Below are 226,715 nucleotides of genomic sequence, written 5' to 3' on the forward strand. Positions count from 1 at the left end.
AGCCCCAAATTCCACTGTTAGTTTGGTTTAACCAGCCCACCCCCATCAGCTCCTGCCCTACTGAGCAGCAGGTGCTGAACCCATCTGTAAAATGTGTGAAATCTGTGAAATGTGGGGTTGGGGCTGCCTGGGAATGCACAGCACAGCTGATGGTGGCTCGGTCTGGTGTGTATTTTTTGGTGTGCTGAAATGCCAGGGTGGAACCTGGAGTGCTTCGTTTATTAGCTCAGAATTAGGAAGAATAAGGATGCAATTAGGGTTTGAAAATTAGGTTAGATGTCCATTTCCTGGTGCAGGGGAAGGAAGGCTGCTCCTGTTTGGTGTCAGGAGGGCAGGCTGTGCAAGAGGCACAGGACCTGCCCGGGAGCTCCTCAAGGGCTCAGCCCAGCTCCCCTGGCACATCCAGGATTGCTTCTGTCCTCCCCTCTCTGCTTGCCCTGCAAGTCTCGTTTGCAATTAACTCAGGTCTCTCCAGCCTTGTCAGAGGAGTCCCTGACTGATCTGATTTCTGCCTGTCCTGCTCCTCAGCTCCTCTCCATGCCCTCTCCCCTCCCTGCTGGTCCCAGAGCTGCTCCTGGCACAGGATGGGCTCAGCCCTGCTGGCAGGGAGGCTCCTGCCCCTGCAGGAGCAGCAGGAGCAGCCACTGCAGCACAACCATCCCCTGGGACACCCTCCCAGCGCCCCCAGTGCTGTCAGCTGGCTGCACTGGTGGGTTTGCAGCCCTCTGGTCCCCAGGTAACTGGGGTGCACAGTGAGACACAGCCTGTTGTGGGGCACTGCTGGGAGCCAGGGACAGAGCAGCCCTGAGCCTGGGGCCCTCAGGCCTCCAAGGATGAGAAATTACAATAATAATACACACTGCAGGGTGAGAGAGCCTGCCAGTGGCTGGGGATGCTCTGCACAAAGCAGCATTTCAGGGAGGTGTTGCCTTCCTGGGCCAATGAGCCTTTTCTATCCTGTATTGCAGAATTCCTATATATTTATATAATATCTTTATATCTTTATATCTTTATATATTATTTATATATATTTATATAATCTATATATTTCTATATAACTGCACTGTTTCTGTAAATAAAGCTCTCTTTTCCTTCCCCATTGCACCAGGAACTGTTGCATTATCCTTTCTGCCACTCTCCTGTAGCCTAAAATCCAACAAAAGCCTTGTCCCAGACAGCACTTTTAGAAAATAATTTTTATTGATACCACAGTTATCAGAACATTCCTGTTTTCACTGTGTCCCCTGGCACATGGGGCAAGATGTTTAACTGCTCCTTGGAAACCATTCCTGGGATCAGACCACTGGAACATAGAAATGGTTTCCCAGCAGAGGCAGCTTTGGTGGCAAAGCCCTCGGTGGTGGTGGGCTGGCAGTGATGAAGTGAACTGGCCCAAAATGACCCAGCAGCTCTGCAGGGCTGTCTCTGAGCCACCAGCGCTCCTGGGGGACACGAGCAGCAGCAGCAGGGACATTTCTGAGCTGCAGGAAGGCTCTGAGCCCCAGCCCTGCAGCTGTGCCAGGACACCACAACACCTCTGAGACCGCAAGGATCAGAAGTTAATGCTCAGCTCTCTTTGTGGCTGCTTTATAATTAATTTCTCTGAACCAGTTTGTTTTTCTGCTGCCAAACACTTCAGTGCTTGTATGTAAATTATCAACAGCTAAAGCTGCCTTTGCTCAGAAAGAACACGAGGCAATCATCAGATAAAAGTCATTACATATTCACAGCTATTCTGCTCCACTGATAATAAAACATTCTTAGGCAAAGGTGACCTTTTTACAATAGACTTATTAATGTCAGGACTTCAGAATTGTCTTTTCTTATTACAAGCCTTACCAAAAACATTAAAAAGAGTGAAGTTTATGATCTTAAAGATGTGTCAAAGCACAGCCATTAAGGGCATTGTCACAGATTCTAATTTATATAACTCATTTTTTGTATTTTATGTGGAAAATACTGAGACAATACAGACACTCTTGACAGAACTCTGTGTTCATGACTTCTTTTGGCTCCTGATCATATTCTAGAGAGTCCAGATAAGATTTCTGCACTCACATTTGTGGCCTTGGAAACCTCCCTGGCTCCAAGAAGAAATTATTCCCACACACATGAGAACATCAGCTCCTTGAATGCAGAAACATTTTTGTGTTGTCCTGAGTTGGTGCCCCCAGTGCCCCCAGTGCAGGGCAGATCTGCTGCAATAAATCATGAGTGACTCCATTTCCTTCATGCAGGAAAAGCCAATTCTTTATTCACATAACTATCTTTACAGAGTTTTACAGACCTCATCTTTGACTCCCATTGGTTAGTAAATGGCATTTTACTCTCTCTCTTCTTGGATTGTTTATCTTTTTTTTTTTTTTCCTTGTGCAGATGCATTTGTTTTTCCCCCTCAGAATAGATTGTTGTGTTAACAAACTTTTCATACCAAGATTATTTTGGGAACTTGCAAACCACTTAGCTGCACTTAGAACAAGTGACAAGGCAGTTATTAATGTAGCAGAGCAAGGCCTGATTTTATGAGTCCTTTCTTTTATAATTTCTCTACCTGTCTGTGACAGGCAGATCCATTAAAATCCAGAATTTCTGCTTTTCCAGCCTCCATCCCAGCAGAGCTGGTGCTGCTCATCCTGGAGCTGCTGTGCCAGCAGGACTCAGCCCCACCTTGGCATCTCTCCAAAATCAATATTTTAAAGCAACTTAAATTATTCCTCCTACGGGAGTCATGATTCATGCAATGGCAGCATCAATATTAATACAATAATCGAACTTTAAGGTTGGCTGCTAAGCAACCTGTCCTGCCACGGAGCAAACTGGACTCAGAGCAGCTGGAGAAAACTTAATGTGAAAAAGAAAATACTGAAGGAGGGAAAGCAGCAGGTTTGCAGAGCCTGGGCTGGGCTGGGGACTGGGATTTGCCTTTTTGGGCTGTTCCCCCTGCCTGGTGTCCAGGCTCTGCCCTGGGCCACTCCAGCCACATCCACTCTGCTCATCTCCCACAGAAATCAAGAATCAAGAGGAAATAGTCACAGGGAAAAATCTCATTTTCTTCTGAAGACCCGTTCAGGGTTTTCCTCCTGGCAAACCCTCCAGCCAGGGCAATCACAGAGCTCTGTGTCTGCCCTCTGAACATTATCTGGTGGCTTCCAGCATGGCCAGTTTAGGATGTGCCTGAAGTGCAGGAAGCTGGGATTAACAGAGGAGAGGGAAATTACTTATTGCAATCGCTTTTTAAATTAAAAAGCAAGTTGGTTTAAAAGAGGAAAGCCCATGCAAAGCATTTCCATTATGCTGGTTTTTCATTATCTGAAGAAATCTCTGGGAAATGAGATTCTGTTTTGGTAGGAGATGCAAGTGCAGGCTGGGGAAGGGAGCAGAAGGAAAAGGGAGAAGAGTCATTTGTTAGGATTTCTTCCTCGTGGCTGCCAGCAGAACAGAGGAAACAGCATGTCCTTGGGATACCCCAGCTGGCAAGAGCATCCTGAAAGGCTGGACTCCAACCACACCAGCAAACAGAAAAAAATCATTTAAAAAGCCTGGAGACCGCCCTGTTTGTGGATTCACCAGTGCATTGCTGAGCACCGTGCTTGTTTTAGCCCCAGGAGTTGTATGGTGATGTATTAAATAGAAGAAAACAGGATCTCAGCTCCAGGAACCCAAATTGCTGCTGCTTTTGTTCCTTTGCCTTTTCTCTCTCCTCTGCTGAGCTCTTCCCTCCCAGGAAACGCTCGTGCTGCTCTGCAGGTCCCAGCTCTGCCACAGCCTGGCCCTGGAGGGACACTGGCCCTGCCCTGGGCAGCAGGAGGATTTTCCCTCTCACACACCAACTGCCTCCCTTTCCCTGGCTCTCACTCCCTCCTGGCTCTTGAATGAGCTCACCCCGTGTGCTGCTGCCAGCCCTGACCCAGGCTGCCCTTTCTTCCTTTACATGTCCATTCACCTGTGTCCTCTGTGATGGGTGATTATGCAAAAATCCTGCAGTCCCACTCCCACTGTCCATTCCCATTCCCCACTCCCAATTCCCACTCCCAGTTCCCAATTCCCACTCCCAGTTCCCAATTCCCACTCCCAGTTCCCATTCCCAGTCCCCACTCCCAGTTCCCATTCCCAGTTCCCACTCCCAGTTCCCAGTCCCCACTCCCAGTTCCCACTCCCAGTTCCCAGTTCCCACTCCCAGTTCCCAGTCCCAGTCCCCACTCCCAATTCCCACTGCCTTCCTCCCCACTCCCAATTCCCACTCCCAGTTCCCAATTCCCACTCCCAGTTCCCATTCCCACTCCCAGTTCGCCCTCCCATTCCCCACTCCCAATTCCCATTCCCAGTTCCCACTCCCAGTTCCCAGTCCCCACTCCCAGTTCCCAGTCCCAGTTCCCAGTCCCCACTCCCAGTTCCCACTCCCAGTTCCCAGTCCCCACTCCCAGTTCCCACTCCCACTCCCACCGCAGGGCTGGACCCGCCTGCACATCCCAGTTCTGGGTCAGCAGCTGCTGGGACTCTCTGGCACCTTTTGTTCAAAAGGCAGCTCAGCCCAGTCCTGTCACTCCTGGGAGTCTGCTGCTCCAGGAAATAAAGAGTTTTGGTTAAAGCAAGCCCAACAAGGGTCAGCCAGGGCTTTTTATTGTAGGGAGTCCTGACATGGTCTCCTGAACACTGAGGGCAAATTATCCATGGGAAATAACTTTGATTGCTGACTCCATTGTTTGGTCTCAATCCTAATTTGGTGCCTACAGGTAAATACAAAATTCTCTCATTGCAAACAAATGATATTTCTTTCCACCCCTCACTGCTGAGGGTTTGGGTTGCTCTTGCCAACACGATTTTTGGAAGTTTTCTGCATCTTTGCTGTCAAATAGTGCATTTTGCACGGTTCCAATTTTGCTGCAGCTATTTAGTTTTCCTTTGATGGAAGTAGAAGGTACACCTGAATAATCACTTTGATTTTTATTTGAGGCAGCTGTGCTGGGACAGAGCTGTTGTTCAGACCTGTTTCCTTTTACAGAGCAGAGATAAATTAATTACAGGGCTTTCCCCTGACACCCAGGCTCCTGCCTGGGAATGGTCACATAAAAGATGAATGACAATGAGGTTCTCATTACAGCTTGATGAATTATCCTTTTCACTCCACTTGCAGGAAAGTCTGCTTCATGGGCAGCACTCCTGTTTGTGTTGTTCTCTCATTGAATTCAAATCCTGCAGCTGCTGTCAAACCACCTTTGTTGGAGCAATCCATTATTTGTGCTGCCCTTTAGAATTCTTCACTTTTCCAGGGAATTTGATTTGCCAGGTAGTCAGGAATTGCCTGTCCCTAATTTCCCTTTGTGCCCACCCCAGGGCTGGGGCTCCTGGCAGGAGTGGCAGCTTTGTGTGAAACAGCAAAAGGACCAGGAGAGCATCCCCTGCTCACTCCAGGCATGACCCTGGTGTTCAGGCAAGGCTGGTGACATTCTCAGCCTGCTGCCACCTTTTTTTTTTAGTTGCAGAAGCTTAAAATAACATCAATATTTTATTTGGCTGGATGTTATATTTTCATACAACCTAGGCTTGTCCACACAATGATCTTGCTGGCATGTAATGCACAGTTCAGTTAAAACTGGAATGTATTTGGGGCAGGAGGGAGATGTGCAGAGGTGTTTGCCAGGATTGCACACACCTGGCCCATGTCCAGCTGGGGCTCCCTGTGCCCAGGGCACAGCACCACCTGCTCTGCAGCCCACCTGGGTCACCTGGGAGATTTGAAAGCTGCACAGAGCAAAGTCTCAAGGCCCATCCCTGCCAGGGGCTGTTTCTCAAAGAGAGAACATTGTGTTTCTTGCTCCCAGCTCCTGGCAGTTTATCATGTTCCTTTACTTGTATCTTTAAGTGTCAACACCTTGATCAATTCTATTGCACCTGCCTGTGGTCAGAATATTACAAATGTGGCTCTGGTTGGTGTGTGGGGACAGGAATAAGTCATTTGAGATGACTGGAAGTGAAAACATCCAAGTACTGCTGGAAGAGCAGCTGCAGTGGTGTGAAGCTGTGGTTATTGAGGTGTCAATATTCACATTTATATCTTTTCCTAAAGCTTCCCAGACCACACTGGCTTTTCTGGCTTCTCCCAGGGGGTTTAAGAGGTTTGGGTGTTTCTGGAAGTGCTCCCTGAGCAGGAGCCAAGGCAGAGGGAGGGCAGGGTCACCCAGGGGCTGCAGGGTGGCAGGAGGAGCAGGAGGGAGGTGGGTGTCAGCAGCACCTCCCTGGGGACTGTCCTCAGCAGGGCTCAGTGTCCTGGCGTGTCCCTGCTGCTCCCCAGCCCCGCAGGGACTTTTCCCCTTGCAGTCTGCTGCTAGAGGAGGAAAACACCCTGGGAATTCTGCCTGCCAGCTCTGCAGGGAGAGCTCTGATCTCTCCAACCATGAAATAAAATCGAGAAATATCCCTGAGCCATCTGGGCACCAGGCAGCCCCCAGCCCTGGGGACAGCCCTCCTGCTGGCCCTGTGCTGATTGTCGCCAGCTCAGAGCAAGCCGAGGTTGTGTGCCCGAGCCTGGTGCCTCCCCCGACCCTGGCTGATATTTTTATTGTTTTGGCTCTGTCCCTGGCAGGTTGCTGGGTTGCAAGCAGATGCAACAGAAATGGTGGAGACAGCTAATTCCAGAGGAACAGAGAGTCCTTCCTCCCCCAGCACATGGGAAACATGGCCAGTGTTTGGAAATCTCCTTCTCGGGGCAGGGGTTAAATCTGGAACAGCAGAAATTCCTTCAGTCCTCTCTTCTGACAGAAATGACAGAAATGTGAGTATTGCCATTGCTCTGTGCTGTGCCCCTGCTGCCTGGGCTGCTCTGGGTGTTTTTGGGGGGCACACAGCTGGGCTGGGCTGGGCTGGGTGTTTTTGGGGGGCACACAGCTGGGCTGGGCTGGGTGTTTTTGAGGGGCACACAGCTGGGCTGGGCTGGGTGTTTTTGGGGGGCACACAGCTGGGCTGGGTGTTTTTTGAGGGGCACACAGCTGGGCTGGGCTGCTCTGGGTGTTTTTGGGGGGCACACACCTGGGCTGGGCTGGGCTGGGTTTTTTGAGGGGCACACAGCTGGGCTGGGCTGGGCTGGGTGTTTTTGGGGGGCACACAGCTGGGCTGGGCTGGGTGTTTTTGAGGGGCACACAGCTGGGCTGGGCTGGGCTGGGTGTTTTTGGGGGACACACACCTGGGCTGGGTGTTTTTTGAGGGGCACACAGCTGGGCTGGGCTGCTCTGGGTTTTTTGAGGGGCACACACCTGGGCTGGGCTGGGCTGGGCTGGGCGTTTTTGGGGGGCACACAGCTGGGCTGGGCTGGGCTGGGTGTTTTTGGGGGGCACACAGCTGGGCTGGGCTGGGCTGGGTGTTTTTGGGGGGCACACAGCTGGGCTGGGCTGCACAGACCAGCCCTGCATCCTCTGGGGCTGCTCTGCTCCAGCCCTCACACTCCTTTATCTCCCCTCAAATGGATGTTTTCCCCAAGGACAATCCTTTTAAAGCAGCTCAAACAGGTTTCCAATTACTTTTCATCACATTAGTCTTCTGCTCTGAAAATCTCAACCTCAAGTCCATTTCCAGAACTTGGGGAAGAGTTTTTTTCTTCCTGTTCTATTTTTGTAAGATGAGTGTTTTAACAAAGAGCTTTCCTCTCTCCGCTTAGGAAACCTCAGTGAATTGTTGGAAAAGAGAACCAGTCTCTCTGCTCTGATAACAAGATGCTCTGGCCTGGCCCAGGTCATGTTCTGGGTACTTGCTGAGAAATCACCTCTTGTGAGAGAAGACTCAAATATTTTGGGTGAGGAGAACGTTTAAACAGAGGAAGTTCAGAGAAGTGCCTCCATGGAGCAGCTCCTCAGCCTGCTGTGGCTGGGCTGTGCCCAGAGCCCATCCCAGCAGATTTCCTGGACCAAGGCTCACAGGGCAGGAATGGCCCAGAGCTGTGCTGACACCTGGGTGGGATAATAACCTACATGCCATTGCTTTAAATCCCAGAACAGTCCAGGGGTGAAACAGATTGCTGAGTAGCTGTCACCTGTGGGACTTTTGCAGCTCCTAGAGAACTGAGGTGCAGGGGTTTAATTAACCAGTGTTAATTGGAGGTCAGTTTTGGCAGCTGCTATTGAAGTGTTTCCCTTCCCACCCAGCCATGGAAAGGAATCAGCTCCATGTCACCCCAACAGCCAGCCTTGGCAAAGTGATCACCATTCTCATGCAGAATATTCAGATAATTCCCCAAAGTGCAACGCAAGGGAAGAGAAAACAAAAGAAAATTATAATTTGCTGTTCTACTTCTTACAAACTGGAAGCTGAGCTGCCGTTCAAGGCCCTTTCTGATGTGCCTCAGAGGCTGCAGGACAGCCCCTGGTTGAGCCAGGAGCTCTCTGGGGTCACTGCTGCAGGACTCACCCTCTGGGTCCTCACCCTGTTCTCTGGAACTTCTTACACAGTTAATATTTGCAAAGCTTCTCATTTCATTGTTTAATGTAATTTTATTCACTAAAGCTGCCTCATTGCATAAAGGTCTTGGTATTTAATATTTAATAGCACAAATCCCACGTGAGTCCCAGGCAGAGGATAAAAATTACATTTTAAATTAATGTGCACTCAGTGCCTGCTGCTCTTGCTGCATTTAAAGGCCAATGGCCATTTTGGGGCCAGCAGCACCTGCAGGGCAGAGCAGGGGCAGCACTCTGCCCCCAGACCCACACACACTCTCCTGCCATCTCATGTCCCACTGCCTCACTGAGAGAGATTTCTATCTGTGTGCACAGCTCTGCCATTTCAGGTTATGTAATGCCACCATCTGTGCTTTCCATGAACAGAGATCAGCTCCCAGCTCTGCAGTGCTGTCCCAGCCAGCCCTGGGCAGGGGATGGAGGGGACTGAGCTTTTCCTCCCCTCTAACCCACCCCTCCCCTCACTGGGCAGAGGTGGGAGCCACAAACTCAGGTATTGCAACACACCCACTGTCTGCACCTTTCCTTCTCTGCACAAACAGGCAGCTTGTGTTTGCTTTGACAGGAAAAGTTACTGCAGGGTCAAGTGCAAAGAAGAGATGGGCAGGAAAGGAGCAAATCCTCCTTGAACAAAAATGTCTGCAGTAATTAGCAAACGTGGCAAGGAGCTGATAAACAAGCAAAAGGAAAGAATAAATAAATAAATTACAAATAAATAAATAAATAATAAATAAATAAATAAATAACAATAAAATAAATACATAAATGACAAATAAATAAATTAATTACAATAAATAAATAAATAAATAACTGGAATTGAAGCAAAGGAAAGTGGAGTCATACAGAACAAGTTTGGGCCATATCTGAACAAGTCCAGGCCTTGCTCTGTGTTGTGTGCCCCAGCCAATCTGTATTTAGTTGTTTTTCTCCATATTTTACTGCCTAGTTGTTATATTTTGCTGTTCCTTCACACATGTAGCTGTTTTTCTGCAGATTTCTTAGTTTAGACCAATGTTTATAACAAGTGCACAAAATAAGCCATTTTTGAATGTTTTTCTACAACTTGTTGAGACCCTTCAAGGCCACTGAAACATAAATTGTGCTAAATCGGGAGAGAAGGAGCTAAAAAACAAAATACCAAAATTTAAAAACCCCAAAAATAAAAAATAAATATTTTAAACAACTACCAATCATCATACCTAAAAAACTCATACAAAACATATAAACAACATAAAAACACCAAGAAAAAAATACATAATCACATAAACAATAATTTTAAAATATAAAAATAAAACTGCCCAGTTTATTCTCCCTCCCCAGTTTTTTCCCTGTCCAGTTTATTTTCCCTGCCCAGCCTTTGCTCCCTCCCCAGTTTTTCTCCCTCCCCAGTTTTCTCCCTCCCCAGTTTTTCTCCCTGCCCAGTTTTATTCCCTTCCCAGTTTTTTCCCTGCCCAGCCTTTGCTCCCTCCCTCCCCAGTTTTTCCTGCCCAGTTTTTTTCCCTACCCAGTTTATTCTCCCTCCCCAGTTTCTTCCCTGCCCAGTTTATTCTCCCTCCCCAGTTTTTTCCCTCCCCAGTTTTTTCCCTCCCCAGTTTTTTCGTCCTGCCCAGTTTATTCTCCCTCCCCAGTTTTTCTCCCTCCCCAGTTTTTTCCCTGCCCAGTTTTTTTTCCCTACCCAGTTTATTCTCCCTCCCCAGTTTCTTCCCTGCCCAGTTTATTTTCCCTACCCAGCCTTTTCTCCCTGCCCAGTTTTTTTTTCCCTCCCCAGTTTTTTTCTTCCTGCCCAGTTTTTTTTCCCTGCCCAGTTTTTCTCCCTCCCCAGTGTTTTTTCCCTGCCCAGTTTATTCTCCCTCCCCAGTTTATTTTCCCTGCCCAGTTTTTTCTCCCCCCAGTTTTTTCCCTGCCCAGCCTTTGCTCCCTCCTGCTGTCCCGCGGGAGGAGCAGAGAGGAAAAGCCGCAGAGAGCAGAAACCCGACCAGTGAATGGGTGAAATCCTCTTTCTCTGGTGACTGTATTCATTCTGACAGGAGCTCCCCTCCCTCCCTGGAGTGCTCTGGCAAGGGAGACTCCTGCAAATGAAGCAAAGATGTGCTGAATGCTCAGCCCTGCATAATTCAGGAGCGCTGGAGCCTCCCGTGCATCCCACCACAGAATGGCATTCAGCAGCGCTAACACGGCTCCTTTGTGGGGAGAGGTTCCTGTGAAGTTCTTCCTTTTCAGCAGGACTTGGCCATCAGCCCCTCCAGGAATTCAGGATTGACCATCAGGAAGTTTGGCAGCAGGGCTGGCACTTGACTGGCACAGTGGTCCATGTGTGCCCGCAGCCAGAATAAAGGAACGATTGTGGATCCTTGAGTGGGCTGGCTTGGAAGGACAGGATGAACAAATGATGGAAGACTGCTTTCCCTTCAATTCACACTTCCTACCCATAAGTCATAAAAACAAATCTGATGCTGGAGAAAATAGCTGGAAAGGGAGACAAGGACTTCTCTTTCACTCTAAGGGTGTGGAGAGAAAGTGTTTAATGTCTCTGGAGCAGGAGTGTGAGAGGAAAGAGCCACAACTCTTTACCTTGTGAGTATCTGTTCCCATCTGGTAGGTGTTCATGCAGGGAGAAAGACCAAAGAAATAATTAAATTAGTGTTGATATTTACTTGGACTAACAGAATGTTGTGCAACATCCCCTGAATGAAAATCGAGCTTGTGATTAGTGGGTGGTTCATCCTGTTCTAACAATGCAGAATGATTAATTCTTCTTTTTCATGCCACAAATAGTAATTAAAGAGAAATATTACACAGCTGCACCTGGTTTTCATTATACAGTGTGTAAACCAAATCTTTTATGGATGAGAACAGCCATAAGTTTGGAAACTGAGTGAAGAGCATGAAACCCCTCTGAGGCTGCCTAGAGACATGTGAGCAATCTGAAATGGTTAAAACACATGGTGGCACACACTGGTTACTGACAGCTGGGGCTGTGAGCCCCGTTTCTCTGACTTGCAGCTTTTCTGAGGGGTCTCAGCCCCTGCCCTGGGCAATCTGCTGTGCCCTGGACACTGAGACAGACCCAGCATGGCCTGTCCTGCTGCAGGGACAGGCTGCTCCCCTAAACCACCCCAGTATAGAATCCCAAAGGCTTTATTCGAGCACAGCTCCTAAAAACACTGCTGGGTATCTGCTGCTAAAACTGAGTGTGTGCACCTTGGACTTGAGCCCCGACAGGAGGGAGTGTGTGCAGATAGACAACAGATAATGATAGATAAATAGATAGATGGATAGATAGATAGATAGATAGATAGATAGATAGATAGATAGATAGATAGATAGATAGAGATACAGATATAGATATAGATATAGATTATACAGATATATATTATATAGATATAGATTATATAGATATAGATATAGATATAGATATAGATTATACAGATATATATTATATAGATATAGATTATATAGATATAGATGATATAGATATAGATATAGATATAGATATAGATATAGATATAGATGATATAGATATAGATATAGATATAGATAGATATAAATAGTGATATAGATATAGATGATACAGATATAGATAGTGATATAGATATACATCATATACATATACATATACATATACATATACATATACATATACATATACATATACATATACATATACATATACATATACATTATATAGATATAGATATAGATTATACAGATATAGATTATACAGATATAGATGATATAGATATAGATGATATAGATATAGATATAGATATAGATATAGATATAGATATAGATATAGATATAGATATAGATATAGAGATATAGATATAGATATATAGATATAGATGTACATGTACATGTACATGTACATATACATTTACATTTACATATAGATGATATAGATATAGATATAGATATAGATATAGATATGTTGATCTGTTTCTGCTGTTCCCAGGTCCCTGTGTGCAGGGGTGCTCAGCAGCACCCAGTGGCCATCACCCACTGCAGCTCTCTGTGTGTGCATATCTATTTACTGATACTGATTAATGTTCATTTCTCATAAATGGTGCTGCATCAAAGTTTGTGGATCTAAACAGTTTGTGTCATCTTTTACAGATGATTTTCAGCAGAGGCTGTTTTTTTTGCAGGACAATTATTTCAGCAAGCTGCATCAGCCCCTCCTCCTGGCACAGCTTTGGTCAGAGCTGCCCTGGCCAGGCTGGTGCCTCTGTCCCCTCCTGTAGGATCCACAGCTCAGAGTGGCCTCAGCAGCACCAGGGAGGGGCTCAGCAAGCCCAGGCTGCATTTGGGACCCATCCCTGCTGCCCTTCCCTGGGCAGAGGGCTCAGCCCTTCCCACAGCAGCCAGGCTGCCTCTTGGCCACGGAGGAAGGACCCTGATTTCTATTTAATTTAGTGCCCACTGGTTCCTGGGTTTGTCCTTGGACATTGCTCTTATTTTTGCACTTGTCCTCAGGAACCTGACCCAGTTTCCTCTCTCCCTGTGGCAAACCCCAGAGTCCACAAGACATCAAAGATTGTTCACATCCTCTTCCAAATTTGTTGTGAAATGATTGTCTGGAGGCAAATGATGATTTCCTAAGGCTGCAGAAGATTGGGCAAAGCCCTGTGTCAGATGGCAGCAATTGCTGTCTCTGGCCACTCTGCATTAACTGCCCGTGGCTTCTGCTGCCCTTGCTCTTCTGCAGCCCTGGCAGCAGCGACTGCCCCAGCTCTGTCCCTGCCCCAGAGCTGTCCCAGGAGGGGGGACAGAGCCCTCAGTGCTGCCTTGCCCTGGCTGAGGGGCAGTGCCAGGAGTCAAATGAGCAAGAGGAAGTTTTACACCAGTGGGAGTCTCTTACGTATCTGATGTTACTTAGGAAAACATGCAGAGAGATATTCTCTGTCTTTAAATAGAGTTGCATATTTTATCTATCAGGAGAGCCAGTCTGGTGTGTCAGAATATGTAAATACACTGAGCAGCTCTGAGGCTGGCAAAAGAGCCAATATTAAAACAGCAGATCTAAATCTGTGGCTGCCTCATCCTCTGCTGCAGATTCCTTCCTCCCTGGGAATGACAGATATTGTTTAACACACTCTGAGCTGTCTCAGGTAAGTTCAGGGCTGCAGTGTCTCCTGGATGTAATTGGGATGCTGCACATTTTCTAGTCATTACTTGGGAATGATGCTCTACAAAGCCAAGCTGAAAATCAATTGCAAAGCTGACTTCTTGCAACTTCCACAGCTTCTTTTCTCCTCTTGGAAGCTGAAGTGTTTTCCTGCAAGAAAATTGGATCCTGTGCTTCCCTGTTATGTCTGGCTTGCTGGGTTTGTAGCTGCTCCATCTTATCAGAGTGGGGATTTCATTTGAGAGCTTTTCTTTTAATTAAAGGAGGTATCATCCTTCCTTGGTCAGACTACAGCTGCTAATTCCCAGCTGTCATTGTGGCATTTGTTTAATTAAGAACAGAATTATCTGCATGACTGGAGAGCCATGAGACAGATTGTTGAACGTTCACAGGGTTAGGGTTGTTGCTGGGTGAACCAGCTCCGTTTCAGGTGCACAGAAAAGAGCATTTTGCACTGGCTGGGGCCAGGCTGGGGCAGCAGAGGAGGAGCAGTGCCTGCTCCCTGGCTGTGAGCTGGCAGGATGCTGGCCATGCAGGCACAGGGCTTTCCCCAGCCCTGCCCAGTGCCCCTCACCTGCTCCTGCCCAGGCTGGGAGGAAGGAATCCCTGCAAAACCTTCAGGGATAGACAGGCTGGGAAACTGCTGAGTGCACAGCACAGTTTCTGTGCTGTTTCTGAGCTGCTGAGTGCCCTGGGTCATGGAGCTGAGCTGAGGAGTCTGCCCAGACCTTCATCCTCTGCTGTCAGTGCCTGCTCTGACCTGAAACCATCTCACATAAATTCAGGGCTGTAAAACCACGACAGGACCCACAGCAACCCCCAGTTCCTTGAACTAAAACACATTTTCAGAAGATTTTTGGAAGGTGTTGGCCATTATTAACCCATAATTATGTCTGGTAAAATGAGGAGCAGAGGGAAGGGGGGACAGAGTTTGCCCTGCTGTGGGAGCCTGGCTGCTCTGGGAAGGGCTCCTGGCCCCTGTGCCCATCCTGCTGGGGGTGGGGGCACAGGGCAGGGCAGTGACAGAGGGACACAGGAGTTTGGCACAATTCTGCTTTGTGGGATGAAAACAGCACAGCAGCAAGAGCTGGGTGCTGGGGGCTCTCCTCCCTTGAGGAGATGTATCAACCCATAAAAAATCTCATAGCAAAAGGTGAAAAACTCAGAGAAAGCCTGACCTGTTAATAAAGGATTTAATTAAACATTTGTGTAAATTTTTATACATTTTTTATACATTTGTGTAAATATTTATACTGCTCTATACCATCAGCTTCTCCAGTCAATCTGCTTTCTGTGCTAAGGGCTCTGAGTAGTTCACAATAAAAATTAGTGCTGTATCTGGCCTATTACTCTTCTTCTACTAAAGATTTTAAAAGATAGATGCAAAAGCCCCTTTCTGAGGGGCCAATGATAATTTTTCTCTCTTATGGAAAATGAAACCACTAAAAGGCAACAGAAAGGAGCAGCTCCTGGGAAGTCTGCTTGGTTTGCTTGTCATTTTGCAGAGCAACTTCTATTTGCAAATGGAAAATTCTTAAGAATTTAAAATGTCACTTAGAGCATCTGCAATTGCCCTGTGGAAGAGTTTGTTCACCTGCCAGCCTTCATAAGCACATGAGCATGAATTTCTCTTACTCCTGGGAAATCTTGTCCAATTCTAACACTTTCCAGCGTGGCTGGTGAGGGAGCAGCCTGAAGGGAAGCACAGGAATGTGTTTTTGCATTTGGCACTTTTCACAAGTGCAGGGCTCGGTGTGTTTGAGTATTGGGTGTGCAGGGGGGCCCCAGCCCTGGCTGAACCTGGGCCCCCTGGGCTGCCTGCTGCTGTCCTGGGCTCCTCCTGCCTCCTGCCCCTTCCAGGAGTGACTGTGGGCAGGTGCTGCCCAGGGAACCTGTCAGGGACAAACCTGTGTCTGTCACAGCAATGAGCAGTGATGGAGCCAACAGCATTGCACATGTCTGCAGGGATCCCTGAGCACACTGCTGAGGCTGGGAAAACTTATTTTAGATAAGCCAAATAATCTTTTCAATTATCTTTCACTGAAAATATTGTGGTTTTGTAGGCATTCAAGAGTGCTGTGGCAGAAATACCAGCCTAATTATCATTATCTTCTCTATTCTGTTTGCAGAAATATTTTCTGGAGTTGACAAATATGCAGCTATTTTGTTATTTGGGAGGGAGACTTCAGCAGCTGGAGAGTTCATTTCTGGATTGTGCAGTTTGATCTGCAGGTTTCATTTCAGGAAGATGCTGACAGCAGCAGCTCAGACTCATTTATTAGATTATTCCATCCTGGGGGGAGCAGCTTCCTCAGGTGGGTCCTGCAGTTCCCAGGGCAGTGTTACCCCACCCCTGGCACTGTTACCCCATCCCTGGCACTGTTACCCCATCCTGGCACTGTTACCCCATCCCTGGTACTGTTACCCCACCCAGGGCACTGTTACCCCATCCCTGGCACTGTTACCCCATCCCTGGCACTGTTACCCCACCCAGGCACTGTTACCCCATCCTGGCACTGTTACCCCACCCAGGGCACTGTTACCCCATCCCTGGTACTGTTACCCCACCCAGGGCACTGTTACCCCATCCCTGGCACTGTTACCCCATCCTGGCACTGTTACCCCATCCAGGCACTGTTACCCCATCCCTGGCACTGTTACCCCATCCTGGCACTGTTACCCCATCCCTGGCACTGTTACCCCACCCAGGCACTGTTACCCCATCCTGGCACTGTTACCCCACCCCAGGCACTGTTACCCCATCCCTGGCACTGTTACCCCATCCCTGGCACTGTTACCCCATCCTGGCACTGTTACCCCACCCAGGGCACTGTTACCCCATCCCTGGCACTGTTACCCCACCCCAGGCACTGTTACCCCATCCTGGCACTGTTACCCCATCCCTGGCACTGTTACCCCATCCAGGGCACTGTTACCCCATCCTGGCACTGTTACCCCATCCCTGGCACTGTTACCCCATCCTGGCACTGTTACCCCACCCCGGGCACTGTTACCCCATCCCTGGCACTGTTACCCCACCCAGGCACTGTTACCCCATCCTGGCACTGTTACCCCATCCCTGGCACTGTTACCCCATCCTGGCACTGTTACCCCATCCCTGGCACTGTTACCCCATCCTGGCACTGTTACCCCATCCCTGGCACTGTTACCCCACCCAGGCACTGTTACCCCACCCAGGGCACTGTTACCCCATCCTGGCACTGTTACCCCATCCTGGCACTGTTACCCCATCCTGGCACTGTTACCCCATCCCTGGCACTGTTACCCACCCCAGGCACTGTTACCCCATCCCTGGCACTGTTACCCCATCCTGGCACTGTTACCCCACTGTTACTGTAAGCTGTCTGCAGGCCTGGAGGTGGACAAGGCACAGGATTTATATCAGAGAATCAAAGCTCCCTGCAGCAGGTTGGTCTGAACGCTCCAGTACCCTGCTCACAAGTTTCCTTTCCTTTACTATCCTATTTTTCTCCCTGGTTTGCTCGCAGAGATCCTTGCAGAGGCTGATAAGGCTGTTCCTGTGCATTTCACAGCTCATTTCCCACTGCCCTGTGCCCTTTGCTCCCGCCCAGGCTGAGGCAGAATGAATGAATGAACGAGCCAGGTGAGAATGAGCCAGGTGAGAATGAGCCAGGTGAGAATGAGCCAGGTGAGAATGAACCAGGTGAGAATGAGCCAGGTGAGAATGAGCCAGGTGAGAATGAGCCAGGTGAGAATGAGCCAGGTGAGAATGAGCCAGCCTGGAATGCTCTGGGCTGGTGCTGAGAGCTCAGGGTGCCTGTGCTGCTGCCCACCCTGACACAGCCTGGGTCCTGCTGCCACTCTGCAGCACACACAGCATTGCAACTACTCTGAGACAGCACCTTGGAAAAATTAAATGTGCTCTGAAAGGAAAGATATCCCCCAAAAAACCCATGCAGAGTAAAAAGCCAGCCTTATCTGACTTAATTTCCTTTTGCTTTGATAGATTTTGCAATAAATTACTTATTTAATGGATAGCACGAAGCATCACACAGTGATATTTCAAACATTCGAATGCCTTGATCATTTAATACTATTTTCCCTTCTTTATTATGCCATGGGCAGAATTTTAATTATAATATTTATGCAAATTATGTTTGTATAATCATATTTGAAAGACTATGTGGATCAAATTTTCCAGCCAATTTATCTAAATACAAGCCTTAAACTTTCCCTTTATCACTGTCACAAGCACTCTTCCTCCTAATTTGTCATTTTAGGCACTTCCTATTACACTGTCACAGGAGGCTCAGTGTCATCTGTGGCCTCCAAAAAAATAACTCAGGAGTCATAGAAAACAAACCCATGGGGGGTAGAAAATGTTACACAAAATTACTGATTTTTGAACTTGGTTTCCCTTTCCTGTGGCTGTCTGAATTCTTGTCCCAAAAGTTCACTGCCCATGACAATGACATCTTTCCCCTCCCAAAGCTGCTGCTGGTGAATCCTCCTGTTGGTGCTCGTTAGTGTCCAAATGAGAAAAGCAATTAGCAGCCGTGTGAGGGACAGAACGTGTCTTGATTAATGTCGTGATGACACACGCAGGATAATTCTGGGCTCAAACAGAAAGTAAAGACCAAAAGGATGGGGAAAAACAGGTGTCTTCCAATTAGGGCATAAATCAACTATTAGGGGCTTCCTCTGAGTGCCTTTTGAAATTCCTGGCATTAATCACTGCTGCTCCAAAGAAAGGAAGCAACCAATATTCTCACGTAATTAAAGGAAATTATGTATCCAATACCTTTAATGTGATTAACAACGGCAGGATGAAGCTGTTTAAGAGCAGCAGTTAAGAGGAGCGTTTGCTGCCATTGTGTCTGAGCTAAATATTCCAGGCTACACCTGCCCAGCTGGGAATGTGGAACTCCTGTCTCAGATAAGGCAGCCAGTGGTGCCTGGGAAAGATCAAATTGGGGCAGTGGAACAGGGGGGAATTCAGCTGTCCTGGGGTGGGCAGTGGCTGTGCACGAACTGCCAGGGCATCCCAAAGATGCCACAGACAAACCAGACGCGGTTCTGCAGTGAAACCAGCAGGATGCAGAGGGATGGAGGGATGGATGCAGGGCTGAGCTGCTCCCTGGCCACACGGGACACAGACTCCAGACGGGTTTGGGGCTGTTTTGGGGAGGGGCACACCAGGGTTCCCTGGGGGACACACACACAGAGGTGGGTTTGTGGTGCTGGTGGCTGGATTAAGTTAAACTGCCACACCCTGGCACCAGCTCCTTTCTGGAGCTGTGATTTGCTCTGTCAGTGTCAGGACCTGCTCAGTTAACCCAGACCGGTGTAAAGCTGGGGTGTAAATTAACCCTCGTGTGCCCTGCTGCTCTCTCCAGCTGAGAGCTCCTGGAGCTCGTGGGGATGTGGGGAGGGTGAACCCGGGCTGGAGGAGGATCGAGCTCTGTCTGCAGCTCAGCAGGGCTGTAGTTCAGTACCAGGGGTGCAAGGGATGCTTTAACCCTTCCCTCCTGCCCCCATCCCATTGGCAGAAAGCCAATTCCCCTCCCTGACCCTTTTCTGGAAAAGACCTTTATCTGAGCTCCTCTTCCTCGTTGTGCCCTGGGACCACCGTGCAGTAAACAGGGAGCTTGGAGGAAGGCAAAGAGCTCCTGTGATCCTTCCTTTATCACAGGCTGTGCCTGACTCCCCCTTAGGGCCTGACAGCCAGGGGGAGTTCAGTGGCACTGACAGCAGGGCTATGAGACCCTGGCTGGGGAGCTGCTGCCAGGGCCAGCGTGCAGAGCCCAGAGCTCAGGCTGGAGATGGATTTTCCAGCGTGCAGAGCCCAGAGCTCAGGCTGGAGATGGATTTTCCAGCGTGCAGGGCTCACAGCTCAGGCTGGGGATGGATTTTCCAGCGTGCAGCAGGTAAAAGCACCAGCCCCATCACCCATCACCTGGCTGTGGCAGGGCTCTGCTGGGAGGGAGAACAGCAGAGAGCTGCTGAATCCCACGGCAGCAGCCCAAGTACCAGTGATTTCCTGCTTTAATAACCCAACCAGGCAGCTGATGGCTTTTATTTAATGCAGGCAGAATCCTCTCAGTGAAGGCACAGATGCCCCAGTGCTGGTTTCTTTATCCAGACACAAAATCTGCTCTTTGCTGCTGTCCCCAGGAGTCCCAGGGTGGCAGCACTCCTGCCCCAGCACACCTGGGGTGGGAAACCTGCAGGCTCCAAGCACCTGGGCTTCTCCTCCTGTCACCTTAATGATGTGTTGCTGTGTCCCACTAAATTACCTTTGCAAACCCTCCGCTAAAATTTGGCCTAAAGGATGGAAATCAGTCCCTGGACAGTGAAATTTCCCTGGTCCTCTCTCTTAAGCAGTTAAATGACTGAGTAATAGATCCATAAATGAACATCTTATTAGCCTAATCCTGCATGGAGAATACACAAATCAGCCATTTGTTCAGTGGGTATCACTTAGGCTTGCCATCCATCTCAGCCAAAGGAGGTGCTGAGTTAATTTATCAGGGGCTGGCTGAGCTCTGGCAGGGAGGGGAGCAGCTCCCAGGTGCTGTGCTGTCTTGGATTGCTGCTGGGGAGGGAACAGAAAAACCTCATGAGTGCCTGGCAAGTAGTTCTGAAACAAGAGATGAAACAGAGACCTTGGCATACTTTGATACATAAGCTGAAAACAGCCATGTGAAGGTTTGAGGCCTCTCCCTTTGTTTAGATTATACCAAATGCCACAAATACCAAAGAACCAACAGACATCCTGTCCCAAGGCTGGCAGGAAAGGTCTGGAGATAAGGGTTACAGATAAGAAAGTAAAATAAAAGAAAGTAAAATAAAATATGGTAATTTAGTAGTTCCTATAGGTTGCATGCAAATATTAGGAAATTAGTATATTGTATTATATTGGTTAATGGAAATTAGAATATTCATCATAGAAGAATACTTATTGTATTGTAAATGGGAAATCTTCTCTTGCTCTCTCTGGGCTCTGTGCTGTCCTTGACAAAGCTGGACAAGGCACTTGTGCTCTCTTCAAAACTGACTGATTGAGACATCATTTGGATGTAAAATCTGCCATCAGTATTCATGTCCTCAGTCTCAGATGGCTTTTACTGAGCCAGGTTTGAAATGATGGGAAATGGGAGAGCAGCAGGTTTTGAGCCAAGATTGGGAGGTCAGGCTGGACTTAGTCTGTGCCCAAAAGGGCCAGAGCTGGTCATGCAGAGGGTTTGTGGGTTTATTATCTGTGTGTTTGCCCAGGAGGGATGGGGCAATCACCTTTGGTAGCTGTGGGTGGATCAGTGAGCAGCTGCTCTCAGAATCAGCATTTCACAGCCTGGTGGAGCTGTGGCACTCAGCACCTCACTGCCCCCGGCTGCACCCCCAGACCCCCATTCCTGAGCACAAACACACTGAGGGGCTGAGACATTCCCCAAGGCCAGGGGCACTGCTGAACACACAGCTCTGGCTCCTGAACCCCCCCGGAGCTGGGCAGGCTGGGGTTGCTGCCTGGTGAAACCTGAGAGGAGCCAGTTTGGGGGGAAGCACCTGCTGTGAGTGCAGCCTGCTGCTCCCTGCAGCCAGAGCGCTTTAAAGTCCTGCCCTGGGCTGGGATCAGAGCCACAGCCCGACTGCTGGGCTGCTGACCCTCCTGTGGGTCAGCCAGAAACAGCTCAGACATGATCCAGCTCCTTAACGTGGCAAAGTGTGACTGAGGCTTTTGATCAGCAGAACAGAGCGATCCCCAACACCTTTAATGAACTATCTGTTTATCTGGGGAGTTCCTCTTTCATCCTGCACAGCTCATAACCACAGCTCAAAGGGGCTCTGAGATCATTTCTAATCTGCCTCTCTAAAGGAGATAATCATGGAGAGAAAAATGCAGGAGCTGGGGAAACGGCTGTGTGAGTGCCCAGGTGTGTGTGTGGGTGCTCAGGTGTGTGTGAGCCCTGCTCAGCCTCCCCACAGCCCCAGAGGACATCCCAGAGCCCTTGGGGACCCGCTGGCACCGCTGGCTCTGCTCCTCCTGTGCCAAGGCACTCCTGTGTGCTCATGGGCTGCTCCTGAACCTGCTGTGAAGTTTTAGGGAGCAGTGCTGGCCATGGGCAGTGACCCTGCTCGGAGCTGGGTGTGGCAGGGCAGAGGGGTGTCAGCCCCCCAGCACTGTCCCTCCCCTCGGGGGCAGGGGGTCCTGCCCAAAAGATCTGGATGGAACCCCAGCAGTGACAATAATAATGACAGTAGGGTAATGGGATGTTGACAGCAGCTCAGCAGCTCTGCAGGTCCCTCAAAGCCCCTCCTTAGCACAGTGGGACAGTTTCTGCTCTGGAAACAGTCTGGTGCCACTGGATTACAGTTTGCTCTGTGCAGGTTTGTGCTTTAAGTCTGTTGTGTTCATTTTCTTCTTGCTGCTTATCAGGGCTCTGTTCTTGTGCTGTAAGAATGGGACTTCACAGAGCCACTACAGGCTTTTGGTTCATCAGTTTTTAATTAAATTTGAATTGAAGATTCTTTTTGCTCCAGGCTAATTTTCAAGTGACAAACAAAATCCCCTTAAGTGCCTTTTATTTTCTGCCATATACTAGTAGAGATGCTGTCAAGTTCCCTCAGAAACCCAAGTTCTCCAGCCCCAGAGGAGTGCAGATTATTGCTGCATTAAAACGGGACAGAGAGTTCCTGGGCAGGCAGGGGAGGTGAGAGCAGCGCCAGAGCCCTCAGTGCTGGGGCCAGGAGCCACCTCTGTCACCGGGGCCACCCTCTGCCACTGCTCCCTGTGACTGAGAGCAGCCTGGCTGGGCAGCCGGGTAAGGCTCAGAGAGGCACTCACGGCAGTGCCCAGTGAAGGAACACAGCTAACTGACTGCTCGGCTCAGGGGCGTCTTCTGAGCACGGCTCTGTGGATCCTGAGAGATTAAATGGTTGATCTGGACTAAAAATCACGTTTGGTGCCTCCTGTACCTGCTACCCGCTGGTGCTCCGTGTCGGAGCGGTGATGCGTCTGGAGCAGTGTTAAATTGCTGATAATTGCTCCATCCAGAGCCTCTCAGTGCCGGTAACAACGTGCACCAGCCCCGTGTCGTTTCCTCCGCCCTGTACTCACCGATCTGTGCACTCACCTTTGCAGAAATACTGGCTGAGCATGATAAGGATAATTGATGATCCCCTTCTGCAGCGGGTCATCGTTAACAGCTGTGCTGGTTTGGCTGCCAGCTCATCCCAGCCGCAGAGGGTTTGTCTGGGAGCTCTGCTGCTCCTGAGCCCGCAGGGAAACCTGTGAGCAAAACCCACGCTCGCTCTTCAGCTCCCGCTTTGCCATTCCCGTTTGAAATTTCTGCTCCAGCCAGACCAACCCAAACTCTCAGACTCGTCCCAGCAGCGCGGCTGGGGCTGCTGGCAGGTCCCGTGTGAGCTTTTATGGCTTGGACAGCCGAGTTCCTGCACTCCCAGCCTGACACTGGCAGAGGGATGTGCCCCAGGGCAGGGCTGGGGCTGAGGGTGACACTCGCCCCAAACCCAAATCCAAACCCAAACCCAAACCCTGCTGTGGGGCAGGAGAACGCCGGGAGGGCAGGCAGGAGCCCACGGGGAGCCCAGGGAGCGAGATGAGCCCAGTGGGTCAGACTGTCCCCTGGGACATCTGTTCTTTGGCTTCTGCTGAAATTGAGTTGAAGTTTTCCTTTCTTTCAGTCTGAGCTGTTAAAGTCTCTTTGTGGGGGAAGAACTGAAACAAGTGGCATTTTTGCTTGCTGAATGTTGATATGTTGTCATAGTTCACCATCTCTCAGTCATTACAAACAGTTCCCAGCCCCAGCACCGGGGCCAGCTCGGTCCCAGGGATGCTCTGTCCCCTGAACCAGGTGTTGATGCTCTGCCCCTGATCCAGGTGTTGATTCTCTGCTCCCTGAACCAGGTGTTGATGCTCTGCCCCTGAACCAGGTGTTGATTCTCTGCTCCCTGAACCAGGTGTTGATGCTCTGCCCCTGAACCAGGTGTTCATTCTCTGCTCTCTGAACCAGGTGTTGATGCTCTGCCCCTGAACCAGGTGTTCATTCTCTGCTCTCTGAACCAGGTGTTCATTCTCTGCTCTCTGAACCAGGTGTTCATTCTCTGCTCCCTGAACCAGGTGTTGATGTTCTGCTCTCTGAACCAGGTGTTGATTCTCTGCTCTCTGAACCAGGTGTTGATGTTCTGCCCCTGATCCAGGTGTTGATGCTCTGCACCTGAACCAGGTGTTGATTCTCTGCTCCATGAACCAGGTGTTGATGCTCTGCCCCTGATCCAGGTGTTGATTCTCTGCCCCTGATCCAGGTGTTGATGCTCTGCTCCATGAACCAGGTGTTGATGCTCTGCCCCTGATCCAGGTGTTGATTCTCTGCCCCTGATCCAGGTGTTGATGCTCTGCCCCTGATCCAGGTGTTGATTCTCTGCTCCCTGATCCAGGTGTTGATGCTCTGCCCCTGATCCAGGTGTTCATTCTCTGCCCCCTGAACCTGTGCAGCAGCTGGGGCACAGTCAGGTCCCTGGGGTGAGTCCTGCCCTGGGCACCCACGGGGGACCCTGAGCTGTGTTTGTGCTGAGGGCAGGACTTCAGACCCTGCACCCACCGTGAGAAACCTCTCTCCCTTCACACCTGCAAGAGCTTGTCCCTTTTATTTGTGAAGTGAAAAGTGATTCTAAAAAGGTGAAGGAGTATTTTTGACTTTGATAGTATGATTAGCTGGGCTCAGAATGTTGTTATGGCTTATCTCTCTCTTCTGTGATAACTCAGAAAAACAATAAATGTCTCCTTAGAGCAGACTGACATTCAGTATTGAAATTGGTCTCCTAATCTTTATGTGATGGAAATATTGCCTCTTGTCGGGTATTTATTGTCCAGTTCTTCCCAGAGTATTGACTTTATGTAACAGTTTGATATACATCAAATCCCTTGGAGATTTAATAAACCCTTCTGGTCAGTCTGCTGTTGTACACACATTGAGATTTATGGTCATCTCAGTGGAAAGCCCTTTTTGGCTGGAATTCTCTGCTCCCAGAGGATGTGGAGCACGGATCAGTGTGGGAGCTGAGCTGGCTGTGCCCTGGGCAGGAGCTGCTGCTCAAATTGAGGGTGTGGGTGCAGTGCCAGGGGCACCAGGACCCTGCTCTGCTCAAACTGAGGGTGTGGGTGCAGTGCCAGGGGCACCAGGACCCTGCTCTGCTCAAACTGAGGGTGTGGGTGCAGTGCCAGGGGCACCAGGACCCTGCTCTGCTCAAACTGAGGGTGTGGGTGCAGTGCCAGGGGCTCTGCTCTGCTCCCTGGGCTCCAGGAGTGCCCCAGGGAGGGGAAAAGGGACAGGAAACACTCACTGCCACTCAGCAATTAATAAAGTGCATGTGCTGTGCTGCAGCACCTGGGCTTGAGAAAAGTGGAAAACTCTGAAAAAGCCACACAAGCCCCAGGAGCAGCCAGGTGTGACTTATCTCCCTGCTGCCCCCTCCCCAACACTGAAGCTGGCATTTCTTATTCTGAAACCAGACCACAGGTTTCAGTATGACACAAAAAATGAATTTTCTTTGGGGTTGGAGAGGGGAGGAACACTCTTGTTTTTAGGAGAAACTTTTCTCCCTGCAGGAATTGACTTTCCAGGGACAGCCTGCGAGAAATCCAGCCGAGCTCTTCAAATTCACTCATTAAATGCAAATACTCTCTTTTCCATCTCACATTAACCTCCCTTTAATGGTGTGAAAATGTCTTTTCATTTCACAGCTCAGCATTAAAAGACTATATAGTGAGAGGTTTCTGAAGAGTTATAAATCAATAGGGGCTGGAGAACAGAGCAGGTTCCTGCTTTGCTTGGAGCTGCTGTTCCTGCAATGTCCAAATCAGCCCTGGGGCTGGCAAACCAAACCTGCCCTAGGAGCTGCTGGGCTGGGCTCTGGCTCCTGGAAGGAAATCCTGGGTTGAGGCTTTCCTCTTCTTTTGGTGAGAGGAATTTCAGCTTCCCTTCTGCTGGTGCAATTTAATGGGCAAATGCAGATTGCAGGCACCTCTCCAGACTTGGCATTTCCTGCTGTTGTTGCTGTTGTTATTGTTGTTGTCATTGCTATTGTTGTTATTATTGTTGTTGTTATTGTTGTTGTTGTTGCTGTTATTGTTGTTATTGCTGTTGTTTTTGTGTTCCTGCCTTTGGCTCCTCTCCTGGGCAAGAATGAGCACTGAAGATGAAATGTTTTTCCCACCTGCCTGCCACAGGAGGTGCCTGTTTTGCTTCCCTGGCTGCTTCATGGCTTGGGGACAGGTGATTAGCTTGGGTGGTGATGAAACCTCAGATAAATGTGTGTTCCCATGGCTTCTCTGCTGATGGGAACACTTAATGGGACTTACTGGGAATGATAAAGTGGTGGGTTTAAACAAGCTGAAAGGAATGTTTAGGTGAGTTCTGGGGCAGCACGACAGCCCCAGCTGGTCTGGCAGCTCAGCACCTCCCACTGTGCAAACCAAAGGCAGAACTGGGGGCTGGAGTGGCCTCACTGTGCCAGGGCTGGACCTGGGAGGGTCCAGGGACAGCGTGGAGGGGCTGTCCTTGTCCCTGTCCTTGTCCTTGTCCCTCTCCCTGTCCTTGTTCATGTCCCTGTCTATGTCCTTCTCCGTGTCCCTGTCCTTGTCCCTGTCCCTCTCCCTGTCCCTCTCTCTCTCCCTGTCCTTGTCCCTCATTTGTCCCACTGTTGCCCCAAGCTGGAATCTCCCTCAGAGCAAATTTGGGAGCAGTCCCCAGGGTGCTGCCAGCCCCAGTTTGCTCCCTTGGGCCCCAGGCTGCTGCCAGTGGAGCAGCAGCAGAGCAGTCGTGTGGAGCTGGAGCCCTCAGTGTTTTTCCATCTCCATCACATTTCCCTCCTGATCTATTGAGATGTAACCACTGCAGAGACAGGGACAGATTATGGTCATGGAGATGGCTTAGCTGGGACACTGATAGTCATTTTTCCTTGCTGATATTTTATTAATATATGTTATTAACCTTGATTCTCCTTCCCCACGGTGCTTTATCATCTGAACTAATTAATTCTTGTTGCAAGGGATGGGTGTGGGAAGGAGATGCATCTGTAGGTGGCCACAGGTGGCAGCTGAGTGAGGGTGATCCCAGCGAACAGAACTGTTTGTCCTGTCCCTTTTCACTGCCACAAACACCGAGGGAGCTGGTACCCCAGGGAATAACAGAGCTGCTTTTCTCATGAGACAGCCAGGGAAAACAAACCGTGCCTTTGAGGTGTCCCCCAGCCGGGATGTGCAGCCTGGTGGGTGCCGGGACCCGCCGAGCCCTCCCAGAGCGCGGGTGGGGCTCCCCCGAGGGACAGGGTGTGGCAGAGGGTCCTGTGCCCACCCAGCCCCTGCCGTGAGCACTCTGCTCCCTCTGCTCTCAATCCCTCCTTCCCGTGTTTTACTCCTCGCTTCTCTCGCACCCCTGCTCGGGCTGACATTCGCTGATCGTGGCGCTTTTGTGGGAGCTGCAGTGGAAGTGAGCGGAGCCCGGCAGGGGAAATGCCACCCTGTTGGCAAGATGAGAGTTCCACATGCCAGGGGAGGTGGGAGGAGATCGGAAAGGAGGGCTGTGCCCGCAGAGGGCAAAAGGAAATACGGACACAAATTCATTCAAAGTGAAATAAAAGTTGACTGGGTTTGTAAACAATCTTAATGTCCTGAGAACGGCTCATCTGATTCCTCCTACCCAGAGCTGTCACTGCACAGAGTGACCTGCAGCCCGTGTCCCCGGGCAGGTGACACGGCACGTCCAGAGCTGGGCTCTGCTCTGAGCCACGGCAGGGCCTGTCCCCTGTCCGAGCGGCTGTTTGTCCTTCCTGCCGGGAAATCCAGAGTCCCTCCGTGCTGAGGGGGAGGCGCCGGGAGAGCTTCCTGCAGCTTTGGGTCTGCTCCGAGCAGCACGGAGCAGTCCCGGGGCAGCGGAGCTGTGCGTCTGTCCAGGCTGGCTGTGTGTCTGCCAGGCTGTCTGTCTGTCCAGGCTGTCTGTGCGTCTGTCCAGGCTGTCTGTGTGTCTGCCAGGCTGTCTGTGTGTCTGCCAGGCTGTGTATCCTGCCCGTGTCTGTGTGTCCTGCCCGTGTCTGTGTGTCGTGCCCAGGCTGTGTGTCTGCCCAGGCTGTGTGTCCTGCCCAGGCTGTCTGTCCAGCTGTGTGTCCTGCCCAGTCTGTCTGTCCAGCTGTGTGTCTGTCCGGGCTGTCTGTCGAGGCTGTCCATGCTGTGTGTCTGTCCAGCTGTGTGCCTGTCCTGCCCAGTCTGTGTGTCCTGCCCAGTCTGTGTGTCCTGCCCGTGTCTGTGTGTCTACCCAGTCTGTCTGTCCTGCCCAGTCTGTGTGTCCTGCCCAGGCTGTGTGTCTGCCCAGTCTGTCTGTCCAGCTGTGTGTCTGTCCGGGCTGTCTGTCGAGGCTGTCTATCTGTCCTGCCCGTGTCTGTGTGTCCTGCCCAGTCTGTCTGTCCTGCCCGTGTCTGTGTGTCCAGGCCAGCCGGGGTGGCACAGCCAGGCTCTGTGCTGCCTGGGGACAGGGACTGGGAGCACACTGTCCTGATGCCAGCAGGGATCTGAAGCCCAGGGGAGCTCCAGGGCAGTGTCTCTGCAGCTGTTTGAGGCTCTTCCCTTGCACTGAGCTGCCGTTTGTCTTTGCAGATGTCTCTGCACATTCACACAAACGGTGGAGCGGTGGAAATGCATTGTAACCCTGAGCAGTGCTGCTCTTAGTAATTCTCCTCCTTCAGCAAGTGAACACTTCCTCGCTCATTTCTATTCATTGTTTTGATGCTTAACTTGAAGAATGTGTATTATACAACAGGCTGAAAGCCATGACGAGTAAAGGAAGAGAACCCCAGGGGATAATAAACATCTCGGCTGTGCTGTGATGTCTCCTGCTGCTGCCACCAAGCAGCAAACAGCGCTGGGTGTGCAGGGGGCAGGGGGCTCCGGGGGCTCCGGGGGGTTCCAGGCTGTTCCAGCTGCCTGCTCTGAGTGATCTGGGCTCCAGTGCTCTCCAGGAGCAGCTCTCCATCAAGTCCGTGATGTTTATGGAAGGTTTGGATTATTCCCTGTGTTTGTGTTTGGTGTTATTCCATGTATTTGGGTTATTCCCTATTTTGGATTGTTCCCTGTGTGTGGATTATTCCCTGTGTTTGGGTTATTCCATGTGTTGTTATCTCCTCATCCACATCCTGCCCTGTAATTCAGACCACAGAATCCTGGATTTAATTTTGGGGTATTGCTGTCATGGATATTTTACCCTGTGAGTCTACCTGTAAAACCATTAATATTCAAATAACTTTGCCAGAGTAGTTATTTATTACTATTTGTGACGAGACTTTTCTCACTGATTTCTCCAGAGGAAATGAGAGACTTTGCTTAGTTAAAGCAGTGCCAGGGAGGAAATGTTTCTATAAATACTTCCCAACTCATCTGGAGAGATGATAAGTGCTGGTGTGTCCTTCACAATGTCGTGTGAGTTGCTGAGTCTGGTTTAAAATTCACTTGTTTATGTTCTCCAGGAGAAAAAAAAACCTGATGGTTCTAAAGAGAGGAACAAAGTATATGCACAAAAATCAGTCCTGAACTCTGGAATCTGGAATCAAGGACTTTGTGATTTTTTTTTTTTTTCCAGCCCTTGTTCAAGGTGACTCCTCAGCTCTGTTGCTGAAGTTTCAGAAGTGACCCAGGGGCACCCAGTGGTTTATTTGTGATAACTGACCAGTGAGGAGTGGCTCTCAGAGATTTATTATTTGTGATAACTGACCAGTGAGAAGTGGCTCCCAGTGGTTTATTTGTGATAACTGACCAGTGAGGAGCAGCTCAGTGGTTTATTTGTGATAACTGACCAGTGAGAAATGGCTCCCAGTGGTTTATTTGTGATAACTGACCAGTGAGGAGCGGCTCAGTGGTTTATTTGTGATAACTGACCAGTGAGAAATGGCTCTCAGAGATTTATTATTTGTGATAACTGACCAGTGAGAAGTGGCTCCCAGTGGTTTATCTGTGATAACTGACCAGTGAGGAGCAGCTCAGTGGTTTATTTGTGATAACTGACCAGTGAGAAATGGCTCTCAGAGATTTATTATTTGTGATAACTGACCAGTGAGAAGTGGCTCCCAGTGGTTTATTTGTGGCCATTCAGGGTCAGCACCTCCCTGCTGGGGATGTCAGAGCTCCTGCAGGTCCCCTTGCTCCTCTGGCTCCCATGGCTTTGATTTTCTTGTTTCTCTGAGTGTCTTTCCTCCTGTTTTGCACAGACTCAGGTGTGGAACCTGTTCTGCTGCTGGGTCTGAGGTAATGGGGTTTTTTGGCTGCTACCTGGTTATACAGCCTCAAATGTCAAAAATCCAGCTGACCTCACCCACAGTCTCTGCCTCAGTAGCTGTGAGCAGCTCTAGCTGTTTCAGAATAAACTCTAAAACTAAGCTAAGCACACACATTGCACCTGGCTGCTGCAGTTAAACAAGTTCATTCCGTTCCTGCCTGGAAACTCTTCACAGCTCCTCGACCTGTCTGGTTATTTTAGCCACAATTAACACACAATGTCACACCCTCCTTCTGATAACTGATGTGCCAGCTCTTTTTTATTCAGCAAACTATAAAAAGTTTTTAATTTTTCCTGTTTAAAGCCCTGGAGGAGAAAGCCCCCTCTGGTATTGATGCCTGATGACATTTAGTCAATGAATTAAGCAAAAAGAACCGTGCTGGTTCTGTCTGTGTCCCAGCTCTTGCTGGCACTAAATTACAGAATTAATGGGCTTTTAGGAGAGGCTGACACACAGTTACTGTGGTAAAGACAATTAAAAGTGGAAAGCCACTTTTCTCACCACATTTAATTTTAACTGGAGGCTTTGAGACTCAATAAATCTTTTTCCTCTTTCATTCTCACCTTTTCCACAGGTATTCAAGTCTTTAAGAAAAGCTCTTGCTATAAACAACTTAATTTTGTCTTTCCCTGAATCTTTTGCTTTTCTCTTTTTTCCCTTCCTCAATAAGGAGTCGAGGTGTTTTCCTATCACCAGCACTTTATTTTGTTTAGAATTGCTTTTACTAAGATGTGGCTCAGGTTTTATGTAAATACAGCGGGGCAGGAGTCCCAGTCCTCTCTGGGATTTTTCTGGCAAATCCAGCTGGGGGAACAAAAAAACCAGATGAAACCACTTGTCTGTAGGAATGTCTCAGGGCAGTGGGACTGGAGTGTGAAGATTTTAATTTTTTTAAAAGAAACAACAGCATCATGAAAATGCAAATTTTTATGACAGTTTTGGAAACAGACTCAGAAAATCTTTCTATTCCAAGAGCTTGGGCTTAATTAGCCTTTCCTTGTGCTAATGGTATGAATTAGAACTTTCAGTTTTGTTTTTCTAAGAAAGACCCCTGAAAGAAGTTGCTGAGATGGATTTCTCAGCCCGAGTGGCTGCTCAGAGGGAGCTGCAGTGATTCAGCACTCCCCAGGCGGTGGCTCTGCACAGGTTTATTAGCTCAGCCTCCTCCAAGGCTCTTGGAAAGCTGTTGGCACAGCACCCTGGGCTCTCTTCACCTGCCAAAAGCTGTTTCAGGCTCCTGCTCAGTGCCAGGCTCATGTTGTGACCTTGGTGGAAGCACAGAGACAGCAATGCTGCTCTGCCAGTCAGAGCCCAGCAGCCTGAGAGGGAAATGACCTGGGGGCAGATGATCCCTGAGGAAATCTGCTGGGCAGGGACAGACAGACCCACCTGGGAGCAGTGTGGGGTCAGCCTGGGGCAGATGGACACCAGCACTGGGAGCAGTGTGGGGTCAGTGGGGGAGAGCTCAGCCTGGATGGACACCCAGCACTGGAGCTCAGCCTGGATGGACACCCAGCACTGGGATGGACACCCAGCACTGGGAGCTCAGCCTGGATGGACACCCAGCACTGGGAGCTCAGCCTGGATGGACACCCAGCACTGGGATGGACACCCAGCACTGGAGCTCAGCCTGGATGGACACCCAGCACTGGGATGGACACCCAGCACTGGAGCTCAGCCTGGATGGACACCCAGCACTGGGATGGACACCCAGCACTGGAGCTCAGCCTGGATGGACACCCAGCACTGGGATGGACACCCAGCACTGGAGCTCAGCCTGGATGGACACCCAGCACTGGGATGCACACCCAGCACTGGGATGCACACCCAGCACTGGAGCTCAGCCTGGATGGACACCCAGCACTGGGATGGACACCCAGCACTGGGATGCACACCCAGCACTGGAGCTCAGCCTGGATGGACACCCAGCACTGGGAGCTCAGCCTGGATGGACACCCAGCACTGGGATGCACACCCAGCACTGGAGCTCAGCCTGGGGCTGTGCACACCCAGCACTGGGAGCAGAGCTGTTCTGGTGGCAGTTTTGGTGCAGGGAGCAGCTCTCTGGAGGCAGCAGGGCTCTGAGCCTGCCCTGGTCCTCCTGGCAGCCTCTCCTGGCAGGGCCATCACGGCCTGAGCTTGTGTCCCCTGCCCAGCTCCCTGCCCTGCAGAGGCAGCAGCACTAATGCCAGGTGACATCCAGCCTCCCTCCCGAGGCTTACACTGTGTCTGCACACAGACTGATGGAGCAAATCCCTTCTGCAGGAGCTGTGGCTGTGGCACTGGGGTGACTCATTTCAGCCTGCAGGGCCCTTCCCCGTGGCTCTGAGCCGTGTCCTGGCCGTGCCCCTGCTGCTGCTCCCATTGACTGCCTGATGGATGGGCTGGGCTGCTGCTGGCAGGTGCTGATGGATGCACTGCCTGCTGTGCAGCTGAGCCTGGCCAGGTCTGTGCTCTGCTCCCAGATCTGTGCTCTGCTCTCCCTGCTCCCAGATCTGTGCTCTACCTGCTCCCAGGTCTGTGCTCTGCTCCCACCTGCTCCCAGATCTCTGCTCTACCTGCTCCCACCTGCTCCCAGATCTGTTCTCTACCTGCTCCCACCTGCTCCCAGATCTGTGCTCTGCTCTTCCTGCTCCCAGATCTGTGCTCTCCCTGCTCCCAGATCTGTGCTCTACCTGCTCCCAGATCTGTTCTCTCCCTGCTCCCAGATCTGTGCTCTTACCTGCTCCCAGATCTGTGCTGTTACCTGCTCCCAGATCTGTTCTCTACCTGCTCCCAGATCTGTTCTCTACCTGCTCCCAGGTCTGTGCTCTGCTCCCACCTGTTCCCAGATCTCTGCTCTACCTGCTCCCACCTGCTCCCAGATCTGTTCTCTACCTGCTCCCACCTGCTCCCACCCCCAGAGCCACCCCTCAGGGTCCCTCAGGGCCCTTGGCAGGGGCACTGCTGCCCCTTTACTCCTATTTCAGCTTTTCCCTTTCTCTCCTCCCGAAGTGTGTGTGTAATGAATACAGCACAGGCCTGGCAGGATGAATCACAGCCATGAAAATACCTGCCTGTATTTTAAGCAGGACTCCCAGCAGGTCCAGCCACCCAGTGCTGACGTGCTTCGGAGGCATCAAAAGATGGTTTTCCCACCACTGAGCTACCATTAATTATTTTTAAAATAAAGTGCTACCATGCAGCGTTAATTCAGAAGAAACTAGAAGTTCCTTGCTATTTTCTACAGCTCGTTTTCACAGTGAATTAATGGGAGTTAATTTAGCTCTTCACAACAAACAGGACCACTGCAGGAATGCAAAGTAGCTGCTGCTTCCTGAATTCTTGTTAGTGCTGCTCTTCCACTTTTATCAGATGTAGCACAAAAGGGCGTAGTCTGGCAGGGAGGAAATTTGCTGGAAAGGCAGAAATCAGGAAAAAATCCTGCATGACTTCCTCCTCTTGTGGATATTCGGAGTTTGGCACAGATACATTTCTCTCATGGTGGAGAGGATGCTGAAAATGGGCTCTAATTCTTGGCAGTGTTAATATTTATGGTGAAAACTGGCTCTAATTCTTGGCAGGGTTAATATTGATGGTGAAACTGGCTCTAATTCTTGGCAGGGTGTTAATATTGATGGTGAAACTGGCTCTAATTCTTGGCAGGGTTAATATTGATGGTAAAACTGGCTCTAATTCTGGGTTAATTTTGGTGATTGTGAGCAGTGCCAGTGCTGTCATGTCTCTGCAGCATCTCCTTTGTCCAAGACTGATCCTGGTTTTCTGGAGCAAGAACCTTTTCAACCCACAGGTGGCACTTGGGCTGTCGATCACTCCCTCTAAAAATGCGAGATTTCAGTCCGCACTGAGATGGAAAACTAAAATAAGCAATTTGGAAAGCATTCTGCTTTCTGTAATTTATTCAAACTCAGCTTGAAATAGAGAAACGGTTTTACCCCCAGAAACATCCCAAAATACTTGTGCCAGCAAATGCACAAGGAAAGTCACAAACCTTCAGGAGCAGGAGGTGCCAGTGCTACCACAAAGCTCTGCTTGCTTTATTTTCTTTTCCTGCCTCAATCCTGCTGGAGCCCGGGGCTGGAGCAAGCTGGGGTGGCACCAGCAGCAAAGGGACTCCTGGAAATGGGAGTTTGAGAGATCTGAGCAGCACACAGCAAATCCCATTCAGGCAGTTAAGGCATCAGCACGCTTCTATCATGAACTTCTTGTTGCCAGGGTGAATGCAGAAGCTGTCAGGGAGGGCATTGCTATTCCACACCTGACACCAACAGTGGGAATATTTGTTCTGCCCGGGAGGATTACACCTCCCATTAATCTAAGTTTTATTGAAAGTTTAAATAACAGACAGACAAAATTTGATCAATTAGCAGTGTAATTCCAAGGAGATGTCACAGTGAAATTAAATCTCAGGCATTTTTAATGCAGAGAAACCTAAGAGCTCCCTCCAGTTTTCTTTTTTCAGTACAGTGTTTAGATTTTAATTGAAAGTTTATTCTGCTTTGTGCATCTTCTACTAAATTTTAATTTCAGACTGTAATAAGAACAGTTTTCTATTGCAGTGTTTGTAGCATTCCACAGATAGATCAAAGACGCCTCATAAATGAAGAAAACAAACAGGTTTGTGTGGGATCCACTGGCAGTGGAACCCTCCAGGAGAAAAGAGGTGGGTGTGGGGGAAGGAGAGGTGGTGCTGAGGTGAGGCTGTGGTTCTGTGCTCACACCTGGGGTGTCCTGGGGCTCCTGCAGGGCCCCCAGTGCCAGAGAGCTGGGGCCAAAGCTGAGCCCACCCTGGCCCTGCTGCTGCCCTGGCCCCTCCTGCCACCCCACCATCCCTCCTGCCACCCCACCTTCCCTGCTGCCACCCCACCATCCCTGCTGCCACCCCACCTTCCCTCCTGCCACCCCACCTTCCCTCCTGCCACCCCACCTTCCCTCCTGCCACCCCACCTTCCCTCCTGCCACCCCACCATCCCTGCTGCCACCCCACCTCCCTCCTGCCATCCCATCTTCCCTGCTGCCATCCCACCATCCCTCCTGCCACCCCACCTTCCCTCCTGCCACCCCACCATCCCTGCTGCCACCCCACCTTCCCTCCTGCCACCCCACCATCCCTGCTGCCACCCCACCATCCCTCCTGCCACCCCACCATCCCTGCTGCCACCCCACCTTCCCTCCTGCCACCCCACCTTCCCTGCTGCCACCCCACCTTCCCTCCTTCCATCACTCTCTGGCCCCTGTGAAGTGTTTCTGCATCTTCACTGCTCCACACCTCTCACTTCTCTTACCATGAATGTCACTCTCATGCAGCAAGTGGCAGAAGCCACAACCCTCTTGTGACTCTGTCTCAGTGCTGTCTCTGGAGCCTTTCCTCACCTGAAGAGAGGCAATGCTGAGGCAGCTGTGCATTTCTGTGGTTTTGTCTGGGGGGATGTCAGGGATCAGCTCATGGGGCAGTGCAAACCCCACTCTGCACAGCTCTGCTTCTGTCCTCACAAAAACAGTTTCTGGCCAAACCTGGCCCTGATTCCCTGGCAAGGAGCTCCCAGCAGTGACAAAGACCCCAAATTTAACAGGTCAGGAGAGTTTCTCAGCACAGGGCACAGCAGGCACTGAGCACAGGCCAGTCCCTCTGGGCTCTTCCCCATCACTCTCCACCACAGGAGCAAATACCAGGAGGAGCTGTGCTGTGGGAATTAAGAGATGCCCAGCATCTGATTGTCTGCCAGTGCAGCCACTGCCTGTGAGTCCTGGCACAGGACCAGAGCCTGCCTGGGGCACACCAGCTCTGGGCAGTCCTCCCTGGCAGGTGAGGATCTGGGAGTCTCAAGAAGAGACTGTTCTTAGTAAAAGCCCTGATTAACCTTGCCAGCAGTATTTAAAACAGCAGCAAAGGCAGCTGAGAGCTGGGGCACCCCTGAACCCTCTGCTCCCTGTTTGATCCATGCTGCTCCTGCCTGGGAGCCTGGGCAGGGATGGCTGCTCGTGTTCCCTGTCCCAGGAACGTCTCTGCAGCTCCTTCCACCCAGGAGCAATGGCCCAGCTGGTAACAACAAAATAAAATACCCATTTCACTGCCAACCCTTCCTTTTACTCACTTCCTTTGAATTTTTTTTCTCTCTGCCCAGGCAAATTAGTTTCTAAAATCTCTTTTCCCAATTTCTTTGCTACCCTGGGATTATTTACACACCCCACAAAAAGCTGTTTACTCCTCTGGGTAATTCAATGAGCACTCACTTCCTTTGAATTAATATGCAGGTTGCTCCAAGTGCTGGCAATTTGCTGGTAATTGGAACATCTCCTTACCCTGGAACGAGCATCCAGCCTCCCAGGTCAGTGTTCACAAGTGGCATTAGTGCAGCAGAGAGCCCAGTCCCCTGTTTGTGAGCTGGCAGGGAGGTGCAATTGTTAGCAATTCCCAGTGAATTTTCCTGCCCTCACTTGCTGGACGTGCTGAGGCTGCTCAGGTGCCTGGGGTTTGTTTCAGCTGCTGAACCAGGGTGTGCTGGGTGGCTGAGAGGGGTCTGGGGCAGGCACAAAGAGCCTCCTCAGCAGCAGTTTGGTCTCACCTGGATCTCAGCAGAGCTGCTTGTGACCAGGTGAGCACAGCAGAGGGTTTGCCCACGGGACTGGGCAGGGATGGCTCTGAGGTGGGGCCCAGGGAGCTGCACTGCCCTGGCAGTGGGGATGGGCAAATCCAACAGCAGAGTCAGGCTCAGCAGCAGAGCTACCCCAAGGTCAGAGTTACCCCAAGGTCAGAGTTACCCCAAGGTCAGAGCTACCCCAAGGTCAGAGCTACCCCAAGGTCAGTTACCCCAAGGTCAGACTTACCCCAAGGTCAGAGCTACCCCAAGGTCAGTTACCCCAAGGTCAGAGTTACCCCAAGGTCAGAGTTAGTTACCCCAAGGTCAGACTTACCCCAAGGTCAGAGTTACCCCAAGGTCAGAGTTAGTTACCCCAAGGTCAGAGTTACCCCAAGGTCAGAGTTACCCCAAGGTCAGAGCTACCCCAAGGTCAGAGTTAGTTACCCCAAGGTCAGACTCAGGCTGATCTGCAGAGTTACCCCAGTATCAGAGTTACCCCAAGGTCAGAGTTAGTTACCCCAAGATCAGAGTTACCCCAAGATCAGACTCAGGCTGATCTGCAGAGTTACCCCAGTATCAGAGTTACCCCAAGGTCAGAGTTAGGCCCATCTGCAGTTTCCACCCCAGTCTGTGGGGCTGTGATAGAGACCTGTCTGTGAGATAACAGAAGCTGGTGGACACAAAATGGGATCTGTGTGCCCTGCTCTGCTGCCTGCTCACCTCCCTAAGCCCTCCCAGGCTCCTGCTGGTGCTGACACCTCTCCAGGGGTTCCCCAGTGGTGGGAGCAGCTTTGGCAGGGACTGAGGGCAGGGGAAGGGGCCAAGAGCTGCGTTTGTGTGACACAGCTCTGAGGTGCCAGTGGGAGCTCTTTGGATCAGTGCAGCCCAAAGCCAGGGCTCTGTGCCTTGCAGAGCCTCTTTCATCCCTTAAACCTTCCACCCGTGTGAAACCTCCTGCCCACAGGGCACAGGGCTCAGCCTGAGGGAGGACAGTGTTCTGGGGTTACTTAAACTGCCAGGGAGGTTTGCTGGATGTGGCTGGGAGCAGCTCCCTGTGGGATAACAGGTCTGTGAGCAGCAGGGCTTCCAGCAGCCTCTCCTGCTCTCAGGACATTTTTTCTCCCACCACATTCACTGTAGAACTGTAAATCTTCATGATGAAAACATTTTTGTCGGTTTTTATGCTTTGCCTTTGACCTGTGAAAATGTGTTTAAACAGAGTTTGGGTTAACACCCTGAAAATAAACAAGTGTGAATATGGCACTGATCGTGCTAGCACAAAAATTAATGTTTCATATGCAGCATTAAATCCTGCTAAAGAATTTAATTTAATTAGGGAATCAGTCCCAAGCTGACAGCCCTGAAATCTGGCTGAGGCAAGAGCTGAGCAGCCCCAGTGTCAGCTGGAGCATGGCCCTGCTGCACAGCACAGCTGGCACAGCTGGCAGGGCTCAGGGTGCATCAGCAGGGGCTGGAGCTGCACAGACACCTCTGGGGAGCCAGGCTGGGACAGGGTTCAAAGATGTGACATTTTCTGGGCTGCTCTTCTGTATTAATGAGATCCCAGCTACAGGGTGACCTTTTCACAAAGGATTTGTAAATGCCAAAAGCTGCACAAAAATCTCTTTCTCAGGCAGACAGAGGCATCATCACTTAGCATTGATTTCTGAAATGGTGTTTTCCTCTCTTTCCACCTGGGATCATCTCCTTCCCCTGAATGGATGCAGTGACAGCTGCAGCTCCAGCAGCTGGGAAAGGGGAGGAGGGAAAATGAGTGACTGAATCACTGTGAGCTCAGGGGTCACTGCTCGAGGGATGGATGGGGGAGGAAAAACAGGGAGGAGGAAAAGAAACAGGACAGGGAGGAGGAAAAGAAACAGGACAGAGAGGAGGAAAAGAAACAGGACAGGGAGGAGGAAAAGAAACAGGAGGGATCATCCTCTGCCAGGAGGGACCACAGAGCTTGGGCTGGGTTTGGGCTTGGGGTTGGGTTTGGGGTTGGGTTTGGGGTTGGGTTTGGGGTTGGGTTTGGTTTGTGTCTGGGTCTGGGTTTGGGTTTTAATCTGGGTTTGGGTCTGGGTTTGGACCCCTGGGATCAGGCTTTGAGTGAGCTTTGAGTCACCCTGGAAATCCCCACTTTGCCCTAATTACCACAGTGTGTCAGGAGACTCTTGTACCTTTGGTTTCACCTCCATGGTTGCCTTTTCCTTTGTCCTCTTTCTGCATTTCTCCTGTTTTTCATCACCAGCTAATATAACTTAATTCCTTCTCCCTTTTCCAGGAGTCCAGAGCCTGCACTTGTCCCTGGCAAGGGTTCAGCTTTTCCTAAACTGCAGTTTAAAAAGGAAAAATTGAGGCTGGATCTGAGTCAAATGCAAGTTTTGTACTTTAATGTTTTATCACCTCAAAATATCATCCTGCTTTTAATTTCCTGAGTGATCCTTGTGCCCAGCTCAGTGAATGCTGACACCCTGCCCTGATTCCCCCCAGGCTCCCCCAGGTTTTCTCCTTTTCCCTCCCATTTCCATGAGAGGTGTGGCACCCAAAGCAGCAGCTGCAGGTGGTTCCTGGGGTGTCACCTCCAATACTGGGGGTGGTGCAGGATCAGGAAATATCTCCATGAGGAACAGGAGTGACTCAGCAGCCAGGTGCACGTGAAAACAGCAGAGGCTTCTCCCCAGTGTGCCTGCACAGCTGCACATCTGGAAATCTGCACATCTGCACATCATCTGCACAGCTGCACATCTGGAAATCTGCACATCTGGACATCATCTGCACATCTGCACATCATCTACACATCTGGAAATCTGCACACCTGAGACACATGAGGATTCTCAGGTGGATTCTCCTGGGGCTGAGCCAGTCAGGCTCTGCAGGGTTTGGGTGAGGGAGCTCTGCAGAGCTCCAGCCTTTGCCAGTCCCACACAATCCCCTCCTGCACTCTGGAACGATAGGTGAGGGTTAATTTGGATTAGCAAAATGGAAATGTCAAGCTCCATTTATATCCTGGCACCCAGAGTTAATTACCTTTCCCTTTTTTTAGTAACCATTCTCGTGTTCTGTTTCCTCACTTGAGGCTGATAATAAGCTGTCCATCCATGTAACCATTCTGCTGACACAAATCATGATGGATATGGAAAGAAGTAAAATGCAAATCTAATGAGACACTGCTCAGAATGAGACCAAAAAAAAAAAAAAAATAGAATATTCTTTAATCATCAATGTGCAAAGCCAACCAGAAGGCTTCATTTCTATTTAAATGTAAAATACACTGCAATGTTTTAAGAACCACAGAAAACTATGGACTTCTGATAAAAGGCTAAGTGTTATCCTTGTAACCCCAGCCAAAAAAAACCCCAACCAACCAACCAACCAATAAATGCAACCCTGGAGCAGCAGGGAGGCTGAAGGGTTCTCGTGCTTTGACTGCCCAAGGGAAAAGCAGAACTGCTTAGACACGAGGTCACTGGGACTGGGATCACCCCCCTGCTCTGCAGGACAGAGACTCACCCAGCCAGCATCATCCTCAAACCTGCAGAGAAACCCAAATTCTCACCTGATGCTGCTGTAAATGAGAATATCATTATAAAGTCAATGAGAGATCACGAGCATTTGGAAAGTTTAATTCCTCTAACCCCCTCCCTCCCTCCCCTCCCTGTTATCCCATTTCCCCATTTGTGTTTGGAAACAAGGTTTTACTGAGCCCCAGGTGCTGTGGAAAGCCTGGGTGAGATGTGAGTGCTGTGGAGGAGGTGAGGCTCTGGATTATTTATTTATTTATTATTTATTATTTATAATAAGAACATCCCAGCATTATTTCTATGTTATTATGTTATTATATTTATAATTATAAATTTATAATTGTTATTATTTATATGTTTATATGCTGTTATTTATATGTTTGTATTATATGTTTCCATTCCATGTTCTTCTGCATTATTTATGTTATTATATTTATAATTATGTTATTATATTATTTATATATTATTATGTTATAATTTATATGTTTATATTATATGTTTTCATTCCATGTTCTTGTGCCCTTTGGGTGCTCCAGGGGTATTTTCCCCTTTGTGTTTTTCCAATTATTTGGATTATATTTTATTACTGCAATAAAATTATAGCACTGGCACAAGATGAACATTTAACATTTGCAGTGTGGGTTGAGAAAAGAAACCCAAAGCAGCATTTGGAGCCTGCAGAGCACAAATGCTCCTCAGCAGCAAATGCAGGTGGCCAGGCCAAGTTTCCCTGCAGCAGAAATCCCAGCAGGGCCTGGACTCCAACCCCTCACCACAGCACTGACAGCCAAGCAAACACTGTTGTCACACCAGCAGCCAGTCCCTTGATTTCAGATGTGATTTTGTTTCCTGATTTTATCTGCATGGGCAGTTGGAATGGATTTATAATCTGCCTGTGCTTCCAGTTTATCACATCTGCCTCCCATCTGTTATTTACATGGTTTTATGGTTTACAGTCCCATTCTGCTCATGCCAGCCTGGCTGCAAGGCACTGGACTTGGTGCAGGTGCATCTTCTCTTCTCTCTGCACCTTGCAAAGTCCCACTGAGTGAACAGAGACATTATATACATTATATACATTATATCCATTATATACATTACATCCACACATTGCACACAATGCAAACCAAGCCTTGGTGCTGATCTGCCCTGGCAGCAGGAGGAGCAGGGGGAGCCCTGCAGGCTCCCAGGGCTGGCCCAGGATGTGCAGAGCCAGCCCAGGGATGCTCCTGAGCTGCCCAGGAGGGAGGGGAAACAAAAACCAATGTGGGTCTCCAGGCTGAGCAGCTCCCTTAACACTCAGAAGACAAAAAAGGAAATTTGGAGGCTGTACCACGGCACCCTCCCCCTGAGCACCCCCAGCCAGGCAGGTTTAAACCATCCAGAATCAGAGTTAATGCACTGCAGCTCCAGCCAGGCAGGTTTAAACCATCCTGAATCAGAGTTAATGCACTGCAGCTCCAGCCAGGCAGGTTTAAACCATCCAGAATCAGAGCTGCACTGCAGCTCTCCATGTGCCCTGGTCCTGCTGGGCAGGGCTCAGCTCCAGGGGGATGTGGAAGGGGCTGCAGGACCTGTGCCCTGGTCCAGCTCAGCACAGGCTGGGAGGATCCAGCACCTGCAGAACAAACACAGATTTCCCTCATGTTCTCTGCAGAGCTCAGCCTCCACAGGCAACAGGTGAGCCCCACACGTGTCACAGGTTTGGGCCAGTTGAAATTTTCATTTATTTGTGGCAACACAGACTTTTTCTCCTTCTCTTATAATTTTCCAAGCATGAGTATAATTGGCTCTGGCCTGCTACCAGGAGGTTTATTAGAGCAGCAAGGGATGAAACTAATGATTGTTAAGAAGATCCAATTCCAAGGATACTGAGTTGCTGATTACACATTTCTGGCTGCTAACCAGCAGCTCTCCAGTAAGGGCCTGTGGGTTTGTTTACCTTAGCAAGGCATAGGATGCAGCCAGTCACTGAAATTCAGAGGCTGAGGCAGAAATCAATACAGAGCTGCTGAACACCCTCCTGTGCAGCTGGGAGAGACTAATTGCTGATGAACCTGTGAGTCCAATAAAAATGTGCATAATTTAAATCATATTAAAACCATAAGCTGCTAAAACATCAATATTTAAACACCATCCCTCCATCCCCTGCAGTGTCACCAGGGATCTTACAGGAAGAGCAGACATTGCTGAACATAAAAGCAACAAGAATTGCCTGAAATATTTCTTTCACCGAATTCCTGACATGGATTTGAATAAAAGTGTCTCACAGAAAAGTTTTGCCTGGGAGTTCTTCCTCTTGGTGCCAAATGTGTTCTGGTGCTTGAGCAGGCACAACAGAGGGCAGAGGGAGGTGTGAGTTGGTTCTCCAAGGTGTGAGCTGGTTCTCCATGGCCTGAGATGGTTCTCCATGGTGTGAGCCCACCTGCTGAGCACATACATTTATCCCCAGGAATCTCCCTGCTGAGGACATACATTTATCCCCAGGAATCTCCCCTGATGAGGGCATTGCATTTATCCCCAGGAATCTCCCTGCTGAGGACATACATTTATCCCCAGGAATCTCCCTGTCTGTGCTGCACAAGGGGTGCACCTGGCAGAGCTCCATCCCTTTCTCTGGGACACGCACCATGAATTTAACAAGGTGTGTCGTGGGCAGGGCTGTGACAGCGCAGCTGTGTGCACTAATTAGATAACCCTCATTACTGTTGGCTCCATTGGCATTTGCAGAGGCGGTGCCAGCCCTGGCTGGTCGCCCCACTTTGCATCCATCAGGAAGGCGGCCCCAGCGCGGTGGTTTCACAGCCTGGTTCACTCGGCTGGATGTGCCAGTGATGCCGTGAGCTCTCTCCATTAACAGTGTTGAGGCCAGGTGCACAAACACGGGGACCAAGGGCTGCTGGCAGCTCACCAGCACATCAGGGCACCAGGGACTGTGTCCAGCACCATCTCCTGCCCCAGGTGTGACTGACAGAAATAAATGGGGCTGTCAGACATTGCCTGACAGTGAAATCTGGGAGGATTTGGGGGGTTCCAGCCGTGGAACTGGGGCACTCACAGCTCCCAGTGACCTCAGTGATCTCCCCTCACAGCTGCAGGGTTTGCTGCGCTCCATCTGCTCTCCCCCACCTCCAGGCATCCCTCGGGGGATCAGAGGGCAGGGACTCCCCTCCTGTGGCAGCGAACAGCACCCAGATTTCCCTCTCCCCAGCCCAGCCCAGCCCAGCCCTGCAGCACTCAGGCTGCCCAGGGAGATGCAGGGCAGCTCCTGCCAGCCCCTCTGGCACAGCTGCAGGTGATGCCACCCGGGCTGCGCTGCTCTGGGGCTCTTTCCCCCTCCTGGTGCTGCTGGCACACAGCACTGCACAGCAGCAGATGAACTGTCTCCTCAGCCCATTGCAGGGTGAAACTGTCACCTTTCCCTTTTGCATGTGCAGCGTGCACTGGGGAGCTCAGCTCTGTGCACAACAGATTTATTCCACAGGAATCGTTTATTTCTGCAGAGGAAATATGTTCCACTGCTCCTGCAGTGACAGGCTCTGGCAGCAGTTGGAGGCTGAGGCTCCACACGGAGGCAGGATATGTTTGTGGGATGAACCACAGCTGTCTGCAGCATTGCCCTGCCCCAGCAATTATTCCAACAGAAAGAATTCCTGGAGGGTTATTTGGCTCCACACAGTGAACACGTCGTGTTCACAGCCTCTGGTTCAGGTACCAGGCAGGAGAACCCCTGAGGACAGCTCTGCTCCTGTACAGCAGCTTTTAAAAAGGCAGCAGGCTGGCTGCTGCAGCCTGCTCACACACCAGGAAACACTTGCTCCCGTGGGTAGCACAAGAAATGATGGAAAACTGGAGCATTTACATAATCTGCATTATCATAAAGTTGTTTATCAGCATGGCTGAGCTGCCCAGCACTCCCAGGGAGGAAGAGGAGACGCTGCCCAGGGCAGCCAAGGCTGACTCAGAGACACAAGAAGCTGAGCAAAATTCCAGCAGAAGAGGTGAATCCCTGCTCCTGCATTCCCCTGGGGGAGAGGAGCAGGTCCCCACTCGTTCATGTGCAGTGGGCTCTGTGGAGCAGCTCCTGGCTGGAGTTCTTGCTCCAGTGCTGCATTCCCATGATAAACTGGAGTCCATTTAAAATTCAGCAGCATTGTGTAAAGTGTTGCTGCTTTGCCTCAGAAATAATCAGTCAAGACAGTCTCAGGCACTGCTGCTCATTAAATAAAACACCCAGATTCCTCCCTGAAGGGCAGGGCTCCTCAGGGACTGGCAATATTTTAGCCTGCTTGCCATCTGAGGGCTCTAAAATACTTCAGAAGCATTAATGAAGTCTCAGGACATGCCTGTGGGATGGAGGTTCAGCATTTGCTCAGAGTGAGCAGCACTGGAGCTGCTGCAGGGCTGGGAAGGTTGGGTCCAGTCCTGTGGATCTCAGAGCATCGCTGGTGCCAGATGAGGGGGAGAGAGGAGAGTTCCAGCTGCAGCTCCTCCCTGGCCAGCTGTGGGTGCCAGCCCAGCCCAGCCCAGCCCTGCTCAGCCCTGGCACTGACAGCATCTCACACTGGGCTTTGCTTCAGGTGCCTTGATGGGAAATGCCTAAATCCCTTCCTGGATTTTCATCTTCAAACCAGCTGTCCAAAGTGTGAGATATCTGAATTCCTTACAGCTTTAGGATGTTAGACTCTGTTCATCCCACCAACAGCACTTTAGTCACACACTTATGAATGTATAAATGGAAGTTAATGTTACAATACTTCTGTGGAAATAGATATAAGAGAGGGAAGCAGGAGTAAATAAAATCTGCCAAGTGATGCATCAGAAAGTTGTCCAGAAAAAAAGAAAAAAAAAAGAAGAAGAAGGAAAAAAAAAAAGAAGAAGAAGAAAAAAAAAAAGAAGAAGAAGGAAAAATTGATAAAATATCCTGTAACTCAAAGGGAAACCAGGTAAGGGTTTGTGTCACCAAGCAGGGCTGTTCACATACAGAAATGCCATTTCTTACATGGAGATTCAAAGAGAAGCTCAGTGATTTTTTCAGTGCCTTCAGTTTCTCTGCAGAGAATATTGGCCCAGTGCTGCTGACAGAACATCAATAACAGGGCAGGAAACACTTCCAAGGTGTTGATTCCTCAGCCTGGTGGGATCCAGCAGATGCATCATCAGTGCACGTCAGCAGGGACAAGGTGAGCAGGCACCAGAGCCTGGATCCAGCAGGTCAGTCTGAGATCCAGCAGGGCAGTCTGGGATCCAGCAGGACAGTCTGTCTGAGATCCAGCAGGACAGTGTGGGATCCAGCAGGGCAGTCTGAAATCCAGCAGGGCAGTCTGAGATCCAGCAGGGCAGTCTTAAATCCCAGCAGGGCAGTCTGAGATCCAGCAGGGCAGTCTGAGATCCCAGCAGGGCAGTCTGAGATCCCAGCAGGGCAGTCTGAGATCCCAGCAGGGCAGTCTGGGATCCAGCAGGGCAGTCTGGGATCCAGCAGGGCAGTCAGATCCAGCAGGACAGTCTGGGATCCCAGCAGGACAGTCTGAGATCCAGCAGGGCAGTCTGGGATCCAGCAGGACAGTCTGAGATCCAGCAGGACAGTCTGGGATCCCAGCAGGGCAGTCTGAGATCCAGCAGGACAGTCTGGGATCCAGCAGGACAGTCTGAGATCCAGCAGGACAGTCTGGGATCCCAGCAGGGCAGTCTGGGATCCCAGCAGGGCAGTCTGTCTGGGATCCAGCAGGGCAGTCTGAGATCCCAGCAGGGCAGTCTGGGATCCAGCAGGGCAGTCTGAGATCCCAGCAGGGCAGTCTGTCTGGGATCCAGCAGGACAGTCTGGGATCCCAGCAGGGCAGTCTGAAATCCAGCAGGGCAGTCTGTCTGGGATCCAGCAGGGCAGTCTGAGATCCAGCAGGGCAGTCTGTCTGGGATCCCAGCAGGGCAGTCTGTCTGGGATCCCAGCAGGACAGTCTGGGATCCAGCAGGACAGTCTGTCTGGGATCCAGCAGGACAGTCTGAAATCCAGCAGGACAGTCTGAGATCCCAGCAGGGCAGTCTGAAATCCCAGCAGGGCAGTCTGGGATCCAGCAGGGCAGTCTGAAATCCCAGCAGGACAGTCTGGGATCCAGCAGGGCAGTCTGAGATCCAGCAGGGCAGTCTGAGATCCAGCAGGGCAGTCTGTCTGGGATCCAGCAGGGCAGTCTGGGATCCCAGCAGGGCAGTCTGGGATCCAGCAGGGCAGTCTGGGATCCAGCAGGGCAGTCTGTCTGGGATCCAGCAGGGCAGTCTGGGATCCCAGCAGGACAGTCTGGGATCCCAGCAGGGCAGTCTGAGATCCAGCAGGGCAGTCTGTCTGGGATCCAGCAGGACAGTCTGGGATCCCAGCAGGACAGTCTGGGATCCCAGCAGGGCAGTCTGCTTCCCAAGGGATTCCCAGGTGGGAGCAGAAAGGTTCCAGCAGTTTCCCACAACAGCTCCCAGCTCTGGCTCTGCCACAAGCAGCTCTGCAGGAGCTGGGGATGGCACAGCCCCATGGACAGGCTCTCAGCCAGGAAAGGGAGAAGGCAAATGGCAAATCAGTGTCACTGAGCTGTCCCTGAGCAGCTTCCCCCTGCAGCTGCTGCCCTGCTCATTCAGGCCTTGGCAATGCTTCATCCCCCCTGGCTGCTCCTCTCTGCACTTCCTTCCCCCCAGGAGGAGGTTAAAAAGGTACAATGGTCCTGGACCACCCTCTGGGCACAGGCTCCTGTTTGAGGTCATGCAGTGACCTCTGCCTCTCTAACAGGATCTGGGTCAGAGACTGAGGCCAGGATTGCTCAATCTGCCTCCCCTGTGTTTACCCAGGACACTACTGCATCTGGGCACATCATTATGCACAGATATTTCTTAGATTATTTTTCAGTCCTTACCATTTTCTCACTCCTTTTACATGGGGTTTTCACTCCTGTGACTTCATTCTACCAGCTCTGTTCAGTATCAAAGTATTCACTGAAGCAGCAAATTGTACATGATTATTGGAGATTATTCACTGAGAGTGAAGTGATAAATGAATAATTAATTCTCATTATGAGCACTGGAGGCCTCTGTGCAATCAGGACCCCTTTGCTTCAGGTCCAGCCCAGCAATCAGGGACAGGCAGCTCCTGCTCCCAAGGCTCAGGCTGAGAGGGGAGGCAGCTCAGGGGAAAAAGAGAGATTTGTTGGGCTGGGGCAGCATTTCAGAGCCCTGGTTCTGCTCTGCAGAAGTGCCCAGAGGTTCCCTCATCTCTGTGGTGGGTGGAAGGATCCTGCCCCTCCCTCACCCACAAACTCCAGGGGTGGCTCTCAGTGTCCTCTCACACCCAGCACCTCTTACTGATCTTTCTGGTATTTCTTTGGCCTGTTCTGGTCTTTGGCTTAGAGGTTTTCTGAGTCTCAGCTCCAGTTTCTAAGTGAAACACAGGTGCTGAAGCTGCTGGGGAGAAGGCAGGAAGGAGCAAAAACCCCACAGGGGAGTTTCCTCCCTCCTGCCAGGGCTGTTTGCAGAAGGTGATCAGTGTGATGTACAACCCTGCAACTCCCCCAAAGCACACACAAATAAAACAGGGAACAGGCTGTAAATATGTTGGAGCTGCAAAATGAATGATCTCTGTCAACTATTTAAAAGCAATCCAGTAATGTGAACAATCAGAAGTGAAGAAAAATCAATACACTTTTCATGGTGCTGAAATGGAAAATAAGTGGGATTTTACTCTGGCAAAATCCATGCAAACAAAACCCAGAGAATTAATTCTGCTTGTCAGTGAGCATGGTTATGCCTTGAGCAGCTCCCAGAGTTCTCTCCTCAGCCCCACACTGTGCCAGTGGTGCAGCAGAAATCCCACTGGTGTCAGTGGTACATGACAGGGAATTATGAACCATTGTGTGTTACTCCCAACACATTTATTTTACAAATAATTCCTCTAGGAAGGCTCCAAGGAGAGCAAACAGACAACAGAGCACAGCAGATCCAGCCCAGTCCCCAGCTCCACCCAAAATCCAGACAAAGCCCCAGAGCAAAGCAGAGCACCACAGTCCCTGCCAGACAGCTGGAGAGGTGGCTGGAGTGTCCTGGAGTGGCCATTTCCACATTGCCAGCCTCTGCAGGTGCCAGGGGGGAAGTGGCCCTGAGGTCAGGGAGAAGCTCCTGCAGCATCCCTGGAGGTTTGGGGGCCCTTCCAGAGTTTGATAGGGATGGGAAGGGGCACGGAGGGGAGGAGTGCAAGGGGAGGCTGGTCCGTGGGGAGAGTGTCCTGCAGAGCTTCCCAGAGCCACAACATCCCCTGCAGCTCTCAGTGCCAGGCGTGCACACTCACATTTATCACTCTTCCTCTCCAAACTTCCCTCTCCTATCAACACAAGAAATGGAGCCAGAAACAGCGCGGGAGCTGAAGGCCATGGCAGGGGCTGTACGAGAACCGCCAGATGTGCAGCCACATCTGGGCCTTGGCCAGACTGAGTTTGGCATTGCTGAGGTTCACAGCAGCCTTCCCTCTGTCCCAGCAGCCAAGGCTGTGGCTGGCTCTACCCAAAATGGGATTTGAGGGGACAGAGGAGGGACTCCCAGCGAGCCTGGCTCATTTCTCCTCACTGAGACAAACATTCATTAAACCTGCTGTGCTTGGAGAAGCTGTAAAGGAGACTCTGGTTCACTATGAGCACAAACCCTGGTGCAGCCGAGCTCCATCCCTGAGCAGAGCTGCTGGGGGACAGGTCTGAGCCCTCTGCACCTCCAGCGCTGCAGGCAAAGAGTCTGAGTCCAGCTGTGAGCTCTGAGCCCAAAAACCGCAGCCGGGTGTTTTTAGGTTTCCTCGGGAGCCGATGTTGCCCAGCTCGGGTTCGTGTCTCTGCCGAGGCTGGGACCGGCACATCCCGGGGCTGGGGACCGGCACATCCCGGGGCTGGGACCGGCACATCCCGGGACTGGGACCGGCACATCCCGGGACTGGGACCGGCACATCCCGGGACTGGGACCGGCACATCCCGGGACTGGGACCGGCACATCCCGGGGCTGGGACCGGCACATCCCGGGACTGGGACCGGCACATCCCGGGACTGGGGATCGGCACATCCCGGGACTGGGATCGGCACATCCCGGGGATGGGGATCGGCACATCCCGGGACTGGGGATCGGCACATCCCGGGGCTGGGATCGGCACATCCCGGGACTGGGGACCGGCACATCCCGGGGATGGGGATCGGCACATCCCGGGACTGGGACCGGCACATCCCGGGACTGGGGATCGGCACATCCCGGGACTGGGGATCGGCACATCCCGGGGATGGGGACCGGCACATCCCGGGGATGGGGACCGGCACATCCCGGGGATGGGGATCGGCACATCCCGGGACTGGGGATCGGCACATCCCGGGGCTGGGATCGGCACATCCCGGGGCTGGGACCGGCACATCCCGGGGATGGGATCGGCACATCCCGGGACTGGGACCGGCACATCCCGGGACTGGGGACCGGCACATCCCGGGGATGGGGATCGGCACATCCCGGGACTGGGGATCGGCACATCCCGGGACTGGGGACCGGCACATCCCGGGGATGGGGATCGGCACATCCCGGGACTGGGGATCGGCACATCCCGGGACTGGGGATCGGCATATCCCGGGACTGGGGACCGGCACATCCCGGGGCTGGGATCGGCACATCCCGGGGCTGGGGATCGGCACATCCCGGGACTGGGGATCGGCACATCCCGGGACTGGGATCGGCACATCCCGGGACTGGGACCGGCACATCCCGGGGCTGGGGATCGGCACATCCCGGGGCTGGGATCGGCACATCCCGGGGATGGGACCGGCACATCCCGGGGATGGGACCGGCACATCCCGGGGATGGGATCGGCACATCCCGGGACTGGGGATCGGCACATCCCGGGACTGGGATCGGCACATCCCGGGACTGGGACCGGCACATCCCGGGACTGGGGATCGGCACATCCCGGGACTGGGGACCGGCACATCCCGGGACTGGGGATCGGCACATCCCGGGGCTGGGACCGGCACATCCCGGGACCGGGGATCGGCACATCCCGGGACTGGGATCGGCACATCCCCGCATCCCCTTCACCCTGGCACTGCCTGCAAAGAATGGATCAGGACATCCCCTTCATCTGCCCCTTTACCGTGCTGCTGCCCCCAGAGCAGGGATCAGGACATCCCCTTCACCCTCCCGCTGCCCCCGAGCTCTGACCAGCCCGGAGCCCCTCCTGCTGCTGGCGCTGAGCCAGGCTCGGCCCCTGCACGTTCCTGGACCACCCTGCCCGGTGAGGAGGTGGCTGCTGGTGGCCCGGCCAGGGCAGGGGCGAGCCCAGCTCTGGCAGCAGCAGCTCCCTCCGGGGCAGGAGGCGGCTCAGCCCCAGCCCAGCCCTCGATATCTGCGGGTCAGACACGGTCAGGGTGCTCTGCGGTGAGTTAACAGGGCGGAGCAGAGCGGCACGGCCTGGCTGAGGCAGCGCTTCTGCTGCCAGCTGTGCTGCCAGCTGTGCTGCCAGCTGTGCTGCCACCAGCTCGTACCGCAGAGCAATTGCACCCATTGCTGGGATTCCACTGCCACCTCCTGTCCAGACCGGGAACCTCTGAGTTCTGCAGCTCCGAGGAACGAAACTGGAAAATTCTTCCCCCACCCACGTGGAAAAAGTCACTATTGAAATTAAACACGGAGGGATTTACATTTTCAGTAGCTCAACACACACTGAGTTGTGTGCTAGAGACACCCACAGGTGCCAAAACCTTCTAATTTTACAGAGAGAATACATCAGCCTCACTTTGTGTTTGTCATAGATTCGTGCAGTTTCTGGGATGGGATGTAACTGGTGGGAGAAATAAACATCCACTATTACTTAAAAAAAGTAAAGCATAATTCTGGCTATAAATACCAAACCCTCATGTCAAATAAACTCATGGCATCATGATTAAAGTTCGTGATCAGCAATAACTGTTTTCCTTCCCTGGGTCATCCTGAGCCTTTCCCAGAGACTTTCAGCCTGAGGCTGCAGTGTCCTGGCTGTGCCATGGAACACACACCTCGTCCTTGAAGACTGCACTGCATCCAACCACACAGACAAAGGACTGCAGGAAACATTTGCCCTGAACAGCTTTTTTATGTTGTATCAAGAGTTTGCGGGCATTTAAAAAAAAAAAAAAAAAAAAAAAAAAGGAAAAAAAACCCCACCAACAAAAACATGTTGGATTTTCTTGTCCCTAATGTCAATCTGAAATATTAAGAACAAACCTGATTTTATCAGCTGATGCCTTGCTTGGCTGAGCCACAGAGAGCAGAGCAGGAGCTCTGCAGAGCTGCATCCCTGGGAATGCTCCAGGCCAGACTGGAGAAGGCTCTGGGCCCAGTGCACCTCCCTGCCCTTATCAGGGGTCAGCAGGTGATCTTTGAACTTCTAACCCAAAGCATCCTGTGATTTCCTTCACCCCTCTGCTTCCCTACAGTGCCTAGAAAATCACTTGATTACTTGATTAATTACATTCAGGAGGCTTTCCACTAAGCACTCCTCAGCCTGATTATCTGGTGCTGCAGACTTTCGTTAAAGACACAGACGAGCTCTTCTCCTCCCTGCGAGCTGCCCCCGCTGCCCTGCCAGGCTCTGAGGGTCTGTGGGCAGCCCCAGAACCCCAGCTGCCTTTAGCTGGGGTCAGTGTGTCTGTCTGCAGACGCTGCTGTGGCTGAGGATGGGTTCCTCTGCTCTGTGGTGGGCACAGAGAGGGTCCCACAGGAGCCAGGAGGGCTGGGACCATCCTGAAACCATCCCCTGGGACTGCAGAGCTGGCAGGGCCCTGGGCAGCAGCTCTGGGTGCCCAGCCCTGGCTCTGGCCACACCTGCCCTTGGCTGCCCAGAGCACTCTGATCTCAAGGCTGGAGCCCAGTGCATGAAAGGCTCCAGGCAAACTGAAACCTGGACTTAGCTTCTTGTTTGCACAACATTCACAGTTTGTTTAAACTGAAGTGAGTGCAGAAATTCTGGCTGAGCAGCCTGTTTCGAGTTTGTTTTCCAGTTGTCTGCAGTATTTGAGTCTCCCTCCCACCAAACTTTAGAGTCCAGATTCTATGGGAAACTCTCCAAATTCTGGCTGGAATACTCAACCATTAATTCCCAACTTGCCCATCTGCCATCTAGAGAAGATTTCTTTAAATCCTTTAAAACATGTGTCTGAACTGTTTGTTTATCTGTCAATCCTGTCTCACACTATTTAATTTTAAAGCTTGACTTTTCAAACCCCTGGAGGCTGACCCTGTGTCAGTCACTTTGCCCCATGGGGCCATTCCCTGCCCTCACCAAAGTCCCCAAAAGGCTCCCCCAGAGCTGCCAGGGCACAGCCACACACACAGAGGATGTATATGGACACAAAATATTATTTATTGTGAACTTTGCAAAGACACATTTAAGCAACAAAATATACATTTGTGAACCTTCAGTTTTATACATAACAATCTGCTACCATAGCAATAAATTAAATGTACATTATTTACAACAGACATAGGCCACCAGAAACTACAAAGCACTGCCTGTCTACATCAAAAATAAACTTTGTCAGGGACGTTTCCTCAGGATTTACATTCGCTCTATAAACTCTTCACATTGATACAAATCCAGGATTTCCCTCGGCAGGACACGGGCGGTGCTGCATTCAGGGAGGAGATGGGAGCACAGCTGGGCAGATGTGCAGTGGGACAACAGCTGGGGCACAGCTGGGAGCATAGTTGGGACACAGATATGGCACAGCTGGGGCACACCTGGGAGCACATCTGGGGCACAGCTGGGGCACAGCTGGGAGCTGCACTCGGAGCCAGCTGTGCCAGATGTGGAGCTGCACTCACAGCCAGCGGTGCCAGATGTGGAGCTGCACTCACATCCAGCGGTGCCAGATGTGGCGCTGCCCTGAGCCCGGAGCAGCAGCGAGCAGGACCAGAGCCGGCAGGAAGGGAACAGGGGCAGCCCCAGCCCTGCCCTCTCACACGGGGGTTTCCCCACCCCCCGAGGCGCTCCTGGCCCCCCCTGCTCCCTCTGACGCCGCTGCTGAGGAGGGCACGGGCTGAGGGCAAGGGAACAGCGGGACAGGAGGGGAAATGCACTGCCCAGAAATTCTAGTGTCAGTTAAGGATCCTTTCCTTCATATATATATATTTTATACATATATATATATATTAAATACATATATATGTATATATATCTCCCTTTTATGTATGTATAGATGTGTAAGAGTCACTTAAAAGCACAAAACATTTTGCAAAATATACACAGGACCAGCTTCACCCTCTGCTGGAAGTGCAGAAGTCCCCAGGGTGCAGCACAAGCGTTTTCCAGCCCCAGCAGTGCCCCAGGTTTGGGCTCTGGCCAGCAGTGCTGCTGGATGTCCCACAGGAGCCACAAACCCCAGCAGAGACAAACCCAGAGCACTGAACCCTCCCTGAGGCTCCACACTCCTCTGCCTGCTGGTCCCCTTTGAGTAATTCCCAAACCAATCTGGGTCAAAGAGGAAAGCCACGGCTTCAAGTGGAAAAAGCAGCAACAAAACAACCCAAAGTGGCAAAGCAGCTGAGAGCAGCCACTGCACCTTCTGCTGAAAGATCTCACGGAGATCAACACCCACAGGAACGACAACACCACAGAACCAAGTGACTGCTGGGGAGAGCAAACCCAGAGCAAACCCTGGGAGCAAATCGTGGCACCAGGCAGGGTCCCCCTGTGCAGCCTCAGGAAAGCAGAGCAAGGCTCCCAGCAGAGCTGGGGTGCGCTGGGAAGTGCTGCTGAGGCATCAGACAGTGCTGAACAGCCAAGGGTGTGCTGCTGAGACCCCAGCCCCAGCTGGGCTGACAAGGGATCCAGGCTCAGACCCTGAAACGCAGCAGGCTGGGGGCAGGAGGCATTAATAACTCATTAATAACTCATTAATAACTCCCCAAGGCAGTCACTGGCATTTACCTGTCCTGCACAGCACTCAGGGCCCCCCAAACTGTTCCTGCCCTTTTCACAACTGTTCTCATCTCCTGGCTGCAGCCTCCCCACAGGGACTGGTGCCAGCAGAGCCCTGTGTGAGCCCTGTGTGGGCTCTGAGAGACTCTCAGGAGCAGCTCCTGCAGGACCAGGGGACATGACAGGCAGCAGGGAGGGGATGGTTCAATCCTTGGGAGGGCAGCAGGAGCAGCCACAGCCAGGGCAGCTGCTCCAGGGGCACAATTCTGCCCCTCCAGCAGGCTGCAGGCACTCTGTGCCCCCTGCAGCACCACTGGGGGAAGGGGACTTTGGCACTCAAAGTCCTGTTTTCAGCAGAAATAAAGAACTGTGTCCACTTGAGACTGAGAACCTGATTTTGTGAGGGTCCCCAGAGGTCACAGGCTGTGGGGACAGGGGGGATATCTGCAGCATCGTGGCCTGTCTCCCAGAAAATGGGTGAGGGAAATCTGAGCAATGGGAAATCTGTGGACAGGCTGCAGGAAACTCCACCTGAAGTTCCATAAGGGAGCAAAAGGATTTCTTGGCATGTTGAGAGAGGTATTTTCAGGGAAAGGGAAATGTGGGAAAGTTACCTTGCAGAATCTCTGATGCTTTCAGGACAACAAGAGTTTGCTCAAAAGCAGCAGGACAGACTCTGCAGGCCCTCACAAACCTCTGGGTTTGTGCATTGCTCACCTGGGGACCCACAGGGCAGAGCAGAGCCCACCAGGTCCCTGCCCTTCTCCTAGAGCTCAGGGAAGCCACAGCTGTGCCAGCTCTGGGTCACCTGTGCCCAGTGCCAGGCAGAGCAGGGACCTGCCAGCAGGACGAGCTGGCTGCACCCCTGGCACAGTCACTGCCCTGGGCAAGGACTGAGCAAGGCTGGAGTGAGAGCTGCCCCTGCCCAGGGCTGGGGTGGGTGGGAGCTGGGGGACCCTGCAGGGACCCTGCAGACCCACTCCAGGGACAGCAGCCCAGGGCTCCCCGGGAGGTTCTGCCCCATTGTCCCAGAGAGGAGAACAGCAAACAATTGCAAATTGCCCCAGGGCCACCAACACTGACTGGCCTGAGCCCCACCCTGCAGAAAACAAACATGAACCAGGTTCCCACTGGTAACTGCACATGAACTGTGCAGGGGTCTCTGCCCACAGGAGCCTCCAGGCAGCCAGGGCAGGGCAAGGAGGGGCCCAGCAGCTGCAGCACATCTGGGCAAGCCCAGCCCAGGGGACGTGGCCCTGGCCACGAGCAGCACAGCAGAGGCACAGCCCCTCCTGCACAGGGCTGGGCAGGGCTCCAGGTGAGGACTGGCTGCTCCCTGCCAGCACGGGCTGCAGGTGGGAGCTCTGCTCTGCTCTGCCAGGCAGGGCACCTCGGGGGCTGCAGCTTCTTCCCTTGGCTGACACGTTCTGTGCAAAGAAGGAAAGGGTGAAAGTGTCAGGAGTGTGGAAGAAGAATAGTGAGGGAAGCACCAGTCCCAGGGAGGGAGCTGAAGCCACAGCAGGGATGTCCCCAAAGGCCACCCATCACTGCCAGGCTGGGTGAAAATCCCAGCTTTTTGAGACCCATGCTATCAGAAATGTACATTTCTCTCATTTCAGGTCCTATGGGCTCTTCTGCTCAGCTTGGGTCTTCCTAATGACACCTTAATTTGATGGAACAGACCCCAGGTAAATCCCACTGAGCTCCCTTTACCTCTGCCCATGAAATCCACCTGGTGAATCTTCCATTTCCCCTTGGATTTCTGGAATGGGTGAGACCTGCACTGCCCTGCCACCCCAGAGCAGCAGCAAATGTGGAGATGGGCACCAGTGTTTGACAAAGGTTAACTGGGAAAAATGCAGGGCTGGGGTGGCTGGGCTGGGAGCTGCAGAGAGAACTGCTGGGGCTGACCTGTCACCAGCCCTGCCCTCCTCACCACCCACAGCTGCATTTAGGGTGCTCCAGGGCACAGCATGGATCCCACAAGCAATAACCAGAGTGAGCAGCTGTGCATGGCTGAGCACAGCTGGCCCCCAAGGAGCCTTTTGGCAGCACACAGAGCAGATCAAACCTCACCTGCAAGCTCATGGCCTCCTCCTGCTAGTGGCTCTGTGGAAGAACAGAACTGGGTTTGCAAACAAGTCACAAAATCCCTTCTCTTCCCTCCCTCAGGGGCCCCACAACACCCCAAACCTGAGCTGGGCAGGGACAGGAGTGCTCAGCACCCCCAAACCTGAGCTGGGCAGGGACAGGAGTGCACAGCACCCCAAATCTGAGCTGGGCAGGGACAGGAGTGCACAGCACCCCAAATCTGAGCTGGGCAGGGACAGGAGTGCTCAGCACCCCAAATCTGAGCTGGGCAGGGACAGGAGTGCTCAGCACCCCCAAACCTGAGCTGGGCAGGGACAGGAGTGCACAGCACCCCAAACCTGAGCTGGGCAGGGACAGGAGTGCTCAGCACCCCAAACCTGAGCTGGGCAGGGACAGGAGTGCTCAGCACCCCAAACCTGAGCTGGGCAGGGACAGGAGTGCTCAGCACCCCAAACCTGAGCTGGGCAGGGACAGGAGTGCACAGCACCCCAAACCTGAGCTGGGCAGCACCCCCAGACCTGTTCTGGGCAGGGGGACACGAGTGCACCCCCAGGACACCCTGGCACCCACCATGCTGGAGCTGCCGTGGCTGAGCTTGTCAAAGCGAAACTTCAGGTTGGACCTGGGAGAGTTCCTGTTCTTTACATCTGCTGGAGGGAGAGGACAAAAAAAATAAAAATAGTAAACTGTGAGCAGAAATATTGGCTGCACTCGCCCAGACAGGCACTTCAGTGGGATGTCAGGAGTGCTACCAATATTTAGTCTGCCTTGGCTGAATGTTTGGCAAAAGCTGCACGTTAAGTGTTTGCCATGGAACAAATTGAGGCTTAATTACATTTCACTTCTCCTGGAAATGCCACTGAAAAGGCTTCAAGGAATGACTGATCCATATAATGTATGGGTGGATTTTCATGTTCTTGGCAGGGAAAATACAAAATAAACACTTCAAGCATTACAAGGGGCTGGTTTAAGGGTTCAGAAAATCATTAATTAATTAAGGAGGAGGAGCTGTGGGTGCCTGCACTCCTTGGCCCCATTTTGCCTGTAACACTCTGAGTTTCAGGGCTGTTTGTGCCTCCTGGCTGTTTCACAAACAGCTCCTCAGCTGACAGAGGGTCCCATGTGGCTGCTGCTGCCTTGTGGCTCCCTGTGCTCGAGGAATCAGAGCCCTGGGGAGTTCTGACCACGGCCACCCCTGTGTCACTGCAGTGTCACCCCAGGACGGGCCAGCACAGAGCTGCTCCTGCCCTCTGAGCTGCACCTCAGTGTGGGAATCAGCCCCTGAAATGGATGGAGCTGCTGCTGGCAGCACAGCAATGGAGCCAGGACACGGGGAGCTGCTTGTGGATTAAATAATTGTGAGTCATGGCTCAGCCTCTGGAGACAAGAGTTTCCAGGACTACTGCACACGCCTGTCAGGGGAGACAGAGGGGATAAAGGCACAGCAAGAGCCAGCCCTGCTCTCTGATTGAGAGAGGAAACAAATTCCCCATGCAAGCACAGAACCAGAGCTCTGGGGCCATCTCTCCAGAACAGCCTGCCAGGATGTGGCTGCCAGGTGAGCACAGCCCTATCCCAGAGCCACAGCCCCATCCCAGAGCCACAGCCCCATCCCAGCCCCACAGCTCCATCCCTGTGCCACAGCCCCATCCCTGTGCCACAGCCCCATCCCAGAGCCACAGCCCCATCCCTGTGCCACAGCCCCATCCCTGTGCCACAGCCCCATCCCAGCCCCACAGCTCCATCCCTGTGCCACAGCCCCATCCCTGTGCCACAGCCCCATCCCAGCCCCACAGCCCCATCCCTGTGCCACAGCCCCATCCCTGTGCCACAGCCCCATCCCAGCCCCACAGCCCCATCCCTGTGCCACAGCCCCATCCCTGTGCCACAGCCCCATCCCAGAGCCACAGCCCCATCCCTGTGCCACATCCCCATCCCAGCCCCACAGCCCCATCCCTGTGCCACAGCCCCATCCCAGCCCCACAGCTCCATCCCTGTGCCACAGCCCCATCCCTGTGCCACATCCCCATCCCAGAGCCACAGCCCCATCCCTGTGCCACATCCCCATCCCAGCCCCACAGCCCCATCCCTGTGCCACAGCCCCATCCCTGTGCCACATCCCCATCCCTGTGCCACAGCCCCATCCCAGAGCCACATCCCGATCCCTGTGCCACAGCCCCATCCCAGAGCCACAGCCCCATCCCTGTGCCACAGCCCCATCCCAGAGCCACAGCCCCATCCCAGAGCCACAGCCCCATCCCTGTGCCACAGCCCCATCCCAGAGCCACAGCCCCATCCCTGTGCCACAGCCCCATCCCTGTGCCACAGCCCCATCCCAGAGCCACAGCCCCATCCCTGTGCCACAGCCCCATCCCAGAGCCACAGCCCCATCCCAGAGCCACAGCCCCATCCCAGTGCCACAGCCCCATCCCAGCCCCACAGCCCCATCCCTGTGCCACAGCCCCATCCCTGTGCCACAGCCCCATCCCTGTGCCACAGCCCCATCCCAGCCCCACAGCCCCACCACAGAGCCACAGCCCCATCCCTGTGCCACATCCCCATCCCAGCCCCACAGCCCCATCCCAGTGCCACAGCCCCATCCCAGCCCCACAGCTCCATCCCTGTGCCACAGCCCCATCCCTGTGCCACAGCCCCATCCCAGAGCCACAGCCCCATCCCTGTGCCACAGCCCCATCCCAGAGCCACAGCCCCATCCCAGAGCCACAGCCCCATCCCTGTGCCACAGCCCCATCCCAGAGCCACAGCCCCATCCCAGAGCCACAGCCCCATCCCTGTGCCACAGCCCCATCCCAGCCCCACAGCCCCATCCCAGAGCCACAGCCCCATCCCTGTGCCACATCCCCATCCCAGAGCCACAGCTCCATCCCAGACCCACAGCCCCATCCCTGTGCCACATCCCCATCCCAGAGCCACAGCTCCATCCCAGACCCACAGCCCCATCCCTGTGCCACATCCCCATCCCTGTGCCACAGCCCCATCCCAGCCCCACAGCCCCATCCCAGAGCCACATCCCCATCCCAGAGCCACATCCCCATCCCAGAGCCACATCCCCATCCCAGAGCCACAGCCCCATCCCTGTGCCACATCCCCATCCCAGCCCCACAGCCCCATCCCTGTGCCACAGCCCCATCCCTGTGCCACATCCCCATCCCAGCCCCACAGCCCCATCCCAGCCCCACAGCTCCATCCCAGAGCCACAGCCCCATCCCTGTGCCACAGCCCCATCCCAGAGCCACAGCCCCATCCCAGAGCCACAGCCCCATCCCAGCCCCACAGCCCCATCCCAGCCCCAGGCCAGGGGCTCTGGGGGGCTCCAAGACCCGCTGTCCCTGTCCCTGTCCCGCCCCCGGCCCGTCCCCCACCTGTGGGGCTCCTGCTCATGATGACAGGCGTGGCCTGTGCCCCGCCGGGGCTGTCGCTGCCGGGGCTGGCGCTGTACACGAACACGTCCTGCCTGAAGGGTGAGGCGGTGGAGGGCTGGCTCCCCTGCTCGCACACACACAGAGCACACGGCTTGGCCTGCAGCCCCCCGCCCGGGCACACCGAGCCTCGCTGCGGTGTCACAACCACAGCATGGTTTGGGCTCTTGGCTTGCCAGGGACTGCAAGGACCCTTCAATCGCTGCCATGGGCAGGGACAGCGCCCACGAGCTGCTCCCAGTTGTGTCCATCCCGGCCTGGACACTCCAGGGATGGGGCAGCCGCAGCTCCCCAGTGTCCCCCCAGGCTCAGCCACCCCCCTCCCCACAGCAGGTGGGGTGAAGCCCCTCATGGCAGCAGTGGGAGCCCGGGGGGCTGGCACAGAGCCGGGTCTGGGGGCAGAGGGGAGCCCTGGGGGCTGGCACAGAGCCGGGTCTGGGGGCACAGAGCCGGGTCTGGGGGCTGGCACAGAGCTGGGTCTGGGGGCACAGAGCCGGGTCTGGGGGCACAGAGCCGGGCCTGGGGGCACAGAGCTGGGTCTGGGGGCACAGAGCCGGGTCTGGGGGCACAGAGCTGGGTCTGGGGGCAGAGGGGAGCCCGGGGGTCTGGGGGCTGGCACAGAGCCCGGTCTGGGGGCACAGAGCCGGGTCTGGGGGCACAGAGCTGGGTCTGGGGGCACAGAGCCGGGTCTGGGGGCAGAGGGGAGCCCGGGGGTCTGGGGGCTGGCACAGAGCCGGGTCTGGGGGCAGAGGCAGCCCGGCTCGGCAGGCGCTGGCACCCACCACGCTCTCGTACTCCTCCAGGGTCTCGCTCTCCCCCGCCGTGCTGCTGAAGCTGCTGGTGCTGGAGGAGGAACGGGAGATGTTCGAGCGCCCGTTCTCTTTCAGCTTGAGAAAAGGCCTGGGGAGAGGCGGACGGAAGGAAGGGCGGGGGGTGTCACCAGGGCAGGGCCCGGGGGCTGACAGGGACAGGGAGTGACCCTCCTGCACCACAGGAACAGCCTTTGGGGTGCTCCTGCACACAGCCACGGGAACAGCCTCGGGGTGACAGGCACACACCTCCTGACACCCACAGAACAGCCCAGGGGTGACAGCCACACAGCCTCTGACACCCACAGAACAGCCCAGGGGTGACAGGCACACACCCTCTGACACCCACAGAACAGCCCAGGGGTGACAGGCACACACGTCCTGACACCCACAGAACAGCCCAGGGGTGACAGGCACACACCTCCTGACACCCACAGAACAGCCCAGGGATGACAGGCACACACCCTCTGACACCCACAGAACAGCCCAGGGGCGACAGGCACACACCCTCTGACACCCACAGAACAGCCTCGGGGTGACAGGCACACACGTCCTGACACCCACAGAACAGCCCAGGGGTGACAGGCACACACCCTCTGACACCCACAGAACAGCCCAGGGGTGACAGGCACACAGCCACACAGCCTCTGACACCCACAGAACAGCCCAGGGGTGCTCCTGCACACAGCCAGCGTGGGGTGAGGCACTGGGGGTGCCCAGGTCCAGCTGACTTTGCCTTGGCAGGGAGGGACAGGCACAGCCTTCTGTGGCCTGGGGATTTGGGAAGGGCAAATTTTTTATTTGCTCTTCTTTGGAAAGATCAAAAAGGAGCTGTGCTCACCAGAATCGTTTCTCCCTTAATACCAAACTTATTTACAGTCAAATTTAGATACGGTTTTCTTTGGCAAACTCCTTGATGCCTGTTGAGCTGTGGTGGAAGGAGGGTGGGCTCCTCCTGGCTCACCTGTCTTTGTTGGGGCAAATTTCAGGGGAGCTGGGGTTGGACGAGGTTTCAGATTTCATCTCTTGGGAGGAATGTCCCAAATCTGGTGTCTTCTGGGCTCCAGAAACGCTGTCACTGGGGCACAAAGGGAAGGTTGCACAAGTTATACAAGAGACTGAAGGATGGTCAGATTGTACCAGCCAATGAAATACAAACTGTGGGGGTTATGAGGGTGCTCTGCAGCCCCCAGCACACACTCACCACCTCGTCCTGCTCTCGGCCTGGCTCTCTGAGGTCGTGTGCAGCCGAGGGAACAGCCCTGAGCGGCGCTTGATGGGGCTCCTGGACTGGTTCTTGGCAGCAGCAGCTGGGACAGGGGGCTGGAAGCAGAGAACACCTGGGTGTGAGAGCTCAGAGAACAGCCTGGGTGTGAGCTCAGAGAACAGCCTGGGTGTGTGAGCTCAGAGAACAGCCTGGGTGTGAGCTCAGAGAACACCTGGGTGTGAGCTCAGAGAACAGCCTGGGTCTGAGCTCAGAGAACAGCCTGGGTCTGAGCTCAGAGAACAGCCTGGGTCTGAGCTCAGAGAACACCTGGGTGTGAGCTCAGAGAACAGCCTGGGTCTGAGCTCAGAGAACAGCCTGGGTCTGAGCTCAGAGAACACCTGGGTGTGAGCTCAGAGAACAGCCTGAGTGTGAGAGCTCAGAGAACACCTGGGTGTGAGAGCTCAGAGAACAGCCTGGGTGTGAGAGCTCAGAGAACAGCCTGGGTGTGAGAGCTCAAAGAACAGCCTGGGTGTGAGAGCTCAGAGAACACCTGGGTGTGAGAGCTCAGAGAACAGCCTGGGTGTGAGCTCAGAGAACAGCCTGGGTCTGAGCTCAGAGAACAGCCTGGGTGTGAGAGCTCAGAGAACAGCCTGGGTGTGAGCTCAGAGAACAGCCTGGGTGTGAGCTCAGAGAACAGCCTGGGTGTGAGAGCTCAGAGAACAGCCTGGGTCTGAGCTCAGAGAACAGCCTGGGTCTGAGCTCAGAGAACAGCCTGGGTGTGAGAGCTCAGAGAACAGCCTGGGTGTGAGCTCAGAGAACAGCCTGGGTGTGAGCTCAGAGAACAGCCTGGGTGTGAGAGCTCAGAGAACAGCCTGGGTGTGAGAGCTCAAAGAACAGCCTGGGTGTGAGAGCTCAGAGAACACCTGGGTGTGAGAGCTCAGAGAACAGCCTGGGTGTGAGCTCAGAGAACAGCCTGGGTGTGAGAGCTCAGAGAACAGCCTGGGTGTGAGAGCTCAGAGAACAGCCTGGGTGTGAGCTCAGAGAACAGCCTGGGTGTGAGAGCTCAGAGAACAGCCTGGGTCTGAGCTCAGAGAACAGCCTGGGTCTGAGCTCAGAGAACAGCCTGGGTGTGAGCTCAGAGAACAGCCTGGGTCTGAGCTCAGAGAACAGCCTGGGTGTGAGAGCTCAGAGAACAGCCTGGGTTCCAGAGCTCAGACCCCAAACACCTGCCAGGAGCTGCGCTGCCTGCTCATCCAAACCCACAGAATGCCAGAATTCATCTTCTACCTCCTTTCACCTTGGGACCAAAACCCCAGGAGGCTTTTTTCTAGTTCTCACACAAAATGAGCCCAACTTGAACAAGGCATCCAAATTCACAGCCTGCTCAAGTGTCCCCCTCACCTTTACCCTTGCTGCCCATGCAGGTGACAGCCAGGCTGAATCAGCAGTGACCTGTGGGTTGTGAGGGGTGGGGAGAGGAAGGGACAAGGGACACAGGGACAGAAGGACACAGGGACACAGGGACAAGGGACAGAGGGACAGAGGGACACATGGACAGAGGGACAGAAGCACAGAAGGACACATGGCCCGAGGCCAGGCTCACCGAGAAGGTGCCCTTGGTGAGCTCGCCGCCGCTGTGCGCGATGCCCCCGCTCAGGCTGCCGGGGATGGACACAGGGACACAGGGACAGAGGGACACATGGACACAGGGACACAGGAACAGAGAGACGGAGGGACAGAAGGACAGAAGAACAGAGGGACAGAAGCACAGAAGCACAGAAGGACAGAGGGACAGAAGGACACAGGGACAGAAGGACAGAGGGACAGAAGGACACAGGGACAGAAGCACAGAAGGACACATGGCCCGAGGCCAGGCTCACCGAGAAGGTGCCCTTGGTGAGCTCGCCGCCGCTGTGCGCGATGCCCCCGCTCAGGCTGCCGGGGATGGACACAGGGACACAGGGACAGAGGGACACAGGGACACAGGGACAGAAGGACAGAGGGACAGAAGGACACAGGGACAGAAGGACACAGGGACAGATGGCCCGAGGCCAGGCTCACCGAGAAGGTGCCCTTGGTGAGCTCGCCGCCGCTGTGCGCGATGCCCCCGCTCAGGCTGCCGGGGATGCCGCCCCCGTGGTGCCTCCTCTGGCTGCCCACCATGGTCTCCATGGAGTGGCTGCGCACCCGGATGGCTCTCTGTGGCACGGGGACAGCAGGGATCACCAGCCAGCAGGGCACCACCTCCCACAGCCCCTGCCTAGCTGCAGGCCCTCCCCAGGCACAGGGACAAACCTGCCGTGCCTCCCCGAAAGCAGCACACCCTGAGTGCTGGCAGGGCCTGGAGGGGCCCCTTGGGGAGCCCCACAGCATCACAGTGCCCCCACCGCTCTGTGAGAGCAAGGCTGCAGCTCTGGCACCAGCACTGCTGGAGAGGTGCTCAGGAGCTCTGGAGAAGTCACTCCAGAGTGAACACTCACCAGCAGTGTGACGGTGCCAGCTCGTGCTTGCCCCCCTGGGACCAGCTTGGGCACCTGGCAGGCTGAGCAGGCAGTGCTGGCAGCAGTCCCCACCTCCTCCTGCCCCCTGCCCTCGGGGACACCTCTTGTCTCTGCCAACCCCAGCGCCTTTCACTGCTGCTGGCAGGGCAGGCTTTACCTTGAAGGACTCCAGGAAGCCTCCGTGGCCCCCGTTCTCCAGCTTGTCCTCCTCGGGCCCCAGCCCCAGCATGGTCTGCGTGTGCCCGTGCAGCTCGTCGTGCAGGTTGTCCAGCAGGGCAGCCCGAGTCCGGTCCTGCAGGGCACCCCTGGGGCTGAGCCAGGCTCCAGGGGCAGCAGGGACCCTGGCACAGCTCCTGCTGGACAGGCCAGTGCCCTGCCCATGGTCACCCTGCCCTGCCCATGGTCACCCTGCCCTGCCCACGGTCACCATGCCCTGCCCACGGTCACCCTGCCCAGGGTCACCATGCCCCCCCCATGGTCACCATGCCCTCTCCATGGTCACCATGCCCTGCCCACGGTCACCCTGCCCATGGTCACCATGCCCCCCCCATGGTCACCATGCCCTCTCCATGGTCACCATGCCCTGCCCATGGTCACCCTGCCCAGGGTCACCATGCCCCCGTCCCCACCAGCACTGACCCAGCACAACAGGGAGAGGTGGCTCTGAGCAGGGATGCCAGAGCTGCCCAGCCCTGCTCTGGCAGGGACACCAGGGCAGAGTTACCTCCAGCTTGGCAAACTTGTCAGACTTGCAGCAGGCGTTCTCAGCATTGATGAGCTTGGTCAGCAGGAACTCCCGGAACTCGGGGCTCTGCAGGGAGAGGAAAAGGGGAGAGCACTCACACCCCCAGGCTCTCTGTATCTCTGGTGCTGTACCGACCCCAAACCCGAGCTCACAGCACCCAGCACCCCCTCCAGATGGGTTTGAGGTGCTCACTGGTGCCCCAGCCCCAGAGCCACTGTCCTGCCTTGCTCAAGTAATGCCAAAACTAATGCAGATCAATTCCACAAGTCCTGTTTTCCCCAAGCCATGGAAACATCTCAGACATGCACATTTACTTTTTTACAGCTTGGAACAAGCTTCCCTCCCAGCTCCTACCTTCTGGAACACTGGTGGGCTTGGCAGGGGTGGACCAAATGAGGGGACATCTTCCCTGGCTGTGACTGACACCTGAGGAGGCAAGAGACACGTTTGTCAGGGCAGCAGGACAGCAGGGTTTGTGCCACCTACACCCAGGGGATGTGTCAGACTGCTCCAGGGCACATTCAGACCCTGAGCACCACCAAACACGCATTTTATGTTGTACACACACATTATGTAACAGTGCACACCAAACACACCCGTGTGCACCTGTGTGTGTCCCCAGCAGGACTAGCGCTGCCTGCACCCCTGAGCACCCCAGGGCCTCCCCCCTCTCAGGGCAGGATTTCCTCCTCACCTCCAACCCAGCCCTGCTTCTGCCATTCCCTGTGCTGTCACTGCCTGCCCTGGTCAGAAGGGGCTGGGGCAGGGCTGCCCTCACCTTGTACACTGTGTCCCCCTCGGGGTTCTCCACCTGCACCACGATGTAGGCGTGCAGGAAGTTGGAGGCAATCATGTCAGGGACAAACGGTGTGTTCTCCTCTTGGAAGATGATTGCCACGATGTCATTGCCAATGTGCCTCTTCCTCTGGAGCTGGGGGCAAGGGGGAGCGCTGGGTCAGTAAAGCCAGGGGCTCTGCTGCAGGCTGGGCAGCCAAGGAGCCAGGGCACCCCTTACTTGCTGAGTGTCTCCCTCGGTGAAAGGCAGCTTTGTGGAGACGTGGAACATGATCTCCCTGTCCCTGAACACCGTGTACACAGACTCGGCTCCCGTCTGCCCGTGGCTGACATCCAGGCCGCCTCGAAAACTGCACAGCAAGGCAAAGGCAGGCAGCAACCAGCAGCAGTTAACTGACAGCTCCACAGAGCACCAGTGGCTTCAGGGACAGGCTGGGGGAACAGCCCAGCTCATTTATCTTTATCTAGAGCCAGCAAATGGCAAAGAACAAACCGTGCGTCACGGGCTGTAACAGCAGGGCTGGGCACAGAGCAGGGCTGGGCACTGAGCAGGGCTGGGCACAGAGCAGGGCTGGGCACAGAGCAGGGCACAGAACAGGGCTGGGCACAGAGCAGGGCACAGAACAGGGCTGGGCACAGAACAGGGCTGGGCACAGAGCAGGGCACAGAACAGGGCTGGGCACTGAGCAGGGCACAGAGCAGGGCTGGGCACAGAACAGGGCTGGGCACAGAACAGGGCTGGGCACAGAGCAGGGCTGGGCACAGAGCAGGGCTGGGCACAGAGCAGGGCACAGAGCAGGGCTGGGCACAGAGCAGGGCTGGGCACAGAGCAGGGCTGGGCACAGAACAGGGCACAGAGCAGGGCTGGGCACAGAGCAGGGCTGGGCACAGAGCTGGGCTGGGCACAGAGCTGGGCTGGGCACAGAGCAGGGCACAGAACAGGGCTGGGCACAGAGCAGGGCTGGGCACAGAGCAGGGCTGGGCACAGAGCTGGGCACAGAGCAGGGCTGGGCACAGAGCAGGGCTGGGCACAGAGCAGGGCTGGGCACAGAGCTGGGCACAGAGCAGGGCTGGGCACAGAGCAGGGCACAGAACAGGGCTGGGCACAGAGCAGGGCACAGAACAGGGCTGGGCACAGAGCAGGGCTGGGCACAGAGCAGGGCACAGAACAGGGCACAGAACAGGGCTGGGCACAGAGCAGGGCTGGGCACAGAGCTGGGCTGGGCAAATACAGGGCTGGGCACAGAGCAGGGCTGGGCACAGAGCAGGGCTGGGCACAGCCAGGATTGCCCAAGCCAGGGGCTCAGCTGTGCCCTCCCAGCCCTCCCCAGCACTGGGGTCCCTGCAGTCACCACCCAGAGGTGCCGTGGCTGAGCCGTGGCACCGGCACAGCACATTCCCACAGACTGCCTTCCACCCATGCCTGAATACAGCCACATTTTATCACAGCCTCAAAGCTGCAGGGAAAGAAGTTTTTCTCTCTTGGCAGCTCAGTTTTTGGCTTTTTTTAACTCCCCCAGCTTTGAAAAACAAGCCAGAGCTATATTTGCTCCTGCTCCGCACATCCCGCCAGTAAGCGAGATGACTTCTGTTCTCACACAGATATTTTTACATGTGACATGGTCTCTTGTTAATGCATTTGTAAAATCAGCCTCTTTATCTAACTTACCCTTTGAAGTCCTGGAGAGTTATGGTGTCTCCCAGAAAGCTTAGGAAGTTCTTGAAGGCAGTGCTCTCTTCATTATTGCCAAACAGCTCCTCCTCCTGTGTCTGCAAAACACGGGGTGCATCTGCTGACAGCCCCAGTTCCCTGCCCTGCTTCCATGATGCACAGCCACAGGCTGCTCCCCACCTCTGCCCCAGCTGGCCACCACACTGACCACCACACTGGCCACCACACTGGCCACCACACTGACCACCACACTGGCCACCACACTGGCCACCAGCCCCATCCTGGGCTGTCTCAGCCTGCTCAGTGCCCAGGGTGAAGCTCCTCAAGGACCTCAGGATAATATCTGGGAAATACCAAACCACAAGTGAATCCTCTGTTGAAACATCCCTCAGCATCTCACACTTGCTGTATTGCAAAGCAATGAGACCCAAATTAGGGTCCTGCATGAGTCACTCAATCCATCCCAAAATGCAGTATCTAAGATAATTAGTGTAATTCTCAGTGAGTTCTGAGTCTGAGCTCTGCACTCCCCATCCAGAGCTCCCCTGCTAATGACAGCATTTTCAGAAATCCCACGGTCCCTGCAGACAAACATAGCTGTTTGGCTGTCTAAACTTATATCTGATTAAAATACCACGCCTGCTGGAATCCATTTCCACATCCGCTTTTCCCTCCAGCAGCCTGTGGGCCGATTTCCACACCCAGACTTTCTAATTTCTTAATGAGTGGGGAAAACCCCCGAGCGCTGAGAGGCACAGTCAGTGAGGACACCCAGTGACAGGAGTCTGCAGAATTAACACCAGGGCTGGGTCTGTGCATCTGTGGTGACAGGGACATGGGGACAACTCACCTGCCTGAACTTCTGATAGATCACACCGAACTTGAACGTGTTGTTGACCTCGTGCTCATCATAAGACACTATCATCTGGGATGCCTGCAGGAAAGCAAAATGCCCTTTGCTTCACCGGGTGGATCAACATGTGATGGCCAAAAGCTCCGTGGTGAGGGGTGAGGGGCGAGGGGAGCCCACCAGACCGCAGCAGGGCGTGACAGCAGCTGGGCAGCACCAGGGGAGGGAGGGGGAAAGGAGCCACATCACACACAATCAGGATAAAAGGTGTTCAGCAGTGGCCCTGGGTGTGGCTCTCAGTGTCCCTGCAGGGCACACGACCAGGTTACCTCACCTTGGGGTAGAGAACCGGGTTGAACTTCAGCCCAGAGGCATCGTCACAGAAGGCCTGTGGGCAGGGGGAAGGGCAGTCAGTGCCAGGCCCTGGGCCAAAACTTCATGCATGACTTATCCAGAAGCCAAATACAGCCTCCAAAGCAGGAGCTCCCCACTCCACACCCTCTCATGGGGGTGCCCCACAGCCTGGCTGAGGCTGCAGCAAGACAAGTCCCAGGTCTCTCCATGCCAAATGAGTGCCAATTCCTCTCCTTGCCTGGCATCAGCAGGAAACCAACAGCAGGGCCAGCACACAGCACCACCCACGTGCCCCTTGGCCTGAGAGCCCAGGCACTGCTACCCAACACTGCCCAGCACATCCCGACACTGCCCAGCACATCCCAACACATCCCAGTGCTGCCCAACACTGCCCAGCACATCCCAGCACATCCCAGTGCTGCCCAACACTGCCCAGCCCATCCCAACACTGCCCAACCCATCCCAACACTGCCCAGCACATCCCAACACATCCCAGTGCTGCCCAACACTGCCCAACCCATCCCAACACCGCCCAACACTGCCCAGCACATCCCAACACATCCCAATGCTGCACAACCCATCCCAACACTGCCCAGCACATCCTCACACTGCCCAATGCATCCCAACACTGCCCAACCCATCCCAACACTGCCCAACACTGCCCAGCACATCCCAGCCCATCCCAACCCATCCCAGACCATCCCAGCACATCCCAGCCCATCCCAGCACATCCCAATGCTGCACAGCCCATCCCAACACTGCCCAACCCATCCCAGCACATCCCAGCCCATCCCAGCCCATCCCAGCCCATCCCAACACTGCCCAAGACATCCCAACACATCCCAGCACTGCCCAATGCATCCCAACACTGCCCAACACTGCCCAGCATATCCCAGCCCATCCCAGCACATCCCAGCCCATCCCAGCACATCCCAGCCCATCCCAGCCCATCCCAGCCCATCCCAGCCCATCCCAACCCATCCCAGCACATCCCAGCCCATCCCAACCCATCCCAGCACATCCCAGCCCATCCCAGCACATCCCAGCCCATCCCAACCCATCCCAGCCCATCCCAGCCCATCCCAACCCATCCCAGCACATCCCAGCCCATCCCAGCCCATCCCAGCCCATCCCAGCAGTGCCTGCTGTGCATTGGCACAGGCTCTGCCTCGTGTTCCAGCCAACTCACCTTTGCAATCTGGGGGATACTGGGGAGTTTGCTGAACCCTGCCAGGGGAATCCTTTCATGCAATGTCTTCACTTTGGACCTGGCAAGGAAACAACAAAGAGCAGAGAGATGTCAGAGTACAGCAAAGCAACAGCCACTGTTGGGAAACCCTCTTGTGCTGAGTTGGTGGGGCCTGGTTAGTGAGCAAAGGCTGGATTTGTCTTCTCATCTCTGCAGCTCTTAAAATATTCATAGTCTGGGGGGAAGTGACACAATGGCTGAGACATGCTGGTCCTGTCAGCTTATGGAGGGACGTGACTGCTGTTATCCCAGGGAGGATTAAACCCACAGAGCTTTACATTCAGTTCCAGCAGGTTTAGCAGCAGATCAAAGTCTCACGTTCATTATCAGGTTTAGGCAGCCCCAGCACAGAAGCACAGGGATGCTGCCACTGCCTCCCATCCCAGCTGGCCCCTCCACCCCTGCCAGCCCAGCTCAAGCAGCACTTGCTGCAGAAACACAACCAGGGACTCCCCAGGAGGGAAGATTTTGTTAAACAAAGCTTTTTTCCCCATACCTGAGTATAACCCTTAAATATTCTGTGCCATCTGTCTCCTCACACTTAACAGAAAGGATCAGATTTCCGAGGCTGCTGGCTGTACAGTAGAAATTCAAATGATCCTAAAAATAGAAAACAGCACGTTAGCAGCTGGGAAGAACTCACCCATGGCAAGGACACTGTCTGGACACTGATCTGCCACCCAGCACCCTCCAGCACCCACACACTTCACCCCTGGCTGGGCAGGAGGGCAGGGCTGCCCCACAGGGCAGGGGCTCAGAGCCAGAGTCCCACTGGTGTCACAGGAGACTGCAGGGCCAGGGGCTTGTGGCCATCCCTGCCCCGCTGGGAGCCAGTGCCTGCACTCCCTGCACAGAGGGAAGCTGTGAGCGTGCCCACCTTGCTGGCAGAGGGAGGATTTCTCACCGAAGGGAGCCCGGGGGACCCACCTTCCCCAGGAAGTGCCTGCGGTAGGCTCTGGCCTCGCCCTTGCACTCCAGCCTGTAGCCGTAGCTGCCGGGGCTCAGGCTCTCCTCCTCCTCCTCGCAGAGGCTGCTGTCAGACGAGGTGGGCGTGCCAAGGTTCTCTGGGTCCTCTATCCAGTACCCCCCGAACTGGGGCAGGATGATCAGCGGGTAGGGGCTGCCCTTCTCCAGGACCTGCAGGGACACGAGGCTCAGCCAGCACAGCTGATGTGGGAGAGCTCACTGCCCCGTGTCCAACCCCCAGCCCTGGCACCAGCCCCTTCTGAAGCCTCTCCTCTGTCACAGAGGAGGGCACATGCTCCTCAGGAAAAGCCAAAACCACAGGGGTAGGGAGGGGGAACATGCTTTAAGCAGCTCCTCTCAGAAACAGAATCCCCACCAGCTCCGCTGCCACCAGCAATTTTGGAAAGGTGCTCAGGGGGTTCAGGGCACCAAAGGCATTCACCAGGTGCTCAGGGGGTTCAGGGCACCAAAGGCATTCACCAGGTGCTCAGGGGGTTCAGGGCACCCACCTCATCGATGCTGGGATATGGGATGTAGTCTTCCTGGAAAAAGGAACCAAAACATCAGCTGTGAGCACCTGCTCCCCAGCAGCTGTCCCCTAAAGCCCCAGCCCTGCCCAGCCAGCCCAGCGAGTCCCTGGTCTGCAAAGTCCTGCCCGGGGCAGCTCCTCTGCTGCAGCTGCTCAGTGCAGGGCAAGCCCCAACCTCCTGCACAGCTGGGGGCTGAGATGGACCACTCTGGGCATCAGGCTGGGTTAGGGATTTACAGCACCACGCTCCCATCCCTGCCATCAGTCAGTGCCTTCTTCTCAGACTGCATCTAAATCCTTTCCAGCCCTGCAGTGACTGTCTCACATTAAACCTCTGAGATGGGGGGACACTTGAAGAGATCCCCTCAAGAAACAAAAATCAGCCAACCTTGTGTTTCTGGCTTCCAGACTTCTGTTCCTCCAGTTTTGGTGCCTGTTTGGAACAAATAATGCAGCAATAACGTGGCAATGCCTTTGCCAGCACAGGGGTCTGCCCACCGTGGGGATCACTGCAGCTGGGGCAGTCCCAGCCCTGCTCCAGGCCCTGCCCTAGGGCTCTGCTGGGCACACATCCCCACTTGGCTGCCATGCACACTGCTGCTCACCTGCATTTTTTCCAGCATTTCAAAGAATTCTGCCGACTGAAAAGAAAAGAAGGAAATCTACTTTCCAATAAAAGCAGACACAAGGTAAGCCAGTCCCAGCCGTGCCACAGCAGGGACACAGGACCTGGGCACCCATCCTGCCCCCTGAATGTGGCACCAGGAGCTGCCATCCAGCCCAGCCTGGAGCTCAGCACCATTGCTGCAGGTGCCCTGGACCCCACAAAACCTGAGCTTTGTGCATGTTCAGGGGTCTTGAATAATTTCTTAATCACAGCAGCATTGGTGAAGCTGCTGCCAGCAGTGCTGGGCTGCCCAGTGCAGGGTTAATCCCCATGTGCCAAAGGAAATAAAGGGATTATTCAGCTGCTCCAATTAGAGCCCCTGCCTCTGCTGCCTGGCTCCAGAGCCAGGGGACAGGAGCTGCAGCCACCACACCTGGCTGGGCATCCATCCATCCATCCATCCATCCATCCATCCATCCATCCATCCATCCATCCCACCCTGCATCCACCCCACCCTCCATCCCCACTTGAAGGAGAGACAGGCATGAAAAAAAAAAGGGGTCATGGTAAGGGGAAAGGGATGGGGGATGACTTTCAGTGAGCTCTTAGAATAGACTGAATTTCTCAAAAGACAAAAAAAAAAAAAAAAAAAAAATAGAGGAAATAACAGAGGAGGGGGTGAAGAAATGAAAATCAAAGGAAAAGAAAAGTCTGAGAGAGATTTTTTTTCCTTTAGTATTTGTGGTGAGCAAAGGTCGGATTTGCAGCACGAACAGCCTGTGGCTGCCAGCACAGGTGGGGCAGCTGTGGCTGGGACACAGCCCTGGCTGTTTCCAGCTTTAGAGCAAGCCTGTCCTCACCTACTGCCCCTGTGGGGGTCTAAAACAAAAACCCCAGGCTCAGGCAGCTCTGTGCCCAGCCCCGCACCCCTGCCCTGCCTGACCCTGCACCCCTGGCCGGCCCCACCCCTCCCTCTGTTAGCGTTTCCCCGAGCCGCAGGCACGGCAGCACAGCTGTCCTGTTATTTCACAGGGCGGCTCCCAGGGAGGCAAAGCGCCCGGAACAGGCTGGGCAGGGAGCAGGTGAGGCTGTGCAGGGCAGGTGCCCGGGGATGCACAGATCGAGGTGGGAAGGGAAGGCAAGGCAAGGCAAGGCATGCCCGGCCCGTGGGGGGACACGGGACACGGTGTGTGCCTCGTGGTGACACGGAGCAGGGCAGGGGGGAAAGGGGAAGGGAAAAGGAAAGGGGAAGGGGGAAAGGGGAAAGGAAAAAGGAAAAGGAAAAGGAAAAGGAAAAGGAAAAGGAAAAGGAAAAGGAAAAGGAAAAGGAAAAGGAAGAGGAAAAGGAAAAGAAGCTCAGCAGCCCCACGTTGTGTAACGGGAGCGGAGCTGGGCCGGGGAGGGGGATGGAGGAACGGGCTCAGCTCCAGACACCACCCACAGCTGCTCCTGTGCCCCGCTGCCAGCGCTCACCTTCATGGTCGGCGGGGCCGTGAGCGGCGGGGACAGGGGCCGCTCCTGCGCCGGCACATCCGCGCTGCCCAGCAGCTCCTGCTTCCTGCAGAGGCAAACACGGCTCTCAGCTACGAGGAGATAAGGGTTATCTCCTCGGCCCAGCCGCGGCGGGCAGCTGCTCTACAGCTGGAATCCGAGCAGCGGCCCCGCAGGCAGCGTGAGAAGGTGACAGAAGCCACCAGGAGAGCCCGTGCCCAGGGTGGGCTGCGAGTCCTCGTGTGTGCTGCTGCTGCAGGGACAGCAGGGACACAAGGCTCAGCAGCCTTGTGGCAGCAGAGGAGGCTCAGGGACACCCCGGGACACCCCAGCAGCCCAGCTGAGGGCTCCTTTGCCGACACAACACCTGGCACCAGACTTGGAAGTACCAACAGCCACCATGAAGATGCAAGACCCCAGGAAAGCAGAAATCAGCCCCTGTGCCACGGAGCCGTCAAGACAGCTCCCCTCAAAAGCCCCCCAGGTTTTGGGGAGGCAGCACCCATCCCACAGCTCCCGTCCCTGTGTGCCAGCGGCTCCCGGGCAGGCAGCCACCAGCCACCGCCAGATCTCCTCCGGGACTCAGAAAATCTCAGATTTAATTTCGTTTCCTCTTGTCCCTGCCAGGTTAGTCCTGCAGAAACTGGGCCAAAACGTCCAACTGTTTATCTCTGGGTAACGAGGTTTGGTTCCCATGGCAGCGCGCCCCAGGATGGCTCCGCCGAGCACAGCGCGCCCGGCGCGGCCCCGACCGCGCTCCCTGCCGGCTCTGCAGGGCTCCCAGCTCCTGCCAGGGGTGCCCTGAGCTCTGCAAACACCTGCCAGGGGTGCCCTGAGCTCTGCCAGCTCCTGCCCTCACCACCAGCCCCACGCTGCCCTCCCCTCCCCTCCCATCCCTCCTGCCCAGCCCCGGTGCTGGTGACAGCAGGTGACAATCTCGGGGAATTGTGGTGCCTGCAGCCCCTCCCCAGCAGGGCCCTGGCTGTGGAGATGCTGAGGGGACGAGCTGGGAAGGCAGAAAGAGGGAGCAGGATGCTGGGAAGGCAAAGTGGGACCAGCAGCAGCAGCATCCTCCCAGCCAGGAGAGTCACACACCCCTGGGCTGTGCCAGCAACACGGACCTGGCCAGAGCCCTGGGGGAAACACCCAAGGCACTGTGTCCAAACGTGAATCCAGACTAAGAATGATGCTTCACACTACCAAACTGATGTTTCACATTAAACCAAAATAAAACTTCTTTCTCTCTTTTTCATATCAGAGCAGGTTAAATTTACATTGCTGCACCTCATTTGAACTCCTGGCATCTTCCAGTTTTTCAGTGCAAGAAATTCCTTGGGGCAGTGTGGGGCAGTAGCAGAATTCCTGCCCTGCCCACCCATGCTATTTGTCAGGCTCCTTCCCTTTGTGCTCTCCACAACCTCACCGTGTCTCTACTGCTGAAAAACGCCGAGGATGACAGATTTTCCTTGTTTGCTCTTTGACTTTCTAGGACACTAAAGCACAGCCTGATCTGGAGCAAACCACTCATCCCCTGCTCTCCTGGCTTTGAACCCTGAGCTCTGCCTGATTGCACTCAGCTGCACAGTGGCCTCAAAGGCATAAAACAGACACGACTTGGAAAAGATTAAAGTTACAGGGATGCGCACAAACAATTTGATTTGATCTGGGATTTGTAGAGGGTTGCCATAGCATCATACTCTAAGTATTATAAAATCACCCAACTTAACAACATGTTCCTCTGTCACATGCTGGCTGCTTCTTTGGGGCCAAACTGCTGGAACTGCTCCTGCAGTTCCGGGAGAGCAAAACAAGCCCGTCCCCAGCGCCTGCTTGGAGCGGGGCTGCGCTGGGAATGTTGTGTTAAAGTCCAACCACAGACGCGATGATTCAGCCCTCCCTCAGCCTGGGGCCAGGGGCCGGCCCGTCTCCCAGACCGACTGCCCCCAGGGGGTGAGCAATGAATCCGGAGGAGGATCAGGATGTCTCTGTGTGCGCACCGGGCGCAGCCCCGGGGGATCCGCCAGTGACACAGTCCCCAGCTGGCACCGAGGGTGCGAGTGCCTGCAAAGCCTGGGGACAGCAGGGGCGGCAGGTGCCCAGGCCAGCGGGGATGGGCACTGGGGACAGCCCAGGCCAGCGGGGATGGGCACTGGGGACATCCCAGATCAGTGAGGATGCGCACTGGGGACACTGGGGACACTGGGGACAGCCCAGGCCAGCAAGGATGGACACTGGGGACATCCCAGATCAGTGAGGATGTGCACTGGGGACACCCCAGACCAGTGAGGATGGGCACTGGGGACACTGGGGACACCCCAGACCAGTGAGGATGGGCACTGGGGACACTGGGGACACTGGGGACAGCCCAGGCCAGCGAGGATGTGCACTGGGGACATCCCAGGCCTGGGAGGGTGGGCACTGGGGACACTGGGGACACTGGGCAGCTGCCCACACTCGCCTCTCCCTGACACCACAGGACACACACACAGCTCCAGCACCGACCTAACCAAGGGTCCCACCACTGTTCTCACTCCCTTGGGGGCACCTGGCAGGTACCAGGGGCTCTGCCTGCCCCCAGTGCCCCCAGTGCCCCCTGCCACAGCCAGGCACCAGCACAGGAAGGCCAGAGCATCCTCCAGAGCTGGACACCCGCCTCTCCAGAAGGAAACGTGGGCATCACTGTCGTAATTTCATTTCTTTGTTTTGCTCGTTAGGCAAATTAAGAGAGAAGGAAAAGAGAGAATTCGAATCCTGCATACTTAGTAAATGGAATTAAGGAAATTCCTTAATGTGGTTATGGCAGGGCCGCCTGCAGGGTTCCTGAACAGAGGCTGAGATCACCCAGCCCTGCCAGCCCCTCCTGGGGGGGGACCTGTTACCAGCTCTCAGGGAGGCAAATCCCACCTGCCAAGGGCTCCTGCCTCCTTCCAAAGGGGGAGGAAATGGGGATTTTCCCCCCATTTTGAGGGAAAGTGTGAGCACTGGTGAGCTCCCAACACAGCAAGGGCAGGTGAGTTATTTCTCTTCAAAGCACCCTGACACAGTCCTAAAGCACCTTCAGATTAATGTCCTGTATTGGGCAAACCCCACAGACATGCTGAAATCCAGATTGACAAGCCCTGCTCAGCACAGAGCCAAGGCTGCCTGCCCCCCTGCAGTGCTCCCAGCCAGACCCTGACTCCCCCCAAAGCCTGATGAAACCCCCAGTGCATCCCACCTCCTCATTTTGTCCATCTGATTTATTCCCAGGCAGGCTCTAAATCAGCACATTTGATAAACCACAGCTGGGGAGGGGAGATATCAACACACTACCTGACATGCTGGAATGCTCCCCAGCTCGTGGTTGGCTCTGCCTCTGCCAAGATGTGCAGATGGGATGGGAGCATCCCAGGCTACCTGTGTGTGCTCAATGCCACAGATAAACCTGGCCTGAGGAGGCACCAAACCCCTGCAGCAACAAGTTCTGCCTGTCATCCTTGAGAAGGTCAGCAGTGACTCTCCTGTAAATTAACAGCCTCTATTTTTGGACTCATCATTTTTTATCCTTGATGGCCATCACCTTGCCAGCTGCTTCCTTTTTGTTTGTTTAACATTCCACGCCCAGTCTCACAGGTTTTCAGAGGGGACTGTGCTCCCATACCACTTCCCATCCTCCCCCGGCCTGGGTTTAGCCCTGCCCACAGTGGGAGTGGGGCACAGGCTGCTCGTCCCCTCTCCATCCCCCCAGCTGGGACCAGCCCCCGGCTCCTGGGACAGAGCACCTGCTGACACCAGGCACAGCAGCAGCGCCAGGAGCCCTTGCCAGCTGCTCACAAACTGGGAAAAAAAAAACCAACTCAACCAAAACTGTGCGTTTTTTGCAACACAGACAAGGGCACCTTGCTGTGAGTTTACACCTGGAAATCTGCAGTGAGTGCCTGAATCAAGAACCTTGCCCTGACTTTGAGCAGCTCTCCACCCAATCCCAGGATGCCAGGCAGGCAAGATCTCGCTGCATCATCACTCATCCAGGGAGGACACCAGCAGAGGACATGCACTGCTGCAGCTCCCACTGATTCACACAGTCGTGGGGGGCTCCAGAATCCCCCACACGTGGGGCCCAGCCCTGGCACTGAGCTGCAGTGCTCAGACCCTCGGGCAGAGGAACATCCTCCCTAAAAACTGATTTACCTTGTGATGTCCTGGCTCAGCCTAGCCCTGTTCAGCAGTGCTGCCTTCTCACATCACAGCCTGATAGTCAGCAAAAAAGAAAAACAAAAAAAAAGGTGCAGCATTTTCCCATCTACCTTCCTTGCAATAAATTCTGTGTTTGCAAAGTGCCAGGCTGCACCTGCACACACACTGCCCCCGGAGCGGGACCGCAGCCCTGCTCACAGAAAGGTGACAAACTGCCAGCGGGCTTGGCTTTAATTGCCCCTCTGAGCAGAGAACAAACACTGTTGAACAGTTCAGAGCGTCCCACCCCGACAGGCAGGATCGCTGCTGCCTGCCCTGGCCGTGGGGTCCCTGCTGCCCGCCCAGCCCGTCCTGCTGGGCAGGGTCCAGCCAGGAGCTGGCTCTGCACACACTGAATCCTCCCCCTTCCCACTGGGCCAGCCCAGGACAGCCAGGCTCCATATGCAAGCAAAGTGAAAAGAAGTTTTCAGCTTTTACAAAATGCGCTGCCTACTCTCCTCGCAGGAACAGAGAAGTGGCAATTTCCTGCAGATCTGGGTAAATCAGCCAAGGCACTTGCAGACATTTTCAGACCAGAAGGCTCGTCTGATCCGATTCCTGCCAAACCCCAGCCAGGAGCCTCGGGCAGCCGCTCCTGAGCTGATTCAATCATGTGCAAATTGCAGAGAACAGCTCCCAGAAACCTGGCACTGATGCCAAAGGGCAAAGGGAGGCTGTGACTGGAGAAGTGCCCACGCCAGGGCACCCACCCACCCACCAGCTCTGCCCTGGGCACACAGCAGAGCTCACCTCACCTGCACGTGGGACAGTCGGGGAAATTCATTTAGATGCAAATACAGCTCCAAGTCCCAGCCTTCCAGAGCAAAACAGGAGCAGCAGCCACCCCCCAGACCTCCCTGCTCTCCCCTCCAGCTCAGGTGTGCAGGGGAGCCCCAGGTGAGAAGGCTGCAGGTGAGGGGCAGGTCAGCACGGCCCAGCTGTGCCAGGGGTGCCTGGTGTGTGTGCTGCTGGCCAGGAAGGGACACGGGCCACCACAGACCCTGCAGCTGCCACTGATCCTGCCAGGCTTGCATATGGCTCATGGAAAGCAAAATCCAATTGCAAATGCAGAACAAAGACTGAATGTAGGAGGGAAAAAAGCAAATAGGAGCAGGTGGAGGAACAGAGTCCCTTTTGACGATGCCGCTAGCAGTCCCTTCCTTTTCCTGCACATTATGTCACTCTGATGGCCCTGGCAGCTTGCATAAGATGAAACAAGCACCGTAAAGCACTGCTTGAATTCTTGCAATCACTCCCATGGAGGCTCCTCAGCCCAGGCAGACAGGGTCTTGCTCTCCCCTCGAGAAGCCTGTGTGATTCTCGTCCTCAGTAAACCCCACAGCAAGAGGCACACTGAGAGGTTTTGTGCACAGCATGATGCTGGGGAAAAAACAAAAAGGAAAACCAGATTCACACACCACGGGGCAGATTCCTGTGCAAGTTCAGAGCCACGTTTTTTCTAAGCACTCCAGTGTCCTGCTGAGCTCATTCATAGAAACCTGGTACCTGGGGGAAGGACAACTCTTTGGCAAAGCCTTGCTCAGTGTGGTTGGTAAAGCAATCCCTGCCCTTGAGGCAAATGCAGGATTGGCCAGTGAGTTCCAGCGGGTACAACACCCAGAGGGTCATTTGGCCCCCACCAGAGTCACTCTGCACCTGGACAGGCCCCAGACAGGGGGGTCTCCACCACACATGAAAGCAGGAGAGACTTCAGGTCAACCCCAGCCACTGCTGCTGCTCATCCAGGACCTGCAGGTTGGCTTTTTCCAACTGTTCTGCCTTGATGATCTACCTAATACCCCAGCAAGGGAGAAGAAAATATCCCAAACCAGTGACCCAGGAGGGCCCCAGGAACACCAGTGTTCAGTCTTTAGAGCATCACTGAAATCCTGCTGGCCAAGGCAAAGCCCCTACACCAGTAACAGTGAAAAAATGGGTACAAACCCTGCAATCCTCAACTGATGGCAGACAAAACCCTCATCCTCAGTCACCTCACTCTGATTTTTCATGCTTATAGATTAGGGAGTAGGAGAATATTTTACAATAACGATTCCAAATAATCAATTCTTCATTCGAGTTTGGTACAAAATCACAAATTGAACCAAGAAAAAAGAAAGGAAAAAACCCTCAGCCTGCAGCAGTGCCCATATTGCTTCCACCCTGAAGCAGAGGTACACTCTGAGGTTCGGGTGCATATTTCTGACTATTTTTAACGCCAAAGTTGCCAGAGCAGCAGAGTCCTGGAGGAGAACGCTGCTGCCCGGGGCAGCAGGGATGAGCGCGGGGTCAGTCTGCGAGGGCAGCAGCGCTCCCGGGCGGGGCGGGGGGAGCAGGTCCGGCCCGCACAGCCCCGCGAACAGGCCGCTCCCGCCGGCACAAAGTTGGGCACCAAGTGCAGCCCGGGCTTTCGGCAACGAAAGATGAAACCGTTTGTCAGCTGCTCCCGGCGCAGACAAAGCTGCGGAGCCGCGTTCCAGCAGATCCGCGGGCACGGGAGCCCGAGGGGCCCCGAGCACCGCGCGGCTCCTGCCGGGCCGGGGCTCACCTGGCCCGGGGCTCACCTGGCCGGGGCTCACCTGGCCCGGGGCTCACCTGGCCCGGGAGCGCGGCCCCGCACACACGCGCCGGGCACTCACGGTAATTCCGGTACCGGTGCCAGCGCACAGCGCACACCCGAGCGGGTCACGGTTATCCCGGTACCGGGTCCCCAGCACCGCTCTGGCACACAGCGCACACCCGAGCGGGTCACGGTTATCCCGGTACCGGGTCCCCAGCACCGCTCCGGCACACAGCGCACACCCGAGCGGGTCACGGTTATCCCGGTACCGGGTCCCCGGCACCGCTCCGGCACTCAGCGCACACCCGAGCGGGTCACGGTCATCCCGGTGCGCGTTTCCCAGCTCCCGGTACCTCCGCCGGCCTCCCCCGCCCGGCAGTTGCACCCGCCTTGTCCCCCCGCAGCCCCCGCTCTCCCGCCCGACGGTACCGAGCGCTGCCCGCGGCGTCACCTTCTCTCGCTGCTCTGCCGGGAGCGGTGCAGGAGCCCGATCAGCACCACGGCCGCCCGCACCCCCGCGCGCCGGGACCGCGTCCTGCCGCCCGCCCGGGACATCGTGGCTGCCGCCGCCTCCCGAGCGCCGGCACCGGCACCGGCACCAGCGGGGGCGGCAGCGCGTCCCCGGCCGCGACCGCCCCCGCCCCGCGCGCGCCCCGCGCCGCCGGTAACGAGCGCGGCGCCGGTAACGGAGCCCCGGGAGGAAACGGAGAGCGGGGCCGGTAACGGAGCTCCGGGCGGTAACGGAGAGCGGGGCCGGTAACGGAGAGCGGGGCCGGTAACGCAGCCCCGGGAGGAAACGGAGAGCGGGGCCGGTAACGGAGCTCCGGTCGCTAACGGAGCCCCGCGGGAGCGGCTGTGAATGGGCGCAGCTCTGCCCCCCTCCCCTCGGGCCGGGGGTGTGTCCGCAGCCCCCCGGACACCCCCGGGCCGGCTCTGCGGGCGGGCGGGGCTCTGAGCGCGTCACGGGCCCGGGGACCGACCGGGCACAGCCCCCGGGTCACCGGTACCGAGGCGCTCCCGGCAGCGCAGCCCCTCCAAGCCCCGCTTGGGGAGGATTCGCTCCTGCCCCGCACACGGGCTCCTCACCCCGGCGACCCCCGCAGGACCCCCAGCCCGGCCCTGCCACCCTCTGCCCGGCCCGAGCATCCCTCCCCCCAGCACCGGGCCCCGAGCCCGGCCCGCACACCGGGAGCTGACACACAGCTCCCTCAGGAAATGAGTTCTTTTTTTATTAAGTAAACTGTAAATTATCTACTTCTCACCTCAGCACCTTTCCCTGGAAGTCCTTGTTGCCGTGGTGATAAAACACCCGGGTCCCTCTGCCCCCTTATCTCACCTTTCTTCTGTGCCCGTTGGATTTTCACAGGAACTGGGCACGGGACAATCTACAGCACTTTGAGCAACTTCCTATCCGAGGGATGAAAGCCCCATCCCAGCAGGTGTGAGATCATACCTGGGAACATCCACCCAGCTCAGGACACTGGCACCTGCCCAAAGCCTGTGGCTCTCCTCATCCTGCAGCCACGGGAGCAGAGGGAAGGATCCCCTGCCCCCTGCCCCGGGGGCTTTAGCCAGCCCGGCTCAGGGCAGGGAGGGCAGTGGCACTCAGGGCACGGCCCCTGGGGCAGCTGCTCCCAGTGTCACAGGCTCGGGGGTCTGGGGCTGTCCCTGCCACAGCCAGGAACCTGTCGGGGGGCACACCCAGGCTGCAGCAGCCGCATCCCCCATCCCTTGGGGCAGGACCTGAGCAGGGGAAAGGTGGGAAAGGCCCTGCTCCCACCACGGAGCAGGAGCTGCCTGCAAACCCCCAGCTGGGCAGTCAATCATTAACAACGCGTGGGGCTCCCCTGGCAAAGCCTGTAATAAATGTGTTTGCTCAGGAGAAACAGCTTGCAGAGGCCGCAGAGCACATCTGGCAGGGAGCAGCCGCTCCTGCTGCCTCCTCCTGCCTCACCCTCCTCCCCTGCCTGCCACCCCTAAGGAGAGCAACACAACCTCACTCCTGGCCCTCTCTATCTAAAGGTTTCAGCAGAATCTCTAATCAGATGGATTCTTTAAATGCAACAACAAAATCCCTATCATCACCGTAATCTCTTTCTGTAAATCAGATAAAAACAGGCCTGATGTTATTTTTGTCAACACACCACATGAATTCACCCCAGATGAACCAGACAGCATTTCAGTGTCACCACAGCACCCATCCTGACCCCCACCGAGCACATGGAGCACTCCAGAGGGTCAAGACCCAAACTTGAACCCAAGATCAGCATTTCTGTATTTCACCACATCTTGGGGTCCCTGGGGAGACTGAGGCAGCAGACAAATGCCAAGGTATTCACTTCCTCACAGGAAAAAGTCCAACTCATTCTCCAAAACTTTCTGTCCCCTCAGAACAGCACCAGGTGATGCTAAATTCTGAATGCTGGTGAAAGACTGTAAGTGGGTAAGAGGAATGAGTCCTGCTAAACCTGAGTGCTACCTGCTCTGCCAAGCCTTTCAATAAAGTTTTTGGTAGATCAACAGATCTCTTCCTGCAGAAAATACCTGTCTGCCTTCCCTCAAGCTGAAGCTTTCAGTCTGACAAATTTCTCAGGCATAGGAAAAAAAAATTAGATCTTATTTCTGTGCCAAATTACACCAATTCTCCAGCACCTCATTAGTTTCCAGTTAATGGAGGGGGAGGGGGTTAATTTAAAATCTTTTAGCTCCCACATTAAACAGGCAGATTCGAATTTCATTGAGTCTCTGTCTCTGGAGACGTTTTCCACATCTCCCCTCCCCTTTTCCAGGCAAGTTAAGTATTAATCTCCTCTTGGTTTATGCTGAAGTGGCTTTGTATTGATTTTTAAAGATGTTCAGTTCTCTCCTATTTGGAAACAGACAAACACTGTGAGCAGAAGTTCAGCCGGGTTCCCTCTCCAGCCCACAATGGAAGCAATTGCATCTGGACTCGCTGCAGCTGGTTTGTAAGGGCAAGGCAGTAGATGGTGAGGGGCTGGGGTGGGCTGGGGCTCCTAGGAGCTCATCCAGGGAGCTCAGCCAGGTCCTGCTGCTGCACAGGACATCCCCCCTGGCTGTGACAGACCCTGCAGGTCCTGCCCTGCGTTTCTGAGGCTCTGCCAGGTGGCAGCTGCTGCAGGATGGGCAGGGATGCCCAGGAAGGCACACACAGTGCACCCAGAAGCTCCTACCCTGCCTGTCCCCCTGTGCCTCCCCTCCAGCTCCACCCAGCCTCCCGTTCCTGCAGTGACACCCCAAAGCTCCATCCCCCTCCTGAAGCTGGCACCTGCCACCCCCAGCAGCTCTGAGGTGTCCCAAAGGACATCTCCAAAACAGAACCCTGCACTTCAGAGACCCCAGGACCCATCCTTCCTTCAAAACATCAGCATCACCCTTCAGTCACTAAATTACCTCCAGGGTAAGCAGCTGCCCTGATTTATGAAGAAATACAAATCTCTTGAAGAATGCCCTGACATTTCTGCATCAGAGAAAGCAGCTGGCAGTGACAGAGGAAGCCTGAGGGGCTGGAGGGAGCACAGGACAGGCCAGGACAATTACACATCACCTGGTGGCTGTCTGGACACTGCTGAGAGAGGGACCTGAGAACAGAGCAGGACCAGACTGAGCCTTCATCCCTGGGAGTGCTGAATCTGCCATGAATAAATGACACCATTAATATTATTATCATTAGGCCATTAATTTATGTAATAACTTTGGCTTTTGTATAGATGCTGGATGAGATGAAATCCCCACAGGTGAGCAGCCCATCCATCCTCCTCAGCCACCTGCAGGGGCCTTTCCACCTGCTCAGGACCAGCCCTGTGCTCTCACCTGAGCTGCAGGCACAGCTGAGCCCAGCCCTGCAGACCCAGAGCCCCTCAGACAGTGCAGGATCCATCCCTGTCACCCTCTGCGCCCCCCTGGGCACGAGATATTTCTGTTCCCTCGCTGAGGAGGGGCAGTGCCAGAAATACACCAGCTATGCCAGGCATCTGCCAGCTGCCAAGCCCATCCCGTGGCACCGTGCCTGAGCTGCTTGGGGAGCCCAGAGATCTGCAAAAACCCAGAGATCTGCTCAGGGGACACAGAGATCTGCAAAAACCCAGAGATCTGCTCAGGGAACCCAGAGATCTGTTCAGGGAACCCAGAGATCTGTTCAGGGAACACAGAGATCTGCTCAGGGAACACAGAGATCTGCTCAGGGAACACAGAGATCTGTTCAGGGAACACAGAGATCTGCAAAAACCCAGAGATCTGCTCAGGGGACACAGAGATCTGCAAAAACCCAGAGATCTGCTCAGGGAACACAGAGATCTGCTCAGGGAACCCAGAGATCTGCTATGGGGACACAGAGATCTGCCATGGGAATCCAGAGATCTGCCATGGGAACCCAGAGATCTGCTCAGGGAACCCAGAGATCTGCCATGGGAATCCAGAGATCTGCCATGGGAACCCAGAGATCTGCTCAGGGAACCCAGAGATCTGCCATGGGAATCCAGAGATCTGCCATGGGAACACAGAGATCTGCCATGGGAACACAGAGATCTGCTCAGGGGACACAGAGATCTGCTCAGGGGAACCCAGAGATCTGCTCAGGGAACCCAGAGATCTGCCTGGGCCCTTCCCCACCACCTTGGGACCCTTGGCCAGTGCCCAGCACTCCCCCAGAGCCCCTCTGGGCACTGCTCACCTGAGCACCTGCACTGCCCAGGTGGGAGAGCTGAGATGGGGCAGCTGCACCAGCACTGGAGCCAGAGAGGAACAAAAGGAGACAATGCAACAAAACCCAAAAACCCAAAAATAGCAGCTGTGTCCCTGCAAAGGAGCAGCCACATCCCGATTTCCCTGGCATGGCAGAAACGGATCTGGGAGCTTGCAAACGAGGGAGAAAGTGATTACAGGGTTTCAATGGTGCTGCAGGAGCAGGATAAGAGGGCATCCACTTTTACAGAAGTACCACAAGAAATAGAGCTTTAGATTACACTTCATCTAGCCCCAAGTAATCTGATTAGAAATTTATTTTATGGCTTCGGTTAGAAAGACATGAAGGAAATCCCAGGGAAGCACAGAGCCAGCTCCTCCATGCAGGCAGTGAGAGCACAGCGAGCTTATCTCCCAGGAACGGAGAGAGAAGGATGTGCCACGCCCGCAGGCACCCCAAGCACGGTTCTGAGAGACTGGGGGGTGTGGGCAGCCCCAGCTCCCAGCCCACCCTGGCAGAGGGAGCTGCCCCTGGCACAGCAGTGCCCAGCCCTGATGGCTCCTGTGCCCTGGCACTGCGGCTCCTGCAGGGCTGAAAGGAGAAATCTTCGTGCTGAGCTCAAGGAGGAGCACCCAGCCATGGGCTCAGCCTGCCCAGAGCCCACCCTGAGATGAGTGCAGTCAGGCACCGACCTGCAGGGTCCACGAGTGTCCCTGTCCCCAGCACAATTCCCCTCCCAAGCAATGGGCAGCAGGAGTGGTCAAAGCCAGAACAAAAGGACAAAACCAGAAAGAATTCTCGCTGCAGAAAGCAGCTGAGGTCAGAGGGTGCTGTGCCCTGCCCTGGGCAGAGGGATGCTGAGCAGCAGAGCTGAGGGAGGTGCTGGAGCAGCCCCTCCCTGTGCAGCCCTGCCCCAGGGCACCCCAATGGACACACTCAGCCAGACCAGCTCCAAAGGGAGTTAGACCTGAGCTGTGCCTGGGCCCAGAGCTCTGAGAGCCACAAAGAGCAGCAGGGACAGAGCCTGGAGCACTGACCCTGCCACCAACACCAGCACATCAGTGGTGGCTTCCCAAGACTCCTTTATCAAGGAACAAAGCAAGCTGTGGGTACAAGGAGTCTCTTGTGCACCTCTCCCATCCACTGTGTGCCTCTGGCTGGGAGCCAGACTCCCTCCTGTAATTGAGACAGCCCGAGTGGGCACCTTTGGGCTCTCCCTGCCCGGCAGCCTGGCTCCGTGGTGGCAGCTGGGGGCAGCAGCAGCCACAGCACAGCTGATACAGAACGAGGAACCATGGCCATGGCAGCAGCACAATTACATGGAAATTGTACTCCTGATAATTTGGGGAATTTCTCCCTGTGAACACAGGCCTCCTGAAGAGATGAGCTCCAAGATTTCAGCATCCAATTAAATTAGATCAAATCAGCAGAGGAAATTAGTCTTTGCAGCATGAGCAGATCCTCTGAATTTTCCTAGTAAATCAGTGAGCTAAATGTCACCATTCATCAGTAGCATCACTAATAAAGCAGATTTGGGATGCACAGGCACTAACATGGGCCACTCACCCAGGGCTGCCAGCACAACCAGCACCCAGCTCAGCCCTGCTCCAGACAGAGCAAAGGGCATCCCTGGCTTCCAATCAGCACCCCTGGGATGCAGCCAGACACCTGGGATGGGGCCCAGACTTTAACCACGGAGCAGGAGGGTGTGGGAGGGGTCCGGGGCAGGTCCCAGAGCCACGGGGGTGGCAGCAGCAGCAGGGCCCCGGCCCCAGCCACGCCTGCAGACACCCTCTCAATTACAGCCTCCCCCACACGCCCTGTCTGATGTGAAAGCTTTAGAAAACTGTAATTTGAGTGTAATTTGTGGAGCTAAAACACAGGTATTATCTCTGACACATCCATACTACAGGGAACGTTCTGAAGTCAATCACATCCAGGGGTTTCTGCTGCTCTGCAGATTTTTTCCTTGCCTCTTGCTCCAAATAAGGAAAGATGGGAAATGAAGCAGTTTTTAGCAGCATCACCATCTTCCTCTCCAAATCACCTCACACTGTGCAACCTCATCAGTGATCGGGAACAAGAGACCCAGAACAGCTTGTCAGGGCTTCAGAGAGTGGAGTCTGCATTCCAAATTGGAAAGGATTAACTCCATATTGTTGTGGGAGAAAGGAGCTGCCACGGTCCCTGGTGTGGCACCAGTAGCATTTGAGAGGAATGAGACAGGACAGTGCCTGACAGGACTGACCTTTGAGACTTCAGAGACTCAGAATGCAGCTCTGACCTATTCAAGCACTGCCAAGCCTCTGCAGGTCTCTGCTGGCTGGGAGCCCGAGATGTTTTCACAACAGCCTTTGCAAGATGTGAGCTCCTTGGATACTGTGTGGGTCACTCAGAGCACCAGGAGCCCCCAGGAAATAAAGCAGCAGGGATGGAGAGGGCCACTGGCAGGGCAGGGCCAGCAGCAGCCTCCCCATGGCACAGCAATGCTGCTGGGTGCCAGTGCTGCCCATCCTGCCCGGCCCAGTGACAGCCAGTGGGATAATGAACGGAATCATCATCAGGAATCGAGCACAGGCCTTGGCAGAGCACCTGCACCACAGGCCAGCCCTGCCTGCCCTGCCCTGGGCTCACGGAGATGGGGCTGCTCATCCCCTCATCACCCCAGCCTGGGTGGGCACAGGGCCAGGGGCAGGAGCAGTGCAGAGCTGGGGACACAGTGGCAGTGCAGAGAGCAGGGAACACAGGCAGGAGCACTGCAGAGCTGGGGACACAGTGACAGAGCAGAGAGCAGGGGACACAGTGACAGAGCAGAGAGCAGGGAACACAGGCAGGAGCAGTGCAGAGCTGGGGACACAGTGACAGAGCAGAGAGCAGGGAACACAGGCAGGAGCACTGCAGAGCTGGGGACACAGTGACAGAGCAGAGAGCAGGACCAGGGCAGGAGCAGTGCAGAGCTGGGGACACAGTGACAGAGCAGAGAGCAGGGAACACAGGCAGGAGCAGTGCAGAGCTGGGGACACAGTGACAGAGCAGAGAGCAGGACCAGGCAGGAGCAGTGCAGAGCTGGGGACACAGTGGCAGTGCACACAGCAGGGAACACAGGCAGGAGCTGTCCCAGTCCCCTCCACCCATCACACCGTGTGTGCTCAGGGCTCCCCGTGCCCAGCAGCCGCCCTGTGCCTGCAAACAGCCTGGAAACACGGCAGGAGGGAAAACCAGCACGGTTTATTAGCTCGGAGACAGGGCTAAAAATAGACCCACGTGGGGCTTCTCAGTCCTCTGGGCAGATGTAATTGTGGATAATCTAGCTTTAAATATGGGGAGGCAGTCTGACAGCAACAACAACATTTCAGCATATGGACGGGGCGGCACTCGTGGGAACGTCACCTCTCACGTCACCAGATCCCAGCCCAGCTCTCCTGATCCACGGCTGGGCTTGTGCAGAAACACCCTCACATAACCCCAGACACCCACAGCAGGTCACTGAGGCAGAGTCAAACACCAAGGGGCAGGACCCATTCCCCCAGGCTGGATTTCACATAGCTAAGGCTCACCAGGTTAAACGGCTGGAACCCTGCAGGCCCTCGGAGCTGGCAGCACCTTCCTCTGCTGTGCAGCTTGCTGCGCCCAGGCAGGCTGTGGGACGTGCAGGAGGCTGCCCTGGGCGCAGGGCTGGGGTGGGCAGGCGGCCAGGGCCATCACTGCCCTGCCACAGATAGCAGGCACGGCTGCATCTGCAGATCTCCCGCAGTCCTGGGGCTGGGCACGGCCCTGCACCTCCTGACGGCAGCCCAAGCAGCTGGCAGCGAGCAGGGGCAGCAGCAGGGAGCTGCCACCATCCCTGGGCACACCCTGCAGCTCCCAGCAGGACCTGCTGCAGCACAAGCACTCCTCCTGCCTGGCACACCCTGCCCAGCCACAGCTCTGAGCTGCCAGGACCTCACACCCAGCACTGACCCACGGGGAGACCCAGCCCAGCCCCGCTCAGCCCAGCACTGGGTTTAACTGAGCCCAGTTTCCTGCAGCCCAGGGCATTCCTGCCCTGCACAGTCCTGCCCCAGCACACAGTCACTGCCAGGCCCCAGAGCTGGCACAGCCACCAGGAAATGTGGGGTCACTGCTGGGCTTGCACTGGGCTGGCTCCACACCTGGCAGCAGTGCAGAGGAGCAGCTCCAGAGGACAGACAGAGCCTCCCTGTGCTGCTCTGCAGCAGTTTTGACAGCATTTCCTTTGCATGTGCTCCTCTGGCTGCAGATAATTGCAGAACATACATTTACATGCAATTATCCATTTATGAAGTGCTAATAAGTCAAAGGGATTTACCTAGATGCAATCTGCTCACCAGACCTTGTCCTCACAGGACCCAAGCACAAACCCCCAAGATCAGTGCACCAGTCAGTGCAGATGCTAAATCATTCCCACAAATCATTCCCATTTCCACAACTCCCATGAACTCAGCTCCAGCCCATCAAATATTAAAGAGCCTCAAGCCTGGACACAGCTCTTTTGACGAAGGTCAAGCAAATCTTTCATCTCTTCCCACCTTCACCCTCCTGCTTCCATCAGCACAGGAGCATCACATGCTCTTTCATGTGAGCTCTGCCTGCACACACTGGCTCCCAGTAATTGCTCTACATGCTCCTCCATTCCACAGAGACATGGTTATTTCAGTGCTATTTTTGCTTTACATGGCTAAAAGGAGAGGTGTGACTGCCTGAAGGAGGGGCTTTTTTACTGATTTTTTTCCTGTTTAGCACTCTGTGGTTTCTCAGTACACCCCAAAGAGCAGATAACCAGAGCACAAAGGCTGAGGAGCTGCCAAAGGGCTGCTGACCCCCCATGGGACATCACTCCACCAGCTGGCTCCAGAGAGGAGGAAGGGCCCCAAGAGCCCCCACCCCACCTTTCCACCCCCAGCATCCCCAGAACAAGGACTCCACCAGGCCAGGGGGCTCGAGGGTCTCTGCCTGCTTTCCTGGGGACCCCTGCACTAGCACACAAACCCACCTGGCCAGAGCTGCTCTTGGACATGCAGAGATCCTCTGCAGGCTGATGCCTCCCTCCAGGGTGACCTTCCCCTGGGGAAGCAGCTTGGCTGTCACCTGGCTCAGGTGTGCCCTGCACAGCACAGCCTGAGCTCAGACACGACACCCCATGCCTGGCCAGGACTGCATGGGGCAGAGCCACAGGGGCCTGGAGACACCTCCAGCTGCCTGCAGAGGCTTCGTGTGGCACAAGAACACCGAGCCAAGGCTGGGGAGCTGCTGCTGCACACAACTCCCCTTCTGCCATCCCGAGGGGTTCAGCTGCTCCAAGCACTCTTCCCTGAAGTGGGTAAGGAATAAAAAAAATGTAACAGAAAAGCCGGGATCACAATGGATCCAAAGCAAACCCAGGGTCTGCACATGCCAAATCCCATTTACTGCCCAAGTGTCTCCGTCTCCATCCCACAGCTCCCCAGCTGAGCCCTGACAGGTCACCTGGGGGGTCACCTGGGGGTCACCTGAGCCCTGCCAGGTCACCACAGTGGTCACCTGAGCCCTGCCAGGTCACCTGAGGAGTCACCTGAGCCCAGCCAGGTCACCTGGAGGTCACCTGAGCCCTGCCGATGCTGCCAGGCTCCCACCCTGCCCTGTCCCGACTCTCCCACCCTGCAGTCCCTGCTCTGCTCCGCAGCCCCTCAGACACATCCACAGTTACCATAGGAACCAGCGAAACCCGAGCTGGAGGAAAGAACGGAGAGACAGGCAGAGGGAAAACTGCTGGGATGCCCCAGTGGGCGAGTTTATCTCGACTGTGTGGGTGAGTTTATCCCGGTTCTGTGTGTGGGTGAGTTTATCCCGACTCTGTGTGGGTTTATCCCGACAGAGTGGGTGAGTTTATCCGGGTTCTGTGTGGGTTTATCCCGGTTCTGTGTGTGTTTATCCCGGTTCTGTGTGTGGGTGGGTTTATCCCGGTTCTGTGTGGGTTTATCCCGACAGAGTGGGTGAGTTTATCTCTGGGTTAAACCAGGACACTCCGACAGAGGCTGCAGCAAGAACAAGAGGGCGCTAAAACCCCAGAAGTTCGGGTCTATCATTTTTTTATAATTTTAAAAGCTTTTACAAGTATGAAACGCGGCTCTGGCTGAGCCCCAGTTACAGAACCACGTAGTGGAGCAGCCTGCCCCCAGAGCAGAAGCACCGCGGGGTGAGGGAAGCAAGAGCTGCAAACAGCAGTGTGTGTCCGTGGAAAACCCCAATAAACTCCCTCCTCCGGCCAGGGCAGGGCAGGAAAGGAGGAGACAGAGAGAGAAACGCAGCCCGGGCAGGGCACACACCCTGCGCAGCATCTCCGGCAGGACTGCAGGGAGCAGGGACAGGGCTCTGCTGCAGCAGCCCTCGGAAAAACCGGGGCACAGCCGACAGCAGCTCAGTCCCAGCTCACGGGAAGGAGCGCACAGAGAGCTGCCCCCGCTCCCCAGAGTGCTAAACGTGGATTTAAACTTGTCATTAGTTCAGCACAACCCGAGCAATGAGCGCAGCACCGGCGGCTCCGCCGTGCCTGTCACAGCAGCTCCCCCAGGCTTCCCGGATACCTCTCCGTTCATGAATAATTTGCAGAATGATTATAGAGGGAAAGCGCCCGAGCCATCGCCCCACGCCCTGCCTGGAGCCGGGGGAGGCTCGGCCGGAGCGTTTCAGGGTCAGCGCCGGGTGGAGCTGGCAGCGCTGCAGTGCAGGTGCTCAGCGTGGGGACCCGGCCCAGGGAGCTCAGCCCGAACGCAGGAGAGGCAGGAGGATCACCTCAGGGGGAGGGAGGGATGTGCAGCTGGGGGGAGCAGCAGGCAGGTCCCAGACAGCCAGAGGGAGGGGAGCAGAGAGCATCGGGGCCACGGCTCCCAGACCTTCACCTCCTGTCCCATCGGCTGAGGACACAGCCCAGCAGGAGTGGCGACCTCACTCAGTTCCTCCACCAAGCACAGCACCTTGCCAGAGCCACACAGCCCACACCACCCTGCAGTGCCCAGCAAGGCTGTGCCAAACCCGAAATGGACCCGCCAAGGAACTCTGCCAGCCCACAGCCCCTCCTGGACCCCAGCAGCATCCTCAGCCCTCCAGAGCAGTGCCCAGAGCCCCTCAGCAGCACAGGAGGGGGGCAGGGTCACAGCACCCACTCGCCACTGACTCACCACCCCTCCAGATTGAAAAACAAAATCCAAAACCTGCAGACTTGACTGCAAGTACACCCAGCAGCTCAGTGCCAGCCTGACCTGATTCCCACCCCGGTTCCCCTGAGCAGAGCTGGTGCCCTGTGAGCTCAGCTCAGCTCAGCCCACTGATCCCACAGCCATCCCATCCCACGTTTGCTGTGCTCTGCCAGCTCCTGATTCACAGCAGACCGTGGGACACGCACGAATGTGTCCTGGAGTGGGCGGGCATGGCTGGACTCCACTGCACCAGCTGGAGCCCAGCTCCCAGAAATCATCCCCACACACTGAGCCAGCTCCCAGAAATCATCCCCACACACTGAGCCAGCTCCCAGCACCACTGAGAGCATCCCCACACATCCAGCTCCCAGAAATCATCCCCACACACTGAGCCAGCTCCCAGAAATCATCCCCACACACCCAGCCTGCTCCCAGAAATCATCCCCACACACCTAGCCTGCTCCCAGAAATCATCCCCACACACTGAGCCTGCTCCCAGAAATCATCCCCACACACTGAGCCAGCTCCCAGCACCACTGAGAGCATCCCCACACATCCAGCTCCCAGAAATCATCCCCACACACTGAGCCAGCTCCCAGAAATCATCCCCACACACTGAGCCAGCTCCAGAAATCATCCCCACACACCCAGCCTGCTCCCAGAAATCATCCCCACACACCCAGCTTGCTCCCAGAAATCATCCCCACACACCCCACAGCAAGGGAGAAGAGCCAGGCACTCACTTGATCTTCAGGCTGGCCAGCATGGTCTTGTCGATCCTGGGGAGAGAGCAGAGAGGGTGTTACTGCAGGCACAGGGGCTCCAGATGTGGCTGGGGGGGTTGGGTTCTGGGGGCTGCTGCCAAACACGACCTCAGCACATCCTTCTGAGGTGCCAGCTCCAGCTGATCACCACAGAAAGACTTCATCAGAAAACAAAACCAACCAAGATTTAACCCAAAACGTAGCCTGGCAGCAAGCAAGGAAAACATCCCCCCAGTTCTCTGCAGGTGCAGAACTGCTGCCCCCAGGCTGGAGGGCCAGAGGTGAGCTGGGCAGCAGGGGAGGGCACTGCCCATGTCCCAGCTCTCTCCAAGCACAGCTGCCACCAACCACCTGTTACAGATAATGGGTCTGTGGCAGTCCTGACGGATGGAAGGTCCCACCAGCCCCACGTGGCAGCCCTGACAGAACACAGAGCAGCCCCATTGCTCCCAGCCCAGCTGGCTCATGTGGGACAGGGATTCTCAGTCACTTCCCTCCTTTCCCTGCACTGGTAATGAGTGCTCATCCCCTCAGAACCATTGTGGTTATAGTCATATTAATATTATTAATGGAAATCATAGTAATGTCTCAAAATGCAAAACAATGTCTTTTTGGCAGTCACTGAAAATGCTCTGTTATCTGCCACGTGGAATCAATTCCACATCTCAAAAAAAGACCAAACAGCAAAATTACAAGTCCAACACCCTCTTGGTTTGCACTGTGGTCGCAGAGGACACAGCATGGCCACAGAAATACAGTTCCCACCCGGCTGCAGCTTCACATTCTGCACCCCAGGCTGGGCTCCACGGGCAGGAGGGGCTGAGCCTGGCACTGGGCACAGCACCATCACCTTTCCCAGATCCCTCACCCCAGAACACCCCGTGGCCACGGGAGCTCTGTTGCAGCCATTTCCCCCAACATCAGCCTGCAGGCTCTGCTCTGGAGAGCCAGCACACTGCTGCTCCTAAAAATAGATCCACGGCACCTGCTTTGTGACTCAATACCTGACAAGCCTGCCCAGACCTTGCTGATCATTAAATCATTTGAACATCAGAGCACGCTGGAGAGCAGAGCTGTCTCCAGCCCCAGTGGCAGAGGCAGAGCAGCTCGGGGACAGCTCGGGGGGTGGCTGGGGCACGTCCCACGGGACCTGTCCTGAGTGGGGCCGCACCAGTGACTCCATCCAGAGCCACGGGAAGAAAAAACAGCTGTTGTTATTTGGCCTCTTAGAGTGAGAAGGGGAGAAAAAGAAAGAAACAAACAAACAAAAAAAGTTCAAAAACCGCACAGGAAATAAACTCCCATGTTTGGGAAACCGCAGTTGCAGCGTGACCGTGAGACCGTTTGCCCTGCCCTGCCCCAAAGGCGGCAAAATGAAACTGCCCACACCCCTAGATGGGGCTCCGGGCCGGGGCAGCGCCCAAAAAACCTCTGAACACCGAGGGCATCCCTACAGCCAAACTGGGGGCACCCATCTGCCCCCCAGCACCAGCTCCCTGCTCCGGGACCTCGCTGGCAGCAGATGCAGCGGGTGGAGAGGAAAAAAAAAATAGCGATTTCCAGCCCAGCAGAGACTGGAAATAGCGAGTGCGGCCGCAGCAGGAGGCGGCTGGGTGTGCCCAGGCACCTCGCAGCCCCACAGGAAGGGTGGGTCGGCCGGGACCGTGGGAAGGTGCAGGTGCAGGTACGGGGCTGGGGCAGGTCCCTTCTGCTCCAGCAAGGGCCCCGGGAAGGGTTCTCCCTGCAGTGCAGTCCCCAAAACCTGCCACAGCCCCCCAAAACCTGCCACAGCCCCCCAACAGCCAGAGCAGCCCCCAAAACCTGCCACAGCCCCCCAAAACCTGCCACAGCCCCCAACAGCCAAAGCAGCCCCCAAAACCTGCCACAGCCCCCCAAAACCTGCCACAGCCCCCAACAGCCAGAGCAGCCCCCAAAACCTGCCACAGCCCCCACCCGCAGTTCCCCCCCGTTTTCCTGAGTGACTTTCCGGCTCGTGGTTTTCTTTCTCCTGCAACTGCCAAAGCACGGCAAGAAAAAGCCAGAGCCAGGCGCATCCGGCCCTGGGTGCCCCCAGGAGGGTCAGGGCTCTGCCCCCCGCAGCAGGAGCACCCTGGGGTGCCCCCAGGGCCACTGTGGGCCAGAGCTGTCCCAGAGCTGCGATTTGGCCGCCACAGGATGAGCCCACATATCACAAACTTATTCGCCCTGAGTCTATCCGAGCGCTCCCTTCCCCTTCGGCAGCAAACCCCGATCCAGCCGAGGCAGCTCCCCTGCCCTCAGCGCTCTCTCCATCCCAGGGGACGCTGCCGAAAGCTGCCCTCCCACAGCCCCCGGAGTCACTCAGCTGTTCCCCCAGCGGGCTCAGGCAGCTCCAAGCCCACGACACCCCAAAAATCCCCGGGCGCTCCCCCAAAGCCCGGGGCCGCCCCTGTCCGGCCCCAGACCCTGCAGCCCCGGCAGCCTTTTGCCCAGACACCGAACACCACCACAGCCACACGAGACTTGGAACAGGCATCAAGCAGCTCGGAGGGGAGGCCTGAAGAGAGGCAGAGGAGAGCGGTGTGGTTTTCTGCTGCTCCCCAGAGATCAGCGGCTCTCGGGGCGGGGACGGGAGCAGAGCCCCCCGGGCTCGGGGTGCGCTGCTCTCTGGGGACAGAGAGGGAAGGGATGAGCCGAGGGGGGCAGTGGCGCTGGGAACCCGCCCTGGGCCAGGAGGGAGCCTGCTGCACACCCCGAGGTGTCCGAGGTGGCTGCGAGCACCGCCGGGCGCAGGAGGAGCAGGGAAAGCAGCGGGAGAAAGGCACAGGGAGAGTAACTGCAGGTGACTGCGCACAGGTGACAACCAGGAGCTCTGAGCGAGACCCCCTCACTGCCAGGGACCCTCTTAGTGCCCAGGGATCCCCTCACTGCCCAGGGACCCCCTCACTGCCCAGGGACCCTCTTAGTGCCCAGGGATCCCCTCACTGCCAGGGACCCTCTTAGTGCCCAGGGACCCCCTCACTGCCAGGGACCCTCTTAGTGCCCAGGGATCCCCTCAGTGCCAAGGGAAGGGAAGGGAAGGGAAGGGAAGGGAAGGGAAGGGAAGGGAAGGGAAGGGAAGGGAAGGGAAGGGAAGGGAAGGGAAGGGAAGGGAAGGGAAGGGAAGGGAAGGGAAGGGAAGGGAAGGGAAGGGAAGGGAAGGGAAGGGAAGGGAAGGGAAGGGAAGGGAAGGGAAGGGAAGGGAAGGGAAGGGAAGGGACCCACCAGCCGTAGCCGCCGAAGGAGACGCTGCGCTTCCTCTGGAACATGTTGGTGGCTCGGTGCTGCCGGGGCGCTGCGGGCAGGGACAGGGGACAGGGACAGGGGACAGGGACAGGGGACAGGGACAGCGCTGGCCCGCGGGCACGGCCGCAGCCGCTCTCTGCGGACCCCAGCGCGGCAGCGCCCGCACACGCGCACACACCAACACCACGGAAAAAAGTCATTTCCTCTTCTTTTGGCGGCCACAGGCTTTTCGCAAGCTCACGCTGTAAATGTCGTATTTCTCCTAGTGGCTGGAGCACCGGCGGAGCCGCACGGGCAGCGGGGCTGAGCCACGGCCGCCGTGTCACCGCGAGCATCGTGTCCTGGGGCAGGACAGGGGATCGCGGGGCAGCGCCGTGACCTGCCTCCGCCTCTGCCCCCAGAATTTAGCGCTGCAGTCACAGCGCCAGGCTGGCTCCCTGGAAGGGACCAGTGCCCCTCCAGTGCCCCTCAGGGGACATCCCACTAAACCTCAGTGAGAAAAACTCCATCCCTTCATCTCTCCCGGCAAACACCGTCCCAGAGCCCAGCGAGGCGTCTCCCACCTGCTCCCACACAGAGCCTGTGGCTCTGTCCTCTGTCCTCTGCTCCCCCCGCAGCTCTGGGAGGCTGAACTGGCACCTGCAGCCTGACCACCACCCAAACCCCCTGTCCTGTGACAGCCGGGCTCCAGAAACCCCATGGAAATGGAAATGCTGACTTCTAACCCCATGGAAATGGAAATGCTGACATCTAGCTGGGTGTGAGCTCCCATCCATCACAAATCCCTGGAGCACAGGTGCTGCTCCCTGCAGCTTTGGGCACTGTGGGGAGCTGAGCCTGGCTGCATGGGTGGGCATGGTGCCCAGGGGATGTACCTGGAGCCCAGGTGTCCTCACACCTTTCACCTCCCCAAACCAACCACCAGCACCCACCTGCACCCACTCAGAGCTGGGCTTCAGCAGGGGATCACCCCCAGCCCAGGTGAGGATGAGGGGAGGAGCACCGAGCACCCCTTGGCAGTGAAAATTAATTTAAATTGAGAGACATTTGAATTGTGTCTGATGTGTGAAAGAAAGGGGTATGGGGAGCTGGAGAGAGAAATCACTCAACACCAGGAAAAAAAACCTGGACTGAAATCCAGCGATTTCAACTCCTACTTTTCTGCCCACAGCCTTAAAGCGATGAAACGATGGAAATTCTTTGAATTTTAGAGCTCTTAAGGACATTATTAAAAAAAAAAAATGCTGTAGGCTTGAAGCCATAATTCAGGTACTACAAAATATCTGGAGCAGTCATTTGCTTGGAGCACATTTGCTCCTGGCCTGCCTGATCTGTGTCAAAGCTCTGCAGCTACAGCAGGGTGACGTTATCCTCTCGCTTCATCTTCCCCCGGGTCATGTCTCCCTCACACTCCTCCCACTCGCTTTCTGCCCACCTCTACTGAGCTGCTCACAATTAACATGTCTGAAAACAGAAGCTTTGGTTGTAGCCAGGCACTGGAGTGAGCCAGAGTGCTGCTGTGTGTGCAGAGGTGAGGGACAGGAGTGGCAGTGGCCGAGGGAAGCGCTGGAACCACACCAGGAGCACCTTGGAGCGTCCCAGAGAAATCCCAGCTGTGGATCTGTCCCCTTGCAGCACCATCTGCTGTGCCTTGTTCTGCTCTTCAGCCCTGGCTGAACTCAGGGCTGCTGGAGGTGGCAGGGAAGCAGGAAGGGTGACAGGGACATGCACAGCAAGGCAGAACCTGGCTGCCCTTTGCCTGGAGGTCACCTCAGCCAGCAGCTCGTAATCACTCCTGCAGCTCTGCCTCAGTGGTGCTGGAGCACAGAGGGACCCCACACCTGCCCCAGGATTTCAGAGCATGGGAGGGCAGGACCTGGGGTGGCCATAGCAAACATCTCCCTTTCCTGCTGCCCAGGGTGGAGAGGACAGCCCTGCACAAGCCCACTGCACCCCAGCACCGGGGGTGCCCGTGGCTGGCAGTGGAGCCCTTCCTGCTCCCCATCCCCACACAGCCCCAGGGCCCCTTCTGCCACCCCAGACCCAGGTGACAAACTCACGTGAACCAGGCAAAGGTTAAAAACACACCAAGGGCCCAAGGCCAGCTCCCCCGAGGCCACCAGCCTCCCTCTCTGCCCCAGCCCCTCCTGCCCAGCAGCACCTCCCTGGCAGGGCCGTGCTCCAGAAACAGCCTCTGCAATGGCATCTTCTCACTTCCCCTCTCCCCCCCGAGGCATTTCACACAGGCTCAAAACAAGCAGGAGAAAACCTTCCTCCTTTCAGAGCAGCCACAGGCAAATCAGAACTGAGCAGCCAAAATTAGGGAACCAAACCCTGGGGGAGGACGACTCCTCGGTGCCATCTGCACCAGCCTAAATTAACATCTCCCAGGGCTGTGCCAGAACCAGGATCCCACTGCTCTGACCCAGCCTGGCAAGCTGTCCCTGCCTGTGGGGAGCAGTGCAGCTGGCACCTCAGAGCAGGACTGTGCCCAGCAAGGGCAGCAAAACTCTTCCCTTTCTTTCTGGGGCTAGAGACTGATTGCATCATTAGTACTTTAATATTGTCTGCAGCGCTCTGAGGCCATCCAGCTTCCTATTATGATTCTAAAGAAGGTTGTGGGCACCCAGAAATATTAGATTTTGCCTGACAGGAAGAACATGCCATGCACATCATCAGCTTGACCTACACAGCAAAGGAAAACAGTGTCCAAATTACCTCTGACTCATTTCACTGAATATTTTAAACACTATTTTCTCCCCTTTATGGTACTGCTGAAGAGAAAACAGAAACTCAGCGTCTTAAATGCAGCTTCCCACAAACCCCAGCTTGCTCTCAGGGGTGGCTCTTCCCTGCTCAACAGCTTCAGACCAGGAGGGCTGAGGGGAGGGGAGCTGTGTGCCACCCCTGTGTGTCATCCCTGTGTGCCACCCCTGTGTGTCACCCCTGTGTGTCATCCCTGTGTGCCACCCCTGTGTGCCACCCCTGTGTGCCACCCCTGTGTGTCATCCCTGTGTGCCACCCCTTTGTGCCACCCCTGTGTGCCACCCTCTGTGTGCCACCCCTGTGTGCCACCCCTGTGTGTCACCCCTGTGTGCCACCCCTGTGTGACACCCCTATGTCACCCCTGTGTGTCACTCCTGTGTGCCACCCCTGTGAGCCACTCCTGTGTGCCACTCCTGTGTGACACCCCTATGCCACCCCTGTGTGCCACTCCTGTGTGCCACCCCTGTGTGACACCCCTATGCCACCCCTGTGTGCCACTCCTGTGTGTCACCCCTGTGTGCCCCCCCTGTGTGCCCCCCCTGTGTGTCATCCCTGTGTGCCACCCCTGTGTGCCCCCCCTGTGTGCCCCCCTGTGTGCCCCCCCTGTGTGTCATCCCTGTGTGCCACCCCTGTGTGCCACCCCTGTGTGCCCCCCCTGTGTGTCACCCCTGTGTGTCATCCCTGTGTGCCACCCCTGTGTGTCACCCCTGTGTGCCCCCACTTTGTGCCACCCCTGAGTGCCACCCCTGTGTGTCACCCCTGTGTGCCACCCCTGTGTGCCCCCTCTGTGTGCCACCCCTGTGTGCCACCCCTGAGTGCCACCCCTGTGTGTCATCCCTGTGTAGCCCCCTCTGTGTGCCACTCCTGTGTGTCACCCCTGTGTGCCACCCCTGTGTGCCACTCCTGTGTGTCACCCCTGTGTGCCACTCCTGTGTGTCACCCCTGTGTGTCCCCTCTGTGTGCCACTCCTGTGTGCCACCCCTGTGTGCCACTCCTGTGTGCCACCCCTGTGTGTCATCCCTGTGTACCCCCCTCTGTGTGCCACCCCTGTGTGCCACTCCTGTGTGCCACTCCTGTGTGTCACCCCTGTGTGCCACCCCTGTGTGACACCCCTATGTCACCCCTGTGTGTCACCCCTGTGTGCCACCCCCTGTGTGCCACCCCTTTGTGCCACCCCTGTGTGCCACCCCTGTGTGTCACCCCTGTGTGCCACCCCTTTGTGCCACCCCTGTGTGCCACCCCTGTGTGTCACCCCTGTGTGCCACCCCCTGTGTGCCACCCCTTTGTGCCACCCCTGTGTGTCCCCCCTGTGTGTCACCCCTGTGTGCCACCCCCTGTGTGCCACCTCTGTATGTCACCCCTGTGTGCCCCCCCTGTGTGCCACCCCTTTGTGCCACCCCTGTGTGCCACCCCCTGTGTGCCACCTCTGTATGTCACCCCTGTGTGCCCCCCCTGTGTGCCACCCCTTTGTGCCACCCCTGTGTGCCACTCCTGTGCGTCATCCCTGTGTGCCCCCTCTGTGTGTCCCCCCTGTGTGCCACCCTGTGTGCCATCCTTGTGTGTCCCCCCTGTGTGCCACCCTGTGTGCCACCCTGTGTGCCATCCTTGTGTGTCACCCCAGAGGAGAGCTGCAGACACAGGACAGCAAAGCCCCAGACCTCCCCAAGCTGCAAACCTCGCTCCAGCTCCTCTTCCACATTCTCCAGAAAGCACTGGCGGCTCATGGGCTCCTCCCTGAGAGATCTGATCACTCCTGCTCGTTTCTGTGGAAGTGGCTAAAAACAGGTCCTGGAGAAGCCCCCGTGCCACTGCAAAGCACCATTTCTGAGCAGCTGGCACAGAGGGGTGCTCACACCCGGCACAGCAGCAGCAGCTTCCCAGCAGCCCAGAACCGAGGAGAGAAACCAGCAACCAGCAGGTGCAGGCTGCCAGCCTGGCCCCGTGCTGTGCCCCAAACCTGCTGCCCTCTCTCACCACCCCATGCAGCAGCTCTTTGCTGCAGAGGGACACAGATCGTGTCTCATCACAGCCCTGTAAGCAGAAACTCTCACTGAATCCTTCCCAGCCCACTGTGGATTTAATGTTGAGTTGCTTTCTCAAGTCCACCCATCTTAGTCCTGCCTTGCTGGCAAGGGCACGAAGCTCCTCTCCCATGAAAAGGCTCTCTCTAGGAAAAGCCTGCTCAAGCACACAGATTTTCTGTGCCTGCTTTCCCCACCTCTCCCATGCCAGGGGAGCCCGCGGGAGGCTGCTGCAGGGAGGCAGCAGAGGCTCACATGCTGGTGCTCTCTGCCTCCCCGGACCCAGCAGGAAGGCTGCTCAGTGCTCCCACACAGAGCCCACCCGGGTGCCCTGCACAGGGCGCTCCAGGGCAGGGCAGGCACCCCTGGCCCCGCCGTGCTCTCCTGCGTGCCTGGTGGCATCTCTGCTGCAGCCAGAGGAGCCGGCACAGGTCCCTGGGCACTGTCACTGTCACCATGGCTACCTGCACATCCACGGCACAGCCACACCAGGAGCAGCAGCAGGAGCTCAGCCCAGGCTGCTGGAGGCAGGGGGCTCTGGGGCAAACCCCCCACACAAACCTGCTCCCAGTGGCAGGCTGGCACTGGCAGCTGCACCAGCAACCAGGGAGAGCTTGGCCCAGTTCACACAACAAACAGGAGAGGGGGGGTAGCTGCAGCCAGCGAAGAAATCGTGGAGAGACAGAAAAAGAACAGCTTAAACTGAAAACCAGGGCTGGGAAAACGTGGGGGCGGGATGAAAGCATGGGAATGAGAGAGACCTGAACATGCTTTGGCTGGGAATTAGGAGGTTTCTAATCTTCAGTACAATCAATCCCTGCAACAGCTTCCTAAGAACGGAAATAAAGGAGCCAAAGGACCCCAAGCCCCTAACTGGGACTAGGAAGGTTTGTGAAGATGTTACACAAGATGGTAAAGCCCGGTGGGAGGTGTTCCTGTCCATGGGGTTTGGAGCTGGGTGACCTCTGCAGTCCCCCCAACCCAAACCATTCTGTGATTCTGGGATGCCCACAGCAGCAGGGCACTGACCCAGCAGGTGTCTGGCACCTTCCCCTGGCAGGGGCTGCTCCTCTCAGACACCCCTGCCCTGCTCCCCAGCCTCAGCAGCTCACAGGGGATCAGTGGCTGAGCTGTGCTGGCACAGGGTCAGACTCAGCAGCCAGGGCTCGGCTTTGAGGCCAAACCCCTGCATGGACACTCTGAACGTTGCAAACAAGGCACTCGGGGCTCAGATTTGGGCTTTTCCAAAACCCTGCTACCTCTTGCCAACATCACCTGCATTTTTCGTCCATTTTGGGTGGGTTTTGCAAGAGCCAGGCTGAAATCAAATCCCAGTCAAGAAACAGTCATTCTGGCATCCAGCTTGGAGGCAGATGTTAACTCCAAGCAGGGATTCATCTACCCCCACAAAACTGCAAAACTGTGGAGAGCGAGCTGTTTTTAGCTCCTGGAAAAAAATGTCTCTCCTCCTGTTGCTGCTGAAGTCCTGCTCCTGTTTCCACAGCAGCAGCAGCAGCTACCAAGCACCAGAGCATCTGCCCAGGTAGCAGCAGCAGCAGCAGAGGGCCTCTTTGAGCAGCCTCAGCACCTCGCTGCCATTCAGATTCGCTCAGGGATGAAGGGAAAGGAGGATGATAAAACAAACAAGCAAAGAAAAAGGCATTTTCGCTGCTATGGTTATCGTCCCCAGTGGGAGGAAGCGGCAGCAGAGGGAGAGTGCAGTATCTGTGAAGGTGGTATGTGCAAGAGCGAGCCTGTGCCTGCAGTCACACTGCGTGTTGGATCTGAATTTAAACTCCTTGGCGTGATTCCAACCCTCAATAGACCGTGCCTTGTGGACAGATATTATGTCCCTTCTGCTACCAAAACAACAAGCAGTCTTAAACAAAACAGCAGAGCCTAGAGCGTGCAGGAAACAGCAGAACCTGTCAGGATCCATCTCACAGCCTGCATTCTCCAGGGATGTGGATTTCCCCAGCCCTGGCGGGCTCTGTGCAGCTCCACGCCGGTGGGAACTGGCAGGACGAGGGGAAAAGCTCATCCCGGTGAGCAGACATGCAGGACCGAGCTGCAGCCCCGCACGGGGACAGCGCTGGGGACATCACCCCGGCAGGCTGGCGGGGGGCGCGCAGGGAGGCTCAGACGCCTCTTTCCTTGTGTGCAAGCACTGGGGCTCCCCAGCCCGGGAGGTGCCCGGGGGAGGCAGGACGAAGCCCCCGCAGGCCACCGGCCCCCGCCGCCGCGACCCCCGGGACAGCAGCGCAGCCCAGCCCCGCACGGGCTGCTGGAAACCCTCTCCAGCAATGATCGGTGTCTAAGAGCGGCGCCGGCAGCCACCGCACCCTCCTCCCGCACACGGGCCCCGGTCCCCCGGCCCCAGCCCTAGGGCTCCGCACAGCTCCCAGTTCGCGGTCCCGGCCCCGGTCCCGGCTCAGCCCGCACGTACCGAAAATGGAGCCCGCAGCCCCGCGCCGTGCCCGCCGCTCGCCGCCCGCCGATCCCGCCTCGGTGGCGGAGCCGGCCCCGCGCGGGGCGGTGCGGGGCGGAGCGGGGCCGGCAGGGGCGGTGCGGGACCGTGCGGGGCTGTGCCGGGCCGTGCGGGGCTGTGCCGGGCAGTGCGGAGCTGTACCGGGCTGTATCGGGGCAGTTCGGGGCCGTGTGGGGCGGTGCGGGGCCGTGCCGGGCAGTGCGGTGCCGTGCGGGGCTGTACCGGGCAGTGCGGGGCTGTACCGGGCTGTACCGGGCTGTACCGGGCTGTACCGGGCAGTGCGGAGCTGTACCGGGCTGTACCGGGCAGTGCGGGGCTGTACCGGGCTGTACCGGGCTGTACCGGGCTGTACCAGGCAGTGCGGAGCTGTACCGGGCTGTACCGGGCTGTACCAGGCAGTGCGGAGCTGTACCGGGCTGTACCGGGCTGTACCGGGCCGTACGGGGCTGTACCGGGCTGTACCGGGCTGTACCGGGCTGTACGGGGCTGTACCGGGCTGTACCGGGCTGTACCGGGCTGTACCGGGCAGTGCGGAGCTGTACCGGGCTGTACCGGGCAGTGCGGAGCTGTACCGGGCTGTACGGGGCTGTACCGGGCTGTACCGGGCTGTACCGGGCAGTGCGGAGCTGTACCGGGCTGTACCGGGCAGTGCGGAGCTGTACCGGGCTGTACGGGGCTGTACCGGGCTGTACCGGGCTGTACCGGGCTGTACCGGGCAGTGCGGAGCTGTACCGGGCTGTACCGGGCTGTATGGGGCTGTACCGGGCAGTGCGGAGCTGTACCGGGCTGTACGGGGCTGTACCGGGCTGTACCGGGCTGTACCGGGCTGTACCGGGCAGTGCGGAGCTGTACCGGGCTGTACCGGGCTGTATGGGGCTGTACCGGGCAGTGCGGAGCTGTACCGGGCTGTACCTGGCTGTACTGGGCTGTACCGGGCTGTATGGGGCTGTATGGGGCTGTACCGGGCAGTGCCGGGCTGTACCGGGCTGTACCGGGCTGTACCGGGCTGTACCTGGCTGTACCGGGCCGTGCGCGCTCCCCGCCCGCCGCGGCCCCGGGATCCCGCAGGCTGCGGGGGCAGAGCCGCCTCTCTCGCCCTGTCCTGCCTAAAGCTCTGCCCCGTGTCCTTCCTACAGCCCTGCCCTGTCCAGAGGGGCCTAAAGGCAGGAACGCGCCCGGGCCATGGCTCATTTCCATCCCACCGAGCAGGAGCCCGGCCCGAAGCATCCCCGTGCTCCAACATCCCCGCCCCGACCCTCTGTATCCCCGTGCTCCGGGATCCCCGCTCCCGACCCTCTGTATTCCCGTGCTCCGGGATCCCGCTCCCGACCCTCTGTATCCCTGTGCTCCAACATCCCCGCTCCCGACCCTCTGTATCCCCGTGCCCCAGGATCCCGCTCCCGACCCTCTGTATCCCCGTGCTCCGGGATCCCGCTCCCGACCCTCTGTATCCCCGTGCCCCAGGATCCCGCTCCCGACCCTCTGTATCCCCGTGCTCCGGGATCCCGCTCCCGACCCTCTGTATCCCCGTGCCCCAGGATCCCGCTCCCGACCCTCTGTATCCCCGTGCTCCAACATCCCCGCTCCCGACCCTCTGTATCCCCGTGCTCCGGGATCCCGCTCCCGACCCTCTGTATCCCCGTGCTCCAACATCCCCGCTCCCGACCCTCTGTATCCCCGTGCTTCGGGATCCCGCTCCCGACCCTCTGTATCCCCGTGCTCCAACATCCCCGCTCCGACCCTCTGTATCCCTGTGCTCCGGGATCCCGCTCCCGACCCTCTGTATCCCCGTGCTCCAACATCCCCGCTCCGACCCTCTGTATCCCTGTGCTCCAACATCCCCGCTCCTGACCCTCTGTATCCCCGTGCTCCGGGATCCCCGCTCCGACCCTCTGTATCCCTGTGCTCCAACATCCCCGCTCCGACCCTCTGTATCCCCGTGCCCCAGGATCCCGCTCCCGACCCTTTGTATCCCCGGGCTGCTCTCGCCCAGCCAGTTTACAGTTGGGCTGCTTTGGGAGGGAAACTTCCAGGTAACTTTTCCTCTGGGAAATCAAATGAATCCAGTGGAATTGACCCCCTCAGGAAACCAAATTAATCTAGTGAAATCAACCCCAACAGCACTCAACATTAATTATAAATGATGTTACACGCATTTCAGTTGCATGTGCCAAATGAAACATGCACATCACGGGTGAGGCTAACACAACCTCTGAAAGTAATTTGCAAAAACTAGTTAAAATCAATAAACAGCACAGCCGTTCCCGTTTCTGGAAAGCCTCTCCAGCGGCAGGCAGAGGAATTCCCATGGCAGGAAGCAGTAAGTGCCGGCACCTCCCTCCTGCCCCTCGGAGTCTCCTCCAGGTGTGAATGTCACCTCCCTCCATCCCCACCCTGCTCTCTCTGCATGAAGAGAACCCCCAGCTCTTCCTTTCCTGGGAAATCCAAGTCTTTTGGGCCCCTCCTTCCTCTGCAGCCACCCTCCCACTGTTGTTCTCATCCGTGCCATTCCAGGCAGATAAATACTTCAGGGCTTTACGGAGCAAAACCGCTGCTGAAAGGAGAGGGAAGAGCTTTCGGTGTCACAGCCCCTCAGGGACTCTGCATGTTCCAGAGCTCTTCGCAGGCCCAGGAGCAGATGCTGCTCTCCGTGTGTCTGGAGGCCCACGAGGCTTTTCTGTTAATGGTGTTTTGTCATCGAACGCGGGATGGGAACTGACGGCAGTGCATGTGCATCAGCAGGGAGAGCCACAGCACATGCCTGATGTGCCTCCCAACGGGAGAGTTAAAGCACCAAACAAAATCAGGGGATCAGAACAGATATTCTCCAACGATCACTGATGGCTGGGGGAAACACAGCCCCTGCCTCCCATCTGTTTTTCAAGTAAATCTCAAGTGCTGCATGCATAAAGCAGATCCTCAACCAAAAGCATGGCGGGGATTACAAGAAAAGTTTGGGCAGCCAGGTGGTAATTTGTCCTTTCCTCTGCTTTAACCTGAACAGCGCTCATGTGGTGTTTGCAGCCCCTGGTGCAGCCGCCGCGCCTGGAACTTTATTTTAAAGCAAAGCCCAAGATGTTCATGTGCCACAGGGCTCTGAGGCCGTGTCAAAACCACAAGAGCAAGCCCAGGGTGCGTGCCAGAGCTGCCCCAGCCCCCCGTACCTGCTGGGGGAGCCCAGGTCCGCCCGGCTGACGATGCGGTGCTGCTGCGGCGAGTGGAGCCACTGGAACGCCGTCAGCGTCCTCTCCTCGATGCGAAAGCGCCCTTCTCGCACGTACCTAAAAATAAACCCGGAGAGACTGAAATATTCATCAGCGCTGGGCTGGGGGGGGAGCGGCAGGAGCGGCTCGGCTGGAGCCGCACGTCCCGCAGCCCCGCGCTCCTCACGGGGCAGGGAAACAACTCACAGCCCGTCTGACTGCACCCCTGTGCCACCCCCATCCTCACAGCCCGTCTGACTGCACCCCTGTGCCACCCCACCCCTAACAGCCCGTCTGACTGCACCCCTGTGCCACCCCACTCTCAGGGAGGGTCCCTGCACCTCCATGGCGATCTGGGGATCAGCTGCAACCCCTGCACACAACACAGCCCCTGTACACAGCACAACCCCTGCACACAACGCCTGCACACAGCACAACCCCTGCACACAGCACAACCCCTGCACACAACCCCAGCACACAACCCCAGCACAGCCCCCAACCCACACAAACCAGACCCTCAGGTCCCCATAACCCCCATGTGCAGGAAAACAAAGAACAAACATTTCCAAAGCAGCACAGGACATTCCCCTGTAAAGCCCAGGGGTGCAGCAGCCCTGCTCAGCACCATCATCTCGGGGCACAGCCTGCCCCCAGCACCCACCCAGACCAGCCCCAGCCCCAGCCCCAGCCCCAGGCTTTCACTGGCCCCAAGGCCCTTCTAGCATCACTTCAAATGCCAGGCCAGATGTTGAGGCTTATCAAGTAATAGTCGAGTGAATTTGTGATTATGAATTTGATTAGAAAAATATAGATGCCCCATTAAGTGAACAAAATTCTGGTAACTGCAGTTGTTTCCATCTTTTGGAACAGAATCGTGCTCCCTGCTTCCATCCCAGAAGCCAGCTGCACTTCACACACACTCCTCTGAACATGAAATTTCATCAGCAAGTAATTAATAAGGTAACACCCCCGTAGTACTGATTGGAGACACACACACACAGCTGCAGCATCCATGAACCTCAGCAGAGCTCCTGTCCTTCCTCTGCTGATGGATGCTCCAGGAAGTTCATTCTCAACTCTCACTGCAGGGATGTGCCCAGGCTGCCTGGATGGGGCCAGGGGGATGTTCCACCGTGCCAAGAGCTCCCCACGTGCTGCTGCTGGGCTCTGTGACCTGCCTGTGACCAGCACTGCAGGCTGGGGGCAGTGACAGTGCAGGAACGTGACTTCCCACTGCAGCTAAAGGAAACCTGAAAGGCTCCCTGAGCATCCCCAGCACACGGTGACCCGCCAATTTTCTGGTTAAAAGCGATGCCAATGCTCCCTGCACTCTGGTAAACGATAGCCCTGAACGGAGCAGGGCAGGGCAGCCGGGGAAGGGGGTGAGGCACTGGGGATGCAGAACAGCCAGGCCAGGCAGCTGCTATTACAGTTTGTCCAAATGTCTGAGGGAAAACAGCGTCCTTGGCTGCGAGGAGGGGCGAAAGGGAGGGAGGGAGGGAAGGAAAAAGCTTCGGTGACTCCCACTGTGCCCACTCGCCCTGGTTTGAGGGGCTCCCAGCACAGCTGGGGCGCTGGCCCAGGGACCAGCCCGGCTCCCGTCAGCGGAGCCATCCAGCCACAGCCTGGCATCGCCGCAGCGCCCTGCTCAAAAGTCACAAGCTTCGGACGTCACAAACTGCACAATCCAACATAAAAGAACACAGACAAAGCTTGTTCTCAATGTCAGCCCGTCCCGGCTGCTGCGGGCACAGACAGTGCCCTGTTCAAGCCCCGTCCCCTCTCGCCGGCGATCAGAGCAGCCTCGGCACGCCACGCGAGTCCCGGGGACTCCCCCGGAACGAGAAAACCTCGGTGAGGAGATCTCGGCATCCCCGGCACGCCGCCGCCCCCACGCTGCCTCCTCAGCGGGCAGGACCCTTTCCCGAGAGCAAGAACTCCTCGGGACCCGACTCTTGTACCTCTGCCAGCGACCCCCTCCCAGCACGGACCCGCTCCCTCCCTGCACCCCCACGAGCCCCCGGCTGGAGCAGCCACCCCGCCGGGACCCCTGGTCCAGCAGGAGCCCCCCGCTCCAGCCGGGACCCCCCTGCTCCAGCCGGGATCCCCCCGCTCCAGCCAGGACTCTCCTGCTCCAGCCGGGACCCTCTGCTCCAGCCGGGACCCTCTGCTCCAGCCGGGATCCCATGATCCAGCCGGGACCCCCCGATCCAGCAGGGACCCCCGCTCCACTGGGAACCCCTTGCTCCAACCAGGATCCCCCCGCTCCAGCCGGGAACCCCCTGCTCCAGCCGGGATCCCATGATCCAGCCGGGAACCCCCCCGATCCAGCCAGGACTCTCCTGCTCCAGCCGGGACCCCCCTGCTCCAGCCGGGATCCCCCCGCTCCAGCCAGGACTCTCCTGCTCCAGCCGGGACCCCCTGCTCCAGCCGGGATCCCATGATCCAGCCGGGACCCCCCGATCCAGCCGGGATCCCCCTGCTCCAGCCGGGATCCCATGATCCAGCCGGGACCCCCCGCTGCAGAGGGACCCGCGGCGCCCTCGGAGCACCCCGCAGCGCCCCAGATCCCGGGCGAGGTCCCGTGTGCCCTCAGCCCCAGCCGGGGCGCTCCCAGCCCCCGGCAGAGCCCAGCCCCACCCCAAGCCGAGCCCCCGCCGGTCTCCAGCTCCGGTCCCCGGGCCCGCCGCGCTCACCAGCGCACCAGCTCCCAGCGCCGCTCCCCCGCCGCCTTGCCCGAGGCCATCCCGGGGTCCCGCCGGGCGGGGGGACCCGCACACCCCGCTCGGAGCCGGCGGCGGCTCCTCAGCACCGGCCCCGGGGCTGGGACGGCTGCGCCGGTTCCTGCGCGGTTCCTGCGCCGGTCCCTGCGCTCCCGCCCCCTCCGGTCCCGGGGGGCCCCGGGGGGGCCTGGCCAGGGCAGGTGCGGGGGGGCCGCTCCGCTCTGCCCGGTTATGTAAAGCGTTACGCAATTGCCCCGGCGGGGCGGCCCCGAGGGGCTCACAGCACCCCGGGACCTCCCTGCGGACCCCGGAGTCCCGACCGGGGCTCCAGAGGAACGAACATCTCCCAGCCTTTTAAACACTCAGAGCGAGTCCGCGCTGAGCATCCCGAAGTGCCTCGGCAGCACCACCGGGGAAAAGAAACCCCCAAACGGGGCCCTGGCACCCCGGCCCCCCGAGCCCCCCACTCACCCAATCCCTCACCCAATCCCTCACCTGCCCGGTCCGGGGGCTGCACCCCGCCCCGGTCCTGTCACGGTCCCTGCTCGCTGTGAGAGCACCCGCCCAACCCGCCTGGCACAACTGGCAGAACTGTTCTCCCATAAATCCGAAGGAAAACCTGCCTGAGCCGGAGTTTCCCTCCCAGAGCCCCTGGGCGCTGCAGGGGGCTCAGGCACCAAACCACACACGCAGTCAGGTGTTACTGCAAGATTTAAACCACACTGAAAGCTGCTTCCCAAAAGTGGGGTTCTGGCCCCAAATCCTCACTTTTCTGATCTTTGAGAACTTAATTTCACAGCTCAGCAAACCCAGGTACTGCATCCACAAGCCAGCAGCTTCATTTAAAGCAAGTAGTTAATTACTCAAGTAAATTCCTAGTATTGGTAATTCTGAAGTCCTGCCTCACATCTGAAGGGCATTGGTGCTCCCTCACAGCTGGGGAGCAGAGGTTGGCTGTGTCCGTGCTGGCTGTAGAGGCTGTGCTTGCCTGGGCCACAGAAAGGGAATTCAGATCCCACATCTGGACACTGACCTGCCCTCCAGGGGGGCTCTCATCTCCTACAGGTTAAGGGCTAAAGCTGGAGAGAACAATCTGCCCAGAGAGAACATGTCCATGTTTAAAACCTAAAATTGGACTGTTCGCATATCACATATGCACTAACGCCGAGGAACAAATTGCATTGCTTAGCTCAAGCAAATATCCTTACGAGTAGATATTTTCCAATCCCTATGGAAATGTTAAGCTAATGTTAAATTTATTAAAACCCTCCAGCTTTTAGCCTTTAGACTTTAAGGAGCTTCTTATTAGGTTCTTCAAAGCAATTAGAAAGCACATAGACACTACATTTCAATTAGGTTGAAAAATAATATCTGAGGCAAAGTTAAACTCATTTATAAATTAAATGCAAAAATCCCCCTAATTATTAACTCGGGGGTGGAGGAGAAAGCTTTGGTCTCAAAGCACTCCCGTAGGCGCCCTGGAAGGGCGCAGCATCCAGGTTAACTCCAGTGCACGTGGGATGCAGCTCCCATTGGGAATCTGCTCTTTGGTCCAGGAATCATCACCACTGAAGGGATCAGTACACACACAAACATGCACATACGAACAACACAGATAACACACATACACACACACACAGATAACACACATATACACACACACACAGATAGCACACATATACACACACACACAGATAGCACACATACACACAAACACAGATAGCACACATACACACACACAGATAACACACATACACACACAGATAACACACATATACACAAACACAGATAACACACATATACACACACACAGATAACACACATACACACACACACAGATAACACACATATACACACACAGATAACACACATATACACAAACGCAGATAACACACATATACACACACAGATAACACACATACACACACACACAGATAACACACATACACACACACACAGATAACACACATATACACACACATACAGATAACACACAGGCAAACACAGATAACACACATACACACAAACACAGATAACACACATGTACACACACACACTGATAACACACATACATACACAAACACAGATAACACACATATACACACACACACAGATAACACACATACACACACACACTGATAACACACATACACACACAAACACAGCACACATATACACACACATACACAGATAACACACATACCTACAAACACAGACAACACACACAGCTTCACGCACTCATACACAAGCACACGCACACACACAAGCACGCACGGCCGCTCGGGTGCTGCCTGTAGCGGTGCTGGTGCCGGTACCGCTTTATCCTTACCGCAGCCGGTGCCGCTGTCCGCACGGTGCCGGTGCCGGTGCCGGTGCCGGTGCCGGTGCCGGTGCCGGTGCCGGTGCCGGTGCCACTAGAGGTCAGTGCCGGCACGGAGCAGCAGCAGCGGCAGCGCCGGAGCCCAGCCCCGCTCCAGGAGCTGCTGCCCGCAGCCCCATCCGCAGTGCCCGCGTCTCTCACCCCATGTCTGCGCATCCCGGACGCTCCATCCCTACATCCTCGCACCCCCGCATTCTCCATCCTCCATCCCCACAGTCTCCACCAGCCTCCAACCAGGGAAAAGCCGCGTTGCTGCAGCAGAAGCCGGGGCTGAGGCTCTTGGTGGGTGTCCCCACGGCCGCGGTCCCGCGGGTCACCGTGAGCAGCGGCTGGCAGTGCCCTCACCGAGGCACACGGCTAAAATGTGTCCCAGCAGGGCACAAGGAGCTGACTGCCTCTGCTCCAGTCTCTGCAGCTCAGTCCCGCATCTGAGGCCGCAGCAGGGACCCCCAATTCCTCCTGAATCGGTATTCGTGCTGGTTTTGCCTCACTGTATTGTAACCTCAAACTTGTTTGAGAAGGAGCTCCAGTCTCCTGTCTCTCGGAGCAAGCAGGGAGTGGGGAAGAGTTGCAGCACAATTACAGTGCAGGACATCATGGTGGCTGGAAGCATCAGCAAAAGCACTGCCACGTCATGTCCCGCTCAATAAAGCTGCCAGTGAAACCAGTTCATTGTGGACCCATCCAGTTGGAATTGCGGGATTGTGTTAATTGCGGTGATGGGGAGCACGGGCAGCCCGTGCACCCCAGAGTGACCCCAAGGTGCCGGTGGTCGCTGTGGAGCAGCCGGCGCTCCCCGTGCCGTGCCCCGCCCGGCAGGCTGCGTCCCCGAGCGACGACCTCACTGCCAGAGCAGCTCTCCGTCCCTCAGTGCCTGACCTTGACTGTTGGCAGGCTTGTCTTCTACCCAGTGGAAAATCAATGAAAATTGTACAGACCTTGTGAAACATGATGCACTCAAACATTCCCCCTCTCGCCCCCCCTCACCTCCAATCTGTAGCTCACTGCTACCCGAGTGAGCACACAAGTTAGGAGGAGACACAGGGAGACATTGAAAATATCCACACACCCCAAACACGGCACACTGCCCCGAGAGGGACAAGTGAGACCTTGGGACACGCTGGCCTGAGGGTCACAAGTGCATCAGAGAGAGACAGTGCTGCTCTGAAGAAAGGCTGCGCTCTCCCCCTCCACACGGGCATCTGTGACCTCTTACCAGCTTCTTGGTTCAATAACTCATTTTCCAGAGAACACAACTTGAGAGGAGCACCACATAGGAGCTGCCATGACTAGGTGAGCATGGTGAGGCCCTGAAGATCTCTGTTGTGCTGTCTGGGGCTGCAAGCAGATCTGTCTGAATAACTTATTGCAAAAGAGCTTCTTGTGTGTGCATGCACAGACCTTCAGACCACACTGCTCATCTCTTCTCCTGATTTAGTGATTTCTTTCTTTGTGTGAACCAAACTTAGTCTCCACAGATGAGCCCTAACACCAAGCCCAGCCTTTCTCTGCCACCAGAAACAACAGGCCAGGCTGGACCCCACCACTGTGCATCAGGTGAGGGTCCAGTCCTTGGCTGTGGCTGTGCAGAGATGTCACAAACCTTCTGTATCACACCTGGAGCATGTGCTTTGCTGCAGTCTATTGGCCACAGCACGGCCTTGCTGCATCTGTGGAGCACCAGCACTCACTCCGAGCCTGGAAGCATTCAAGGGGAGGGAAGGATGTGGGATGGTAGAATGACACCACAGACAGTATGTCGTTAGGATACTGCTGGGAGCCAAGAAAGCGGGTTGCTCAAGGACAAGGAATTATGACAATGATTAAACACCTGCTGGAGACATGAAAGACATGATTTTTTCGTAAAAGCATGTTTTCAAAGAGGTGCTGCCTTCTTGGACCAATGAGTCTTTTCTATTGCACAAACTACTCTATATAAGTGTAGTGTTTCTTTAAATAAAAGCTCTCCTTTTGCTTCTCCATTACACGAATAATTACGTTGCATTATTCTTTTCGCCGCTCTCCGGTAGCTCAAATGCAACAACAATTCTCTGTGAGCTCCCCTCCAACTGCCCTGTGTGCTGCTTGTGCGTGGGGATGTGCAGGATTGCAGCAGGTTTAGCGGGGAGACGGCAGCACGGCTCAGCACCGAGCAGGAGCGCTGTACCCTGCAGGAACACTCGGTTCGAGGGAACAGGAATCAGCAGACTGTCAGCTGATGGAAGGACGCTACCATTTCCCTGCGCCGTCACCATGCAGCGTGGAACAGGCCACCGCACCCCGGGCTCCCTGCCGGCACGGAGGCGCACAGCATTGAGTCATCCTTCAGTGTGAAGCCCCAGCTGGTCTGGGCACCGCAGACAAAAGGCATGAAAAATCAGTAACCACTTGAGTAAACAAGTTTTTCTCACCATCTCTGTGAGCACAGCTTTGCTGTTTGACCGGTGCCGGCCCCGTTTGGCCGGCGGTGACACCGCAGCCCCGCAGGACACGGCGCCGGTGCCATCCCCACAGACCGAGCCCACTTGGGCCGCGGGGGCTGCTCGGGGGGACCCATCCCGGGGCTGCTCGGGGGGACCCATCCCGGGGCTGCTCGGGGGGACCCATCCCGGGGCTGCTCGGGGGAACACAGCTCGGGGCTGCTCGGGGGGACACAGCCCGGGGCTGCTCGGGGGGACCCATCCCGGGGCTGCTCGGGGGGACCCAGCCCGGGGCTGCTCGGGGGGACCCAGCCCGGGGCTGCTCGGGGGAACACAGCTCGGGGCTGCTCGGGGGGACACAGCCCGGGGCTGCTCGGGGCTGCTCGGGGGGACCCAGCCCGGGGCTGCTCGGGGGAACACAGCTCGGGGCTGCTCGGGGGGACACAGCCCGGGGCTGCTCGGGGGGACCCATCCCGGGGCTGCTCGGGGGGACCCAGCCCGGGGCTGCTCGGGGGGACACAGCTCGGGGCTGAGCGGGACCGCCGGGGCCGCTCCGGCCCGGGGCTTCAGCACCGCGGACAGCGGCGGGAGCGGCGGCCGGGCAGCCCCGGGATCGGGACACGGGGGTCCCCACGATCGGGACATGGGGGTCCCCGGAATCGGGACCCCCAGAGCCCCGAGGAGCAGGGCCCAGCCCCAGCGAGGGTCCAGGGCCGCGGGAGGGGCCCCGGGGAGCTGAGCCCCGCTTCACCGGGGGTGCTGGGGAGCGGAGCCGCAGCCCCGATGTCCCCGGCAGCGGCCCGGCCCGGAGCACGGTGCTGGTCCCGGGGCACAGTGCTGATCCCGGGGTACATCCCGGTCCAGGGGTACAGGGCTGGTCCCGGGACACGGTGCTGGCCCCGGTGCTGATCCCTGGCCCGGGTCTGTCTCGGTGCTGATCCCCGACCCAGGTCTATCCCAGTGCTGTCCCCGGCCCGGGTTTGTCCCGGTACTGATCCCCGACCCGGGTCTTTCCCGGTGCTGTCCCCGGCCCGGTCCATCCCGGAGCTGTCCCCGGCTCTGTCCCGGGTCTGTCCCCGGCCCGGTCTGTCCCGGTGCTGTCCCCGGCTCTGTCCCGGGTCTGTCCCCGGGTCTGTCCCGGGTCTGTCCCCGGCCCGGTCTGTCCCGGTGCTGTCCCCGGGTTTGTCCCGGTACTGATCCCCGACCCGGATCTATCCTGGTGCTGTCCCCGGCCCGGTCCATCCCGGAGCTCTGTCCCCGGCTCTGTCCCGGGTCTGTCCCGGTCCGTCCCCCGCCGCCCGGCGGAGCTCCCAGTTCCGGTCACGTTGCCGCTGTTTACGGGCGCGGGGCCGGGCCGGGCGAGGCGGGGCCGCCGCAGGCAGCGCGGGCAGCGCGGAGCCGCCGCGGCCCCGGCCCGGCCCGGCCCGGCCCGGCCCATGACGCCCAGCGGGCGGCCCGCGGGGCCCCGGCGCTCCCCCCAGGTAAGGCGGCGGCGGCGGGGCGGTGCGGGGCGGTGCGGGGCGGTGCGGGGCCGGGGGCTGCGGGCCGGGCGGGGTCCCTGCGCTGCGGGTCCCGGCGCTGCGGGCCGGCCCCGCACAAGTTGCCGCAGCCCCGCCGTGCCCGGTCCGGTTCCGTGCCCGCCCCTCCGCGCTCTGTGCCCGCGGGCCCCGCCGGGCTCTGCCGGACCGGCACCGGCACCGGGACATGATCGGACCGGGCAGCGTTCCTGCCGAGCCCCAGCGCGCGGGCGGCACCGCGGGTTCCCCGCCGGGGGAAGGACCGGCCCGGTTCCGCCCCGGAGCCGAGCTGGATCCGCAGCGAATCCCCCGAGCCGGGAGGAGAAGGCTCGGCCTTGCCTGAGGAGCCTCGCTGGGGCTGCTCGGAGCGTTCGTGCTCGGAGAATCGCGAGAAACACAATGATTTATAATCACCATCTGTATTGATTTTATCTGTAAATAGATACTGACAGATAGTGAATAGCAGACTGCACTCCGAGTGTAATTCTGCCTCGGCTGAGATCAGGGAAGGTTTCCCACTGACTTGTCCAAGGCCAGGATTTCACCTCTACTTTCTATTCCTGGCGTCGCCACTGCTTCTGTGACCTTCTGCAAGTTCCTGAGCTTCCTGCTTGCCTGATTTCCCTACATTTAAAGATGCACTGGCTCCGTGGCATTGCTGCAGTTTATATTCTTTGAGCTGTAAAATACCAAGTGCTGTGGATTTCTAGTGTGTATCCGTGTTTATTCCTGCGTATGTTTTAATGGGATGGAGAAGGGGTTGCTGGCAGCCACAGCAGGACAAATTATCGACCTGTTCCTGCAAACCTCGTGCCCTCTGACTCCCAGCTAGTTTGCTATTTATGGGGAGTAATAATCACACAGATAAGGGCCAGACCATGGTGTGATAGTGCGTGTCCAGAGGTACGTGGGTATGTAATGCTGCATCTCCTTTCAGATGCATCTTTGGGATGGAGAGGTTTCCTTGGGTCAAAGTTTTGGGATTCTGATTTACATTGAACAGCAGCCTTAGGCAGAGTTTGCCCTGGAAGCAAATTCTCAATTGACCTGTCTGGGCAAAGGAAATCAGCTCTTGGTGACTTGCAACTGAATTGGTCATTGTAGCTGCTCCAAGAGGCTGCTTCAGTCATTTTGGCTTGTGAAATAGGAATTTGACAAGTGAAATTTTAAATCTCACTGGGATTTTCCAACATCACTTTGAAAGAAGTAGCTGAGATCAGGACTCCCAATATGCTTGTGTCAAAGGCCATGGTTGCATAGTGAAAGGACAAGAAGTGTGGGAATAAAAAGGGGGTTAGAGGCAGGTGCACAGGAAGGCTGAGCAGAGACCATGCCCACAGTCACTCCATGTGGAGTGGAGAAATGCAGGGGGCTGAGCCCAGGGCCACCTCATCAGTTCTGTGCTCAAAATCTTGGAGGATCAGCAAGGGAACCTTGTTCCTGGAAAGCTCTTGGAGATGGAGCAAAGCCCATGGATGTCCAGTCTCCAAAACTGGAGAGAGCTGTGTGGCCAGAGCTCTGCAGGGAGCAGGGGCCAGGCTGGAGGTGTCAGCTCTGACCAGGGGCAAAGCTCAGCTGACTGCTGCCTCTTGGCTGCTGTGTGTGCACATGCACAGCTCAGAAGCACAAGGGCATGGAGCATTCAAGCTAAAGAGGGACTACAATCACTCACTCTTGGCTTTCATTATGAATGGCATTGTTTTCTAGGGCTGTAACCTCACACCTAACTCATCAAAATCACAGAGCACACGGTCACTGTGAGACTCCCACCAGCAGTTGCCTTGGGATCTTAGAGCTGGTCTGGAAAGGAGAAGGAGCAGCTACAGCAGGGAGGGATCAGAGTGGGAGGTTCATGGCTGAACAAAACAAGGTGCTCGCTCCCTCATGTGGGACTTCAGATGTTCCTGCCACAAGCTCAAAGCTGTTTCTCAAGGAAAAAAGTGAAAGTTATGTTGGACAGGCAAAGCTGATTCAAACCCACTGAGGATTTCCCACTGCAATTCTAGAGACAGACTTCTTTTCCCATACACACGGTAAATTATGAAGGCTCCTTGCTTCCAAATCAGAGACAACAAACAATCTCAATTCCAAACTTTTTTTCTTTTGCTTTCTTTGCAGCTTGAAATCTATCAACTGTTTTTAAAGGAAAACATTTTCATTGGTTTTTTAAAAAAAGAGCAATTTCGTATTTAAGGAAAGTTAAATGGAAAATTTGTAGCCATTTTTACTAAAGACGTTTCAACTAGACAGAACAAAGTGCTTGGAAATAGCAGTACGTGTCCCCTGGGCTTTGGCCAACCTACTTTCTGATGTTTTCTGAGATGAGGTGCCACAACTGCCATCAAGAAGCTCAGCCCACCAGGGCCAGGGCTGGCAGGAGGACGTGCCTGTGGTGTGGTTTGCATTCCTGGTCTCTGGCAGATGCCAGGTAACTCCCATGGCTCTTGCACTGGCACCAGGACACGGTGCCCTCCAAGGAGGATGGCCTGGCCAGCCCCAGCCCTGGCACAGCTGGGTGTGACACCTTCTGTAAGGACAGCTACAGGACAATGCCCTTTGGATCATTTTTTACCAGCAGGTTGGGTGCTCAGCTGTCCCCAGCCAGGCTGCAGCCTCCACCTCACCAAACACAGGAACAGGCAGACCCCACTGTAAAGCTGTCACAGATCTGCAGAGCCTCTGGCTGGAGCAAAGCTTTGACCTTGGGGCACTGCCAAGACCACTTACTGTGGGATTGATCTTAAATGCATTCTGGTTGCAGGAATTGCAAAATGCCCTCTGTGACCATGCCAGGGGTGCTGGAACAGTGAGCCACAGTGCTCGCCTGGTTCTGTGGTTTCTGTAGAGAGAAAACTGGAGTCAGATGTGGGAAGCAGCTGCTCAGGGACAGGATGATGCACTCCATCCCTCAGGCTTGTGGCACAGCATCTCCCTAAAGAATTGTTTAGGTTGGAAAAACCTCTCAGGTCGCTGAGTCCAGCCAATCATCCAGTACTGCCAGGTTACCTTGATTTGCTGCAGCTTCTCTCCTTTGTGTAGGGAGCAAGCACAGATTCCACACACCACAAAATGGTGTTTCCTGGGATAAAGGGCTCTTTCAGGGGTTATTTTTATCTCTCTGTGCAGCAGCACAGGTGGGTGGTTTTTGCAGCTGCTTTGCTGAGGCAAAGGACCCCCAGCCAGCTCCAGTGCCTGGCACAGCCTGCCAGCAGCTCTGCTCTGCCAGGCAGATTACCAGGGAAGATGCTCCTTCTCCTGGAAGACAACATGACTCTCCTAGGCACGCAGTGCTGATCGGGTCAGACACAGCATATTGTATTTTTCATGTGCTGGATCTCTGGCTGCAGTTGCTGCTGTGCAATGTGGGGCTTGTCAAGAGACAGCCAAAACCGTCTCTGGTGCAACTCCCACCTGGGCTCAACAGGGAGCAATCCTGTCCCAGATGCATCCCACTCAGTGATAAAGTATTTCCTAGGGCCAAATTCAGAACAGCCACGCATGCTGTGAAGCCAGGGCTCGTGCAGCAGGGTTTTCTGCCTGTGCAGTGTCAGAGCAGGCAGGACAGGAGCACGGCAGGGGTGCTGCAAGGTGAGAGGGCTGAGGCTGTTCCCTGGGGACTGGCTGAGCAGGGCTGCTTTGCCCACAGCCTCAATCCCTTGGAGAGGGTCAGGAGAGAAAGCAGCCCCCTGCTGTGCCCCTCAGAGGGCTCCAGGGCTGGGCTTGCTGCGCTGCTGATCACCTCTGCATCCCTGCAGAGCTGGCCGGTGCATCTGGTTGCGATGGAGACCGTGTCCCTGGAGCACCAGATCCAGAGCGTGCAGCGGCACATCGCCTTCCTCAAGAAGGAGCAGATGGAGCTGCTCCATGACCTGCACCTGGAGATCCTCCGCCTGCAGAAGCACTGCTCAGGTGAGGACTGCTCACACAGCACCTGGGGCAGCAAAGCTCCTGCCCTGCCCTCACACAGGACACAGAGGGGCAGTGCCAGGCTGCAGGCGAGGCTGGGGCCCTGCCTGCCTGGGGCTGTGGCTGCACAGCTGCACCCCGTGTCACACTGCCCTCCTGCCACCCTGCAGCACTGACAGTCCCCCAGCCTTCTGCCACCCCTGCAACCCATTCCAGCTTGTGCTGCTGCTCTCATCAATAATTCAGCCATAGCTAATTACTCCTTGTCTTCCAGCCTCTCATTCTCCCAGGTTCCTGGGAAACAAAGAAATGTCTGCACTGATAAAATTGGCTAATTTCCCCCATCCTTTCTGGGCTTTTGCTGTTTTATTTCATTGTTTTAATGGTTTCGTCTACAGCCTCTTCAGGTTCTCCTGCCTAAATCAGCCGTGGGGGGTCTGTCCCCACGGGCTGAAACGAGCCCACTGCACAGGTGATGTCCCCTTCCCAGTGTGACCCAGGGACAGCCATATCTGACCAGAGGAGTCCTGTCCTCCTGGGTGAGCTGTGTGGTTCTGCCAGCAGAGATGGGGGCAACCCCTGGGTAGTTTTAAGGAGACTTTGCTGACATTTGGGTGTCATTATGTGGGGGGCTGTTTGCAGGAGGAGAATAGAGTCTCTAAGTCAGTTTTTCCCCACTGTGGCCCCCTGGAGCCTTGCCTGCTGCCCTGTTGTTTCTGACTTTTTCACTGTCCCCTTGTCTCTCTGAGGTATCTCTGTGGAAAAAGCTCTCCCTTCCCCAGAGGTGGTTCTCAGCTGCCCCTCAGGGGTCATGGGGATGGTGCTGAAGCAGATCAGCACCAGCCCCTGGCTCCAGCACAGAAACTGGGACCCCAGGCTGTGCATCATTGCTGCACTTGCTCAGCAGGATGATGTCTTTGGAAATAGGCAACTGCTTTGGTTTTCATTTGAAATATACCTGAGACTGCAAACCTATTATTTTAGCTTCAGAAATACAGCACAGTGGCCACTGATTCCCACTGGGGCAGTCAAGAGGGCTGAGTGCTCTCCAGAAGCTGCATTACGTTCTCAGGTACTTCTGCCTCCTCACTACAGATTTGTTTTCCAAGACAGACAGGCTGAGCAGCCTGAGCCAAGCGTCAGTTTCAGAAGGATGGCAGTGATGAGGATTAGAGTCAACACAAAAGCAGATTAAAAGAAAAATGTAGGGCAAAGATTAACCATTTGAACTCGTTTTAGGGTGAAGAAATAGCCCCAAACAGCTGAATGATGCTGCTGCCACTCTCCTCCTCTGCTCAGGGCTGTTCGTGGTTGGGTGGGCTGTGATGATTAATTCAAAAGGGACTGTCTGTAAGAGGGCAGGGTAAAGTGAACTCCTGAAGGTCCCTGAGCTGCCCTTTGTGACCTGGTGTTGCCTGGGGCTAGACAGCGAGCAGGCAAAGAGCAGCAGAGAGGAGGCACACGGTGGGGCTGAGCAGGCACGGTGGGGCTGCAGCTCCTCAGATTTGGAAGGAATTTGGAAGCTCCACGTTGCCCTGGAGCAGGGAGCATCCTTCTGCAGGCACATCGTGCTGGGACGAGGCTGTCCCTGCTTGCATCACGTGCAGAAGCAGCAATCAGCCTGGAGCAGTAAATTATGAAATGCTTTGGGTGGCAGCTTACACTTTGGTCTATTTTCAATCCATTGTTCTGCTCTTTGTCCTGGTTTAAAGCACTGAAAATGGTTCAGCAACTCTTGGAAAAAAGGAAAGGCATTGTCAGAGGAGCAGAGCCTCCTGCAGACAATGCCTTGGCCATGAGGCTGATTAATGACATATAAATTGCCAGAATTGCCTATTTTTAGCTCAGCCTGTGGCTGGTGCTCCAGGATGGCCACAGTCCCATGTGGGCTGGGCAGAGACAGCACTGCAGCCACAGTGATGCCCAGTGCCTCACAGGGAGCAGAGGAAAACTTGGGAAGCACAGAAAGGGTGGGATGCTCCTCCTCAGTCCTGTTGGATTTCTCTTGCAGAGCTCACCCATGACCTGGAAATGAAAGAGCTGGAGGCACGCCAGCAAGGTAAGAGCACAGCTGTGGGCACGAGGTGTGGCCAGAGGGGACATCAGGGCTGCAGGGAGGGGACAGGGACCTTGCCTGGGGCAGGACTGGCGATGCCAGGAGCCCCACAGCCGGCAGAGGCTGCTCTCCTTCCTCTGTCCCTGAGACAAAACTGGAACTCCTCCCTGGCGCTGCCTGGGCAGGGCCCTGGCACCCGGCCCCAGCCTGTCCCCTGTCCCCTGTCCCCAGTGCCAGGGTGGGTGCAGGCTGCTCTCATCAAGGGCCCTCGCCCTTGGCAGCCCCAGCAGTGCTGGCTCCATGGGAATTCCAAACTCCCAGCCCTTCCCATGGACCTGGGGTCCCTTCTCTGCACCCCTGGGCTTTGCTGGCACGGGGCCTGGTGCCCAGCCCTCCAGGTGCCATGGGGATGTCACCAGCAGCCTGCCCACCCTTCAGCCTCTAGAGCTGCACAATCCCTCTGCCACGTTTGTGGGGCAGCACCTCATTTACGATGCCATCGAATGATTGCTCTCCTAATACCATTCATGCAATAATTACCGCCTGCAACTGCCTCCCTAAGACCTCATTATACTGCAGGAGCACGGAGGAGCTGAGGCTTTAAGAAGCTGCCAATCACATCATAAAAAGCAGATTATTGCAGAGCGTAGAGCAGGCCTGGGCAGGCCAGGGAGCACGGGAGGTGCCAGCCTGCGCCCTGCCAAGGGCTGGGTGCTGGAACAGGCAGCCAGGGCTGGGTCAGGAGTCCAGCCTGTCCTGCTGCTGCCCACTGGGCTTGGCCCCAGAACCCCAGGCTGTGAATTCCCCAAGTTGCCTGGCCATCCTGCCCCAGGACAGCATTCTCCAGAACCCACTCCCCCTCCCAGGATGGGGGCTCCTTCCCTGCTGAGCGCAGCCCAGCTCCTCTGTAATCTTGGATTAGCATCTCCATCCTGACTAACCAGGCTTTGGAGTCCTGGGCCTTGAGGTTAAAAGTCCCTGCAAAGTTGGGCTGATGGTTTCCCTGCACCATTTCCTTTTCTCTCCCAGCCCATGTGGCTCCCCCACACCCTCTGCACACATTCAAAGTCACTTTAAGCGTGAAAAACTACTTACCTAGGGAAATTTAAAAACTGCAGCAAGGTAGAGGCAGCAGGTTCCATGGCAACAACATCCTCCACCGAAGCTGCCTCTTGCTTTGAGCCTGCACTCGGGTGTTACACGTGGCACCGTGCAGGGCCCTGTGCCTGCGCTGGCAGCGAGCCCTGCGAGGTTTGGGTCCCAATCTGAGCAGCCTCAGCAGCACTGTGGGGACAGGCTGGGACAGGCTGGGACGTGCTGGGACAGGCTGGGACAGGGTGGGACAGGCTGGGACATACTGGGACATGCTGGGACAGGCTGGGATAGGCTGGGACATACTGGGACATTCTGGCACATGCTGGGACATTCTGGAACATGCTGGGATAGGCTGGGACAGGCTGGAACATGCTGGGACAGGCTGGGATAGGCTGGGACAGGCTGGGACATTCTGGCACATGCTGGGACATTCTGGAACATGCTGGGACAGGCTGGGACATACTGGGACATACTGGGACAAGCTGGGACAGGCTGGGACACGGGCAGTCAGCAGCCACGCTGGGCCGTGGGGCCCTGCCAGGAGTGCTGGGGCTGAGCCCAGCTCCCTCTGCGACCCCCCGTGCCTCGACCCGCAGATGTCCTGGACCGCGAGCTGGAGGAGAAGTGCCGGGCGATGGAGGCGCAGCTGCAGGAGAAGGAGAAGGACAACGTGGAGCTGCGCAGGGAGCTGCAGCACAAGGAGACGCTGGTGGCCGCGCTGCGCTCCAGCCTGCGCAGCAAGGAGCGCCGCTTCCTGGAGGAGCTCAAGCGCCGGAGCCACCGCGTCACCATCCTCGACACCGAGCTGCAGAAGCAGACGGAGGCGGCCGCCTACCTGTCGCTGCAGCTGCACGCCACGGCGCAGCAGCTGCCGGGCCCCGAGCAGCCCCCGGGCCAGGCCGCGGCCCGGCCGCGCCGCCGCGGCCACAGGGCAACGCGGGCCCGCGAGCCGGCGCCCGAGGAGCACGAGGCCATGCCCGACCCCGCGCTGTTCCTGTACTCGCCGCGGGCCCAGCGCCCCGAGCCGCCCGGCCGGGGCCAGCGGCACCCCCGGCAGCCCCCGCAGGAGCCGGCGGCCAGGCCCCGGCCCGCCAAGGGCGAGCCCGGCAAGAGGCAGGGCTCCGGCGGCCACGGTGGCCAGGGTGCTCATGGTGCCCACAGTGCTCATGGAGCCCACGGTGCCCATGGTGCCCATGGTGCCCATGGAGCCCACGGTGCCCATGGTGCCCATGGAGCCCACGGTGCTCATGGAGCCCACGGTGCCCCCCGGGCCCAGGAGTAGGCGGCGAGGTGACGGCGTGGCCCGAGCGGCCCGGAAGGCCTAAGCCCGGCCGAGGTTCTGTTCCTCCCCCCGTCCCCTTGGTGAGGGGAAGGGGCAGCCGAAAGCAGAGCCCTGCACACACATCCCACCCACCGGCAGCCAGAAGGAGCCCCCTGCCCCAAAGGCCCGAGCCAGGGATGTCACTGGCAGTGCTGCAGGACGGGAGCGTGCGGCACCGGGCTGTGAGGGGCATGGCCAAGCAGCTGCCCAGAGCTTGCAAGGAAAGAACAAGAGGAAGACAGAAGGGGAAGCATGTTTGGAACGAGATCTTGCTGCTGCTGCTGCCCTCAGAGTGGTGCCAGGGTGCTTTCCCTGGTGCTGGGAGGTGGGTGTGCAGTGCAGGCACCACGGGATGGGCCCGGCCCGGCCTCCAGCCCTCGCCATCACTGGCACCGGGCACTGCGAGGGCCAGGACGTCCCCAGGAAGGTTCTCCAGAGCGCAGGCAGCTGAACAAGGTGGATCCTGTGGGTGCTGGAGGGATCCCCTTGCACAAGGACAGTGCTGCTGTGCTGGCCAGGCCCTGTCCCCTGCTCCCCTGTGCAGGGTCTGTCAGTGTCCAACACGGATTTCTCCCCATCACATTCAGACTCAGACGAGGCAGCTGGACAGAGATTGGCATCCTGGCAGTCCTGGCAGCCTTGGCACTCCTGGCAGTCCTGGCAATCCTGGCAGCCCTGGCAATCCTGGCACTCCTGGCACTCCTGGCAGCCCTGGCAGCCCTGGCAGCCCTGGCACTCCTGGCAGCCCTGGCACTCCTGGCACTCCTGGCAGCCCTGGCACTCCTGGCACTCCTGGCACTCATGGCAGCCCTGGCAGTCCTGCTGGATGCACCGTGGCTCCTGGGCCGCTGCAGCCGGGCTCCATGTGCTGCTGGAGCAGGCTGCACCCCCTGCCCCTGCACAGGGCTCTCCTCACCACCAGCACTTGGTTCTCAGTCACAGCCACAGCCAGCCCTGGGTTTGCTGCTGAGGGCTGAGCAGCTCCTGGTCCCCCCCATCGCCTCCCGAGCACGGCGGCCATACAGAGCTGCCTTCCCCCCAGCCTTGCCCCATTTCCAGCCACACTGTCAGCTTTACACCCCACTCCCTGGGTGTTGTGAAACACCGTTAGGAGGGGAGGGCTTTGGGCAGGGCAAAGGTCTCTGCTGCAGTGCTGCTCATGCTGCCTGAGGGCAGGTTTCACCCTGGTGGGAGCTGCCAGCCCGGCTGGGACTGGGCCCTGCCTGCAGCCAGCCCTGCCCGGACCCTCGCTGCCCCCACGGCTGGCATGGCCACCAGGGAGCTGCAGGGTGACATCAGACCCTGTTTCCTTCCAATTCAATTTGAAACTTCTTGAGAGACATCACCCTCATAGACTAGCGAGGCCTGGCCTGCCCGCTCACACTCAGTGTGCCCGTGCAGTCAGAGATGTCTATTTTTGTAGTTCAATATTTATATACTCTATTAAAATGCTTTATGAGATTCACAGCAGCAGTCCCAGGCCAGCTCTTTGGTAAAAACTGATCCCAAAGCAAATGAGCTGCACTAGCAGGGCAGAAAGCAGTGGCTTTTGTACCTTTTCTTTGACTGTTACATGACCAGTCAGGCTTTGGCGGGCAAGAGCCCTCCTGCTTTCCCAGGGCACCCGTGGTCCCTGACACACCCTGGGTTTGGGAGAGAGCCCAGCAAGGCCTCGCTGGGCAGGGCCCCCTCACAGTGCTCGGCAGCAGCCTGGCTTGAAGCTGGGCTGAGGGGTGCAGCCCTGGAGCAGAGCCCTCAGAGCCCCTGCTGTCCCCCCAGACTGCCACAGCCAGGGAGGCTGCAGGAGCCCTGGTAGGGTGCTCACAGGCCATGGCTGCAGAGCTCCATGTGCCCAGGCTGTGCCCAGGTTGTGCCCAGATTGTGTCCAGATTGTGCCCAGGCTGTGCCCAGGCTGTGTCCAGGCTGTGCCCAGGCTGTGCCCAGGCTGTGCCCAGATTGTGTCCAGGCTGTGCCCAGGCTGTGCCCAGGCTGTGCCCAGGCTGTGCCCAGGTTGTGCCCAGGTTGTGCTCGGGTTGTGCCCAGATTGTGTCCAGGCTGTGTCCAGGCTGTGCTCAGGCTGTTCCCAGGCTGTTCCCAGGCTGTGCCCAGGCTGTGCCCAGGTTGTGCCCAGATTGTGTCCAGGCTGTGCCCAGGCTGTGCCCAGGCTGTGCCCAGGCTGTGCCCGGGTTGTGCCCAGGCTGTGCCCAGGCTGTGCAGGGCAGCATGGGGGCTCAGCACCAGGAATGAGGGAGAAAACCCTGAGCTCCCTGGCAGGGCTGCAGAAAGCTTCCTGCCTGTTTGCCCTGCACAGTGAGCCAGGCAGTGCCAGGCCCAGCTCTGGGTGTGCTCAGCCCTGCTGTCACCCACCCACAGCGAGAGGAGGGTTGTTGGGTGTCGCACAAGCAGCCCCAGGGCTCCAGTGTCACAGCTCTGGGAGTGCTGTGCCCATGAGGTGCTGCTGCCCCCTGGAAATCGCTGTTCCTCTCAGGTTCAGGGAGGTTCTATGCGGATTTGTCTCTCCTCTCTTAGGGTGAAAGGGGCCTGTCCCTGTGCTGGCTGTTGCTGCAGCTGTGGTGTGCACAGCTGTTTCCTGTCCTTCCTAGACAATCCTGATAGACACAGTATGTTGCATTTTTATTGCAAACTCCTTCATGAGATCGTGGTGTTTATGGCTGACCCAAGCATTGAAAAGTGGAGGGAGAAGCACGATCCTTCTCCTGTGTAAATACCTTCCTAGCAATCATCATCCGTAGTGCCTAGTATGTAAATGAAGCAGCCCTGTCTGAGCTGCAGGGCCCTTTCCTCTCCAGCAGTAATTAGCAGCTTGCTCAAGGAGTTGATGTCATTCCATTCCCCAGCTGGTCCCTCCCCAGGCAGCTGGGCAGGTCTGGAGCCCCTGGGCCAGGGGGGTTCCCTCGGAGAGCAGAGCGAGCACCCCAGTCCCCCTTCATGCCAATGTAATGTGCTTGGAAATGAGCTGTCAGGCTGAGCCCTGCACTTTTCCTCGGGCACATTTGCCTTGGAGCAGGAAGGATCAGCTCCTGCGTGCTGTACCTGCTTCAGTCACTGCTGCTTTTCTTGGGGTGGAGGGAAGCTTTAGAGATATTATATATACACTTATATATATATATATACACACACGTACATGCACTTGTTTTGAAGGGGAAACACTGTATGATTGTAATAGAAATAATGTTGAGATAAATTATTTTAATCTTTGTATTTATATAAAATGATCAAAGAGATCAAAATGATAAAAAAAAAATCAAAAAGACAGTATTCCTATTTTTTACTGAGAAGGCTGCTGGAGCCACTGGGATCCTGAGAGACACTGGGGCCTGGGCAGGGCCTGCCCTTCCCTCCTGGAGTGGGGGCTCTCACAGACTCCCCCTCACACTGTAAGCTGGTCCTTGGCCTGAAAGGTGTCACAGGGATCTGGAGGTGCATTCAGCCCGTGCTCTGCACTCCTCAGGAGTCCAAAGGGCACACACAGCCCCGACCTGCACCTGAAAGCACTGGTGAGGAGTGCAGCCACCAACACAACGTGCTGGGGATGGAACGGGCGCTGTTTGATGTGTACTTGTAAAGCTTAATGATTAGACTGGGAATGGAAGCATAGCAATAACGCTCGTTGTTAAACCATGTCTTGTGTGTGAACCACCACGTGCTGAGAGCTGTCTGTCTGCAGACTAACAGCCAGGCTCCTCTCCTCTGCACCCCCTTCTGCTCTGTAGCGCTGCAGAGGCTTGTGGATTTGTTGTGTTTGGTTTGCTAATATCTCTTTTCCTTTTTATTATTATTATTATTATTATTATTATTATTATTATTATTATTATTATTATTATTTTTCCTAATGCTATCTGAGAAAGTGATGTCTGAAATGCACCTTGCAGCGGGTGTGAGGTGAGCAGTGGATGGGGGAAGATGCACTTGCTGTGACAGAACCAGTCCTGGCAGTGAGTTGCACCCTCCCCTGGACTTACTTTAACCCTGGGCAGATTAGTCAGGAAGTTCTCCTTCTTGACCCTGTTAACTGAAAAGCCATATTTTGTGAATGTGTTTGCTGGGGCTAATCTAAGCACTCCCAGCCGTGTCTTTCCCATCCCCACCAGGCCCCCAACCTTCCCACTGCTGCATGCTCTGTGCTGGGACAGTCTGAACTGGGGCCAGGCCCTGCTGCCTTCCCAGGGGGAGCTTTCTGTGAATTGCCTTGTGGCAAGCAAAGCCAGGTTCGTGGCCCATGCTCTGGAGGGGCTGAGGGGTGCCCTGTCCTGGGTGCCCAGGAGAGGGGCAGTGACACAGCAAGGACATCCTGCCTGAAGGGGCTGCAGCCAGCATTGTGAAGGGATCGCTCTGCTTCTCCCAAGTTCTCCAGGCTCTCCACACTAGGAGGAAAATCAGCAGCACAACAAAGGAGTTTCATTTCTGGGGGTGAGGTGAACCTTTGAGAGTCCTTGTGCACAGCCCTGTGAACTGGCTCCTGCTGCCCCAGTGAAGCCACACGTCCTGCCCAGTTCCCAGAACTGCAGCCCCACGTCCCCGCAGCCCTGGCGAGCCAGTCTGGCTGCAGTGACGCCTCGCGCACGCCTGTTCTTGTCACCCTCCTGCGATGCCAAGTCCTGCGGGAGAGAACTCCCTTGTGCCTCGGGTTGCCTCATGCAGGCACCTGAGGTGTGGATAAGATCAGCAGTGCCGGGCTGGGGGAGCAGGAGCAGCTCAGCATCGATGAGCACAGCGGCTGTGCAGGAGCCAGCAGACAGCACGGCCTGTTAAAGCACAGGGATCAAAGCTCCGTGTCCCCACATTCAGAGCTGCCCTTTGCTCCCCAGGGCCCCATTTCTCCCTGCCAGCTCTGGCCCTGCAGGGACGTGGGACACGGAGGTGACACTCGGCACTGCCACCACGTCCATCCCTCTCTCCATCTCACCATCCCTCTCCTCGCACCTTTGGGCAGGAAGGAGCAGGGCTGTGTGAGAGGTGCACCCAACCCACACCCCAACGGTGCCTGCCCTCCCTGGCCAGGGTGTGGTTGTGCCTCCTGGCTCTTCCCGATAGATTCCAGTCATCTCGCAGCTTCCAAGAAAGCTCCCCTTTCCTGTTGCTGCAATTATGGCAGGAATCAGGCTGTCAGACCTGGGAATGCCCCAAATCTTTGCATGTCTGAAGCAGCAGACCCTTCCTGCCCAGGGCCTGCGGGTGCAGCCCTGAGCTGCAGGGACAGGGTCACTGTCACCCCAGTGGGGTGGGACATCACCCCTGCCTGCCCAGAGCCGTGCTGGCACCCCTGGGAGGACTCAGGCAGAGGGATGGGGAGGGCAGCACTCCTGGTCTCGGCTCCCCTGGCCCCAGAGCAGCTGTGGTTTCGCTGGAGCAAAAACATTGTCCTTGGCTGAGTGAGTGAAGCTCAGTGAGAACAATGAGCGCCTGTGCCTCGTGCTGGGGAGCGCCGCCGCAGAGGGACAGATGCCAAAGGTTTGACACTGCTCTGCTTTATTTGAATGTTCATTTTGCTACATGTCACCATTATTTGCCAGGATGATATTCATGTTGACTTTGCTTTTTAACCAAGTGCTTTTCAAAATGTGTTAACAGCCAGAGACTAGAGTATGGAGCTGTACTTTAGGAGTTGTTGTAATATGCCTTTTTCATAATAAAGAGACTGAAATCTGCAGAGGGTGATACTGTCCTACCCCGGAGTGCAGGACTCCAGACACAAACCAGAATCTCTGTCTCTGTGCAGGACTGGCTCCTGCCCCACTCCCCCAGAGCTCTGGGGAGTCCTCAGAGTGACACCCCAGTTCTCACAGGGGCCTGCAGGTGGATGGGGGATCATCATCAGGATCTGGAGTGCCAGGACAAGGGGCAGAGTTAGACGGGACATTGGGAAGATTCTTCCCCGTGAGGGTAGGCAGGGCCTGGCACAGGGTGCCCAGAGAAGCTGTGGCTGCTCCATTCTTGGAAGTGTTCAAGGACTGGACAGTGACACAGAGAAACGGGAAATAAATTCTCCAATTAGTTTCTTTGGTTAGAAAGTTGGCATTATTCAGCACTGGGTACACGAGGGATTGCTCCACCAAACACGTATGGCAATCATCAAAACTTTTAACAATTTATACATTTTAGCAAATGAATTAGTGTTCATTGGCTACAAGTTACATAGTTTTCTCATTAATTAGTATTCTCTATTGGGTAATGATTCTCCTCTTCCCATGCTGATGAGTCTTTCTCTTCTTTTGGGTTGGCTGATTTCTAGCATCAGTGGCCTGTGGGTTGATGGCCACAGACCCTCCCTGCCAGAATTACCTTCTACCCATTTGGAGCTGATTACAGCACAATCACGGAGTCAGTTTTATTAGCTATTCCTTATCTTGGGAATCCTGCCAAATGTCCTTGTGGCCCAAAATTCTGCACTCTTTGTGTCCATCATTAGTGATATCATCCTTCCTCCCAAGCAATGTTAACCTCCTCCCCCAGGTCTTAGACCACTGAATCATGTCAAGCCCTAAACTTTGTTTTTCTGGCACATGGACATCACTTACAGCTTGCTTGTTAGCTGCTATGTATTTCATGAATTAAATATCCTGTTTTATAGATTAGGATTGAAAGAAAGATTAAAGATTATTAAAGAACATCCTTTCTTAAGAAAGTTTGGTTTGGATTTTTGTTTTGGTTGGGGGGTTGTTTTTGTTTTGGATTGTTTGGGTTTTTTTTTGGGGGGGGGGGGTGGGTTTTGAATTCTTTTGTATTTTTGTTTAGTTGTTTTTTTAACCCATCACCAACCATTATTCATTCCCAAGAAAGATTTTCCAAACACTTCTCCCCACGGCTGCAGAGACTTCTGTTTGAAGAAATACCATCTGTGTATTTATGCTCCGGGGCTCGGAGCAGCCGGTGCTGCGGGCGGTGTCGGTGCCACGGCACGGGAGGGACACGGGGGGTCCGTCCGACCCGAACCGTGCCCGGGGAACGCAGGGGCTCGGCGGGGCTCGGCCCGGCTCCGGCGGTCGGTCCCGGCGGTCAGTCCTGGCAGTCCCGTCAGTCCCGGCGGTCAGTCCCGGCAGTCAGTCCCGGCGGTCCCGTCAGTCCCGGCGGTCAGTCCCGGCGGTCAGTCCCGGCGGTCCCGTCAGTCCCGGCGGTCAGTCCCGGCGGTCAGTCCCGGCCGTGCCCGTGCCGGGGCAGCGGGGCCGCCACACGCGCTGCCGGCGCTGCCCGCTGTCACCCCGCTGTCACTCCGCTGCCCCTGCGGCCCCCGGGAAGGACGCGGCCGCCCGGAGCCCTTTCCCCGGGGTTAGGGGGTTCCCCCTGTGCCGTGCCCCGGTACGAGCGGCGCTGAGCGGGGCCCGGCGCGGCGGGCGGAGCGCTCGGCGCGGGCGCGGCCCCTTTAAGGCGCTGCGGGCGCGCGGGGGTTGGGCCGCGGCGGGCGCCGTAGCGGCGGCGGGGCCGCACCACGTGGGCGGGCGGACGGCGCTGTCCTTCGGCGGGCCCATGGTCATCCGAGCGGGCGACATGCCGCCGGCCGCCGTGCCGGCCGCGCAGGGCGCCGAGCAGCAGCACCCGGCCCCCCGCGCCAGCCGCCCCGCCGACACGCAGCAGCGCCCCGGTAAGCGGCCGGGCCGGGCCTGCGGCGGGGGCGCGGGCCGGGGATGCCCGTCCCGAGGATGCCCGCTCGGGGTGCGAACCCTCCGCTCCTGCTCCGGCCCTTGCAGCCCGCCGGAAAGGCCGCGGGGATCTGCGGGGCCGGGGCCGGGGCCGCGCTGGGGGCCGGGGGCGGTTCTGGCAGCTCGGGCGGCTCGTCCCGGCCCGGGACAGGCGGCGGAGCGGCCCGGGCGCGACCCCGCGGGGCCGGGGCTCCGTTCCGCGGGGGAGCCGAGCTGGGGCCCCGCGCCCCCGCCGCGCCTCGGGCAGCCCCTGGCGGCCCCGGGGCTGCGCTGGCTGCCGGGGCCGGAGGCCGCGCGGGGCCGGGCCGATCCCGGCTGTCCGCCCGTGCCGCAGCGGGGCCGGACCGGGCCGGGCCGGGGGAGCCGCGGGGTCGGGCGGGCCCCGGGCCTGGGCGGGCCCGTCCCGGGGAGCGGAGCCCCGGGCCCGGTGAAGGTCACCTTCACGGGGCCGCTGCACCGCGCGGCCGCGGGGGGGCCCGGGCCGAGAGCGCCGTGCCCGTGCCCGTGCCCGTGGGCCCGTGGGCGGCGGCGCTCCGGGAGCGGGAGCGGAGCTCGGCCCGGCACCGCGCGGTGCTGCCCACGGGCGGACACGCTGTCCCGGGCCGGTGGGCAGCCGGGGCGGGCTCCGCCCGCGAGTTCGGGCTGCGGGCGCCGCTGGCATGTTAGGAAATACTCAGAAGCGAGAGCTTTCCTGGAAGGGACGGAGGCTTGTTCGACATCTCAGCTGGAAACTGCAGCTTTAACTGGTTTTTTGCTTGCTCTGTGCTGGAGCCTGAGCGGCTCATGCCAGGGGCAGCGTGCAGCTCCGCGTCCTCACTGCTCTCAGTGCCAGCTCCCGGGCTGGCACCGACCCCGAGATGCTTCCACCTGCCCCGGGTTTGCCCAGCTTGGTGTTTGTATCTTTACGAACTTAGAAGCTTGAGCACCATCTCAGCCCTCAGCTCCTTTCTTTGGTCTCTAAAGTATGAGCAAAAGTCGTAGAAGCAGCGTGGCTTGTGGCTGGCCTTCGTCCTGAGGCACGTGAGTCCCCTGACTGACCCACACGTTGCTTCCATCCCCCGCTGATTTTATGGTATCGAGGTGGATTTTTGAAGTTTGTCACCTAAAGCAAAGTTCACTGGCATTTCGTAGTGGAGCAGGTTGGATGCAGTTCAAGGGTGGGAAGCTCGGTGCTGGTGGCCTCCCCCTCTCACCCACGTGCTGGGTTTTGAAGCAAGCATCACGCCTGTGGTGCCAGCAACTGGGTTAAAAAGTTATGCAGTGTAATCCCTGCCTCTCCAGCCACAACTGATTGCTGAGGGAGGATGGAAGGTGGGAAAATCCTTGGTGTGTTTCGGCACTGCACGATTGTTGGATCTGTGGGGGAGCAGGGTCAGCGTGGCCACCTTGGCACTGGCCTGACAAGCTCTGGTGTCCCACTGCCGTGTGTGGCTGCAGAGCAGCCCTGTGGGCACCATGTGGCTGTGTCTGAGGGCAGCTCTCAGCACCTGGAGCCGTGGGCTCCTTGCTGCACAAACCCACCCCTGAGCTGTGCCAGGCAGCCAGCCCGCGTGCTGGGCCCTGTGCCAGGCCAGGGCTGGTGGCTGCTGCTCTCTTGTCCCAGCCTAGAAACTCTTGAGACAGCTCTGTTCTTCTGAGTGCAGAAACACAAGACCATAGACAGTTGTGGTTCCTGTAATGATTTCTGATGGGCACAGTTTTGGGTTAAGTTACCTTTCCTGTCAACTGGTGTGAGATCAGAGACAGCCATTGTGTGCAGCATTTCTTGGATTATTTTTGTTCCTGCAGTCTTTGCTGCCTTAGAACAAGTTTTTCACAAGTTTACAATGCTTCTAGCTACCATGAAATGCCTTTCACTCTTGCCTTGCCCAGATCTGTTCTCTCCTAGCTCAGTCCCTCTGTCCCTGAGCTCCCCAGCCACCCCTGCTTCCAGACACATCTGGTGTTAGAGCAGCAGAGAATGCAGGTGATAATGGAAAACTGCTGTGGAGACAAGTGTAGCTGTGCATTAGCAACAAGGTCAGAAGTCTGATTCTTAATCTGGGGATCTGCTATCGCTGTGTGTTGCCCAACCTTGGAGGTTCACTGGTGTTTTGGAAAGGACTGAATTGCTGGCAGTCGGGGTTTTTATTAATAAGCAGCTGTAACAGGGAGGGGGGACGGTCAGAGGAAAGTTGTGCAAGAGAAATCTGATCACTGCTACAAGGTTAAGAAGAGGAAAGGAGTGTGATAACACAGCATCTGTATGGGGAGATGAGGGATGGGATCCTGAGGGGATCGTGTTCAGGGTGGGTCTGTCAGGGGGTAAGAGCTGAGCTCCCACTGGAAGCTCTCTGCTCTGCCTCAGCAGCCTCGTCCTGGGTTTCCCAGCTGAAAAGTGGAAGTAAGTAGGTCAGGAACATGCACTGAGATAAATCCACCTGCAGACTCAGAACTGCCTTGTGCACAGTAAAACCAGCACTGTGTTGCAGTCCTGTGTTTACCTTCATTGTCTGTACATGACTAAACTTGGCAGCACAGCCCTCTCCTGGCACAGCTTCCCAGCACTTGCTTTACTTTCCTGCATTGTGCTCCATTGGTTGTGCTGGAAAGTTGTTATTTCTAGAAGCTTTACAGGACTGAAGTTCATGCATTTTGTTACTTGCATTTGAGAAGCAATGCCATCCTTGGGGCAGTGCTTGGACAGAGTGCCAGAGATGAAAACCAGTGTGTGGTTCCTCCTGTGGTGGCAGTGGCTGTCACTTTTGGCAGCTGGTCAGGTTTTTGCCATAGTAGCAAGGCTGTCTCGGGATTAGCTTTTGGTTGGCATGTTTTTCTAAAAAAGCATTTCCTTAGTTTGTCTTTCACTTTAAAGAAAAAGTCTGCTACAAGCTGTTGAAGAGGCTGCAGGCTCAGAAGTTGTATGTAGTTGTGTCCAATGACATGAAACTGCAGGATCATGAACCTGGCCCAGGGCTCCAGCAGGTCGGATTAGCCTGAGACCAGCCCTGCTTCCCAGGCTCCCCACTAGCCACCTCCTGCCCTTGGGGCTGGATGGGGCTGGGAATGGTCATGTGGATCCTGGCTGTTGGCAGGCTGTGCCGTGTGAGTACCTGTGTGCTCTGTTTGCTGCTGGAGTCCCTGCAGGGTCTCCCCAGCCTGGAGCCTCAGCTGCAGCTCGGGTCAGGGACGGTGTGAGCTGGGCTGGGATCACTCTGTGTCCCTGGCACAGGGGTTCCTGTGGGACAGGCAGGTTTCCCAGGCTGCTGCTCACAGCATGCACTTGCAGAGCTGTCCCCAGAGCTGTCCCCGGGGCTGTGTGGCTCAGGGCAGCCGTGGGCAGGAGGCTTTGGACACAGCCAGAGCTGAGGACACCACAGCTGTCAGATCTCCCCTGCAAACTCTGCCCAGAGAGCAACAGGTTATACCCTGCTCTTGCTGTAGTTTCCTGAAATTAAGGTATGCACAAGAGTAAGGCACAGAGACTTGTAGAATTATCAACTGGTTCTTGGTTTCTGTCTGAAATATAATTCCTTCCTTCAGCACTCTTGAAATTTGAGAAACGTGCTCTTCCTGACACTGTTAATGTTTTTGTTGGTGCTGATCTTTGCACTTTACATTAGTCCTACTCTTTGTGCCTGATTTCTGTGATGTTTGAATTGCATGTTCTTGTAAGCAGGATCACCCAGACAGCCAGTTTCAAGGCGGGATCCTGAAAAGTTGTGGCCATATAGAAAATTTACAGATGGGTTTAAATGTAAATCTCCCAGATGTGGAGAGTGCAGGGTGGGTAACTCAGGGTGCCAGACAAAAAGCACAAGGCATTTCAGCACCTGTAGGTGCCTGAGCCAGCAGCTGTGGGATCCTGTGGGTGTCCTGGGGCTTGGCCCTGCCCAGAGCACTGCGGGCTGCAGCCTCTCCCTGCTCTGCTCTCTCTCAGCCAGTCCCAGTGGTGTGAAGCTGCTGAGAAATAAATGCAGAGCTTGTACCTCTGCCCACAGATGTCTTAGAACAAATTTGAGTTAAATTATGGCAATAAAACAGCTCTAATGTTTCACTGTGGGCTCTTATTAAAAGAAGTGCTTGTTGTACCTAAAGTGGGGAGTTCTGGGAAGCTGTGGTTTCCGCAGGGGAGGCAGGAGGAGGCACTTCCACAGGTCTCCCACCTCCCCTGACGGGATGTCCTGCAGAAATGTTTTCATTAGGGCTGGAGCTAATGCCTATTCATTTAGTCAATTTATTTGGATTCATTAAACTATATTTTTACTATCATTATTATTCTTCAACTAAAATTTAATTTGCATTTGCTGTACTGACACCAGCCTTCACAGGTTAGAGCTAACACATACACGCTGCTGTGAGCTTGCTTTGGCTGGAGTGGAGGAATTGCAGCTCAGCTTCTTGAGACCTGACCAGGTACTTCCAGGAGATTCCTCCTCTTCCCAGAGGTCTCTTGGTGAGGAGGAAGAGGAAGCTATCAGTACATCTGAAGTCCTTCAGAAATCACAAATCACAAGAAAAACACGATGCTCATGTGATCTGAAAGTTGGTGCTGGCTCATGGGACAGAGGGGTCCCAGTCATGAGGCTGCAGAGCTCCAAGGCCTGTCCTGTGCCAAGGGAGTGATGCCTGCAGGGTGCCATGGTGGAGGGTGAGGAGCCCGTGGCTGTGGCACAGCCTCACTGGAGGTGAGCAGTGGCCAGCTTGGCCACAGCCTCCTGGGCCACCTGGTGCTTGCAGAAAGCTCCAGCTCCATAACCTCTGCTTCAGTTCCATGATTTTCTTTAAGTAGTGTGGAGAGAGGAAAGCATTAAGGGGTTGTGTGTGTGGTTTTGTGGCTTGTTTGTGTTTTATATGGCAGAGCAGCGTGAGAGGAGAGAAAATTCGTCTAGAAACTACTTAGTGGTTCAGTGCCTGAATGCTTTGTGCTGCCTGCTTAGTATGGATGGCTGTGCGGGGCCCGGGCGTGCCATAGTAACTGCCCTCGCCTTGTAATTCAATGCATCTCACTTGCTGGGGTTTGGCACAGCAGCCGTCCCAGGCTGCACTGCTGTGGCACTCGAGATGGGCTATTTTTAACTGCCCCAGCCCCGCCAGCATCCCCCCAGCCTGGAGCTGTGTGAGCCCCGGGCCGCAGGGCAGGAGCCGGAGGGCAGAGCTGCCCTGCGGAGCTGCCGCGCTCCCGGTACGGCACCGCGGGCGAGGATCCTGGGGAGCCTTCTGGGGAAACTGCGAGCCCAGCACCCAGTTCTGGTGAGCACACGGCCGTGGGATCCTGCAGGAGGCAGCTGCTGGTCCTGCTGTGCCCTGCCGCGCCGGGGCCAAGGAGGAATTCCTTTTGGAGAGAGGGCAGCGGAGGGCACGGGCTGCTCCTGGGTGTGTGGGGACTGCAGTGTATGTGTGAAACACAGCTGCCTCTTCTGATCCGTGCTGCATGAGCCAGGCATGGGAAACAGCCTCTTTGCAAACTGCTGCAGGCAAGTCACCGATCTCCTCTTCCAGCCACGCAGCTCTGGCTCACCCGACGAGAGGTCGCCCCTCTTGCCAAAGTCTCCAGAGTCTCCCCCAAGCTGCGCTGCCCTCCCGGAGATGCCCGAAGCTGCCCGCTGTGCTGGGCTGTATCCAGACATCATCCCCAGTGAGGCAGTGACTGGAAGCCTGCAGAAGGGCACTGAATACATCCAAGACCTATCCGAGACCAAGGACGAAGAAGGGATGGTGACAGTTTGTGATAAGAGCGGTTTGAGAGCTGGCGCTGGCACGGCCGGCCTGCTGCTGTGGACAGAGGCATCCCGAGCAGTGCCTGTCCTTCCAGCCGACCTTGGGGACAGCCTGGTGGGGCTGGGTGATCATGCTCAGTCACTTGAGGCCTGCCAGAGCCCCGTGAAACCTGAGGACAGCGGCTTAGCGCACAGATCCTGCCGCCGGGAGGAGCACGTGGCAGCAGCTGACGGCACTGCCGGCCCTGGAGCACGTTCTGCTGGCCAGGGCCACGGCCAGGGGCGAGTGGCCATGTGCCTGGACACAGCCTCGATGCCTCTGGACGGTGTGCTGAAGTGCAGAGCTCCTGCTCCCTCCCCAGGGAGCCCTGGGACACCATCCTTTCCTCTGCCATCAAGTGCAGGGCTGGCCCTGCCAGCTCCAAGTGCAGTTGTGCTGCCTCTTCCCCCTGGTGAGGTGTCACCTAAGGCTCAGGACACGAGTACTGGTTTTGTGACAGAGCCTACTGCCTGCCCCAGCAGAAGGTCAAGCTGTGATCCTGATTCCCAGGCACAGGTTCTGCTCTCAAAGCAGCAGCAGCAGCAGAAGAAGAAGAGGAAGAAAAAGAAGCTGCCTCTCCCAGGTGCTCAGTCCCAAGGGCTCTGTCCTGCTGCATGGAGCCACCACACCATGTGCCCTTCGCAGGGGTGGGTGGCTGTGTGTGCCTGTGGGATGGGGCAGCACAGAGAGGGGAGCAGAGGTGATGTTTTAACTTCACAGGTGAAGGAGGAAGGTGGCAAGATACCCCACCTGGGTGTGTGCCACAGAGGGACCTGTCTGTGCCTTGTCCATGTCAGCAAAGCAAACTTAAAGGTGTTTTGCTTGTCTTTTTCTCAGTTCATAAGGCAAATCCCTCTTTTGTTTGTGAGTGCAAACATGGTCCTTGTGAAGGATGGGAGCAGATCTGCCCAGCCCAGCCTGCAGCAGCTCGGGTGGAGTGTGCAGCTGTGAGGGACCAGCACAGGGAGCCTTTGGCTGCCTTCAGCTGTGTGCAGGTGGAGGACAGGGGTGGAGCAGCTCCATCAGCTGAGGATGGGATGTTCCTTCTCTTCTTTCTCCCCTTGCATTATTGCAGTGCACTGGGGACAGTGGGCCCCAGCCAGCGGGCTGCTCAAAATGGCACTGGAGCTGATAATAGGAAATGCATTCCAAAAGGTGATGCTGGAAAAGGTAGAGGGTTTAATTGTTAGTTTTGTCCATCTAACAGTTTCTCCAGTTACTGAATGTAGGGATGGAAACTCCTCGCTGACAGAGCAGTCCCTGCAGACCAGGCTAACTCCCAGCAATGTAGTATCACTGACTTTTGGATCCAATAATCATCAAAAAGGATTTGTGTCTGACTTTGGTTTAGAAGATTTGTTTGAACATAAATCAGTTATTAACTAACTGTTCCCAGGATCTGTGCTGTCTGTTGCTGGGTGCAGGTTTTGGGTTCAGGTGTGTGCCCTCCCTCACGCTGGGGTTCACCAGGTGCCCGCCACGGCCACAGTCTGTAAATAGGAAGGGAGATTAAAGCAGGCCCTGTCACCTTGGCGTGTGAGCTGCTTGTCCAGGCACAGAGGTGAAACCTAATCCTCTGTCTGATCCTTTGTGCCAGGTGTGAGTGCAGACAGGCGAGTGCGGGTCAGCGCGGCGGTGCCCGGCCACGCTCTGCCCTGCCCTGCCCTGCCTTGCTCTGCTGTGCCACGCTCTGCCCTGCCTTGCTCTGCTGTGCCACGCTCTGCCCAGCTCTGCTCTGCCCTGCTCTGCTCTGCCACGCTCTGCCCTGCTCTGTCCTGCCATGTTTAGGGCAGCAGTGAGAGAATCTGTCACAGCTTGGCCACCGCCAGCACAGCCAGAGCTCGGCTGCCTGCGCCGCACACGCAGGTAGGAGCTGCAGTGGAGTGCAGGAGCAGGGTCCTTGCTGGGACAGGCACATCCCTTGGAATGACAGGGGGCAGAAGAGGTGACAGCCTTCGTTCAGGAGCACAGCCGTGATCTGGAGCTGGCTGAGGGGCAGGGATCCCCGTCAGCAGCAGCAGCAGGGCGGTGAGCCGGCGGGAGGAGCGGGTGGAACCGCTTCCCTGTGACTCAGACACCTTCCTGAGCCATCGGGGGTGTGCAGGGCATGGCAGCCAGACACAGCTGGGCCTTCAGCTGAGAGCAAGGAGCAGGAGCAAGGAGTCCTTAAGGGGTTCCTGTGCCTCCTGCTCCTGTCTCCAGTAGGCTGAAATCCTGGAAATCCACGAGTGCCCCATGATGTGCCTCCCTCTGGCTGGCACTGCTGAGGCCGTGGCACAGTCAGGCTGCAGTGACTGGGAGGAACTGGTGACCCACTTTAAGGCAGGTGGGTGCAGCTCTGCTTCCCTGGGGAGCACCAGGTGAGTCAGCATCCAGCAGGCAGCACGGCCTCCAGGCTGGCTCATGCTTCCTTCAAACATGCCCATTCTGTGCAGAACCCCTCTGGAAAGCCTTGCTTGGCTCACATCCAAGGGTTAACCTGCTGCACAGCAGATCTTTCTCTGTCCAGACTTCACTTTGGTTTCTAAACTGAAGACTGTGCTGGCTGGAGCTGGATCCTCTAGCATAAGGAGACATGAAGGTGTTGTCTCTACATGTCTCCTGTCACAAAGTGCAGAGCTGTGCTGGCCCTGCCTTCTCTCAGTAAGGAGAAGAGGGATGGAAGGTGTTACCGTGCATTTCTGCTGACTAGGAACAGTGTTCTGATTTCTGAAACACTAGGTAGTTGGGTGATCTTACACCACTGAGCAGTGAAAAGCAGAAGTGTGGTCTTGGCTGGTGACTTTCCCTTGCTGTGTTCAGATTTTCCTGTCTCGCTTCACTTTGCTGCTGAAGGTGTTTGCTGTGCTCCAGACTGGTGTGTGCATGGGTTGCCGTGCCAGCCATCCTTTCAGCCAGATTCTCCTGCCTCCTTTCTGGCTGCCACAGCAGGAGCAGAAGTTGGGTGGGCAGGGGCAGGGCCAGGGCTGGCTGGGGCACCTGGCAGGTCAGCCTGTGTGCAGTGCAGTCGCCCCAGGTGCAGCATTTCCGTGGTGCCTTGTCTGCACTCCCTGCAGATCCCACGTGTTCAGGCAGCCCAGCAGGATGGCTGTGCTGGCTGTAGGGTGTGACGAGGGGCTCTCCCCAGCCCTTTGGGCATGGTGTGGTTTTTCTCAAACCACATCTCTTGAGGCACTCTTGCATGGAGCTTTTCTTCCTCCTTTCTAGCATGACGGCAGCTTGCTGGAGCCAGAGCCAGAGCCAAGCCTCTCGTCTGACTTGCCCATGGCTTCATCTGTCAGAGAAATGAGCAGGGAGTGCTGGGGACATATGCACAGTGACAGGGAACACGAGCAGCAGCTGCTGAGCTGCTGAAGGCAGTTGAGGCTGTGTGAGGTAGCTCTGCTACCGGCTGCCTTTTGGAATGAGTGTGCTCTCACTGCGTTTTTTGCTGTTTCACCATGTCCTCAGTCAGCCCTGACAGTCATCTCTGAGGGCTTGCTGTTGGCAGTCTGGGGCAGGGACATGACCCTCCAGAGATGCTCTTGCAGGGCTCCTTGCTGCAGGCTCCAGGGGTGTGCAGGGGGATGTGGTGTTGCCATCCCTTTTCTGTGTTCTGGGGAAGGCTGGATGACTTCTCTGGGCTGCAGGGGCAGTTGGGGCTGATAGGGACGGACTGGTGTGACAGCTGTAGGTCCTCAAGCCACAGTGCCAGTCTGTGAGGTGAGGGAGGCTGAGCTGCCGTTTCCCCTGGAGTGGGGACTGGTGCCTTGCTGGGAGGTGAGAGGAGGAGAGATGGAGCCAGATGGAGCTGGCTGCAGGCTCGAGGCATTAGCCTGGCTTGGAGCTGTCCTGGCCCTGTGCAGCCTCTCAGAAAGGCTGTTCTGTGCCTGTGCCTGTTCCTGTCCCACCTGCTCCTGACAGCACCGGGCTGGAGCTGCTGCGTGTGACCTTGGGGGTCCAGCTGGGTGTGCTGGGCAGCCCTGCTGGGAGCACAGCCTGGGGGACACGGTCCTGCTGCTCTCCAGCAGCCACTGGGGGTGGTGTGTGCCCCCGGGGCACTGGCCTGGCCGGCGGGCGGCAAGGGGCACTCTGCCATCTCCCAGAGTTGCTATCAGCAGCTCTTCCCACTCTTCAGCTTCTGGCTGCCCCTTTATCGTGGTCCTCAGCCTGGTTCGGAGGCTGTAGGCTCCTCTAGGAGACTGGCAGCTTCCTAGATCTTATCGGCTCTCTGACACCATCCACCTCACCTCAGTGGAAAAGAAAACAAACCATTTCAGAGCGTGAGGTGGGTGCACGGAGCTCCCTGGCCCTGTGACGCATCTTCTAAACGAGCACTTAAAATGTCGTCACCATTTTCTTGAATAGAATCGCTTGGGCAGAGCCTCGCCCTGGCCCCGGAGCTCCGGGAGGTATTTTGGAAATGCAGAGGGCGGCAGGGCCGCGGAGCTGTGCGTGCCCGTGGAGTCACCGGCTCCGTGTGAGCTCAGCCTCCCTCTCCCCCTCCCCTCTGCTCTTTAACGTGTTGGTGCAGAGGTTACAGCTGCCTCCAGCAAAGCAAAGCACCACACACCCTTTTTTTTTTTTTAATTAGGAGGCTTCTTAAGACAGCTTGTGGTGTACACTGACCCATCCTTGCTGCTCTCCTTCCCTCCCCTCTGTGCACACGCTTGGTGGAAGATGCAAACACTGCAGGCGAGCCAGAGCACCTTAATTATTCTGGGAGGAAAGGGAGGGAGGGCCTGGCACACCTCTGTCTAGTAAACCTCAAGTGCAGAATGAAACCCTTGCTGCCTTTCAGCCCGATTGGCTCTGGCTTTTCAGTGTGAGAGGACCTGTCTAAGCCCTGTCTCCCTGCCCAGAGCACCCGGCGGGCGTGGCCCTGATGAATGGCAGCGGCCCCCATGACAGCCTCAAGGGCGAGAAGGACGCCAGGCAGAACGGCCACGAGGAGGCTGAGCCGGGAGAGGATGGCAACGACCAGGAGGTCATCGTCATCCAGGACACGGGATTTACTGTCAAGATCTGTGCACCAGGGATAGAGCCCTTTTCCCTGCAGGTACCTGCCCTCGCCAGCTGGGAAGGGAGCAGAGGTGGTGGGGGCGTGTTTGAGCCACATCTTGCAGGCAGGGAAGGAGGCAGTGCCTGGGAAGCCCCTGTTAGCCCCCACAGTGTGGGCAGGACTTCAGGCTGCTCACAGCCCCTTGACCTGTCTGTCTTCTGACCAGGACTAAGTGGGGAAGGAGTCTGCCTGGCCAGTGCCTTGAGAGAAAAGAAGGAAGAAGAGACATGAGCAAGAGGCTGCCTAGCCCAGGCCTCCTGGGCATTGCAAGGACAGAGAGGGTGTTTTGTTCTGCATCCCAGGTGTGGAGCAAGGGGAAGGAGAACTCACTGAGTCTCTATGAAGCTGAGCACAGGGAAAACGGCCTTCCCACTTCTGGGCTGTTGTAAAGAAGTGTGGTGAAAACATGATTTCTGGGATTGAGCTAGGAAGGGAAAATCCCTTGCTCGCTCAGCAGTTATGACACGATGCTGCTTCAGGCCAGCCTGGGTTTGGTACAGTGACAGGTGCTAACACAGCTCAGGGAACAATGCAGTCTCCACTTCCCTCTGCATGGGGAGCTCTGCCTCTTGTCATGTGTACAGTGATGTGCTGCCAGGTCAGGATGGGCTCTGACAGGCCTGGTGCATTCTCCCATTTAGCTTGATGCTTCACTAAAAACTAATTGAATGAAGTATCTCTAATTTTGGGGAGAGGCATCTGGAATCTAAACCCAGTGGGAAGTTCTTATCTCCCCAAGACTGGCAGAAAGTGCAGCCAAATCCCATCCCCTGTGGAAATAGCTGTGCCTCAGACTGGCTTTTTGTCTCCTTCAAATCCCCCTGGCTGTTAGTTTTAATAGGCTAATAATAGCAGGCCATGTTGTTTACAGCAGCTTATGTAAACTACCCTGAGTCCTCTGGGTTTTCCAGCAGTGTCAGTGGTGCTGGAGCAGAGAAGAGGTAGGGGAGCAGCCCCAGTGCCCAGGGTGGGTCTGGCCTCACCTGAGCTGTGTGGAGCTGTGGTACAGACACAGGAGGAGGAACTGGGCTGTTCTCCATGTGCAGCATTCAAAGTCTCACCACTAATGTCATGTGAATGGATAAGGGAAGAACCCCCTGTTTCCCCCACCACCTTCTATTCCTTCACTGCCCTCTGTCACCTTTGTCACCTCTGTCCAGTGCCAAGAGCTTGGAGCAGTGCCTGGCTGTTACTGCCCTGGGTGCCAGCCCCATGGGGTGGAATTCAGGTGCTGACCCTGCCAGAGGTGGCAGTGCCCTCCCAGCAGGAGTGATCTTCCTGGGAAGGGAGGCGGAGTCTGCCTTTCCACGCCTGGAGAGAGAGATGTGAGAGGTTTTTGATACTGCAGCTGAGGGGCAGAGTTTGTAAAGAGCATGGGTAAACAATAATTGTCTGGGTTCTTACCTTCTTAAGGTTTCTCCTCAAGAGATGGTACAAGAAATCCATCAGGTTCTGATGGACAGGGAGGACACCTGCCACCGGACCTGCTTCTCCCTGCAGCTGGACGGCAACGTCCTGGATAACTTCGCTGAGCTGAAGACGATTGAAGGGCTGCAGGAGGGCTCACTGCTGAAAGTGGTGGAAGGCAAGTTCCTTCAGACTTGGGAGGAAAAGAGTGAGGGTTTGCTTAGGGAGGGATTTTGGCCAGCTGTGGTTCCGTTTTGAGACCTGTGTGCTAAAGGAGTAAGCAAGTGTCTAATTGCAGTCTGTTTCCTCCCTTCCTGCTCATCAGAGCCGTACACGGTGCGAGAAGCCAGGATACACGTGCGCCACATTCGGGACCTTCTCAAGAGCCTTGACCCATCAGATGCTTTCAATGGTGTGGACTGTAACTCACTGTCCTTCTTGAGTGTCTTCACTGAAGGAGACCTGGGAGGTATGGGTCAAAAACATTTCTTGGTGTGGTCAGTGGTTTCCCTGAGTCTTTGCTTAGTTAAACACACAGCAGCAATCGCTGTCCTGTGATTTTGGAGTGCAGAGAATACTCGGAGCACTTCTGCATCCCTTCTTGAATGATGACTGGAGGAGGGAATGCTCACTTTTCAGAACTGACTTTGTCTCTGTCTGTTCCAGACAGTGGAAAGCGGAAGAAGAAAGGTACCGAAATGGAACAAATTGACTGCACCCCTCCTGAACATATCCTGCCAGGTAGCAAAGAGAGGCCCCTGTGTGCCCTTCAGCCCCAGAACAGAGACTGGAAGGTAGAGTTCTCCTGTGTCATTGAAACAGCTGTTGGCACATTCCTCACAGCTAACTGGTGGTCAGGGATTGAAAGCTGAGCTGAGGTGGACTTTGGGATTTGCTCTGCTTGGTGCTTAATGAGTGCTGGGATAGCACTGCTTAGCCAAAAGAATAAAGTCCAGGAGCTGGTGTGGAAAACACTGGACATGGAGTCTGGACATCTGCAGAGTGTGGAAGGGCCAGGCTTGCTGGGATGGGTGGCAGAGAAGGGAAAGCAGCATTCCTCTGCAAAGTCCTGGAGACAGGATCTGCAGGTCACTACAGATTGCCCTTAGCTTTCCCATGCCCTCCCACTCAGATTCTGGTTTAGAAGCTGCCATTTGAAAACAAGTACAGCAAGAAATCCATACCCTGTGCAGCCCAAAGGCCCAGGGTGTCTGTTTCACCCATGTCTCACGGTGTGAAAGGCAAGCTAGTGGACTGCAGAGGGCTCAGGAAGCAGTGCTCTGGAGACCAGGTGTGTTTGTAAGTTCTGTTTCTGGAATCGAGCAAGGGCAGCAGGTAAAAGGGACCTGGCATGTACACTGGGTGCCTCTAACTCAGACATTAACTCCTGCTGATGGAGCTGCTGTTGTGTTCTGCTGTAGCCTTTGCAGTGCCTAAAGGTGCTGACAATGAGTGGCTGGAACCCTCCCCCGGGTAACAGGAAGATGCACGGGGACCTGATGTACTTGTACGTCATCACGGTGGAGGATCGGCACGTCAGCATCACGGCCTCCACCCGGGGATTCTACTTGAACCAGTGAGTAACTGCGAGTCCTGTCCTGCCCTGCAGCAGCCAGCTGGGAAACAGCCCACAAACAAACAGTTGCAGCTTTTCCTTTTTTTTTTTTTAATTTTTTTTTTTTTCCCCTTTGGCAGAAACAGCCTATTTGAATTCGCTGCTCACATGGGTTTGTGGGAGTTGCTGTACTGGATTGGGCTGTTCAGTTATGCCTGGTACCACTTCCCCACAGTGGCTAAATGCCTGGTGCTTTAGGGAAAGTTTTAACATCCCATAATGTCATCAGCTATTTAGAGCATTTTGAGTTGGGAGGAAATTCCTTCCTGACTATTGCAACTATCTCATTTTGCCCTAAAGCAAAAGCACAGCCTGTCACAACTCCCTGAGCTGGGTGCAGATTTGACTACAAGTAATTTCTTTTTTTGTTTTTTTTTAATGATAACTGTGAGAGGCTGTTGTGGCTGTGCCTGTTGGAGTGCCTGTGCTGAGGGGGTTCTCTGTTAAGCAAAGGCACCTTTGGTGTGTTTGGGAAATTCTGTGTAATCAGTCCTTCCCAGCTATAAAAACAGAAGTCTCTCCTGATCCTGGGGATGGCTGAAGAAGGTCTAAATTAAAAAATTTAGTCATGTTCCACGTTCCCAGGTGTGGAAAGTCTCAGGTATGACAATGGCTGTGACTGTTTCTTTTTTTTATCTTGCAGGTCTACTGCATACAACTTCAATCCCAAACCTGCAAACCCCAGTTTTCTCAGTCATTCCTTGGTGGAACTACTTAACCAGATCAGCCCTACCTTCAAAAAAAACTTCTCTGCTCTGCAGAAGAAACGGTAGCAGTGCTTCTTCCTCTCTAGTTCCTTGAGCAGTCCAGTGTGAAGCTGGGGAGGCTCAGCTGGTTCTGGGGAGCTGGTGCCACTGCTGCAGCAGGGATTGCAGCAGTGCCTATTCTCTGAGCTCCTGTAGTGGTGGATGGTTGGGATGTGAGTGGAAGCCGCAGGGACCACAGAGCACCTGACTGACCAACAGGGCAGCACCCTGAGGATCTCCCCGATCCACAAAGGAGACTGAAACACAAGTATCAGTGAAAGTAACACAAGAGAGCTTTGTGTAGGCTTACGGTGGAGAGAGGTTGGTTATTTTAAACATGCCTGTGCATGTTAATATTCTGTAATTTCCTCTAGCTCTTATAATAATAACACAACAATAAGGCATTGTTTGATTCTCCCGTCCTTGCTGCAGGGACCATTTGTTCTGCTCCAGGACAGTGGGTCCTGTGCAAAAGCCTGTCATTCTTCAGAGTCACTTAATGAACTGCCTCAGCTCAGCAGGGTGTGCATTGACAGGCACATTGTGTAGCTTTCAGAGCTCTGCTCCTACTTCATTAAGGAGATGAAAGTGACACTAGACAAGGGCTGAAATTAGCAGTGGCCTCCAGCCACCACTGTGACTATCTGGCCATTTAAAAATTACTGTACTGTATTGCTTCTTGGGCCAGAAGTAGGTACAGATGAGCCCCCAGCCCCTGCTGAGAGCAGACAGATTACACCAGAGACCTTGAGCAGTGCTTGGGTTTCCACTGTGGGCTGCTGTGACATTGTGAGCAGTGTGAAAGCACAGGGAAAATTCTCTTGGAATAGAAAGGACTCTTCCTTTACAAATGTGTAATTGTTGTTTCTCCTGAGCCAGGGTTCAGAGACACCCCTTTGAGAGGATAGCCACTCCTTTCCAAGTGTACAGCTGGACAGCTCCACAGGCAGAGCACGCCATGGACTGTGTGCGGGCAGAGGACGCCTACACCTCGAGGCTGGGCTATGAGGAGCACATACCTGGACAGGTACTGCTCATGACACTGGCTGGAGAACAAGTTAACTTCCAAAAAGTGACCCCTGTTATTTGTGGGAAGGTTTTGGTCATCAAGGGAAAACTTGCAGGAGTCCTTGTTCTACAGGGGCTGTGCTGCTCAGGCTGCAGCTCCATGGGCACAGAAGCGACTGAGTAGCAGCTTCTGCTTGGATTTTATAAATTCCATGTCCCTTCTCTGAAGAGTGCCACTGCACAGGAGGCAGACCACTCCCTCAGGCAGTCAGGCCTGGAGTGGCTCTTGTGTCTCTGAACAGACTGTTCTGAATGCTTCAGCTGCAGCTTTCTAGCACAGAGTGGTGCAGGGCAGCAAGGCTGGCCATAGCCAGCACGTGCCTGCAGTGTGACCACAGCACTGGCTAATGACACCTGCACCTGCAGGAACACTGCCCTGCACTGGCTGGGCTGATGCAACATCTGTCCCAAACTGCTGTTCAGTAAAGCCCACTCTCGAGGTGTGTTCGTTCCTGCTGCTGAGTCACTTTCTCTGAGCTCCACAGCAGCCTGAATTCTTGCCCCTTCCTCTCCCTTCTCTCCCGAAATGCCTTATGAAGCAGGGATGCTGCCTTCCCACACAATGCATTGCATCCCATAAGCCTTTCCCTCCCTCTTCCAGACCAGAGACTGGAATGAGGAGCTGCAGACCACACGGGAGCTGCCACGCAAGAACCTGCCTGAGAGGCTGCTGAGGGAACGAGCCATTTTCAAGGTAACTCTGGGATATGCAGGCAGCTCCTCACACAGCCCCTTCCCTGCTGCCTGTGTCCTGGCTCCTGGGGCTTCTATTGGAGCTACTGGCCAGGCTCACACAGTAAAAGCCAGCAGACCTGCCTGCTGGAAGGCTCTTGGGAGGGGAGGAGCAAAGGAAGAATTTGCAGGGAGCTTAGAGCAGGGTGCTGGAAGCGTGGGGTCCTGTGCTGACCCTGCTTTCTCTCCACCTGCCTCCAGGTACACAGTGACTTCACTGCAGCAGCAACACGAGGTGCTATGGCTGTCATCGATGGCAACGTCATGGCCATCAACCCCAGCGAGGAGACCAAGATGCAGATGTTCATCTGGAACAACATTTTCTTCAGCCTGGGCTTCGACGTCCGCGACCACTACAAGGACTTTGGTGGAGACGTTGCCGCGTACGTCGCTCCGACCAACGACCTCAATGGTGTGCGGACCTACAACGCCGTGGATGTGGAAGGGCTGTACACGCTGGGGACTGTTGTGGTGGATTACAGAGGTTACAGGGTCACAGCTCAGTCTATTATTCCTGGCATCTTGGAGCGGGAGCAGGAACAGAGTGTCATCTATGGGTCAATAGACTTTGGCAAGACAGTTGTGTCACACCCCAAGTACCTGGAGCTGCTGGAGAAGACCAGCAGGCCGCTGAAGATCCAGAAGCACAAAGTTCTCAACGACAAGAACGAGGAGGTGGAGCTGTGCTCCTCAGTAGAGTGCAAAGGCATCATTGGCAATGACGGGCGTCACTACATCCTGGACCTGCTACGCACTTTCCCTCCAGATCTAAACTTCCTGCCTGTTGAAGGGGAGGAGATGCCCGAGGAATGTAAGAAAATGGGGTTCCCCAAGCAGCACAGACACAAGCTTTGCTGTCTCCGGCAAGAGCTTGTTGATGCCTTTGTAGAACACAGGTGAGCAGAGCTCCCCCCTTCCTCCACCTGCAGCTGCTCATGGTTCAAGTCATGGCCTTGCTGCACAGTCCTGGGAACATCCCAGCAGAGCTCCCAGAAGTGAGCAGCTAATTGCCCCATTGTTTGCTGTGTAAATGCAGTTACAGAAACTTAATTAACAAGAGGTGAGAACAGTAGGGATTTGGACAGGGAGCCAGTGAAAGAGACAGTTTGTGTTTTAGTCTTCAGATCTATTATTGTTGATGGGTGTCCAAACATTTAGAAGTTCTTCTTTCCCTACAGATACCCTTTCCACTTGATGCTAGGGAATGGGAAGCTTTTATGCTTCTTTTTAAGACTTTCCCAGTGTTTCTAGAGGCTGGGAAAATCCTGTGGGCACTGCTGTAGGGGTGTTTGTGTGGGATGTTTGGGTCACTTGGTGCTGGCGAGGCAGGGGAGCTCAGGGAGTGGACGTGCTCCAGATGTGTGGTGCTCTGGGGTTCTGCAGTGCTGAATTTCCCTCTCCCTTGGCTGCAGGTATCTGTTATTCATGAAGCTGGCTGCACTGCAGCTGATGCAGCAGAAAGCCAACAAGCAGGAGAGCTCAGCTGCTCTGGAAAATGGTGCCTCTGCAGAGAACGGCGCCGCAGACAGCGAGAGGCCCGAGTCAGAGGATGGGAAACTCGACGATGGCGTGACTGGGCTGGATCAGGTGAAGGAGCTCGCCGAGACCATGGCATCTGATGATGGAGCAGGTATGGCACCTCTGCACCAGCTGCTGGGGGCTGGCACTGGTGGGAGCAGTGCCAGGCTGGGGCTGGCTGGGTGAGAGATGCTGGGTAAACAGCACAGGCACTGCTGCCTGTCAGTGTTGTTAGAGCTGCTCACACTCACTCTGATGAATGACTTGCCCATGGGGCCAGGGTGAGTGAGGTGTGTGAGCCCAGCAAGGCCACCAGCCCCTCAGCTCTTCCCTGTGTGCAAGAGCCTGGCCAGGCTGGGCTGTGGAGGGCAGGGGAGTGCTGGGGCCAGGCAGGAGGCCAGCAGTGCACAGGCACCTCTGGGAACCCCAGGCTTGGAGGTGGGGACATCCATGGGGTTTTTAGATCATCTTATGTGCTTGTATTCAGACTTTGCAGCAATTCTTCTTTATAACTGATTGTTTTTATAATGGATTTCTTCAGAATGTGCCATCATTGCTGTTTTTAGTAACAAAACTTAATTTAATAGCTAGGTCTGTCATTTCCTGAACTCCACATTCATTTGTATTCTGTTTTTCTTCCTGCTGTAGTGGATCCCAAAAGCAGAGAAGTGATTCGGAATGCTTGCAAGGCTGTGGGCTCCATTAGTGACACCTCCTTTGATATTCGGTTTAACCCAGATATTTTCTCACCAGGTACGTGTGCCCAGGGCTGGGAGCCCTTCAGAGGCAGCTGTGCCCAGCCAGCTGCAGACAAAAGCTGTTCTGCAGCCAGGATGTTGCTGGCTTTTCTTTGCTGGGCAGGGTGCAGGGCTGTGTGAAGTAGAGATGCAGAAGGGAGAAGCAGCAGTGGATTGCAGAGCTGGAGCTGCCAAGTGAGGCACCATGTGCTCAGGGCAGGGCTGTGGGCTGCTGCCAACAATCCTCCTGTCATTCTTCAGCATCCCAGCCCTGAGACCACGTGAAAAGAAGCAAAGGGAGGAAAAAAAATCAAATTTGATTCTCGTGTAGTAGTTTACATAAAAAATAACACTTGTAGTTGAACGACTGATGTTGGGACCTCAGTGAAGGGCTGGGTTTGTTTAGGTAACATTCCAGTGAGCAGTCACAGTGCCCTTTGACATGCACACATCAGGCACAGGCATCACACATGAATTTCCATTACTTGGAGCAGTATTTTTTGTTGGGAAATGGAGAAGAGGCTCCCAGAGTGTTTCAGGAGATGAACTCTGGGGCAGTGTAAGGGGAATTCACATTGCAGGGGAATGGCCAAACCATTGAGTTTGAATCCCAGCCACTGCCTGAACACAGCAGCCAATGCTCTTCCCATCAAATCATGTATAGTTGGAGATGAGTTTTTGAAGCGTTTTAATTCCAGGAAGACAATTACTCTTAACTTTTCACCTGCTCTTACTGTGTACTTGGTGTAGAGGAGCTGTTTCTGTGAGTTGTTGGTTGATGTTTTTCTCTGTTCCTCTCCCAGGTGTTCACTTCCCTGAGTCGAGCAAAGAGGAGGTGCAGGATCAGAAGCAGCTGCTGAAGGATGCTGCTGCATTCCTGCTGTCATGCCAGATCCCAGGCTTGGTAAGGAACCCAGAGGCAGCAGTGGTGCTGCTCTGAGCCAGCAATGGCACTGGTGACCTCTGGGACACCAGCTTCACCTGAGCAGCTGCAGGCTCTGGCACTGGTGGGGACCACAGGGAGCAGCATGAGCATTGCATGCAAGGCTCGAGGGGTTTTCCATTTCCCATCTTACATCATGGCACAATTTTCTTACCTCAGTCCAACAAAAAAAAATTTGGCACTGCTAATTAAAGCTATTGCTAAGAGTTTGGGACAATAGAGACCACATAAGCTATCCTCCCTAGCCCTGGGCATCCTTCACAGCTTATTGTTTTAGCTGACCCTGGCTGTGACTCAGTCAGTGACTAATAATTTGAAGTGAACTGGGCAATTATTTTTACTAATAGCAGTCATTAAAAACTCCTTCTGTAAGTCTTAAGCATTTTGGATGTGCACCATGCACCTAGCCAGATAAGAAATCCCAGTTTCTCCCTTCCTGGGATGCTTGTTGAATTGATGGCTAATGCAGCAGTCAGAGCAGGCACTGGAACTGGCAGGGGAAAACTCATGAGCTCTACTCCAAGAGGTCTGGGAGTTGTTGGTCTTGTGTAGGAGAGGGTTTTCCTTGTTGGATAGTTTCTTCTGAACTCTAAATCCACTAACTCTGTAGTCAGCACAACCTTCAGAACCAGCTATTCAGTCTTTAAACAAAAAAGGAGGTGGGTGAGTCAGAAAAGGGCTCGGTGATTGTTGATTACAAGGCAGTTGATACTCCAGTGTATAAACCCAAAACCCTGCACAGGGCTGTGTGAGAGCAGGGTGCAGAGCAGCTGCTGGAGCAGGTAGTCCTGTGCATATCAGACAGGGGCTGATGTTACTCCATGACGTGAATTAAACAACTGTTTATCAGCACTGCAGCACAGCCTGACATGCAAGTGCCATTTGTCCTTATCAGCCATGTGTGCACAGCTCCACGTACTCTTCTAATTTGGAATGGCAGTTAGTGACTGTGAGGCCCTTAGAGAAGGGTCAGCCTGCTACTTACACAAGTAGGAGTTGTTTTGCCTCTGGACAGTGTAGTGCTGCTCCTCCCTGGTGAGAGGAGTGAAACTGGCCCCAGTGGCAAGGACCTGGCCCAGGTGGGCTGGCTACTGCAGGTGTCCCCCCTGCCTGTGTTGCCATGGTGTTAGAGCAGGTGTTACCCACCAAGAGTCTTGTCTGGGGTCAGTGCCTGCTTTCAGGGTGACCCTCAGCCCCAGGTAACGAGGTGTCTGCAGCGGCACCAGGGAACACCTGTCCTGCCTCCTGGTGGTTTGTTTTTTGGGTTTTTTTAAATGGAAGTGGTTTCCTTGGTGTTTGTCCTCAGTAACAATGTGTGCACACCCTGCAGGTGAAGGACTGCCTGGACCACACGGTGCTCCCAATGGATGGGGCCACCTTGGCTGAGGCCATGCACCAGAGGGGCATCAACATGCGCTACCTGGGCAAGGTGATCAACTTCATCAGCAAGACCCCCGGCCGTGCACAGCTGGATCACATCTTTGTAAGCATCAGGCTTGGCATCAGACACTTCAAACCACTCTGGGATTCTGTGTCCCAAGGAGATTCCCACCTGGCCAGTTGTTCTCTCTGTGTAAAAATAAACAGCTTCAAAAATAGGGGAGGAGGGAGGATGATCTCTAAGTGGTGGCTGGGGAGGTTTTTTCCCCAAATCCTTAATGGCTTTCCTAATGTTAGGAACTGTGAGTATCTTCTGGGGAAGAGAATTGCATCAAGGATTCCCAAAAGTAACAGGGAGTAACACGGTTGGATTTATGCTATGCATTTTTTAAGCCTCTCAGACACATATGGGCTTTGGCTCAAACTCTGAAGTGTTGTGAGTGTGGCTGCCCAGGAGCAGGCAGGGCTGGGCTGTGGCAGCCCCTGAAGCACTGCTGGGGCTGCTCTGAGCCACACCCAGGGCTTGTGGGCACCAGGCACAGAGGGCCAGGGGCTCCTCACTGGCTCCAGGAGGGCTGTCAAAGCTTTTGCAGTTCTTTGCAGCAGGGAGAACAGTGTATCTTCTGCAGATCTTGCTAAAGAACCATTTCAAAGTGTATTTTTCCATTTTCTTGCCAATGGACTCAGTCTGTTCTTTATTCCTTGGGTAGAAAATCGGAATCAGCGAATTGATCACTCGATCAGCCAAACACATCTTCAAGACATACCTCCAGGTATGACCTGCAGTCTGACCTCTTGCCTTGTGTGTCCTCCCTAATGACTTTTTCCCACAAGCAGAGCTGTTTGGGGTTCTCCTCTCATTAGGCAGTTCCTGGGCGTTGCGTGGCAATGAGAAGTACAAGCTCATTAGTGCTGAAATAGGTACAGGCCTGTGTGTAAGGGAAAACAAGTTCCCACTTGAAGAAAGCTTTCTCAGAGAGCAGTCATTCATGCTTTTCCTCCCCAGATCCTCACTCGTGTTGGAGGCTTTTAAAAGTGAAATCACAGCTTGTTTTCCTTGTAATACCTTTTCCTCTTAAACAGTGTTGATTTTGCCCTTCTAAGAAGGTTTTTAATTGGCTCAACACTATATATCCTTGTACCTGTTCACACAGCCTAGCAATGCACCTGGCTTGGTTCCAGTGCCAAAATCTTTGCAATCTCTTTCTCTGTCCCAGCCAGCAGCCTGAAATGTTAACAACACATTTCTGCCCATCCCACACGGACAGAACTCTGTGTGTGCTAGTGCCACTTGTACACACTGCCTTCCTGTCCCTCTGGGGAAGGTCCCCTGTTTCTGGAGGATGTGTGTGAGGCTGGGGGTTGGAGCAGGGCTCTGGGATGGCAGGTGTCTCTCCTCACTGACTCTGTGTCTCTGTAGGGTGTGGAGCTGTCAGGTTTATCTGCTGCAATCAGCCACTTCCTCAATTGTTTTCTGAGCCCTTCCCAAATCCCATTGCCCATCTTCCAGCTGATGAGCTGGTCTCTAAGAAGAAGAATAAGAAAAGGAAAAACAGGAACCTTGGAAATGCTGATAACACAGCATGGGCCAGCATGACCCCTCAGGAGCTATGGAAGAATATTTGTTCAGAAGCAAAGAACTATTTTGATTTCAGTCTTGAATGGTAAGTGGAGCAGGTGACCCTGGCTTGTCCCTAGATTCACCAAAATTCTGCAGCTCTTTAACAGGACCTCCCTTTCTGATTTGTTTCTTGCTTAAATAAAATTTGTACCCTTGAGGAACTTCCACAGATCTTTAATGGAAAGAGTAGGAATGGAGAAGTGAAATTTTGTATCAGATGGAACCTATGACATAAAGGCAGCCATGAAAAGCAGAGGAGGAAAGGAAACCTTTCCTACGGGTACAGAGGGGATCATAAGGTGAGAAGCAGAAGTAGTATAGTCAGAAGATACTTGTCTGTATCAACAGTGATCTAGGCTGAAGGGAAATACAGCTGTTCCTGTATGTGAGCAGAGATGGGGAATAAGGAAGGGGCACATTGTGAATTGAAGCACCAATGAAGTGGCCCAAGAGAAAAGCCATGGCTAGTTGGATAAACCAAGTGGTATTGGATAGTGATCATCCCCTTGTGTCAGGGACTGCTTGCTCCTCACCAAGAGCTGAAGGTACTCAGCCCAAATGCTGCAGTGGGCTTTGAGAACACATGGAGGGTTTCTGTAGAAGTACTGCTGTGCTCTGTAGGCTTTTACACACTATGGGCAAACTCTGCAGTATTAGTCTTTGGTTTGAGTTGGCACCTGGCTGTTCAGGGACCTGTGCCTCAGGTACTCACAGTGGAGCAATGTCCTTGAGCAGAAACTCTCCTGAGAGCTGAAGCTTTCTGTGTGTGCTTTCTGCAGTGAGAATGCTGACCAAGCAGCTGAAATGTATAATCTGCAGAAAATCACCCTGCTCCGTGAAATCTCCCTCAAAACTGGAGTCCAGGTAAGATCCACATCCTCCCTCCCTTGCCATCGAGTTCTGTACTGAGGAACAGGAGGAGTAAATGAATGTGTGCCTATGGCACTGGTGACTCTCCCTGCACTCTGTTTGGTCCCTCCAGATCCTGCTGAAGGAGTACAACTTCGACAACAGGCACAAGCCCACTTTCACAGAAGAGGATATTCTTAACATCTTCCCTGTAGTGAAGCACGTGAACCCCAAAGCCTCCGATGCTTTCCACTTCTTCCAGAGCGGGCAAGCAAAAGTTCAGCAAGGTATGGACCCCACGTGCCTCTGCCTCAGGATGGTCACTGGTCATGGGAGGAGCTGGGTGTGTGGAGCATGGCCACCAGGACACCTCTGACAGCCCCAGGCTGGTCTCCAAGACCATCTGGAACATTCCTACAATGCCACCAGCAATGAGCAAGGATCAGTCAGAACAGTGATATCCTTCCCCCAGGGCAGTGACCTGTGTCTGTGTGTCCCACTGCTGGTCTCACTCCTGTCTCCAGCAGTGTTAGGAGTTATTTCATATATATACCTTCTTTTCAGGTTTCTTGAAGGAGGGCTGTGAGCTCATCAATGAAGCCTTAAACCTGTTCAACAATGTGTATGGTGCTATGCATGTAGAAATCTGTGCCTGCTTGAGGCTGCTAGCTCGGCTCAACTACATCATGGGAGATTACTCAGAGGTGAGCAGGGGCTCCCAGGGGTTCTCCTCAGTGCTCTCATTCCTTCCCCATGCTTGCTCAAGCTCACAGTGGTGTGACTTGCCCTGGTCCTGTTCTGTTCTGTTCAGGCCTTAAGCAATCAGCAGAAAGCGGTGCTAATGAGCGAGAGGGTCCTGGGCATCGAGCACCCCAACACCATCCAGGAATATGTGAGTATGGGGAGCTGGGGGAGCAGCAGCCCCTCAGGGGTCTGCCTGCACTCTGGAGCCTTAGTTCATGTCTGCAGCTAGAAAACAGCTGCATTTTCCCCTCTTCTGCAGCTTGCTTTCCAGAATTCTCCACTTCATCATCTCTTATGATCCTGCACAGTGAACAGCTGAGTGTGTCCTGCATGCTCACTCACTATTAGTCCTGCTTAAACTAGGTTTCTAGTGTTTGTCTGCTGCAGCTTTATTTAGATATATTAATTCTCCTGTTTTGGCTCTGGGCTTCTGTCAAAAACAAAGAGGAAAGAACCCAAACACAGTCAGAATATGACATACATATGCAAGTCAGGTTGGAAATACTCTGTGAGGGGTGTTAAGAGAAACTGAAATAAAACACACAGCTTCCTCAGTGCTGTGTCCTCAAGAGGCTGTGCATCAGCCAGCAGACTGGACTATTCAAAGTGGCTGAAGTCCTCCTTTAACCAGTGAGGAAGACATTTTATTCATGAGCAGCTGAGGAAAGGAGTGGAAAGGAGAGATTACTTTCTTTTACTTTAATGCTGGGTCCCTTCTCTTGTCCTAGATGCACCTGGCTCTGTACTGCTTTGCAAACAGCCAGCTCTCGACAGCACTGAACCTGCTGTACCGTGCACGCTACCTCATGCTGTTGGTATTTGGGGAGGATCACCCAGAAATGGCACTCTTAGATGTAAGTAATCTGTTCAAGAGTCTTCAGGTTCCCAATCTCTGAGAAACCTCCTGGCCTTTAAGATGCCCATGTGATGGCTGTTAAAACCAGACGTTCAGGCAGTGCTTTTCCTGCCGGGGTTGTTACTGGTCGGTGCCATCAGATGAAGGAAAAAGGAGTTTGACCCTTTAGCTGGGAGGGTCAGCCTCTGTGCTGAGCTCTGCAGATGGGGCTTGAGCACTGTAATCCTTAGGAAAACTCCTTTGTTTATTATGTTCTTGTTGTGCTGGCATAAACTGGGGAGTTTGTTCCCTCCCTTGTGCCTGGGTTGTCTGGGCCAAGCTCCCATGGAGACATGGTCCCTGTCACGTGTTACTGCTGCAGGGACTGGAGCCCCTCTGGCAGGGACACACCTGTGGGGTCCTGCTGTTCACAGAGCAGGAACTGCAGTGTCAGGGTGCCTTTCCCAATGTCCCAATGCCTGCTTGGCTCCTCTGTGCAGAACAACATTGGCCTGGTGCTCCATGGGGTCATGGAGTATGACCTGTCCCTGCGGTTCCTGGAGAACGCCCTGGCCATCAGCTCCAAGTACCACGGCTCCAAGTCTTTGAAGGTTGCACTGAGGTGAGGCAGGGTGGGGTCCTGGGCTGGGTCACTGCTGTCACAGCCAGCACAGTCACTGAGCACTCACATGGGAGGGTCTGGGCTTGGCAACTGCACATTCAGTCTTGTCCCACAGCCAGGGTCATGGTGCAGTATCCAAGTTTGTTATTTCAAAAGATGGAGATCTGTTTTTTTAACAGATTGTTGTTTTAATTGTGGGATCTGCTATGATGCTGCTTGCTAAAAAAATCTGTCAAGATGACCCTGGTCCCTGTGGATTCTCAATAGAAAAATGTATTTGGAGTAAAGGTTGGAGAGCCTGTAAGGGAATTACACTGGGAGACAGGGACAGCATGTTAAATGCTCATGTTTAATTGTTCCAGCCCTCAGGGAGGGATCTTTGAGAACCATTTAATGTTCTTCTGTCCTTTGCCATAAAGTCCTGTATTTGAATAAAAACCCTGAGTGGCTTCTGTGTGTTCCCAAGGGAGCTGGGACTGGTGACACCTGTAGGATCTGCTGCCAGTGCCCCCTGCTGTAGTGCTGGATGCCCTCTGTCCCTCAGTGCAGAACTGGCCCTGTCAGCCAGGCACAGCCCACTCCCAGTTCTTGCTGCCACATTGCAGCCATCTGTTCTCCATCAGGCTGCAAATAAACCTGAGTAAGCACCTGCAAGAGCCTGCCTTGTTTTCCAGTGGCTGATGAATGTGCAGGCTCCAGAGTCTCCAGCTGTTCCTCAGTGGCACTGGGATGCTTGGAGAGACCCATCCCCTCCCACAGAGAAGCACTGCCAAACCCAGCAGTTTCTTTTTCATTCCAGAAGCACCAAGGCCAACAGTCCAAGCCAAGTCTCTCCCAGCTGGCGAGAGCCCAGGGAACTCAGGTCTGGCTCTGCCTGAGGGCTTAGGGATGCAGCCTTCCTTTCCAGTTAATAAATCCAGCCCCAAGGTATTCCCATGGATCTGCCTCTCCCTTTGGTTCACTGCTGTGGCCTTCAGCTTTCCTGGATGCAGAACAAAAGATGCCCAGCTCAGTCTTTACCTCTGTGGGTCACTTCTCAGCATTCCAACTAAAATCCAACCTCATGAGTGTAGTATGTGAGTCCTCAGCTGGGCTGGGAGGAGGTAACTCCCATTCAGTCTCCTGTCACACTCGTGTTAAGACTTTCAGCCCAGACACTGTGATGGCTCAGTCACGCTGGCTGCAGCACAGAAATGTTTCTTCTTCAGAGGAGTGACTCCACCCTTTTCCTTCCCCCAGCCACCACTTGGTTGCCCGAGTGTACGAGAGCAAAGCCGAGTTCCGGTCGGCTCTGCAGCACGAGAAGGAAGGCTACACCATCTACAAGAACCAGGTGAGGAGCGGCCCTGCTCTCTTTGTGACTTGTCAGCTGTCACTTCAGGGCCAGAACCGAGCAGTTCCACTGCAAACCAGTGCCCAGCCTGGGCCCTGGGGAGGCCTTTCCTGCAAACAGCTTGGGCAGATGCCAGGGAGTCCTTGTAGGGCCAGGGCAGAATTGCTGCCCTGTGCAGTAACTGCCACTGCTATGCCAGGAGCCTTTGCTCAGCTTCCTGCAAATGTGTCTGTGCTGTACTCATGGCTGGACAGGCACTTCTGTCGTGGCACAGCCCCATGTTCTGGTGGGGCTTGGAAAAATCTGGTCTCCTTATGTTCTCTGCCACTAATCTTTAAATACCAGCTCCAAACTGGTTTGGTAGTGAGCTCTGAGCCCAGCTGCTGCTCAGTGAAACTCCTGCCCCAGCCTGGGGCTGTCTGGGCACGTCTGCACGCAGTGACTCAGCTGAGCTGGCTAAGGGCACAGCCCAGCGTGGGGAATGCTGGAATACTGGTCCAGGTGGGGGGGATGCTAGGATGCAGCTCCTGGAAGAGGAGGGAATGCTGTTCACCCAGCAAATACCCTCTGACTTGATGAAAATGTGAAACATTGATAAGAAGGCTCCAGAGGAACTGTTTTACTGGTTTTTTGAATGCCAAGGCAGGTAAAATCCATTTTGCTGAGTTCCCATAGGGAGGCTGAGCTGGCAGCCAGGTGTGTTCCCTGGGTTGGGTCCTGCTCTCACTTGTGATGTTGAACCTTTTGTTTCCCATTTCCCATCAGCTCGGTGAACACCATGAAAAGACCAAAGAGAGCTCCGAGTACTTGAAATACCTGACGCAGCAGGCGGTGGCTCTGCAGCGCACAATGAACGAGATCTACAAGAACGGCTCCAACGCCAACATCATGCCACTGAAGGTACCCAGAGCACTGGGCACCTGCTGTGCCAGCTGCAGGCTGTGTCCAGCTGCTCCTGAGGGCCAGGGACTGGCAGGAGGGGTAGCAGTTGTCCCTTGCAGGCAGAAGCCCTTGCTGGGGCAGAGCTCAGACCCAGCATTGCAGGGTGCCTGGGGAAGCAGCAGGGTGCAGGCACAGCTCCTGGGGTGAGGGCCTGGCACACCTGCACACAACCCTGCCCTGACTCACTGCCAGGCAGCAGGTTGCTCAACCCAGAACTACTTCAGTTTCCTCATCCTCAGAAATGCTGTCATCTACCGGGTGCTTTGTTCTCCTTCCAGGGATGTTGTGGTTGGGGAGGCTGGGCAGGGAGTGCAGAGGGGCTCTTACCTTACATGGAGCAGCAGTGACTGGCCCTCCTGGGCCAAACTCAGCTGCTCCTGCCTGCCTCCACACCTGGCACAGTACCCAGCAGATTGAGAAAGAGGGTTCCAGCTGCAGGGAGGACAGAGTGGGACAGTGCTCAGTGTGTGGGTGTTCTCCCTGTGGAGAACTGGCAACAGCCCTGAGGAGTTCATGGCAATGAAGGGAGCACAAGGACCTTGAGTCTAATAAAAGTCCAGGGAATTGTGGCCAGTGAAGAGGTTCAAACCCATAAAAACAGCACTAAAGGGTTTACCCTTGTTAAAATACTTGAAGGGGTAGAAAACCCAACACATTTTGGAATTGGCACTGTGATGTATTTAACTGAAATTCAGCAGGAGGTCCCCACAGGGACTGGTGGGAGGCTCTGGGTGGTGCTTTCCAGCTTATGGATATACAGAGGTAGATAATGTAAATTATGCCATTTTCTCAACTGTTGGTAAAGAGAAGTGCTTAGAAGTTCAGAGTCCTCTCTAGATTCTTACTCCTAAAACTTCTTTTCCCTTGTCATGTAGTTCACAGCTCCCAGTATGGCCAGTGTCCTGGAGCAGCTGAACATTATCAATGGAATTCTCTTCATTCCACTAAGGTACAGTGATTCTTCTGGATTATGCTTTTAGAAATCAAGTCTGTATTGTCTTACCTTGCAAGAGAGCACAAACCAGCTCCCCAGGATTTCTTTGTTTTAGCCAAGATTCCAATTCAGGCCTTGATTAGCATCATCAAAACCACTGCAAACAGCAGGACTCTTAGATTATTCTTTTAATTATTATGAATTGTCTTTTATACTTCTAGTTGAAAATTTGATTGGGATAATGGTGAAAAATAGATGACCTGAGCCCAGACTGTTGTTCCAAGGCTGTAAATCATTGGTGATACAAATGCAGCATGAGCAGCTGGAGGCTGCCTGGCCATCAGGGAGATGAAGCCCCTGCTGTGCCCCAGCCCCACTGAGGGAGCAGATCCTGGTGCCTCTGCTCAAACCCAGCCAGCAAACTGGGGCATGGCTGAGCTGTGGGGGAGGGAGTGCAAGGAGTGTTTTCCCCGTTGAACATGACCTTGTCCTGGGCCAGTCTAATGTCTGCCCCCCTTCCTGCTTCCCCCTTCAGCCAAAAAGACTTGGAGAACCTTAAAGCAGAGGTGCAGCGACGCCAGCAGCTCCAGGAAAGCATGAAAAGTGGGGAACAGCTGGAAGCAGAGGACAAGGCTGTGGAGGAGAAAGAGGCTGAGCCAAGCATGCCTTCCGCTGCCATCCCCTTAACACAGAGCTCTGCTTAATGTGTACCTTGCTTTAAAAAAAAAAAAAAAAAAAAAAAAAAAAAAAAAAAAAAAAAAAAAAAAGTTTAAACCACCCTTTTCTGAATCTGGCCCAGGGCCTTAGCTGCCCTTGGAGCAGCTCCTCCTTTTTGACAATGTTATTGCACTGGTACAATTAATACACAATGCAAAGAACTAATGTGAGCAATGTACTCTGTCTGCCCAGGCTGTGCGTGCCACGCGAGGGGCAGGGCCGGAGGCACCTCCTGCCGTGTGTGTGTCCGTGTCGTGTGTGCCCAGCAGTTATTTCTACTTTGTACATACCAATTCCAAATGAACTGTCTGGAGGAATGTAACATTTCTCAGGTCATTTTTATGTTGACTAAGGACACTGCTTTGCTAAACCAGTCAAGAACCAGCCCCATCACTGCTCCGCGTTCCTGTAAAACGTGGATTCCAAGCCAAAAGATTGATTTCCCCCCAGTCACTACTCGAGATTGTGCTAAGAACAGCCATAGTTGTGTTGCAGAGGTGACTGAAGCCTGTGACATGTGGAGGTGGGGAATGTACAGCATTTTCTACATCAGGATATAGCCATGGGATTCCTTTAACCATTTTTTTTCTATGTTTGGTTGGCAGTTTGGCAATCCAGTGGGGTTTTGTAACATTCACATTCTAATTTTCAAGGTAAAGATATAGAGATATATATATAGATATATATATATAGAGATATATATATATATATATGATATTCACCGTTCCACCTGTGCTCTGCTTGCAGCTGAGTAACTTGGGATACTGTATCCAAAGAGTGAGGGCTTGATCTTTAAAAAAGCGCACAAACTTCCATTGCAGTGGAAACCCCAGTGCCTCAGAGAGGTGGGAATGCAGCAAGTGAGGGCTGAGCTAAGGGGAGTGAGGAGGGAATGACAGCCCTATTTAGGGCAGGAGAGAGGGGAGGAAAATTCAGAAATAGAGACCTGGTGTCATTTGCAACAGCAGCTGTGGACAGAGAGCTGAGGGCCCTGAACCTGGCAGAATCACAACCAGAAAGAGCCGGGTTTTGGGAAGGGGTTTAAGTTCCCCCAGCACTGAAACCTCTGGCAAATACCTTCCTGTCTGGTGTTTGTGCACACTGGTTTTGGGACTGGCGCTGGGAGCTGCCATTGCTGGCAATGGACGGTACTGAATGGCAAGTGCCCCTAAAGCAATCCTCCCCTCCCACGCACACCCCGGGGGTTGTCACTGCCCTCAAGCAGGTAAGATGTGGCTGCTGCAGGCCCTGGGATGCCGACAGTTGAATGTCCTGTTTTCCAAGCAGATCAAGCAGTAGAAGAGCAGTGGGCTGGCTGCAGCCCCAGCCTCTCCCTCCCTCGCGTTGTCTGTCCTGGATCGTGCCCCGTGCTAATCCGCGCTGCTTCTTGTACTGACCTGGGAGCCCAGTGCTGTCCTGTGCTCTCTACCCTTGGGTTCCTGTCTGACCCTACAGGTATTTGGAACTCGGGGCTGAGGCAGGGGGGATAGGAGGGAGCAGCCTCTGAGGTGTTGGAGGCAACAAAGCAGAGTCTTCACTGCAAATGAACTTGCTCCTATTAGAAAAATTCTGAACTTCCTGGAAAGCAATCAATAAATTACTACAGTGCATCTTTCCTACAAGATTTTTCTTTTACTAGTGTCTTACAAGTCCATTAAAAGCTTTTTAAACTCTTGCAGGTATTTCTTTGTTTCTTTACTGCTTGGTGCAAAGTGTTGGTACCAGCACTGGAGCCATCACTGCTGTTCCTTGGAGAAGGAGCGGGTGGGGGAGAGACAGAACCAGCTGACCTGGAGGCTTTAAAACCAGTAAATCAGTACCAGAGTCACAACCCCAGCCCAGAAGGGGCAGGACCCACAACCTCTGCTGTCAGAATCCATTTGTGCTCAAGGAGAGGAGTATATGGGAGCAGGGGCACAGCTTTGGGGATGCTGTACCCATGTGAAATGAAGCTGAAGGACACAAGTCCTGGCTACTGAGGCTCCCCAGGGCAATGCAGGCTGGTAAAGAACTACATTTACCAGCACCTGTCTGTACCTCACTACCGCTATTGGGTTCTAGGGGTTCTCACTACTGTGTTCACAAGTTCTTAAACACAAGTGTAAAAAGTGATTCAGATGGGCCCTGGGACCCAGCTGGGCTGGAGGGAGGCAGGTACTCAACCCATACACTGAAAAATGTTTCAGTGCCCATCAGTGCTGTATTGGGACTGGGAACAGCTGGTCCAAACCAATCTCAAGCTACAGAGCTGCTGTCAGCACAGCACATGCTGCACAAGCAACAGCTCACCCAGCTAAGGGGGGAAATCAAATTTAACTGCCCATACTGTTCTTGGCAGCTCACACTTGAACCTGCCTTGTGCTCTCCGAGAGAAACTCACTGCTTGTGGACATGCAAAGCTTTCTTTTCAATCCTCACCCCAAAAATCACCTCTGTGCCACGCTGCCAGCCCATCTGGGACAGCCCATACATGCACTGGCTCCGGCACAGCTCAGTCTCAGGTATTTTTTCCCAAATGCAAGTGGGCCTCCCCCAAACGTCCATTCCCTGTCTGCTCCCTCTGCAAAGTACCACCCCACAGCTGCTTCCACAGCCCTCAGCTGGCAGGAGTGTCATTCCTTTCCCACATTAAGCTCACAAGCACATCCATGCTCTTCCATTATGAAGATGTGCCCATTCCAGTTCCAGCCACTGACCCACCTCTAAACAGCACTCGAGGCAATTAGGGCAAATCACAGGCAAGAATTAAAGCAAAGCACACAGATAGGCCCAAGACCCTACCAGCAGAACAGATGTTTCCAGAGCACACACTGCCTTCAGCTTTGCAGGTACCCAGCTGCCCTGTGCTGCCCCAAAGCCCAGAGGAACTGCTCCGAGGATGCAGGGCCACGCTCACACACTGACCTCAACACTTCAGCAGCCAGTGAGGAGCAGGGAAAGGCAGCTCCTGTCAGGACTGCAGTACAGACACAGGGCCAAGAGAAGGGAAAATCCAACCAAACCCAACCCCAGCAGGGCTGGCCTGTGCCAGGCACAGGGACAAGGCTCTCCTGCCCACCTGTGAGACCAGCTCAGCCACCAGAGCATTTCCTGCAGCGCCTCATCGCACCCCATCTACCAACAAAACCTCTCACTACTCCAGCTGCCATGAACCAGCTCAAAACCACTTCCTGCAGCCTCAGGTGAGCACAAGTTAAATTAAAATCACGGCAAGGGCAAACCAGGTGGGAGCAAAATCTGAGGGTAAAAGACCAATAGCTTTTTTCAAAATAGTTTTAATTCTTGCATCCAAGGAAACAAAACCACATCTAGTTTTATATGCATTTAATAGTTTACCAATTGGTACAATAAGATTTTTTTTAATATGCAGAAAACATGAATAAATTTTGTTTTACACAGTCTGAGAGCAACAAATCTTACTGTAAAACACAGAGCAGTATTATATACATTCCTTTACCGATTTTGTTTTAATTGTGTCAATAGCTTCAGTTAACTCCTACAGCCTGGGAACTGTTCTCTCCAATTGCAACCTCTACCAGCGCTCGAACAAACATCTGACATTTGCCTTCACGTCGATGTCGGCATCGACTCTAAAGCGTGAGGATTTTGCTAACTTCTCTTCAGAATGAACTCGGGGAAGCCTGAGGGACAGGCAGGACAGGAAAGCAGCTACTTACATGACACAGTGGAAAGATAAAAAGGCCAGTTAATGCCAGTTGTGACTTGCAAATCCAACGCGACCCCCCCGCTCCCCCCCGGCCATCCCACCCCTCTATGCACGTGCTCTTGCTACAGGACTCTCGGTACTGATCCATACACGGACGTTATATACAGCTGGACACAACAGCTCACTCCAAGGGCTTCTCCTTCACTCAACTCTGCATTTGCAATATTCAAACCATTAAAGGATTACCAAGCCACCACTGTCTACGAAAACAAAGTATTTTTCCTTTTAAACAGCTCTCAGGGGAGTCAGGAGCTGTCTAAGAGTGATTTCTCAGGCAGTTCACATGGACAGGAAGAGGCAGAGGAGAGGCAGGGACCCCATGCCCACAGTCCCCACTCACTACCAACCAGGGCTTGTGTTCCTTTCCTCAGTGCCCCGGGCACACATTGGTCACGCCACACACAAAAGCAGGATGGGTTTGTTTCCCCTTCTAAAGTGCAAGATGGTATAAAACATCAGGCTCCCAGCTCCTATCTAAACCACAAAAAAACGTTGCACTTTCTGGCCCGTGTGGCATGGCCCAGGCTAGGCGAAGCAAGGGATCTGCAGTGGCTCTGCTAAGAGGCCAGAGCTGGGTCCTGGCAGGTGCTGCCAGCTTTAGCCATGAAATGCCAGAGCACCAGCCAACCTCTCGCCCCTCCAATGCATCTATTTCATTATTGACCCAGTAACCTCACTCTTGCAGTTCTGATCACAGCAAAGGCACAGCACAAGCTGACAGTAACAGTGGGGACAGTCCCACAGCACGTCCCACAGTGTCCCCTCACTCCCACGCCTGTGGTGTGGCTCCCTTCCAACCAGGGCTTCAGCTTTGGTCCGGTCAGGACCATCCCTGAGATTACTCCCTGTGCCCCAGCAGGCTCACTCTGCACAGTAGCAGCTGAGGCTCACACAGTGACACTGCTGCCAGCACTGGGGGCCAGGGCTCCTGGGAAATGCTTCTTTGCTACAGGGAAAAAATGCAGTAGACAACTTCCACATCACAGGTACCTTTAATTTCTCATTCAGGTTTGAGTTATGTACATGAGGGTGGTTTACTTTAAATAAAGTTTCTAGGTCCTACCAGAATTAAACAGATGTCATTACTTTACAGTTGCAGATGCATGGAGGGATTTAAGATGCACTACTTTTGTATCTGGAATTCTCCAATAGGACAAAAAGCAGCAAATGTTTCCAGTCCAAGCAGCTAACAAACAAAACAGACTTTATTTGTGCATGCTTATGCAGCAACACACACTGAGAATGACAGAAACCACTGGCTTTGAGAGATCAGCCTGGATCTTAAACTGGCTCTGAAAACCCCCACAGCAGAACCCACTTTCTCCATCGCTTCCCAGAGAGTCCCACAGCCCAACCCAGCTCCCCCCACAGAACAACGGGTCCTTCAGGGCCGACTGTGGAAGTTTCCCCCGCACCAGTGCAGTGTGCTCACCCTCCAGCCCACCCTGTGCTGGTCAGGGACTCTCAGCTTTAAAAAGGACATTTTAAAAGCCATGGATTAAACCAAAGGAATAAAATAAAGCACAAATTCACCTGTTAAAACATCAGCCTGGTACTTCATTGTACTGTCAATTTTAAAGTTGATTTTTAAAAAGACCTGGTTAGTTTGATAAGTATTGTAATCCTTGGTTATCTACAATGGAATATGTCACCAAAATGCTGATTAAAATATTAATTAATAATATTTTCATTCATTTCAGATCAAAATATGTAACCTTAGGGATATGCAAATTAAAAATTGTGTACACCAAACAACATAAATACTAATAACTGAGCTGGGCTGGTTTTGCTGATAGGATTTGGGTTTGGTTTTAACGTTTAGCATGATTCCCACAGATGGGTGTGGGCTTTCTTCATGGCATCTTCCTTTTAGAAGCCTGCATGGATCTGACCTGCCATTGTCAAATTGATTCTCAAGATACTTAGTGCTTCCTTTAAAGCATTGCAATGCTGCAGCACAAGGTTTTTCTCCACTTACAAACCCCAGGACATTTTTATTGGAGCCACATTGCCAAGGTGAGGATCACCTCATTGTCCAAGGAGGCACTAAGGAAACCAAGAAACTTTTGTATACCCCAATTTCCTGCCAGTGAATGAGGGAAGTGTCCTTTGATCCTGCTGTGTAATAGGAATTGCACATCTCTAACAAACATGGAAAGCAAACAGCAAGTTGGACCACGGCAGTCATTTGGGAGAGGAAGCTCTACTGGAAACTGGATCACTAAACTCTAGTGGGATGGACAACTCCTCCTGGAAGTTTGTCTAGCATAAAAAAAACCAAACAAAAAAACCATTTAAACTTAGTTTAACAGCACAGCTTAACCATTGAATGACCAAATAAAAAATAAATACATTTATCACATCAGCTGCGACTAAGATTTGTTGTCTTATTTCAGGTTTACAGTCAGTTCTATAAATATACCAACCCTTGCGTGATAGGAGGCCAAAACAAAGTGTTTTCTGTTGATTTGGCAAATGTTTCATGACAAATATTCCAGAGTTTAATTAATTTCCATTAATTACATATAAGGTTCAGAAGATTCTGAATTGCAGCCTTATTATCTAGTATTCTTAGAGAAGATTTATTAAGCACACTTAAGTGATGTTACATAGATACACATTTCTGAAAGAGCCCTACAAAACTTTTCCCAAATGAGGTCACCAATTCAGGCACCAACAGACAGCAGAAAGAAAAACAGGTATAATTATCCGACATAACGACACTGTCAACTATTCAGTTAAGTGCCCTATTCCAAGCATCCCACTTCTGCCTTCTCAGGTCTGATGTGACCAATGCCAGCCCATGTTCTTAAACCTATGGTACTTCTAGACAACGTATGTAAATTTACAGTATACAATTTGGATTCACCATGCATGAATACTTTGTGTGTAACATTTAATAAGCTCAATCTACATCCAGAATAATTTACATGAAAGGACAATATTTATTTAAACAGAGCTCAATGGGTAACCATGGTATCTGAGTGCATCCAGAGGAAAAGGGGTCACTGTGAACTCCATCAGCGGCACTCCCACACTTTTACTGTTTGATCTACACTCCCAGTCACCACGTACGGGGCTGTCTTGTGGAAATCTGCCAGGAGACAAAAGCTCACATTACCAATGAATCCAGAACTTCAGCATTTCCTACTCTCACTGAATGGCACTGCTTTTTCAAAGCAGTTATACCAGCTCAAAGGCTAAATTCCAAAGCTCCTGGCTGCACTTCTATAGCCAAATTCTCTCATGCTGTTACCAAGATCTGGTAACACGAGGCAGGAATGTCCAGGAATTCAGACTAACTCTTTCCTGACTGTTGTGCACACCCTTCTTTTCCTTTTGCTAGGCAAGCACTGACACTAGAGGCCTCCCCAGGCACCTGCATGCTCTGGTGACAGATCCCAGAACTCCCTGTCAGTTAACATCCTTATCCACGTGCAACACTGGCAGCAGAAGTGGAAAAATCCAGCAAGTTCCAACTCTACGACTCACATGGGTGGGGGGTTTGACTAGAGATTTGAGGTAATTTCTAGCTCCTTTCTTCTACACAGAGAGCACAAGGCGCCACTGGAGCCCCAAGGTGAAGGCAGCAGGGCACAGGCAGCCATGGCCCCCACAGGACACAGGCGGCCCCGGCCCCCACAGGACACAGGCGGCCATGGCCCCCACAGGACACAGGCAGCCATGGCCCCCACAGGACACAGGCGGTCCCGGCCCCCACAGAGCACAGGCAGCCATGGCCCCCACAGGACACAGGCGGCCCCGGCCCCCACAGGACACAGGCGGCCATGGCCCCCACAGGACACAGGCAGCCATGGCCCCCACAGGACACAGGCGGTCCCGGCCCCCACAGGGCACAGGCGGCCATGGCCCCCACAGGGCACAGGCGGCCATGGCCCCCACAGAGCACAGGCTGCCATGGCCCCCACAGGGCACAGGTGGCCCCGGCCCCCACAGGGCACAGGCAGCCATGGCCCCCACAGGGCACAGGCGGCCCCGGCCCCCACAGGGCACAGGCGGCCCCGGCCCCCACAGGGCACAGGCGGCCCCGGCCCCCACAGGGCACAGGCGGCCCCGGCCCCCACAGGGCACAGGCGGCCCCGGCCCCCACAGGGCACAGGCGGCCATGGCCCCCACAGGACACAGGCAGCCATGGCCCCCACAGGACACAGGCGGCCATGGCCCCCACAGGGCACAGGCGGCCCCGGCCCCCACAGGGCACAGGCGGCCCCGGCCCCCACAGGGCACAGGCGGCCCCGGCCCCCACAGGGCACAGGCGGCCCCGGCCCCCACAGGGCACAGGCGGCCCCGGCCCCCACAGGGCACAGGCGGCCCCGGCCCCCACAGGGCACAGGCGGCCCCGGCCCCCCACAGGGCACAGGCGGCCCCGGCCCCCACAGGGCACAGGCGGCCCCGGCCCCCACAGGGCACAGGCGGCCCCGGCCCCCACAGGGCACAGGCGGCCCCGGCCCCCACAGGGCACAGGCGGCCCCGGCCCCCACAGGGCACAGGCGGCCCCGGCCCCCACAGGGCACAGGCGGCCCCGGCCCCCACAGGGCACAGGCGGCCCCGGCACGGCAGCAATACATACCCAAAGAGGTAACAAAGTGTTCGTGCGCGTTGAGGGTTTTCATGCATCGCTTGTTCTTGAAGTCCCAGACACGGAGAGTCTTGTCATCAGCACAGCTCAAAATAAACTTTCCCCCAGAATGGAACAGGACGCCACGTACCCAGTTATCATGGCCCACCTTGTGCACAAGGAGAGATCAGTGAGCAGGCTGAGAGCTGAGCACCCACACCTCACAACCAGGCACATGAGGGACCCTGCCTGGCCCCACAGACAGTTCCTGAAACCTCTCAGAGCTCACAGCTTATCTCCTGTTTCTATTATTACACACCTATCAGTTCTCCCAACAATGCAAGTTCCTGTACTTGAAGGCAAACAAACAGCAGTCCTCATGTGATCTGCACCAATTCTGCTCTCCAGCCCCAGCACCCCCACCAGTCCAGCCAGAATGTGAGCTGGGAACTGCAGGCTATGGCCCACGGGAAGTCCCACACGTGGCAACAACGTGATATTTCACAGAAGACAACATTTAGATCATTACCAGCATTTCTGTAAACAAACCAAGCTACTCATCACATAACCTACACCACAGTACTGCATTCACACTCTGATTTTGGAGGTTGTCAGTATTTCTTAGCAACAAGATCTGAACTACAGAAGCCATTAAAACTGCATTTCCAGCATTTGCATTATTATAACTCTGGCTTCTCTTGAAAACATGGCATGCAAGGCAATACATTTCATTAAAACTGGTTGTACATATGCAGCTATGACTGCCAGAAAAAACACCAATGGACTTACAAGTGTCATAAGGCACATGCCAGTGCTAATGTCCCACATCTTAATGGTCTTGTCTCTGGATCCAGACAGCAGAAAAGGCCCAGGCTTGCCACTCTTCTTAGTCTACAGAAAATTATGGTTTAAGTTATGGTACACATAGGATGGAAGTGGGAAGAGGAGGAACGAATCAGACCCCTTCCCAGTGATATTGCTTAGTACCACAGGGATAAAGCTGGGTCACAGGCACTGGTACTAATGCTAGGAGAATTACAAGTCTGTTAAAAGAAATGCTTGTTTGTCCTCCTGATTTCAAGCCAAGTAATTCTTTGAATACACACCTGCCTACTGCACAACATCCTGTGTTAACAGCAGACACAGCTCAAGTGCCACATCTCGGGATAAACGAGGACGCAGCTCACAGATACCTTTGTGTTCACGCTCTTCATAAAGTGCAATAAAGCAGGGTTAGTAATTCCTGAAGTCTCCCTACCCTTAAGCGATTTCTGTGTGTCCATGCACCGGCTGAGCCCTGCCCGCTGCGCCCGATCCCACCAGCAGGGGGCAGCGGAGGCACCGCTGAACAGCCCACGCAGCCGCAGGAAGGGACACACGGACCTTCGTTTTAATTACTTACAATTAAAACATTATAAAATTTGACTGAAATAACCTGTAAAAGCCATCACTAGACAAGTCCCTGTGTTCAGTGTGGCTACTTTTCTCCTGGGGTGCCAATGACCTTCGGGGGCAGAGGGTGGAACAGCAATGCTGGGTGGGGGGGCTGACTAGAAACTGGAGTTAATTTCTAGCTCCTTTCTTCCATATTTTAACATCCTTAGAACAAAATTTCTTCTGGCCTTTAGCAAGCCTTTTTTGAGGCTCACTAGAAGAGGTGTCTGTGATCACACAAACTGGGATTCATTTAGTTAAGGAATGCTTTCTCCCATCAGTAGCTGTACAGTAAAACAAAGCAGTCAGTGCTCGACTCCTTGGTCACACTGCACCCAAGGCAGCTTCATTCTGCATTCCTGGCTGGCTCCTTTCCCCCTCTACCTTCCAATTGCTCAGCATCCTTGTAATGTTCACATTCTGCCAGAGAAATTGCTTTACACATTTCTTGGCTGCAGTACAAGACAGTGGTCCCACTCTCACCCCTCCCTGAACAGAGCATCTTTCCCAAGTTCACTTCCACTAGTGCAAAGATAGCTCCTAACCACAAAAGCTGGATCCTGGGAAGCCAAGGCGGGGCTTAGCTGCACACCAAGATCCTCAGGCAGCAGTTACAGATACAGCTGCTGTGCCTGCCAGGCCCTGTGAGCCCAAAGCTCAGGGCTGTCAGTGCTCCACAGAGCACGGCAAAGCTCTCCCCTGTGCACGGGAACGTTACCTCTGATCCTGTAGCTTCTGATATGGTGGAGTAGGAGCTCTCGGGAGCCCAGGAAATGCACTCTACCACATGCTCGTGCTCTCGGAGCTCAGCTTTGCACTCCTTTGTGGCCACCACCCACACGCGCACCGTCTGGTCGTTGGAGCAGCTGGCAATCAGGGTGCCGTCCTGGTTGGGCCGCACCATGCGCACCCACTCCCTGTGCCCCGTGAAAGTCTTCACGCAGTAACTGCGAAAAACAGCAGCGCTCAGCCACGGAGCCCACCACACCTGCCCTGGAAATCTGAGACACCTAAGCTGCCCTCAGTGCCAGAGATAAAACATTGTAGCACACACATGTTCATCCTGGCAGCTGATGGAGCGTGCCATACAGAGGCCGTGGAAAGGACGCTGACATGAGAAAGCAGCGACAGCTAAGAGCTAGGAAAAACTCGTAAAGGCAAAAAGCAGGAAACTTGGGGGAAAATGAAGCTGACAAGACTATTTGCATTAAACAAGTATTTTAAGAACAAGTAGAGATTTACACGTCATTTAGGTGTTAGAGAGACAACTGATAAATGAATCAAGCAAGAAGACAAAAAGAAATCGGGAGACACCTTGATCTGTGTCAACAAAGGTAACAGATACTTGCTTTAAACTCATGGTTAACCCAGTGAATTTATTTTCCTAGTTGGTCATGAGCTAGAGACCTACCCTCATAGCTTCCAGAAAGACAAAACCAGCTTTAATTAGTCAGTATTAACATCTAAACCCCTCTGCCCAATGACTGAGGCAGAATCCTTCAGTGAATTACTCTAAATGGCCCTATCACTTCTCAATTCAAACAGTGCCTGCTGACATTCAGATTCCTGTGTCCCATTTCTACACTCAGTGGTTTCTCCTCGCTTTTGTTCTGGTGCTGTTTGCTCACAAGTGCACTTACCCTGTCTGGACTTCCCACATTTTGATAGTTTTATCCCTTGAGGCAGAAACTATATGATCTCCGTTGGGCATGATGGCTACTGAAGAAACATTATGATCATGACCTAAAAACAAAATAAAACCTTTATTAAGCGGCACTGGCAGAGTTTTCACAGAGCACACAAGACTTGCCCCTTTTTTTTTTTTTTTTTTTGGTCAAATACCTCCAGTAGCAGTGCATGTTTTATGGAATAATCTTTACAGTAAACTTAAGGTTTTATGAATATTAGAATCTTATAGCTGTGGTTGTTGTACTTTCTCATTTTTCCTACGGCTTTCAAACCCAGTGCAAAGGGAACATATTCCCATGTGATCAAACACACACAGCCAAACCCCTCATGGAGCAGCCACAGCTCCTCTGGCACTGATTCCTCCCTTCCTGCAGCCCTGCAGCATGAACACAGAGGGCTGAAGGAAGGAATCTTTCACTGATTTAAAGAAAGTTTTATTGTCTAGCAAGCATTTAATATTTAAAGCAAAATCCCTGCCATTTTATTTCAGTATCATTATGGGATGCTTCCCACACTATCATGCATAGTAGATTTAAGATGCTATTTCATTCCATAAACACTGTATGTATCCCCTATTTACAGAGCACTCAAAACATCAAATTACACCTCCCCTTTTTCTTTTGGAAAACAGTCTGGTCTATAACCCCTTTCCACATCAGCAGTTTTTCTGGATTAAAAAAAAAAAAAGAAAAAAAAAAATCTCTTCACTTTACAGACTGCTAAATTAATCCCTTTATACCTTACCATGCATAGTTCTGATGCACTCGAAGCCCTGGAAATCCCATAGCTTAATGGTCATATCAGCAGAACAGGAGGCCAAGAGTTTGCCAGTGTGGTCAAAGGAAATATCTTGCACAGAGTCTGTGTGCCCCTTCAGGGTTCGCTCAAAGTCTCCTGTCTCATAATCCCACACCTGACAAGAGAGCAGACAACCTGTTAGAAGCAGCCCATTACTCTTTGTATTCTCCAGCCTCACACTTGCACTCTGCTGGCCAGTCTGGCACCTTGTTCAATAATTAATCGAGCAAGAGACAGCTCTAAAAAGCTTAACAGTAGAGAAAAATAAATTTCTTTTTATGTGGTTTTTGTTACTTACAAATTAAGTTAATTCATGCATTTTGAAAACTGCTTTTCAGCTAACTTTAAGCTTTATAAACCCAGCAGGAGTACAAGCTTCACTGTACTGATTCCCTTTGTTCCATAGCCAGTTGTCTGGAGCACACACATACCTTTATTGTGGCATCCTCTGAAGCAGAGACCATAACACTGAAAACTGGATGGAAAATGACTCGAGTGACAGGACTCCTGTGCCCACTCAAGGCATACTTCTCTGGAGGACGAGGAATCCACTCCTTAGGGTCTCGTTTCTGACCAAGGGGTCCACCTGATGTAAATTCTTCCTTAGCTTCATTCAGCTTCGATTCTAATTCCATTACCTAAGTGTATGAATTATAGAGAGACCTTTCATTTCCAGTTTTATACAAGATGCAATTCACCTTCTTGCATTAGTAATCCAAATAACAACTCACAAAGCAAAGATTGCATGGACCAAAACTGATTACCAACATTCAGTAGCACTGGTTTTAAAAATCAAACCTAAATTAATCATTTATAGTTTATTCTTTAATAATTTATAGTTAATTCTTAATGTTTTAATCATTTATTCTTTTCAAATTCCCAAATATTTTCATAGGAAAAAGAAGTTCTACAAAACCCCCTTTACTCACACACTGTACATCTGAATTACTATTGTGCCAAACTACCAAAGAAGGTTGTGCTAACAAAAAGGAATGCTACTGCTGCAGGAATTCTGTGTCCTGCTGGAGCTAGCACACACATTAACCAACAACAGAAACACTGGAGGGCTAATAAACCCTCGCTGCATTAACCTGCACAAGGGATAGGACTTCATTGTTAACACGCTGATTTTAAGGGTTTTTTTGCTTTTAATACACTCTTGAGCCATTGAAGCATGACTAAAAAGAGTTTTGTACTCTGCACTTGCAGCACAATCCCCCAGTGGAATGCACTGGAGCTAATGGCTCCTTCCCTCTAGGGCCATGGCCAAGCACAAGAGGCAGCACTGATTTCTCCTCCATTCTAGCCCAGCCTGACCTCTGCACACAGAGATTCCACCTCCTTGCTCACAACTGCCTCAGGCACCTCCTGCCTCTCCAGCTTCAGGACTGCACATGCATGTTCAGTGCTGAAGGCTTCCCTTGCTAACTTACTACACCTCTACTTACCTTCTTTTGTAATCTTATAACAGATGTCCATTTTTTTTCCAGAAGTCCAGCATACTTCTTATCTAACTCTTCATTCTGAGAAGAAGCATTTAAAGAGGAAAAAAAGCAACACAGAAAAACGAACATCAGAGTCACAGAAGTAACTAAATGCTGCACTTTCTTTCCATTACAAAATTACAGTCTCATGCTACAATAATTCTAAATGAGATGCAGAAAACAGACATCAGAGAATAACCATGCCAAGGCTTACTCCACAGAAGATAAAAGCTCTGAGGACTGGCTACCTTGGTCAGAGACAGATGTTAATCTACTACTATAGGGGGCACTTGTAAAAGCTGGAGTTATCTGCATGAATAATCCATACAAAAATTAAATCTCTCTTTGCAGAGCTACACATCAATCCTTCTAATTTACTCAAATAATTTCAGCCTTTACCATTTTTTTTTTCCATTTTAGAATAGCCCACTCCAATTCAGAGTTTCTTCCCTGAAAGTCGTGAAACTTTTAGCAACTGCATTTTCTCTGCCCCTCAGGACCATCTAACCTATTTAGATTGCTTTCCTAAGCTTTGGGAAGAGGAGACTAATTTAGGTCGATAGATGAGGCAGATAGGGGAATATTAGGATTTTCAATTATAAGTATGGTATTTCAATTTGTCATTTCTACTTATTTATTTAATACTAGGAGGAAATTGGAAAAATTAAGTCAAACTTCAAGCATTTTGGAAAAAGAACAACTCAAGATATGTAACAAAGAAAAGCTAAGGATTTATCCAGAGGATTTATCCAGCACACAGAAGTTTACTACTCAATCCAGCTGTAGCCATATGAAATGCACACTTCCTATGCTAATAGGTGGCAAAGTTAAAGATTATACCAAATCATCTGTGACAAAGGCAAATCAACAGAATGAAGTTGCAAGAAATGACTTGTCTGAGTCACTGGCATCTGTACAGTCTAAGAAAACAGAGCTGGTCACACAATCACAGACTGGTTTGGGTTGGAAGGGACCTTGAATCTCCTTTGGTTCACTCCCCTGCCAGGGGGAGCACCTTCACTAGCCCAGGCTGCTCCAAGCCCCATCCAACCTCCCTTACTGGATGTTGAACTTCCATGAACTGTTTCAGCCTGCCCTCCTACTACACTATTACAGACAACAGACTCAGGCAATGACTTAACTCCTGACCCAACTCAAATCCCAAAAAAATCCTCCAACACTGGCTCTGTATGATAAAGCAGAAGACAAAAGTAATCCAGTTTTGTCTTCCTGTTTCTCAAAGATTCCCAGTGAAGTCAGTCTCCAAAGAAGTCAGTCTCAGACCATTTCAAATCTGGTTATAAAACCATTTGCTCAGAAATGGTCAACTCACCCAATGATTATTTTTCCCTTTTCTGGAAAGGCAATAAGCTGTGTGAGTTCATCACCTCCGGTTCTGAAACTGCCTGAGCTAACAGGTAGGTAACAGACACAGGTTCAGAACACATGCAAAAGCCACAAAACTGACAGACTTCTAAATTAAAATGTAGATGAAGAATCTTGTTTGAACTCACCACATCTAATTCAGCTTCCTTTTTAAAAACCGAATACGCCTCCTCGTAGCCATTGGAACGGAGGTAATCTGCTATCGCTCGATTTCTACAAAACAACATTGAAAACACAATTCAAGGAGTCAGAGAGACTGTCACACAACCCAGCACATTCTGATCAGATCCTTGTCTACATTCCAAAGTAAAATAGCAAAATATTTCCAGAATTTTTTCAAGATGAATGTAGAATTCACAAATTGCAGCTTATATTGCATTGTCCTTACTGCGAATTGAAGAATCCATCCTTTATGCCATCAGTAACTTTGAAATTTTATTTTCATCATTTCCCAATTCTAGTTTCAAATACCAGTTCTAAGAAAAATAAAGAGTATAGAGATCCAAACTACAATACACAGCACTTAAAAGGCATGTGAAGAGACACTCCAAAATCTACTTGGAAACAAATACTAATAACTGAAGTCTAATAAAAATGTAACACAGAAATGATGATCCCTTACAGTTCATCTCGTTGCCTTTGTGACAGCACCATCGTGGCTGAGATGTCAGGTTAACGTGATCGAGCAGCGGCTTCTCCTCAAGAGCTAAAGTCTTGGGAACCCAGGATCCACAATTCAGTCTGCCACAGTGGCTTAAATCACAAGTATTTCCCCAGATGTGAAATCCAATAGGAAATCCAGAGACATTCAATACAGAAGATTCAATCCATCTACAAGGAGGAGAAAGAGACATGATTTGTTTCCTTGAAACAAGCATTCCTCAGGCAGCTTTCTTAGATTTATCCAAACAGCATCTTTGAAGACTCCAGCTCTACCCCAGCACGGGAACCTTGCAGCTACAGTGCCACACAACTGTAGCACACAAGTGACTCTTCCCACTCCAGAACCACCACCTGAGGGAGTTCCAAAGAACCTCTGACTAAGAGACAATACTTGTTTTCTTTTCAGTCATGTGTTAATGTTGTTTACCTAGAGTTAATATTTCATCTCACCCACATTTAGGGCACAGCAAATTTTTAAACAGTCATCCAATGTTACCACAGTGGCACCATTACCACGGGAAGAGCTGCCACAGGCCCATGACTGTATTTGGGCTCGGGCAATGCAGTGATCCCGACACCTCCGGCCATGGCAGCCAGCTGGGGATACAGCTGAAACCTGAAACGCTGAGATAGCTCAAGCCAGTGGAGTTGTGCTTTTCCAAAACACACTCTGATTCAGAAACAGGAACTGCTGCATTCTCAGTGCACAACCTGCTTCAACTGGGCAGCGTTCACCTCTGCCACAGTGACATCACCAATCCCACACAGGCAGCACCGCCTTTGCTTTCTGCACTGCGGGGACCTCGTGAGCACCACGAGCAGGGGAAGTGCTGAAATGGCATTTCTGGCACACCTGGCAGGTTCTGCACTCAACTCATCATTCACTCAGGCTGTTCAGCCAGTCTGACTGACCAGCAGCCTTCAGCACCAAGATAAACCGAGGCAACACACAGAGGCTCAGAGACAGCAGGTGGGTTTGCAAACTTCCTACTGACTGCTTGAGGACTGCATGCTGCCCTGCCTCGCTCTGCCCCTCCCTAGACACACAGCTACACTGACTCCAGTATCACAGCTCAATAACAATTTCACTAAGGAGCCTCCTTTAAACAACAGTCTGCTAGGAAAAAAGTAAGGAGAATACTAAGCTTGTATATTAATGGCTACTTATTCATCACATGGGATCACAGAGGCTTCTTTCTAAACCTATCTGGGCCCTGCTGTCTGCTTCAAAATGAGCTTAAGCTGCAAGTTGCTTGTTTCTACCCTGCTGGTGGACCTTCCCCATTAAAGGCTGCACACCATAATACTGCCCGCAAGCCAGTTAGGATAGGAACATTCTGAACAGGCAATGCCTCATTTAATTAGTCTAACCTCTTCCCCAATAGTGATTTCAGAAACAATTCAGCTGGAAACAAACAGCACCAGCTGCATCCTCACAGAGAACAGAAGCAAGCATTTCACTGCCTCTTGTCCCATACCATGCCAGGTAAAGAGACAACCATGTTTCAAGACATGTGCGGTGCCCATACAGAGCAGAGCACCACCCGCAAATTAACGGCAATGTAGTTCATTAACATCAGAGCGAAAGGTCCTGCAGGACCCAGAGGCGCCTGCAGAGGGCGCGCCGCGGGACACGCGGGGCAGCAGAACGAGAACGAGACCGGGACCGGGCACTGCGGGGCAGCAGAACGGGACCGGGACCGGGCACTGCGGGGCAGCAGAACGGGACCGGGACCCGGCACTGCGGGGCAGCAGAACGGGACCGGGACCGGGCACTGCGGGGCAGCAGAACGGGACCGGGACCGGGACCGAGACCGGGCACTGCGGGGCAGCAGAACGAGAACGAGACCGGGACCGGGCACTGCGGGGCAGCAGAACGGGACCGGGACCGGGACCGGGCACTGCGGGGCAGCAGAACGGGACCGGGACCGGGACCGAGACCGGGCACTGCGGGGCAGCAGAACGGGACCGGGACCCGGCACTGCGGGGCAGCAGAACGGGATCGGGACCGGGACCGGGCACTGCGGGGCAGCAGAACGGGATCGGGACCGGGACCGGGCACTGCGGGGCAGCAGAACGGGATCGGGACCGGGACCGGGCACTGCGGGGCAGCAGAACGGAACCGGGACCGGGACCGAGACCGGGCACTGCGGGGCAGCAGAACGGGATCGGGACCGAGACCGGGCACTGCGGGGCAGCAGAACGGGACCGGGACCCGGCACTGCGGGGCAGCAGAACGGGACCGGGACCGAGACCGGGCACTGCGGGGCAGCAGAACGGGACCGGGACCGAGACCGGGCACTGCGGGGCAGCAGAACGGGACCGGGACCGGGACCGGGCACTGCGGAGCAGCAGAACGGGATCGGGACCGGGACCGGGCACTGCGGGGCAGCAGAACGGGATCGGGACCCGGCACTGCGGGGCAGCAGAACGGGACCGGGACCGGAACCGGAACCGGGCACTGCGGGGCAGCAGAACGGGACCGGGACCCGGCACTGCGGGGCAGCAGAACGGGACCGGGACCCGGCACTGCGGGGCAGCAGAACGGGACCGGGACCGAGACCGGGCACTGCGGGGCAGCAGAACGGGACCGGGACCCGGCACTGCGGAACAACGGCAGCGCTGCTGGGAGAGCCCCGCTGCAAACACGTCAACCTCCAAAATCTGCTCTAGGACTGCCGCGGGAAAATCCTGAAGGTGCGGTCTGTATTATGAACCACCACTATGCAGCGAACGCCTAGCAAATCCAGTGCCAGTGTACTGACTTCAGTAAAAATCCCAATATTTCATTAATTTTCTTGTGGCACCTGGGAGATGCAATTATAGCGCTTGTCTAAAAATTAGAGCAACTGTGTTTGTAAAGCCATATTTCACAGGTCACCTATTTAGAAATGCATTTTCCCCTCTCAAATGTAAAGTAACCGCAATCTTCTCCATATTCCATATCCACTTCCTAACACCTAGGCTGATCCACAATCTAACTCTGAATTGTTAGTGAGAAACAGATCCTAGTACTAGATAAATTCCAACAGCTACAGGGCAAAGCAGCTACTCCTGCTATTAGCAAACTACAGCTGAGCCAAAGCCACCACAACCAACTGATCTACAGGATCTCACTCCTCCAGAAAGGGTCTGTTCCAAGCACTCTGCTCAGCATTCCTGGCTTTTAACTAAGAAGCCACCTGAGTAGAAGGTAAAGTATTTTTAGCACTACCTCCTTCATAGACAAGAACAGAACAAGCAAAACCAAAACAAACACAGCCCACCACAAACAAACAAAAATCCCACATACAAATAATCCACTTAAGCAAAAGTGCCCAAACCCAAAAAGCCCAAAAGGACCACCATTAATTACACACCTGTGCCACTATGTGCACAACCTTTTTTCCAGCTGGAGCAGACTTTGTGTCATACAGGCTTCAGCAAAGCAAGACTAACCAGTCCTCCTCCATGAACCTACCAGCCTCCACGGTGTTACCCTGAACAGCTCAGCCATGAGAGGCAGCTGGGGCTCTGGGGGACCCCTGGGGAACAAAAACAAACCAGGAAGAACCACCACCTGCTCATCATACCCTGCCTGAAACTGGTCACCTTGTATCAGCATCTTAAGGCAATGTCAAGACTGAGTTAGATCTTTTGAAAGAAAAGGTGTCTTTGCATGAGAATTTTACTTTGTCCACTATTAAAGACAGGAAAAAGCACACTGAACTTAGCCACTCATGGAGAAACAGCTACTAATTGTGAACCAGGGTGTGCCTTTTATTAATACCCACTTACACTCCTCCAAGTTGTAGTTTCTAACTCAAAACCTATCTGATTCTGTATCAACAGTCTGCATGTACAAAAGCACCAAGTGGCAAACCCTGCATAAGGATAGTAACAGAGGGTTACAGGTGTTCTCAGCTGTATCAGGTGTCCTTGCAAGCCTGTTAGAATGGGAGCTGGCAGCACGCCTGTCGCTGGCACAGGCACGGCACATGCAATGGGCACCTCTCACTCCTCCTGGCAGCACAGGACCTGCACGGCTTTCTAGAACAGCAAAACCACTCCTTACCTATACCAAACATACTCCTCAGCCCCACTAACAGCAGCAGATCCTCAGCAGGCAGCTGCACCTCATCCCAACTGCCCACCTTTCTACTCAGATTCAGAGCAGCTTTTAGACTTAGGAGTGGCAGAAATGTAAGAGCAGTAAGGACAGCAGACACATTTCAATCCTAGCTGCAGGACCAAAGACTGGCATACTAAAGTATAATCTTTAAAAATAAATTAATTCAGAAAGAGACAGCCAAGAATTATCACAGGCCAGAATTTTTCCCTGCAGAAACTGCTAAACCACAGAGAATTACTGATGAAAAGCAACAAACCGAGCAGAAGTAACTGAAAAGCAGAAGAACCCTCTCCTGTAAAGGAAGGTGAAAACAGCACAGTGCAGGTTCATCTGACCTTCTCATTTGAGAATAAGTAAATAAATAAATGGGACCCTCTGTCTCTTCATGCCTGACCATCGCCCTCCTTCTGCCTAAACTGGGGTTCAGAGATTGCTGAGCTTCAGCACCCTGAGAACACTCACTGCCAGTGCAGGGGCTGCGAGGCCCTGGCCCTGCCCTGCCACCCTGGCCCTGCCCAGCTGGTGCCACCTGGCAAGCACACGCCCCCTGGGCACCCGGCCAGCCCCACGCCACGCTGGCACCGGGCACACCGACCTGGCACGGACGGGAACTCCCTCTTCCCACAGTGACTAAGAGGATTCAACTGACTGCTGCTGCTTCCTGCCTTCAAACACCGGCTCTTCCACTGATGGCTATCAGTGTGGTTCAAGTGCTTCCTAGATTACTGGAAAACTTCACAATAACTTAGTGAGAGACCTGCAAATGAGTCATAAATGCACCAACAGCAAAATGAAACAAGTTCAGCTCCATTTGTTAGCTGAGACAGCTCTGCAGGAGGTATCCAAGCACAATAGCTACACACAGTCACAGCAATGAGGTAAGGAAAAAATAATCACTTTCAGGCAAGAGATTCCCCTCAGCTCATTGTATGTCATGCTAATAATGATACACCCTGGCTTGTAGGCATTCCTGTGACTGCCTTCATACTTGCTTCAGGAGACACTTAAATATTTTCTGTAAGTTTTCTTCAAATAAAACTGAGAAACAGATTATGAAATCAAATTAATTAATCAGCATTTTAGTCTCAACCTGACAAAAATACTTGTTCATTTACCAGAACCAGCATCAAGCAAGAACAAAATTACTGGAATTAAAATTCCTAAAATCTAGTCTGTAAATTTCTTCAGAGTTAATTATGATTTTGTTTAGCAGAGTACAATGGATGCTAAATAGTACCAAAATTGGGGTTATATACCTAAACCCTTCCAAATCCACATTTTCAGAAGTGTATCCTGAGGTACCAAACTCCACCATCACAACAAACCTCAGCATCAGGTTCTTCACTGCCTTCCTTTGCTCCTATCAAGTGTGTCAAAGACACTTTTAAGGACCAACACCATAAACCAACCCCTGAAGTGGCTCAGCTGACCAAGAGTGCCCATTTCTGCTGGTCAGAAAGTCACAGCAGGAGTCACTCCCAGCTGAGCTGTGATCCAAATCACCTGCAGTGAGCTCCCCTGTCCCAGGAGCTGCACCAGTGCCTGTCCCTGCAGTGCTCTGCTACCACAGTGAGGTGTAAGAAAACCAAAAATCAGCTTCAGCTTCATTCCTTGGTTCACAACACTGGCAGCAGCAGTGAGCTGCTCCACACACCAGCACCACCCAGGTTCACTCTGCTGCTGCTGTGCAGCAACCTGATCTGGCAGCACACATCACAAATACATGTCCACAGCTCCTCCAGGAACTTAACTGGAAATCAATTCAATTTCTGCAGTTTTTTATGACCGTTGCTTAGGCTCCATAAACAGTCTTCCCCACAGAAACACAAGCTTTGTACACTAAACATGTAGCTGTAGTTCATTATATTAAAAATTAGAAGTGATACATGGCATCAATTACAGAGCTGAAGTATCAGCAGATACAGAACAGACCAGCAGAGTGCAGCTCTGAAAGCTCAACAAAGCCTTAAGCTCAGCTTTTGCTGTGCTCTGGGAATTGCACATTTTTGCCTTTTTTTTGCAGAATTCTAATACTTTAGTTAACTCAGGTACAAGACCATTTTTCTGTAAGTATTATTATGACAACACTTTTAATTATATTCTACAAGAACATTAATGAAGGAAACAAAATCAGATGTCACTTTCTCAGATTGCCAGCTCAGGCACACCTAATACAAAGTATTTGGGTGTTAAAAAGGCACATGAGCCATCACCAGCATCAAGAACACAAAACTCAGTTCACATTGTGAGATCAGTTAAGCCTTTTACATTACTCACTTTTAGGTTCAAATTTAAATCTTAAATAATTTAAAATGTCAATAACCCATATAAAACTTAAAAATACTTTGGAGTGTCCAGCTACATGTTACCAACTTTCAAGTGGTTTCTCTAACACATTCTATCATTCTTAAAAGGCTTTTTTACCTCAAAAGAAAACTCCTGGAGTTTCCTTCTGACTTGTTAACATATCCAAAATCCTACTTCAGATAGCTCCCTCTCTTCGCCAATTTTACAATCCCAGTGAAAGGCCACTTACAAAAACCAAAGGCCACCAAAAAGACTAACTGAATTGATATAATCACAAATTCCACAGTTCTTTAAAGCTGTAAGTATTCATTTGTGCATTAGCAGAGAAGAAACTCTTGTTGCATTGTCTCTTGCTACATGGCTGGCACAGGAGGTCCTCAAGGTTCTTCAACAGTGTATCCTGTTTCATAACATTAACAAGAGAACTTAAAGGAGTTACTTGGGAGTGTTCCCAGGCAATTAGAGCTACAGACCTTAGGGAAGAACTAGACCCCGTGAATTATTCTCTCATACCTCTGGATTATGTTGCTAATTTCTACCAAAGAAAACTTACTTTCAATTTTAAGTAATTTTTAATAGTCTGATTTTGTTTTAAAGGCCATAAGCAAAAAGCTGCTTTATCAAACTCAAGCCACAGAATAGAATAACTCTTTCCACAAATGTACTCAAAATCAGATTCCATAGAAGTGAAGTAATATCCACGATTCCTGGGCTTAACTTCTGGGACCCAAAAAAGGTTCCTAGATATGTCTGTATCTGTTGATAGTAAAGAAAAACAGTTACAAGTAAAATAATCCAGTTCCTCTCCTGCCTCCATCTTGCCCCCCGTTACTGCAGGAAAGCTCATCCACAGAAGAAATCACCCAGGCACAGCCATGCAGCTGCTCTTAGTGCAGCAGACAGACCTTATCCTAGAAAATGTTGGAATCCATCACCTGCTAAGCCAGCAGGGATGAGTGGGAGAATATGAGAAAGCTACTCATTTATGAGCTGGGTTAATCTTTTTTCCACTTTTCAGCCGACATCAGAAAAGCTGGCTGAGGGATTACCACAAAGTGAGCTCCAACAGCTATCTGATTTGGGAAAAACAAAACAGGAGCAAATCTGATCTGAATTACAACTCTGAGCCTTATTTTTAATTCATATGTTTAGTAAGCCTGTTATTCTGCAATTAAGGGAAGTCTCAAAACGCCCGTAGGTCAACACTTTGTGTGATACATCAGTGTAGTATCCAGAGTACAGCATTCTGTGCAGTGCTTGTAATAATTCACAAAAAACATTTTGCCTTTCAGTTCGGTTACAAGTTCATCAAAGGAAATATGTTTTAACATTAAAAAGTGAAAAATTTTATGCCTGTTTTCTTTATGCCATTTCACCTACTTTTACAGCTTTTGCTAAGAACCTGATACAGTAGTTTAGTTCTGAAAATAATTCAACACTAAACCCATGGGGAACTAGAAAGCAATCTGTAGCAGATCAGATATAGTGCCTATGTTCCAAAGACTTGGAATGCAGGTTGCAATTACATCTGAAAAATAAAGCTAAGGAATGTCATCAAGATGCTATAAACCAGGAGCAAGTTGGCTGCAGCATGCTGCCTAAAGAAACGCCTGTGCATTTTGAAACCAACTCCTATGCCCGTCTGCTTTCCCATATTATTTCAAGCTAAGTTTTTAACACATCACTGGCAGTCACTACTCACCTTTAGGACTGTAAAACAACAAAACACATTTCTGGCCTCGTTATCTTCCCAGGCACCAACACTAAATGGCTTTGAGGAATCTGGACCAAATTTGCTTAGAAAATATTTTTTTCTAAATTACTCAAAATTAATTCAATCTTGACATTCTTTCTCCATGTATCACTTTAGTTTTGCAATTCTGATAGAAGCATGATACAAGTAATTCTCAGGAGAAACATCTTGAGCACTGTCACATCATCTCTTAAGAGCCATTGAGGTTCCTCCAGGTCAGAGCTCCAGTACAAGGTCTGTGTGCAGGCTTTGGTGGAAAACAAGGGGAAACATCCTTCTTCTAACCTGCCTGTTCAATTCTGTGTGAAAATGCAGGTAAATTTAGCTAGCAATAACAGGAATAATGCAGGCTGCAGTAGCAAACAAAGCTTTAGCAGGTATGCCAAGGGTTCTGACACAGCTGTCCCTGCAGGGCTGTGACAGTGGCAGGACAGCAGGCAGGGGCAGCCTTACACACTCCATGTTACACACTGCTACTCAACTCTTGCTCACAGCAAAGCACATCAGGCTCAGCTGGATGACTCCAGCAGGGCACTTTCCAGTGTCATTATTGCTAGGTCAAACAACACATACACATTTTGGGATAGCAATTCTAGACCACCAGAAGAAGAGTGCTGCACTGAGATATGTCTGTCAGTAGCATGCACTGGATTTGAACTTTGCTGTTCTCCATTCTTCCTCCCATACTTCTCTGGCTTGAAAAATTAAGTAACAGATTTATAATTGCAAAGGAGGTCACAGGACTATATCCAAATTCAAATAATTCAATCATTAAACTGCCTGTTACACTGGAAATGTGACATTAACAAAAACAACCATGAATTGATTAAATTTATATAGGAAAAAAAACAGAAGGACTATGCTAATACTTGAGAAACACAGGAAGGTGTAAACCACTAAGAAGAACTTAGACAGAACTTCCACTCTTCAGTCATGAGAATATTGTTGGTCCTCTAGCCATTTGCAAAGCTTGTTGACCAAAAATGGCCTCACTTGCCCAGGGGGGAGGGAAAAAAAACAAAACAAAAAGCTCATCATAATTGTCATCTATGACATCTTATTCTATTACATGGAACAGTGTTCAACCCTTCAAGACACTAGTACAAAAATAATGAAATCAGGGTTTTGGTAGAAGGTGTCTCATCTTTCTCACCACCTTCACCTATTACACTCCTGCCCCTAAAACAGAGCTGAAGGTGAGAGAACCAGAAACTTCTAGCAGTAGTGGTTTAACAGACACCATCTGTTTAAAATACATACAGACACTCATTAATGACATCATCCTCTTAATAGACTGCAAAGATATGAGCATTTAAACATACCAAATTGTTTATCCAATCCCTTTCTTCATCCCAAAAAGCAGGGGAATCCAGCCCAAGACAAGCTGCCAGTGTTGTTTCTTTATGGAAGAAACTGTCATTTATCTGCAGCAAACAGCCTAGATGCTTCCAGCTGACTTTCCTCTAGTCTTAAAGAAGGATAAACTTAACACCTTTGCTTTAGCATTAAGCAGAAAAACAAGGCAGAGGCAATCTCGGGGGGAGTTGGGAGGGGGAACACTTGTCCGTCTAATTAAACCAAAAGAGTTTAAGGTTTGTGGAGCAGAGGGGAACAATTAACATGGATACAGGAGGCAAGGTATAAATAATCTCAGCCATGAATGCCCCTGTGCTATCCCAGATGCAAACCAGTACAGCACCAGCCACAGAGCCTGTCACCTACCTCACAAGAGGTGTGACAGCTGAGTCACCAGCCAGCCCCAGAACAAAAGGTGCCTCTGAACAGCCTTTGACCAACTCCCTCAGCAGGGACCTACTTAACAATGGATCCAAGGAAATTACAGGACACACACTGCTGCTGCACCACCTACAAACCTCAACCAAGGATGGTCCCATCTCTGGAAACACCTTCTCAAGGCTGCAGCAAGTAGTTACTAGTAAAATATGTCAGGTAAGTCTTCCAGAATCAACAGAATCACAACCATGAAGACATATTTATTACATTCACTTAATCACAATCCTTATCCAAAGTCCACAAGCAGCCAAGCCAAGCTGCAGGGCTCACTCAGAACAGTACCAGTAAGAAGGAAATGGCGAAAATAATCCCAAATGCATTAAGTAGCAGGCACTTTGAATTAATAATGTTGATTTTTTTACATAGTTATACATGCATCAGTGCTCTTGGTATTGGTCAGTGTGACAATGCTGTGCACAGCACTAGCTTCGAAAGGACTGTATGTTTATAGTCCCAAGGAAATGGAGTTCAGCATACACTTACTTCAAAAGTCACATTTTTCTTTGAAAGTTCCTGACAGTACATGCCAGAAGGAAGTGAAATGATAGGTGGCTTCCAAGACAGTGAACTAAAAGCAAGAGAGCCTAAGTCACACCCTTAAGGAGAGAGCAGGAGGTTAAAAAAAAGAAAACAGAATAAGCTTTTAAACATTATGAATGAGACAAACACTGCCTCATGCAAGCCCTGCCTCAGCTGAGAGGAAAAGACCCTTCTTAAAACAACTAAGATACAGGTTAGCAATACACATCTGTTGGGCTAACCCACAGCAGCTGGCATCTCCAGGGTAAAACTGGAATTCTGTTCTTCATCAGACAAAATCCTGGTTCTCACCAATGCTTTTAATATGTACTGTTCATCAGCAGACCTTAGAACATTATAGGAATGAAGAAAAGTTTTGTTCTAAAATAACTGGAATACATGAAAACCAGACCTTGAACCCCACCTAGGCTCAGGACAGCACATTAAGCTGAGGTGACAGAGCTACAGCTCCCACCACACCTCTGCACCCCAGTGATGGCACAGTCCTGCCCACAGAGCACAGCCATCCACACTTCCCTAGCATGGACAGCATTCGGAGCAAGAGTTCTGAGCACACAGCTTTATATACTTGAAAATTGATTTTAAACAGGTCAGGATTTTATCTTAGTGTAAACGCCTACTTTTAAAATCTTAACGAGTAGCCCACTCTGTCAGGCAGATCAAAAGACAAAGCAACATCACCCATGAATAAAACCCTCAAAAGCCACATTAGGAGTCCTATTTCCCCCGTGTCAGGTAACAAAGTAGCTCCTGAGAAAGTCCTGAACCCAGGCAAGGCTTCACCAGTGCAATACATTTTTAGCAGTCGGGTTGGCCAGCCAACGATACTTAAGGGAGAGAGAGGAGCCAGTTGTAACGTCACTGACAGATCTGCAAGCATGGACACTGCATAACTTAACGACTTCTCTGCAACAAACCTCACAGGACGGTCCCAGTACCATTCCATCAGCACACGTGGCTCTGATCCTTGGGAAAGATCTTCAGTTGCCATCACAAATTACATGTTAGGGGCTGGAAACTCCCCCACATCCTATAGGAAATCTGAAATCATTACCTATTAATAATAATTACGGTTTTCTATTGTCCTCTTGATCTCCTAAATTTAGGCCTACATAGCTCTTATTTTCAACCTGACAAGTATTTTAGTGCCCACTTCATGGAAGCTTCATCTGTTCTCCCAGTCTTTGCCTTTAGTTTAGAAAATGGGCCTGAAGTTCACCAAAGTAGAAATGAGCTGACCTAAACCGAACTATTCCAATGTCACTCTCCTTCCTACTATGGTAATTCCAACCCCTCTAGTTCAGGAATAAAGGACAGCTACAGAGGGTTGTAAAAACCTTATGCAGTCTATACCTGAGCTACCCTGAGGCAGAGGGGTCCAGCTATTGTTTGCCCAGAATACTCCACAAGAAGTATAAATACATTATAATTAATGATGGACACTGGCTGTGGAATTCTTCATGGAAGACAAGGTTGGAGTGCAGGACAAAGCAGTCAGCAGATGTTGATTCTGGAGCTGTCCCATCCATAGCAAGTTGGATAGACAGCAAGTTGAGAGCACAGACACAGCCTGAGCTCCCAGGCTGGGAGGAGCACAGGAGGCAGGACAGGCACAGGAGTCAGCAGAACAGGCCAGACGGAGCCCACGTGCAGCCAGGAAGGAACTGTGGATGCCTTTTGCTTCTGTAGAACCCAAATGAACAAGTTACTCCTGTAGAAAAAGTGACTGCCATCACTTCAAGGGCAAAAATCAACCAAAGCTCTTAAGATAGCAAATGTTTCACTGGGTTCTTCATTGGCCTGAGCCTGGATATGCATTAGACTCAGGTATTTAGCTCATGCAGCCACTGAATCCTGGAACATCTACTGTGATGAAGTGAATGAACTAGAAATAATGCAGAAACCACTGTTCCTTATTTTAATTTTGGGCACACTATGAGAAACACAGTCTCTTTCTTGTGTGCCCATCTCCTATCACAAACTGCACTGCAGAACTGAAACCCCCATGAAAAAGCAAAACCTCAGCCTGCTTCAGAACCATCCGTGTTGGATGCTGTACTTGCTCCAATCAGCACTGAAATCAGGTGGGAATGCCATGAGGCACATGTGGAACAGGAGAGCACTTCCAGGGGCAGCCCTTCCTAGGTGTTTCTTCCAATCCCTATTGTATTCTCCAAATCCTTTGTTCAAACGCCTTTCCTACACAACTTTAAGCAGTAGTATCCAAGGGGGACAGCAATGCTCTTCCCAGAGTTACAGCACTCAAAAGGGCTTCCAAAATCCTGAGATGTTATTTTACAAGAACTTGGCACATGACGAAAGGCAATGCAATCCAGCCTGTACACTGACAGCAGTCACTCCACTGTGGTCACCAGAGAAACCAGGGATTGTCTTTTTCTGTGTGCCCACCCATAATCCGCTCTAACCAAGAAGTTCCATGAACAAATAACAGCATGAAGCCACAACACAGAGGCTTCTCGAGATTCCAGAAAATCTTGTGTGTCAAACACCCGCACAGAAATTGCAATTCTTATCTAAAGTGTAAATAAAATCAATTCAACAAGTGCATATCTAAGTGGATAAATTGAAGCGGTTATCAGACAAAAAAAATCCGGCTTTGCAACAGTGACTGGTCACTTCTCACTGCCAGACAAATCAAAATCCACCCTGCAGAAAAATCAGCCTCGGAACAGAATGTGAGATTTGTTTCATTTCCGAAGCTTCCTGCACCATTAGATTCTTCCCTAAAGAAGAGACTTCATTGTTACGGCAATTAGTATTCCTCCACCCCGGCAAAGGGAGGAAAAAAAAGCTCTGAAAGGGTAATCGAGCCATTTCGCAGCTTTGCCTCCTTACTCCACCCAGTCTCTTCCCTGCTCAATGGCTGCTCACAGCATCCACAAACATGGGAACAGCAACAGAAACACACAAAAACGAGATGCCCGAGAACAAGACGGATATTTCCAACGCATCTTACAGTTTAAAAATATTTTCTTTGTTTAGCTCTCCAAGATAATTTTCCTATTTAACAAAATGACTCTAAGGGCAAATAACATTCTGACAGCAGACCCTCCTCTCCCGAAAACCAGCCAAATGCTGCACAATCATTTACAAAATGATCATCACTGAACGGAGGTTCTTTAACCACCACCTCCTAATGCCATGAACAATACTGTCATAGGAACATACGCTTAAAAGAATCATCACAAAATTTAGCCAGGTCAATACGCCCAAACATTTAATTATATTGAAATGGTGTATATTAAAGATTTTTAATATAGCTGAGATTAACCTTCCCCCATTCCTAGTAGGCAATTCATTATGAAAGGACTTGACCTGCACCAACCAAGCCCACTGCTGCAGCACTATCGGCGAGGGAATGGTTCGAGTGATACCATGGCAAAGAAAGGGAAGGTGTCACATTATTATTGGTATTAAAGGTCAAGCTTAACTGCATCCACCTTAAAGCAAAAATAAAATTAAAAAAAAAAAAAAAATCCCACGCCCACAGAACTGAACAAACCCCAAACTTTTCAAGGGAGGCACCACTCCCACCCCCCAACTCCCATCAAAAGCACTGCCTGCATATAACCTCCTGCCGAAACAAAACCTCGGGAGTAGCAATTAATACAGGATTTTAGCAATATTATAAGGTTTTCAAGGGAAGCCTGTGCACCTGCAGCCATCCAGGCAATGAGATGACCCCCAGAAGGAGAGATTAGACTTCCCTCCCCCGTTTCACTGCAGCTGGTTCTGAAGGTCTGAGCCACCTCCTATCGCTGCTGCCCTGCTGAGCACTGCAGGAAAACTGGGGAGACAAATTCTGAAACAACACCTATTCCTTTCCCCGGATTATAAATTCTCGCCTTGTTTTCGGTGCCTCGGCCGCGCTGGCGATTTGGGCCATCGCCGCCGCCCGGCCCTGCCCGGTGCGAGGGTGACAGGGGGAAACCCCCGGCAGGAACCGGGGAGGGATGCTCGGGGTCCCCTCCGCGCACACACCGAGCCCACCGTCCCTGAGAGCTATTTTATGGGATTTACCGGGCCCATCGCCTCCTCCCGGTATTTGCTAAGTCACGGACGGAACGGCGCGGCCCGCGGGGGGGGCACACGGGCCCGGCGGCGGCTCCGCGCCCGCCCCGCCGCTCCCGCCGGGCCCTGTTTTCCTGCAGAGTCACCGCGGGCGCGGGCCCGGGGGCCGCGGGGAGCGGGGGAGCCGCGCCCCGGCCCCCAGAGCCGCCCCACACCGACCGGGGGGAGGACACCGGGCCGCCCCCCCGCCGCCCCCCGCCCCGCCCGGTCCCTCCTCACCAACGGGCGCGGCCGCCATTTTGAGAGCGAGGAGAGAGGGGGGGGAGCGGGGCGAGGGCGGGGAGCGGGAGAGGAGGGGGAGAGCGGAGAGGAACGCGGCGGCTGCTCGGGCCCCGGGCCGGGACAACCCGCGGGCCGGGGGGGGCGGTGGGGCCCGGCCTCATCGAGCCCCGCCGGCGCCGCCGCCTCGCTGTGCTGCGCGGGGCCGGCGCCACCCGCCTGTCCCACTCACCGGCGCGGCGTCCCGGTGAGGGGTCGGGGTCCCGGTACGGGGTCGCAGTCCCGGTGCGGGGGTCCCAGTGCGCGGTCCCGGTGCTCGGGGACGCTCCGCTCGCTCCGCGCTGTCAGAGGCGCCGCGGCCGCCGGGAGGGAGGGCGGGAGCGGCGCGGCCGCCGCGGCGCTGCGCATGCGCGGCCGGGGGCGGGGACGGCCGCCCGCCGCCATCTTGGGCGGCCGAGGCGCGGGGTGCGTGTCCCGGCGTGCTGCGCGCGCTTCCCGGCGTGCACTGCGCGGCCGCCAGCCTGAGGGGCGGCCCGGGGACACCGGGAGAAGCGGAGTACCGGCCGCTTACCGGGCACACACCGCGGGTACGGGCACACACCGCTGAGGGCGAGCACAGCAGCAGTGGCACCGGAAAGACCACACTGCGGATACACCACATCGCCCCCGGCCTCCCGCAGGCACTGGGCGCTGTCGTGCATTCCGAGTGTCCCTGCCCAGGAATCCCTTCCCAGGACAGCTCTGTTTTAGGGAGTGACCGTGTCCCGCACATCTGGAGACACTAGAGTTGAGAGAAACGTTCCCACCTTTTGTGTCCGTCACCTCCGTGTCACGGGAGCTCTGGGGTCTCCGCTGTGCATATCCCACAGGGTCAGTATAGAAACACTCGCACTTTACACTGGGAACTGAATGCTCACATAATCTACAAAGCCCAGTCAGCTACATCTCAAAATGTCCTTTGTTTAGTATCTCAAAATGGTCATTCCTGATGGTAAACTGAGGCACAGACCACTGCTGCTTTACCCCATGTGCTGGCACGGGGTGACAGCAGAGCCTTGGCACAGCCAAGCAGCTCTGTCCAGCCGGGTTCTGCCCTCAGTTTGCTCTGACTGCTGTGATCCCCAGTGGTCGCGGTGTCAGGGACAGCAGGGCACAGCCCAGCTCGGGGAGCACTGCAGCTGTGCTGGCGAGAACCTGCTGCTGGCCCAGAGTCCAGAGCCCTGCAGCCCCAGGTGCAGTGACCACAGCCACCTCCAGCGCAGTGAGAGTGCGGCCATGCAGCTCTCTGAAATGCTGACCCAAGGGAAGAGGTAATTCCGTGAGGAAAATTATCTAGACAGCAAAAACAGAAAGAAACTTCAAGGGACACTGAAAATTTCGTAATCAAAAGCTATGCAGTCTTATCTGTTACTCCTGCGAGTAGCAGTGAAGATTACTAATGTAGCAGTTACATAATGGATCTCTGTGTTTGTACCCAGAGCACCTGAGGATGCTGGTGTCAGCCTTGCCTGTGCTGGGCCTTGGCCCCTCACCCTTTTTTATTTTATACAGCAAATTCCGTGCACTCGTCAGTGTTATTTCATAGACAACATAGGAAACACAGGGGACTGAAATTTAGGGGGAGACTCAAATGATTGCCCAAATTGCCTTGGCTTCACTTCCATCTACTTGCAAAGCAGGTAAAACTGCTTTGACAGCGTCAAAATTCTAATATTTCAAGTATTTTGGGGTGTGGATTCAAGTGATAATTAGCATCTACCCAAAAAAATTAAATCTGGTTCGCAGGGAATAATGAATGTGCCAGAAATTTTTAGGACCCTGGTATTTTATTCTCCTTTTACACCTGGCCTTCCTTGTAATATCATTGCTTAATACTAGAATGGAAAGGAGTCCCAGCTGCTAGCATGTCTGAACCATGAGGAGTCTCAGAGCCCATTTTTCTGGATAATTTCCTTGATTGCCACCATGTACCTTGCTAATAGCAAACACAGACCCTGTGCCTCAGTGGGGACAGGCAGATCCAAATTGCATAGCTCCTTCTCATCTCAGCCTCAGTTTTTTTCCCTCAGAATATTTCTAAAGGTGGTATTTGCAGCTTGCACAGCTCTGCTGCAGTGTGAGCCAGGCTTCTCCAGGGGAGAAGCTGTCTGGGGTGGCACACACAGCAATAGCTACTACAGCCAAGATTGTGATTCCAAACGTTCCATCAGCCCTTGCCACACACTTCCTGCTAAACACGGGAACTGGATTCATTGATAATTCATATGTTGCCTCTGAATGAAAGTTGTCATTAATATTCTGCAGGTGTGCAGATTTGTGTAGCAAAGCACCTGCAGTGACTGTGCCACTGCTCCTGTACACATTTCACGTCCGTCGCGGTGCCTGACCTACAAAAGGTGTGAGCTGTTCCAGCCACTGAGCTCTGGAACAGAAAGAGTCCCATGGAAGTGCCTCCACAGATTTGGACTGAAAGATCAGTGCAGTTTTGGGTTGGGACTGAATTCCAGTGACACAAATACTGTCATTACAAGGTGCCTAAGCACATACCAAAGGAAATTAACTTCTAGCTGTGTCTTGCAATTCAATTTAATGAGTCAATGGGCATGCCTACCTGTGTCATTAACCTTGTCACTGGGATAAATCACAAGAAATGAGCATTTTTTCTTCTTTTTGTTCACTAGTGAATAGTGAACACTGTGGTTCAAGCAAGACTCTAGAACTGCAAATATTCCACTTTATTGTTTTTAGAGGTGCAAAAGTTTTAGAAATCCCACTCTCAGTACTCATGTGGCCTTTCCTCTACATTATAAACATAAGGAAGAGGGCAATCTCTGTGTCCCACTCTACATGGCATTCTCAATAGCATTAAAAATAAGAAACAAATCCTGTCTCTGAGGTTCCTGTATGGGGAACCTTGGCCTTGTGCAAAGTCTTCCCTTGTTGCAGTAAAATTTTTCACTGAAGTGAGCCCCTTTTATAATTTAGTATGAAGGAAATTAAAATTAATTTTTCAGCAAGTGTTCCTGTTTTACTGCTAAAAGTGGCCATGCCTGTTTTTATTCTGTTCTGCATCTCACCTGAACTGCTGATCACATAGAGCTCATAAAGAGTTTATGCAGCTGTTGATGATGATGTGTTTCTGTATCTTGATTCAATAGTTTGATAGTCCATGATGATACTGTTTTCACATGGTTCCTTCTCTAAACTCACGTGTTAGTTCTTTTCCTAGAGCCAAAGGATGAAAGTCCAGGTGCAAGTAGCATTTCAGCCCTTATCAGTTCTGTCTGCACTGGTGTCCCCTGACAGGCCCTTACCCAAACCTGACTGCTCACCCTGGAGGTGCAGCCATGGGCCTGGGCTCCCTTGCTAGTCCCAGCTTATCTGCTGGTCCCTCCATGGTTTTGGGAGGTTGTAATTGATGCCTGCTTGGCCTCACCTTCTCTGTCCCCATACAGTGAGTAGGATGTTAAAAATATCCTTTCTCTGTGAGACTGTGAAAGTAAGTGTTGCCTATAATAACCTTGTTGAAATTTTTAACATAGGAGTATTAATTGCAGATATTTGTTGTCAAACAAGATGTTTTCTATTCCCAGAATTTTAAAATTTATGAGAATTGTAAGGATAAATATGCTTACTTAAGAACTTTTATTCAGTATTTTTAGTGGATTATTTCTTATATCTTCAAAATGTTTTTCTGAGTTATAGTGAAGACCAGTAACATGCACATTCCAGTTAAAAGGTAAAGTAGTGCAGAGATAATAAAGCATCCACCTATTAATCTAATTGGGGCATGCTCTTTTGCCTGCAGAAGCTGCACATGGTTCTCATGCTAATGCTGCAGCTGAACATGCAGATTAGGTCATCATAGGCTCTCGTAGCTAACCAGGATAATTTGTGTATTGGTACCTGATTTGCATAGGAAACTGCTGCAAAGGTCTGTGCAGGTATTTGGGATCGGATACATCACTCCTGGCTCTCCCAGATGTGCTGCACAGCTGCAGTCCAGCTGCAATTCAGCAGTTTCATGGACTCTAGCACAAGCCTTGCTGTACCTCAGCATCCCTGCCCACTCAAACTTGCTCTTTAAATTCTGCTTTTACAGCACCAACCTGTTGTTCAAGATACTGTAAAACGTCAGGGAAGTGTGGCCCCTGCTCCGTGGGTGCTGCAGCATTCCAAACACAACTTTATGGGACAAATTATCTTTATTCAGTCAATCCGTGAATACTGGAGAGGGATATTATTGATAATGGGATTCCTTTAGAGATGTGGGAAATGGGAAAGGTCACGCAGGGAGTGCAGCTGGGGCTGTGCCGAAGGCAGGATTGCAGTTGCCGCGCTCACGTCGTGCCGTGTCGCGATGTCACACCCCTCTCTGTCCTTGTCGCGGTGTCACACCCCTCTCTGTCCGTGTCGCGGTGTCACACCCCTCTCTGTCCGTGTCCGCAGGTGCGGCGGGCGGAGCCCCCCCGGCCCGGGGAGCTGCTGGGATGGACTTTGCTGCTGAAGTTATGCAGATGCTGCCCGGAGATTTGCAGCTACAGGCTGAGGTATGTAGGGAGCCTGGTCAGTACCTACCAGGAAGATGACTTTTATCCTTACATGTCTTCTAAACAAGCAATATAATCCTGAGCAGAAATACTTCCTCTTACAGCAAAATGAATTCTCTTTTCCTAAAGTACAATCTGTTAGCTGACAAACCTGCACCTGCTTTAATAAACTGATAGTATATCCCCCCATTAAAAACAGCAACATTTTACAACAAATAGAGCTATTCAGAAATGTAAATGCCATACAAATGCTTTACTTTTTACCTTTTAGAATATCTGTTATTATCAGAAAATGAAAATTGTCTGTTAGGTTAGAAACTCTTGTTTCTCAGCAACATCATGAATATTACTAGTCTAACTAGAGGGCTGAGAGGTTCAAATAGATGTGTGCTGAGAGCCCCATCAACTTCTAAAAGGCTAGTGCAGGTTTCTTTCTACCAGACTATTGCAGCTTCCCTACAAGAAGGAGGTAGGTGTGTGTGATTCAAGGCTGTAAGAATGCACCACCAACAACCATGCATGGATACTCACACGCCCTGATCAAATTATATGTTTGACACATTCTTAAACTGAACCTTTCTGCAAGCAATTACACATGTTAGTGATGCTGTGATTCAGTGTGGTGTTGGCTGATGATGAAATACTGCAGGGCTGCTCCTCATGGCACATGGCACCAGGAAGCAGGAACCTTAGTTTGCCTTTTTACCACTGGCTTCTCTCTGGAGAGCTGTAATGAATATTATCTTAAATGGTTCTGAAAGAAGGCTACTTAGAGACATCACCTGTTGCAGTAGATATTTTCTAGTAAATGTACTGAAAATTGTCAGTGGAAGAAAGAACCTGGGATACAAAACCTTTGTCAGACAGCAAAGACAAGACATGGTGTGGGACAGAGCTCACTGTGGCTCTGAGGGGCTGCAGCTGCTGCCCAGGGAGTGCAGCTTTGGGAGCTGCAAAGGACAGAGGCAGTGAAAGGGTTCCTTCAGCCCTGCATGAACAGGAACACTGCTGCACTCAGTCCCCTCTGGGTGCCACTGTAAGTCCCAAGAGGGAGGGAAGGGAAGGAAGAAGGAATATCTGTCCATTTTTGGAAAAGTTACAGATTCTTAACACTGATACACTGTGATGTCCTGTGCTTTGTCCTCTCAGGAACTCCTCTTCTTTGAAGTAAATAATTTCATGTCTGTTGCCTACTTGTTAAAACATTTCCAATGCCAGTATTATTCATTCATGTTTATGAGGTCTGTTTGTATTCATGCTTCAGTAAATGTCACCATAAAAGTAATATTATCAAGTATTGGAAAAAATCTTTTCCCAAACCAGTGGTGAAGCTCTTGGTGACTGTGATGGAATTAATCATCCAACTGGTCTGCAGTGTTTATAGAGAACAGTGGATATGTCTCCAGAGTCTGCTGGCTGAAAAGCTCTCTCTGAGATTTGGTGAACTTCTGTTATTTGTTCTAAGCATCATTTAGTGCCCTCAGCGACCTTATTATGTCTATACATATAATTAGAAAAAGATACGTTTTAGGATGTGACAGTTTTTACCAGGTTAAAAAATGCACTTAATTAAAATTGCTTCAGAATGGATCAATTGTCCCTGACTCTCAGCTGGATTTTCTGTATTCATTCCAAATAGGAAATTCTAAACAATTTCATTAAACTGATTAAACTGATGTGTATTATCTAAAAAATTGATAAAATACTGAGTTGTGAGGTTTTAAGAGCTCTCTATGAAAAAGGGAATAGAACTTTACCTCAAGGTAAAAAATCAGCATCCAACTGTGACATAAAAGAGTTTGCAGGCAAGACTTCCACTGGTGCCAGTTAGAGCTGCACTGTAAGGAGATTGGAGTTATGTAATAGAATGTTTTAGTGAATAGTTTCATAGTTCAATACATTTTCTATGACTGGGAGAGACATGGGGCAGAGTGGGCTCTGAAGATGACAGAACATGATCTTCACAGTATTTACCCTTCATTTTATACCAGTACTCCCTCTTACTTAGCCAGGAGTGATCCACAACTCTAATCAGGAACAAGATGTCAGACTTGAATTATAAAATTACAGTTCTGAAGTTCAGTTTTTCAGTTCTCATTTTAATCAATGGAGTTATCCTTGGTTAGAAATGGTGTTAATAAATAATGATAATCTGTATTTGAAATTGAGAAGGATTTCTGATTGAGAATGATTTACTAATTCTTAAAAACATAGGAATGAACTCCCCTTTCTTCATTTAGAGTCCCAGTAGATTTCCATTTGGCCTGGAGAGTTTTCTCTGTCCCCGTTTTCAGGCTTCATTGCATTATCTGTATTCACTGCTTTATCTCCTATGGCATCTTCTTCATTATTAAGCAGGGTCTGAGGAGGAGAGATTGGATTAGAACAATTTTGTCATCTTATGCACAAGACAATACAAAGTATCTCGTAACATTTTGGACACACTGATAAAGCAGATTTTTTGATATGAACTCTAACATATCTGATCTGTACAGTCTTCTGATATGTGGTATTTGCAGAGCTACTCTGTGATTTTTCAAAAACCTACCAACCAACCAATTTTCCTCTTTTAAGGACTCATGGAGAGGGATGTAATGCAGCCAGAGATGCTGACCTGTCCTTAAAAACCAAGAACTGCATAAATAAGGAGCTTGAGTTTGCAAAGTTGTTTTCTTCCATAGCAATATTTCCTTTTTTCTCAGGATTTAGAATTAATCAGCCTGATGGTACATAACACAGCTGAAATAAATACCCTTTGTTTTCTTTAAGTTGCCAATGTAACTGTAATTTAACCAAACCAGACAGTGTTGGGAAGGGCAACTGATTGACAATCTGCCAGAATAATGGAGTTAGGTAAGGCTGTTAGAAAGCAATTGAATTATGGTAAGACAGTAATAACTACTGTGGGAGTCTGGACTGTAAAATTTTCAGCTGTAATACCTCAACAGACAGCTCTGAAAAATTTGCCTTTGTGCCACCTGTGCATGTGTAGGAGCAGGCATGTCCAGTGCTGGTGAGTGCCAGGGGAGGAGCTCGGTTCTGCAGTGTGGGTGTGCAGTTCCATAGATCACAGAGCTTCTGTTGCAGAAGCAGGAAGAAATTAGGCTAAGAGTTACTGTTTTGAGTTGAAGAGAAAAAGTAAGTTATGAGGAATAAAAATGGGCTTGTTTGTGGAAAACTCCATCTCCTACTTTGTCTGCTCAGAAGACCTTCACCTTTTATTTTCAGGGTTCTCTGTTTGCCAGCAGAGCTTTCAGAAGCATTCTTTGAATGCATAGAGATACCTGTAGGCAATTTCAGCAACACAGCTTTTATTTTCATTTTCTTGACAGGAAAAGACCAAACACTGAAAAAGGTGATGATTGCATTTTAATAACCAAGAAATCAACTATGTTTCAAATGGCTAAAAACAAATTCTCCAGGGAAAATAAACCAAAAGCATTTGCACCTTCAGCCTGAGAGATCAGCCTTCAGAGCGTGTAACTGCCAGGTTCTGGGTTCACCATTAGGTGCTTTGTACAAACCACCTTTTTTAATTCAGGGTGGTTTTCCCACAAGGGAATCTTTCCATGCTCCAAGTTAATTATGTTTCTCTCCTCTCGAGTTTCTTTACTACCTAGAATTTTAAGCTAATGTAGTCTATTTTAGGTTTTAAAAAGTGCTCAGTGCTATGATATCTATGTAGTCATCTAAAAAAAAGACTATTAAAATCTGAATACAGGGAAGTAGAGGACAGCTAGGGATCATTCTAGTTCTCATAGAATACAATGTCTTTGGGTTGGCTGAAATAGTTGTCATCAAGTAGTCCTGCTATGCATAATGTGTACATTATAATGAGGTGAGTTAATTTGAGGAACAGACTTTGGTAGTATTAGCTGTCATTACTTACAAAACTGTATTAATTAGGGTGCACAGAGCTATTCTGGGGCTGCCAGATCAGTTAAGGAAAAAGTGTTTTACAGGACACTAAAATTGAGTTGCTTACAAGCATTCATCTCCAGTTGGGGTCAATGTCAGCAGGGACTGCTGTAACAGAGAGAGGGCACACACTCTCCTAAGATAATGCCAGGTGCAATAAATCCCTTGCCCGAGAACTTCCATCAGCCTTGTCCCCAGTTGGAAGTCTTCAAAACCTGTTAGCAAACAGCAACAAGTGTTCTACTGACACCTAAGATGGGGAAAATAAAACACCAGCAGTGCTAAATGTCACACTTGGAAATGGCAATCATACATGTTCAGCAGCCCATTACCCACTGAAGATTTTAAAATAATGTGGGTCCTTGATGGGGGATGCATCACCAGTCAGGAAACGGAAAGCACTGAGCTCAGAGAGAGCAGAGCCCTCCCAGCAGGCAGACAGGAGCCTGTGCCAGTGAGCTGTTACCTAATAACTTGGTAATTCAAGTTTGGATACAGTGTCAGGGAGCACAAGGGAGCCTCTTGTAGTCCGACTGAAACTGAAAATCAACTAGAATGACTCAATTTTTTCTTTTCTTAATATCAGCCATCCAGTGTTTATGTGAGCTCTGGGACAAGGGGGAGCAAAGTGGAGCTGAGCATGGCTGTGAAGCCAGGATGGAGAAGTGGGGTCAAATAAGCAAGCAGGAACCTTTCTAGTGTCAGCTTGAACACTGAGGGCTCTGTAGTCCATAAGGAAGGTGTTGGAAAGGCAGGAGGTCAGCAAGTGCACTAAGAGGCTGGTACATGGCATTGCCTTTTGTCCCCATGTCCCAAGGGAGCATTGCAGTGGCCTGAGAGACAACTGCAGTGGTGACTGCAGAGGGGAGTGATGCTGCTCTGTGGAAACAGGCTTCTGGAGGGCAGGGAAGTTCCTTCAGTGCTGCTGGTGGTTTGGCATATGTGTTCCTGACTCACCCATAAATTTGTGTGAAGATTGTCAGTAATTTGATTGGTAGGGGCTCACCAGGTAAAGGACAGTAAAGGCTGCTCAGGGGTAGTCAGAGATGATACTCATGCTGCTAAGAGCTCTCTAAAAAACAGTAAGAGTTTCCTGAAATCTCCTCCAGCATGGATGCAGGAAAATCAGTTGTCCAGCTGAAAAAAGGTTAAAAATAATGTGAAGACAGCAACTTGATTAGTTTAACATTCATGCTTGCTTTAATATCTAAAATGCCTTCTTCCTCCTTCCATAAGCTTCCATAAGCCCCCCCCCCACTCCAAATTCACTTGGAGCAGGTCCTTCAAGGTAAAAATGAATCTCTGGTTTAAAGAAGGAAGTAACACAAATGAACACAGCCCAGGTCCAGCCAGGGGTCACATTTCTGTGCAAAGATTTCATTAGTGAAGTACATTCTCTTCAGATCATTTGTAATGGGTGTAAGAGCTTGACATCAGCTACTTACTGTGTCCCCAGACCAGATTAAAACCACTGTGGAACCTCCTTATGGTATGTTGGAAATGGAGAAGAAAATGTAAAGACTTGTAAGTCCTTTAAGATCTTGTAGTAAAATTAATTTTCATGGAGTCTGGGTTGTTTCACTGAGTGATACCAACAGCACTCTACATTTGTACTGATTTATTTTTGTGCACTTCATTTTTCATTTTCAATTGTCTTGCTTCTTGTGGAGTAATTTACATATATGTGAAACTAATGTAAAAAAAAAAAAGTAAAATCAAAATTGTGGCCTTTCTCACTACAATTTTGCAAATGCTAATAATAGAATAGGGTACAGTGCAAGTGGAGAATCTTGCCTTCAGGCATGAGTATGATTTCACAGCATTTTTGTCCAGTTCATTGTTTTGGTGTTATTCTTAATTTATCAGTATTTTTACTAATTAGAAAAATACTCAACAAATTGCACCATTCAAAAAATTGTTGTGCAACTCAACAGCCAATACATGTTTTAATCTAGAGTATTGAGAATGATGGTGAGAAGCAAGACAGGATGGAGTGAGGGTAGGGGATTTGGAATAATTCAAAGAAATTGGAGAGAAAGCAAGTAGCTCATTTTATTCCCATTTATCAATGAAGGCAGGATTCTGTGTTTATCCGTTGTGGCAGACAGAGGGAAGGAGAGGAGGGTCTCATGGTGAGCACAGCAGTTGTGATGGGAGAGGTGACCACAGCAGAAGAGAGAAGTTGCTGTTGGTGCTCCCAATGACAGAATGTCTGAGCAGGGCAGTGATGGGCTCAGCAGTCTGTGGCCCCCACAGTAGCCAGGTGGCCAGTTCCCCACTCAGTCTGCCAAGTGAGTTGATCGTGAGCTGGGAGCCAGACAGGGTGCCAGGTGGCCAGATCCATCACTCAGCATCCAATTAGCAATGACACTGCCCTGGAGCCCAGCGAGAGGGCGGCTCTGCCACGGGGACAGGGAGCATCACCACACTGCCAGCCCAGTCCTGGGCAGCTCCAGCTGCTTCCCATGTCTCCAGAGAGCTTGGGCTGCTCGGGACTTCGCTTTCAGTACTTTGGGTTGGGTGGTTTGGGGATGGTTTTTAAGCAGTAAAGCTGTCCAAATCTTTTGGATTCTCAGTGTCATTCTTTTCCAGGGCTTTCTCCATGGTTCAGAGCAGAGCTGTGCTGTCTGTGGGCAGTGAGTCTGTCCACACAAGGTTATTTAGCTTCCACACTGCGCTGCAGTACTGATCCCATTTAGGGAGTGTTAGCCCGTGTCTGGTACTGGGATCATGGCACAGGAGGAACAGACCTGATTATACCTGAATTACTTGGCAGGAAATAACACTCCACTTAGTTCTCATCAAGAACTTTAGAAGTAAGGATTGTTTTCAAATTCTGCTTTTCACACTGATTCAACATTCAGTAAAGGCATTTGCCCTTTAAAGGTTTTTCACCTCAGTGGGTTATGCAAGATGCTCTTCATTATTTACACATTATTTGATGGGTCTGCTTTTCCTACTCTGACATCTGTCACAAATTTTCCATAGCTTTAAATGGAAGTATAAAATTCAAAATTTATTGTGATTATGTGGTGTGGGTATAATAATGGATTTTCTGAGAAAGCTTTGAAGGTCAGGATTTAGGAGATGGAATGGCCCAGTGAGGTTGTTGTTCAAATGATCCTGTTTGTTGGCTCAGTCATTGTCCATAGTGGCTCTCTGGAGGCAGTGCACGTGGTCTCTTCTCAAGCCTTACTGGTCTGCCATAGGAGCAAAGCCAAAAATTTTTGAAGTCTTTTCCACTCCCTAGATACCAGGTTGAGACATGTAAGTAGAGAAAAATTGTCAGTTTTATTCATATGTTGTAAATACGTAGAGGTCTTCCTTTTGAAGCATCTTGCATAAGTACTAGGGTATTAAAAAAAATAAAGGAAAGGGGAGTATTTTAAAATTTATATCTTGAAGCTTCTCATAGGCTGAAAATGGCATTCCACCTTTAGGCTGGCAGTTAGGGCAAGATCAACATTTCAGAATGAGGCAAATGGCCTGGGTGAAAGTGAGATAATAGTTTATAGGAATGGAGCTATTTATAGCCTGCAGGATGCAGAGGTTCAGCAGCAGCCCCGTGACTCACGGTCAGCACGGGGAAGGTGCTCTCAGGGGACAGGAGAGGCCTGGCCAGCATCTCAGAGCTGTGCTGCAGTCACAGTGACACACTGACAGAACCATGGCAGGGCCTTGTGTTCTACCTGGGCAGCTACCAGTACTGACACCTGAAACTCACTGGCCAGGTACCAGGTCAGTCACATCTCACTGATTTGGTAGATACGAGTACAAGGATACGCATATGAGACAATACTACATCCAGTAGAGTGCTTAAAGGAGAGGGTGGTGTCTGCTTTGGCAGATGGAATACAACAGACCAGGACTCGTTTCAACTTCTCAAATACTCTATTTGTTAAGTCATGTCTCTGTGTTAGATTTCACAGTGATGAGGCAGGAATAGCAGTTTTGATCCATAACTCCTTAAAGTCAATGAAATATCCCAGCATTTTTGTATGAAGGGGACAGTAACTGATGTACTGTGATCCTGAGCTGACTCAACAGTGGCCCTGTGACCTTGTGTTAGCCTCTCTCACCAGTTTCCATGGCAAAACGGAGCTAACAGTGCTCAATTATCCACTTTATCTACTAAATAGGGTTAAGGCTGGGGACGTTACGACCATTTAATTACTCTTTGTAATGAGCTCTGAAGAGAAGTGCCTAAGAGCCGGTGGTGGTGGAGTAAATCTCACAGCTGCTGGATAAACCGTGTGCAGGGTGGGAGGCGCGGGCAGCAGCAGATGCCGATGCTCCGGGATGCAGGGCCCCGCGGTGCCGGTCCGAGCGCGGCCGGGGCTCCGGGAGCGCCGCGGGCCGGGCGGTGCGGGCGCCTTGCATCATCCGCCTCCTCCCGCTCCGTCCCCCGCCGCAGCTGCCGCAGGCACGGTGACGCTGGAGGAGCGCGCCGGGCCGTTCCTGCCCTTGGATCCCTCGCAGGCCATCCCACGGAGGTGGGGTTTCTGCCTTGCTTACGTGTCTGTGTTTTAAATCAGGCTCTCGGTGTGTAGCTGAGCTGCCCTGCGGCCAGCGTGCGCCTCTGTGCCCTGCGCGCACAGGGCTGCGGAGCGAGGCAGCTCGGCAACCTCGGCCACCGGGGCAGATTGGCAACCTCGGCCACCGGGGCAGATTGGCAACCTCGGCCACCGGGGCAGCTCGGCAACCTCGGCCACCGGGGCAGATTGGCAACCTCGGCCACCGGGGCAGCTTGGCAACCTCGGCCATCGGGGCAGATTGGCAATCGGGGCAGCTTGGCAACCTCGGCCATCGGGGCAGCTTGGCAACCTCGGCCATTGGGGCAGATTGGCAACCTCGGTAATCGGGGCAGCTTGGCGACCTTGGCCATCCAAGCCCAGACCGCCCTGCTCGGCAATATCTGCCCCGGCCCTTCGGGGCGCACGGCAGGGAGGCAGAGCTCCCCAAGAGGGAAAAGACAATGGAACCAAGTGTCCAGGTTAAAATAACCTCTCTCTCCTGGCCCTCGCCTCACCAGTGATCCCAAATAGTGCTGTGGGCAGGCCCTTGTCTAGGCAATAGGGAGGACTTTGCAAGACATATGAAGGGTAAAACCCTTTGCTTTGATTGCAGGTGGCTTTCACTACAGCACTGCTAGATTGGTGCTGGTTTCAGTGTACACTAGATGTTAGGCTCTGTGTATTTCTAATTTCAACTTCCCTTGCTCCAGTCCCTCTGTTGCCCCCCTTGACACCCACATACCCATTACCTGGTAGACATGCCTGGCAGTGTGCTCAGAGCTGATGAAACACAGAGAGCCCCTGCCAGACACCATGAATAGTGTTGCCCCAAGGAAACAAAAATTGCCTGTCTGTTTTACACCCATATGCTGTGCAGATTAGGATATGGCTTCAGGTATTTGAATGCTTTAAGCCTGACTGTGAGATTTTTTTTACCCCCTAATAATGAAGTGGAACTAAATGCTCTGTTTTCCAATATGCCACAAGGCTGATTAAATAGGAGGCTGGTAAAGGGGATGTAAAGTCAACATTTAGCTTTGGGTATTCTTTTGTTTGTTATTTTTGAACAGTAGGTTGGAGCAGATTACAAAGCTTGAAATGAATAGAAATAGTTTCCTGATTTAAAAAAAGAAAGAAAAAAGCAGAAGAGTACTTAATTTAAACCTTGCCCTGAGGAGCTGGCAGCTCAAAGCCAACACGTGGACTTGTGTAGTGGCACTGTAAAGAGTAATTCCAAACCAAAGGGAAATTAAATCTAGTTGGGTTTCCTTCAGTGTTCTCCCAGCCCAACTGTCTGTAGAGCTGTTACCAACATATTTGCACTGGGAATTAGGACTCTATTATTCCTAACAGCAGTTATTTGTAACAGCTTTCCTCCACTGCAGAATGCCTTCTTGGCATGAAATGATTTCTGCAGCAGTCCTGGAATGGCAACAATCCTCATAATTTTAATAGTTCTTATCATCTGGGAAATACTAATCAATTTTGGGGTCCTGAATTTACTTATAGCATTAAGATTAGTTACTAAATATAGCAACAGTGATATAATTGTTAGCTGTAAGATTTGCATGGGCAGGAAGCTTCACTATGTGACATCTGGGTAGAACAAGGAAAGGAGGACCAGGTAAGGCATTAGGGCAAGTGAGGAATGGAACAGCAGTCTCCTCCTTCCCAGCTCCCACAGTGTGACCTCCAGACAAGCTCTTCCCATTCACCCTAGCACTTGGTTTTCCTGAAGAAATCTGGCAAAGGATCAGGCAATGCATAATGGAAAGGCTGCTGCATGCTGCAAGTGACAAACCCCACAGCGTTTGGCATTCATTTCTGTGGCATTTGGAGATGTGGCCTGGGTAATCCAATATGTCTTATCTGGTATTGTTTGCAGCAGGCCTGTTTAGTGAGCGTGTCACCTTTAGGCATTAGTGATGAACAACATCTGAAAATGGAACCTAAGGGCTGCTGCTCGAGCAGCACAGGAGCACAGCTCGTGCTCCCAGCCAGCCTGGGCCCCATGGCCAGCACTGCCCAGGGAGCTGCACTGACCAAGGGGCCGTCCACAAACTGGCCTTGGCTTAAACTACAAATATGGACTTGTGGTAAAACACAATGAATCAGTTTGGAAATATCGGTGGGAAAAAATACACCTTTATTTATCCCAGTCTTCTTATTTACAGGTCTGTGCAGCCATAAATAACATACCAATGCATTTGCTTACTTCATGTTGCACCTGCTAATTAACAGGTACAAAATAGCACTGTCCCTGCCTAGTGCATTAGGAATTGTAGAGGGGTTTTGGACTCACTAATAAATACAGATTTTATTATCTATTGAGAACAGGGTTGAAAGTGGACTTGGCAAGAAAGGCCCCGTGGATGGTGTTTTTATTGCTGTCCCTTAGTGAATAACCAAAAGGATTTCAGCACTATACTTTGCCATCTCTTCTAATCAGAGTACAAAATTATATATAAATATATATACACTTAAATGTACTTCTGTAGCACTTTGGGGAAGATGGGGCTAACTCTGACCCAATTTTTCACTGAAGTGATTAGTGGTTCCATGTGCCTCAAACTGAAATCCATTAAAAGGTGCTGTGTGCTAAGGCTTCATCTCTGGTGATCAAGTTTCTTTGAGGAGTCTGCAGATACCCACTCAAAAATAGACTCACTAACACTTACTAAGTAATTTTTGAATATTTAGGTCACTTCCCATTTCTAGTTTTCAGCTTTGGAGGCAGAACCTGGTACAGGTAGTTACTGCTCCAAACTCTGCTGTTCCCACTTAAGTAAGAGGGAATTTCACCATTAGCTTCGGTACCCAAGACCTCTAGATCTGTTCAAGTTCAAATGTATGAAAATTTCAGCATTGCTGCCATCACAGTTCTGTGTTTCAGGATGGTGTATCACTTGCTTTTGTTCCAGTTCAATCCTCTTGGTTAGGTAGGAGTTCTTTTGACTGAAAAAGCCATGTCAATGTAAGCCCAAAAAGGTTGAGAGGTTTGGTACACTTCTTTCCCTTCCTTTTCTGTGATTTCAGCCATACCTGGATTTGGGGATTTGCTGAGCTTCAACAATCCCATTATAACCACAGCAATGCAATTTGTCTGTAGACAAGCTCTTAATGTAATTTGCAGTGATTATATCTGTGTTAAAATTACAGTATTGGTTCAGAGCAATGTAATTATTTTAAATAATTATTTAAAACTGTAAACCAAATCAGTCATCCTTTTTTGTAAAATTGCTTCAAATGACTTTTCTTCAAATACTTCTCTTTGAAAGGTCTGTTCTTATTCCCTGTCAGTGTTTGTCAGGTGCAGGCAGATGTGGCTCACAGCTGTGTCATGGCAGAGGTGGCACCGACTCAGAGCTGCTCTGAGGGGTTTCCTGGCTGCTGGGGCTTTTCTGCAGCACAGGGAGCATTCAGCCTAGAGCTGGATTATTAATTATCATTATTGCTTTTATTACTATTATTTTCTGGATTTTTCATTTTACACTCTTTGCCTTCTCCAAGGATGGATTCTCCATTACCTTGTACTTGTTCCCTGATATTATTCTCGTTGTGAGGTTGTGCTCACACCTTACAGTCACTTGGCCAGAGCATATTTTCTAATCCTTTGGAGAAATGGCTCTTCTGGCTTTAACCCTGCAAATAAGAAAATGAGATTATTTTAGCTTTTGGTACTTCGTTATTTGATACTTGAAGATTTTAGGAGAAAAATAATCAAAGTTTCCCTTTCTCCTCTCCTAACTCAAGAGGGTATTGTGACACTCCTGTTTTGAATGCTTTGTGTCGCTGGGACTCGGGACACTTTAAACAGGAGAACAGACTGGGAAATGGAGCTCTGAGGGTGTCTCTGTGCCTGAGGCAGGCTCTGGAGGGCATTGCCGGGCTGTCCATGTGAGGGAGACGGAGCCGGGCACCACGGGCTGCTCATCCCGGGAACCACCGCACGGCCCGGACACGGACGTGCTGCCAGCAGAGAGTGGAACCGAGAACACACGAGCTGCTATCAGCTTCAGAAATGAGTCACCAAATGAGAGAAAAGAACCTTTATGGAATCAGGCACTTCTTACACTATCAACTTGTGAGAAATGCTTTCAGCATATAGAGATGATCCCTCTGCAGTGCTCTTAGTTTCATCCCGATGATGTTTAAAGACATCATTTCATGTCTCTAAACATTTTCTAATGCCAAACAAATGCCGTTTGAGTTTGTGTGCTCAGACTAACAGTGACATCCAGTGGCTGAGCGACCCAAGCACGGGAACAATCGCTGCGAATGGAGCGGCCGGAGGGATCAGTCACGGTGACAGACACACGGACTTCAGAGTGAATAAGTGACATGCCATCCTCAGGGCTTGTGTGACAGCCAAACTCGTTCCACCTTCCCACTTGTTCTCTTGGGAAGAGCTGCAGTGTCTACAAGAGGGATTGTTGTGAGTTCTCTGAGGTGGTGGTGGCTTCAGGCATAGATTGACTGCTGGTTTAAAAACTTCCTTTTATCTCTGTAAACAAGTCCCACTGAGTGTGTGGGCACTACGGGCATGAGCAGAGCTGATGGCAGTTCTGGGAGCTGCCTGGGCACTGGGGAACAAGCAGGGCTGCAGCAGCAGCACTTGTCTAAGATGTGGAATGTTGTTTCATGTGCTCCTGAGTCCTCCAAAACCTTTAGAAGAAAAAAAAATACAGAAGAGATGACTAGAACTGGTAATTCAGTATCATAAACAGGGCTGAGATTTCTCTGTGCCCTTAAAGCATCTGATCAGAGAACATGAATGCAGATCAGAATGTTTGTTTATTACTGAGATGTTGTTTGTTACTGGCCTTGGTCCCAAAGGCAGCCCCTGGACAAGGCACAGGTGGAGGATCATGCATTTCTCTTTGGGATGGCTGCTGCACCCTCCTGATGGCAAACTGCAGCCATCTTCCTCTCTAACTGCTCAGCTTCCAGAGAGGCATTTGTGTTTTGTTTGTGGTCTGACAGTTAACAGAGATCTTAATGGCATACAATTCATAGAGCTTTAGGATGGCAATTACAACAGCAATGCCACGTTCCAGGAACAAACTCGGTATTTCAGGGAAAACTCCCACAAAACCAGGAACAGCTCCCAGAAGTCTTCTGACATTAAGCATACAAATAGCTTGATAGAATAAATGGTTGCTTCCAGCATGAACAGAACTAATTTTAGACAGGAGTCCCTAATGTGCCTGTCAGTGCTTCCAAATGAATGATTAACGATAAAAATAGATTTATCATGTTCTTGCTTGCATGGGGCCTCAGATCTGTGAGCAATACAGTCACCTGCTGCAAACACCCATGTGAGCCTGCCCTAATGTACTGTGGAAACGATTCCTCAGTGCCCATTGAGCACAGCTAATTTCATTGTCACAACTGGAGACTGCCTGGTTGCAGTAACAAGAAGTGCTTGGTAAATTTGTTTTGATTTTGCTGTTTCCTGATTAACATAAAAGTGCCAGTGCTATGAGGCCTGTTCTGCACTCTACCTCATTTTCTTCTAAGAGCCTGCCAGTGAACTGCACACACAATGAGAAATGTGCTTTGTAAGACTGACCTGAATGTAGATATTGTCTTTTTTTGTTCCCTCTCAACATTTTGCTTTTATTTATTTGTTTTTATTTACTGTATAATTGAATTTGCATAATGGTATCCCTTTAGCAAACATTTTTCATTTAAAATAATTCCACTTGCTTCTGTCTTGTGGCCCAATTTCTAACAAATATACTAGAAATATGTGCTAAAAAATTCATAGTACCAGTAATACAGAAATATTGCCACAATATCACTGGATGCCTTAAACACATCCACTTGTAAATACTGTCCATGTCACAGGGGTGCAGTGTGGCTGTGGCAACTCCTTCTCAAGCATCCACAAGATTGGCAAAGCTTCCATTCTTAAAATACCTGATGAGAAGACACCTTCATCATACCTGCTTAAAGGCCAAAAGATTTCACTCCTTTTGTAGGCACATCATTTATTAAAAGAATTAACAGATCTTGTATTTAAGTGCTTAATTGGCAACTGAAGAGTAAAGCCAGAAAAAATGAGTTCATTATTTGTCATGGATACAGAGTACATTTGCTTTTACTATGTAGAGTAATACATTTATAGTAAGACTTTATTCTTCAAGGTTCACGGGTCAAGATTAATCAGTTGTGACCTTGGCACACAGCTCTTCATGAAGGAAAAGCTGAGCAAGGGAATCTGAAACAAGGATCCATACATTTATACAGAGCTGGGTCTGATAGAATGGTTGAAATGTAATTGAACAGCAAAAATAACATTCCTTTGCAGAGGGAGAATTAAAGACCTCTGGAAAAAGAGAGGTGAAATACAAGTAATTTTTCAGTGAAGTGACATTATGAATTGATCTCTAACATGGCTGAGTTTGATGGTTATAGTTCCTTCCCTATTATAATCCTTTCTCCAGAGCAGTTTTTCCTGCTTAAAATATTCAGAGAGAAAGATACAAATATCAACATTTTAAATGCCAGGTGCTTTAGTGACAGAGTGTTTGCTGTTTGCTGCCAAACAAAAATTCATGTTTGTTTCTGCTTGGCATCCTTATTCACAGGAACTTTTAATTTTTTATCTACTTCATCCATTCTATAGTAGCAAAGCAGACTATAACTGGGTAATAGGCTGCCACAGTCCCCCTGGCAGTTCCAGCCAGCCAGGAGCAGATTCCCTGTATCTGAGCTCTGTTGGGGCACTGTGGGAGAGCAAAGTTCCTGCCTCAGCTGTCTGAGTTCACAGATCTCACCATGTGCATGACAAGGAACAGCTTTGGTTTATATCCTGACAGGAACTTTTCAATGATTTTTTATCTAAATAAACTCTCCTTTTTCACGTTTCTTTTTTATTCCTGTCAGAGCATCCTAGACCTCTGCCCCACTTCACCAATATGGTTTCCATTGATAAGGGGAATTCCTCACACTCTGCTTTTTGGCTGGTTTAAGATTATTTTGTGCTCCTTGACAGGCTTAGCATATGAGACAGTCTTGACTTGTGTGTTTGTATGATTTTTATTTGTTCTTAGCAAAAAGCTTTTGTAGCTCCAAGCATAATGCTGGCCTGAAAGCCCATGTGCTGCTCTGTTCACACTGTGGTGCTCAGCTCTCTTCACAATCCTTTGCAAACTGTCCACTCTACAGTTTAGCAGATCTTCACCAATTTCCACAGATGTAGAAACAATTCCTAGAAGGAGTATTTTTGCTTAGTGAGGTAGTTTTCTCTAGCCTGCTCTACTCTACACATTATTCACTAAGTTTACACATGCTTACATAGAAAATGCACGACTATCACCATCAAGAGGGATTATTTTGAGCCACAACTTTCCTCCTATTTCCTTCTGGTTTTATGAGCTTCCCTGCCAAGACTAATCAATATGTAAACCTCTGCATGTCTGTAGCTGGTCTCATCTTTGTATATTAAAAGTTGTGTTTCATAGCTTCCAGGTCTCATAATTTCATCATAGCTTTCATGATATTCTCCTTCACTCCTGCAGGCATGAGTTTTGTTACTTTAAATATTCTATTCCTTTTTGCAGCTGTTGACAGAAACTTGCAAATCTGACCCTGCAGGCTTGAAGATGATTAGGGACATTGCAAAACGTAGAAGAAGCTTAAAATGAGGCACTGCTTTAAAGCTTGGCTCGAGAGAGTCCTCATCCTGGTTCATGGCTTTGGAATTGCAGAGCTCTATCTAAGCTCCTGTTCAGCCTCTCTAATATCTGGAATTGATGTTCCAGCCCTGGGTGGCAGCCTGGAGACTGTTGGTGCTGTGGGCAGCCCAGGAGCAGCACCTGCACAGCCAGGGACAGGGACTGTGGTGTGAGAGGAGTCAGGAAGTGCTCACACCTGCTCCAGCCTCCACTCCCCTGCTCTTACACTGCTACTTATGGTTTGAGCCCGACCTAGGGCTTCTACTGCCTTTTCAGAAATCCACTGAATCATTTATGTTTGTATTAAGGTTTATAATCTTGTTTTTGAAAAAGGAGCTCTGACCTTTGGTCAATGCCATTTGCCAGACTTCCTCCAAGCGATGCCATCAGGAATTACAGGGATAATGAGGTGGAACAATTTATTAATCTGTCATCCCTGAGCAAATGGGCTACATTTGTTTTGGAGCCTTAATGCAGTGGTCATGGGTTAACCAGCTTGTGGAATCCCTTAGGCATTCCTTTCCAGGTAGGAATAAACTGGGATCTCACTGACTTACCATATAGTAGAGAAAATAATGGGTGAAATCTATAATTAGCATCAAAATCTTGGATTTTCACTGGGCCAGGAAATCACTGATGGCTTCACTGCTGCAATTCATTGCACCCGGAGTAGCTTTAGCAGAACTCCAGCCAGCACCACAACCTGCAAGAGCTCAAAGGACAAATTTGCTCAGCGAAACGCTCCGTGGCTGATCTGTGTTCTCCTCCCCACGGAGGGCAGCGCTCACAGCCCAGCTGCTCCCTGGTCCTTCCCAGGAGGGCCGAGTTTCTCCAGGAGCCACTCCCACACCGCTGTCCCTTCGGCAAGACTGCTCTTCCCTGCTCAGGAGGGCCCGAGGCAGCAGCTCCTTGCCCGGGGCAGCCATGGCACAGCCGGGGCTGTGCTGGTCCGTGGTGACTGTCAGTGTTGCTGGAGCTTGTGGGGTTTGGCCAGGAATGGCAGGGGCTGTTCTGCACGTTTTGGGAACAAAGAAGCTGCAGTTCCTCAATTAATCCCTCCTAAACACCTGAGCACAGGTGGACTTTCATAGACATTAGTCAGCTTTATCATGGCTGGGGTAGGCAAAGGATTTTAATCCATAAAACAAATAATTGGAAACTCAAGATAAAATTTGATTCATCACATTGTTTCCCTCTCCTGTTCTAATTTAGAATCATATCAGAAGTGACTGATGTAACAGACTTTCAGGTTCAGCCTGTAGGTACAAAATATCAGATAACATTTTTCAGGGCAAGCAGATTGATCCTGTAGGCAAGGGCTGAAATATCAGACTCCTTTATGCATTTAAACATCCAATTCAAACAAATGCAGCTTACAGAAGAGTTCTACCTTTCATGTGTAGGGCAGAGAGAAGGTCTGAGTTGGGATATTGCTGACACCACTGCTGTACTACGATTAAAATATGGCTTTTGATTAGTAAACAGATGGATTTTGATCTGCATCATGAGCCTGAATGAATTTGTTGCCAGTTCTTGAAGCGATTTGTGTTCTTGGAATCGAACTACCAAACAGTAACAGATGTGAGTACATTGAGCTGTCAAGAGCTTAATGAAGTAAAACCAAGATCACTACCCACTTTCAGAGAAGGGTTAAGGGGATCCCTTTTTGAAAGCTAATTATTTAGGACAGCACACCTGTCATTAGGCAGCAGAAAATACCAAAAATTAACCATTATCTCGCTTGAGTTCTCACTCTGCCACATGTGGTTGAAATGATAGACAGAGTTGTAGCTCAAAATTAATTGAGCTTTCAAATTGGGAGAAAGCAGGAGAAAAAAATTATCAAGGGTTATTAAAACCAGTTGAAATCACTAGCACAGCACACCTTCCTGTAGTATAAAACATTTCCTTTCAATTCTTAATAGCATAAAGACAATTTGGTACACAGAACACGGACAGTTAAATCCAGCAGACATGCACCAGACGAGACATCTGCCTTCAGCATGGTGTGGGAATCGAGAGCAGAGCCTGGCTGTGCAGGGAGGTGGTGCAGGAAAAGCCAGGGGTGACAGCCCCTGGTGACAGTGACACCGTGAGCACAGGTGTCACTCTTTGTTACTCTCCATTTTTGTGGTACAGAGGATGTACAGTGCTGACCGTGGGGCTCCTCTGCAGAAAAGCAGATTTATAATTTTCAGGAGATTGCTGCATTTTTACAGGAGATTTGGGTAAATATATAACTGCCTCCATAGGAGCCTTTCATCATTTAGCATCCTACTGATGCCTGCTTTTCCTCTCCACAGGAATCCTGCCCTGGAATGATTGTGAATTTACCAGGCAGAAATCTTTGATGGCTCACCAATTAACTCCCTTCCTTTCAACATGTAAAGCACTGTACAAGGACTCTGGTAACTTCAGTATAGAGAGAAACATGTAAATTCAGCATACTGGGAAGTTGGTTACCTGCTACAGAAAATTTCTTCTGTGGTTCTCTTAGACTGTTCCTTTCAATGTAGGCACAAATCCAGTGTGTGAATACTGGTACCTTCTACATCTGCTCTTACAAAAACAAATCTTCTAGTCAAACATAAAACTTTGAACTTAATAGTTATTTCAGTGAGAAGTATAACATTGTAGTAAGCAGAGAGATTGAGATGGAGAAAGGATGCTCACTTCTTACCTTAAACTTCTTCACTCTTGAGCCATAGTGGGAAGCAGTGAAATAATCACTGAGCTTCGGGAGCAGGCACAGCCCTGGCTGCAGCACTGCCCTGCCCTGGGGTCACAGTCCCGGCTGTGCTCAGCTCCCAGGGATCACCTTCATCCTGCCTTTTGGATCTGCTAAGAGGAGGGTTTGCTTTCCTTCTCAATGAAGGATTTCTCAGTTGTAATTCTGCATGATTTACATATTCTAAAGACTTTTTTACACTTTCCAAAGGGCAGACTCTGTCTCTCAGGCTGAGTGTCAGCATGGCTTCAGCCACACAAGGGATGAAGGCAGCTGTGAGCTCCCCTTGATGTGAGCGGGGCAGAGCTCCCCAAGTGATCCTGTTTGCAGGGTCAGGGTTGGTGTTTGCAGATTTTTGACCTTCTAGAAATTTTTGTTGACTTTTAGCACAGTCTCAAGTTCTCATTTTCTAGTAAGCTTAGGACTTATATTTTTTTAACTCTACGCTATCTCACTCATTCCTTCCCAGCGGGAAGTGCCCCACATACTGAATCCAGCTGTGGCAGCCACAGAATTAAACCCTCACATCCCCCGTGAAAACATTGCAAAGTTTCTCTTGAATTTTGTTCTACTTTTGTTAAACCCATGCAGTGATTTTTAGCTGTAAAAGAAGTTTCACTGACTCTTGCTCTCCCAAAGCAGGTATCTAAAATAAACACCGTGATTATTAGCTATGTATGTTGCAGTAACTATTAAAAAATGGGGGGCACATTAGTGTCACCACTGAAACAGGCAGATCTTGTCATGGAAAACAGGCTTCCAAGGCAGAAAAAACCAAACAGCCTCAAACAAGTGGTGTCAGGGTAAACAGAGAAGGGTGTGGAGTGCCTTTCCCCAGGCACAGCAGATCCAGGAATAAAGCTGGGGGTCATTCTGGAAGCAGTTCCTCATGCCCTCTGGAGCTCTGCAGAAGCCCTGGCAGCTCTGAGGGGCTGCCTGGGCATGGGGGGTTGCTGAAGTCCAGCAGCCAGGGAGAAGTATGGCTGGGCCACCCTCTTTTGCCATTTTTTAAAGAGTAAAACAGTTCTTTATTTTTCTTTCACTCAGTATTTTATGGTGAAAAAAACCCTTTTCCTGTTAAGATGTCTTAAAATAAATGTATTGTAGGAGTTTAGGTGTTACGGGTATGTCTTCATTCATAACCAGGAGATAATTGCATTAAAGTCTCTTTACCTGGAGAGACTTGAAATTATATTAAACCCAACAGTCACATCACTGCCCAAATGACATAGATCACTTACAAACTGAGATACTCCCTTCTGCCCTCAAACCAAAGGCCCTTTCAAAAGAGGTGTTACCACCCACCACCTGTCTCTCCAGCTGTCAAGATCCTGAGCCCGTTCATTAACCACAGGCCGCTCTTTTAAATTATTAAATTATTAAACCTGATTGTACATTTTCTGGAGACCATTGAGCTGAACTGACAAGTATCCTGGCGTCTGGTTATGGGCTCTACTCTGGAGGAAAAGGCCTTCTCCATCATTTTGGTCAGATTCCTTTAAGTGTCCCTGATGGAACCAGAGCTTGGCACAGGGCATAGGGCTGGCATGGGCCCAGCTGTCTGTTGGCTGTGTTATCCTGGGCTCCAAGAACCTGGCAGAGGATTCCGTCCAGTGGGCAAAGCTGGCTACTGGCTTTACATTAGCCTGTGCCCAAACACAATTTCAGAGTTCTATTGTGTTTAGGATTTTTTTTCCTTAGAAGTGAATCACAAAAAAAATAGGGTGAAAGTGGACTTTCTTCCTTTTGTTAGATTGGTTTTACTCACGGTCTGGTTACCATTAACAGCCCACTGAATATCCAGGAGGCCACTGGGCAGTCCAAAGAAAAATGTAATCAAAAAACAAAGAAGCAAGGGAAGAAGGAAAGCGACTTGCCCTCTGGTACAATTAAAAGGGGAGCCCAAGAATAGCATGTGATCAGGGAGCACAATAAAGGAAAGGCTGCTTCAGCAGAGATTGCACGTCACATAACTGCTCTTCAAGCACCCCAGAGGGCTCTGCACACACTATGACCTATGTGCCTTTGCAACCCACTGAGGGTCACCCTTTTACAGGTGAGAAACAGGAGTTTGTTTAAATCAAAGGTGGCTGGAATAATCCAGCACAAACATTCCATTTCACAGCCACTCTTCCTCAGCACTCCCTGCCAGGCTCACAGCAGAAGCGAAGATGCTGCTCAGGGTGGGCTTGGGCTGCTGTGCCAGGTCTCTTCCCATGGCTGCTGTGGTCAGTGGGCTCTCATTTGGGGTCCCCCAGCCACAGCCTGGTGCTGGCTCAGCAGTGTGGTGTCTCCATCCCTGTGTGTGCCCACGTGGCCGTGTGTGCATCCCAAGGTGGGAAAGGGTCTGGTGCAGCTGGGGGCAAAATAACTGGTGGAGCCCTGGGCTGCACAGGCAGGAGCAGGGGCAGGAGCAGGAGCAGGAACAGGGGCAGAAGCAGGAGCAGGAGGAGGAGCAGGGGCAGGAGCAGGAGCAGGAACAGGGGCAGGGGCAGGAGGAGGAGGAGGAGCAGGAGCAGGGGCAGGGGCAGGGGCAGGGGCAGGGGCAGGAGCAGGAGCAGGGGCAGGAGGAGGAGGAGGAGGAGGAGCAGGCGCAGGGGCAGGGGCAGGAGCAGGGGCAGGAGCAGGAGCAGGGGCAGGAGGAGGAGGAGGAGCAGGGGCAGGAGCAGGGGCAGGGGCAGGAGCAGGAGGAGGAGCAGGGGCAGGGGCAGGGGCAGGGGCAGGGGCAGGGGCAGGAGCTGGGGCAGGGGCAGGAGCAGGAGGAGGAGCAGGAGCAGGAGCAGGAGCAGGAGCAGGGGCAGGAGCACGAGCTGGGGCAGGAGCAGGGGCAGGGGCAGGGGCAGGGGCAGGGGCAGGGGCAGGGGCAGGGGCAGGAGCAGGAGCCAGCTAAGCAGAAATATTGGCCTACATTTGTTTCTCTGCCTGGTGGAAGGCATGCGAGTTTCTATGGCAACTTGTGTTTTCTGCTCGTCAGGCCTACTGACTCACTTCTGGGGGAGCCATGAAGAAAAAGATTGTTTTCTTTCTGTGCCAAGTCAAGTGGCTCCTTTCCTGCAGCCCAGAGCTCTTGTCTGAGGGCTTCTGGTCAGACTGGTGGTGACTGGTGTGACTTCACAGCATCAATTTAGGGCCACAAGAAAAGACAGTCGAATGTGGCAATGTCCTCATCCCCTTGAGAATACGTTGGCAATGAGTTAGGTTTATCTTCATTAGACAGCCCAGCTGGAGCCCTGGGACAGTCAGGCTGGTGCTGGTGGCAGCACAGAGCTCTGCAGGAGGGCAGCGTGGTGGCTGCCACCATGTGCCTGTGCCAGCAGGTAGCCCAGAGCACACAGCCTTGGTGAGCTTGTGAGTGCTGATGGGATAAAATTATCAGAGAGGCTGAAAGGAGATGTTGCTGAGGTGAGTTCTTGTAGGGGGAGCCAGAGCTGGCGAGGGCACAGCTCGGTGGGATCAGTGGGCACGTGCATGGAGCCAGGCAGAGCAGAGCAGCTTGGCTCCCGAGCCCCTCCTCACCTCAGCTTTTCTCATTGAGAAACTTCCCTGGATAACCAAGCTCGGTTTTCCAGCAGAGCTCAGGGATGCTGAGCAACCATTTTTCCTTGAAATGGAGGGGAGGTTTGCATCCACTTGTCTCAGGCTCCACTGAAATTCCCAGCTATTAGACCCTGGAGAACACTGCAAACACTCGCACGACCAGCAATTCTTCTGATGCTTTTTCTTTTGTCTAATCACAAACATATGGTACACTTTAGGGGAGATTATCCTTACATTGTTAGCTTTAAAATGCAGTTTTTTCCAGCTTTCCAAGGTCACAGCAGCTATCCAGTTAAAGGCTAGAGCAGAAATAAAACGTTAACGCAGCATGACCTTGGTCAATCAGTTAATCTTTCTCTACCCTATTTACTCCAGCAAAGTAAAAATCTATCCCCACACACCACAGAGTGCTTTGAGATCCTGGGGTGAAAGGTGCATCATAAGCTAGAGTATTAATTATTGAAGGTCTGCTCGTGTGTGTGTGGTGCTGGAGGGAATGTAAATGAATTTACTGCTGGTGTCTGTTTGTTTGTGACTAGCTGGGTCGTGGAGGTGCAGCCCCCAGGCCCCTGAACGGCTCTGAGGTGTGTGGGGGCTCCAGCTGCAGCAGCACTGCTGCTCCAGGGAGTGAGAACAGTGTAAAAGGCTTTGTCACCGTTTGACATGGAGCTCCTTGGTGATTCCCCTGCGAGGGGAGGGCAGGATGCAGGCAGCTCTCCCTGCCACCTGCAGGATGGCACGTGGGGACCTGTGTGTGACATGGAGGGCACAGCTCCCGCCTCCCCTTCCCTGTCGCTATTGCAACCTTGAGGTTTTGTGGGAAAACCTCTTCTAAAATTTCTCATAAATGGGTTTTCTGGCTGTTACATTAAGCTGGATTACACAGCATACAGCATTGATTTTTAGATTTGAGAGTGCTGAATAATTTATGTGCACGTTGCCTCCTAAACCAGACTGTGGCTGTGACAGCCCTGGCCCTTCCCAGAGCTGACACAGATGACTGTGGTAGGATACAGCCAAAATAGCAACTCTTAATTTTTAGTATCTGCTTTAAAGAAGGCAGGCTGTTTCTACTATCATTTTGTTACTGAGGTTTTATTTGAAAGTGTCCAGGAGTGTTATCCCGCTGCAAGCACAGAGCATGCTTTTTAGAGCTACTGTTCCTTGAAACGTGCTTTTGCTATCATTCCATTTTAACATGGCCATATATTACGATATCCAATTGTTTGATACAAGCATGAGTACACAGAAACAGCAAAAGGAAAATTGTCTTTTTATGAACCATGAAGCTGTTCATCAAAAATCTAAATAAAACCCTTTTTCAGACCTTTTATCAAATTGAATTGGCTTGTGCCATTCAAGCACTTCTATTTTTTACATGTATATTGTAGAATACATTTAAAAATAAAAGTGGATGTTGGCACAGAATTTAGCTGGTGTTTGCACTGTCCTTGTGCAGAGACTACCTCGGAAGAGCTTAATACACTCCTGTGTGGGTTTAAGCCATGTTCAGACATTGATGATAGGCTTGTAATTGTTTTAACAGCTTCATTTTATTTTTAATATTGTGGATCTTAAATGACTGTAGCAAACAGAGTGGAATGTGTCCATTTTCCCCTTGCACTGGATCAGCTATGGAGGCAAGAAATGTCTATTAAGTGTTCTTTTGCTGAGTCCTCAATTTAAATGAACTTGCAGGGAGCAGCAAATATTTTCCCTTGTATTTTCCGTAGCCCGGTTCCTGCGTCCCTCGTAGCTCGCAGCCTCCCAGGAGAGAAGCCCGACGGCTGCCAGGCGCTGCTCCAGACAAATCCCAATGCGGCTACTCAGCGCCCTGTAGTAATCGCCCTTAAATACTGCAGCGCCCATCCGTCAGCTGGCTGACCCTCGGGAACTGCTGCGGGATGGCTGCGGGATCGGAACCGGGATTTGTGCGGGATTGGAACTGGGACTGGTGCGGGATCGGAGCCGGGACTGGTGCGGGATCGGAACTGGGACTGGTGCGGGATCGGAGCCGGGACTGGTGCGGGATCGGAACTGGGACTGGTGCGGGATCGGAACTGGGACTGGTGCGGGATTGGAACTGGGACTGGTGCGGGATCGGAGCCGGGACTGGTGCGGGATTGGAACCGAGACTGGTGCGGGATTGGAACTGGGACTGGTGCGGGATTGGAACTGGGACTGGTGCGGGATTGGAACTGGGAATGGTGCGGGATCAGGACCGGGACTGGTGCGGGATCGGAGCCGGGACTGGTGCGGGATTGGAACTGGGACTGGTGCGGGATCGGAACCGGAGCTGGTGCGGGATCGGAACTGGGACTGGTGCGGGATCGGAACTGGGACTGGTGCGGGATCGGAACCAGGACTGGTGCGGGATCGGAACCGGAGCTGGTGCGGGATCGGAACTGGGACTGGTGCGGGATCGGAACCAGGACTGGTGCGGGATCGGAACCGGAGCTGGTGCGGGATCGGAACCGGGACTGGTGCGAGATCGGAACCGGAGCTGGTGCGGGATCGGAACCGGGACTGGTGCGAGATCGGAACCGGAGCTGGTGCGGGATCGGAACCGGGACTGGTGCGGGATCGCTGCGGGGTCGCTGCGGGATGCGGCTGCGGGGGGCTCCCTCTGCCGGCGGCTGCCGGGAGTGCGGGGCGGCCCCGGGCTCGGCCCCGGCACCGGAGAGCGGCAGCCCCGGACACCGGCTGGGGAGCGGGGCCCAGCGCTGCCCCGGGCTGCCGGCGCTCCCCGGGGGTCTCAGCACTGCCCTGGGCTGTCAGCATTACCCCGGGGTTCTCAGCACTGCCCCGGGGTCTCAGCACTGCCCGGGGGTCTCAGCACTGCCCCGGGGATCTCAGCACTGCCCGGGGTCTCAGCACTGCCCCGGGTGTCTCAGCACTGCCCGGGGATCTCAGCACTGCCCCGGGGGTCTCAGCACTGCCCGGGGATCTCAGCACTGCCCGGGGGTCTCAGCACTGCCCCGGGGGTCTCAGCACTGCCCGGGGATCTCAGCACTGCCCGGGGGTCTCAGCACTGCCCCGGGGATCTCAGCACTGCCCCGGGGGTCTCAGCACTGCCCGGGGATCTCAGCACTGCCCCGGGGATCTCAGCACTGCCCCGGGGGTCTCAGCACTGCCCCGGGGGTCTCAGCACTGCCCGGGTGATCTCAGCACTGCCCCGGGGGTCTCAGCACTGCCCCGGGGGTCTCAGCACTGCCCGGGGGTCTCAGCACTGCCCGGGGCTGTCAGCGCTCCCCGGGGGTCTCAGCGCACCCAGCGCTGTCGCAGCGGTCGATTTAGGCAGAACAACACGGTCGAGTAAAAATTGTTCGGTAGTTATCGTCTCCAGGGTGCATCCCTTGGCACGGTTTTTGACTCTAAGCCACGCAGAGGCCATTTTAGTTCTCAGGGGAGAAGAATTGTTTCTCTCTGCATTCTGTGGGTTAAATTCTGTCATTCCACGCAGGTGTTTTAGTCACACATCATATTTGCAGCAGGCTGTGGTGATGTGTTGGGTGTTTGTGGCTCTGTCAGCCATTGCTCAGGCCTGGGAGACCTCAGCACGCGCCCTATGGACTTTGGATGGACCTTTCCCTCCCCTGTTCCTCAGCAGTTCTGCAGCTGAGTGCAGCCCATGCCTGCTGCACAGTTTCAAAGCACACAGAGTCAGGTTCTTACTTGCTGAGAGACCTGCACAGCTGATACTGCCCCGTGTTTCCACACCGGCCCCATCTGGAGCTCCAACCTGGCCCTGCTCCCTTGGCACAAGTGAAGACCACAGGACTCAGCAGCCAGGAAAAGCCAGCCCAGGTGTGAGCCCCAGCAGCCAACGAGGGTTTGGGTCTTCCCCTGAGCTCCTCTGCAGCAGCGTGTGCTGTTGGAGTAGAAATGGTATGAATTACATATTATTGGCATAATAGAAACTGTCCTTTTGCTGTGCTGAAGTTCCTGGACAGGGAATTCAAGATCCAGTACAGGGATTACTGGGTAAAGCCAGGAGGAACCTGGGGAGTGTTTGAGACCCCTGAGTCCGTGTCAGCACTGCCCCAGGGTGGATGTCAGGAGAGTTTTCAGCCAAATCAGCACATCTGTGAGACCTGTTCATCACACATGTCCTGCTTAACCACTCTCCATGATTAAATATTTACAATAAGAATTTATTCATCATTAAAACTCTAAATAAAAGGATTACAGAGAAAGTCAGAATGGTTCAGTAAAAAACAGCACTAATTATTTTCACCCTTGTGGGTTTTTCTGCGTTCAGTGCTTGAATTTCAAAATGAAAATATTGAGATAAACTCCTGCTTTCATGTGAGCACAGTTGGGGGGATTTCTTATTTGGTGTGAAGCTTGAAAAGGGAGAATTAACACTCATTTAATAATTTATGTTCAGTCATAATTTAGGCCCTGAGCAACAAAGTATTTAACCAGGAGATAAAACTTTAGGCAGTCACATATTCCAGTGACTCCAGACAGATTATTCAGATGCCTGAATTGAAAAGTTGCTTATTCAGAGTGAGGGAAGAGCAGAATTCCCTTGTGCTGGAAGCTGAGTTTGGGAGCCCAGCTGGGGCAGATGGAAGCTGAGAGTTTTCAACCCAGGCTGCAAACACAGAGCTCAGTCCCTGCACAGGCCACCAGCACTGCAGGTGATGCCCTGGCTCACAGGGGTTGTGTGACCTCAGAAAAGTCAGGAAATTAATGAGAGTCATTTCTGAGCTGGGGGAAAAGTCCCAGAGATGAATACTGCCAGAAAGCAAAACTCACTGCCGGTCATGGGATGCACAAATCCTGAGCATGGCTGGAGCACAGAGAAGCTGTGTGCTGCACAGCAGAAAGGAAACAAGCAGAAGAGCAGGAAGGAGATTGTCAGATCTTCAGCATACTGCAGTTATTCTTCCACATCTGCACAGCTGAAGTGTGCTTTTTAACATCCATCACACCCCTGGTATAGGATATGTGTAGGGTATCAGGTGAGCCTTGTGCCATTATAAGACAGTGTCATCCTCAAATGGACGTTTTTCATCTCCTTCCAAATCTTGTCTGTTTTGTGGGGGGGAGAAGGATGGATATAAGGGAAGATGATGAGCCCCATAAACACTGCTGCTTTTTCCTGCACTGTCTATATATGAATATCATCACCATTTTATGTAAATAAATCTAAGCCCATTCAAACTTTATATAATGCCATCATTAACTCTCAAAACAAAGAAAAGTATTTACAACAGCCCAGCTTTATGATTAAGGTATTATCCAAATTCACCACTCGGAATGTTTCGGAGTGATTTCCTTCAGGCTCAACTACTCTACAACATAGTAGAGATCAATATCTGTGCCATCTGAGTATCATCCAGTGAGATCTAAAGGACTGACTAAACAGGAAATAATACACAGGTAGGAAGATAAAATGCCCTGGGCAATCCCTCAAACAGGTAAAAAGGCTTGTCTTGGAAACTATATATGCTCATAAGGAGACCAAAGGTCTAAATTAATATTTAGAGAAGATGAAAAAACTGCAGTCAAAGGATTGGACTGAAAGTTTTAAAACCACAGATGGAAACTGAAGAGGCCCCTGTCCCCCTCGAGCAGGGCTGGGTGTGGCAGCTCCAGCAGTGCCACCTGCTGAGGAGCCACAGGAGCCTTCTCTTCCTGGGAAGGGATTCCTGCCCATGGGCTGGTGAGGAGAACCAGTCTAACCCCAAGCAGAGTCCCCGAGGCTGGGCAGCCTGAAGGGAAGGACAGCTCTGACTTCAGACCAAGCCCCTCTGCCTCTCGGTGCCCTGAGCCCCTGGGGTGCAGGTAGCCCAGTGCCTGCTCTTCCCAAGTGTGGAGCACCATGGGCTAGAAATTGCACCTCTTGCTACTTCTAACACATATGCAATGTTTTAAACACTATCCCTAGAGTGTTCACAAAATCAACCCAGATAATCTCAGTGTTCTGGTTTATCCCTGTCCCCAGTAACAGTGTCAAATGATTCAGTGAAAACCCTTCCATAAAACCCTCCAGAGGCAGATTAATATACACCTGATGGATTCTAGATGTGTACCCAAGCTGCTCCGTCAGCCAGGTCCAAAAACTTGCAATAAATAAATTTAATCAGGAAACATCGCTCAGATATGAATGTTTAATGACGCTGATTTCTACTGTGAGCTGCCAAAGCTAGGAGCCAGCTTAGCAGTCAAGAGCCCACAGAGCTCAAGGTTTCAAAACAAACAACTCTCCTTGGAGATTAGTGTTGCAAAAGATGTGAGCAGGCAGGAATGTTTTGCCTCCTGCTGAAGCATTAACCCAGCACAGGACCAAACCACTGTATGGCACCTGAAAACGTTTCTTTCAAAAGCTGTGTTCAATCAAGCACCCTCAGGCTGTCAGAGCACTGCCTCTTGCATGCTCCATAACCTCCTCTAATGACTCATTTCTGTTGCCTTGTTTGGGATGTTTTGTCTCACCACTAAAACCCCAGAGCGTGTGGCCCTGGCAGGTCTGTGGGCTGTAGCACTGCAGGCAGGGCCTGGGGCAGGAGGAGCAGTTTGTACAGCAGGTTTGATGGCAGAGTAGCAATCCCTTCTCCAAACTGAGTCCATCAGAAGAGCACTGTAAGCCCGAGTGGTTTGTGGGATCACAGAGAGCTGGCTGGAGATGGAACCTGCAGCCACTTGCACATGCAGATCTGCTCTGCAGCGCTGCTGCCCACACCAGCAGCTTGGGCCAGAAGCCCAAGGCACCTTGCTGTCAGGATGTCCAGCTTTTGGAAGAGCCAGCTGACCAGTCTGAGCCCTGCAGAGTGACAGCCCAGCACAGCCAGCCCCAGCTGTGCGTGTCCCACCAGGGCTCTCTGCTGGGGGAACTCCTCCGTTCATTGCGGGAGCTGGGAGGAGCTGGGGAGGCAGCTCGTAGAGATGACTGGAAAGCAGCTGAAAAGTTCCATGAGAAATGGGCTTGTCTCTCCATGAGCTACACCTGCCCAAAGGTACCCCAGGTGAGTTATTCTGGCCAGGTTTCATCTACTGTAAAAAAAAAAAATCTGTATTTTATCCACCTCTTCTGCTCATGTGTGATGACACCACCCTCATTAGTGCTGTGAGGAGCTCTGATAACACAGGGATGAGTTCATGGCAAAGCCCAGGAGGAAATGACTCCTTGCATTTGCAGAGGAGGATCAGATGGACGTGCAGTGCATGAGGCCAGGCAAGGACCAGACATCGCCCTGAGCGCCCAGCACGGGCTGTGGGAAACAGAAGCACCTTTGGAGTCAGCCCCAAGCTCCACAAACCAGTACAGCCCATCTCACAAGGGTTTGGGTCTGCCCCCTTCAGTGGCCATTCCTCAGGGTAGTTTTCAGTTTGTAAATTTCTTAATGATTGTAGGCAGAATGAAAATTCTCATATGAAAACCTGTGCCTGTGGGGTTTTTTTGTCTGTTTGTTTGTTTTTGTTTTTTTTTTTATTTGTTCTTTTTGTTTGTTTTGGTTTTGGGGTTTTTGTTGTTGTTTTTTTCTTTTTTTTTGTTTGTTTGGTTTTTTTTTTTTACCATTCCTTCTATGAGAAGCACTGGGTTTTCTAACCAGTTTATTTTCCTTTTACTTCAGTAATTTTTCCCAGCCAAAAACCAGAAGTCAGTCAGAAGTAGATACTTAGAATGGAAAATTTCCTTGTGGATAATTGAAGCTCAATTTAATTTTGCAAGCTACTGACAAAGGGGCCGTATAAAGGAAAGCGTTGCTCGCGTTAAGCGTAGGTTACATGACAAGCCGCAGTGTGAGGTGTTTCCCGGGAGGCAGGCACTGCGCATGCTGACCCTTTCACACGGGTTCCCTCTTTTCCGTGCTTCTGTTCATAAAAAGGGTTCGGCTTTCCCGTGCAGCCGCCCGCCAGAGCCCTCAGCCACCGCACCCGCCGCCTGCAACCCGGGGCGGCTCAGGAAGGTTCTGCAGGGCCGGGAGCCCCGCGGGGCAGAGCGGGCCGGGCGCACCCCGCGGGCGCGGGGCGCTGTCCCGGGCGGGCTCGGCTCGGTTCAGTCGGTGCGGGCGGGGGAAGCCCCGCCGGAGGCGGCGGGCCGCACGTGCGCGGGGCGCGGCGGGCGCGGCCCCTTTAAGGCGCGCGGCGGCGCGGGGCGCCCATGTGGAGGGCAGCACGCGTGTTGTGCTGCGCGCCCATTGGCTCGCGCGCGCTGACAGCGCGCCCCGGGCCGCGAGC

At 53.0% G+C, this 226,715-nt stretch overlaps 4 protein-coding genes and 2 long non-coding RNA genes across 7 annotated transcripts; 3 read left to right on the forward strand and 3 right to left on the reverse strand.

Moving 5' to 3' along the window:
- Positions 1-52,360: 52,360 nt before the first annotated feature.
- Positions 52,361-96,001, reverse strand: RAP1GAP2 (RAP1 GTPase activating protein 2). Its single transcript, XM_056506788.1, has 25 exons — positions 95,920-96,001; positions 92,656-92,691; positions 73,228-73,312; positions 71,753-71,788; positions 71,536-71,580; positions 71,128-71,160; positions 70,580-70,789; positions 70,149-70,252; positions 69,593-69,671; positions 68,384-68,437; positions 68,050-68,133; positions 67,197-67,297; positions 65,748-65,877; positions 65,511-65,663; positions 65,087-65,158; positions 64,712-64,798; positions 64,145-64,279; positions 63,548-63,685; positions 61,484-61,602; positions 61,244-61,357; positions 60,253-60,370; positions 59,414-59,537; positions 56,601-56,680; positions 56,016-56,048; positions 52,361-55,366 (listed from the first exon to the last, which is right to left on the reverse strand). The coding sequence occupies exons 1-24, from the start codon at positions 95,961-95,963 to the stop codon at positions 56,040-56,042; spliced, it is 2,190 nt and encodes a 729-aa protein (XP_056362763.1). The 5' UTR covers positions 95,964-96,001; the 3' UTR covers positions 52,361-55,366; positions 56,016-56,039.
- Positions 96,002-115,305: 19,304 nt separating this feature from the next.
- On the forward strand, positions 115,306-125,303 carry CCDC92B (coiled-coil domain containing 92B). The gene is made up of 4 exons (XM_056506827.1): positions 115,306-115,422; positions 119,214-119,367; positions 121,376-121,423; positions 123,112-125,303. Exons 1-4 carry the CDS (start codon positions 115,378-115,380, stop codon positions 123,795-123,797), a joined length of 933 nt encoding a protein of 310 aa, XP_056362802.1. The 5' UTR covers positions 115,306-115,377; the 3' UTR covers positions 123,798-125,303.
- Positions 125,304-131,271: 5,968 nt separating this feature from the next.
- Positions 131,272-162,062, forward strand: CLUH (clustered mitochondria homolog). The gene is given in 27 exon segments (XM_056506731.1): positions 131,272-131,436; positions 142,075-142,271; positions 143,688-143,859; positions 144,007-144,150; positions 144,348-144,475; positions 145,103-145,257; positions 145,940-146,065; positions 146,922-147,069; positions 147,712-147,804; positions 148,044-148,738; positions 149,255-149,472; positions 150,009-150,113; positions 150,901-151,001; positions 152,371-152,523; positions 153,131-153,193; positions 153,841-153,898; positions 153,901-154,084; positions 154,821-154,905; positions 155,024-155,177; positions 155,455-155,594; positions 155,702-155,782; positions 156,363-156,488; positions 156,970-157,091; positions 158,331-158,424; positions 159,190-159,324; positions 160,242-160,315; positions 160,836-162,062. Coding segments are annotated over 27 exon segments (4,035 nt in total). The 5' UTR covers positions 131,272-131,321; the 3' UTR covers positions 161,005-162,062.
- A 2,264-nt stretch (positions 162,063-164,326) lies between these two features.
- On the reverse strand, positions 164,327-192,010 carry PAFAH1B1 (platelet activating factor acetylhydrolase 1b regulatory subunit 1). Its single transcript, XM_056506732.1, has 11 exons — positions 191,826-192,010; positions 176,737-176,945; positions 176,243-176,327; positions 174,693-174,767; positions 173,676-173,882; positions 173,191-173,359; positions 172,398-172,500; positions 171,476-171,704; positions 170,113-170,214; positions 169,336-169,492; positions 164,327-167,838 (listed from the first exon to the last, which is right to left on the reverse strand). The coding sequence occupies exons 2-11, from the start codon at positions 176,766-176,768 to the stop codon at positions 167,765-167,767; spliced, it is 1,233 nt and encodes a 410-aa protein (XP_056362707.1). The 5' UTR covers positions 176,769-176,945; positions 191,826-192,010; the 3' UTR covers positions 164,327-167,764.
- Positions 192,011-192,034: 24 nt separating this feature from the next.
- Positions 192,035-216,098, forward strand: LOC130260932 (uncharacterized). Its single transcript, XR_008841880.1, has 3 exons — positions 192,035-192,463; positions 196,043-196,143; positions 214,561-216,098. It is a non-coding gene; the product is annotated as an uncharacterized LOC130260932 (long non-coding RNA).
- Positions 206,212-215,010, reverse strand: LOC130260933 (uncharacterized). 2 transcript variants are annotated; one of them, XR_008841882.1, is made up of 4 exons: positions 214,938-215,010; positions 212,815-212,969; positions 208,649-209,240; positions 206,212-208,217 (listed from the first exon to the last, which is right to left on the reverse strand). It is a non-coding gene; the product is annotated as an uncharacterized LOC130260933 (long non-coding RNA). The 2 variants fall into 2 exon arrangements; XR_008841881.1 differs by lacking the exon at positions 208,649-209,240.
- Positions 216,099-226,715: the final 10,617 nt, after the last annotated feature.

This window comes from Oenanthe melanoleuca, chromosome 19 (assembly GCF_029582105.1).
Source record: "Oenanthe melanoleuca isolate GR-GAL-2019-014 chromosome 19, OMel1.0, whole genome shotgun sequence".
Taxonomy (NCBI): Eukaryota; Metazoa; Chordata; class Aves; order Passeriformes; family Muscicapidae; genus Oenanthe; species Oenanthe melanoleuca.

What these genes read in the sequence shown, in the direction of transcription:
- RAP1GAP2 (XM_056506788.1), bottom strand. Translation starts at nt 95,963, where the DNA reads ATGTTCCAGAGGAAGCGCAGCGTCTCCTTCGGCGGCTACGGCTG. An exon ending in GCCGAGAGCAGGACGAGGTG is followed by an intron (nt 61,358 to 61,483) that starts GTGAGTGTGTGC and finishes TTTGTGCCCCAG; the next exon opens with TGACAGCGTTTCTGGAGCCC. An exon ending in TGGAGGAGTACGAGAGCGTG is followed by an intron (nt 59,538 to 60,252) that starts GTGGGTGCCAGC and finishes GTGTGCGAGCAG; the next exon opens with GGGAGCCAGCCCTCCACCGC.
- PAFAH1B1 (XM_056506732.1), bottom strand. Translation starts at nt 176,768, where the DNA reads ATGGTGCTGTCACAAAGGCAACGAGATGAACT. An exon ending in ATGTGGGAAGTCCAGACAGG is followed by an intron (nt 171,705 to 172,397) that starts GTAAGTGCACTT and finishes TGTTTTTCGCAG; the next exon opens with TTACTGCGTGAAGACTTTCA. An exon ending in CAGAAGCTACAGGATCAGAG is followed by an intron (nt 170,215 to 171,475) that starts GTAACGTTCCCG and finishes AATTTTCTGTAG; the next exon opens with ACTAAGAAGAGTGGCAAGCC.
- CCDC92B (XM_056506827.1), top strand. Translation starts at nt 115,378, where the DNA reads ATGACGCCCAGCGGGCGGCCCGCGGGGCCCCGGCGCTCCCCCCAG. An exon ending in GGCCCCGGCGCTCCCCCCAG is followed by an intron (nt 115,423 to 119,213) that starts GTAAGGCGGCGG and finishes GCATCCCTGCAG; the next exon opens with AGCTGGCCGGTGCATCTGGT. An exon ending in CCTGCAGAAGCACTGCTCAG is followed by an intron (nt 119,368 to 121,375) that starts GTGAGGACTGCT and finishes TTTCTCTTGCAG; the next exon opens with AGCTCACCCATGACCTGGAA.